Here is a 288,358-nt window from a genome sequence, read left to right as displayed (position 1 = left end):
CACGCTGGTCTGCCGATATTGGTGCTTAAAGGGAAAGCGTTGAGTGAGAACTGAGTCAAAAGGAGCAGTCAGCAAAAAAAGAGGTGTAGAGAAGGAAGAGCGACATCTCCACACTTGCTGCACTTATCAGAAAGGCTTTTTTTGTGCCTGTGTGAGTGTCCCATAAACCAGCATCTGTGACCCACATTTACAGCCCTGGCGTGCCTGAGGACGTGCACTCGAGGATCCTGCTGGCTCCGAGATGCCCCTGTGCAGGTAGAGCACGTGGATGAGCCGGAGGGCTGGAAAACAAGCACAGCACGATGCAGCATCTGTCACCTTCCACTAGCGCTTTGCTGACTGCTGTGCTCCTTGGCAATGTCTTGTTTTGACCTTCAGCTTAAAGAGCAACCGGTGCCTCATGAACATCTCAGAGGGCCTGTTCTGCTCTCCCAGTATGCACCAGCTCTCTGCTCTCTCTTTTTTCCTGGATAGAGACTTTTCTAATCACCCCAGAATGCAGTTATTTCATCTGCTCCTACTGCTTGTTTACCATAGGTAATCCAAATAATCTTTAATACCATAAATATTTCTGCAGAAAAGTCTTACACCGGGAGGCTGGGATTCAATATGGACAAGGCAGCCGAGGAGCCCGTGAACTCACAGCAACACAACAACTGATGTCCTGCCTGGAGCATCTACCCTGATGTCCTCTCTCAAGGAGAAATGCAAGATCAGGTATGGAAAGCACTAAAATCCTATTTCTGTGGTGTATGAGTGAAGCAATTCAGATAAAATACCAGACAACAAGACAGATACTGAAATACAAATCCAACTTTTAAAAACACGGTGGCTATTCTCATCTGTGGATTTAGTCAATCTTGCCTTTGTAGAACATATTCGGAACTTTGGACTAATTTTGAAGTCCAAACAGTTTGCTAACAATTATCTTGTGGCTCTTGCTTTTAAATTCATCAGAAGTGAGAAAAGGGAAGATTGGTAGGGAGCTATTCCCCTTTTGAACCTGGGAACTTCAAAGAGTTTTGCTAAAACAGTGGAAGATTTTAATAATGTCTTCAGCTACACTCCATCAAATAGTGTGGCTAAACAGAGAAACAGCTAGACCTTTGAACTGTTTTTGCAGCTCCTCATCATTCACTTCTGTGCACAACACTCTCATAACAATAATCCTGAATAGAAAGACATGAGACATATTTAATAAATGAGCAGGTTTTCCTGCCAGACCTCAGCTGATCTCAAAGAAACTGTAAATGATCTTGCTTAGGCAGAACCATGGGTCGCATCACAGTCATATTATTTTCATTAATACCTTAATTTTGGGGATAAACCCTGTGGAGGTCCTATGGCTTAGACCTCTGCAGAGGGTGCAATACAGATGAAACCTCCCTATGGGTTGAAAGAGATCCTGTGAACCAAAAGCCATGGGATTTATCTTATGAAGCAAAAACTCTCCTCAAACTCATTTCTCTCTCCCTTCAGTGAAAGTGCCACAGGGATGGGGGTCCTTTGAAGTTTGAGCTAAGAGAGGAACGGGGAGGTAGATATCTGGGGGAAGGCATTGCTCCAACGAATGGTCTCTCTTGGATTAAGATCGAAAGAGCGATGGGGCAACCTGGTAAGAAAGAGCTCCTCTGGGAAACAGGGCCGGGAGGGCGGTCATGCACAGCAAGGCTGTGCCTCCAGCCCTCCCATCTCCCTGTGCAGGAAGCTCATGTAGAAAACCCACGGTATCCCGGGGTTAACCCTCCATTTCCTCTCCCAGTTTTGCAGCAAACTGCTTGCAAGCCTTCCTGCATGGAAGAGACCCAGCGTACTGGAGATGTGTTACATCGGCAAGCCTCCGGTTGCACGGCGGGCTTACGGCGTTGCGGGAGCACGTTCAGCTGGGCTGAAAACAGTGCCGCGTACAGATTTACTCCCTCTTTGGGACACGAAGCAAGCGGCATCAAGAGGACTTAGGTCGGAGGACACAGCTTCAAACCCTGCTCCAATATCCCCAGCGCTGAAGCAATGGCCTCAAACGCTGCCACTCTCCTCTGGAGGTGCAAGGAGATGCAAGGCCCTTTCTTGGCCGTGCTGACAGGGACCTGGGCACGGTGTCAGGCCCGGCCCTTGCTGCGGCTCGGTGTTTCGGCTCTGGTTGCTGGCCGGGGGCGGGAGGCTGCGTCTCTCTGTCTACCCCGAGCTGATCAGCTCTTGCGGGATGTAGGCTAGCGGGCTGAGCGCAGAGCAGCAGTCGGCTCCGGCGTGGCATGTTTCCTCTTACAGATTAAAAGCCCTTTCTATAACCTCAGCAACACCCTCTGCCAAAAGCCTTGTTACGACAAATACTGCAGATGCCTGCCCGTTAAACAGCAATTAGTCCGCATTGGATGCGTAGCCTGCTCTCTCCTCCAGCTGGCTGGTTATTAAGATATTTATGGTTAATATGAATTTCCCCTGCCCTAAATCACTGCCCTTTATACCTGCAGGGAAGTCACGGCAATCAAGAATCCAGCTCAGTCAGCCTGGCCAGCACTTGCTGTCTTGTAAAATAAAGATTATAACAACTTATCCTGGTCATAAAAACAATGGGAGAGGGGAAAAATCCCAGTGCTGGTATCTGATAACGTGCTGTAATCAAGCGCTTGCATATCCTCTTCTGAGGATGCTGGTAAATGGAAAGTTACCCAGATTCATTTGTCGCTCAGGGACTCGTGTATGAGGAGCCAAAGCTCATTGCAATCAGATGGTGGGAGCAGGAGGCAGCAGCAGCAGCGCCCGCAGTGGCTGGAGGTGCTGCTTGCTCACACCAGCCTCGGGAGAGCCACGTGCCGGAGGAATGGGACACGCCTGACCCAGCAAGAGAAACCGTGGAAAATGCCAGGTTTTCAGTAACTCTGCCGGGCTCTGGGAAACAGATACCTCCTCCAAAAACCAGCCTGCGGGACATGCTACTTTGGGTACTGCAAGCTGAATTTAGCCCCAGATCAAGGTTGTCCTGGGATGTGTACACATTTTTGCTATGTAGTTTAGATGCTTTGAAAACCTAGGTTAGATATATATCTCTCTAAATAAACACTTTTTGGAAGTATTAGTTATGAAAGTGGTACATTATTTTACTATTGTGATTGGCATTTGGGTGACAGACTGGTTATCAGTACTGGTGAAAGTCTGCAGGGTATTTCTACCTTTGTAGCTGATCTCAATTTTACTCCATGACTGGTGTTACCAGAAATCAGTTTTCAGTTCAGTAGTGATGCTGGCTGGGCATCGTTAACCAGTGACCTAGAAATCAGGGAAAGCATGCTACCTTTCCTCCTTTTTTTAACCTTTCTGGGAAATGTAAATCTGTAAATACCTTAACTTTCTGCAAAGTACCTTAGATGACAGTGGATGACAGTAGACGATTCATCTTCCTTCCCAGGCGTGCAACCACCAAGTACGTTTTTTTTCCCCACATGTAAGATGCTGGTGGCACCAATCGTGTTTCTGCCACGAGCAATATTGCCTTGTCTCTGGTCCTTCCGTTCAGGTGTTTCCTCTTGTCTTAATTAACATGACAAGGGATTTCATGTACACCTTGCACAACAACACGCCTTCTTGCTTGGAGCTTTTGAGCACTGCTGAAGACAAATAATTGTCTTCTCATGCCCCATGTCCCTTAGCTCCGTCTTCCTATATTTTGCAGAGGAAAATCCAGACCACCACCATATCTTCGCCTTCCTGTTAGGGTCTCTGGACTGACATCTGTAATTTCAATCTCTTACAACAGTCCTGCAGGTATCAGCATATTTGCTTCCCATATCAGTTTACCGCTCCTTTAATACCATCGGAGCAACATGCCCCAGCTAGAGAGTTCATACAAAAATGAAGGGACAGAAAAATCAGCTCTCGCGGTCTCATGCTATGTATGCTGCAGCTGTCTCGGCCGGCCGGGGAGCGTATTCAGATGCAATGTCAGTAGATGGCACTATTATATACTTTATGAGCACGCAGCCCAGGTAGGGAGGGCGCGCGTAAAGCTCGGCAGACATTGTAAACACAGATTTCCTCTTTCTCGCTCAATGCAAAAATGCCCCACCAAGCCCAGCGCACAAGAGGTGAGGTTTTGGCTCTGCGGAGCTTCCTCTTCTCTCTCTTAGTGCACCGAGCCTTTTGCAGAGGTTAAGGTTTAAGGACAGGTCAACATGAGCTCTGGCATTTACGGTTCTCATGCTGATAAGCTACCGTTACCACGTGAAGATAGAGATGCGATAATGTGCTTATTAAACATCTCTAGCTAATTCTGCTCGGAAAATATTTGGATTGCCCCAAACTGCTGTGGATTGTAGCCCAGGCTGGCCCCAGGCAGCAGCGAATACCAGCATCACCGCTGGCGAGGGGACGCCTGCTCCCAGGAACTTGGCTAAAACTGTGCTAGAAAGGGCGACAGTTTTACTCCTCTGGAGCTCACAGTTGCTTAAGGAGTGATCGAAAACAGCTTTTTTTCAGCTAGGCTGGATTTAAAGGTCTCTAATGTAACATGGCTCTGTGTATTTTATAACTTGGCATAAATTCTTCTGAGATTAATACTGTGTTGCAACCTCACTCGGACAAATTGGGGGAGGGAAGAAGGGTGCAAACCGGGGCAAAACACGGCCTTTCTTGCATTTACTGTAAAACAAAGATAATAACAGTCTGTCGTCCCAGCCTAATTCTTTCAGCCACTCCTGTAACACTGGAATAATCCTGAAAAAAGCCACCGGGTAACTCCAGCGGGAGACCGGGGCGCAGGAGCCGAGTTTGGCCGCCGGCCGCTCGCTCGGGACCTGCTGCCTCCGTGCTCGCGCTGCCCAAAGCCGAGCGCTGCAGCGGGTGCGGGAACGGAGCCGCCCCCCGGGACCGACTCCGCTCTTTGCTGCCGTTTCTTCCCAGTCGGCTGGGGTTTATTTTGGAGGCTTTAAAGGTCAGGGAGTTCAAAGTTCAAAAATGCTCATCAGAGTTAACTTATATTTTGCCTTTAAGTCAAAAAAGAAAAAAAAAAAGAAAAAGAAAAAGAAAAAGGAATCTGTCCTTCACCGTTAAATCCCTTATATTTGGAATTCCTGTCATCCTCTGGTCATGTCACTTCAGTGACATTTTTATTCCTTTTAGTAATTGATTTTTTTCCCCTTTCCCTAAGGCCTCCCGTCTTTTGACTCTTGCCGTTTGTCACTTTTCTTTTTATTTGGCATCTCGGAGAACGTTTACCATTCCGCTAGCCTGTTACTCAAGTCCTTTGTTCACACATACATCTCTCTTGCTGCATCGAAAGCAAATAAAAGACATGCCTAAATAGCGGTAAAACTTGTTGGTCTTCGCTAACGCTGGTTAGCAGGAAGACTAAACCGCGACCATCAACACAGAAGTCATTTCCCCCTCTGCCCTCCAACTTGCTCTCTTTCAGTTGCTGATGCAATGTCAGATTCGTAAAAATCCGGACTGCTATACTGTTTTTATCTTGAGGAACATCTAAATCACTTAGAAGTCTGTTGGCTGAACTCAATAAATAAATAGCAGAAAGCTCACTAGTAGCAGTGAGTTATGGCTTTTCTGTCACTGCTACACGGGGTTGTACACAGCAGCTGCGCTAACAGCGATCCCTCTATTAGCATATGTTTCTTTTAATCCCGTTCAGAAGAATTAAAGCAGTGTTTCCTGCATTCTGGAGCGGGATGTTTTATAAACTCTTCAGGTTACGGTCTGCCCAGACAGCATTTTACTGTCGGCAATAGTCGCAACCCCTCGTCCGCAGTCAGCTCCTGCTGCACAGGACCCTGCGCCCGGAGAGCTGCTCCCACGCGGGATCACCGGAGTCGGTCAGAAATAAATGGGCACCCTTCACACCTGGATTCAAATCCCGCTCTCCCCTCGCCCCGCTGGCGTCTCACTGAGCTCCACGGGTGGCACTGAACCAGAGAAAAACATCACTTGCATTGAAACGGAGAGAAAAATAGCACTCGGCGTGTCGGGCGGCCCCCGTCCTGCTCGACGGCACACAGAGATGTGCGGACTTAACGGCACTCGCAGCCCCATCTTGATTTAACAGAGAAAATCATCTGTTACCGGGAAAATCTCCATGCGGCTGGCAAAGTCCAGACTGAACCAGAAAGGCAGCAACGCCCTCTCCCTGCCAGGGAAATGAAGCCAGCAGTCTGAAAAAACGAAAGTAAAGTCGTGCCCAATGCCCTGAATTTCCTTCTGTGTCTCTATACACGTGTGTGTCTAGTTGTCTGTACGGAAATACCTGCACATATAATGTCCTTAAGTCTATAGTCTGTAGCGTGAAGTAGACAGATCAGCTTCATTCACACCAGAGATCTATAGATGTGTATTCACAATTCTCTATCCTAGCACACCCGCTACATGCATTAACTACATCATATCTTTATAAACAACTGTGAAGATATCTATACACAACACAGATCTGGTGTAATGTGTATCTATATTATGTATTGTTTTAAAAGTACAAATGACAGATCTTTTTGAGGTTTAAGGGAAACATAAATAATTGATAAAATACTATTCCTTTCTCTTTTCATACTGGTTACAGAAAAGCTAGTTTTTTAAATAATATTTTAAATGTGCCTTATGTGCCACTTTACAATAATGGTTTGTTTCTTAAAAATATTCTGCATTCGTTGCTGTGAATATTTATGTCAGCATAAAGCATACTAAGATATAAAATATTCATTCTTTATCCAGGACAGCAGCATGGCTCTGTCTGTTTGGTTCTCCACTCGTGATAAAGCCTAGGTTTTAAAGTTTTTTTTTATTATAACCTCATAAAAGTATTTACAATATTTCATTATATTTTTTAACCAAAAGCATTGAGGGAAAATGCTTTAAATAAAAATGTCTGCAGTTTTCCTTTTCCCTTGTCACTGTCTGAAAACCTTATCAGAGTTCCTCTTTAATTTAATGGTGTAGGATTAAGGATAACGAAGACACATTTAAGGTTCTGCAAATCACTTTGATTTCATTGTATAATACAACAGCTCTCCTACTTGATTTACTACCCAACTGTTTGAAATAGCCTATAGTACTTATCAGTCTTGGAGGAAACTCTGTTTCCTTGAACAATTAACTTCTCAGACACGAGTTGCATAATTCTTTTCTTTTTCCCTTTTTCTCAGAGTATTTGTGAATGAGAAACAATGAGCCCTTCACCGGATCCTACCTGGATACTTAGTGAGCTAGAGACGAATATTTTCATTTCAGATTTTCTTGCAAACATTTTGATTGTCCAGAGCTTTTTCTCTTTTTTGATGGTTAAGCCAAAGATCACTGCTCATTGCTAAATTGGGATTTACATCTATATTTTTGAAAATTTTCATTTGCTCTCTTTGATTCTTGTTTTTCATTTGGTTTTCAGTTTGGATCTTTTTTCTTCGTTGCCCACCTGGATTGCTCAGTTTCCTCACTGAGAGGGGTGTTTATCAAGTTAAAAAAGAAATGTTCTGAAACAAAACACCCAGATTCAAACAGAACAATAACATTTCTGAATATTATAATGCTTGTAAAAGAAATCAAAGAACTTAAAAATCGTAAACATAAAAAACCTTTTGAAAATATTGCAATTTTCATGATGATTAATTTTGCTCTTTCAGTTTTTCCCATTAGCTAACCACTAAAGAAAGAGTCCTCCCATCACCGCATTCCCTGGCTTCTGAATAAAATGTCCGCAGAAGATGCGCTGCTTCAAGCTGGGTGTGAGCACATAAAACCGAAAAGAGGAGGCTTCTTGCCTTAGATTTCTATCGGCTCGGGGCTGAACCCTGGGCACAGGGGTTCGGAGCGGTGCCCGCCGCCGCGTTTTGCCGAGCCAGTCTCCGCGAGGCGATTTCTCCCCCGTGAGATTCGAACTCCTCCTGGTCTGACCTGCCCGTGCTGTGTTACCTGGCCGCTGGGAAAGCTGAAGCAATCGCAAGTTCACGGATAGTTCAGTGCGTGTAGCAGCGTGCAGGACCTTCAGACAAATTACTGGCATTGTGTCTAAAATGTTTCAGCGTTCCCCATGGCCGTAAACTCCTTTAAGCAATTTAATAATTGAGGATTAAACTAATGTATCTGTGGTTTTGCTTTTACTAGGATGAGATTAATGTGTAGCTGGACCAGATCTTAAATCCCCTTTGGTGAATTTTTCCCATGCTATGCACTGGCCAGCCCTATCTAGGTAAAATTCATTCTCAATGTAGAAAGATTTTATGCAAGCACAGACTCACTTAAGGTTCAGCTCTTCCCGGAAGGATGACTGGGAATTGGCCACGACGTAATTGTGGTTGCAAAAATTGAACAATTTGAGGTGTCCTTACCCAGAAGTAAAGGGTGGATGTATGCAACATCTCTGGAGGTGACAGAGGGAAGCAGGAGGTGGAGAGGGGACTGCAAAAAGTTGGGGTGCACCTCTGAGGCCTGAGAAATGGTGAATATTGCTAATAGGGCAGGTGTGCCTCGGAGGCACAAGCAATTTGGAGTGGAGGAGAAGGAGAGACAGATTTGTTGTTGGCATTAATTAGATTCAGCGCTGCCAGGCTGCTCACCAATTTACTCGAAAGCGGGTCCCCACGGGACTTACCTCGCTCCGAGCCAGGCTGAACCCAACGCTCTTTCCAGCGCATCTTCTCAGGGTGCAAGCTCGTGTTATAGGTCTCTCACTTCTGCATTGCATGGAAAATGCCTCCTGAGTTTAATTATGCTTTAAGTCCTGTAAACTCCTGAACAGATATACAGAGGGAAACAACTTGAAGTGTCAGCCTGACTAAAATGTGACTGATAATATTGTGATTGCATAGTCTGGCATCTGGCAGTGATGCTGTAAGAAAGAGCAATCCAAACCTTTGAAGCAGCTGCCTATAAAAGACATCACAGGCGTCTCGTGAAAAGTCGTTCCCCTGAAAGTAGAATATAGCACATATTCTTACATGCAGAGAGCCCACTGTCAAAAGCATATAAACGATGTAAGAGCTTACAATCTAAATTCAGTCTAGGTTTGTAAGATTTTGGAAAGTTTTATCCCATGTCTGTTTTTTGGGAGTCTCTCCACTGAATTCACTGGGGTTCGGATTAGGATCTGTTGTTTTTTAGCTTTACAAATTTGCAGTAGTTTCTTCTGAATATCCCTCTTCTTAAAGGCAGACAAGTAGCGCATGAGACATAATATATTATATGCTGTATTACATTAGCTATATAATAGTATATTGGCATTGGGAAACAGCAATATTCTTAAGAATTAAAGAATCACAGAACAATTTTGCAGTGTCATCAGTGCTACCAAAACTCATGGCCCCCCATTTTTTGGGCGGTGGGGAAAGGGAGAGATTTCAGACTAATTCTTTCCATCTGGGTTTCATTTATGGATTATGTGGGAAAAGGCTATATTAATACATACGAGGCATGAGCGAGCATTAATTTGCCATCTGCTGATGTAAACAGGAAGTCCAATGCATTGTGCCTTAATACGTGCTTATTGGTTTAGTGAGGAAAGATGAATTGACGCCATGGGTCTTATGCTGAAAATATTTTAGTAAATTCTAATAAGATATTATAAACAAATGTCAGTCCAAAGCTTTTCCAAAAATGGGAAAATAACATTGCCCTTGGATAGAAGAGAAACCGATATGAATTTGGCAAATGTCACTTGTTTGTGATTATTTTTCTTGAAGCTTGATTTTTTTTAATTTTCTTTGAATTGAACATTTAAATGAACCCCTAGGTTTTACTTTTGAGCATATGCTGCATCTTTTTACATCTAATAACTGGTTTCAAGGACTGACAGTGATTTTAAAATAGAAGTTCAAGAATAATCCTTTTGTACCGTGGTGGCTGAGTAAAAAAGGAACAATTTTCTCCCCTGGCCTTTTTCTTTTCATTTCCCCTTTATTCATTAATACTGACCCAGACCACCTACGTGAAGCGAAACCCTGCGGTCCCCCTGCTCTGCTCTCAGGTGACGGGAGCCCATCTCTTCTCACAGTTTCACTCCCAGCAATATATATTCCTGAATCTTTCCTGAATATGTTTCTCCCGAGAGGAGGAGAAGCTGAGTAGTTAAACAGAGGCAGTGCTCCTTCCTCTTTCCCAAGACCCGACTTGCTGCAGCGGCAGGGGGTGGCAGCTCGCAGCCGCTGCCCGTGACCGAAGCGGGGATGCCGAGACGCCGGGTCCCGGGGGCTGCGCCAGGGGGACGGCGGGGACAGCCCGGCCCCGGCTAACAGGCCTACAGCAGACGGAGGTTGCCCCCCACATCTCCCAAGACCTTTCTTTCTTTTGGCTTTCTAACCTCGTGCTGATCGGTGGCTGGGCACCTCCTGCCACTCTTGGGGTCGTAAATTTTCCCGGTGAGAAAGGCTCAGATGTCGGCAGACAACTGACTCTTTTCAGCCAAGCTTTTTTACTTGCTGTCCCAATTCGAGACAGGGATGGAGACTGCGAGCAATAAACGCTGAGCCCTGACCTTTATCGTTCTATATACGGAGCACATCATTGAAGAAATGAGGGCAGGTTGCTCTCAGGGCACATTTCACTGGTCGTTTTGTCTTTCCTTTTGAGCATGGGAACTTGCAGGCGACTCCCAGCAAACGTGACGACACTGCTCCAGCTTGAATGCGGAGCAGCTTCTCGGCCCCGCGCGCACGCTCCGGTCCCCACGCAGATCCCGGCACACCGGCCTCCCACAGCCCTCTCTTAGCTGCAGCTCCACAGCTCCAAAATCTTCATGCCCACCTGGCCCATGGCGGGTGCCCAGCTGCCGCTGGGCTGTCTCTAAAAGACCCTGCAGATGTATTGTGACTTAACTTAAAAAAAAATGGGTAATTCTGGCTGTATTTGGGTTTTTAAAAGTCTGTGTTTGTGATGTGGAACAAAGGTGCATGTTGGTTGTCAGAAAAAGATTTCTTCCATCTTCTCTCTGGTTGAAGATCATCACATGATTTATTTCCTTCCTTCCTTCCTTCCTTCTTTCCTTCCTTCCTTTTTTCTTTTTCTGTAGTTGTTGGGGAGAAAACTTATTGCCGATGGAATTAGGGCCTGTGCAGAACACCAGGTCAGTGATCCACTGAAGTCCTCAAAATAGGAGGTAAATGATGTGTAAACTTTGCATTCTTTTTCTGCACAATAATGAATTTCATTTTTAAGGAATATATGAGGCTCCTCAAGACCACTAGAATCCCATAATCCTGAAAGATAATTTGTTTAGTCCTTAGAGCAGTCTCCTTTCCTGTCCATACCCCTTAATTACCTTCCATATTAATATTTTTTCAATACATATGTATATGTGAGTGTGTATATGCATTCATGTACCATTTAATTGTGGGGTTTTATAAATTTCCATTCCTGTCTAATGACTTTTTACAGGCAAAGTAATTACCTGCTCTTTTTATTGCTATTATAATGATTCAAACATGCATACAAAAACGTTTAGTCCAGCTAAAGAAATGGCTGCTGTAAAATTCTATATATATTTTCTCTGCATAGCTTTAAATTAATCCATTTTTATTAGGGTGCTTGGCAAAAAAATTAATCGGAAACTGAGTCCAAACAGATTAGGGTTTATTGCAGCTCTGTAACTCTGAAGAGTGACTTGATGGATTTAAACCATTTTTGCAATAAAAAAAAATAAAGCAAACAAATTATCCTGGCTTAAAATCTGGAAAACGGTTTTCCCTTCTTGTGCTCTGCAATTTGAACCAGCTGAGACGATAAACTCCAACTTCAAGTCTTTCAGCAAGGAAGACTGATGAACTTTGACCAAACAGCATTTTGGAATTCAGTTCTCCGCAGCTGCGAGGTTTCCTGATGTCTCCACAGATAACACCCAGAGTCATGGTGCAGCTCGTTCGAAACTACAGCTGAGAAGCTGTGGGGCCAGAGCCGGACACCCTGCCCCATGCTGGACAGCACACTTATCCGGGAGGAGATGCATTGATTTAGATTTGTGAAGGAAGTTGTTCATCAAATATGCAGCAGGGCATTGAAGTTTGGCAACGAGCAGTCTAAATCTCAAGGATGCTAAACTATTCCTTCCTGATTTCTTTAAATAAAAAGTAATTCTGTGCCACTTGATTTTCATTTGGGTTCTCTTGCGATCTTTTCTGTGTGCAGAAAAGCAAATCCAGTGAAAGCAAGGTGATGCCATTACTTCCACAATGCCCTGTAAGATACAGTGTCTTTTTGTGCCCATCTAGATAAAAGCCCTTCATGGTGGTAAGTCAGGGAGTGCGAGAGCTTCCAACACCACTTGTGGTTGTAACGGGCTGGGCAAGTGTTAATTAATCCTCTACTCCTTTGGAGGAATGTTTTCCAAGACTCATTTTACAGGGTTTAAATCAAAGCACAGAGAGTTTCCTTTTTATGCTTTGATAAATGCCTTCTTATTATTTATATTACCACAGTGTTCAGAGGCCCCAGAAGAGATCAAGGTGTTGGTGCCATAGGTGCTGTACAAAACTAGGCAACCCCTGCTCCGAAGAGCTGACAATTTAAACAGCTAAGGCGAAAGCTGGAGGTATGCAAATACAGGGAAGTGATCTGCCAAGAATATAAGAAGGCTGGGAGCAGAGCACAGGTCTCCTTCCCTATTGCATTGGCCACCCTGTGGTCCAGCTGAAGACCAGACCCATCTGCCACAGGCGTGCATGCCTGTGGCCATAGCGCCCCTCTAGTAAAACCACTCCTCTTTCTTAGACGTTGGCATTGATATTCTGTTGGGATCCTCTTTGGGGAAAACAGGCTCTTGCAAAGCTGTTCAGCATGAGCTGGAAGTCAGGAGCTGGGGGGACAGACAGGACTAAGGATGATTAAGGGAAGGGGAGATGACAGGAGTATTTTAACATGGTGCTTGACATCAGAACATTTTTCAGAAAGAGAAATGATTTACAACAAACTGGGAGCCACCCAGCTTGTCACGTCCCCCTAAATACCTCCTTTCAGAAAATCTTCAAGATGATGATGCTTTTAATCCATTTCATTTTATGTTGGTTTTATGGATTTTTCAACCTTAGGAGAACTAAGAAACATTCTCTACTCACTCTGGGCAGTCCTTCACCCAATAAACAGTCACTAAGTTTTTTTTGCCCGAAGGCAGCTGCCCAACCCTTGTCTATATTGGTGTGACTTGGACTTCCACGTGCTGTTATTGCTTTCTCTCACACAAAGAAATCAAATCATTCAGGCCTAACTGGGGAACCAGTCTTCATAAAGGAGCACAAGATCCTTTATAATAACAAGAGGCTGATCCACATGCAGTACTTGAAGTCCCGGTGCAAACGTACATCTGATCATCCTGTTTTTTAAATTATGTATTTTCTTCCTCCCCCATCTTGTCTATTATTCTGAGCAGTGTGGGCAAGACAAATAACCCCACTCACCAATGTATCTCTGTCAGAGGACAGAAGTGGTAACGAACACTGCAAATGCCTTCTCAGATGTGATTGTTGACCTTACTACTAACACAGACGTTTCTGATTCATGCGGCAACTCCCCCTGTGCTCCTATGGATTCTCGATTCCTGTATTTGCTTGGTTATTTTTCTTTATCTCTCTGCTTTTTCTGTTAGCTTATTCCACCAGCAATGGTCATCACTCACTGGGTCACCCCAAGTCGTCCTGAATCGGAGCACTGGCAGCAGTTCCCTTATTAGTCAGCCAACTCATGGGTTCCTGGCAACCTTTTTCTCTCTATAAGGATTGGGTCCAAGCTGTTCTTTGATGTTGTCAAACCATGACTTCCACTGGTCTCCCTGCTGATTTCTTTGCTCTTTCTCCCTGGGAGTAGAAAGCCACAGGGAAGCATTTAGTGTTGTATCAGGCACCGTGCCAATATGGTTTCAGTCTTTGTTACTGCGTGGAGCAGACAGCCTGTCCGGTCCTGGATCTATAAGAGGGGTGCTTTCATCTTATAAGAATGTTGTGTATTTCTGTCTTTCAGGTTGGTCCACCTATAGAGTCCGTCCAGGCAACCTTGGTAATATTCAGCCTTCCTGAAATCCAATGGAATAACAATAATCCAAGTCAAATGTAGAGTTCAAAGTTTACCCAGAACTTATGTTTTATGGATTCAGAAACATAGAGGACAAGATGAAATCTGCATTTCTGATGGGATACTGATTTATTTCTATTTCATTTGCCTCCTAAGGTTTGAAATATGTGGATAAAAAGGAGTCATTCTCCATATCTTAGGCCAACGTGGGTGAAATTCTGGCCCCCGTTAAAGTCAATGGCAAAACTCCCATTGACTACAGTGGGGCCAGGATTTCACCCTATGATTTCTTTTCTTGCTTTATTTTATTGACCTTTCTCTTGAATACTAGTGAAATGCAAATATTTTTTTCCAGCACAAGTCTTTGTACTCGATGAACTCTGCTGGATCCAAAGTACTTCATACGTATATAAGAAAAACAGTTAAAAATGAAAAAGAGAGCAGTTTACTATACAAATAATGATCTCCACAATCTATTAAAAATGGCTATGTTCAAAAAGAGATAGTGATTTAAATGGTCAGAATAAATAAAACATGCTTAAGGCTAACATATACTCCATTAAGAACATTCTTAAGCCTGCATGGTACAGACCACACATCTCGAGAATGCAAATAGCATTCGAGGCCACCTCGGCATTGCTCCGTAGTGGCCATGACATTATAGACCCTTGAATATCATCAGCTAGTATACTAATGTACAGAGCTTAAGGAATCAGACAGCTCTGATCTGAAAGGATGGCGGATTATCTCATTCTTTTGACGTTATTCTGGCTAACTGTTCCCAGCAGAAAAAATGCATATATTTGTCTGTGTGGCTTCAGTATCAGCACTGAATGAATAAGAACAGCTGATCTCAGGGACAGACAATTGTCCTGTCTGCTTTCCTCCAGTTAAAGTCTTGTTTCATTCTTAAAATACTTTAGGATATTCCCCACTGCTTTGCTATTATGAATCCAGGTAGACCTCACAATTTATGAAATTATTATTTAGTCTTCTTGTGGCAAAGCTTAGTGGCAGTAAAAATTGTCAAAGTTCCTTTTCACAATAATCTCACTTTTCACAGTACGCATCCCTTGCCTACCAAATCCAGTTTTGCCAGAAACTTTTGGCCGGCATTGTTCATAATATTAAAGGGCTGTGATGCACCAGAGATTCAGGCAGCATGATTGGATGAGACCTTCCAACAGTATCCCAGACATTTTCAGATGCTCTGCACTATTTAGACAGTCCTCAGAACAGCTGGAGGATGTGACCATCACCAAAATGTTCCTGATTTTACAAGAAGCAAATAGAGCCACAAGAAGTTGTACAAGTGACAAGCCAAATTAAGCAGCCATGATGAGAAGAAAGCAAACTCTTGACTCCCAAAACTGATGTAATATTATACTCAGCACTGTGACATGAACTCAGAAATGACACAAGCCCAATCATTTGAAAAGCTTGATATCACTCCCAGTGCCTAGTGGTAGGAGGAGAGCAGAAGGCCTCCATTCCAGCTTTCATTCCAGCCTTGGTCTTCACCCACCACTGCAGTGCTTTTCAGCATCTTTTAATCCAAGGACAACCTCATTTTTGCAGGAAATAAAATCTAAGGACCATCTTGTGCGGTGCTGCTGTGAGGTTTTTTCTTTACAACCAAATAAAAATGAGGCTGAATTTTAAGTGCTCTGGGCTTGCATTTCCTCCTCTTCCATTTATTTTTGTTTTAGAACGTGCTTTTTTAATATAAAAAAATTGCAATCATTTTGTGGGCCTTGTTCTGATGCCTCATGGACCACCAGTGGTTCGCAGACCACAGGGTGAGTAATGGTGCACGAGAGCATGCTGCCTGTTAAGGCAACTGCTCTGACTCCTTCTGCCAAAGTAACTGTTCACACTATCATATTCTCCCATGCTTTGTCAGACTCAATTCTGCGTGGTGTGAGTTATGAGGCTTCCATCATTTCTTTGGGGAAAATTATTTCATTGTCCCCCAGATCTCTCAGGCCAGAATGTGGATTCATGAAGCCTGCAGTATATATTTAGCCGAAGAGCGCTTTGAAATTAATAAGGTCAGGAAGTCTAGGCCAAAATCCTGTCCTCAGCTGAAGTGGTGTGGTGCTTGTTAGAGCACAGAGGAGCAGGCTGAATGCCGGGGGGCGGAGGATGGGGGCTTTTACCGGGGCTGATGCATCACTGAATTTTGTGACCTTTGGGAAATCCTTTAACCTTAATCACCCCAGCTGGGAAACTGAATAAACCATCAGGACCTTGCTAAAAAGCCAGCTTCTGCATTTAAATCAGTGTTATCACTTACATAAATAACAAACAAATCATGTGGTCTGGGCTTTATTTCCTGGCTGGAAGGATTGTGAAGACTGATCGCTCACATAAAGCAGATTTTATACCAGTTTTGCTTTACAGCAAGTGCTTTACACGAGCACCGCGCTTGTGAACATGGGTTAATAATATTGTTCTTTCTGAAAATATTAAGGCTCACTGAAATGTTTCAGACAAACATCCTAAGAAGACTTAGTGGCCTCAGCTTGTTTGACTTGGAATAAAACATGATTTCTAATTAGCCAATCTTCAGCAGTCTGTCAGAAAATACAGTGAGCTGCCAAATTTCACACCTTAGCCCCCAAAAAGATCCCAATAAAAGACTTAAAGAAATAGCCTATCACTTCTACTGCTAGGAAATTACCAAAATGTTATGGCTCTTCTCCTCTATTCACACATATACACATATACATACACACACACACACACACGCACACATACATATATATACATATATATATGTGTATGTGTATACCCACATAATACTTATGCATGACTAACACCCAAATCTTAATATATAAGCTTAGAGAGTCCAAGGTGAGAACACTCTTAATTTCATACAGTTTTCCATAGAAAAGGAAAGTTCCACATATTTAAACAAGGCTCAACCATTTAAAATAACCAAAGTAAACCAGCATTTTAGCTTTTTAAATCAAAACACATGCACTGATGTTTTGATAACCAAAATCTATGGGGAAATGAAAAAAAATAGTGCATAAAACATGCTGAAATATAAGCTATCAAACAGCTGTTTAGGTCAAGCATAAAAGTGGTATGAGTAGTATAGCTCAAAGGAGTTGAAACTGTGCCTAACATTATTTAAAAGTCTTTAAAAAATTTCATCACAAATCCCAAATGTACCCATAACATTTTCCTTCAAAATTTGTTTATTTGGATTTACTGTTGACCAATTTCCAAGGCCCCCAAATGTCAGATATAAGTGGCTTCCAGGGAGACACCAAATTATAACTGCTTTCAGTGAGAAAAAAAGAAATTCTTGATAATTTTCACCCAATCTTTTCTCCAGATTTTGCTCCAATTTCCCACTTTCTGATTAGTTTTCTTCATTTTCAAATTGACATTTATCATTGTGCTTTTATTTTAAAAAAATGGGATGCAGGTTTCTGAGTTTGGAGCCTTCCTTTAAAAATGGATAGCAGTCTTCACTTGGGCATCTTGCTTGAGAGAAAGTTCATGAGTTTGGCTCTGTCGTAAATGACTATAACCTTAACTCACCTCCAACTCAGAGGGAATCCCTGAAAGGACTGAGTATATTGAGGACCTCATGTGCTGTCCCCTTCTACAAATGTGCCTACGAAGGAGCAAACTCCGCCTGCAGATAAACTTACCTTTAGTACTTGAAGGATCCTGGGCGTAGATTACTTCCCACATGCTCTCAGTCCCTTCCTCTTTGAAGGTACTGTTTGGAGAATCAACTTTTTGATCACAAAGATTAAAAATGTGAAATCCTGTAAAAAAGAAAGAACAAGGATTACTTTTCTTGCTCTTCAAAATGTTAATTTTCATGAAGGTCATATTCTCTGCCTTCACCCCTAAGAAGAGATCTAGCTGTCTAGCTTGCTATTTTTCATGGGGGCCAGAACAATTTAACGTTTTTTTCTTATGGGAAATGGTAGAAATGGAGGCGAAACACAAAATATGTGTTTTTAATGTTGTTGGCAGACCCAGAGATGTCGCCATCATATTTTGCTTCTGCTTCACATTTTAAAGTATGGTTCTGTCTTCTTTTCTGCCTTTAATAGTGTTCAGATGCAGGGGAAAATATTGTTCACTGTCAGCCACGGTGGTTGTACAACTTGACAAACCCGTATATTTTACATGCCTATAAACTGCCCTGTAGGAACTTCTTGACACTTAATCAGAGCATCTGGTACAATAAAGGACAGTGGGTTTTACTCCTGAAGACCTTTTTCAGCTGTTACACAGCCCCTAACTCGGGCAAATTCCAACTGACTTCAAGAGAAATTTTGGCCAGTTAAAGTCTAGGTGAGAACTCCTAGATCTGGCCAATACTAATAAAATTAGAAAATTGTGACTTGCTTCCTCAGCTAATAGTTTCCTTAAAGCCACTACCACATGTAGCCACCTTTCTCTAATATCTGCCTCAGGCCAAATCCAGCTCTCGTGGTTGTAATGCCTATTTCCACAGATGTCAATGGGCTCCTGGCAACTGTGTCTGTGAAGGATTATTTGCACTCCTTAAGCAATCATTCAACCCATAAATTATGACAAGAAAGTCTCTGCTTTGAGCCGTCATTTTAAAATTCCTGTTCAGGAAGATTTTCACTTATATCATGATCCATTAACTAAGCCATGTGTAGGATCCTCCATCCAGAACCATTCCACTCCCCAAAACACAACTGCCAGGGAGAAATGAGTGTTTGGATCCATTCTTGTTTTCCTTTCTGGCTGTTTATTTAACACCGGAAAGATTATCGAAGATGTTATCGCAGGGAAAGTTCACTGGGGCATTTTTCTGTGACTGTGTTATTGCAAGTGCAGTCGGCTGGCTCTTATCTTCAGCTAATAAAGGTGCATTAAGCAGGCAAAATTGATCAAATGTGCACTGACCATAATTTCATTTGAGCTTTTTCTGTAACGTAAATATTCTATTTATTACATCTTTTGTTCAGTTTCAAATAGTCCACTTTGCTTTGCCTGAAAACAAGAGGGCTTCATTTTGGAAAGCACTATTTGGGTCTCCCAGTCTCAGTTCTTCACAGCCACTAGCACCTCTGTAACAGATGATTACTCCAGAAATGTCCACATGCTCCCTGTGAAAAACTCTCCAGCAACCCACTGCAAGAGTAAGAGCCTTGCTAGGAGAAAGACAAAGTATTTATAAATTGGTGGAAATACCCAGGTGATCCTAAAACATGATTGATAATCCAGGCTCCTGCGGAAAACAGCATTTCTCCACCTCCAGTCTCCCCAGAGACTCCTGCCTGTTTGAGATGAGAGAAAATGTATTTCCCGTTGCAGATCTGGCCATGTGTGATCAACCAAATCTGCCAGGCCTGCTGCAGTCTTGGAGGCTTTCTTGGTGCGCCATGGAGGTCCATCACAGCCTGGCCCCTCAGCATGGGATTAATCCGTGTCGTAATGAAATTTGGGATTCCTCCATTAAATACTGTATAAATAATGTGCAACAAATATCATGCCAACTTTAAGAATGGCCTCAATATCACCTTTTGGGCACTTGAAGTTTAACTCTACTCTTTTTCTTTTTTTTCTTTTTTTTTTTTTTGCTCGCATTTCCAGCATTTTTAACAGACTGAGGCTGACTTTTATGGTCTGTTGGTAATTTGTATGCATTGTTACCACTCAATGACCGTATTCTTTCTGGTGACCCCACTTGAACTTGCTTCCCTGGAGTCAATAGTAGGTCCAGGAGGCATGGGTTTGGCTTACTGCAACGAGCCCTACATGGGACTACACCTCTGGACCACCCAGGAACCGTGGCAAGCCGAGTACAGCTGCTGACTTGCTTAGTAGCACTTCTCATATCTGGAGCACACCTGTGCTCCTTGACCCACGTTGGCTTCCAATTCATTTCCGGTTGCAGTTCAGACCCGTCGTGCCCCGAACGGTTTAGCTCACAGGTACCTCAGAGACTTCATCTCTTTCTCCCTCTCTCCTTGCAAAATCAACGGCAGTGGTGGAGCTGACTTTATTTGATTTAACGAAGAGCAACTGAGTGCAGCTGGTGTAAATGCGTCGGACTTTGCTGGAAGCCATGGGAACTCTGTGCCAATTTACGTTCTCTAAGAGCCTGGCCCAGGATGCTTTCTATTTTAATTTTTGTGTCTGCACCTAGCATTCCAGTTGGATGCATTTTAAGTAAATAGAGTTGATAAATAAAAACTTGTGTTTTTCCCAGTGGTCCCAGAGTATTTCTGTTCTGTCCTCCTTGCCTCCCCCTGCTCGTCTTTTCCTCCTTGTACAGATACAATAATTAAACATTCAACAAGCATCCCTGTTTCCTCTTGCTCAGTCAGTTCTTCCTGAAATCTAAGTTTTGAATGGACTTCTTTTAAGAGAAGTAGTGCCAGAGTGGAGGATTTAGGTTCATGGGTGGAAAACTCCTTATGCAGGACTTTTCACCCCAAATTAGTCATCAGTCGTCAACAACTGAGTACATCTTGCTCTCAACTTGGGTTTTGCTAGAGCCAAAATGCAGAGGCTTAAAGGGAAGGATGGGAACAGAAACACCTAATCAAACAGCAGCCAGCAAATATCCCTGTGATTTGTCCTGGATCGCGGTGTGTTCAAAACAACACGGGAGCGTGTCGATGCTTCACATGGAAGGTGAAGAGGGGTGCGGTACCAGGTCTGTCTTCCCTGTCAGCTGTCATGATGCTCACCTTCCCTGTCCTTCTGCATCACCGGCTCCCCACTGTGTATTTAGGCCTTTTTCCAAATCTGTGACTTCAAGAGAATTTGCCTTAGTTTGAAGCACCAGCCTTTGATCCTAGTAACCAAGGTCTTTATTTGTTTAAGAGGTGAATTAACTGAAATTAGTAATGGAAAAACTTTTAAACTTAATGGGCCCTTAAGTGTCTGAAAAGTATTGTGTTTTTTTTTTCTCTCTACTATTAATCCCACCCTTCTGCTTTGTGAAAATTTTTGCTGTTCATCTTTCTCATTAAAGAACTTAACTAAATGCTGGGGGTTGTGATTTGGGAGACATACGGATTTAAGCTCCACGCAAATCAAAAAACAAGGCATTCATCTGCACAGATCGTTCTTGTTTGTTTATTGTCCCAGCAATGTGACTTTTTGGCTTTGAAGCCATTGGAATACAGGTTCCAGACTTGAGGCTTTTCAGAGTCTCACTGTGTGTCCCCAGCTGCATTAAGACCCTGGCAGGTCTCATTCTTCTCCAGTGGCCACCTTCCTTTGCTTAAAACAAGCCTGGGGATCGTCAGGCCTTGGTTCATTTCCAAAACCTATTAACTGAACCTGCAGGGCTTAGTTCTCCAAATGCACAAGGAACCCAACTCTGTAAGCTTCACACAGCTGCTCTGACTATATTGCAATGCAGAGCACATGCTGGCCATACATCTCTATGTGGAAAATAAGGGCCTACTCCCATCCCTGGGGGACTAAACTGATTAAAAAAAGTCTTACTGACTGTATGCTTCCTGGCCATGAAGGAATTATTCCTACAAAAAAATTGTGTTTGCGTCTAAACAGAGCCATGGAAAGGGTGGGGTGAGAAAAAGTTTGTCTCAAAGAGCCTCTGGATAAAGGGAGAATTTCTCACACCCTGACATCTGCTGCCCAAAGTCCATCAATCTCGGACCATAGCAGGATAGAGCATTTGTGACCGGGGGGATGGACAGGAACTAATTGCCTAAAGTGGCCCTTTTGATGCAACATATTGCAGCTCAAATGTGAGACACCCCAAAGCCAGTAGAGAACCTCCCAGGGCATCTGAACTGCTTTGTGCGCTTTTTGAGACCTTGTGTTAGCTGTGGTCCCATTTTTCAGACACATGGGACAGAGAAAGGAACTTAGGCTTTGCATAATATCTGCTCCAAGCAAGGAGCTTATTCTGAAGTAGAGCTGCAGATTTCTGCTAAATGATGACTGAGTGAAACACAGTCTCCTGTCAGAGTCCTCCCCACTCCAAAGTCTTTCAGCATTGCTGATGAAAGCAAACACCTCCTACCTCTGTGCCTCCTTTTTTCCTCTCTCTAGCAGTGGACACATTTCTTTTCTGTTTATATTCTTCGGCTGGGGATTTTCTGATCCTCAACACTTTCAGACAACTTTTGGACAGAGAATAATTAAAGGCTCAAGTTAGTGACCCACAAGTGGGTATTTAATGTCATTTGATATGTCTTCAGGGGCCTCCCTGGCCTCAACAGTTATTCCCGAGGGACATGGGCCCCCATAGATTCTGTATCAAATCTGGCAGTCCTATGTAGGTGTCTCATATATTTCAGGATGTCTCCAGGCACTACATTCAAGCCCCAATAGTCTATGACTGGGTCAGTCAATCCTCCACCCAACTTGGATGCAATTACGCAGTGTCCGCGACCCCTTGAAAGCCTTGCTGCAGCTTCCAGACCATTTGCTCTCCTCCAAAACACTTGAGGTTCCCATCATGACCAATATTTCGCAGAGTGAAAAGGGAGTCAGGAGCAGATGAAGCCTTAGCCCACAGCTGGTCAAAGCAGGAGAGCCATTTCCATGAGCATTTGCAGAGGTAGAACCAGATCTCACAAATGGCTGGGGAAGGCAGAGAGCAGAGGGGAACGAATACACAGAAAGCCATTTGTTTGAAAACTGGGACACACATTGACTGAAAATACTTTGCAACATTCACTCAGCCCTAATAGGAACTCACACATTCCTTGAAATGGGCTATTCATTATAAAGCAGCTAGTAAAAAAGAAGGGAATTTTCCCCAGCCCTCAAACATATGATTTTTAGCTCCAACGAGGACTTTATGAAGTTCACGTGGAGAAACTTCACCAGAGGCACCAACTGTACTGTGTACTGTCTTCAACCATATGCTGTACTCAGGCACTTGCTCGGGACTTTACAGGACTAGTGCAAACCCTTGTTCATAGGCCCCTTGTGCCTTGGAAGCCATGCCAAAGTCATGAGCTTTTATTAGCACTAACTTTCCATTTAGTCGGGAGGGACTGTTCCATTTGCTTCCCCTACAGTATAGCACTGGCTCCACCTCAACATTTGCACCTTATAAAGTGTTGTCATGACCCGACTAGAGCAGTTTATATAAGGCCCTTCAAGATCCCCAGTAATGAAGAGTAAATAACCGAGGAAAGCTTTCTCTCACTTTGCAGCTTTCTTTCAGTCTCAAAAGAAATAAAACAACTTACTTAACAGCATTCTTTAATCTTTTGCACCAGTGGCCTCCTTTATAGGGTGTTATACAGAGCCAGTGTAAATCCAACCTCTGTAATGGGGTCAGTGTTTCTCAACAGGTGTTGGGTGGATACAGTGTAAGATCTATTTTTTCAATAAATGTCAAGCCAGAAAGCTTGCTGTTTATACACAGGCAACTTTAACATGTGGTTCTCTCACGCGCTCAGCACCCCCTCCCTGGTACCCCTTTTCCAATCTTTTTTTTTCGAGCAGCCCACCAAAGTCTCCAATTTAATAAAGGAAAGCAGTGAATAACCATTGCCCAGTTCTAGGAGCAGCAGCACGAGAATCTCTGAGCCGCTATGCTTCAAGCACGACAGACTGTAAAAGGATTAGAGGAATCTTTCATTTTCTGGAAAGAAATCTTTTCTCCTGCTCTCTTTCCACCAAGGGGCTGCAAAACAAACTTCTGGCGGAGGGGAAGTACAACAAAGTCATTAGAAAAGGTTCACTGTGCTGTTTGGAAGCAGCCTGGGGCCTGATCCTGAAGCTCTTAATTATTCTTTTATTAAGGCAAAACGCTCTTGGAGTCAACAGAAAGCTTGCCTGAATGAGGATGACATTAGTGGGCCCAAGGCCATCAAGCTAAATCCTACTTTACTGGCTAACATTCATTTAGCAACAGCACGATTTTATGGCTCCTGTGCAGTGATATGGAAGCTATATAGTAGTGGCATTGGGAAGCACGGTAATTAGCCACACAATTAGGTCCCAGTTAAGCAAGTTATCTAAGTAATCTTAATTTTATGCATATGACCATTGTTTTAAATAAGTCTTATTGAACATATCTATAAATCTCTGCATGCATCTTCTTTGGATCAAGCTAATGTTCCTTATTGGTGGCTGCCAGGTAATTACTAATGGTCAGCAAAGCTTAGGCAGTCCCTTGAGCCTGCTGAACCCCTGGGTGCCAAAACCTGCCAGACTCCCTATTCCCTAAATCATCTGTCAGTGCTAAGAATGGATCCGGAGCATGAAACCTTCTTTACAGTATTTATTTGTAGGCACAGTAGACTGTGCTGTCTCCCTTCTTCCTTGTCCGGATACCATATGGGAAATTAATGCAAAATATTTCTGTGGATTTGAATTTAAGAAAAAACCCACACTTTGCAATCATCTGGGCTTATTCAGCAAACTATTTACCTATGTACTTAACTTTAAGCATGTTCTTAAGTCCATCTCCTGCTCATCAAAACATTTCAGCATCTAAATAAATCCTTAAGCACTTTGCTTAATAAAGGACTATAAGAATTGAAGTTTACTGGGAAAATATTTGTGGAAAGCAATTTGCAAGGTATTATAGAAACCAGACCTTAAATTTGTGTGTTCAAATATCCTTGCAGTTTTTCAGCGAAAAATACTATATGGTTTATCAGAAGTGAGCAACACAGTTCTAATTTCAGCATTTCTGAACAGATTTATGAGCTGATGGAATAAAAAATCCATGTAGATTGCTATCAAATAAACTAGGAGAACAAATGCATTCAAGGACATTGCAAACTGCTCATAGATACTCCATGAGCCAACAGAAGAACATATTTCAGGAACTATTAGGTATTTATTGTTAATTTTTATCTGCTGGTGGGCACAAAAATACCAGTGGTATTTAACAAATAAAAAATCTTTGTTAATATCAGATTTGATTATAATGATATTTTGTGGTTGCCAGTCCAGTTTTGTCTGGCTAGATGTTAGTCAGTTAAAAAAAGAAGGGGTTTCTTCCTGCTTTGTTTTTGTTTGGTAAACCAGAAACCAACTTACTCATTATATATTCTGAAAGCAGTTTTAATAATTTAAGTAAAATACTGCAAACATTTATATATTTCAGGGATAATCATGAAACCGTTATATACAGAGAGATACAGGATCATGTGGGCTGGCTGCAAATGACATTTTCTTATTTGTTTTCTTTTCTAAGAACTACTACTACTATATCAGGTAGTTGGTATCTACCATTGTTTTCTTATCAATATTGCTCAAGTCCCACTGGGTCTGGATTTTGCCTCTTCCTTTTAGCTGATCAAGTTGCAATAGTGAAGAATGTAGTCCTGGGATCGATATCTTTTCAAAATGATTGGAAAAAAATGGATAGGCATATTTTGAAAACACAAATAAACAAAAGCAGTGTTCCATATTTCAAAAATGTATCACTCAAAATGTTTGTAGGAAATTCTTCATAGAAATTTTTATATTTTTCTCCACCAATGACAAATTGGCCTTTTTTCTCCAAAACAACTTTCTAGTTACACCTTGCTCAATTTGATGCTTCTTGAATGGGGCTCAGTGGCAACACCACTTCTGATTTATAGAGAAAAGAAGAGACATCAATGCCAAACTCACCTCCTTTAACGCTTTCTCAAAGGCAACTTAAAGAGCACTATTTGAAAAAGACAAGACTATACCTAATCATAATGAACTCCACCACAACCTATTGTCGTACTAATGTTTAGATCAAATCATTTTAGGCTGAAAAGTGACGTTTGATGGTCATGGGGCTGTCTTGGTTGGACAATGGGAAATCTATCCCAGGATAGCTGTTAGAGTAAAATTAGTAAAGTAGTTGTAAGACAGAAGAAATGGGGCAAATAACAGCTGGATGATCAAGCCCTTTATTGATAGCTTCCAAGAATATTTGGATGATGTCAAAATCAGGAAGTGCCTCCATATAAACGCTTCCATGGCTGAGCAATGATAAAAGTGATTTATTTCTAATAAGGTTACAGTAACAGATTTTCAAAGTCAGAAGGGATTTGGAGGACATCCACTGTGCTATTGTGAATCATTTTTTTTCTGATAAAATTATGTGTGATTGAAGAACCCTGTCTTGATATGAAGACTTCAGAGTTTCAGGAGACGTGAGAAAATACAAACATGCCTGAAGATACAGCAGGACAGCGTTACTTTTACTTTGAAATTACATGTGTCATTTGGAACAATAATAATAATAAAGACCAATCTTTTCCAGGATTAAAAAAAAAAAAGAAGCAAGATTCAAATATAAGAGATGTGATGCCCATATTCTTCAAGTGGAACTTCATGGCTTTGCAAGGAACCCATTGGTATACTCAGAGGTCACCTTACAAGACTGGAGCTAACAGGAGGATACAAGTGAGCTTCATGGTAAAGCAAATGAAAACATTTATATCATAAAAAAATATTATGCAGCTATTCAGTCTTGAGTCCATGTTATGGTCCAGGCAACTGGGCAGTAAGAACTAAGGGAGATGACTAGCTTGCATGAAAGGTGCCTCTGGACTTATCACGGCATTATGTGACTATTTAAATTTGAATATTGGGAAAGCGCAATGGCCTTATCTCAATATCTTGGCTCTAGTAGCAGCCAACAGTTACTGTTTAAGGAAAAAAAGTTAAAAACAAGGGCAAGAACAGAATGATCCTTTCCCTGGTTTGTTCTTCCAGCTTCCAGCAGCTTAGGAACTAAGCAAACCAGACATTGCATCCAGAATCTCATGTTTAGTAGCCACCAGTGAACTTATCCACCATTAATTTGTTTAATCCCTTCCTGAATGCATTCTTTTGGCCCCCACGACATTCTGTGGCAGAGATGCTGAATAAATATGATCTCTGAATATTTATTCAGATTTTGCAAGCATAAAACAAATAGTAACATAGGATTAAGTCATGATTGTGCAACCTCAGCTCTCATGTATCTCAATGGGAGTTTCAGCTGCTCCGCTTCATTTGCAATTTGGCGTTTCTGTAGGACAGGGGCTGTGTGTTCCTGTTTTGTTCACCACTGTGTGCACTGGCATCACTGGAAAAGAAAAATGGAGCACAGTCCAGTGCAGAAATTGGGGAAGAGCACATTCTCTTCTCAAGGGCAAAAAAGAAAAGTTTTGATTTTCCTAAAAATTACTCATGCATTTACAAACTTTTGCGACAAAAGCAAAAGGATAATGCAAAAAGTGAAAAATAACTTTAAAAAGGCATCTCAGCTTTTGTTGGCAATATTGCAGAAAGTTTGCAAGCTTTTAATTAAAAATGAAGGCACCCACCAAAGCAGACACCTTTCACAAAAACTCACTGATTTAAAACCTTTAATTTTTGGTTAAATAATGGTTTGAAGGAGTATTTTCAAGCAAGCAACAAGTAACTTCATTTCTTTATTTCCTTACAGGGATCAAGCCATTAGACTATCTTTTAGAATTTTCTTTCCAGCAAGGAAGCTGTTACTGCTTTCAGGCAGTGGGACAGCTCTTTGCTGAAGTGAGAAAGCACCTCTGAAACCACTAATTATACAGCCTGGCCTTACTATAGAAATGTGTGCATGTGAGATTTAGAGAGTAACCATGTTCGTTCTCTAAGCACAGGAACTCAAGTTACAGTGGATGTAAACAGCCAGATCATATGAAGTTTCTTCTCAACTTTAATGCTGAAATTGGGAGGATTTGTTGATTAGTTCCTGAATCAGAGATAGTTTTATTATATTTCTTTTATAACATCCTAGTTCATTCCCTCATAATACCTTGATCCATTATTTAAGGTCCACCACGTTACGTATCATCATGACAGTAGTACTAAGCTCAAAGTAGTGCCACATATTTTAATTCACAGAAAATCACTCCCATTTAAGAGTATGGTATGGGTAAAGATCTGAAATATTATTAGAAAGGGTAACACTACAGGGAATTATGTCAGTATGTGAGACTGTAACTGCCACAAACACATTAGAGGACAAACACTGCTAGTATTTGCAAGGCCTGATTACTCCTAGATGCAATCACCAATAGATTCCCTCACGAGATAGTCACAAAAGGAAAATCTATTTTAATCTTTGCTCTTGTACTTAGAAAGGACCTTCTAAAAGAGGAGACTGAGAGTTAGAACTGACTTTCAGTCAGTGAGCTGACCCTATGAATGAAAGAAAATAACTGCCCCAAAGTTTCAGCCATCATGTCTGCTTGCTTGCTTTTATTTCAAATCAGCTCAAGCAAAGCTTTTGGTGACGTGTATTTGCTGGATGTTTGAAAATTCTGTTCACCAGAAGTGGGAAACTGATGGGGAACTCGCACTGCAAATAAGAGAGGAAAAACTTGAAGGGTCCAGAGCTAACTGACTCCCCTCATAGAGGATATCAGGGATAAGTAGAGAGCCTGGAAAGAATGGAAAAAGAGATGAATCTGCAAAGGAAGCTGCATTTTAGAGGTCAGCAAGCATAGAGGTAAAGTGAGAATTGCCAAAAGTCAAGCTGAGTTAGACCTTGCAAAGGATATTAAAATAAACAAAAGTTCTTTAACCAGAAGAATAAAAAGAGAACAAGAAAAGAAGACGTGGGGATGCTATGAAGTAAGGATGGCATTGAGATTAAAAGAAACTAAGTATAACTCCCAAAATTAAATAAATACATTGCATGTGTTTTCAGTAAGTAAGAGTATATAGAATATGGGGTAAAGGCTGGACGGCTAATAGGAAAGAGTGGCTAGGAATGGAGGTTACCACATCTGAGGTGGGAGGAAAACTCAGAGGATTCAATATGCTGAAATCAGTGTACAGAGGGAAAAAAATCACCCAGAGAAGTAGTAGAACTGGCACAGTCCATTACCCAGGATATAAATAAATCTATCCAACTGGGGTGACCTTAGCAATTACAGATCCCCTGTGGCTGTCCTCAGTAATCTGAAGAGCTTTAGAGAAAAAAAAAAAAGGATGAGAATGAGAATGATTATAAATACCAATTAAAAAGAGAAGAATCAAAACGTGGTGCAAGTCTACCCAAGGTAATTCTGACATGATGTTTTTCCCTGATATTTAAGCATTCTCTAGACAGAGGTGAGAAAAAATGTAGTGCTTCATAGGAAGCCCTTGGTTAAACTGGTTAAAGTGAAGAAGATGGAAGCCTGCACCAAACTGCAATCTGGTGAGAAACTGGCTAAACAGGAGCTGATTGTACTGCCTGGATTTTTTGGATGATGGGAGGCTACAGGCAGTTCCCAAAGATCCATCCTGAGACCAGTTTTATTTGGTGTTCTCATTAACAACTATAGTAGTAAAGTGCAGACAAAATTAGACAAAGAGGCAAAATTAAGTCTGGAGACCTAATCATTACAGAGGAGGCTCAGAATATCACCCAGAAAGAACTAGAGGATCCTGAAGGTTGGAGTAATACAAAAGAGATTAAATTTAAAACTGCAAGATATAAGGTTATACACTGAGGGAGTAACAGTGAGAATTTCTGCAAGTCAGGATTTGTGGTAGGAAATGACAGAGGAAAGGAGAAACCTAACATATATACTCATTCTCATTAAGATTATCAGCTGCCAGTGTGACTTGTCCGTGAAAGAAGCAGGTGAAATTCTAATAAATGCAATGAGGAGAGGAAAGTATGGATGCCACGGTGGAAGGTGCTTGTCCTCACCTCGCATACTGCTTGCCAGCTAGAATGAATGCAGTGGGAAGCTACAAGGATGTTCAGTGGAAAAGGAAGTCCTGCTTTCACAAGAGACTTCTTTAGCTTAGCAAAGCAGAGATGGAGCAGGAACACGACTGTTCCCCGAGATTGCATCCAGGGTAAAATGCCAGAGAGGAAGGAGAAATCTTCGGATAAAGAACAACATTGCCATACATGGCACACGCTGGCCAGGAATGCATTTAAGAGTTCAGGAGGAAAAGAAATGATCTGAGAATGATTAGCTCGCTGAATTTGACTGTCTCTTCAGACTAAGTCATTTCCATTGGCAGCAAGACGTTCTGGAACAAACTTCCTGCAGAAGTAGCTGAGTAAGGAGCAAAGTAATTAAAAACAGGAACTGGACCCCAGAAGTTCTTTGCAATTCCTTGTTTCTGGAGTAGTAATTTGAGGCCTTGTCCAGAGCTTATTAAATTGTACGAAATTTCTTCCACTGCTCCCCATCAAGGCCAGCATTCAATACCTGTCCATATAACAGCCTTTGGGGATCAGCAGGTACTAAATATAGATACTAAATATTCTTGCGCTCTGTTACATTGGATTTCCATTCCACTTGAAATGTCTGAAGTCCTCTCCTTTCCCCCTCCCACACACTTTTCAAACAGACACTTTTAACAGAAAATCAAGACTAAGTCTACATTAATTTTCATGGTTTCTAGGCCAGTTGGCATAAGTCATTGTCACCAAGCCGCTGACCAAAAGAAGCATGTATTTAACAGATAATCTTTGTGAAATGCAGCGATAGTTACAGTTTTAGAGAGCCACATAATTTTAGCCTCTAACTAGTATTACGAGCAAAGCTTTACCCTGTTTAACCTTTGTGAGTCACTATCAAGAGTTTATTTTAATGTGCGTTTTTCTGTTTACTCCCCTTCTTAATGTCATCACTGACATTCAGAAAGGTTTGTAAAGAACCGATACATGAAATAAGATCAGCTTTTAAACATAGAAACAAACCCCTTTCCATTCATTTGAAATATTTTCAAATTAAATAAAACAGTTTACTCATACCAAGTTTGCTTTTGGATTTCACAATTTATATTTTATAAGCCCCTTTCAGTGTTTTCAAAATGATCTTCTGAGTACTTCTTTTTGAGTGAGATAAAAACCTTTAAAATGAAATGGACAGTAAAAAAAAAAAAAAAAGCCCAGCAACACAGGTTTAAATGATCTTTGTTTGTAATCTCTGTCCAAGTCAGCATACCAGATAGTTGCTTTATGATTTGAAAAAGAAATGCAAGACTGTCCCAACATATATAGATTTACATGTTCAAATATAATGAATTACAGCCCAATATTAAATCTGTGCAATTTCTCAGGCTCTAGATATGCTGACACAATCACATGCCCAATAAATAAAAAAGAAAAACCCAACAAAGATTTCTCAGGAGAAAGCATCTAACTGCTATTTTAACTGTGTAGAGAGATAGGGTACAAGGTGCCTGTTCATGATTAAAAGTTGTAATTCATTCTCTCAGGCTAGACTGTGACTGACACAATATGCCAAATTCCATCCATGGACTAAATTCATAAAATTTAAGACCAAAAGGGACCATTAGATCATCGAGGAAACAACACAGACTCTTGTATTTCACACTGTTACTCCAATATCGAGCCATACAGTGTGTGCTTAGTTAAAACAAATCTGCCATGGAGGTATCCAGTCCCTGATATAAGAACACCAGAAGTGGGAGCTCATTAATTCTGGAGATAAAGCTGTCCTTTCGACTCTAAGAGCTTGTGCTGATGGCTTTTTCTTTCCTTTTTTTTTTTTTTTTTAATGGATGACAACATCAACATGCGAAACCCACCATGAACTTTGATGTAACTGATGGGAAATAGCAGCGGACAGGCTGCACATGCACACAAATGCCAACCTTTTCGCAAAAGATTTCTCTATATGGCCAGTGTTGTTGCAAAGAGTCACACATCAGTTCAGAGCTGTGGAAGCCCAACACTGTCCTCATCCTTATCTCTGCCTGGGAAGAAAAACAGTGCACCGCAAGAAAAGGTGGTCTCCATGCTAGAGTACAAAGTTTGCTTATGGGATGACCGTAATTTGGGGAACATGCCTTGCATTCTGCAAGGGCAGGGGCATCATTAACATTCATTTTTTTTAAATCGTTAATTAAGAATATCACTCAGCTTTCTGTTTTAAAACAGTGCATTCTCATGAGAGCTCCACAGGTTGTTTGAAAGCTGGGCCTCTTCCCAGTATTTTTCAGCCAGTTTCCTGAGCTTGCTGACAGAGCTGTCTGGACGGCCACTGGCTCACATTCCTCGCAGTCTCTGCTCCAAGCCAGCTTCTTTGGGCCCAATTTCAACAAATACAGACAGACCACCACAATCCAGAGCTCAACGTGGGACTGGCACCACATGCCTTCGAGATATTAAACATAAATCAGCTGTGGCGAGCAGAGACAGATGTGGGCGTTAAGAGAACTGCCAGCTCTATATGCTATATATGGGGTTTTAAATAGGGAATGCCAAAGATCGCAGGTCTTTCTTTAATGCAAATTCGGCTGGAGAGGCAGGAAAAGCAGCCAATTAAGCAGCTTTCAGTAGAAAGTAAGCACTTTCTATTGAATTCACAGCTGGCAGGCCTGGGTTCAAGTCAAGAGAAGGGACAAAACTGCGAAGGCAAATTGCTTTGTTTGAGTCCCGGGAGAAAGAAGGCAATTTTGTGTTAAGACACCTCACACTGGGAGAGCATCACTGCTAGGCACCCTCGTGGCGTTCACGGGATTTCCATGCCTGTATCCGATGAATGGAGAGAGCAGCCCTCAGAGAAGGGATAAAAGCTAACTTGTTTCGGGAAACCTGTCTAAAAAGGACATGACTTTGTCAAGTACAATATAAGTTTAACAGGGACATGGAACACAGCATCAACTTGCTCATTTCTGGAAATTTCATAGGATTTGTAACCACCACCAGGAGCAAGCCTTATTCCCCAGGGAAGCTGTATGATATCATACCATGGGCAGCTGAGGCCTTCGGGCACACACTTCTCAGTATACAGCCTCATCATGAAAGCATGCAATAGTCAAATGCAAATATAGCTTTGTGGTTTAGGTCAACCAGGTATTCCTGACATGCCACTGATTTCCCTTCCAAATCACTCCTGAATTTGTACCTTTTATTTTCAGGATTTTCTTGGTCACACCTCCGAAAGATAGGGGTATGCATCTTTGCATATGGGCAAACACCAGCAGGTCAGGCTGGGCTACGCCATTAAACATATTGCTCTATGGAAAAGCTAGCATGCCTCCCAGAGAAAAAGGGAAGCAAGAATGCCATAATAAATTCTGCCTAAATACTTTTAATGATGTTTAATTACTAGTTCTTTCAGTGACAAGGACAATCCTGAAAAACGTTATCTGTGAACACACTGAGAGCCTCATTTGTAATGATTTATGCATGTGTATAACTTTTCACAGGTGTCTCAGTCCCTCTGGCCTTGGCAGATTCTGGCACTAGAGCAGCCTGACTTGCAGGTGTGTGTCAATGGGGAACAGTCCTGAGATGTTGCTGGTGTCGGTAAGACTGTGAGATGCGTTTTGATTCCAACATACTCCCACCACAGTGGCTGGTGTATAGGTGATATCTCACCTGCCAGCTCCATCCTGTTTTACAAAATGTTACGTGAGAAAGAAAGATTAGAAACTGCTTTCATTTCCAGAGCCTTAACTAAAGCAGGGCAATGTTAGGCAGAAAATGAAGCACTGAGTGTTTTATTGGGGAATCAGGACATTCCATTAGATTTTGTATGGGAAGTTTACATTGATTACAGACCAGAAACATCTTGTTAAAACTTCCGAACCAAAAAGGAATAGAGCAGCCAGCAGCTGGCAGATTATGGAGGTGGACTCTCATGTTAGCATCTTATTACCATTACATCAGGTGTCTTATAAACATGGAAATGCTGACACACTCTCCTGAGTTCCATTACAGTGCGCCACAGTCAGATCTCATTTGCTGAGTTTCCCCTTGTAGGAAAGCATTATTACTGCAAAAGAAGTTGCAGTGAGATGGAGGTTGCCACAGTCCTAAAAGAGATCTGTGTCCACAGAGCAGGGGGTGGTCTCGTCTCATGGCAAACTTTTCTGGTGTCTGGTGTCAAATTTGTTGTGAAAGTATCACCACTTGTGATGGCTCAGACCTTTGTCAATGCTAAAATTGGCATCAGTTCTGGTTCCTGGCTTAAAGGGAAAGCTGAGACCCAACATAGTCAACATACAACAGGGGGCTGATTATAGATCCACCTTTTATCAAGATAACAGGGCCAGAGGAATGGAATACCAGCAGGGCAGAGAAGATGGTCCTTTTTGCTTCAGCAGCCCCTGTGGGCACTTTGGTTGGAAACAAATTAGTCCCCTAGACCTCCAGAGAAGATTTAGATCATGATTCTGCTTTGGGCTTGCCGTTATTGAGAACCAAAACTCAGCTCATCTATGAAAATCATCCATTCATGTCACAGAATTTCAGAGTTTTCCATCATATTCTAAATTATGCCACAGAACAACTAGTCAGAAAGGAGAAGAACTCATGCTGGTGAAATGCATTTTCCCCTATAGATAGAAACATTAACATTCTCGAGCTGTGAAGAGGTTGTCTTAATTTCTGTAAAGGATCCTGCCCTCACTTCCACTTCTTCATCCCCTTTTCACCCTTCTCCAGAATCATTTCTCTGAAATATTCTATATGAAGAATAGGAAGTATTCTAGAGAGTATTAGAAAAGAGGTACATTTGGAAATCCATCTGTAATTATTCAACCACTTGCATAAGTCTACAGTTTGTATCTGTGACGCCCCCCTCAGCAGTAACAAGGTTTCTTGGATTCTCAGCAAGTGAGCAAAAAAACATCAGAGACTTGACTTAATATGTCTGTCTTAGCAAAATATTTTTTTCTCTCAGAGTAAGGCAGCAACAAAGATATCTGTCCTCAGAAGAGCGAACTGTTGTTATATCAGATAAACCCTGCTGGCTGGGAAGGTATTGCTATAGATTAGGGTGCTTCTGATGCTGCAAGTAGCATAAATGCCACAATCTTAAAGCACACCAATATTTCCCTTTTCAATATTGGGCATATCTGGGATATACAAGCTGGAGGGTTTTTTTTATTGCAGAATTAAGACAGCAGACAAAACTTATGCTTTTCTATATCACTGCAAATACAGGTCTATTTAATATAAGCTAAATTTCATAGCCAAGGAGAAGAAAGTAAGAGAGCAGGAGGTTGTTAGGGTTCATTTCAAACAGTGAGCCTATCTGCAATACTTCCAGGGAAGTAGATGCTTTCACTAGTCTTATTTTCTGGGAGGCAGCTCTTCACACTCTTGGTGAGCTAGGAAGAAAGACAGCAAACTTCTCACTGGGAAAGGAGGAAAAACTGGAAACGGCAGCTCCTTCTTTCCTCTTTGCATAAGGAGAGCAGTAACTGGAAGTTATTCCTGCTGCAGCCTTGTGCTTGTAACCTCTCTGCAAACACACTCACATGCGCAGAGAGGCCATCTCATCCCAGTCCGCAGAGCACAGCTATCCCCCTTTAACTTTTAGCATGTTACTTGAACTGAAATTTCCCTCAGTAGCATGTGTTTGAGCAACACAGGATAAGATAAGAACTGTAATAGATCTAATTTCTTTCCTTCCAGTGAAGATAAATAGATATAGCTGAATCCTTTCCCCACTTTTCTAACACACACACACAAAAAAATTCCCCACTGAAGAGGTTATCTGGTTGTTAAAAACATTACTGTAGCTTGGTTAAAGCTGGGAAGAAAAATAAAGTTCTCTCCATAAAACAAAAACCTGAAAAACAAGATTTCAGATATTTTACTGCTCCCATCGCAGCTCAAAAAATAAAGCTATTTCCTTGGTGACAGAGAGAACAGAAGTGATTTTCTTTGTCAGAAAGAAAGAGAAAGTAAATCTTTCACCTTCTTCCTGAGAGCTGATTATAAGTAAAGCCTGGAGAAGATATCTAACACTAACTTAAGAGAAGTCTCAGGTTATTTAAAAAAACAACAACAAAAAAAACAAACTCAGCACTGGCAGAGGAAACCCTACAACAACAAAACTTTCCCACAGCTCTTTTAGCAGAAACTGCAAAGAGTGAATTGAGCAAATTTATAAAGATCTAGTTAAATTCTAGGCAGCTGGGAATTACAGAGTAAGTCCACCCCTTTCTTTCCCTGCCCCATTAATGTTACTTAACATCAGCATTTGACACCTATTGGCAAGGAGCAACTGTTTTGCAAACCGGCCCCAGGTGCAGTAGATGCCTCTACCAGTAATGCACATTGATGCCAAACTCTTGCTAATTAGTGACATAAATTAATGTCACCGGTGGTTTGCACCAGTGTGTTATGAAAGCAGCTTTACAATTAGCAGAGGTGGACTTACCTGTGGGGCATCTCTGGGAGATATAAGTTTTTAGCCCTCCCTGTTCTGTCCTGGGTTAGTGTGGAAGCTCTCTGTCTGTGTACAGTGGTGATGGGCTGGCTTCCCCTTCTCTACTCGCCACCTAATGCAGGGTAAGTCTGACACAGGGGGGCCTGTGCACAAATAAAAGGGATGTGTATCTGATAAAAGTTGCTGTGCTGGAGAGCTATCAGTGCATTCCTGGGTTGCAGTGGTAACAAATGGAAAGAAGAAAGAAAGGAGAAAGGACAGATAAACCTGTGTAACAATATTAATTAAATAAATAAGGAGGCTCAAGGAGCACGTTCACTGTGGCACTGCAGTAGCCTTTGGGCAGGGTAAGGTTTAAGGAGTATTGGGATTAGGGAGGCATTAGCAATAGGTTTTACTAATCTGGTAACTTCTCCTTGCTGGATTCCTGTCTGTAGCAGAGGAATTTAAAACTTCATGATTATTTCTAAGGCAGTTCAAGAATCAAGTGCAAACTCCTAGAGAAGTTTGGTCATATAATGGATCTCACAGGGTAAATAGGTCTCTCATGTCATTTATCCCATATTTTGGGAAATCCTGTCCTACAGCAGAGTTACCTACAGGCTCAGTGATCCAGAACACAGCATTGTTCCCATTCAGGAAAAGGTGAACCATGTCCATCTTGCTCTTCTGTTACAGTACTGTCCTAGTTTTGGATGATAAATACAGTTTTAGCTTTTCCCTGTTGCTAATTCATAAATATTAGTGGCAAAGCTAAGGAAAAAAGATGAGGGCGAATGCTGTCCCCTTCTCAGGTTTTGAGTTTCTTTCCCTTCTTTGCAGCATTACAACACCACTAGACAGTTTGAGCAACTGCGTTGTTTCAGATCAAGTCATAAAGCACTTTGGATGAAAAAGGCTAAAGAATGATTTATATTAGCACCATTTAGAAGCATTGAGGCATGCCAAGAGATTACGATATGCCAAAAAGTTACAAACATTCAGTACAAAAACAATATCTATGGTGATGCTGTTGAAAGTCAGATTAAATACAGAAACCAGGTTTGTTAGGAAAAAGAATTCCATCAGAAAAATAAATGCGAGCATATGACTCGCATATAGAGATGCAGGTGATAGGAGGAAAACTGTTGTGCCAGATAAAAACACAAGCTGTTTTGGGGGGGTTAATAAGGTATCATGGATGGAAATGACTGTCAGGGGCTTAGACATAGCATTTTGGTTCAGTTTTGAACAAGCATGATTGAATTATTAACAACTGCTAATGAAAAACTAAGCAAGCCTGATGGATAATTTGAAAGATCTGAATCTTGGATCAATATTAAGTCCTGGCCGCACTGTTACCACCAGTTTTGGAGGCTCTCTAGGTGCTAAACTTCTTATCTTTTCTTTTACTTGAGGTGGTAGCAATCTGATTATCTTTTGTAATCCTGTAAAAAATCTAGCAAACGGAAAAAAAAGCTCTCCCTTCCCCAGTGTGCAGCAGATCTCTCACTCAGCCTGTAAATCAGTATTGCCTGTGGCTTGAGCTCTCAGTTCTATCCTTTCCAGTTTTTTAACCCTATGGCATTCATAGAGGACACCGCTTGAATGAGATTCCTTGATTTCTGGAGTTTGTTTCCCTCTTCAGTGTTTTCAGCTGCTGCTACTTTTACTAGTGGATATAATGGATGCTAAATTTACCATGAGCACGATATTTCCAGTTTGAGCTGCCTTTGATTAACTGGCACTCCAGTAATTCAAAATGCTCATGGCTGTTGCACCTAGCAGACCTTTGGCAGCTTGTTTTGGCTGCCCATTTTTCTTGGGAGCATTCATGGGGAAAGGAATTTTATGTTCACTGAAGCCCCTGATGATGAAAAATAAAACATAGTGCAACACAACCCCCCTGGAGAGGTCAAGAGGGCAGCAAAAAAGTCCTGACATTGTCGTCCTTCGGAAAGATCTCCGTGTGAGTTGTAAATAAGCGTTCTGTTTCTCTGCATCTCTGACAGAACCTCACGATTCACAGACTGCTCGGAAATTGGGTAAGTGTTTTTTTACCCAAACTTGAGTAACCGCTTTTAAATGTATGGTTGGAAAATCTGGCTTGCACAGCAGACCTCACAGTCATTCTCCCAGTGAAATTCAATCCTCTTGGTTTATTTTGTTTTACCTAAGACACCACTGAAGGAAAAATGGTTTTGGAGAAGATAAATCTCTTTCCATCCATGTCTATGGCTTTTTTACAGAAAATCTTGTTTTTTTTTTTTTTTTGCCTTCAGCTGTAATTCAGATAGTCTGTTTTCTGCCCTCTGCTTCCCACAGAATATAAGGCAAAAGGCCCCTTCCAAGGAGCAAGCCATTGTACGTGTGATTTCCTATGACTGTGACTGGGTGTCTTTGCTTGTTGTATTCGATAAGTGATCCAGACAGCCAGGAATGATTTACTGCAAGTCTGAGTTTGCCCTTGTGCTAGGATTACAATCTGGGAGGTTTTTCAACAAGCATTCTCAGCCCCCATTTTTAATCAGTCTTTCGCCCGGATAGGCCAAGAAAAAGTTGTAAAGTCAGAAGAAACGCTGGCATCTGTTCTGTGACTCAGAACAGAGCAGAGGTTGTCTCCATTCCATTTTCTGCAAACTCCAATTTTTTTGTTGACCACACACAAATGGTTCTAATCAGCTTCCAAAAGGCTCTTGTTGGCATTTTAAGATGTTTGCTCTTTGCATTCTTCTCAACATCCCCCTTTCCTTTCTCATCTGAAAGCAAAGAGGATGTTGAAAAAATGGACAATTTTTTTTCCTTTTTTCTTTTTTCTTTCCTTTTTTTTGTGCTGAGCGATTTCAGTTTTCCATTAGCTGAACACTTCTATTGAAGGGTGTTGTGCAATGAAAGTGCAACGGATATGGAAACCTCTTTATTATGCTTGGAATGTCAATTCGGACATTTGTTTTAGTTGGACCATGTGAAACACGGTCATGGCAAGAACAAGCCAGCAGTTTGCTTCTTTAATGACCCTTCCTCTGCTAATGGGGCTCTGGCTGTCAAGCAGTGATGCATGTTCCTCAGTTGCAGGTGAATTCAGGTGCTTGTCAGTGCAGGGCCAGATGGGAGCTGACAATGCCTTTGTCAATCAGCTACCCAAGAGGTGTGATTGGCGATTCCTCTTCAAATGGAGCGTCCTTCAATCATGTCAGCATGGCAGAGGAAGCAGTTAAAGACCTTTTTCATCTCAGATGACACTGAGCAGTTGAAGAGTGCAAGAAAAGTTGAAAGCACCTCAGGAAGGCAAAAAAGAAAGATGGTAGTTGGCGTGAAAGCCACTGTGTCTTCCTATAGTGAGTGAGCACAGAGGCTGCTAAGAAACAGAAAGAAAGAAAAAGAAGAAGAGGATAAAATGCACAGCGACCAAACATGTCTCTTCCAAAAGATTTTCTCCTCTGCTATAATATTGACAGTGAAATATATTCCTTTATATAAACAAAAATAGCCCCCAAAAAATGAGCACTGGCACAGGCCAGTAAAATCACACATTCTGAACAGGGCCAGGCCAAGATGGAAAAATACTCAGTATATTTTTCCTAAAATCTACCATAGTTCTTCTCTCGCCTTTTTTCCCAGTGTGAAAGTGTATGTCAGATGCTCAGATTTTGCAATTTTTTTTTCAACAGTGTACAACTAGAAAATGATTGAAGTGGAACCACAGCCACCTCCAGGTGGCCCACTTTTATGAAGTAAGGGCCAACAGTTCTGATTTTGGCATAAGTAACATCATCTGTTAAAAGACAGACACCTCCAGAAAAAGGATCCACCACCCCGCAGTGGCTTGTGAAGGATTTCCACAGATAGCTCCTGTGGACAGTCTGATAGCACAGCCTTCCTGCTGAAGTTGTTGAAGTTGCTGAAGGCCGTGGGCCCACGAAGTTACTTTCTACTTGAATGCTCCTTGATTCCAGCAGGCTTTCAATCACACCTTGCATGTAAGCGACTACTGAAGCTGATAAAGTTCAGTAGCTAATTCAAAGAATTGATCAAATGTCCACAGAACACATGGAAAGACTCAGATTTTGGTGCATGACAAGATGCACCATATTGATAAGACAAATGGGTAGAGAAGCTGGAAAAAATATTTGTTCATATAAGTATAATTCAGTGCCTTGAATAAGGAGGAAAAGTTTTAAAAGAAAAAGAAAAGATTTTTATCTAATGTGTCAAGGGGTTATTTGTACATTGGCAATTCAGTAAGAAACTCAAACAATAACCTCCCCCAGGAGAGCTAATGGGTTAAGGGTATATTGTGTGACATATCTGAACAAGAAAAAGGCTAGAGAAGTCCCAGTTCTAGTTCTGGTTTTGTCTCCATGTCTACCTTTTACTCCTCATCTACTGAGCTGCAAATCCTTCTCTGTGCAGCGACTAGTGTCCTGGCACCCTAATCTCATTTGGAAAATGCAACACACAAGAAAACGGTAAGTTCTTCCAGAAACAATTTCTTTAAAATAGTCAAGAGGTGAGATTTTTTCATGAAGATACTATCAATAAAAGGAAAGGGCCACAGGAAGGCAAAGGACACCTATTTCCCCGTGTTTCTTGAAGTGGCATATTGGGGGGGAAATAAAATGAGTTATATTTCATACCTGTGTGTATTACATATGCACCAACAGACAAATTGGCTCCCCCCAGTTATCCAAAATGGATAATGTTATTTAACATCTTCATGACCAGGAAAATAATCACAAAGATATAAATTTATTGGCTAATACCAGAAGAAACCTGGTGATTCAACATCCAATAGAGCTAATTAATGACCAGTGCAAATTGTTCAGAGCAAAGGAAAGCAGGGACCTGTCAGATTGGCACTTGATATCTCTTCATGACATTGTATTTTATCACTCAGTACACATTTTTTCATTTGCTCTATGCAGAGGTGTCAAAAAATGAGATCTACTGCAACATAATGCTACTAACATTATGTACTTTTATTGTGAATTGTCCTGGGAATATTACACACTTCTCCCTGGGCTATCAGTTTGGCTTGCTTGAAGTCATGGGATGATGGTAAGTTCAGCATTAGAGATCCTGGTATTGGAACTAAAATGTTGTGACCGCATGAACCAATGCATATTCATTTTGTCTATTCAACTTTGCTCAAACAAAAGTGGAAGAGTAACCACCATGGCACGCTATTGTCAGGTCGGGCATCATTTGTCATCTCACAGCTGGCCTGAAAGTCAGGGCTGACATAAACACCAAACTCTACACTCGGGTTAACTTGGCAAAAATTGCAACAAGGCAAAAACTTCCCCCTGATGTCAACTGGGTCAGTTCTTCCTGGAGATCCTGCAGACTATAATGTCAGTATTAACCGCAGTTATGAACCCCAGCGAGTCTCCAGATTTACTAGGAATTATTCTCTTACCATAAAGAGAGGTTTAAATTGGTGTCACCACTGACAGTAATGGAGAAGTACAAGTTTAGGCCCCGCAAGGGCCTAAACCCTCGGCCCCATGAGCCTCCTTAATGTCAAGTGCTTGTGCCTTTATGTCAATGCTTGTCAAGTGAGCCATGTTGCCTGCTCCCCAAAGCAATGTCTTTCAAATTTTCCTATGCCAACACCCTCTTTAGACAAGTGGAAAGATCAATTTCACAAAAAGAGAGAATTAGCTCAAAATTGCTCTCATGTTTTCCTGTGAGTTGAAGCAATCTATTTTATTCTGTATGAGTCATCCCTGGTTCTAGCTAGTTTTCTACTTGGGGCATAGAGCAGCATTTATGTAGGTAACCACATGAGCTGGTCAGATGATGTTTGCTATTAATCAGCTTTAGCAAAGCTGTCCTCCAGATCTTTCCCTTCTACACAGTTTTTCCATTGGGATGAATCAAAGATGAGTTGGCAGAAGACTGGTGGGGCATACTCGTGCCCAGACACTCCTGCCTTGCACTCAGGACCCCCACTCACCCTTGGAAATGGTCAGGCATCTTTATCCCCATTTGGTGTCTCTTTTTTGCCTTATTTTTCAAGGATCCAAGAGGTTTTAGCATATGTGGACTCAGGTCAGTGAAGCAATGGGCAGGTGACAAATGGAGAAGAAAATGTGACGTTTCTGGGAATGACAAAGAATTGTCATTTTTTCTGATGAGAAGAGCTAAGGTTTCTGAAACAACTGTGTATACAGAATAATGGAAACCTGAAACTTTGCCCAAAAAAGGTCATTAATATCTACATTCCATTGGCATTGTTAAACAATTTCTTTTTTTCCCCGTCTTCCTCAATGCCAGCTATTCAGCAACAGCAAAGTAGGTAGAATGAAAATGTAACACTGTTTTCACTATTTTGAACTAATTTTCTTTTGCTATTTTTAACTACTGTAAATGCTACTGCCACAGGGAATAGTTAGAATTATTTTGCCATTTTTAGCAGACTGGAAAGAAGTTGAACAAACTTTAGCATACACTGAGATGTTACCTTTGCCAACACTTAAATGAAATAGGTTTGCCTGTGTTATTATAAGGCCATAATAATGTAATTATGTAGTAGTAACAGGGTGTTTTACATCTCTGCAGTAGTGTGACATTAATCCATGCAGTAGTTAAATATTATCTTCATTTTACAGATTAGGAAAGTAAGGAAAAGAGCAAATCTCAGGGCTTGTAAAGAGTCTCAAAAGAACATTAGCACTACAGTGCAGCTAGGAGGAAGCACAGAGTGCTCTATGTCTACCAGACAAGCCATAGGGATGCTGTACTGCCTTATGCAATTTTTGAGGTAAGACTCCTTTTCTTTTTTTTTTCTTTTTTTTTTTTTTTTGCCTTGAAAATGGGTATGCTGGAAAGCAGCAAACAGCATATGACATCCTGGATATCTGATGACTGGAGAGGACGGGTTTGAGGGATGGTAAGATCATTTTATATATGCCTCTTTCTCATGCCTTTCCTGGGGATGGTTTTCAGAAACAGGCTGCTGGCAGTTCCTGGGTCTGTCCTGCCTCTGGATGATGTGCAGATATCTGCTCCCAACCAGAGGTGTCATGTGTGGGGATAATGTCTTTCTCAGAGTCCCGTTTTTCCTAAGCTGTTGTGCTAGAGGATGTCTTGCCCCCACCAACACCTTCCACTCCACGGGGATCCCTGAACTAGCTTTTCTGTTCGTTATACAGGCAGTTTGGCCAGGGAATAAGAATATTTCCTGGTGATCACTGTAGCTATGACTTTTTTTTTGTTTACTCATTAATGTAACTTGTAGCTAAAACGTTGGCTAAAGTAAATAATAATGACCTGCTATCCTCTAGTACTTGATATTCAGAAATTGCCTTGACATAGACATATGGACCTGCTTCAACATCTTCACAGGGATAACACAAACCATGTACGGTATGTGGGTGGATCCTCTACCCTCTCCAAAACTGAGCAATTGATAACCTTGTTATGTGTAATTCATTTATCCGCACAACACCTCTGTATGCAGGGAAACCTAGGAAAAGAAGCTCTATATGGTTTACACACGTCCCAGCTATAACTGGATATAGGGACTACCTAGCTGCAGCAAAACTTGATCATGTCTCTTTCCACCACAGCCCCAGTAAGTCTCCTCTTGGATACAAGGGTGTTTGTGACAGCACAGAGGATCTTTTTTTGTTTTCACGAACCTAGATTAAAATCCTTTTGTGGTCAGTGACCAGTTTCTTCCAGCACTGTAGAAAGCACATTGGTCAGCAAGACCATGGCACCCATGGAGAAAATTCTGAAGAGCCCTCCTTTACTCCGATCAAATTCACATCCCATCTTCAGGGCCACTTTCTTCACTCACCAAAGACAACAGTCTTTCCCCAAATGCCTATCTGCATTATCCCTAACTGTTCTCACTGGCGTCCAACTGTGGAGAAATGCTTTAATGAACAGCACTGTGCATCTCACCTGGCCCAGATTCCATCTTCCCGTTCTTCCCTCAACACCTGCCAGTGGGTGAGTTTGCAGAAGTTAACCAAATGCCAGCAGACTAGGGTATTGCTTTCAGTGGAAGAACACAAGTAGGAATTTGTTACAGCTTCATTCATGGGTGAAACAGCCTCTGCAGATCTAAAATGATATGTCATTTCCTCATTCCTGGAGGCCTACCCTTCTCAAGCATCCATGTAAGAGGCCATTTCTATTAATAGCTCTCAGGCTTTGCATTTCCTGCATCCAAAGTGCTAATGAAAACCCCTTCCTGGTACTCCTCCAGGGGAAGGCAGTTTCCTCCGTCTCCCCATCTCTATCTGTACATCTGGTCATCTGACCTTCTGGACGTTTATGTCCTATGGCAGATTTACATGAAACATCTGCCGCTTCTTGGTGGGGTAGGTGTTCTGTAGTGAAAGGCCACAGGCTGTCTCAGTGGCTCTCATTGCTCAGATGACTATTCACATTCTCCGGAAGGGAAATAGCAATCAGACCTTTTGCCCTGGTTGACTTATCATGCTGCTGCTTCTGCCTGAGTTGGGCTTCCTCTAGGGTCTGCTAAGAGAAATCCTTCATCCTGTATAATTATAACTTCATCCTGATGCTAAGTGCTGGCTTGACAGTTCGAAGAATGTGAGCTGGTGATTTTGATCTCTGCAGAAGTTGATATGGGAATCAGTTTAAGCTGACATCCTCTGCAGTCTAGTTAGCAAATGTCCTGCCTTTCTGTATTCTCTTCCCTACACTCAAGATCTTCAGATCTACCCTGAAAACAGAGAAAAACAATGATCCAGCAGTGGCATGTCTCCAAGCAGGGGCAGGTGAGTTTAAGCTTAGAAGAGGAAGACCCTAGCAAATGCAATGTTCTTCAGAGCACTGGAATTTCTTCAACGAAGCCTTCAATCACAAGCCACTGCTTTCAGCAGAGCAACTCCTGGTGAAAAGTGCTATTCAGGGAGGCATGGGTGCAGGAGCCTGGACTGATATGATTACAGGGGAGAATGTGGACGGCATGATGATGCTTCTATTAATGTATTGTATCTGAATTTGGTAGCCAAACATTGAATATGTCAAACTATCTAAAGAAGCCAGTCAGGAACAAGTAGCTAAAATGGTGATTCAGTGGCATCGCCCTCTCTTGAACCAGTGCTGACTTTGGCCCTTCATTCCTGCATGCTTGCACTGCAGCATCTCATATTAGACATGAGCAAAAAGTTGCAGTGAGGCAAAGGGACTTGACCAGCACCTCAGACTGGGTCAGGAGAAGAGACAGGCTCAACCTCCTAAGCCTGGCAGTGCCAAATACCCAAAACATGAGATGGTGAGGATAAATGTTAAAAGTATGTCCTACCAGCATACAGTTATTCACCGAGAGACAGAGCAGTTTGCCACTGTGGCTTTGGCTTTGCTCAGTTTTTTTGTCAAAGAAATTTTCTTAGTAAAGAATACAGGTACTGAAAAATGACTTCTGCAGGTAATGCGTGCCAGAGCTGCAAACAGCTTGGGCCAGGAGTGCAGGTGACTGCTTTTCCTTAGAAGTTGTACCATTGGACATGCCATATTGCAAGCCAAGGGCTTCACCCCCGGCTCTGCTGAAATTAAGCAATAAAACTCTGAATGGGAACAAGATTTCGGCTGCGGCATCTTCTGCTGACCCCGAAAGGAGTTTCTAGAGCAAGTTCAGTGACGAAAGAGTTAACATTTCCTCCCTGCTGCCTTGCTGCCCTCTTCCCCTGGCTCCGCAGCCCTGAGCGTGCTGTGCTATCAGACTTCCTGGAAGCGATTGTCATCTCTCTGTGAACCGTGCGGTGGGAATTGCACGACTCAGGGCGAATCCTTGCTGCGCCTCCGTCCCGAGGCCTCCCGGCAGCTCTTCGACGCTGCGTTCATGTGGTTGCCAAGCAAAGGGCTGCCTGGGACTGAGAAACTCGCTGCAGGTTTAATAGCTGCGCGAGCCGGGCCAGCCACTGTACCAAGGGGGATACAATCAAATCCTGGGGAAGGGGCAATTTGCAAGTAATTTTTGGTTTCCGCTCATTTAGGGACGGAGGGGGGAGGGGGGAACGTGTGTTGGGAGTCTGATGAAGTCTGGCACTTTTGAGGTAAATGGAGCAGCCATTTTGGGGGGTACATTTCCTACTTTTTGCTAAGTTCGTATTTTCCGTCGTGAATGTGATACCTAAAATGCCAGCAACATTTGGTTTCCATTCCTCCCAAAGAGACACTTGTCTCCAGACTAATAAATCTGAATGTGAATTTGCAGCCTGGTAAAAAAACAGTGCCAACATGACCTGTTTATGTCTCCTGTGTCTCAGTTTTCCTGTTGGAGGAACAACCTTCCTGTTACAAGGTTTTGTAGGGTTTGAAAGCGACAGTTTTTGAATCATTTTGGAGTTCTAAACCAACTAAGTAGATAGAAAAAGACACATGCAAGGAACCATTTCAGATATAAATCAAGGTATTTTTGTGAAGAGTCTGTCACAGAGATGGTTTGGATGGTTGCACCTCAGCAAACCATTGGCTGTGGCATATTTTCTCTTGAAAAGAAATATCTCCATGACAGCTAGTCAAATGTTGTGATTTCGTATGGCACCTTTATTTACAGTGTGGCGTTATCTTTAATGGCATCTATTTATAATGATCTCGAGAAGATAATAAACAGTGCTGTCCTATTAACAGGAACTGCAGGGTTCAGCCAACAGGAGAGGAGCCTGCCAAAAGAGCTAGGTGGCTGTTGGCGCAGCACAGCTGATGTTATCCTTTACATCCCTACCTTGCCTTGTTCGTGTTCAAATAAATATCCTTTAAAGGTGTGAAGAGAAGTTTGTTGATGTGTACGCACCTCCACCGATGCACAGCGGGTGCCTGCGGCCATTTGGGGTGCTTCGTAAGGGGCACGGTGCTGCCGAGCCTCTCCCACCAGACAGCTCCGTAAGAGGTAAACCTCTAAGAGAACTTGGATGTTTAACCAGGAAAAAAAAATCATACTAATGCCCCAACAAATTTTGCCATGCCTGTAGCTGACCAACAGGGAGGAAGCAATGTCCTTAGCCACCCCCCTCCCGAGGCTTGGTGATTTCAGCGCTGAGAAGGGCTGAGGATGAACGCTCTGCCACACCACAGGCTTCAAGGGCCAGAGCACCTCTCCGCACTAATCTCTCCCGAATAATAAAATAGAAAAAGCATGGATTTTTACCAGGGCATAGGCCACTCCGTCTGAGGCAGACCCTCACCCCAACGTTAGCCATTTGGTGCAAGCGCTCCCGCGTTTCAGGGGTCAGACAGAAGCAGGGCTAGCAGGGTGGGGGGAACTATTTGGGATGTGAGTATCATCCTTTTCGGGCCGGTAGGGGCTTGGTCCAGTCACTTTTGCCTGTTCCCTGGCTTGCTGCCACTGGTTGCTCCCAAAGCCGCTCACACACACACAAGTCCCTTTTCATGCAAGTGCCGGCCTGGAAAGCTCCGCATCCGCCCCGGGGAAGCGCCCGGCTGATGGCACACTCCCACCAGCAAGCTTTCCACTCCTTTCATCCAATTATTTATTGCTTTGTTCCACTCAAGGAGGAAGAGATGGTTTTGCCCGACATCTTCAATTTTAAAAGCCAAACAAGCTACTATAAAGGCCTCCTGTCACGGTCTGGGTTTCCGTGCGTTAGGTGTTACATAACAAACTGCGGCCAAATGTGTCTGGAGCTATAAGCACAAATTAGGGGACTGTATGACATACGAGGTTTTATTGTTTTAATTACCACCCTAATTAAGGCCCCAGCAGGGAGATTCAGCGTTGGACACACGCATTGTGCCGGCAGATCTCCAAAGTGAGCGAGGCCGAACCCCAGGAGCGCCTCGCCGCACCTTTCAGGCGGCGCCATCTTAGGTACCTCAGTCACGGGGACGCCGGCACCATCTTAGGTCCATCAGTCACAGGACACCAGCCCCAGCCCCCGCAGAGAGGCGGCTCCTGCCTCCTATTGCTGAAACCTCGAGAAACTTCCAGACTAAACGTACACACAGACAGTTTATCCTGAAGGGAGTCTGACAGTAGTAAGGGCATAGGCCACAGGAAGGGGTACATTCTGTGTTTCTTCTCAGAGCTAAGTATTATCTGCACTGTAAAATAAGTGGCCCTGTCGCGGCCCGGGGAGGGGGTTTTCACAGGCTCCACTCTGCCATTTCATGGAAAGTCCCCGTCCTCAGAGCAAAACCCTCAGAGCAGGTGACCGCATTCGAACAGGCCAGGAGCCCGCGGGCACAGGGACGCGTAACACTGGAGCGCATCCGACACTGCTGCAGGACACAGAACTTTTGGGTGGGATTACAGGTGAAAACTGGACTTCTGAGTACTTTCAGCTCCTAATTATAGCCCGCTCTTTTTTTCCAAGAGGACTCCAGGTATATTAAGACTAATATATTAGATATGAATCCCATTTTCCAGGCCCCTTTTCGTGATGAGTTCAGTCCTCTCCTACTGAACAGCAGAAACATATGAACAAATTGTGAAAAAACCCTCATTTCTCAGTTGCAAAATACTGATGAAGGAAAGCTGGGGAGGGTGGCCAGCCACAGCGTTTTGCCTCAGAGGCAGCTGAGCAGTCGTGGCGAAATGGGCTCCTCGCCCAGAGTTAGGACTGCGCTTTGGGGAGCTGCGAGGTGCAAGACGCTAAGGCCGTTACGGCGCAAGGCGGGCGCGAGGGGGATTTATGACCCTGGAGACGCACTCAGCCTTTCCATAGGTTTCCCTGCGGTTCGCATAACAGCAAGCCCTAATTCACAGCCCGGCACTAAAAACTTGGACTTTCCTCAAAGAAAATGGAGGAGAGTGAGGAAAAAAAAAAAAGATATCAAAGAGATCAAAACTCTGTTTGCTGTAACATCAAAAATCAGATGGTGGCTAGGTCTTCTGAAGGGCTTCAATATTTTCCTCATAGCAGTGGCCAACCTGTAAAAATTAATGTGTCAACATCTTCAAGAATAAATGGTCGCAGTGACTTTCTTATTCCCCCCCACCCCAAACTGGAGGCTGCTGCTCATTATAAAATGTTTCTCTATGTTATTTCACACTATAGATTTGTACAAAAGCAGTTTTATTAATACAGTGTTAATTGCTTTCCTGCATGTATTTACCTACAAAGGGATATTTTTATTCAGGGACTAAAAAGGCCTAAATTCCCCCAGAAACCCTCTCTCCTCTCCTCTGCCAGTGTACCCCTTGAAATCATCTGGCTACATGATTAGAAATATTAATTCATTTGGGGTGGGACGTAAGGTTGGTGTGGCTGAAATGGTACTTTTCATCCCTTAGCCAGTGGTATCTATTTATTTATTTTATTTTTATGAGAATCCAGCTGAACACTAACACTTGACTTTAACAACTGCTGAGGAAAACTTATTAGCAGGGTGATGTATAGTATCTTTTCACTTCACAGATGGGCTTTCCCTAGTTCAAAAGAAAATGAGGTCTCAAGTAGCCTGTTCTTAAAAAAATAAAGCTTGACTTCACAACGATGGTATGTACCCTTAGGGCTGCTTTCCAGATCACACAGGGGTTAGGGGGAAGCAAAAGATATGCCCAGAAATAAATGGGTGAGCTCCTATCCACAGCCCTTTATCTAAAGCAGAACAAGCAGGTTCAGCAAAAAGACTGAATATCTGCTCAAGAAGCACAGAAGCTCATGGTATTTTGCCACTGCAGCAGGGTGCAAGTCCCTGAGGGCTGGAAATAACTTTATTCTGGCCTCGCTTAAGTACCCTACACCCATATTCGCTGGCACTCCACATTTAAAGTTTTCCAAATCTGGCATGCGAAGCTGCCACAGCGTAGCAGATCACCATGGACCAGCTGAGCTGCGGCAACTCTTGAGATCCAGTCTTAGCCCGTACCAAACGTGAGTTTGGTTCACAGTGAGAAACAGCTAAACCAGATCGCAGTACTCACACTGCTGCAGGTTAAGACCGTGCTTGGTTCCTACGGTTTAGCTGACGAACAGCAACTTGTTCAACTGTGTGCCTGGGCTTGTAAATACATAGATTTGAAGGGACATTTATGATCATCTGCTTCATATTCCTAGGCAAGGCACTGGCCAAAGACGTTTGCCAGTGAGTTTCAAGCCTCTAGCCTCTGCTTAGGCATTTGCACACTTACTAGGAAGGCTGTCAAACTGCACTTGAAGCAAGGGAATATGCTTTGTAGTTGCAAGTGTTGGCAGTGAGGAAGTCAGAAATTCAACATTTCTGCTATAATATAATAACACTTTCTATTAATGTTCCACTTATAAATAGTTAATAAAGGGAAGTTTATTTATTTGTACAAACTAGCCATTTTAATAAATGGTAAATCATTTTATAGAGACCAGAAGCTTGCTTATAACCCTGGTTTATAACTAGCTATAAAACCTCAGATTGATGTGTTTTAACTCATGTTTGACACATTCTAGTCATGTATGCAATTTTCTTATAAAAACTCTTAAATATTTATTTGCCATTTATAAGTCATTTACAAAGGGAAGCATTAGTATAAAATGTGACTACTGCATACCAATTTGAGATATCTGAATAATTTCATTGTTTATTTGTTCTCTGTTCTCCTTTCTGCATGAAAAAGCACTACTTTTACAGTTTTGCTGCTCAGATTTTCTTTAGATAAAGACTCAGTAAAGAGTCAATGACAGCATCTCCAAAGCGATAGGATTAAAGCGACATTTAAGCTCTGGACTACCCATTGTTTTAAGCCAGTATCTTTTGTTATGGATGTGCATACTCTTTTACCAGTACTGCTATAAATATAGACTTTAATGTGCTATAACCAGTTTATGAGGGAAAAGAAATGACTTTAATTCCTCCTGTTAGGGGCAATGAAATGGCTCAGGCACCCAGCTCACACCACACAGTTGCAGCTTCATTGCCTCCTCGCCCCAATCTCTGCCAAACCGGAGCTGCACGTGCAGACTTGCTGTGTCTGTGCTATTTGCAATGTACTTTATACCAGAACAGCTTAGTCCTCTCCATTTTCATGGATAATCTGTACAGATATAACTGCCTATATGGAATGCTTATTCCATTTTAACTGCACTGGTATATTTAAAGCCAGCCCTTTCCATCTGGCAGCTTGTGCTTTGAATCCAGCCAGTAGGATGCTTCCATCTGGCCCCCAAACAATTTTCCACCATCATATAGCATTATAAGATACTTACCATCCAACCCCAGAGAAATCTGTTATAATGGGCTCCCCAATTCCTGCCTGTTTGCCTCTCTGCTCTGGCAGCATGCGTCTGGCAGAGACAGCCCTTTGGGCAAGCGTCACCCAACATGTTCAGCCAGCATCGGAGAGAACTGCGTTTCACAGATCATGCTGTACCTGGAGTGAAGAATCTGCAGGCAGCTATATAAAAGTATCAGCTTGGTCTTTTTGCCTTCATTCCTGCTAGTAAGTATAGAGATGTGACATACTTTGCTGGCCAGAAAAACCTTCTCTCCCTCCCCTCTCCTCCTTGCAAAAAAGGGGGCAAAAACAGGCAAGAGGAGAGAAAAAAAAAAGACACAGGACAAGAAAAAGGGAGCAGGAGACAGAGCGCGGCTGCTAAGTCTACAAATGCAAATCAGACAGAAAGTTCCTTTCCAGGAACAGGACAGAGAATGTGAATTTCCACTAAATATATCTCTCCTTTATGAAGAGCCCTCCATTTCTAGTGACTTGCTCAAACAGCTCCATTTCTGAAGGTTTTTGAAAAATTCCAGGGAAATAAATTACTATAATAATAAAGACATTAAAAAAAATTATTATTATTAAAATAATAAACAATTATTATTGATTTTCTTGTGCTGTTTACCTCCTGCAGATAACTCCTGCTCCCATCCTATACTATCACGGGAAGTTTCATTTGTCTCTCTCTAAATAGACACGTGCCAAATTTCAGTTCTTGAACAAAATTTGATGAGCTCAGTCTGTCCACAGTGATCCGGAGGATCAGAGGGGAAGTAATCACTTTTTCAGGCTACTGGTAATTTAAAGTAAAAAATCGCATTGTGATACCAGCACAGATTAATTATTTTCCCCATAACGTGCACCTTAAATCTATCTGTAGAGGCATTGGCTGTGTTTGTGAGTGCCTGGGTGAGATGCTACAGCAGGGGTACAAATCAATAGAGCTCTGCCAGGGTGAGGGCCTGGCATGCTGTGAGGAGGAGGATGGCAACGCACATTAAGACAGCTGAAACCCTGGAGGGGGTTATGGAGGGCTCTGCAAACTGCAGTTCTCTTCCTCAGCACACTGAGTCCCCTGTGCCCTGGGGACACACAGCAGAACATGTCTCCCTTCTATACACAGCCCTGCTCAAGGAGGTTTTTATAGGTTGCCACAAAACTATTGAAACTGATTTTCGTATAACCTTGCCAAGAAAGCCAACATCCCCTATCACCTTTGATTTAGTACAGCCCTTATTGAAGTCAGTGGTAAATTTTTTGTTGCTTGCAGTGGAGTTCATGACTCTGTAAGTACACAGGACTCAGAATTACAGAAAGAGTAATTTCAATAAAAATGTCTAAAATATATTTTCTAGACATGTCAAGGCTATAATCTTGATGTCTTCCAGTGTTGTAAATGGTTACTAAAGCTAAAGAATTTACACAAGACTGAATTTGACCCATTCTAAGTCTCCAGTAGGTACAGGATAGAGTAAAAACACCACATGTGAAGGAAGTATAGGTATTTTACTGCATATTACTTGTTCTTACACTTCTGCAAATTATCAGTACTATGAAAAGAAGTTCTTTGTGAGCTAGAAAGTCCAAGTGAAAAGTATGTTCCTCCTAAATTATTTAGCCTAGAAATAATAATAAAATTAATAATAATAAACCTAAAAATGAAAATGGCTGCTCAGCTCTGTAATCGTTTCTTCCCTCATTGTAAATCTTGTGTGGTCTCATTTCTGTTCAGGATAGAAACAGGAAATGTTTTCAAAGGAATCGTTACAAGGGACCTCTTTGTTATTTGTCTGCGCTACACTTTGCACAATGAGGCCTTAATCCTGGGTTGAGTAGGTGCTACTGTAACACAGTAACTAAGTACCTCGTGTATGGGAGCATTTTTATTGATGAGCATAATGATAACAATAATAGCAGTATTAATAAGGGATTATTAAGGGAAATAGAATGCCTTCACCATGGAAGCAGCTTCTTAGGAAATTGGGTCACATGGTGTCTAAGCAGCTGCAGCTTCCCAAAAGGGATATCTGGAGAGCAAATGCCCAGTGCCGTGTCATGAGCCCAGGGGCTGCCATTTCTGCTTTTCTCTTTGGATTTGACTTAAAGGCTTTGTATTGATTGCATCTTTTCTGGAGGAAATGGATCTGTAACGGCCGCTTGTCTTGACATCTGGGAGATTTCTGTTGGAAGGGTAAATTGCATGAAAACTGTCAGATCCAACAGCATGGAGTAGCACAGGGACCAAGCAGGCCTCTCTAATTCATTTCTCTGTCTGAGAGAGGGGATTCAGGGCTTCCCCCAGTGGAACTTTATATATTTGAATCTCCTTCCCAATAAACTGCTTTCCTAATAAACTGCTACCATGTGTAAATGCTAACTCTTCACTGACTCAATACCCACCCAGCGTTGTTCACTGGGGTACTGCTGCCTTTGCACACTACCTATACTCACATCGCTAAAAAGTAGCAGACTGTGCCCCTTTAATAAATTACACCATAAATTTTACAGACTTTACCCCAGTGACTTCTAAAATCTTGCTTTGGTTATGCAACATCATCTTGCAATAGGAAATATCCTTCAAATGTTTAGGTTAGAGGAACAGGATTTAATCCACTGAAGTTATTTTAAAGTGTAATAAATAAATAAAATGTACCCTCTCTTCAGAATGAAATATGACACACACACAAGGGAGACAAGCAGTTTTGATAACTGATAAAAAGGGCCAGTATTTCATTTTCATTTCATACAGCAGCTGTTTTCTGTCCCAAAGATCTAGTGTCTGCAGCGATTGATAAATTAACTAAAAAAAAAAAAAAAAAAAGCACTGGAGATATTGCTTTGGCCTGAAATTTTCTAGTCTGAGAATTAAGAAAAAAGAATCTAATTATTTAAACAGTGATACAACACTCCCACCCAGAATGAGACTGTCAGTAAATGTCAATGTCAAGGATGGGTAGAAAGAGAAAACTTCAAAGCCAGATGACCACTACAGATGTGCCCTTCTTTTTGTCCCACAGTATGTGACTATGGACTAGAAATTTAGCTCCTACTTCTGCCAATATGGAGATAAATTTTATGGCCATGGACCAGCCCATTCTGTCTTGCATGACTGCTGCCACAAGCGTTCACGGCGATGGCTGTGGTACCTGAAAGCCTTGGCCTCCACCATGGAGAAACAGGCCTTGTGTGGACTCCAGAGGCAGATGGAAAACTAATAAACTTATGGAAACCCATGGAAAACAAGACATAGCATTGAAAGGAGTGAGTGTCACATTAAAAAAAGATAGGCAGATCCAAAGTAGCTCTGGTAGCAGGGCCCATACATAGTACAGCTCAAATTCAAAACAAAGAAGAGCATATGCCCCCATTTAGACCAAGCCTGAATTTAATTTGGCCCCGATTCTTGAACTCTCCCAAGGAGGTACAAGCCCTTCAGCCATTCCCAAGTGAATGCCACTATTTTTGTGTCTTTCAACGTTGCAGTCAATCCTGCTTCCCATTCTGCTGCGGTTTCACATGCAGGGCTTCTGGGCATGGGTCCCAAGACAAGGGGATGCTAATTGCTGTTTAGGACTGGGGAGAGAGAGGAAGGAAAGGCCGGTTGTTAAATACCACTGCCCACACAAACACACGTGTGTGAGCACCCCCCTGCAGTGCACAGGGCACCACCCCAACCTTGCAGTGTTTTTCCATTTTTTTCATAGGTTTTGCCCACTATCAACAATATTATTTATAAAATTGTATAATTGCCAATGGGTTTGCCTGTAATTTAATAAATACAGTTAAGCTTTTTTCTTCTGTCCAAGAGGAAATGAAGAGTGAAAGGTTTACATCTGGAAGATGCAACACCCAAGAGGAAGCAGAAGAGCTGTTAAGGTTGCTCATGGTTGTTTACATAAAAAAAATCTGAGAAGAACCACAAACAAATCAAGCAGAACCCTTGAAAAGATGAGAAAACTGTAGCAGAGAAATTCATTTTAGTGAGGAATTGAGAAGTGTGCAGGGGACTAACAGCAATGCAATTTCATAGCAGAAAATGAGGTATTTACTGTACATGGGTGCATGAATACACCCTGACTTAAATCTTGGCTGCTTCCAGCCAGCACACTGAAGGACCATCAAAAAATGACTCTGAGGACCATATTAATGAGATGGGATGATAGACTGTGCATCTCAGGCATCTTCCATGTTCCAAATGACAATTTCAGGCAGTGCTGGAGGCTGGTCCTTCAATCTCTAGTCCTGTTTTTATAGTCTCTCAGGCAAGATCCTGGGAACAGAAGAAGACCTGAGATGGAAAGGGGGTCCTCAAAGCCTCTTCAGGTGACATAGCATTACCTGGCCCTCCAAGATGGGCTCTGGCCCCGCTTATACACCCCACCTGTGAGCAGCGATTAGCTTCAGACCAGCTTTAAACCAGTTCTCTCTTCTGGAAGGCATGTGGGCTTTTAGCAAAACTCTTGGTATTGGCCTTAGGACTTCTTGCTTTGCTCTACAGAATAAAGAGGCCTCACCTGGGGCTCTGAATCTGGCTTTTGATATAGCAGAGTTAATCCTGATTTTGAGAGGAGAGTCAGACTCATTAATTTTATATACCTTTGTTTATTTTTAGAGAAAGTTCAGAACTCCCTTTGAGTCCTGGTCTGTGCTTTTGACTGTCCTTCTTTCTGTACGATGTACACAGTAGTTGGACATGGTCTGTAGACCTCTGTAGTTGTTATTTTTCATCAGGAAGATGGCTTTTAGCTGCAGGGGTAAACCTCACTCCATGCTGGGCAAATGTTGGGTGGAAAAATATTTCACAATAGGAAACAAGTTGGAATAAGTCAGAAAAGAGGAAGTCAACCAATCCACGATGCTGTTTGGTCTTGGTGTAATATTTCAAAGTTCCCTGTTTTGAAATTATTAGACCACCAAAAAAGTGAAAGGCTGCCAAAAATTACTGTAAAAGGTAATAATTGTTAATAACTTGGCATCTGCTTGCTCATTTGAGCTGCATGGTTTTGGCATTCATTAAAGACAACATTGTAAGCAAATAAAAGAGCAACTGCCTGGCACATAAAATTGTTAACCACATCATAACTAAATATTAAATGTGAGTTTTTAATTCAATTTATAGTTTAAATAAGGATCTTTGCAGTAATTTTAGAAAAAGGAAGAAAAAAAGAAAAGAAGAAGAGTCAACCCCATAAACAGTCAGTCATAACAAAATTTTAAAGAAATAATTGCAGTGTCCTTGACCTCAGAATGATCCTTTTTCTGAATTTGCACAGGAATTTAATTAAGGCTTCAAGAAAAGCTTTCATTTTAGATTTGAGTTTCCAAATATTTAGAGATCCAGTGCCCAAGGAAGCCAATGGAAACATTCCTGTTCATTTCAGTGAGCTTTGGATCAGGCCCCTCATGGCTTTGAATATCTGATTTCACAGGATGGACCCAAGGTCACTGAAGGAGAAAATATCCTCTCGTAGCCTTACCTTATGTGAGGTCGTATATCCCAGGGACCCTGAAAGTGGTTGCAGAGCATGGACAAGCCAGGGAGGAGTGAAAGTTAAGCCATTTTCATCCATCTTGGCTTCCCATTACCCTGACACTAGATTCAGGCAATTACATGAGGCTCTGAGGTCTTTTTTTCTGTCTTTTCTAACAACTGAGCCCATTTCGATGTGCCAATGAGGTCAATAAATCTATGCACCCAGCTGCTGCCAAAGAAGCAGTATGTTCCTGCCAATGAGCCTTCGTCTCCCTTTTCTTTCCAACAAGAGAGTTGTAGGAATTATGGCTCCAGCACGTTAGAGATTCATCCAGAGGTCATCCAAGTCAGGGGGCACCTTTTGATTTACCTCAGTGGGCTTTGGATAGCGTTCTTCATCGCTGTTAACAAGTCAGTGTTCACCAGGAGTGATATCTGAGGCCTCCAGCCATTTCCTGTTCCCAGGATAGGACGAAGCAGGAGAAGGCGGGTGCCGTGGTGTGATTACGCTTGGCAGCTTCTGGGTTGTCTGCGGTGCTGCTCCGGCCCACTGCAGTGTGCAGCCAGGGCTCTGCGCTTGGTGGCCCTGTGTGCGCAATGGAGGGGAAGCAGGCTGCGGGGAACTGCAGCTTTCCTTACTCCACCACTTCGCTTCTCATCATTGTACCTATCAGCTGATAATGTTTATGGGGCTGCTAATCAAAAAACAAAACAAACAAACAAAAAACCCTGGAGCTATAAGTTTCTGATGAAATTCCTGCCCACTTTCTCCTCAAGCTAGGTTTGCAGTGAAGCGGCTGACAATTTTGCTTGAGTCAGGACAAAATAGGGACAAACTGGGAAACAAGCCCTTTCCCTGAATGCTCAGTCCCAGCACACAGTCAGCAGTGTCATCTTTCAGAAGAAATTTCTGCATGCTCAAAAGGATCAATGTCTTCTTATTTTGGTTCAACAGAGGCCTGGTTTATTACACAGCTTTTGTTTTTATTAGTGAAATACACTAAACTGTTTTCTCAAGACCTGCCAAACAGCTTACAACGTAATACTATTAAATTTGAGGTCCTACTGGGAAAAGTAATGCAAACTTAATTAAAGTTAACCAGAGTTTACTCTTTCTCCAGATCTGTGTTTTGCTGTGTTGGAGTTAGCTTGTAAAGCACTTGCTTACTCAGTGCGGTGGCAGCACTGAGGCTGGAAAGGGTGATGCAATTCAGCCAGGACTGCCAGGGCAACAGGCAGGAGAAGGCAAGAAAAGAAAGGAAGAAGGAGCAACAGAAAGAGCTGGGAGAGAAAATAAAATGACTGTTTTCTTTCTCTTGGGTAGGACAGCCCAATTCTCATGTTGAGTTTCATGGCATTCCGACAGGGACTCAGATATTACTTTGCCGTAATATTTTGTAGCTTCTGACTCTTTCTACCTCTTTATCCCAAACACGTCCTGTGTTGCTCCTTCTGGATGCCTCCACCACACATGGCAATTACCACGCGCTGCTGGAGCCCAGCAGGCAGGAGGCCAAGGTCAAGGAGCCAAGAGGAAGGATGAGTCTGGCCTAGAAAAGCCATAACATTGCATCCCCCAAGAAGTGAGCATGGTCCTAGGGTAGCCAGCAGTCTCCAAAAGCAAACTGGCTTCACGACATGTTTGCAGGTGGTACGCTGATTGGGTCCAGTATCTCAAATAAGAATTAAAGCCTGTATCCTGGCTCCTCACAAATCATTAAATAGCCCATGGTGTTTTAGGGCAAGGGGGAAGATTTGACACCTGAGGTTTGGCCAGGTACCAATATGGGTAACTTGATATTCTACCTATCAAATATTTTCCCAGTGCAGGTGTTCTTATCCTCTTAGTGTTGCCTTCCTGTGCTGTACGCTCATCCTAGGACTTGTTCAAAGAGCTGACATGCTCCTCCCTAGAGCTGAAACATTTCAGTGGGGGATGGAAAAAATCTGAAATTCCTCTAGAGGTGAATTCTGGCCGGTGAGCAGGCATATTACAGAAAAAAGTCCCCCAGGATGCCATCATTTTCCTCTTGGCATGTGTCGATCAGAATAAGCTAGAAATTTGGCAGCACCTCTGAGCCATGCAATGGGAAAAAGACAGCAACCCAAATGACTGTTCAAGAAGTCCAGGACGCTATTAACCACCAATGCTGGAATAGGCTAGATAGCAGTGATTTGCTGTCAATCTTTTCAGCAAAGCTCTTCGGCTTTCAAGAATTAAAGCAAGTTTTTTATCTCAAGGGCTGTAATGGCCTTTCTGAAGTCTGAATGGGTTTATTGCATATAGCATTGTTAGCATCATTGGCCGAAAAAATGCAAAGAACTCCCATAATGGGTAAGTCTTTTAAAGAAAATCCTCTTAGAAATTGTTCCTGTGCCTGCTTGTCATCATCAATCTAAAGGATGAGTTTCTAAGACAGGATATCCTGCAAGGCAACAGATATTAATGAATATTTATATGGGAAGTTTAATCTATAAATTATTGAGTTAGAGTTCTGCTTCTCAGGTCAGAAAAAGTAAAGCTTTCATGCAATCTATATGCCCAGTTAAAACACCACGAATTTTGAATAATATATTTAAACTGTTTTTTTTTTTAAACACAGTAGAAGCGATGAATTATTTACCTCAGGTAAAAGGTGTGCAGAAAATATGCAAAGAGAAAAGGAAGTGACTTTGGCAATGGAATGATTATTTATTAGTTATAGATGATCTTTTAAATATTGTATAAGATCTTTATCATTGCCTGTTTATGGTAGATTTCTGTAATAATTCTGACCGGTAATTTCCTTGCTATCACCCTTTCTCAGCTAAAATTTGGACCTCTAAAAATATACACATTATCCTTGTATTTACAGTGAGTCTGAAATCCTTTATTGCAGGAAAAGAGCTTCACTACTGCTGAGGCTGAGATTTTTTTTTTAATTGATATGACAGAAAGCAAAATGATGTGGCCTTGGACAACTCATTTAGTCTGTTCCTTCTCTCCCAAGCTGTAAATTAACTCTGCCCTGTTTCCTGAGGACAGGCCAAGAGGTTGGATTCAGCTATAGCTGTGAGGCACCTGGATGCTGTTTAAATGAGGGTATAAAAATATATATGCTAGGTAGACAGAAAATACTCTGGGAGAGATTTCTTGGGGAGGCGAAAAGTAATTCACAGGACCTTCCTTTTTTTTCTTGCTGCCACCTCATGGCAACACAGGGCAGTAGCAGTGGCAAGCTCTTCTTGTTTTTCCCCCTCATCACTTACACCCAGGCCCTGCTGAAAGGACACATGGCATCTGTGTGTTGATAAGAGGGACAAGAATAGCAATTTGGTCCTCGGAGAATTCATTTATTTCCTGAAAACTGAACAGGTTGTGAAGCTATCACTTTCCCTTTTATTGCAAGTATAGGTATTACCAAACATGATTATTACTGAAAAGCCATAAGTCCTTGTCTGCAGGGGCACTTCCTGACCAGAAATGAGCAGTGGGACATCTCTTTCTTTCCACTACCCCTGGAGAACAACAATTTTTTGGGAGCAAACTACGCCTACATGGAAAGTTCCCATTTCCTCCTCAAAACAACAAAAAAAAATAAGGCTCTTGTCTCCTCTGCTCCATGGCTGGGGCAGGTTCCCGCTTGTACTATACCATGGCCCTTGCCTTGGCCTGGTGCCCAAAACTCCCGTCTGTTTTCCAGACAGGAAATATGAATCAAAATAACATGACATAAAAACAGTAATTAGCTTTTGTGTGTGAGGCTGCTAAGGCCTTAATGAGGAACAGGCTTGTAATAAAACTCTTGGCTACTCTCTCCAAAACTTTCTCTCTGTCACTCTCTTGCTTTTTAATTCATCATTTATTTTCTTGGAGGGAAAAGTGAGGAGAGAAAGAGACACTATCTGTGAATTGATCCTCCCCACCCTCACTAAATTAGCAGGGAGCCTGTAAATATTTTGACAGTTTTTCCATTTGTTTTGGGCTTTTTCTCTCCCACCCAAAATGCTCATCTCTCCCCATGATCCTTCACTGCCTTGCATGGCATCTGAAGAGCTCTGGCTTGAGCAATAGCCCAGAGTTTCAGTGCAACTCCAGGATCCTATGGGTCGCCTGGGACTACTGCACTGCCCCAAGGATATTTTCTGAACAACTGCTTTCTCAAGGGACCCAGGACAACTGCAGCGTCACCAGAAATTACTCTCCATCTGAGGAGAGTGAACGTTGTTGTCACAGAGCAGCTGGTCACCATGAGGACAAGGGATCTCTGCCAGCACCAAAGGGTTGGCTCTTCTAGCTCCCATCACAGACAAGTCTGTAATCTAAAATGAGAAATATTTCCAGCTCCTTGTGTGCATCAATGAGTTCAGGTGGTATTTCTGTTGCCAGAAGCTTCATGTTGTAGAAAACTGTTACCTCCAACCTGGCACCATATGGACTCAGATTAGGAGCTGAAATAGGACCTGCCTCAGGAGCAGTGCTGAAGAGAGTGCCTGCTGTGAGCACTTAGAGGGTATGTAGTGATTTACATATTCCTGGGCTTTTCTTCAGCAATGCAACAGAAATTGACTCCAGAAATTGCTGTCTCCTTTCCAGATAGCTGCATCTAGTGATGAGTGGTATGATGTTGTAACTCTACAGGAGCCAAGGACCACCAAGCACCCTACCGGCCTCGGTCCAAAACATAAGCCCTACTTTGGTCCAGCTTTCCCTGACATAAACCTGTAACACTGCCTCTTTGTATAGACCCTGATGACTTTTCCGTGCTTGTCTCCGCCAGCATGACTGAAGGCTCCCACCGTTTTTCATGAGTCGCAATTTAAAGGTTAAGTCCCTTTATTGTCAGCCCATTCAGAGATGCAGAGCACTGATGCGATTCAGTTGCATGCGTTCCTAGAAACAAATAATAAAACTGTGCTAGGATCAGTCATCATCCATCCACATAATGCCCAGCTCTCTCCCTGTGCTCCCTGACAGTGAGTTTGTGGGGCACAGCATGGGGCGAGCGATCGGGGACCGCAAGTTGCGTGTGGGGATGTTTGAAGAGGGCGTACACAGATTATCTGCTCCTGTGGAACAAAGCATGGACCCTCTTTGAAAACTTTCTTCCATGGCAAGGACTAACCTCGGGCCAGCGCGCTGTAAAGTGATTCTTACCAAATCAATTAACCATCTGTAGGAGCACCTTGGCCTGCTGACAGATAGTTTCCATTGCTTAGTGCTATTCCTCCCAGCTGGCAAGGCCAAACACTTCTGCTGGAGACAGAGAAAATATCTTATGGGAGACCTCAAATTGTGCTTTAATTTTCAACTGTAAGTGCTGCTCTACATGATAATATCAGATTAGAGCTAGCAGGAAAAAAACCTTTCCCTGGCAATTTTTCAATGGAAAATGCCATCCAGTTGAAATCAAGGCTTCCAATCAGAATGTGTTGTTGTCAATGAAATTTTGTTTCATTTTTTTTTTTAATAAAATGTTTTCATTAGGTTGAAGTATCATGTTTGGACCTTGCTGGAATGAAATGGCTTGATTTTTTTGTACTGAGAGCCTTTTCATAACAAAAGCAATTTAATTTTATGTTTTGAACAATTTATGTTAAAAAGGAGGATATTTTGTTCTGATTTAGTTTTATCAGAACAGACTATTTCAATTGATCCCAAATTATTTTTTAATGTGGTTGAAGAGAAAATGTGTTTTTCAAAAGTTTTTTTTTTTTTTGATTTGGCACTAAACCTAATTTTGAAATGTCAGAATTTCTAATCAACTTCCAATGAGGTTCAACCCATTCCATGGCATAAAGCAAGAAGAAAACCCACATAAAACAATCAAATCGATGTAGACATTTATTACTTGTGAGAGTTGTAAAAGCATCACATGGCTTTCTCATAAAAAGTCATAAACCCTATTTACAGTCCCTGCATTATTATTCTAGTAACTAAAACCAGTGACTCTGTGAAGTGCATGAGTGTTCAGCTAACTCTCTCACAACTAGTTTGGAAATGCAAAAAATACTTACTATTTTCAGAGCAGGGGGATTGTATTTTATATGTATTTATTTATTGTGTTTACCCCTTGTATTTATAGTTTGGCCCCTACCCAAAAGGTCAAAGCTATAATTACGTATAATTCATGACAGCAAATGCAGAAATTAAACCAGTTAAATGCACCCATGCTTTTGTGAAAATTTGTGGTGTTTAGGTTACAATTCAGGATTCAATAGGGTTAAATGCTTTAGAACAGGAGTAGAAAAAGCATAACCCCTGTACACAATGGAGCATCCAACATTTACAGCCTTAGGCAATGTGTGATTACAGGTGAAATTCATTTGAAATGATCATAAAGTCCAATAAGGCATGTGAAAAAATTCAACTAGGTTTTGGATCGAGTCCAGGATTCTCCTCTTTAGAAATACAAAAAAGAGATATTCAGGAAGATTTGTTTATTGGTCAATGTTCGTAGCTTAGTGAAATCAATGAAAAAAGGTCAGCTCCAGAGAGAGAGTTTGGTTGTCCTGTTAACCAACAGTGTTGCCATTGCAAACACATTGTTTTTGGGTGTTGTCATCTCTGGAACAATGCGCCAAAGCTTTTAGACTGAAGCCAAGGCTTCCCTCAGACTCTCTAATGCGAAGAGCTTTTACATTGCCTGCAAAAATGACGCCACCCCCTTCTTTAGGAAGAGTTCAAAGCAACTCCAAAGCAGGATCAGCTGGAAATGTTTGCAGAATTTTGTTTTATTAGGGTCCTAAGTGAAGGGAAGTTCTGCTCCTCATATTTGCTTTGAGCATACAAAGCTTGGGCTTAAGGAACATGATCTTCTTGACTGTAACATAAATGCTAATGTTTTCTTACTTTTATTTTCTCTTATTTAGCGTTCTCTGCAGAGCCAATAAGTTCATCTAAGAGGCAAGTGAGCTTTTCTGTTAGTCAGTGGAAGACCTCTGTGGCAAACTCTAATCTCTCACAGGTTTCATACTGGTGTAACTACACCGGCATCAGTATTGACGTGCCCAATTATAGACGCTTTTTATAAATTTGCCATTGTTATTTTCACTTTTTTTGCTTCCATACAGGATCCATATGGGAGCCCAGGCTTAAAAATACTTTAATCCAGCCAATTTTCCCCTACAGGTCTGGGAACTTGAGTCCATTGACTGAGCTCAGCCAGATACCAATTTCCAGAGGCTGAACCTTGGCTCAGGCCTATGTCTCACAAAAGTGAAATATTGAAGGACAGCCCTAGGCAGTTTACAGATCCGGCACACACCTCCATGGGTATAGTCAGATACCCCACAGCAGCTCAGCTCACCTGAGAGCTCTTCCTAAAACAGTACGTCATAAGGCGATAAAATTGTTTTGCTGGCTGTTAGGAAGGGCTGAAATGTTTGAGCCATGCAAAGTGAACGCTTATGTTTAAAGAACAGTTTTGAGGTAGCAAGTTTCTGGAGATGTGAGTGGTATGAGAGCAGCTCAGAGCCCCAGCTCACCCACGTACATATAACTGGTCAACAGGCACACTGCTGGGCTTAGCCTGAGCCACATTCCCAAGCGGGGTATGCAGCCTGCCCTGAACGCTTACACAGCCACACAAATTAGCTAGCTTAAAGCTAGTTTAGCTCTCTTTTCAGAGAGGAGATGCCCCTTGGACCACTTTGGAGTGCTCTGCAAGAGGCATGCATTCCTTTCTGATTCGCCTGGGGAGATACGGAGATAACCATGCCATGTCCTCCTGTACTCCCGCGCCTGCCCGCAGCATTCCCCGGCTCGCGTACGCTCTCAAAAGACACATGGTGTTAGTCTTTATGATTCAATTATTCTGCGGTAGAGCTTGGATGTGTGCAATATAGTGAAAGCCTTTGGGAGACTATCAAAATTTAATAGGGAAAGTATGGCATTTCTTAATTTTTACTTCCAACCCTTGCTGTCAAATGATTTGTTTGCTATTTTTATAAACACACTATAGTATCACTAGGGAGGTATGGGGACACGAATAAACTGAGCTGACTAATCTAGTTGCAAAACATAAGGACAGATTAACCCCTTGAGTGCTACTCATTGGGATTTCCACATGTTCAAAACTAACAACCAGGTCTGACAGGCATTTTGTAGTGGAAAACTGACTTTTCCCAGGCAGCAGGGCATGGTGAGGTAAGACAAGTGAGCACATTTTTGGAATTTCAGATACACTAGTTGCTAAGCTTGTGGTTAACTGTCCACAGTATTTTGTAAGCAATTATTATGCAGCCTTGGCTCTGCTCTCACTCTTGGTTTCTCAAAAATAACCCTGGACATGGAGACGTTTCTTGTTGTGCCCTATCTGCCGTTGGCAGTTACTTTCCTTCATATTTTCTGTCTTCTCCTTTGCTTGTTTCTCTTGGAATTGCTTGTCCAACTTTTCAGTTTCTTCTGTTTCTCCCAGGAATTTTAAGATCAGCTGTTAGCATCCTTTATCACGATGCTGACTAAGGCCTTGTACCTTGTGTCTTTCTCCATATGCTTTCTGCCTACTAAGTTCTGCCCAGTCACACAGTCTCCTCTTGTCCGTTAACATTCTGGACAAATGTCCCAACCTGTTCTCATCCTCATTTTCTTTGTTCATTCCTTCCTTCCTTCAGCAGTTACTCATCAAATCCAGCTTGTTCTTTTCCAACCAGTGCTTCTGAGGTCTTGGTCATCTGCCACACAATAAAGCTCATCTAACTCCTCCCCCTCAGGCCCCATTTTTACCTCCATCTTCACAGCCCCTCTGTCAGCACATATAACTTAAAACTTGACTTTTAAGCAGCTCTCTGATTTCACACTTCCTGCTTTACCTACTTAGACTCTCTGGACTGACATCTGGCAAGGGCAATGTACAAACCAGACCTTTATTTTACATTGGAATATTCAAAAGTCCACCCCCTCACAGCCTTATGACTTTTTCCTTTGAAACGCAAGGGCGCAAGTCCACTTTCCTTTCCCATGTTGACTTCTCTTTTATGCCTGGGACAAGTGGTATTCCTCTACCAAACACTCAGCACTTCCTCCTCTTCCCTCTTATTCTGTTCAACTTGCAAGGAATTTGCTACACACTTCCTTTTGGAGATCCAAAAGCTACACAACACTAATGTAGCATTGGACTCGTCGTAGGTTGGCAGCAATGAAATGCCTCTTAGTATTCAGTACGTTTAACTGGCTGCTTTAACACCACCTGTTCTCCAACCCAGTCTACTTATATACCACAATTTATTTTTGTACTAACGGGAAAATACACTGAAAAATAAATTGTGTGCTTTTCATGTTCAGTTATTTCCTTGAAAAGATGGCCTTGGAAGAGAACCCTGAGTGGGTCTTTACCTATGAATCACTCTCTGCAAAGAGTCTGTACTCCAATTGCAAATCCCAGCGTGTAAAGAGGAGGTGTTCTTGAGTGCGTGCATCTGTGCAGGCAGAGAAACATCAATTTTAGCATCTGCCTTTGATTCAAGAAAAGGTCAGAAGGAAGTAATATCAATTTACAAATACAGGAGACAGTTCCAAACCGTGTTACATTTTGTACAATAACAGTTTTGAAAGACAATTTCATTCAGGTTTGTCAAATTAGCCACTACATTTGCATAGCTGTTATGTGGAAGATTTAAGCTACCACAGAAAATTATAAAAACAACACAAACCCATTGAAAGGAATTTAAATGTGATTGCTCTTTCCCTTTTATCCTCAGCACTTAGACTGTATCTGTTTCCAATCACAGAGGCAGAAGGACAGGTACACAGCACAGGTAAAAGAAGCCTCCCAAATGTCACTCCTTCTTTAGAGAACTTTGGAGGTTTGAAAACATTTTGGGAAACTCCATTTTATTTCACAAGTGTGTAATTAAATAGAAGCTTCCTGACAATCTCATCAAGGAGAAGTTTGTTCAGGGCACAAAGACACTGACCCCTGCTTACTCAAAAAATTGTATGATGCTCTTTACATATCCCCGTCATAGCATTGCGTCCTGGCTTTGTGACTGATGGCTCTGCAATCAGTCTACAAACTATCCTACCCCACAGACCCCAACTTTCTGCCAAGGCTGAATTTGAAGGGTTTGGGGGGTTTTAAAGCCAGATGTCTCTGTAATCCTTGATTCCTGTTAGCCTCTTCACTCGAGCGGCTTTGGGATGATGAGAAATGTTTTTCTAATAAAGATTCCAACCTGACAAGATTTGAGCAACATGGAAAGTGGACCCTGAAGGGCTCCTTCAGAGTTCTTTCACTGAAGTGGATCCAGATCAGTCAGACCTTTGTGTAAATGCCTGAATGACTGCCTCAGAAAGATCCTTTTTGAAGCTGTCTCTCTATCCGCTGCGATGTGAAAGAACCTGACGGAGCGCTCACTCATGCTGAGTGGGGCATATGCATTGAGTTTTGTGGGAGGAGATAGGGTTGAATCCAGCTCCTCAGCTGTCAATACAAAGACTCCCAATGACTTTGTTGGAAGTTGGCTCAAGCATTGAGTCTAATGCTTAGCATATAGACTCTGCCTCATGCTGTTTGTCTTGCCATGCAAGCCTTAGCTATGAAGTCGATGTTTGAAACCTCTTATAATTAGCTTCAGTTCCACTCTTACAGAAACATGAATCTCAGTACAAGCAGCAGGCAGAAGAAACAGAATTTTTTCATCACATCTTGGCAGATGTTTCTCTTCCTCTCTTAGTCCTAATCTTGATACTTGCAATCCTTTTTTTTGTTGTTCTTTTTCATTTCAGCCATGACTTGAAAAGATTATAGCCTGACGTTATTGCTTAGAGAAAGAGACCTCTTCCAACAGGGTATCCTGCACAATGCAAGTGGGAAAGAGCAGTGGGTGACTGAAACTTTTTGAATGATAACATTCCTACTTGGTGATTTCACTGGACATAATCTTTTACCTGAAGATACTAGGGGCTGGATTCTCTCTTCCTCACTTCTGCTTGGTAATTCTTTTGTCCGTGAGTAAACCTCAGAGGGACAACTTCCAGAGTAAGGCAACAGGTGGAGGCTGCCAGACTGTTAAATTTTGTAACTTTCTTATTCAATGAAAGTCTTGGTCCATTTGAGACTTTTTATAGCGTGTATTTCATATATATAACATGCCACTCATTTTTATGTCTTTATTGTTGCTGCTTTGCTTAACCTAACACTGAACAAGATTTGACTGTTTTATGGTAAGAAATCACAAGAAAAATGGTCTCCAGGGAAGATAAGAGTTTGCTGTGGTGTAGCAGTGGAGACAAGTGACCCAGCAGTCCAGCAGCTGAGGAAGACGAGAGTTGCCCCACTGGGCCATTCAGCTAGGGCAGGGATTGACCCACTGCGTGTGGCTACTGAAGACTTCATGTGTGACCACCATTTGAAAATGTCAACTCTGACAGAGGAGCTCTGGCAAGTTGAGTTGTTGCTGTCTGCGATATCACTGACCCTTATGGTGTCCCTTGTCTTTCTGCCAAGAATTGCTACCCCTGTAGCAATGGCAGCAGGAGTAATACATCTCGTTCTTGTTCAGGGGTCAATTCACTGGCTTAAAATTGCATATGAACATATCATATGAAGATACTGGAGGATGAAGGGCTGTGAAGGACACACATCCACTCCCGCACCTTGATCTGTGGGCAGTGACCTCTTGCAGAGGGGCTGGTGAGCATCTCAGAGGTGGTAACACTGCGCTTGGACCGTTAGAGCTGGTTGCTTCACACATGCGAGACAGAGCCCTTGTTACTATTATTTAGGACTTCAGCCAATGTGAACTAGTAGCTAAGTGTCACCACTGTGAATTTGCTTCTTAGGAATGACAACTCCCTGTCATATGCATTAAACACACTAGCATTTAATTTTGGTTTTAGAAACAGGATAGCAGGGCTGTCAGCCCAGATAAGCGAACAACATGGCTAATAGACCTCTTTGCATTGAAAGCTGTTGTTTCAAGGGCAATGTCTCTGGATTAGTGCTCGATGTGAAGCGACAGTGAGGGCATGCACACATCAGAAGGATCCAGTTTTGAAGGGTTATTACTACTCCTACAGCCTGCTGTAATGAGGGTCAAGTATGAGCTATCATGCAGCCGCAGGGTTCAGGAACGAATCTCAACTCCCTTCCTGTGGTCCTCTGACTTGAAGTGCTGGCGTTTAAAAGCTGTCTAGGTCCCCAGTGTATTTTCAGTTCTCATTCTATAGGTCAGCAACATACCAGGCTTGAAGACAAAGCAGTACGCACCTCAAAAGCCAGGAGACAACCCTTCGATTCTCACTGACATCATTTCCATTGAAACCTCTCTTGATCACAACCACATTTCTCCTGCTCAGCAAACCAGAGATCTCGTGATTCAGGTTTCCCTCTGAGACCTTCCTGTTCTTGTCTAAGCACCAGAGAGGCTCTGATCCATTTCTGCTGCTGCTCCAGCAAAAGTGGGGAGGCATGCAGAAGAGCAGGTGAACAATGGTAGTGTCTAGGGAAGATACTTTCTGCTGCTGTCCGGTCTTGCAATGCAACTGCCCTCAGTTTCTCTGTGGCTTATCAGGCCTCAGATATCTTAGTGGTTAAGTTTTAGTACCCGTTCCCTGCTGAGAGTGATCCATCTGCGTTATCAATAAAAAAGAACAAACGTCTCCAGCTGGGCGTGGGGACTAGTCCTCTAACCACAATCCTTCTGTATTGGCGGTAGTCTTGACACAGCCTAAAGAGGCCAGCGCTAGCTAGGAGTATTAAGAGACATGAAGCATAAATTGGACTCGTTCTGGGTTCCATGGAATGAGGGATACCTTTTTTGTCACTATTCTGTTGAATTCCCATAAGTCTATACCCTTAGTCCCTACTATCCCTGTTAAATCCAGTCTTTCTTCCACCTGAGTGAGATTGGCTGGTTTCCTTTCAGAATTTATCCTTTTATCTATCTCTGGTCTTCCAGATGGTTTGTTTTCATCCTCTATTTAATTGATATTCCTGAATCCGCCTCTCCTTTCTCCCCATCCCAGTAAGAAGCAGCAGGCTTAAATAGGAACTCCAGTCCAGAGTCTCTGAATATCAGTACCAAACAATATTGCTGTCAGCAGATGTATTTTTAAGACAGAAAAGCCAAGATTTGCATATCTGGTTGGTTTTACTAATTGAGCTAAGCCATATATTTTATTGGCATTTTTACTTTAAATATATATAGCTGCCCATTTACATTTACAAAACATATTTAATTTACATCTCTCCCCCTACCACAGATTTTCATTTTATAGATAGAATAATCCATTTACTCTTCTAGAGGGGAAAAAATGCATAAGCACATGGTGAAGAAATATCTAACCTCTTGTTAGAGGAGGAAGACTCTTCAGAGAGGGAAAGAAGAACCATTTTGGAAATCTGATATAAAAATAGGCAAAACCACTGAAAATTCCCAGTGACATGTGGCCTTACTACAAAAGCAGTTTTCTATTTGCCTTGCCTCAGTGCAGGTCTGTTTTACAGAGCAGCATGCTTTACACAACCCTGTTGCTGCACTGCATCTACTGTACTCTTAAGTTTGCTCCACAAAATATCCCTTTTGCCCATCAAGAACAGACATCAGCCTAATTCATGTAGTCACACTATTTAGACCTTGAACAATTTTTCTCAGCTGTGGTTATGTACAAGGTCTAAATATTTTCCTTGAGAAGCACAAACACCCTTTACCCCTCTGCTTGCACACCCTCTTGAGGAGCTCACATGAGAACCTTTAATCAGCACCATATTTTGAGGACAGTCTATTCTTTTCTATTTCCTTAATTTTTTTTCAGAAAAACAAGCAATCTCTGGTCTATGCTCGCATTTTTGTTTTCATGTTGCCTTTGACACACGGAATCCTGACAAGCCAAGTTGTATTAATTTCCTTGATTGGCACTAAAAGTAAATTTGCAGCTCGCATTTCATTTCCAGTTGGCTGTTCTGAATTTCAGCCCCTTCATGAAGTAGATGCAACTGGAAGAACTTGGCGGGTTGTGTTTGCTTAATGAAGACTGGGCTGCTTGACGTATCTGATACTTATGCAAAAATTCTTCCATTTGTTCTTACTTTCCCCCTAAAAGCTGGGATTACAGATCACCCGGACTGAGAAGAAAGATTTCTTTTTCAGGAGAAGAGGATTTTTCTGTATTTCAAAGTGAACAGACATTGCAGTAACTGTGGGTTTCCTCAGACCCTGGAGATTTCTATGACCTTTGAGAGAGATTGTGGGCCACCAGAAGCTAAATATGCTTACTTTGGTTAGTTTGACATGAGTTATGACTCTGGAATGCTGAGGTCCGTGTTCTTGATATATTTAGGTATAACGAAGGGTTATAACATAAAATTAGATCAACAGATTGCTATCTGGCAAAATGAAGGCTGAGAAATGATACATGCCACAATGTAATGGAGTTACAGTCAAAACCTGGTAGCTCAGTTGCCCACAACTACAGAATCCACAAATTTTTAAATTTTTTTTCTCAAAACCCTTCCTCACTTCCCAGTAGATCTAAGCTGATTTGAAATAGCACAGCCAAAATTATCCATGGAGCCAGGCCCATAAGAGGCAGAAGAGATATGCAGCACTCAGGCCCTCTCACCAGATGCCCTGCTGGACGATGCAGTTGAGGTATGATGGGGAAGGAGGCTGCAGGACACCCTTCCCCTGGTGCCCAGGACTTGGTGTGGAGCCTGCTCTCCTGTTCACACCACAGCAGCAAGCCTGCAGCTGCTTCCACTTGTCATGACTGCATCCATCTTGCCCTATTGACAAGAAGAGGAAAGAAGAAGAAAGAAAAATCCAGCAGTGTTTCAGCTTTTCTCCATCTCACTGGTTCCAAAGGATTGCCTTAGCAGCCTGGAGATGGCTGGATCATTGCCACCCCTGTTTTCACTCCAGTATTTGCCTATAATTGTGACTTACTAGCATTGCTGTAGAGTCTAGAGCAATTGCATTGTATCAGAGCAAGAGACAGCAGCAAAAAAGAGAAAGGAAGTGAGGTAGATATACACAGCAAAAAGAGGGTGGGATTGGCAGGTGTACTGATAAACCTGGAATAGTTTAACCTTGATGGAGAAATAGTAGTGGAGATGTCGATGGCGTATACTAACTTGCCAGGGAAGCTATGGCTGTTAGCACATCCTAAAGCCTATGCTTTTGTGCCATCAGAGCTACGTTTATTCCTGTTATTTACTTAGCTACTCCTGTTATCCATGTAGCTATATGCCAAGATGTGTTGAGTAAGGAAGAAGGAGAAAATTTTCCAGTACGGCTCTCCTCTTGTCCTACTGTCCCAGCTCTACCACTTTCCCTTTCCTACTCCAGCAAGAATAACGTATGGATGAGCAAGTCCCAGCTGATCACTCCTGGGGTGACATCCCCCATGGTGCTTCTGCTGCTCTGTAAGTAAGGATGAATCCTGCATGCTGGGATTCATTCACAGATTTGTGAATATGGAAAAACAGCAATGAAGTTTTTCTATCCTGTTTAAGGGTTTTAGTGTTGGTGTATCAGTTCATTTGGAAACTCTCGCTGGATGGGCTCTTGCTTACATTTGGAGTATAACCAGTGTCCTTCTTAAGCTGTCAAAGGATGACCACCGTGATGAATGGCCCCATGCGACCTGTGTAGCCAAATATAAACCGTAAAAGTAGTTTCATTTTATAACTGCAGGAAGCAGAGATAGGTCTGACCCTGAATCTGAGAGTGATAATGGTTTCAAAATTCGGTTTCATGTTCATGCCCAACATCTGCTTTGGCTGAGCCCTACTGGAGTACATTATTTTCTTTGGATTTTGGAAGGTGCTAAAGGTTTTCTGAGCAGTCGTGACTGCACTACCTTTCCAAGGAGCACCAGTTCTGACTTTATGTCTTGTAAATTAATATTCTTCTACATGCTCTTGATCAGAAGAATGCACATGGGTGATTTAGTGCTTCATGTCAGCAAACTAGCCTGTTGTTCTTAATTACATGTTTTCATTATCCCAATACATGCTAAAAACTTCAGGCATGACTGTGGACTTCCTTGTATCAGGTAGTATGAGAATATAGATTAAAAAGACAGTCCTTTTCTTCCTATTTTGTAACTTAACTGTATTTCTTACTGTGTCACTTCCAACTCCTGTCTTCATATGTCATCAAGAATCCCCAAGAGCAAAGCATGGATCAGACTTACAGTTGGGAAGCTTTGTCCTCCTTTGTCAGAAGTTTTTGTACAGAAACAAATAAAGTATCACGTATGATATATAGAAGCGTCCTTCCTAAGCCATTCATTTTTCAGAAAGAAGGAAGGGAAAACAGACATCCAGCCTGAGTTCACCTTTCTTTTTGAGGAGCACAAATGGCTCTTTGAATGCAGCAGAATGTGTCAGCTACACTCAGTTCCAGCATTTGCCAGAACAAAACCAGATTTTGGCTTCCGGGCAGGGAGAACTACAGGAATCGGAGGGCTAGAGAATTTCTTGTTGCAGGCAGAGCTGTGCAGTTCTATTTGTTCTGGCGTGCTGCCCTTTTATTTATATGAACTTGCAGCCGTTTTTCACTGTGCAGGGCCATCCCCTAGAGACTCTATTTCAGAAGGAAATCTGTCTAAACTTTGATGAAAATTGTCATGTTACCTCCCTCTTCTAATTTGCCCTGGGTATATGGGCCATACGAAAAATGCAGCCACCCACAAAATGGTGAGAAGAAATCCATCCGTCGATAATAAAACAGTTCAGCAATTTATTTTTTTACACGTCAGATCTTTCTGAGTTGCCACCTATGCAAGCTACGCAGCAGTAAAGCCATATGCCAGCAAACAGAACTGGGGCCACCTAATTAGCCATTTCTATAGCCATTTGGGCTCCTGGTTTGGCCGGAAAATAGGTTTTCAGCAGCAAGCTAACTAAGCAGAGCTACTGCCCAGCAGCCGTAAATAAGTGCTTGCTGCTGTGGCCATCTGCTCTTGAAGGCAACTGAACAATAGCTATTTTCAGGAAAAAGTTCAGCTTCTTATTGGTAATGCCTCTAATCGAAGCCAACCCAATAGGGAGATCATATGTTGGTTGGTGGGTGGCCTTAATGATCTTACCATAAAAGTAATTCCAAAAATATACATATCAGGCACTCCAGCTAATTCCATAGCTAGATTTGTCATGTATGAACCAATATAGAAACCAGGCAGTTATTAGTGGCAGAGCAGCACCATTAAAGCTACTAAAATTGTCTTGGCATGAATAATGGTGTGGTGCCCTTTTTTAAAGTCACACGGGAAGCATGATTTTTATGTCATTTCTCACATTACATCCTCTCTTGGAAAGAAAGCTAAGGAGACAGTATGTGCAATAGACTCAGAGGATATTATCTGGAGTTCTTTCCCCACAGTATATGGTCAGCCCCCTCATCCTAATGATGATATTGGGATGTATAAATGGTTTCCTACCATCTCCAGACCCTTCTGAAGTCTATGGTCTGACTCACAGACTCTAAAGGCAGAAAGGAACATGAGGGTCCAACTTGTTAACAACTGGTGTGGGAAGTTGCAAAAGGGACCCAAGCACTAGGCGTAAGCATGACTTGCAGAACAGTGTTTAATCTTGTTTCCAAATGGCACTTCCATGCATGTTTTCTGCTCCTTCCTAATTTTTTAGTACTCTCCCAGATTTATCTTTCTCTTATTGCACTGCCTCCTTGACCCATTGATGGTCCAGTCTCCTGTGTAGATCTGTAAGGGTTATCTGTCCCCTAGGTGCCCCATCCAATGTTCATTCCTGTGTTCAGCCTCTCCAGCCCCACAACACACACAAGCCATCCTGACTGGCTCTTCCCTGTTTCAGGATAGACACAGTAAGGGATTAGCAGTCAGAATCTTCTTTACCTTGAAAATGCAAGAACTGAGTTCTTGTTTCTTGCAAAAATAGTCCTGTTGATCAGCCCTTAGTGATCAAAGTGGAGTCTCATGAATTGATTTATTTCATTGCCTCAGCAAAATCTACAGACTACAACAGTCAGCCTTCAGGCTTTTTCAGGAAATCCATTTATCAAAGATACTTGCATGCCCCTCCAACCCCATAACTGAGCTCCTCCCCTCATTTCATTTATTTTATTCCTCTCACCTGCTGGAGGTAAGGTTGTGTTATCATCTCCGTTTTACAAGAAACAGAGAGTTGACATGACATGCCCAATGTCATTTGCCAAGTCAGTGGCAGAGCAGGGACAACGCAAATGCAGGGTTGAAAACTAGATAGTACCAGTTATTAACAGAATGTGGCGGGCTTTTTTTTCTTTACACAGTGAGGTTTCTGAGACTGAGCAGCCTTTCTAAATGGCTGTTTCTACCTTCCTGTCCTTGTATTTCAAAGTTAGATCTTTTTGTCACATATTTCTGTAGGTGGTCCTAATGATGGCCCAGAGATGGGACAACCCATCTGGCCCATTGCTGGGTCAGCGGAGGAGCTGCGCAGTCCGCCTTGGAGCAGCATGTGAAACCCAGCAGGTTCATGCTGACTGTGGGGGGCACTCAGTGACATTAGCAGATAGCAGGGTTTAAGCACAAATCCAGAAAGTGCTGTTTTGTTCACACCATGTACAGTTACATGTTTCTACACATTGCCACAGGATATCAGGCAGCACAAATGGCTTGAAAAAGAGTTTAGAGACATTCCCAAGGGGTGTATCCATCAGTGACCATTAATAGCAATGACACACATGCAGCCTCCAGATGAGGAAATCCCTATGCTGATACTTGCCATAAACTGGAAGAATATTTCAGAGGAAGAGCTACTCTTGGTTTTCCTTTTTCTTGTGGTATTTCCCTTAGTGCTTGTCACTGGTCCTGTCAAAGAAGGATAACATGATCCTATGTGGCCATTCATACATCTTTGCACGTGCACATGGGCAAATGCTTTGAGCCCTAAATTTGCTGTCATGTCCAGTGGGAAGACGGGTTAGCACCAGAGGCATTGGGGAACATCTGCTAAAGCAGTTTGTGCAGAATATCTCCTGCTATACCTGGGTATGGCCATGTTTGGGTCACCTTGCAGAAAACGTTGTGTGTGTGCACTCTTCACTTTCAAGCAAATTGTCTTCCTTCACCGAGAGTAGATGCCCTCCCCTATCGGGCAAGTAATACGGAAGGACTTTCAACATTGTGAGCACCCTTTAATTTTAGAACAAATAAAAGGAAAAGGTACTTTGCACTGGGTCCCAGGTAACCCCTGGAATTCAATTCTGCAGGAGATCAAAGCAAATGTTGTGGCTGGAGATAAAAAAGAATTAGGAAGTGTTTTTAATGCTTGCAGTTATGCTGTACCTCAAAGGCATCACGTATCTCCTGCTCATGCAATGTCTTCACCTCCAGTTTTGCTTTTGATTCATAGGGTTACCTCTGTACGGCAGTTTTCCTTGTTCCTGATATTTCCTGACATTTTGCCATTGTAAAAGCCTAGGGGATATTGCAAATACTGACCTAATTTTTCATGAGGCAATTGGCTGGCTTAAAGGGATATATATATATATGTTTTGTTGAAGGTATGTCATTCTGTTTCTAATAGGTATGGTACTTCAGGCACATGCATGTGCACAGAGACAATACTCTCATTTTTCTTTTGAGATACATTTTGCTGTGATTTGTATAACCTTTCTTTTCAGTTTGTTAATCAATTATACTTCAGGCTTCATCAGAGAGGACTAAAGTATAACAGCAGCCGCTTTTGTTACAAGGCAAAGAACAAATTGATTGATGGTAGGTAATCAAAGTAATATAGAGACTTGGCATAGGTAATATTTACTTTACATCTGTCACTTAAGACATTTTACTGCCAATCAGTGCCTTCAGAAGGCTGCCTGGAACAATAGAGGTCTTTCTACTTAATTCCTCCTATTGACTAGGGCTTACACTGACAAAGTTCACTTGCTATGTAATCCTCAAGGCATGCACTCACTGCAGCAGCCAAGTTTTTAGATATATATCCCCCTGTGTCAATGAATTGGAAAAAAGCAGCTCTTCGGAGCCAAAGCATTGAAGGTGGTCCCTGAAACAGAGCCCGTGACAGTGTACAATTGGCATTGTCCGCTTTGGAGGTGTCAAAGTGATAGGAGTGCTTACAGGAACCCTCCCTGCAGCTGCTGGAGATGTGAAAGGCCTTTGATGGTTCATTGGTGACCACTGTTTTCAGGTCAAGTCTGGCCAGGAAGATCCTATGCAATAACAAATGTGAGGGGTGTTGGTGGGAAGGGAGAGGAGGAGGGTTTCATTCCTCATCTCTCCCTCTCTCTTCCTCTGTCTCACTTTTTTCTTTTGTGTGTGTGTGTGTGTGTGTGTGTCAGTCATTCCTGTCTGCTGAGGACACCGGTATTTACAAGATGACTCAGAAAAGCCACAAACCAGGACTGGAGCTGGTGAGCGAGAAAACTATAAAAAAACGCCTTGTGTGCTTTCTCTGGTATTTGGTCCCCTGTCCCCATTCATGTGTGACGCTCTTGTTAGGTGTCCAAAGCCTAGAGCAGAGGAGTGCCAGCAAAAGCGGTGGCATCTCAGGCATTGGCGAGGTGGAAAGGAAGCTGCTTTTAGCCTTCTTGGTTAAGGTGAGGAGAGTGGCGAGAACAAGAAAGGATGAATGACAAAAGAAAATGTCCCTTTCAAGGAGGTCATTTGTACCTACTGCATGTTCGGCTTTCAGGCACACACTTCCCTAACCTGTAAAATGAAGACACCTGAATTAGCAAGTGTTATGGTGGGGCTGCAAGACAAAACTGATTTGTGTTTACAGTGTACCTGAATGCCTGGTCAAAGTCCATATGAATTCAGTGGAAAGGTTCTTTTAAACTAGGATTTTAGGATCACCACCTTGAAGAGCTCCTGTAGATAAATGAATTAAAGTATTCTCCAAAATATTATTAACATTTTTGATGCATTTACAGCCTTAGCACAAACACAGCCCTCTTCCACTCCACTTTAAAATACATCTCCTTCTTTTGGTTTCCAATTCCATTGAACAGCTATCAACATGGATTTAATGCACATTTGGCCTGTAGCTGGTGTTGACCCAGTTTCAGAGTGCTCTTGGCACTTCATTCCTGCAGCAATTCAGCTTCTGGTTTAAACACCATATTAGAACCTTCTGGTTATGGGCTTTACAGACAAAACTAGATCTCCAGCTTCCTTAAAACACACGAGCTACTATAGCCCACTTTTGCTGTGGACTTCTCAGTCAGACTGCAATATTTTACTAACAACTACTAATAAGTTTAATCAAAGAACCTACAGCATTTTCACACATTAAACACCAAAGAACCAGGCTTGCCATTCTAGAGGTTTCTCTATTGACAGTTTTCTGTCTCACAAATGGCATTTTTTTCTGCATGCACCTTCCTGATGCATAACAAATATTCTGGAAAGAGTTGAAAGTGAAGCACCGTTGGGTCTTTCTGGGTTTCAGGACCCTGTGCTCCAAAGAGATTTGCTTTTTCTTTTCTTTTTTAAGGGTGGTGGGGAAGAAGGAAAAAAAAAATCCCTGGGTTTCTGCCAAAGTAACTAGCTAACTTCCAAGACATGTCTGTCAGTAAGTTCGCTCTGGAATTTCCTCTGCATGTACTGGAAGGTTCAATTTTTCCATAAAACCCAGCACTCACTATTATATAAGGGGCACTGACAAATGTTCCTAGCTGGGCTCTGGGATTACAAACGCATTTGTTGGAGGACTGACAAGAGATAACAGACCAGATTCCCAAATCACTGGAGTCACACAGAGCAAACTCTTAGCTCTTTTACCTCACTAGGAATTAAAAAGAACTAGAAATAGGGGCCTGCAATTTGAGCAGTCCACTTGAAATTATAATAGAGCTAAATAGGACTGAATTAGATTTAAGTGTTATTAGCATGTAAATGACAATGCAGTGACATGATATACTGTCACTGTACTCCAGCTTTTGGCTTTCGCAGCTCTAGTCCAGCACCTGGGGCCTAGCAGTAAGTGTGCAAAACATGTGGTCTGAAACATCCCCGAATATTGCATATCCGTGTACAGCAGAGATTTCAGTGTCAGCACATTTTTCAGTTTTCACTAAGGGCTTGGAATGGCAGAGGGTGTTTCAAGGTCAAGGCTGGGAGACATTGGCAGAGCTATGCGTGGGAAAGCTTGACATTGCGATATGTCTGGCTGTAACCATTGCAGTCAGACTGACCTCCCCAAGAACCAAATTCATCTTCTAATTAAAAGGGGAAAGTAAAAGTAAACTGGCATCTGCAGCTAAGAAAAAGTCCAATGTGTAATCATATATATACAGAGAAGCACACATACCATCTCTTCCATAAAAAAACATACATATATGAGCGTCAGTATGATTTGCAAAAATAGAAGTGATATACCTAGACAAGAAATACTAAGATATCTGTTTACGATTTTTTTGCCCTCTCTTTTGTCTTTCTTGAATGACTATAGTGTTAGCTGAAAGGTCTGGAGACTTGAGCTGGAGACCATGTATGGGACATATCCATTAAAGGCTCAGGTAGAAACATTTATTACTGCATTGCTTTCTTACAGTTGATGCCTTCAGCATAGCTCTAGGCAGGTTGTGGCAGTGCAGCATGACACCTAGATGTTTCCTAGAAGTGTCTCTGTCATTTGCAAGGACCATCCTTGGAGCGTGGAGACAGGTCCACTTCCATGGCCCATTTACTCCTGCTCACTGCAGTCATGGGGAAGAAAGGCCACTGCGCAGCCAGCTAGCTAATGGGCTGCTGAGCAGTAATGCAAAGGAAACAGAAAGGAAATTAAAGTGTTCTTGGAAGAGTGCAGGCAGCACAAGAAGGTTTGATACTGCCCTGAGCCTGCCTCAGCCTCCTATCACTCACCAGAGTTTGCTTCAGACCCTGTCTCCAGGCAGCACTTTACTGGTTAAAAAAGAAATGTAAGCAAAATACCAGAAAAAAATGTTTTTTTGTCATCCCTGGGTTACAGTCCCTAAACACAGGCTCTCACATCTTGCAGGCAGTGCCGTGACTCATGGTACCCTGCAGGTCCCACTCCTCCTCAAAGTCACAGGCTCAGAGCTGGGATGTAATTTATCCTACCAAAGGAACTCCTGCAAAAAACAGTTGTCCCCTTCATTTCCCTGGGTCAGACACCCTCTTTGGGATCAGCACCAGGCGCCTTGCTCATGCAAGCTCCACCTGAACTCAGGCTGCCACAAATCCTACCAACCCTTAAGACACCCTTGGAGAGAGACTCCTGTCGCCTTTTCTGCCTGATGTCATCACCTGGTTGATGCTGAGCTAGCTGGAGGCTGCAAGGAGTGCCAGGCTTGTCCACACTATGGAAAATGTGCTTTAAACTCCAAGCCCACCTGAGGTCCCTTAGATATTTTCCAGTCTTTCCAATATCTATCTATCTAGGGCAAGCAATAGAGCGAGCAAATTGTCTATATAAGGAGCTATTTTGCCATGATGCAATGCTGGAGGTCTTACTACGACACAGTGCAGATGTGATCTCCATGACTCACTTTCCACTATTTCAAGCTAGTCACACCAAGGGAAGGAAAGGGTGAAGCGAGCTGCACTACTGATAGGTAAAAGTTAAAAGTTCACAAGTCCACATGCACACATGCCGAATACTTCATGAACTTGGAAGGATATGGTTTCAGATCGCGCTGCTGGAATGCAGTCCGGACTGTAAGAGCTCGGAGCGGGAGGGATGAGCAAGTGCTGCTAGCGGAGGTGACACAGCTGAGGTTTCACGCGAGCATACTGCGCTCACAGGCAATGTGAAAAAAGGAGCAAACGGAAATGCTGGAATGGGGTAATGCTATTCTGGCAGCTTCCACCGCTGGAAGAGAGGTGAGAGGGAGCTCAGGGAAATGTGGCAAGCTACGTTGCAACGTTTGCAAGCTACATTGCAAGCTACACTCAAGTTATGGTAGTTTTATTGATCCCATAGGGAGCAGGCTTGAGCCTTTCCTGTCTACATCCACCCGGAAGTCGTGCCCAAATACCTGTTCCTTGTAGGTCACTTAGCCAGCTGATTCTAGTTAAAAATTCAATAACCATTTCTTCCCTCTGAATAAATAATAGTAATTCATATGGTCATAAATGATTTTTTTCCAAGAAAGCTCCCCTTGATATTCAGCCACTGGTTGTCAAACAGAGGCTTGTTTCCTTTCCTGTTAATAAGTACTGTCTTTTTTTTATCCAGACTTTTTGGAGCATTACATCACCATCCATGAAGTTATGTCAAGCCTGGATGGAGATAATTCACATCCTGTCAGGTCTGACATAAGAGAATGGGCTACCTTCCAACATGTTAAAATATGAAAGGGAAAGTGAAATGGTCTCTTCTAGAGGAAACTCGGAATGGTGAATATTGGACACATGGTTTTGGGAGGCAGGTGAGGAAGAAGTTTAGATGGTTGACTTCTCTTTGCTTTCTTCTCCCCTTCACTTCTACTGATTATGCCTCAAAAACTTCATGTCATGACCATTTGCCATCTAAACATCCAAAATGAGTAACAACTCTCACTATTACTCATTGGCAGATGAATGTATTGGGACACTATTTTGCCATTTCATCACAAAATGGGAAGGAAAAGTAAAACTCTGATCTAAAACGATCTGAGCCAAAAGTTCCAAGTAATTTTGATCCAGAAATGGCAAAATGAGAAATGTTCTGTCAGAAGCAACATTTAGCATCTTCTTAAAGCTCTCCAGCCGTTACAGCTCCACAGGCTCCCAAAGCTATTTAGCGCGACGTTTTGTCCCTCTCACCATTTGGAAGCTTTTTTTAATTTTTAATTTGAGCCTTCCTTGCTGTAATGCAGTCCCATTTCTTCTTGCCCTGTCGGCTCACGGCCATGGAGCAGATATTGTTTCATCCTCTCTACAGCAGTTTTTTAGGTACTCAAACATAAAATACCACTAGTATGGAAAATAGCCTAATTACATTCCCATGTAAACTAATGGCACCAGTTACTGATTTCATTAGATTCAGGGTGAGGCCAAAGCCTGAAATTTGCTCTTTCTTTACAGTTACCAGAGAAAGGCAACCAGAAACTATAATTTCAGATTCTGTTGACCATGTTTTTCCCTTAGGGCTCGATTTGACTCTGCTCTGAGATTAAAATAAGAAAGAACCTAAACATTTCACTTTATAAAAGTGACTATAACTTATCATCTGAACAGTTTTAAATATAAGCTGTGATTAGCTGAAATAAAACTCTTTCCAGCGATATGTCACTGTTATTTAGTGAGTGGGATTTAAGCTCTGCTCTTCCCTGAGATGTCTACTGTATCAGTGTAAAACTGGTGAAAATCTAAGCAGTTAAGCAGATCTATTCTGGATTTACTAAAAGCAAGGGAGAAGGAGTATGGCTCATGAATCTCCATCTGTAGCTGGCAAACTCAAAAAAAATTTAGTAAGTGCTTTAGTAAGTACTTCAAATTTTGACCCTGAGTTACTACAATGTGACAAATTTCAAGGGCATCTGAAACGGGAATGGCTTTAAAATGAAAAACCATGCAAGTTATTCCTATTTCATGTTTGCACTACACACTCTTCTGAGTCCTTCACATCTGTTTGGTTTCTGCTTTTTAATGAAGCCATCATAAAGCCACTGCGTTTTTAGGCCAAGGAATTCCAATAAAGCCTTTAGAAAGAAAACTCCAACATGCTATATCTGAAATGACAAGTGTGTTATTACAATCAAATGCAGGCTAACTAATGTTTATCTGGGGTTAGGGAGAAATGGCTTTTAATTCATGACAGCTGATTTTTTTTCATGTCAGAATAAGGATTGTTTACCTGTCTGAATCAAATTATGTTTTTGCATCTGAACAGTTAAGGATGAGGGAAAGGCAAATGTAACTCAGAATGGTTATCTTCCCTTTTAAAAATAAAAACTAGTTAAGCAAGGAGCCATGTCTTTCAAACTGAAAGCAAGCCTATATTGTTATTTGTGTGCAGAAATGGTGCGGAATTAAGTAAAGGCGACTGAAATGTGTTTTAGCATGTGCAGCACATAGGTGTTTTTCAGACATGGATCTTTTCACTACCTCATTTTGGGCATTTTTTTGCTCCTCCAGTTTCATTTTCTTTGTACTTTGATAAAATTGTAAGTTTACAGAAAAAAAAAGACTTTTCTTTGAAACCGTAAATGCGTAATTTCAAACTCTAGCTTAATATTGCACCTTTAAAACAAATTGAGCCCATATTTCCACAGCTAAAGAGTTACGTTGGTAAGGAATGAAATTTTCACGTGGAGGGGTATGTGCCTGTTCTTGTAACAAAACCCAAAGAGGCTCCGTGTCTGATGATTTTGCTGTTTACCACCCCAGTTTCACTCTCTGCTATGCATTAATATGCCCATTAAGATAATCCTTTTTATCGTGGTTAAGCTTTCACACCTTCAGCTCCAGGGTACATCCTGACACAGCAAGGGGAAGACTTTCGCAAACGGTACGGAAAATAGGCATCTCCTTCCTCCCACCTATGCAGCCACTCCGTCCTTCTCCGCTTCCTTCACCTTTGCAGCGAGACTCAGCTCTGAGCCATCTTAAACCATTCCTAGAAATGCTATTTGCAGAAAATGCTGCTTTGGTCACTAAAGCTAATGTATTGGAAATAATAACGAGTGGGAAAGAATCTTTCCAAGAAATACCCCTTTTGAAAGGCCTTCGTCTGGGAAAGACGTCAAGCTGTGGTACGAAGGCAGAAAGAAATGCAGAGACGGAGGCCGGCGTTTCCAGGTCAGCCCTATTCGAGAAGATAGTATTGCTCCATCCCTAACAGGCAGCTTTCTACCTCGGCGTTTCTGCTTCTGGCACCATCAAACGGGCGGTAGGATGACTGCGCTTGTGAGGAAATTCCCATCTTTCTGTGGTTCTTGACCTCGGTTTACTGTGTTAAAAGGACATTTCTTAAATGAATCTAAATTTCTGTAAGACAGGAAAGAGAGTCAGAGGCCAGCAGAGAGCTTAAAGAGCCATGCCAGCGTTGCAGATACGCTCGCAGATATCTAAGGCTGGATGGATCGAGCATGGAAAAAGAGGGTGAGAGGAGAGCGATGTTTACGAACACAGGACCCATCATCTTCCTGCACTATGGACGATATTTACTTCCAGACGTATTAGCGGAGGCCTGACGCTGGTGTCAGTATTAGTGCTGTGCCCAGGTTTTGAATACAATCAGAGGGCTTTTTTCTCCCCATTACAACACAGCACAAGAAGAGAAGCGAAGCGAAGAGAACATGTTTCAGAGCTGGTTTTTACAAAGACAGCCTTAATCAGGCCTCCTGTAAAATGCAGTCCTTGCTGGTGCTCGCTGCTTGCAAATACATTCAATTCTGCTTCCACTTTCTAGGCTGAATGCGTGAATTCATTAGGGGAGATCTGCTGTCCAGCCCGGTGCTCACAGAGACCTTCTTCGGACGCTTTGTTCCTTCTTTTAGCACCTCTCGTTCAGGTTGCGATAGATGTGATACGATGCAGAGAGAACCAGACGGGAGAGAAGGACTCGGAGTTTATGGAGGGATTTTCCTACGGTCCCTGGTTGCTTCTTCCAGTTAAATGATCTTCAGCCGCTAAAACTCATGGTGGATTTACATACCATTAAGTTATGCTGAGTGTGGATAATTAAAAAACAACAAAGCACAGAGTGCAAATCTGTAACTGAGAAAACACAAAAAAGGAAAACTCTATGCTTTAGAAATAATTATTGAAGTCAAGGGCTATGTGCATGAAAAATTATGTTGCTATTAATGGCTAATCCACCAGCACCCTGCCAGTGGGATTTACCACAATTAACCAGCCGATGAAAAAAAGGTGATCCCAACTGGGATTTGCATCCCTTGTGGCAAATGGAAGCCCACTATGATTACAAGACACAGCCAGAAAAAAGGCTTTTTTTTTTTAGCAAAAGACCTGCATAAGATCATTTTCCTGGGGGAATTATTTACTTGTTTTTAGACATTTATAAAAAGTAGAATGAGCAGTAGAAACACTCATTTTTACCTTTTTTCCCCCACCAAAAAACTGTAAAAATGTCAAACCTGCATTTTAAGCCCTCAGAAATAAATCTGCAACAGGTTCATAGGTCAATATGCAAGATTTCAGGTGATTGTTTGAACCTTGGACAAGTTACAAATACTTCCTCGCAAAGCAAATGCAATAAATATCTCACCAGAAGAAATTTCTTTGCCTTCTTTCCCTGGGTGAAATCCAGACACGAAAGTGAGGCCAAAAGCATTACACTATGAGGAAGAATTTAAAAAATCTGTTTCAAGAACCTGAACAGAAAGTTAATTTCAGGCTTCGCGTGAGTTTTTGGTGAACATTTATGGAGACTCGAACCACTTTACTCATCTCTACTAAATTCAGGTTGCATCTGTTAAGTCAGTCAGCAAAGAGCTGTTGCAAATGTGAAAACCAGAAAAGCCTCCACAGAAGGTTCAAAACCATTTCTCATTATTTATCATTTAGGTGAACTTGAAAGCTTGTTTTCCTTCTGTCTGGAAACATAACATACAAGATCTCCTAAATCTTCGATTCCTAGCACTTTGAGTTCCCATTCTATTGGAAATTTTTCTCAAAAACTCAGTGGGGCGTGCTGGGGCTGGGAAGCAATAGCCAGCTAGCTTGTCTCCCATGACATGCCTCCCTCTTAGAGGCAAAGGATTTATATCCTATATTTATGAATAGCGAAAGTGAGAATAATGATGTAGGGGGAATGACATATTTTCCCTGACATACTTTGTCACCCAGAGCTGTTAGAGCTCCAAGCAGTCAAATTTGTTTAGGCCTGCAAAGTGAGTGATGTGCCCTTTTCTCCGAGGTAAAGAGGTATTTGTAGTGGCATGAAGTGAGCTGGGAAAATTTCTTGTAAGATCGCCCAGAGGAAATAGCACCATGCACAACTGGCTTTTTGTACAGAAGACTATATTAAAAGGAAAAAAAAAAAAAAAAAGAACACACATAGTCTAAAACTATATTTATAAAAAAGAAGAAAGAAAAAAAAAAAAAGACATATTTCAACCCTTGTTGAAGCGCCTGAAAAGTTTCCCTGTGACACTAAATGATCTAAGTCATGTCTCCAAAGAGTAGCTCATCATTTCTCAGACAACAGCAGGAATTTGTGGCTGACCTCCTGAGGGAAATGGTCAACTTTCTCCATCTTTCCTCTCTATGCCAATGTTTGCCTTTAATTTATGTTGGTCAGTTGAAAATGGAAAGTTCAGTACCAAAGCTGAACTGGGGGAAAAATACAGCATGAGAAAGGATTTGTTTGTGGGATATGTTTTCAAACGGACTATGGTTTTACACAAACTAACTTTCCGTATTCCTTCCAGCCTGTTTATCACCCCAGTGTGGAGCAATTGCGAGTGCACTACCCAGATGGAAAAATGACAGGCCGCAGTAATTGAGGTCAGTTGTTGTTACTGCTAACTGTTTGCAAAGGGTTTTTTACAAGCTGTCAGGCCACCTCCATATGGTAAGAAGCTCCACATCTATTCTAGCCACTGCAGCATGTTTTCTTTCAAAATATCATAGAGGAAACATATTGCATTGAGTAAGATATAAGCAACTTTCAGTGAGAGTCGGATGCTTTAACTTTGTGACGCACTTTCCTATCTCAGCCATAACTCACTGGTAGATTTGTCCACAGCGCTGTTTAAAAATTGCCCCCAAAGTAACACGTCGTGTACATACCTCAGAAATGGAGCCAAAGAAAATAAGATGTGGAAAGAAGAGAGCACCCCAAATTGAGGTGGCAGCAGTGTATACTCCAGGTTATGACAAGTAGCGACTGGAGAGGCTCTACATGCTGTTTGTTAACCCTAGTTTAGCAGGATTTTTGGGGGACTAATCTCTGCTGAAGGACTGGGTAGATACTGGGGGCACAGTGGTCCCTTGTGTCTCACCTCCCGTGAACTTCTGGAGCTCCCTTGCAGCAGCACTAAGAGCCTGGGCCTTCCCCCAACATCAGAAACGAATCTGGCTGCCACTTCCATGAGAGATGGGAGAACTGAAAGCATGAACCCTCCGCAGTTGCTTCTGCGCAAAGTCAGCCATGTGCTCTTCAACCACTGCTAGTGGTGGCTGGAGCTAGCCTGGCCACTGGTTTTAGACTGGGCTGGGCTTGAGCACGTGCTTGTGCTCTGGTGTCCCACCACGCTGGAAGAACTGCTGCCATGCCACGATGACGAGCTGCATGGGGCTACATCTGCGAGAACTCCAGAAGGGTACTGAGGATTTGCCACTCCAATCTACCCCCTGCCTGTTTATACCTCTACAGACACGGTATTTAACTTAAATTCAGTTTAAAATAATATCTAGCCCAAGATAACCCCTTGAATTGTATTACTTTATCCATGTAGGAGAGACTATATTGTAATGAGAAGCTTGATTTCAGCAAATCACACCTTTGGATTCCAATGAATAGTTCTACATTGTGCAAACATGGATAGAAAAGATGTTGAGTCTCTGTCTTTTCCTGGGTAGGTTTTCCCTCTTTCTCTAAAGCCAGATTGGGATGGGTCATGGTTTTCCACATTATTAATAGCACTGCCTCAGCCAGAAGCTCTTGACGAGGTGGGACATGAGCTGCTGTGGGCTCCTGGCAAGTCCCACAGGGGTGAGAACCCCTCAGCCAGGTCCCAGCCTGCTGTCCCAGGCCACACGTCCAGGCTCCCATCGCCACGACATGACACCTCGCCAGACTTTGATTTGGAAACACCCAAGTCTCCCTCCTCAGATGCATGCCTAGAGGAGCAGCTGCTGGAGGTTCAGCCCAGGCAAGAGCAAGTCAGTGGTGCTGGAAAGAGGGAATGATTTCGTTGGCCAGATACGTAACCTAACCCACTGGGACCGGGCCCCTTCAACAGCGGTATGTCCCTGCAGACCCAGGGGGTTCATCTTGTCTCCTGTGTAATCAGCCACCAGCGCAAACTCCACAAGTGCTAAAGTCATGTACCTTTAACCCCTCAGCTTTGCTTACTGCAATAGGCTTTTCCTAGGAAACATTCTCAAATTGATGACACCATAAGAAAATGATGCTTATCTTTCTCAGCAAGCTGGACAAGGGGAACATGGTACCCTGTGCCCCAGACTGCCTCATCCTCTGGCTCTCCCAGATCCTGGACCTTGACTGAAGCAGAGCAGACCCTTGCAATCCAGTCTGCAAACTACAGTGATTGGTTACTGATGGAAGCAAACTTCCTGGGCCAGGATCTTTCCTCTGGAATGATATATTATATACACAGACTGCTGAGAATGGCAAACCTTTCCCTGATCCTTGCACGTGAGCTCGCTGGCATTTCAGCCATGGGTGCGCTGAGAGTGGGCAAAGGTTGCTCCCATAGCACAGGGCATCTGGGCACTGTCTTTAACAGCCCTCGCAGTAGCAAATTGGGATCTGTATACAAAATATACTATTTTCACACATCTAGTGAATGCCACAATAAAAAAAGGAACTGGTGCAGTTTACGACTGGGCCTCATGCTGAGTCCAATTAAACCTACTGTTTCCAATCAGGTTTAATGTGAGGATAAAGTGAATGCTCCCTGAGATTTGGAGGAGGATAATTTGTCAGTAATAATAAGTGTAGACAAACAGGATGTTCCACAGTGCAGGGGCCTGATTAAAACCAAATGTGTTTCCAGGGATCATCTCGAAACTCCTGGCAGCGAACGGAGTCAGCTTTACTTGCAAGTTGCAGCATTGCTTTTGCAGAGGTTGGCAATGTTTGCAATTATTCCAAAATCCTGTGGAAAAATAGGAGCCAGGCCACTGGGTCACCCAAGAGCTGTCTCCGTGCTTTTTTTTTTTTTCTTTTGGAGCACGATTCAGCTTTATAACCTGTCAATGCAAGGACATCCTAACAGGAAAGGGAAAAAGTCTTGGGTTTTCAGCCTGGCCCTATCCTACTTCCTGACAAGAGCCTGTCTAGCTGTACTTAACATTGGCAAAAATACATTTCCTGATCAAAATGGAGTTTCCTACAAAAGGTGAATTCTTTCGTGATGAACTTTACCATGGAAACAAAATTGGCAGCTGTCAGACTGTGGTCCAAAAAGTCCCTTCAGCTTTGGGGGAGTTTGCTGAGAAGAAACAAGGAAGGTTTTAAACAATCCCAGGCTTTGGGTTTTAAATTGGACTAAAGATCATTCTAATAACTTCTTTCCTTAGGGGATGAAGAGGGTGAATTTCCTAAGAAGGATTTTCTCACCTCTGGGCCAGATGGGAGACTCAGTAACTCAATGCTTGTTAGTTAAGTTATAGTCCCTGAGAAATCAGTGGTTACCTGTTGCTGGAGAACTGCTTTTGTTCATTAGAGACGAACCAGCCTGAGGTCAATGTGCAGAACAGTTAACATACTAGCAAACCACTAATTAACCTAACACAGAAGCAGGAGCCCATTTCCAAAACGTGTCTCTAATTCGCCATTGCTCAGTGTTTACAGCAGCACAATGGACCGTGTGTAAAGCAGGGGCTGTGGCGAGGCCGCGGCTGGGGGGGGTCTCCTGCTGGGGGAGCATTTCTGCAAGGCTGAAGAAGTCTGGAATAGGCAAAGGACAGAACGCAGAAGTACATGCAAAACTGGATATTATGCCTTAATGACATTTACCCTATTGCTCTGGAGCGCTGCCTCCTAAAGGGACAACGCTTTCAGTTGTATATCTCCTTCTTATCCAGATTCATCAGTTTGCCTTCAGGATGGGTCTGGCTCAGTGGAAAGTTGTTCTCTGGACCACCTCTCTCCATCTGTCCCAGAAGCACTTTCTTTTTTCAAGAGATCTTGGGAAACACAGAAGTGGACAAAAATGGAAATTCTTTTGAAAGTCTTCATTTATGACTGCTCATTTGGTGGCATGCACAGCGCCTGATTCCGATAACATGTCCCCTTCTTTACTTCGTGGCTTCCCATTCTTTAGTGAATTCTTCTACTTTGCCCTTTGCAAACTTTAAAGGCTTCCCTTTTCTGCTATTCCTGAATTCCTGCAGGCTTGTTGCCTGTTGCTTGTGCTCTGGCAGTCCCAATCTTCTTACGAGGGTCTCATGAGACCCTTTCTGCATCCCCAGGACCAAAGGCCACCATGGCTGTTCCAGCAGCTCAGTATTACAGCCTGTGTATTAAAAAAATAAAAAAATAAAATCCTTCAAAACTTGAAACAGGAAATGAACCTGACCTTTGGGGTCCCAAACACTCTCATGGCTGAGTTCCCCTTTAAAAAACAAGCATACATGGGAAAAGGTAGAAGTTCTTAGTCCCAGAGTGGCCCTCTGACGTGGTTTCTGGGATCTCTGCTGCGAAGGTGCTTTGGAGGAGGGTTGGACAGGCACTAAGTGGTTGAAGGGAGCGGGTGCATTGGGAAAATGATCGGTGACAGCCCTTCTCGCTCCTCTCATCTATAAGCTAAGGTGAGATAACAAGACTATAGACAGTTTTCTTCCTGTGGGGATGGGGGATAAAGCAGTCCCGATGGAACGGGGAGTGGAGCAAAACATCTAGGAGATAAATGCAAAAATGCAGAGTCCTGGCTTATTTCAGCCTCGAAGTGGGCCACGTTTCTCTGGGAAAAGGAAAGGGCTGTAGGATAGAAACCTCCTGCCTTCCTTGCACCCTGGAATGAAAACAGGTGAATTCACGGGATTCTTCCCCAGAACACACTTCTGAGGGCTCAACTGCAGAGTGTTTTGAGAGACCTGGAAGAAATCAGACTCTAGGAAGAAGAGGTTTTGGGATAGCTGGAGATTTGCATGTCTCTAGCATAGAGGAATGCAGTTTCAGAAAAACAGGAAGGGAAAAAAACATCAGTAAAGACAAAAGACTAGTCCTGGGTGGAAGAATTTCCCTTGAGAGAAAAAAAAAAGAAAAAAGCCCATGGATAGAAATGCCAATCTGACACGGGCACCCGTGCTTCTCCTCCTTCTTGATGAGGAGTGACAACTGCAAACACATACTTTCGGATGGCAGCAACTTCTTGGAAAACCGCATGGTGTATCTTAGCCAAGCTGCCCCAGACAAATAAATGGTTTGATTTAATTTAGAGCCACAGCTCGTTCCCAGAGAAGGGTAATTGGATCCACAGAAAAAAGCCGAAAAGGGGGCCTGAGATAAAACAAAGGCGGCAGCTCTGCTGCCTGGGATACTTGTTTTCTCCAGTGGAAGTTTCTTAAGGAACAAAACCTCTTCTCTGCACAACAGGGCAGTTTCACTGACCTCGTTTCCTGCCACTGTTCCTTCTCCTCTGATAATGGGCAACCATCTTGGCTTTCTCTTCCTACAGTTAAATAAACTAAGCATAAAACAAATACTAACGTTCAGCGCAAAAAGCCTGCAGATGGAGAGCTGCTTTAGACCGGAGACCCCTGCGAACACATTGCGACGTGGTTATAATATCACATCGTTCCTGCCACTACTGTCCCGCAGCGTCCAAGCGCGGCGCGTCCAACTATTTTGAGAGGCTCCCTTAGGCTGGAGCTGCTAGACAGCTTCAGCTGGCGCAGCAGGGAGGCTGGGAAGGAGGGCGAGCTGCCCATGCCTTGCCTCCTTCCTTCCCAGCTCAGCGGGTCAAAGAGCCCGGGAGGAGGAGAGTTGGGTTATCAAATGCTGGCCGCCGTTCCGCATGGTCCGGCCGCGCTGGCTCTCAGCGGGACACCTCCAGCCCAGCAGCAATAAAACTGGAATTTGGTCCCTCGTGTGGGCTCGGGGGGGGAATTAAGGCCATGTGCTCGCGGGGTGAGCAAATGGTTTGGGTGCTGGGAAGATGTTAGGCTTCCCCGGAGCAGGTACCATGGACAGAGTACCACAAATGCCACACGTGCCCCGCGGGCGGCTGCCGGCTTTCCTGGTGACACAGCCGTCATTAACCCGTAAATGAAACCGAAAAACGAGTCTAAAAAAAACGAAAAAAACAACCAGACAACATCCACGCAGGCACAACCAGATCTCAGTACTTCCAAGGTCCCGGGAAAAGCATATCCAAATCTGCATCTGGTTCACATCTTGGGTGAAGCCGGTGTCTTTCTGACATGGAGCGATCCAGCAGTGACATTTCTCCAGCTGTCACCGCTGCTGCCTGGCTGTGGAGCTGCGCTACCTGCGTATACGCAGGAGCCGGGGAATTTGCAGCTCTGGGAGGGCTGGGGAGCAGCGGAGAGGGGGTAGCATTGCTCCCTGAGACCCAAATGCGAGCAATTTCTTTGTCCTCTCTCCCTCCCTCCGCTGTGCGTTATTAATGCTCAGTTCTGGGCTCTGCTTCCCTAGATCTGACACAGATGCAATTTACAGTAATTAAAGTAAAATCTGAGGCAATTCTGGATTAAAAAGTGGCCGTTTGAAATTTTAATGCACAATATAAACACTTCACTCAGTGCTGGATTTCCTTTTTATAACCAAGTGCTGTCACTATCATTGTTTAAAATCTGGGCAGAATATTTAAAACTTTATATACTTTTTTTAAAAAAAACAATGACCTATTTAAACATCAGTATGATGATTGTAAAGAGCAAATTGGAAATGTTTCATCTTTTTTTTCATTCATTGTTTAAATTTCAGACCCCTGAAGACTGGAACTGGTTCTATTTACAAGACTATTTTATTATAATATATCCCCCACAAAATGAGCGTTCATCCTAGGAATTATTTTAGGGAGATTACTTTTAATAAGATCCATAAAGTTATAAGATACATCCAAAATAAATTAAGCAATTTGTAGTCCTTTGCTTTAGGCTGCAATTCTCTCCGCCTTTTCATGCCTGGAAAATGGAAAAGATTTTTAGCTTTCTTCCCACACGGCAAAAAGGTGTTTGCTTTAGAGGGGGCCCTTCCCTTCCCCGTGTTTTTTAGATCCCTCTCTCAAAATGCCAGCTCAGAGCCTATGCACTGGATAAAATAGTAAGGAGAGAAAAGTTCTGCAGATCTCTTCAGCAGTATGCTTCTTGAAAATGGAAGTTGCATATAAAACTCCTCTTCCCACTTTTAACTAAGGGAAAATGCACCCAGACTCCACTAGAGGGAATTGCTCGGAGAGAAGCGCAGCTGCAAGGCGCAGCCGCTGCGCCCGGCCCGGACACGCTGCCCTTGGCAGGTGGAGCGGAGCCGGAGCCGTCTTGGCTGATGCCGCTTGCAACCCGACCTCCAGGTCATAACCCACCCGGAGCTGTCAGACAGTGTGCAAAGGAAAGGAGAGACCGGTTCAGAAATTTATCCTAATGAAAAGCCATTGATTATGAAGGGGGCAATTGCTTTTAGATTCATATTGATAAGCTATGATTGGAAAAAAGGTCCCATACAGGAACAATAATGCCGGCTTGGTCTTTCTGTGTTTTCATCTCTTTTCCTTGCTAGTTCCTTTGGCTGTTCATAAACCTCGCTAGTCTTTTAAAAGTTTAGCTACGAAAACCTGGGTTTGTTTGAGTTTTTTGAATACTTTTATTACAAACCAAGAAAAAAAAAAAGGAAGAAAGCATAAAATCATCCGGAGCCTTTGGAATTACTACTAGCTTGAGTTGCACTCAACAGGTCAGCAATTATAGCTTGAAATACTGGGTGGCAGGAAAATGTATGTCTTACCTTGGTAGGTTTTTTTTTTTTTTTTTCCATTTTGAAAGGACAAAAATATATGAAATAGTTAAACCCTTCTGTGGCAGGGTGAGGGCTAGTGCAATCTAATGTGATTACAAGGCAGGGGGTACTCAGGGTCACTGTGGATCCCAAGTGAGTGACGGCAATAAACTACTTATTGGCCCATTCGCTTGGTTTTTAGCACCTTTACCAAGACCAAATGCAGAAGAGGAGCAGAATGGGGGATGTTTTTTTATGAGATCACGGAAGGGAGCTGTCAGAAGCCCTCAAGAATAACATTTTAGGACAGCAAACCTATTGCTGTTCAATCTTGGCCGTCAATCATCCAGCTTACCGCAAAGGGAGTGTTGGGCAAACATGGTGAGATAACGGATAGGACCCCATGGAAGACCAAGCTAAATGCACTTCAATAATTTGCGGGTTTAGGCACAGGAGGGCAAATTTAGGCCTTCCTTTGGGCACCTAAACTGCTGTAGCTCTCAAAGACACCCTTGTGCGCTGGGCCCCAAAAGCCTTCTCCTGCAGAGATATCAGTGCCCTCAAATCTCATTGCCCTTGGTGGGGGGTGAAGATGCCCCACATGGGGTAGGACAGTGTCTTCTGCCCAGATGCTGCAGTTCTTGCTTACATGACTATGCTGGTAAAGTTAATGAGACTCCGCACCGAAATACCAACTGCCGAAGCAAGGCAGACTGCAAACACAGGACAATAATTGGCCCAGAAGAACAGGAATGGAATACTGCTGTTTTATTAAGAATATCTTTCCTCACTTAATTCAGTGGCAAAACTCCCCCTGCTTTCTGGGGCATTGGATTTTAGTCTCTTCATGAGGATAGGAAGATAGTGAGACAATATTCACAGCCTTATCCTCAGAGCTGCCAAGTATTGAGAAAAACCTTCTTTCTTTCTAATCTGGCTCTGTTATATTGGGATTAAGTTAAGGCATGTGAGATTCCTTTCATTTCTCAGCCCTGAACTTTGAGTGTGTCATATTAGGGAAAGTTATGACCTGGCTTTCACATGGATAATTCAGTCTACTGTTCTTATACATTCTGCTGCCAGCTGAACTGTAGTATATTAGGATTTTATAGGCGGATCAAAAAGGGTGCTGTTCTAAAAATGTGCAGTGTAAACTGAAAGAAAGGGTTCAGATTGCAACTGTCGTCTTCTGATTATTTTACTTTCTTCTGGACAGAGTCATACCAATACTCCTATTTTTCAGCAGTCCCCCACCTTGAATGCCGGGCCCCATATGGGGCAAGCAGATTTGCTTATGTTATAGAAGGGAGAGCTGTTCAGAAAGGATCGATAGTAAGTGATCATTTACCAATATCCTTGTTAGCCTTTTCTTTTCTTTTCTTCCTTTTTTTCTTTCTTTTTATTTTTTTTTAGAAGGCAATGCTAAAATTTTTATTGATTTCAGTAAGAATCTGACAGAGGCTCTTACCTGAAAGACAACATAGCATTGGGGTGAGCATGCCAAGCTGGGGTGCAAATAGCTCACAGTTTAATTCTGGGCTTTACCACTGAAATCGCATCTTGGAAAGGCCTCTTTCTTCCCAGTGCCTTAGCTTCCTCACCTATAAAAACAAAAATAAATGCTACCAATTTTTATAAAAAGCTTTGAAATTTAGAGGTATTATGTAAGACCTAGGAATAATAACAGGACATCATTCAAGTTGCATCCTAGAACAGCTTTTGCTGCTGTTGTTGTTGCTTTAAAGAAAGTCTTGTGTTCAGGCACTCTTGTACCTGGCAATCCAAGCTGCATGAGGAGCTCCTTAAATAGAAGGATATAATTGCGCTAAAGAGAAAGACTGGGGATACAGGACCTAGATCTTGTTAATTCTCGTTAATCTATGTTGTATTCTCATTAATCTAATCCATGTACACCAGCCAGTTCAGAGTTATTTCCCTCAGGCTGTTTGCATGACCTGCCTTCCTGCAGGGCCCAATCCAGGTGATGCTCAAACCCATGGGAGAGCTGCTGCTGGCTTTGCTGTGGGCTTAGCCGGACCATGTGGACCAGAAACTGTGCTTCAGGCTCAGCAAGAGCTGGCAAGATTGGGTCCTCTTTTCCAATATGCATTTGTCTGGAATATATATATAAAGCTTGCTTCATCAACGACCTATATATGTGGTCAAATGTTGAATTTTATCAAGAAAAAAATCACAGAAAAGACACAGTATATTAAGACCTATATGACTCCATGCAAATAGTCGTTTATTTCTGCTATGAGAACCAACAAGCCCAAAGCCTTAAAATGCACAGCCTTGCAATCCACAAACAGAAACAAGAAATAGGTTTCTCCGGGCTGGTCAGGTTGGACTGGATTAAGTTCTTCTGTCTGAAAGGGACTAGATAAATATTTTCCTATAGGGGTCAACAGCCTCAGCCTCTCTACATGCTAAAGAGGCAACTGTGGGTTTAATGGCCGGATAGATAAGCCCTTATCTAAAGGATGCAACACTTAGCTTTACAGTCCGCACACTTATTAACCGATTGCTAATGGCTACTAGGTTTATGGCACTTGTGCCTCAATTGCGGTGAGAACAGTCCCGCTTATTTGCGGCTGGGAGCATGCCTGAGAGCACACCGCCGGCCTGGCTGAGCCCGGCACGGCATTTGGGTTGGAAACGGGGCTTTTAGTGGGCAGCTGGCCCGAAACAAGGCTTTCTCGCGCCGGGCCACTAAAAGCGGCTGCGGACCCTGCCCGGCCGGGCTTCGTGGCCGAGAGGCCGGTCGACAATGTCCACACTGTAAACTTGTCCTTCTCCATCGTGCAAGCCATTAAGATCGTTAGTTTTGGCTGGAAACGAAATATATGGCATGCAAACCGCTCTGCTAGCGGGCAGAAAACGCACACTCCTGCTGTAATGTTTCTCATTATATTTGCCCTTTGTTCCTAAAAATGACTGAGTTATTGCATAATACAGGAATTAAGGAAGAGGGGAAGTATATCGTACAGATGGAAACGAAGACAGCTTGCCAATTATACAGGTAAATGAATGCTCGGTTGCATTTTTTGAGCAATTTCGCCATAAAACTGATTGTCTGAGCAGAAAAAAAAAAAGATCTTATTCGGGCAAATAAATAGTTTGCCTCCTCTATCCAGCATTAAACAAAATCTCCAGAAACTCGCTGCAGTTTCTTGCCTTTCTCGATTCTTCAATTTTCCCCCGCATTTTGTATGCGTGCAATTTATTAGGTTAATAAAATCTAGTTTTCAAGGTTTGGGGCGCCCCGGGGGTACAATGAGCTCGGATGTCAAATGCATCAAATAGCTAATGAAGGGATTTCAAAGGTCTCCGAAGTGTCCATAGCAGCAAGCTGTAGTGTCTCATGGAGGGAAAGCCCATCGTGCTGCAGTTTGTTTTGTCTGATGGCTTTCCGGGTTCTTCCACACAGATCTGCTGTTTTATTCTGATTTTACATTGCTTTTAAATACCCAATTATCTCGGTCTTAGGAGCTGTAATAAATTCAAGTTATCATATCATAAAGTGTGCTAATGTCAGTATTCTTGGGAAAGGGCGAAAGGGAAAAAAAACGTATCGTGCATTAAAGGAGGGATTTAGCAAAAGGACTCGAGAGGCTAAAACTATATGGGGGAAAAAATCCTTACCCAAGGAGGCATTTTGCTATGCAAAGGTCTTGCTTGCGGAGGGAGGGAAAGCAGAACTGCCTTTTTTTTTTTTTTCTGGTTGCTATTATTTCAGCCTATTTTTGGCTAAATAAAAGCTTCTCTCTGGGGGTTCAGCTAGTGCGAGCAAGAAGGTGCCAGGGAGGGGTGGGAGGCTGCGGCGGCTCCGCAGTTTTCACCCAGGCCGGGCCTTTTGGCCAAATATTTTTCGCCCCGGTCTCTGCTGGCTGAAGAGCAGCACCTTTGCACCGCGGGTCTGCAATAAAACACCCGCACTCCCGCTTGGAGCTAGCGATATTTACCCGCCCCCCCCTCCCTCCCGGAGACACAAGCGATCAGCGAGGAGCTCTTGCTTCATCAGGCCGCTGTCTGCCGCAAAACCTCGCCGGCAGCCACCTCTGCCATTCGTTAGGAGCTCGTCTCGGCTGCCGCGTTAAAGACACCACGCACGAACAGTCCGCCGTGCCGCCGGCGGTCGGGGACACGCGGCGCTGCCGGAGAGGGGCCGCGGGGCAGCGCGGAGGCGCGGGGAGCGGGGCAGGACGCCCCGGGCGCCCTCCTTGTCCCACTTAAAACAAAAGGGCTTTTGTGAAGCCCCCTAGATCAGCGGCAGCGAAAGCTTTCCTAAGGCCCGCATCTCTCTATGAGGTTATAACAGCAGTGTTAATCTTCTATTCAGTGTTTACAGAGCCAGCTCATCCGTGGGGTGGGTGGAAGGCAGCCAGCTTGCAAGAGAACAGGCTTTATTAAAAAACACGAAGTCGTGTTGCTTTTAGCAGTGACCCCGGAGCGCTGCGCCGCGTTTCTCGGCGCTGCGGCTCCCCGCGCCCGCCTCGCCCAGGGCAACCCCGGCCCCGGCCCCGGCCCCGGCCCGCCCGGGAAGGGGGGGGGCGGCGGGGGGGAGGCCGCAGCCCCCCCCCCCGAACCCTCCGGCACGGCCCCCCCGCAGAAAACCCCGCTGCGGGATTCAGCGCGTTACCTTGCCCGGCCGGGGACGTTTGGCTGCGCAAAGGAGGCTAAAGGAGGCAATCGCCACCCGCGGCGGTGCTGAGCCGCCGCTGCCCGGAGCCGCCCGGTGCTCGCCGCGGCGGGCGGCAGCGCGCTGCCTCCGCGCTTTCTGCGCTCGCCGCTTTCGCTCGCGTAGCTTTTATTTATTCCTGTATTTGTTTGTTTTACGCAAGGGTGGGGGGAGTCGTTCGGCCCGTGCCAGCAGGCAGAAATCCCCATTTCGAAACGGGAAGAAAAAAGGGGGAGGGAAAAGCAAGCCCGTTGCGGAAAGCTGCGGAGGATGCAGCGGCGACAGGCGCGCACCGAAAAGCCTCGCCCCGGCGCTCAGCCTTGCGCGCAGCGCGTTGCCGCACGCCCTGCGCCGAGCCGCCCCTGCGCAGCGCGGCGGCGGCGGCAGCTCCGCGGGGGCGCACGGGCTGCCGCTGCCCCGGAGCGGGCTGCGGGGTTCCGCGGGGGCAGGTGCCGCCTCCCGCCCCGATCCCGGCCGCCCCTGCCTTTGCTGGGCTGAAAAGGAGCAAAATCGGGCGGGACATGCGCGGCCCGAGCCGGCCGGGCGCTGCGCGGGGCTGCGCGGGGTTGCGCGCCCGCCCGCCAGCCCCGTTCCCCTCCCCGCGCGGCCGCTGCTGCCTTTCCTCGACGGGCTGTTTAGTTAGAGATTTTGCCAACTTCCTGACGGTTCGTTTTCTGATTCTGCAAAAAAAAGAACCGCATTTCCTTTTTGGCTTAGGAGGGAGAGAGAGAGAGAAGCGGAGGCTGGGGGCTGGTGGACTCATCAAGCTGTATGTACTGGACTTTTCTCTTTCCTCTCCCTCTCCGAGCCCGTCTCGAAACCTTCCTCCTCTTCCTCTTCCTCCCCTCCAAGCCCCGGCTTTGCACCGTCTCCTTCCCCTCTCCGAGCTTCTGCCTTGCAAAAATGCAGCCAGGCTCCTGGGACGGAGACGCCGGGCGGAGAGGGAAGCAGGGCATTTCTGCTCCGCGGGGCTGCCTCGCAGGCACTTCTAAGACTGCAGGCTTCGGTTTGATTCTTTTGCCTTAAATAGCTTAAAAAAAAAAAAAAAAAACACTTCTCTCTTTCTCCCCCCGTCTTTTATTTCCGATTTCACGTCCTATCCTTTCAGTTCTTGTGGCTACACCAAGGGATCCAACTGCAGAAAGAAAAGTAAACATGGAAATCGGTTCCACTTTTTATTATTATTATTATTATTCGCTTCGGGTTTTCTGTTGTTGGGTTTGTTTGAGTTTATTTTATTATTATTTCGATTGTTTTCTGAGGGTAGCAAAGCAATTTTGCAGCATTTTTTCCAGCTCTGCTAGCTTTTATTGCTGCCTTTAACCCTGTTGCTTTTAAAACCATATCATTTTTATGGTTGATTTTCATCCCTAACCCTACCATATTAGAATAAGCTTGAAATGGGTGGTGATGGTGGGATACACAGCTTAGAATAAGCACAGCACTCTTTAAAGAATGACTTTTTTCCCCCCCTTCTAAACTATTTTGTGAGGCCTGATGTTTATCATTTAAATCAACAGTGACTTCAGTAATGTCTGCGGCAGGTCAGGAGCTGAGGACGCATAGGGCCCTATCCAAGACCTCCTGAAACCAGCAGGAACTTTGGATCAGGCCCTAAAGAAATAAATTAGAGGAAAATCCTGGGTATAGTGTGAAGGAAAATGTATACGAGCCAGAGAGAATGGTGCTTTGTTCAGCTGCAACTAGGAAGGGGCAGAGTAAAATTCAAACTGCTTTCTAATGGTCTTCCAGCTGAAGGTTTTTAACTAGGGTTGAAATCTTAAATCATCTTCAAATTAGGGCCTGGCTTGGGCGTTAGTCTCAAAGGTTAGTCAGACTCTATTTGCCGCACGGGTAAAAATGCAGCATAATTTGATTGAGTTTGGAGGAGTGAGCCCTGGATTTAGCCCACCGAGTGGAAGCTGATCTGTGCCCAAAGTCCCCCCTATACTTACATATATGTGTATAAATAAACACGCACGCGTTTGTCAGCGTTGACGCATGCATGCCGGTCCATGGATGTGCAAAGGCATTTCTGGGAAGGCGCATACACATATACTTTTATAATGCTGCTAATTGCATAGAAAGGAGATACAGCATGTGCTGCAAAGAGCAATTTAAGGCAAGGGTGCGTTTATGCCCCTTTTCTGTACACTGGTCTCCATTTCTCTCTGTGGAGACATCCGCAGATGGCCCTGCGTGAGCAGCGGTGCCAGAGGGTGGCTGCCGGCGTACGTGTGTGCCTGCGCGTCGTGGGGCCGGCGGCGCGTGGGTCTGGCCGTGGGGTGTGAGCTAGGTGGGGAAGACGAAGGCGTGACACGACCACGCGTCCAGGAGCAAGGATTAGTGCCTCAGAGGGCATTTCTTCACGAGTGGGTCGCTTCCTCGAGTTTTACATGAGTGGGGGATCTCTACCAAGATCATAAATCCAATCTCCCACATCGGACGTGCACCCGTATAAAACCAAGGCTCCGGCTTTAGCAGGCACGTGCATCTGTCCGCGCGACAGGGACAGGCTGAGACAACGCTACTCGTTTCAAGTGTTGACATCCAGCAAGGAAATCAAAATATTTGTCCAGCCTTTGCTGCGGGATTTTGTTATTCTTCCATCGAAACTATTGCTTTGTAAATCTTTTTTAAAGCTGCTAGACCTAAGCGCAGATTGCTATGGGGAAGGTGCCTGGTCGCCTCGCGCTGAGGTGCCCGCTCTCTCCATTAGATGGCATTGCGACTTTTGCAGTGCGAGCTGCGGAGAGCGGCTGAGCGCTCGGGGCTGGGCAGCTCGTACTGCAGGGACTCGTATTTGCCTTGCAATTGAAAGCATATTTATCTTTTCAGCACTTGTTATATACTTATAGTACAATTTGCTTTATCAACAGAGAGTTTAATAATTTTTATCGGGCGGCCTTCTGTATCAAAAATGAGAATTAAGGCCCGCTCGCCCTAAACCGCATGCACGTTGCATCTGCTTTTTTTGCAGTAAGAAGCACTATAAAAATAATTGGTTACTATGTCGTACCTAAAAAATAAAAAATAACAGTCAAGCATAATGCATAACAGATAATATGTTATCATTTCCTGTTTTCCAAAGGTTCGAACACCTGACGATTCAGCCCGAACCGTGCGAGGTAGCTAGCGCGCTGGGGCAAACGGATTTCATACGATTCCGAAGGGTGGCTGTGCTGCATGTTGCTCAAAGGCATGGCAACACCGTGAAAAAGACTGGGTTTTGAGTGCGTATGGCACCAATAGGTTTTGATCCGAGGGATTATAGATGTTATTTTAAATAGTAAAAATAATGACAACTCCAGAAAAAAAAAAAAAAAGAGAGATAAACCAATTAAAAAATCTATTTTCTGCTCGCATTAACACTCTGTCTGCAGGAGCTCTCCTTTTACATGGCATGCCAGCATTTTTCTGAATTTGAAAAAATTCTTAAAATGCAGAAAAAATCTACCAATTTTGTTTGCAAAGGCAGAGGCAGTTTTAATCATAAAATAATTAGCCTAATTTAATTTACACTGGTGAAATTTCATTGACTAAATTAGAGCCAGTCCCTTATTTACAGTGAGGTTAGTCAGAGCAGACTCAGTCTCACACTGTTTGCTATTGTTTATTTTGTTTTGTTTTGTTTTCCCCTGACTTCTCGCTGTCATTTAATTTAAAGGGCAGACTCCACATTTATACTCACTTGGGGAAAATGTGCTGAAGAACTAAATCTGCATTTTAATCTCAAGCCACTGTCTTTAAAGACGGAGTTCCCAAGAAAGGATTTAAAACATCCTGATTCACAGTGAAAGACCAAATTGTGGATTTTGTCAGAGTTACGAACAGTAAGCTGTGTTGCAAAGGTTAGTTTGCTACGTATAGGATAAAATACCTACTCTTAGCAAGGGCTGAATAGATTTTAAAGCATTGTTATTTTTTTACCTAGGGAAATGCTTTTTATTTTAAGATGTGATTTTTTTTTTCATAATACAAATAGTTGACCATTTTGTTTTCTTTTCTGGACCTTACTTGCACCAGATTATTTATCCAAGCAAATTTTAAGTCTGATCTGCTGGCCTTTTTTTTAATACCCCGTACTGCTCTCTTATGCTCCTCACATGAAGGAACAGTCCGACTAATTTGACAGCTGAAGTTTTCATAAACTTTTTTGATGCGGCGGGTACGTAACAGCGCTTTTATTTGAATATGTGAGTGAGTGAAAATGAAAAGAAGTTTTAATTCTAATAGCTTAGATTTTTAGTCTCTGGTAATGATAAATTGAGCGTTCGTGCCACATATACATTTTAAAATGCGAGCTGAGGAATGCTTTCCCCGGCAGCTTCTGAAAGAGCCCAAGCAGATGAATCAGGATCAACATCTAAACAGACGTATCTGAAGAAAAGTAGCTTTACGGTCTGGGGAGCCCGGTGGGAAGGCACTGGTTCGGTTGCACGCCGTTTAAGCGCGTTGATGACCACGATTTTGTTTGTTTGTTTAAAGGCCATTTTTGCCCTTCGCAGATTCCAGGAGAGACCATAATGTTACGTGGTTCATTCCAGCGATTCGTGTCGTATTATCTAAAGTTGTAGAAATGCAGACCAGTTTTTCCTTGTATCAGTTTGCAGCTAAAAACAGAAGGGCCGAAGCCAAGGAAGAGAGCGGCCGTGGGACAAAGCAAAACAAACAGAGCCGGAGTGCAGCGGGATTTCCAAACGGAGAGTTTGGAAAAGTCGCAACAGCGCTCAGCTCTGCGGCGTCGGGCGTATCGGCGCGTTCTGCACGGAGGCGCAGTCCCGTCGCATCGCAGCCCAGAGGGTTACGTTTCAAGGGTCGTGTGACTCCTGCTTTCATTACTTTTTCCTTTTCTTAAGGTGCGTTTTCGACTTTTGGGTGTTTTTTTTTTAAGTAACCTCTGTCGTTCGACGCAAGGGCTGTGCTCTAGCAAACTGGATTTTTTTCCCCCCCCGCGCTCGGTGCGCTGATACCAGTATCATCGCTAACCCAAACAAAGCAGGATTTCATTTTTGGGGCAGAGGGATAAGGATTTGGGATCAGGGAGAATCAGAGACCAGAACTAGGAGAAATCGGTGAATTTCCATGAAAAATCAATGAGGAGCTGGAGTGATTCCCCCCCCCCCCCCGCCCCATTCCCCCTCCACCCCAAGGCGGGGAAGAAAACCGATAGCAAAGTCAACGGCCTTGGAGCTTATCCCTGGTCTGTGGAAATTTCAGCACACGTTACCTGCTCCTGACCTTTTTCAGGGGAGCAGAAGCAGCGGTGCCCAAATGCCGGGGGATTGACGCGGCCCCCAGACAGAGCTTGCGCTTTAATGCAGGAAAATTAGATGAAAGCAATTTAAATACATATTCCCGGGACAGCTAGCAGCTGAAACAATCCGCTCTCGAGAAGCGCGTGCACAAACGGTCGACGTGTCGGTATGCGGCACAGCGTTTTCCCAACTTTTTATCCGGCGTTACAAGGGCCCGGCTTCGACCGCGGCTGAAACGCCGGGAAAGCCGGCAGAGCAAACAAGCAAACGGAAAGGGGACGCGTGAGCTCTCGCGGGGGGCTCGGGTTTCCCTGCTTCCCTCCTCATCACCGAATGGCGTGTTCCCCCCCCCCCCCAGGCGTTTTTAACTGCGTTTTGGGGCGCTTGGCGCGCTGCGGATTGCTCCGTTTGCGCGTACGGCACACGCGCGATGTTTGGGGGAGTCGCGGACGGTGGGCTGAGGTTTCGAAAGACTCGAATCAGGGTCTTGGGCAATGATGCGAGTCTAAATAAACGCTTAACATCTCCAGGAGAAAATTCTGTGTGGACCTTCTGATTAGAATAATGTAATATAATAATATAATAATAATAATAATAATAGTAATAATAATAAAAACATGGAAGGGCCAAACTCTGCTTTAAGCAACCCCAATGGAAATCACACCTAGTAATGACCCCGCAGGCCAGTTCTTAATAACAGGAATGTGGCAACTCCGTATTCTTGCCTTAAAAGCGGATGAGCAGAGGCTCTGCCTCTATCCAGACTCCTGTCAGATCAGGGCTTTAGGGTGGCTTATTTTCCCATCACTACCAGGCCCTCTGAGGCATGTTCTTGCCTTCTTCATGGTTTTGTTAGAAAAGAGATGCAAACCACAGGCTGGCCATGATGCTAGCTTTACGGGCTTGAATAAGCTTCGCCACCAGCCTCGGGATCCGTTTCAATCCGGACGCCCCTGAAGCAGAAACGCGTTCAGAGGCAAATCTCCGGGCTCCCACGTGTAGCCAGCGTGAATATAGGGGGGAAGTATTAGCTGATGAATGAAAGCAAGGAAAGTATTTTCGCTCATGATTAAAAAAATAAATTAGTTTTAAAAGAACATATTATATTTATCCAGTTTTGAGTTTGGCTGAGGTTTGCTATAAAAATAGTGCCGTAATTTTTTAAGAAACATTTTCTGTTTGGATAGATTAACTGTACACGCAGGCACTTTAGCTTTTGATTCCTTTCAGCAATATAGTAATATTCATTGCTGGCATCAAAAGCCGCTCTTAATACAAACAGCTTGGGAAATCTTCGGTGCCAGGCAGATAAAATCTCTTTGAAACGGAGGGCGGCGATGAGCCACTGTCAAAGCACGCGATCGCCCCCAGCCCCGCAGCCCCCGAGCCGAGGAGGCTTTGCCTGCAGAGGTGCTTTATGCACCCAGGCATCTTTTCCCGTGCACCTCTGCACGGTGCCCAGCGTAGAAAATCCTTTAGAGAACGATATTATCGCCGAACCGGTCAGTGTTTTGTGTGTATACAGGGCAAAAATAATACGGGGAGTCACAACTAGGCGGGATTTTCCGTCTCCCCCTGCAAAACGTCTCCCTTTTCCAGTCGCGGCAGCGTGCTGCCGAGCCCGGCGCGAGCGCGGCACCTCCGTCCCCGCGCACCTCTGCCTCTTTCCCTCCGTTCAGCCTCGCGGCGAACGTTTTGCTTCCTTTTAAGCATGGGAAAAGCCGCAGCGAAGCAACGGGCCGCGGGGAGGCTGCACGAGGGGGATTTTCCGCGTCCCCTTGGTGCCCGCCGTGGAAAGCTCTCTCTGCACCCGTTCTCTCCGCTCTCCGTGCTCACGGATATTATCAGCCACACAATAATGTCTCTGACAGCCTGGGAAGCTTATTTAGAGCCAGTATTCCCCTATCTATTAAATCGGGGCCAGATCCACCTCATCCGAGGCAGATTTTTGTAGTTGTCTTGAAGTCCCAATTTACCTAAGCTGAGGCTGCCACCCCGCACGTCCCTTCTGCAGCAACCACGAGACCAAAGGCAGTAGGAGCAAAAACGAAAAAGGGAGGAAAAAAGCGGAATACCGAAATAAGCACGTTTTTCTCTCGGTTCTGGGTGTCGGGGGGCTGTTTTGGAGGTGGGAGCAGGCCGGGTCGAGCTCGCTCACGCCACCCGCACAGCTCGAGCCCCGCGCGGCTCTTCCCAGCCCCGACGTCAGTGTGCTGAACGTGCAGGATTTTAAAACAAAATCCGAGGAAGCAATTTCCTTTGACCCATCCAGATACCGAAGTTGCTGTGTCTGTAAATCACTTTTTCTTTGCCGTGAATTTTCGGTTAAATTTCAGCCTGTTACTGGCTCCGCTTTTGCTGGTGATTATTTATGCCTTGCAGTGCTCTTTTGTAAATCCTGCAATATTTCTGCGCTGTTAATTTAAGTCCTGTTAATGTCTTTTGCAAAAGTTATGTTGTGGGGGTTTTCATATTGCAGTGTTTTTACTTTAGTGCATACACTAATGCAATGCCAACACGACCGTGAACGGGCCCAAGAAAATGGATGTTCAATTAAACAGCTCACTGCTCTTCTGACATCTTAATTTCTCCTCCTTTTTTTTTTTCTTTTTAAAAAAGAGAGTTAATGGGAACTCTATCTCTCATCAAATTCCAAGTTTCTGTGTAATTTAATTATGCCTGTCTGTATCCTCCTGCTATTTCTTTGGCTTTACTGAACTGATACATAAGGTTGTGTGTTCCCTTTCAGAGAAGACTCAAATCACCCTGGAATTAGCTGTATTTCCGTATGTGTGTGTATGCCCAATAATATCACTTACAGGTCTTCAAAAACAGAAAGTTCCCATCTGATATTGTTACATATTCTTAAACGGTTTTAATGATGTTCCATCTTTAGAGGTTGGTGATTCATTACAGCAGCAGTGGCAATGATAATAAAATATTGAGAAACACCACGTCCTTGCATTAGCTTTCCTTGCCGTGCTAGCTGTCAGCTTGCATCCACTTCTCCCAACCCGCGCGAGAGAATAACCTTGCGACCGGGAGAAATGTATGTTTCTCATAAGGAGGCAAGATGGGAAAGCCTTTCCTTTAAATCGAAAGCAGTTGGCTTCTGGAAGAGCTTTGAGGCAGAAACTCTGCTGCCGATGGGATCCATCAGTCCTTCCACCTGCCCACAGGCATAATCCATCGGGGTTACCAGCAAAACCAAAGTCCTTATTTTTAATACTGCTCTAATCCGCGGCCTGCTGCGACGCGGCGTGTTTTCCCGCGGGCGCTGGCTGGCGCGGCACCGGATGGGGTTTCCCGGTGGAGAGGAAGAGCCGCCCATGGCGATGGCCACACTGCAGGAATCTGTCACCACGAGGCACCTGATGTCCGTGGGGAGATCGGGACAGTGGGGACAAGAGCGGGGCTCGTCTGGGGGACGAGTCTCTGCCTGGGGGGGCCAGACACTGCGGTTCAGGGATGTGTCCCACCAGCCTCCTCGAACAGCTCCTCCTGCACCGTGCACATCGCCGGGACGGCTGGACCATCGCGTCCTTATGTCACGGCTTGTCTACCCACAGGTTGGCAATGCCCAGGTGGACATACCCATTTGGCTACCCACTCGCGGGAAGGAGTTTCACCCACTTTTCCTCCTGAGACATAGTTTGGCTTGCAGCTGTTAAATTAAGATTCTCTTGTCCTACCTAATTCCTTTTTCCATAGACAGATGGGATGTCTGTGTGTCCCCAAGGTCCCTCGTGCCCCAGTCGCCCTCCGTACCACGCGCATTAGGAACCGTCGGCGGTCGCCCTGCCCCGTAGAGCTGAGCACGGCCCCCACTCGCGCAGCAGCTACACCCAGCTCGGGTGGACGCCGGGGTCTGTACAGCAACTGGCCACTTCTGCAATGCCAAATATGTGGAGGAAATACCTTCCCCGAAGCTGCTCAGCTCCTGCTGTGAAGCAAGCCGGGGAAATTTTCATTCCGTTAGCCGATGTATCCATCGACGCCGCTGGTGGCTGCTTCGCTGGGCGTTCGAAGCTGGTGCAGCCTGGAAGCCCTACTGCCCCACCGTGAACACTGATGTGGGGTTTTTTTTTCATGGCTCTGCTCAAAAATGGTCACCGGCAAAGCTGGGCATCAGGGCACCGCGCTGGACGCGGCTGGAAGGTCGGGTTTCGCAGACCGCCTGCGCTGCGCAGGTGGATCGGTCTGCGGAAAGGTCACACCTAGCAACTTCTTAGGCCTCTGGTGTGAAAGATAAAGCCATCTGGTCACCATTTGACAGCTTAAATGGTAATTACACCATTTGGCCTATGAATTGCTGCGAGCCACTGTTTGAAGCTGCTGTGATTCAGCTATTCTCGCACCGAGATAGGAATCGAGTCATTACCCAGAAGCCGCGTTACTGGAACTCGTCTGGTTTCATCTCTTTGGCCTGCTTTTTACCTTTCGAAATTTATCTCCGCGGATCTTCGTTATGATTGTGAACTTGGCAGCAACTGTTTAGCATAAATAATCACAGTCGCCGGTAACCAGTAACACCTGCTCACCCATTACATGGAACAGGAGGAGAACCCGGGCATTTCCAGCCAAATTCCACCGGTGCAATATGGAAGTGTTTAAAGGAAGACCTGCACCGCTCAGGGTAGCAGAGATCTGAACCTTTAAATTACAGCCATTCCCGGCCTGACGATAAGTAAATAAACAATTCACAGCTGCATGGGCTAAACACAGAAACACATCTATCTCTTCCAGGCGTGATTGCTGAACAAGTAATTAAGTGCGAAATGTGAGCCCTCAATGTCAGTGTGAGATGATAAAGGTCTCCAGTTGTAAATTAACTGAACTCCAGCGAGCCCTCCGTATTAACCCTTCAGGAGCCCTTGGGTGGCAATGGGTGCATTAGCTCACTACGGGGACGGTGTAGCCCGAATCCAGTGCAAATTGCGCGCAACTATTCCTGACATTTGCCCCTGGGAATATGGAGCTGTTAGTTTAACAAATTAAAAAAACAAGCGAGGGAGTTGCTTTCTCTCTTCTCTCCGAGCCAGCATAGGGTACCCCATACCACGGCAGATGTAGGTTCAGCTCCTGGTCTGCCGCACTCTTCCCTCGCATCCCCCGTGGCAGTTTTCCATCTGCTGAGAGCAGAGGTGTCATGAGAACAAAGTACATTAAAGAGTGTGCGCTGCTCAAGCACTAAGATAAAGGTGATATAGTATAACTCAGATAAACGGATATCCATCAAAGCCACAAAATGTCTACCTAGGTACGAGAAGATTTGCTTTGAGTACAAGGATCCAATGGACAACCATAACTGAAATCTCACCCCTTTTAAAGCAATTTATTAATCAGGTTTGTTTGTTTTTTTCCATGAGAGGACTAGTTGAAAAGGGAGCTTACATCATCAGTTCTTGCGATTTTACTTTGCATGCTATTTGATGATTTTCTTAAGGGCTCTGCTCCTGGAGTCATATGATTGTACAAAAATGTCAGTGTTAACTTTTAGATGCATATCTCTAATTCTTTTAGCTTGTAATGAGAACTTTGAAAATGTGCACAGTGTCCAGTGTCAGCCCAAGAGACTGGAAACTACAAGAAAAATAAAATGAACTCAAAGTAGATTTTTTAACTCATCATTTTTAAGCCATGTGATAATTTTTGAGGCCTAAATTCCAACTTTGAAACTACTGGGGTTGGCTGTACTTAATACAGCTTTGCTCATTAGATGATTCATGAGCTTAGAGGACCTAGTGGATGCGAGGGCTGGATTTGGCTTGGAGCCCTGACGATGAAGCAACGTGTAATTGTGCTGCCTGAGGGACAGCTCTATAAATCTGTACCTCTGAGTCACCAGACCCCAAAAGCCCGTGGATGGTATGAGGTACTGGGCATGTCTACCAGCTCCTCGCTGACTGACAAATGCACGAGGTGTGCCCGATCCTGCCCTCCCCGCGGGGTGGCTCACCGGGGGGATTAGCAGAGCCTGTTCCTTGCCTCCGGCCTCGACACTTGGTTTGGGCAAGCTCCGTCTAGCCACACTGCAGTGTGGGAGAAGCAGCGGGGCAAGGGGAAATTTATGGCCATATTTGGCAACACAGAGTTGTATTTCGGGCGAGACCTCTAAAAATAATATTTGAACTATGGCTCAACCCTGGACCATGGATTTGGCTGCTTTGCTTTGTGGTGGGGCAAAGTAGCCTGAAAGTCTCTGTGAAAAAATATTCCTCCATAAGAGATGACTTCTCAGGTGGGGGCCAACATTGCTGTTCTTTGACATCATCAGTGACAGCGGAGAGAGTGTGGAGAAGGACGGGAGACAGAAAGAAGGACACGGGTGAGAGACAGCATGTGGTTTTACCTTAGCTTCCACAGCCTCCAAATGCAGACAAAGGAACTCAAAACCGTGACTGTGATTACACTGAGGTCCATTTTGGGCTCCAGACAGCTTAGGACCAGAGTAAGAAGTGAGCAAATGCAGTGCAACAGAGCTAAACGGGTTGGGTTCATGCAAGAGAGAATCTTTTCTTTACTGCACTGAGCACAGCGGTGAGCCTGCATAATGCATCCCAAACTAAGCAAATAAGAGGTTATGTTGTTACACATCTGCGTCCGTTATGAGGATTTTAACTGTTGGACAAATCTTGCTGACCATGGCTTTTGTGACACAAGCATTTTGTCCTGTTAGCTAAGATTTCCTGATTTCTATATCGTCTTTCCTAACGCAGTCTCTTAGATCATGTTTTTTGGCTGGGTGTTGAGAGGAGCTGCTGTAAGACTTTTTAGAGACCCCCAAGTGCTTCAAGAAGAAGCAAGTGGATAGAAATCAGTAGAAGATGTCTAAATGAGGATCTGGGCCAGCTGCAGTTGGTAAAGTCGGGGCAAATAACTTATTCAGTTTCATAAGGGAGTTTAGTGAGTTTATGAGGGGAATTATTTGACCTTGTACCTGCTGTAGAAGGAAATATATGAGCTGATTCAAGAAGTCCCTTCCAGCCCTACATCCTGCTCTCCTTTGACTGAGGAAGACAAAGAAACGAGCAGCTCAGACACGTCCCTCTGCCCTGCTGTTTTGTTCCCTGTCGTGGTGCCTCAGGCTTATGTTGAGAAGAGGCAACTTCTACAGAGGCAGGGAATCTTCCTAAATATCTTTCTGTTTAAACGGTGTACTTTCCCCGTCTTAGCCTCACCAGCACGCTGTCCTTTGATTGCTCCTTCGTGTCTGGGGATTGCTCTTAGCCGCAGCCTGGAGTCACGTGCAGCCCGCGCTGTGGTGAAGTCTTGCAGAGGACCAGATATGTTCATGGGTTCCCTGGGGAGGAGAGGGAAGCAGGGAGTGATGAACACCAGCACAATTGTACTTCAGCTTCTTTTTTGCCAAAGCATGTGGTTTGTTTGGGACTGAGCTCTTTATTGTGTATTTCTTCGGATTTTACTTATGGTCTCTTGAAGTCCTTCTCTTTTCCCATTCTGAAGCAAGCCGGTTATATTTCACCACCTCACTTAAAGCCTTGGCAAGAACCGCGCTCAGAAGGCTGCAAGGTTTTGCAGCGGGACTCGGTATCGCAGCTGAAGAAGTCAGACACAAAATCTCTGCGGCATCTCGGCCGCTGGGCACGCGCCAGCCCAGCCAGGCTGCTGCCAGCGTGCCGGGGTGCCCCGGCCCAGCCAGCTCCTGGGAGCGCGTTGCCCATGGTGCAAACAGCAGATGGGGACACCAGATAACCAAACTATGGATCTATTGATTGGCCAGAAGGGCTTTACCCTTCCTCTGCGCCAAAGTGCCTAATAAGAAATCCTCTATTTGACACAGCCCTTTTTTTTCCCCCCCGGAGCTGAAGCTGTAGAGAAGCATGGAGAATGAAGGGCTTGCACTTTTTCAGCAGTTATCCGTTTTAGGTCCTATTTCCAGTGAAGGCCCTGGGAACTGGGCAGGGAGACAGCAAACTTTCAAAATCCAAGCTGTGAACAAGCAAGAACACTCCTAAAATGTCCCTTCTAAATAGGAGCCTCCCTTTTGGTTTTAAAATGCTATCTTTGTTACCACCCTCGGTAACCTCTCTAGCAAAGAGTTGAATGTTATTAGAAAAGAGCTGAGTATGGGTGGGAAGACAAGAAAACAAAAGGAAATGGAAGTGCTGGAAATTGATTTTCCATTAGAATTTATTCTTTTTTCTTATTATTTTTAGTAAGACATTTTATGAAGATTTTTACACTGCTTTCTATTTTCTTTTAGGGTGTGTTATCTTTTGTGACTTAAGTTTAGACTAAAATAAACCTCAGTTGCTAATTAAGGATAGAAATGGCAATCCAAAGATTTGCTTCTCATCAATGCCAAGTGGTAAATCCTTTAATGCTCTGGGATTTTTCTCTATAGCTCTAAATTTCCCATTGGTATTTAGTAATCTGCTGATTACATTTACTTTAATTCTTTGGTCTTCAGAGTTTTCATGTTAAGGCACTCACTTACAGTAGCTCTGAGTGTTAGGGGCAACAAGTTAAAAGCTATAGGTTTTCTTGAATTCCAGCTTTGTTTTTTCTATTGAGTCACAACTACTGTGTTATATCATACTAATAAGAGTTGTACTGTGGTTGGAGAAGTAACAAGGTATTGCGTTGTCCTGGGGGAGTCATGACATCATTTTCAATTTGCTTATCTGCAGTAACAAACTCCTTTAAAATAGGAAGGTGAGTGGCAAGCCACTGAACTGCTAGTTTCCTTCCACCCTGTCTCTCCTTGCTATGACGTTATGAGAATGATGTCGCTGCCTAGCGCACATGCACTGGCTGCTCCTCAGAGGCCTCCAGATGCACCTATCTCCATCACCTCTAAATGGAATGGAGGTATTTACTGTAAGAGGACCAACCCATATGTACCTCTTCCCATTTCCAAGGGCTGAACAGCAGTAGTAGAGCAGTAGAGGACACTGCTTCTTTCCGTGAGGTTGGTCTACAGGCTGAGAGGCCCTGGGGAAGTCCTGCAGGCAGGTGTGTGACAGGGTCCTACAACCTCCTTGACATTGAGCTCGACAAGAATAGGGACTGATGACATGATCTGAAGCAGCTTGGAAACCTTTGGCCATGTTTGGACTCCACGGGTTCAAGAAGAATTTTAATCTTTTTTTTACTTCCTCATTCCAGCTGGGACTGAAAGGAGATGTTCTCATTTCATGGGAATTAAAGAAAGGCCTCCTGACTGAGCTGATCTAATCTTTGTTGTGGGCACTTCTTGCTTATGGGATTAGGACTGGAGGCAGGAATTTTAGAATTGGATCAAGACTGTGACGTTTTCCATTTTACTTGTACCCTTCTGAGTGAATAGTTTACATACAGTGAGCCTTGGAAAAACGGTTAGCTAAAGTATTAAGTGATTTTCTAAATTAACTCCAAGTTTTAACCTTTTCTGAGACCTTGCCCCTCTGTGCCCCAGAAAAGATAATCTAGACAGCAGACCTGTAATAAATCTGTATCACTCCACCAATAAAAATATATATTTTGTCTAGCTAAGCATCTGGTCATTCTGTCCATTCTGCTTTTGAAATGACCACCTTTGAAATATGAGGACATGCCATTTTTTACAATGCCATTTTTTTATCATTTACCTACTCATTGCCTTACCACTTCCACTTCTGGAGAATCATTCACGCACTAAAACTTTTACTTGTACTCTTCCAGTTTCAACACCAGTTCACATTTAACTAATCCATGCTCAATCCAGTATCTCATGTAGTTCAGCCAAGACACACCAATAGTCCTTTAAGCTTTAATTCTGAGGGTCCGGGTAATGTAACACTTTCCAGCAGTCTGGGTAAAATAGGCTTGAAGAAGAGTTCTAAAACTGAATTTTTTGAACCACTTGGGAAAACAAAATCACTGCATAAGTCCAGGTAGCTCTCAGTAAAACCAGTGACTAAACTCCAGGGCACTTGAAACAGCTGACTTGACAGGACGAGCGAGGAGCGAAGGCTCCAGCTCCCTGCAATGGGAGTGACATAACCGCATGAGGAAGACCTGTTTACATCACTGAGATAACCTGTTTTGTTAAAAATAGCAAGGTCAGGGAGGCAATAAAGCTGTCAGCATGGAAATCACCGCGGTACTTGTGTCCCATCAGCCGGAGGGCAGTGGGGATGCTTCCCGGGCTGGGGGACAAGGGTGGTGGAGAATTCACAGTGAGGATAAACAAACCTGTGGCAATACCAGAGTGCTATTGTCTGCTGAACAGCTCGATTTGTGCCAATGATATTTCCAGGTTAGCTCCTCCTAGGCCCATAAAAATCGTCATTTTATTCATTTCTGCTGGGTTTTTCTTTCTTTCCTTTTTTTTTTTTTTTTTTGACGCAATGATAGATGGAGTACCCATAAAACCTGACGGCACCGTGTACGAAATCCCCAAGCCCCAGAGCCAGGTGTGGAGCAATTGGTCACCGTGCAGGCTTCCACCCAGGCCCGGGTTTGGCTCGTGTGTGTCAGTTTTCTGGCCACTGGGATGCTTCCCTGTTTGTTCACTGCATAAATGATCATCTGACTGTGGGAATATTTTACACTGAAGCCCAGGCCAAGAGTGGAAACCCATCAAATCTATTCAGCTAAGCTGCCTTAGGAGGGACTCTCATGGTCCAGATGGGAGCGTAGCCCAATGTTTTTATTGTGTTAAGAGTGTGCGTTCTCAAAAAGGGAAAACATTGTGTAGGGTTCACATCCTGTTGGTCCATAGGATACATTTCTGCTATTGCTGTCTTCCTTTGGATAGCATTTCCCTTGGCTGAGTCGCCAAGCTGTGCTTGGACAATGAGTCATAATGATACAACTGATTTGGGGACAACTTTTGAACAGAAGTGTTTTGAGCCAAACCATACAGTACTGATACTATACTTACATATGTACTTATATTTGTGCAAAGCAAGTGCCGGGGAAGAAAACCTCTCTCGGCATACCCGAAATGAAACATATACTTGTACCACTGATTCCACATAGCACAGCTTTGTCTGTAAAACACCGAGTCTTCACAGATCTTCTCTTTGGGCCTTTAAGATATTTTCCAGCCTAAAACTTTAAGAAAATGCTATGGGTTGAGTTCAGAGATGAGAAAGAGCCAAAAGAGGCATTAGCCTCATGTAAGTGAAATCCTACTGCAGCTACTGCAGCTGCCACTGCATTACACAGCTTTTCCTTTCCTTCGGTGATGGCACACCATTACAGTCACAATCCCTAGCTCAAAACAGTACAATCCCAAATTCCTGACAGCTATGCCTGTCTGCTCCCACCCTGTCCAGACTCAAAAGGATGAAAGACATCCATTCAAGAATGAAGTCCCAAATCCAAAGCTCCATCACTCCTAACTTTAGAGCCAGGATGTGATTCTGAGCAGTTGGATGGAATAAAATTGTGGTTGACTGGAAATTTTAGTTACAACTCAAACTAAAATTTTGCGGAGGTTTCTACATAGCTCTGTGCAATATTTTGTGTGCCATCACACTCACTGATTTTGACGGAGACCATAAACAGAAACACTGTGAGACAAGGCTATTTCCATGGTCTATTTTTGCTCTGTACTACAGGGGGAAAAAAAACAAAAGAGAAGAAAACCTGTTCTTGTAGGATTTCCAGCTCAAAGAGAAATCAGAAAAACATTTGTGAGTGCTTTTCTAAATGGAATAATTTGTCTGAAGCTTGCATTTCGCCAGCTCCTAATTACCCATTCGTGTTATAGTTGATTACATTGATTCTCCATAGGTGAGGCAAACTTCTAAGGCAATGAAGGAATTTAAACAGAATGATTTTTCATTTTTGGTTCTATTTACAGACTGTGGTATGTCAATTTGAAGAAAAGCCAGAATCTGAAACTGAAACGCCAGTGTTTTCTTCTCGCTATAATTGGAATCTTTCAAGACAAGATTCCAGTGTTTGAAGGTGTTCACTGCAAGGTTTTGGTCCTTACCCATCAAGCTTTCACTAGTGATGTATAAAGCATGAAACTCAACGTTGGCCTCTTCTCTTTCCATTGAGCTCAACAGGGATTTTATTCTTTGATTTCAGGCAGAGCACGATCAGGACAATGCTGAACACTTTTGGCCATTCAAAAGACACTGCGGTCCAGATAACCTGTTTTGGATCTTAATGGACGATCGCTCAAGCTACACTTTGCAGGCGTTACTGGCTTTTCTTGAGTCATCGTTAAAGGGCAGCCTTGACTGAAAACAAGAGTTTCTTTCCCTGTTGAACAAACTAGCTATGGTTGCCGAAATGCTAGTGTTATTTGGTGCTCCTTGGGAGCAACCGTGCTTGGGAAGGAAGTTGAACACTGTTAGTTTCTGTGATGATAAAAACCAACTTTCAGTGAAGGGACGGGTTTGGCCTACAACTCCTTTGCCTTAGGGACCGGGTGTGAAGTGAAGTAGCTCATTATCCTTGGATTTGCCATGCTGTCTGTAAGGGCGTGAGAAGAATTGCATTTGTACATCTGCCAAGCTGTTCCTTATTTGTCTTTAAGAAACCAAGTTGCAGAAAGTTCTTTCCTGCAGTGTTGTAAGGATTGTCTTGAATTTGGTTTCATGACATCTTTTAATTCATTTGTTAGCTGGGTTGCTTTACACTATTAAAAAGAAAAAGAAAGAAATATATGTATGCATTGCATGGGGCAAAGGATCTACGTCACCTACAGTAATGATGATGGGGGTGGCAAATTCTATGTGCAAGAGCCACAAGTCAGCATTATTTTAAATCCATTCTTTCATCCCATGCAATAGGAATATCTTCTGGACAACGGATTTTGGAAAAGTTGAAATGTTTGCTTTACAAAACAGACATAAAATTTCTACTTCAAGGTGCTAAATTTGTGCTGAGCTGGTCCAAAACACGACTGCATCTGGCTATGTCTTGTGTCTGCTACTAAAAAAATGTCCTAAATTCCAGACAACCTCTTGGGTTTTGAAATAAAACTCATTAATCCTGCATTTGAATTTAATATTTGAAATTTTATCCTAATCTTTTTTTCTTCCACATGAATTAACTTTAGAAAACTTGGAAAGGAACACAAGGGTTTTTTATTTTTTTGAGAGAGAGAGAGAGAGAGAACATTCTTAACAAAGGGTATAAAATTAAACTAGATTTGACCTCTGCCTTTAGCAGATTTTCCACCTGGTCTGTGCAGGAAATCAACTTCTATATAGCAGCTCTTTCATAAGGAATAACATACATGAGTCTGTAAGTGACAGTTTTTCTTGGGTGGACAACAATGTTAGTTACTTTTTATGATTAATTGATAAATGTTTTGATATGGTGCCTGGGCTCTGAGTCAAAAAACACTCTAGTTAGATGATCCAACACTTGGGAAGCTGAGCCAATTACAGCTCAGGCACAGTGAAAACAATTCTAAAATATCTGAGCCTAAAAATGTGCATAGTTGTTAAGGAATCTTACACGTGGGTGTATGGTGGTATCCTGAATTACAACTACTTGGTGGGCCAATTTCTTAAGGAATGCAAGGATGTGCAGGGATTCAAGACTCTTGCATCTATATTTCAAAAGACTTGGGAAAACAGAAGAACCACATGGACTCCTGTGGCTGGGCACGTGTGGAGGAAAACCAGACAGTGGGCCAAAATGCACTTTTAGTCCCTTGGGTTACATAAATCCCTTTGCTTTTTTGGGAAGACTTTGAGAATCCTTCTTCTCTTGACTCCTAGTTTTCTCCTTTGAGATTGCTTATTTCTTTTTCAGCCTCCAGAACTTTCTTTCTGCACCAAGCTTCCTTAGATTTGGACCCTGACTCTAAGCCCTAATGTCTTTGTAAAAGGGCCATTAAAAGTAGGACTCCTCACATCTGTGGCTATAGATCAGGTTAAGACTACCAGCTGGATTTTCTGGACCCCGAGGTTGTCCGTGCATCCCAGCATCTGTGCAAACCTGCACTAGGACACAGCTGCTTCCTGTAACAGAGGTTCTCTAGAAGAATGATCTACCTTGTAGCTAAAGGCTACTTTCTCAGATTATTAAGGGAAAGAAGGAACACTTTGTATTTTTCTTTCCACAGATATGTGAATAAAGAGGCATTTTTTGAGTAGGATTTTGGGGTCATCAGCTCAAAACTCATTTGGAAAATTCCTTCCTGCAAGTTCCTAATGACTTTGCATGTGACATGCTGCCAGCTGTTCCTGACAAATCAATGGAAACAGAATATGTGTCTTCTTTTACGGCTCCTCAGTACCAAAAATGCTACATGGAGGTTTTGAGGGATGCATGCCTGGATTTCAGCACTGATATTCCACCTTCATCCTACTTTCAGTGCTACTACAGATCTGGAAACTGGGAGGCAAACTGAATTTCAGGAATCTCAGTGATTATTACCTACTTATCATAGAACTCTGTATTTTTCATTCAAAAATCTGATCCAAAAGCCAAACATTTCATTGTCCTCAATGGGTTTTTGTTCCAAGGTCAAAACCAGGGGTCACTTTAGAAAAATTCTAATGTCTACTGGATACAGATACTGTTGGAGGTTATTTTACATGCCTGAGGACATCAAGCCCTGTGAGTTTATACCTAATTTCATACTAAAGACGTCCCAATAGACTTAGATCTAGACTTTACCCCATCTTCTTATGACCCTTGGATCTTCAGATACTTCTTTGTCTATAGAAGCAGGTAAGAAGAACTGAAGAGTATATTTTCTAACTGAAGAACACCTTTCTTATCTTTGTTTTATAGGGAAGTTCCATTAAAAAAAAGTTTCTTTCAGTCTACTATGAGGCTGAAAATATAAATTTTCCAGTAATACTCTCTCATTTCAGGCAACATTTAAATGGCATGGTCCCCTTTTCCCACCCTTCCTCCATCCCTGATACTCTGTCTTGAAGAAATGATCCTGACTGCTGGATATGAAGACACTCCTGCTTTCACTTTACTTAACACTGGTGGATTTCATCATTGCTGATATGACAGGAAAATTTCTAAGAGCATACTGTAAGCTTTACTGCTCGTGACTTCTTAATCATGTGGATTTTATTTCACGTTAAGCTAGCAGCCAAACTCTTCTAATAAACAGAGTAAAATCTAATTAGGCTACTGGAGAGGAGCAGGAGAATTTATACTCCTCCAGACACAGAGACATTAGGAATTCTTCCTGAAACATACACACGGGCTTCCTGGCAGCTGCCGCATTCGAAGGGTGTCTAATGATCACATTAATCTGTGCTTAGCTGATACTGCGAGGAGTTCCTTGCAGATGGAAAATATACTTCTTTCATGAGATCATAAGGGGTAGCATGGCCTAGTGGACAGTGCATAGAGCAAGAAATCCCAATTTCTAATCCCATGGCTCACACTGCTCACTGTGTGGTCTTCCTTTTTCTCTCAGTTTCTCCATGCGTAATCTTACTTATGCGGCTCATTCATGGGATTGTTGCGATGACTACGCAGTCATTTGGCTGTAACATGTTTCAAAAACTGAGGGCACAATTAAAGCACTGAAGCGTTACGATTAGTGACTCAAAGTCACCTCTAAAATATACATTTAACAGCTCGGCACCACAGATGAATTTGGCTGGCTTCCTGTCTTCATCAGGCTCATAATTATTTCGAACTGTGCCAGTGAGCGAACTCGGAGAGCAGCAAAGCGGCTCCCCATCCAGCCTTGGGGGAAGATGACCCCCATGCAACGGGGCACATCGTCCCACACGGAGGCCAGTTCGTGGGGGTTCACCCTACACATCAGGGACATCTCCACGGCATTTGCACTCCAGGCTGGCCTACAGACCAGGTCCACAGTTCAGTGGGCAGGACACCCTGGTTGTCCCGCAGCAGCCACAGCTGCCAGGAGGGGACCTGGAGTAGCTCAGCATGAGGAGCCATCAGAGGTACGGCCAGAACCGTCTGGACAAGCGCAGAAATCCTGTCGGCACACTCGAGGCGTGCGTCCCTCATCGGGAATCAGTGCTCTAGGCTTCTCCCTGAGCCTGCACAGTTTCCAGTAGCCTTTCTTCAGCTGGAGAGCTGTCATCTCCTCTCTAATGTTGTTTAGCTCTTTTTACGTTGCTTGTCAGGATTGTTCCCATAAAACCATTAGTCATTTCTTAGGTTTGAATCAAGTGCAGGGAGAGAGTACAGGAGTAAACATTAAGCAAGGACTGGAGCAAAAGCTGTGCTTTTTTGTTTTGTTTTTTGTTTTTTTTTGTTTATTTTTTTAAATAAATATGGCGTAATCCAGCCCCTGGCAACCTCAGAAGACATCTTTCTGTCTGGTGCAATAGGGCAGAGTGCCAGCCAGCTCCAGCCCCAGGAGACCGAACCAGTTTAGGAAGGAGCCTCGTCCCGCTGAGCATAGGTTTGTTCAGGGAAGGGTGTAGCGCCGGGAGTGGGAGGAGGAGATCTGGCTTCTCCCAGTTCAGATTTTAAAAAACCATGACAAAAAAAAAAAAGCCTGCAGTGGGCTGAAGCTGATGCATCTTTTTATAATACAATGAGTTTTTGTGAAATGGAATTGCTGGACCTAAAACCGGGAGGCATTGCACAGTTTTGACTTATACTTTACTCAGGCAAAACTCCAGTTGATGTGAGAGAGCGCTGGGTCATGTTAGGATTTGGCCCGTGGCAGCAGAGGAGAGCCAAGCGCAGAATGTCACATAAACATATTAGCTAGATACTTGGCTTTCTCAGAGATCCCAGGGATGGAATAGGGCCGTGATCTAGTCTTCTGCGAGGCATATAAGGCGGTTAAATTTGTCATGCATAGAACATTAAAAGAATGGGATCCAAACATCTGCACAAGCATCTGTATCATCTCTTCCTCCTCCCAGAGAGGTCTGGAATATAGTCCTCTTTTTGTGACAGGTATAAACCCTGATAAAAACTGCTTAATCTGTTTCGTGCGGGTGAAAAATCAAACCGCGGGTTGTAAGTGCTCAAGCCGAAAGCGCGCTCTTTCTGGTGATGAGGCACGAAGAGGGCATATTGTTCATTTAAACCACACTCTATAGTTTTTGCAGCAGCAAAGTATTTTTGAAAGTTTACAGCTGTAGTGGAAATTCCCTGGAGCTTAACCATCAGCTTTCTGCCAATCAGAAAGCTGAAGGCACTCCAGTTTGGGCTCCAGAAGTGACATTTTAGTGTTACACGTCTTAAATGCGGAGCGGTTTCGAGAGAGCATCCTGACAGGTTTTGAACTCTGAAGAAATTATTTTCTGGTGCCAAGCTACACAGTCTGGGAAACGCTGCATGCTGCACGCCACATTCGCTCCCTGTACCTCTGCCAGAGACCAAAATATATATTAAAAAAAACTATAAGAAATATGGCCCGGTAGTAAGGATTGTGGGTGTATTTCAAGTTGGAGCTCTCTGTAACATTTAATGTATTAACTGCCCTCACATCCATAAGAAAATGGCATAGGAGGAGGCTTATATGCCTGTAGATCTCGTAATGACACCATGGAGAAAGGGTGAGGAAGAGCAGGAAAGATTGCTCCTCTGACCAGAAACCACCTACAGTATGGAGGAGAGGATAAAACCCAGGCCATTTTCTACCTTGGCTACAGCAGTTCCAATATCAGTGTAACTTTGTTAATTTAATGGGTTTATATGTGATTTTGCAGTGGTTTCTGAAAGAGAAGAGACAGGCATCTGAGAAGGTTTAGCTGCTAAGGCACAAATGTGGCACCAAGTTTGGTATCAACACATTTCCCACAAACACATCAATGTGTCATGACTGTCTCCACTGAACGGTCTAAAGGAGGAGGCTGAAGGAAGTTTAGATTTACTCCTTTCCCAAAAAATAAACCGTTATTAGGGGGAAAAAAAAGGCATTCGGCCTTCTGTACTTGTTTTGTTTAATGAGGGGAGAGAATTGCTGGGAGAGAACCAGGTGACCTCTGGGGACCTTTAATAGAATTACAGGACTAGATCATCTTTATTTAAGGCCTCGGTTGAGCAAGCAGGCAATAACTAATTTTAGTTGGTTAGGCAGGATCTGCGCTGCTGTGGGCAGGTTTATCTCCAGGGGTACCACTAAAATGTGATTGCTCACGTCCAAATTGCAAGGAGCTCCCTGGTGGGGAATAGTTCGGATGTGGTTCTCATACTTCTCCTCCACCGGCCGGGCAGAGCCAGGACGCCGGGCCAGGGGGACATCTGCCCTGAGCCCTTTCCAGTGTCTTTGCATGGGTGGTAGGAGGTTAGCATTTTAAAACGCACTGTCATGGATCCGATGACTTTGGTCCAGCACCTTCTGTTTATTGTTAATAAAAGTCAATATGAGCGAGGAAAAGTACAAAACGTCAACTTATGACCCGATGAAATCCATGGCAGCACAGAGAAAAGAAAGCAAATCCGCCCTGTGCTACATACTGTGTCCCTCACGCTGTGTTGAGATCCAGAAGCAGAAAACTCTTCTCAGGACTGGGGCTTAGAAAGTCAAGAAATTTGTCTCTCTTTATTTTCATTACAGTTAGTTAAATCCTTAGGCTCCTGTTAACACTGCACTCCAAGCTGATTTTTTTTTTGTTAAAATGCTGAAACCTAATTTTTGTTTAACAATTTTCTGTTTGAGGCCAACATCAAATTAGTGTGCTTTCCACTGGCAGACCCCAGTAATTTGGTAGGCAGGAGGCTCACACATACTTAAGTTATTCAATACATTTTGTTATACTCTGTACAAAAAACCTAGTCAGAGAAGCCTGATTTATGATATTCCTCAGGTTTCCTGTTACTTTAAACCACTAACATCCTATGGCCAAGCCCTTCATAGGCAGCCAACACATCTGGCCCAGAGTGGTTCTGTCCCCTATCGCCAAAATGCCATACTTATAATGAAGTCATAATAGAAAAGAACGAATTGTTTATGATGAAAAAGAAAAATAAACTGAACTAGAAAAAGGTAAAGATATCAGTGAGCATTTGTAAATGCGATTAGGTGTTTCTTTCAAAACTTATATTCTGGTCAAACAGGAACATATAGCACACTAGAAAGTCAGATTAGATATGTACAATTATCTCTTCTCGCCCAATTATAAATTTTTGAAAGCTCTGATTTTCCTGTTTCACACATTTTTTATTTCTGTTTTGTTTTTCATTTGTACACTCCTGCCTGGAGCTAAAGCTAAACAGTCCCTCTGAAATCCCACCTGTAATTCTGCAATGACTTGTAAATAAGCGAGTCTTTGCCTCACAAAGAGATTTTGAGTTCGTCTTCTCGGATTTAAGGCTTACATAATCATTGTGTCTGTGTTGTACCTGTCTATCTGTCTCTCACATTTGTCCAAGGACTCAAAGTCTCCCAAAATATTGATTAATTACATGTTTTATAAAAACAGTTAAGGCAGAGGTAGAGATTTAGTGAACGACTTCCCTAAAGGGAAAGCAGTAGTGGTTGTCCATGCTGTAGAAGTCATTTGCGAACCCAAAGGACAAGAAATGAAGCTCACAACAAAAATCCTTAATTCTGCTCCTAGAGCTACATGCTTTAAAAATAACTCTATAAACAAAAGAGCAGAAAGATCTGCAAGTTTCAGTCTGGTACAGACAGTGAAGTCAGGCAGGAGTATGAGGATGCCAATATGTACAGGCTGGCATGAGCATGGATTTAAGTTGTGTGTGTTCCTAAAGTGCCCAGGCAAAGCTGGCAGTACTTTCTGCTCCAGGAGATGCATTTTGCAAGAATACATTTTTTTCTAAGGGAGTCATAAACTAAATACATAGATGATAATGGACAGATTTTTCAACCGTGTCAAACCCTGGAACACTGCTATGGAAATCTGAAGAGCTGCAGACGTTCAGCATCTTCAAAAAACCTGATCACTGAATATTTCTAGTCAGCTTCCTCCACCAAAGGGATATGAAATTTTTCAGTTCTGTGCCAGACTCTGACGTTCACAAAGAGTTTCTCAAGTGGATTTGTATGATGTAATCAACAACTATAAAACCCTCCTCTACTTTCTAAATTACAGCTGGCTGAGAGGAATTTCTATATGAATAATACAATGAAAATGTGAAAGACTCTACTTGTTCTAAACTTTCTTATGCAGTTGAGTCAAGACATATAAAAGTCCCTATGATAACATGGCATAATCTGAAGCAACTGCGCATTCACATACACGAGACCCAACAGCTTTGTCATTTTGTTCTTAATTATCCCTGGCGGATAAACTAGTTGAAAGACTGAGCCAGATTTTCCATTCTCAGAACCAATGGAGCAATGCTGATTTACATCAGCTGCAATCCTTGACTGTAGCTTCCAAAATAGCTATCAATTAATTTCCTGCATAATTCCTGCAGACACACTGGAAGCGCAGCCTGCCTTTTTTAACCTCCAGTATAGCTAACTTCAAGCAGAAGACCATTGAAGCACAGGTTTAGCTGTAAGCAAAGGGTTAAACATGTCTTTCAGCCCTGTGTCCTTCTGCTTTAGATACGTGTCTAAGCGTTGTTCAAGTGGGAGCTTGGGGGAAGCGTCCACCTGGCACGGACGTCCACTCGGGCAGATGATCTTTATACGACCAACAGAGGACTTCGTTTACCAGCTATTGATGATAACAACTCCTCTAGCTGCTTCTTCTGGCAATAGTTTTGCAAGCCTCTCTCAGAAGAATTAGATCACAGTCAGTCCCACCTTAACTACATACTTGCTAGCTGAACAAACAGGATGAAATTGGACCAACGGTCATGTCTGCTGGCAGAAGCCGGTGCTTTCAGTGCCGCCAGGCTGGTTCCAGCGGTGCAGGGCATGCAACCAGCCTCTCACATCCCTGCGTTTGCCCTCGGCCACAAACACGTCCCAGCAAACGTGCTCAGTGCAGCCCTCGCCATCGCCACCAATAGTGCGCAAACCAGAAAGACAAATTCGCTCGCATTTTCAATAATAATCTCAATGATATTAATTGCACAATAGAAAAGAATTTGTTCCAAGTGTGCAGCCAGCTATTTATTTATATTCAATTCTGAGTCATAAATCTTTATTTTGACATTTAAAGGCTATTTGAACAAGTAAGATTTTTTTTGCATTTGCGAAGTGCCTGATCAGATGGGTTTTCTGAGCTAAGCAGCTCTGAGAAATGCAATGTCTCTGATGACTATTTCACTGCACTAAACACAAGTTTTCCTTATTTAAGCCAAACCTGCATTGTTCCTTTATTACACAAGCGTGCTCAAAACTTCACTTCTTTTTGCCTTTCAGGGTTATTTTTAAAGATAAAGGGAAAGTAAAAATAGGGGCTCAAAAAAAGTTTTAAAAATAGGTGATTCAATGAACAGCTTTCTGCATCCTCAGTCACACTGCTTGTCCCTCCCTATGTACTAACCTCTGAACCACGTGCAACAGTTCTAGAAAATGGCACATCGGATCAGAAGGAGGAGGACTATGTGGTTAAAACAGTGCTCAGGAAAACATACTTTCTGACTCTGCAACTGCTTTTTGTTTTTATGACCGAACAAGGTGCTTAGGTTGTGGTTCCATGAGCAACAGTACTCGCGCTGTGTATTGCTAATTGACTCCCAAGTACTCATTTGAGCTGAATTATCTTTCCGTTAGCTTCGCCGGGGCACGAGGTGCAGAGCTCACGCTAGCTTCATGCCAGCTGCAGGAAGGCAATCAACGCCTGGCTGGCAGAGGAGTTCACACAGATAGTGCCCCATCCAGCACACTGCCTGCCAGGGCAAAATTAATCTATCAACAGATTCAAACCAGCATGGTGAGTCATATTTGATCTGTGGTTTCTGTTATGCAGCCAGAGCATTTGCAGTTCATTGCTAGAACTGAAAACTGGACTTATTACCTCCTTGTCCCCTGACTTAAAGCATCTAGTGTCCCACTTCTTCACCTGTAAAATAGGGTGATTTTTTTCTCCCTCCTTCAGCAAATACATGATTAGAAGCAATGGGTATTCAGATATTGCTGTAATGGGGAGCTAGAAAGAATCTAAATACAGTTACTCATTAGTATAATGGGTTTTCACTTAGCTCAGCAGAATGACAGAGAGTAGGTGGAATGAACTGCCGCAGGACCTGTTTTGTTAAAATTTCATTGTGGGTTGCTTGATCCTATATATAGCTGGAGAAATAAGTAAATAAGTAAAAATAAGTCATTATAACTTGAAAAATCTCAAATGAAAACTTTCCGTCTTTAATATATTTTGCCCTAGTGCTGGAACACACATTGGTGTCTACGAGCTATTGAGTGTGAGTAGACAGACAGCACAGCTACAGTGTCATTCATGGAGAAAGTTGGCCAGGACACAATTTCACCTGATGTGTCCAACCGCTTATAATCATTGATAAAGGTAGAATGAATATTTAAATAGAAAGACGGGTGTTGCATGCTCATTTAAAGCAGTTGCCCTCAATCTGAGTCAGCAGAAGATTAACTCCTAATGTGAGAAGAATATAGCAGGTGAGGCCAAACTCTCCTGTTTCCAGAGCTATCAAAACGAAAAGGAAAATGGAAGGGAAACCCAACCCTACCGAGAGATGTGAGGATGGGGAGCATGTAAGTGACCACTTGAAGATATCAGGAGAAGCAGAACTTGACTTAAGGGTCTAATGAGAGTCTTATCAGCTGGGAGGGACTGATAGAGGAAAATTAATGGCATTTGGTGTGATTCCTGGGAATGACCTTTCTGCAGCCATTGTTTCTTTCCACAAAGGCTTTGTTTCAAGTGAAGAAACTGCTGTGAAATGTTCCTTCAAGGGCTCCCAAGTGCTGAGAGTCACAGAGCTTGGGGGGACAGCCCTTCTCATCTGGGACAATACGGTGCTCTGGAGCCCAAGAGCAGCAGGGGCTGCCCCTCAGATTATTTTCATTTTACTTCTTTCATCTATGAAAGGACTTTTTAAAACTTAAATCAGAGCCAGGGGAAGGTCTTGGATTGACACTGAAGGGTATGTACAGATGAGGTATAAGAAATTAGTGATCCTGGGAATTTTCTGCAATTAATCTACTTCCGTATGCCACTGATTAAATATTTTGCTGCCGTTACACCTATAAATCTGGCCCTTGGTGCTTATGAAATACTTTTAAAAAGCAAAGCTATAGACCAAAACTAATTATCATGACTGTATTTATTTATTCTGAGGATTCTGTTACTTTGTCTTCAAATAACATATGTGTGTAAAAGAGTAGAATAACATAGGTATGTAAAACAGTAGAAAAGAGAATTTATGCACATGCATGGAATTTTAGCAAATGTTCTGCACAGTTCAAGATTTCTGATTAGGATCTGTGCATCAACCGGGGACATCACGTAGCGGAGCAAGGAGGATGTTGGTCTGATCTTTAAACTCTCGATTTTCCCCACTTTCCTTACTTTAACATAAATTTTTTTGTGGTATGATTTTATGCCTTTCCATTTTTATTTTTTAATAATACCAATAAAAAAAGGCAGGGGAAAGAAATCTTCACTGGAAATATTTGAAATATTCTCCACTGGAAAAATAATATCCTGTATTAGATGGATAGTCGTGTAAACACACCGCTGCCTAGCACAACAAAACCAGCCCGCATTGATGGGTAGGACTGCGGAGGGCATAGCGGGGAGGCGGGAGGGGGGGTCACAGAGGATTAACGCGCCAGGTTTGTGCGTCTGGGGATGCCGGTTCCAGTTCGAGCTCTGGCTGAGAGGGAAGATAAGTATGGTGGTCTCGTTAGTTGACGTTGCAAAAAATTAACCACATGCTTTGGTACCATTGGCAGCCCTTCTCTAGATAAATCCGGGACTAGAATAACAAGGGTTACTGCGAGCTAGACCCGAGGTGCATTGGCAGGGAGGGGAAGTTTGCACAAAGCCCGGCTGTACCGAGGCCAGTGTTAACAGTCTCTTTACTTTCATTTGCTCTGAATTCACTCATATATTTGCAATCAAAATGGTTTTAAAGTCTTCAGAAAAAAAGGGGGGGGGGGAGAGTAGAAGAGAGACAGTTTTAGAATTATAAAACATATAACAGACCCCATTCCTGACAAGTTTTATTGCTGTTCACCTAAATCCCTCAAGTCCATCTTTAAATTAGCTGCATTAGAAAAGATGTAAAACTAATCAGAATACTGCTGTCTAGATACTCCTTTGTCTGAAATATAGGAACTTTATCTTCTGGTAGAATCATTACATATGTTATCAGTTACAAATAATCCTTTATAAAGGACTAGTAAATCAAGAAGCTTGCATTTCTTGAAAGAAAATATAATCACTTCCCCCCCCTCCCCGATTAAGCAATTTCAACATTTCCATTTTAGTAGTCTAAGAACTGTGTTATAAAAAGAGCTCTGGATTTCAACAGCATTTTTGCAATCCAGTTTGCTATACCCAGCATCTGCACAGCTTTGGGTGTATGTATATATATTGGTATCCCCCCCTTTTCCCCAGAGAGTCTCAAATGAGCCAAATATTCAGCTGATGTAAATCAGTGTTGTTCCAGATACTTTTAGACATGATATACTGCATTAAATCAACAGTCAGTCTTGTGCGACTGACTCCATCACCATGCCTGGCTGACGCTGTAATTAAAGCCCGTGTTGCTCAGGAGTCAGTACCCAGCAGCCTCGGAGGATTAATTAGGTCCGATATTTATTTCTTTTGATACGAAACCCAGATGTATGCAGTTAAGCCAAAAAACCATAGGGAGAGCCATCCTGCTTTTTTTTCCAGTGGACAGAGGAAAAGCAGTGTTGCCCACCCAGAATTAAAGAACAGAAGCGAATAATTATCATCACGGAACGATTTGGCAGCGGCTTGGTTTCGTAATCTGCTAAGCCACTTTACCTGCCTGTTTATCAAATAATTCAGATGACCTCGACTTGCTTTTGTTACCAGCTATCATAAATATATATAAGTGCCGATTTATTTGTCTGATAGCTAGGAAGAAAAATATGGAGGGAATACTTCTGCCCTCCATGGTTATAGAAACGAAATTAGATTGTATTTCACTTTAAGAACACATTTGCCAATATGCTATAAAAATATTTGTCCATTCAGTGAGGGAATTACCTGCAAATTAATTAAAAAGAATAGAAAATGGACTGTGAAAACATTCTAAATTAAGAACAAATGTAGGATTACCCTTGGTTCCCATCATGGAAAGAACATCTCTGGCGGGAAAATGTAATTCTGGTTTTATGCTTAACAAAGTTGCAAGATTCAGGGCAATTTCAAAGCTGAGTTTTGTGCCAAGGACACCTCTCTGACGCTACTATCTCATTCATAAAATTCACAAAACTAGGCCAGCAGTCATTTTCCCATTTTTCATAGGAAAAATGGCCCTCTCTCATAGATATCATTCTGATTTTTTCATTAAAAAACAAAAAGCAGCAAAACAGGAATGGTTTCCAGGCTTCAAACCAAACCTCGTTTTCAGTGGCAGCGGTGGTGTGTGTTGGGGGGGGGGTGGTATTTGTTTCCAGCCCTTGGCCTCTCTGTCCCACTCCCTCTCTTCTCTTTTTTAGTGATCATACATAAAAAAAAAAGGTACAGGAATGGGGATATCTCAAAAACAAAAATGCCATGAGAAAAGAAGTATTGAAAGATGAGACCATTATGAAATTTCTCCTCCTATTCTAACAGAAAAAAAAAAAGTTCTGAGTACTTTCAAAATAGTATATTAAAATTCTGATTTTTTTTTATAATACCATTTTTTAGTCCTTTGTTATTATATACCGGGGTATTTATTCAGAGCAATGAAACTCCCACTGATTTCACTGGATTTTGGATGAAATCCTCTGAAGAGATTAGAGCCAGTGATCTAATGATAAAAGACTGGAAAGTCCATTCCTTTTCCTGATGGAGATAGCTCACATATTACACTGTAGATATGTAACATTCTTCCTCTCTGAATAATTTCTGTAGAACTTCACGGAGATTATTTTCTTTCTCACTGACTGAATCAGTACATTTTATGATATCTTCATATCTTTCGGTTCACAAGAAAAAAACTGAGTAGAAAACAGTAAGTCTAGTTTTTCAGAAAGCTTGTGATATTTATTTTTCAGGTAGGCTGTCAAAGGTAGGTTTTTGCACAGTTTCCTGGAAAACATCCTCGCTGCTTTGCAGCTCACGGAGCTCCATTTTTGTTGTTGTTTTGTTTTGTTTTGTTTTTTTCCAGCCCATCTATGGTGCATCTCGAAGGTCTCCACAGCTCCAAACGTCAGCTGAGAAAACAATCTCTTTTTGGCTCCTCCAGCTGACGTAAAATACATCAAGATACTCAGGCATAAGGAAAAAAGGCAAAACCACTACATTTGGCGTTAGGAGCCACTGCTACTGGTAGGTGTCTTATTCTTCCTCCCCTTCCAGGTTCTGGAGAACATCAGCCAAAGTGACCTCGGTGAACGGCTACGGCGTCCTTCTCCGTTCTCCCCAGGTCTCTGCTAGGCTTAATACTGTCAGAAAAGTCTCCAGCAAACATTTGTAATTGCAGGGAGAAAGAACACTGCTGTCTTTATTTTTTCTAACTTGACATCTATCAAATTTAGTTTAAGTGTTCCCCTGGGACAGTCGAGTTGCTGAGCTATAAACTAAAAATAATTAAAATAAAATATTAAAAAAACCTCAAGCCTGCTTGCCAGGAGCGTATAGTTGGGAGTTAACAGCTTTCAATCATGTATTTCAGAGTGTTAGGAGAGCTGAAATAAGACAGGCAGGCTTAATACAACATAAAACTGAAATTCTTTGATGTTTTGATGCTACAGGCTTGATTCTTGCGCTTCAGGACAAAAGTGATTGTCCAGAACTGACTTCCACGACAGATATTCAGAATCTAGAAGTATTTTTTGCTTTAACGCTATGGTTGTTAATATAAATCTTAGAGGACTAGATGAAGTCTTAATGAAAAGGAAGGGCAGGGGAAGGTAGGAGTGTTTCTGATTAATATCTTAGATAATTAAAACCTCTCCCTCATAATTCTTGGAAGTCAGAAGGCAAGCTACCTTCTCCTACTATAAAGATGACTGCCAGTTTATTGAACCCGTTTGCTGTATCAGCTATCACCAAAATTGGAAATTCTAGTTACAATGAATTAAATTTTGGCTTAAACCCGACCAGACAGACAGCGTGTTCCCAGACTGGTCACATTCATAAATGTCATAAAAAACATATTTGCTCTATGACATGCATGAAATAAAATTCTCAAAAAAGACATCTCTAACCAGAAAGGCATGAAGCAAAAAAATCTTTAACCATGTGACAGGGAATGAGGACTGCTAAAAATGGTATTTTGACATCGGTGGACTGCTGAAGTAAAGCTTCTCCAGGCATAGCTTTAACATTGTTTTTATTATTTTTATTATTCCTATTGCATTTGAAGACCATGGAAACAGTGTGAGGTAAGAAAAAAAAAAATCAGTCATAGCACAGTTCAAAATTTTTGTGTGAGCTGTTCCAGTGTAAATTTAAAGAGAAAAAAATGCATCAAGGATTTTGTTCAGGGGATGTGACTAGAATCAGTCATCAAGAGGAGCATAACACGCAACCAAAGAATTAACCTGCGTTGTCAATTAACCTAATTGAGTCTCCTTGTATCTAGTGCTTTTGCTTCTCATTACAGTTCTTCTGCACTTGAGTTATAGATTTATTCTTACTTCCATTGAAAAAAGGTATAAATGCATCTCGTCTTTTACACAGTAAGTGTTCTATCATTGAAAAATGCTCCTTTCTGGAAAATGACATTTTCTACAAAATTTGGCATTATCAATATTTTAAAATTTTGCATAATTCTAAGTGACAGTTTATAATTTTTTAAAAAAGTAAAAGATTCCTTAATTGCTGAAAACACTGTTAAATACAACAGAATTTTTCATTTGAAAATGACAAAGCTATAAAGGTGAGAGGACAACTTGCAAGTAACCTTCAAAAATGGGAAACTGCCTCTTTTTCAAGCCCAGCACGAGAGGAATAGTTTTAATTTTTAAAATCCTGTGTTCCGGCTCGTTCTAAATCGAAACCAGATACGATATTATTTTTCTGCTCTTGTCGAAATTGCTGAATAACACCCTCCCCAGCTTTAAACTGATTCTGCGTCTCACCTCCGAAATGACTGCGCGCCTCTCTGATACAAATTGCTTTCCAGCAATGCTGGGCCAAATTGCCTTGCGGAGGAGATGCCCTGGAGTCAATGGAGCTACACCCACAGCTGGTTTGGTCCATAGCTAGCCGAGGATTTTGAAATGAAACGCGCTCCAGCGTACAGATTAGAGGTTGTTGGTAATTTTCCAAGGTGCTTATTTGGCGGGGTGTCACAGAATGGCAGTTTGTTGAAACTGAAACCATTCACAAGGGAAGGTCTGTCTGAACAACGCTCCCAAGTCAGAGTGAGAAGCAAAAACAGAAAAGCAAGTAAGAAAACAAAACAAAACGAAAAAACAGGGGGAAGAAAAGCGATTAGAGAAACCGTCCCTTTCCGACGGTCGCTTGACAAAACGTTTGCGGGTCTGCCTCGACGGGCTTCTTTGTGCAGAAGAGTCTTTTACGACAAAATTACAAAGTCAAAATGGAAGGGCAACGTTTTGCCAGAATAGCCCATGGAAATTTGCTCAGTCTGATCGTTTGAAAGGAACGGTTCACCGACTTTCTCAAACTTCGGTTTTTCACCCGTTTCTGTGGCCAGTTTTACTACGTAGTGCCAAAGACTGAGCTGCTCTCAAACACCATGTACAACCTAATCGATCCAGAATGCCTGATTTAGCCACTGGTACGCGATTAAGCAACTAGTACCCGCAGGGAATTTTCTGTCAAACCTATTCTTTAATGGAAAACTGTTCCCTTTATTTCAGCCACTTTTGAATCCGCTTTTTCAGAAAAGGTACCTGCTGTCTGCATTGACTACTTGAAAAACTGGATACAAAAAACCCAAAATATTTTAGGACTTTTAGGCCAAATGATAAAGAAGAAACAAACACCCATTAGAACTGTTGAGAGCTGTCTCAAGCATGCATTTTCTCTATCGGTTACCTTAGAATAAGGTAAAATGACTTTAAAGTAGTTCCAGAGGGTATTTTGAGTGGTCAGATGCTGCTCTTCTCCTTTACAGACACGAGAGAAAGTTGAAGGTTCGGTCACGACACGCTCTGCAGCAAGGAATTATGACCTGGTTGTCCTTTACCACTAATTTCAGTGAGATATTTTCTCTCCTCTGGGAGTTTGCCTTCTGGTTCTTCAAGAAGGAAAAATAAAAGCCGGCTAAAGGGAACATTCACATGCCAAAATCAGACCTGATATGAGCGCAACTCTCCTGATACGCAATATAATCACTCATTTTTGCATCGAGTCTGGTTTTGGTCTTGCATAGGTTGAACGGATTTGCTACGGTCACGCTGTACGGCAGGCAATAAAGACACATGAGCTGGAAGGTGCCGTAGGGTAGCTCCTGCAAGGTGGGAGGATGGAGAAATTGAATAAAAGTGATATATGCACTACGGGCATTGCACAAAACGTGACGCTTTCTCTGCGGGATGCTGGATATCTAGAAAAAGGCAGACTACCCCAGAGGCTGTAAATAAAATACAGACTTATTAACCAGTCGTAGGTAGAACTGGCTGCTCAGTCAAAAGGTCTTTTCTTGACCCCAGAGTGGGCACCTGCCCACGATGAACACTGCCGCCCAGTTTTGGTGTGCGGTTTTCTCCCCCTTTGCATCCCCCAGGCTGCGGAGGGAAGAGCCCGGGAGCTGCTATCCCTCTGCATTTGCATACAAAAGGGGGGCAGCTTTTAAGGTCCCTTTTCTGAAGGAACGTCGTATTTCCTTTCGCCCCCATATTCCTTTTCCCCTTGTCACCACGTCCCACAGTTCTTCCCTTACCGCTAGCCTGGAGAGAGAGAAAAAAGAAAGAAAGAAAGAAAGAAAAAGAAAGAAAAGAAAGAGAGAAATATGCTGCCTGGATTGGAAAAGTCATCTTTTCCCAGGAGCAGTGTAATAATGTTAATGGAAGGGAGAACGGGAAAGAGGAAATGTTTCGCTAACGTGGAGAATTTCTGGCCTGCGTTCTTTCTGAGGCCTGTTTGTCAGGGGGAAAAGGAAATTGGTGGCTGGATGAAATATGAGCTGATGCAGCTGCAATGCCTTTAAATACAAGCTTTTTTAGGCACACTGGTGCTTCAGTTTGGGGATATAAGCAGATGCTGAATGCCTTTCCCTACTTCACATGGGGCCTTTGCGTGCTGTGGTTTTAAGACCAGTGTTCAGGTGATAAAAAAAAAAAGGGGGGGGGGAGACAGAACGAAATGTCATTTTTGGAGAAGCAAAAAATACTTCAGGCTCTTTGGCGTGTAAGTCATAAAGGGCTTTTTGTGCACGAGCAGTCAGTGCAGTGTCAAGAGAAATCACTTGCACAAGGTGGAGTAACACTATCTGAAATTAAATTCTGGCCTCCATCTACAAGTCACACTTTAAGGTAAGGAAAAAAAAAAAAAAGAGCTTTTTTTTTTGAAGAAACTGGAGAGAACAGAAACACCCCTCTCCTTTCGGCCAAAAACATACTCTTGGTTTTCTTGCTATACATAACATGGCAGCCCCAAGCACCGGGCAATTAGCAGAGCCCGTCAGCTAGACTTAACGAGCACAGAGCAATCCGCTCTTGTGGTGGTGTCTGGGATGAGGCTTAGGGCTGCTCTGATCTGCAACGGTTTGAACCGAAACGGTCTGAACTCTCGTGCTATTGCTTTTCAGGCTCTTTGAGCCTGATTCTTATTTACACTAAGTTTCCTTAGCATAAAGGGGCCTTCAAGTGGGCATGCAGTGAAGGAATATTTCAAGGGAAAATGAACATGCAGAGCGGGCTCTTGCTACCCGCCTTACACCTTTCTGGGAACAAGCCCCTCACTGTTTTCTTCCAAGGGTGAAATGCCAGATGTAGCTGCAGTATGAGGTGAAGGAGAAAGGGTCCGGCTCCTATTCCTACTGAAGCCTTTTTGCAGTGCGCAAAGTTCCTAAAGTACCTAAATAATTGCGTACGGGGTTTTTGCTGGATCCTCTTTTATTCCTGCTGCTGAAACTCTGGTTTCTTCCTCTTTCTCTGTTGCTGAGAAAAACGAGAAGCCACCTCCGGGCCCGTCGTCCAATGTGGAATTTGTGCAGTTATGCCCTGGAGATGTCGTTGAAATATAAAGAGCAAATAGACCATTAAAAATAGTTTGGTGCCCTGCGTGATTGCTTTAGAATTTAAAGATTATTCCCAGCTTCTGAGACCTACCAGGTTCAGTCCTGGCTAGGACCTTTCATTCGTTTTAAATGCCAGGCAGTGTTCCTCACTCCTAAAGGAATTAAGGTACATTAAACGCCTTTCAGAATCTGGCTCTTTGTCCACAGACAGTCGCACAGTTTCCTGCGACAATATTTATGAACTAAGATTCTCATCCAGAGTACCAAAGTCCCCGAAGAAAACGTTTCTTACTCTTTAAACCTGCTTCTTTGCCAAGCAAAGATCTCTCAGACTGTAGAATAACCTTCCAAAGATGTATTGGAAATCTGTTTTGGATGGTCAATGTAGCTGAACTGATTAATGTATCTGGTTGTCATTTTTAGAACTAATGACTTTTAACAGAAATAGCCTTTTTTTCCTCCCCCAAAACTTTGTCCCAAGCTCTTGAGTTTGTGTATTTTTTTCCTTTCCATATTTTCATAATTTGTATTGAAAAGTTTTGCTATGACTTGCTAACCAAAAATGTTTCAATATTTCATTTTAATCCAATAACCATTTTAGAAAGAAAATGAATCTGTTTCAAAGCATTATGATTTTTTAAAGGATCTATTTTGACCTCAGAATATTGAAACCCGGGGTAATTGCAAACACAGGTTTTCAACAATCAAGTTTATTTTCTCTGCAGAAAACCTCACCCATATGCCTGCAGGGAATAGCTGCATTTGCCAAATCCAACTTTTGGTGCGGAGAAGAAGTGGGATATATAAATAGAAAGTGTAAGCTTTTGGATATACAGAATGGGTTTGTAATTTAAGGCCTCCCAGCCGGTGGCAACAATTGTCCATGTCTTGCGGGGTGTCAGTTTTCCCTCCTCTCTTTATTTGGCTCAGCAAGCCTCCTTCTGCAATCACAGTTTCAAGTCTTGGCTTACGCGTCCTCCGTCTCCTATCTTACATTGAGTCACTGTTGTCCCGGGGAGCTGCAGGATGATATCCACCAATCTGATGCTACAGTCTCCAGGCCTGTGGTCGGATATTGAGAAAAAAAAAGAAAAAAAAAGAAGAAAAAAGCTTTCCTAAATGATATACCAAATTACACATTATTTCACTTGACAAACAAAAACTCTTTTGTGGTTAGCAGAATGAATCGTGTACATCATAATTTTGACAGCGAGTACTGAGGTTGAACTGGCTCTTTAAACAATTTCCCTGTGTACGCATTGCTGTTCCAGTTCAATGCGAGCATATGGCAAACACAGAAACTATACTTACTGATGCCAGGGCATGACCAAAATCTATAATAATGTTGTTTACTTTCACCAGCTCTGCGAGAAAGAATGTAGCCTCATGCACTTAAACGACCTCAGAAGCGTCACACTTTTGCTTTGTTAATCATTTAATCGAAATGCACGTTGTCCCTTAGGAAAGTAAGGCCACATAAGACATTAGCAGTAACCGAGTCAAACTCATCTATACAGAGCCTTGTTTGTCTCCTGGAGAAAACCTAAGGAAATTCTCTCCATGACGTTGGTTAGAGCGGAGGGAGGCAGGGGAAAAGCGCAGCTTTTGGAGCACACTTGGCTTACGCTCTTTTTGTTGTTGTCATTTCTGATAAAAATCATAATATTTCAAAGTCTTCTACAGACAGAGCTCTGCCAACTTCCTTCTCCCACTAAATTGGCAGTTCTTAAACGCTGCCAGGAAAGAGCATATTTCAGCATCTTAGCGCTGCGTGGTCTGGCAGGCAGGCTTTGAAGGGCTGAGGTGGTTGGCCACTCCGCTGGAGAAGGTTGTAACACCCGGTGCTCAAGGGGGTTTTCCTCCGCGCTTTTGTAGGGCACTAAAGCTGCCCAAATGATGTGGAGCCGCGGGACAGTGCAGGCTTTGAAATACTCGGGGAATAAACAAGCTCAGCTAGCCACCTGCGGAAACGCCAGCCCTCGCAGAAAAACATCCTTCTTCAGAACCAAAATCAGAACGTCAACGGGGGGGAGCCTTCGTTTCAGTTGGGCCTGAGACATCACAAGGGAGCTATAGGCAGCGCGTGAAGGGACAGGAACCCTTAAAGAACGATGTGTGTTGAGCGAACAAGTGTCCAGGAATGTGAACGGCATTGCAAAGATTCATTTAATAGCCCAGAGAAATTTTCACGAGCAACAATTGCAAAAACAAATGCTGCAAAGATTTGGGAGATACAGTGTAAACAGATCTGCATAAATAGTTTCCCCATCGCCTGGAAGTGCATGGACGTGGATTTCAGGTGTCAAAGAGTCGTAAAGTTGTGAAGAGTTGAGTTGCGCTAACTCCCATTCAAGGCAGTGAGAATCAGGACTCCGCTTTTGAGGAAAACAGGCGCACTGATTAAAATCAGGATTACCTCTGCTGGAGACAGTGGTTCTGCAAGGCTAAAGTAGAATAACCTGTTTGTGGAGACATATGTATATTTATTTACAGAAGGAAAGAATCTTACTAATTTACAGCCTTTCTTCTTTATGCTTCCTAATTCACTCACAGGTATGTGCAGTGCCTCCTGCCAATTCTCAGTCATCAAAGCTACAATCAGAGGAAATGCAAATCTGATAAAAATTTGAGAAACCAAGAAACCATTAAACTCAGTACCCAGACAGACAGGAGGTATTATTCTAGATGTCGAAACTCAACTGTGAGAGTTAAGTGAAAGAGTAAATGAGCAAGGCAACCCTCCAGCTTCTCCTATGGTATTTTGTTGTTTAGTCATGTGTCCACTCTGCCCACTAGCTCATAAAACAGGCACTGAACTCACAAGGATTTCAAGGAACGGATGGATAGGACAGGGCACCACTGGGAGATGTGCAGACACCCAGCTGAAGGGACTCAGCTCGCAGCCCTCAGGGTGTATGAACCGGGGTTCAACCCCAGTCTTGACCGTCTCTGAGTACGGAGGCAGAGCTGTACTGAGCTAATAAGCCCAGCTGGACCTGCATGGAGCTAAGTCAGGTTTTTCTGCACCCTTATTAAAGTTAATAAGCAAGAAAATAAATCACCCACAGATAAACAAGGGTTGATTGTACACCTGTTTTAACCCAGAAAGAGGTATATTCTGTAGGAGTGCAGCAATCCCAAGGAAATCCAAGGGCTCAGCCTCCAGCACTCCCATACCTAAAAGCAGAATCCATCACCTAATGTAAGGCTCTTACTGATCTGTTTTAACTGGAGAAGTTTACAAACGATTGCAACCATTGCATTGATGGTGACTTCTTCTGTATGTGTACTCCTTGCTCAAGGCAGGGAGGAGTCCACATTTATTACAGGTCTAAGATATTCTCAATAGCAAGATCCAAAGACCAAGGAAGTCACTGAAAGTTATTCATTTCAAAGAGCTTTGGATCAAATTGGCATATACCTTAAGTGAAAGTCAAGTGAACAGATTTTGTTGGAGCTGCTGAAGCGTAGGTGGATCCAGATCGCTCTATTCTGCTCATCTTGGAGCAAACCCAAACATGGAGATTTCAAATCCCAACCCCCCAATGTATTACTCAACATTTAGTTTTGATTTCTGCATGTGATATGTTCCTGGCTGGGACAGGGCCACTACTAATAACAAAAATGCAGGCATCAGCAAGGATCATGGCCCTTCTTTTCCTTTGTTTTTTTCTTCCTTTCCTTCTTTTTTTTTAATACACGTAATTTAAAGCATAAGGCCCCATTATTGTCTGGAGGTGCACACTTTTATTAATGTCAGGTTCTCTATTCTTTTAGCTCCGATCTTTTATAAATGGTGTGTTTCCATATTCCGTAGTCAGGTCAGGCAGAACTTAAATCTTGTACTGTTTTAATTTTTCCCTTAGAAATCCAAGGGTCTGAGGCAAAGGGATGTTTCTAGCAATTTTAGAAGTTCACATTTGAAAGTTAAGCCATACTGTACTCACTGGGGCTTAAGATTAGTTCCTCTGAGCTGACAATTTATTCTTTCAACTTGTAACCTAAGATTCTTCTTTCACCTCTCTGGGTGACTCTGAGTTGAAACAAGATTTTTCTTCTACTAAGAAAGCCCCAGTTCTATCAGCAAAAATACTGCTAAAGTGTAGGGGATGAAGGGGAATCTGATTTGTCTCCTAACAAAATATGTAAGTGAAGAAATAACACCACTGAAATTAATAGACTTTCTCTACCACTGTGTGGTTATTCAGATAAACCTGCAGCCACATTTAATCTTTTCAAAAAGATCAGTTAAATTATTCCCAATCTCTAGTTTCACATGACTTGGCGGCTTCTTGGTTCCAGCTACTAGGAGAAGCAGAGGTGCTGAAATACAGCAAGATAGGATATCCTCTTTGTGTCACTTTTCCTACTGGCAAGAGGAAATAATGGAAATCTTGTAAGAAATCCTGTTCTCATGAGACTTTCAGCTTCGTTATTCAGGCCAAATGATTCTGGCTAGTTCAGATAAGGTTACTTTGGATATTTACCCATTGTAAAGTAAATTATCAAAAGCCTTCAGGTTTGTCCATCATTAACAAGGGCTGAAAAATCCATCCTCTTTCCCATGATGGGGTTAAGAAAACAATGTTAAAATCTATTTCAGGATCCAAGAGATGCACATTTCTCTGCCAAAGGCATTCTAGTAAAAAGATAATAAATAGATTTATACACAGCTTGTCTGTCTACATACGCATTTGCTTCAGAAGATGTAGATTTTACAGGGGAACAAAATTCTTTGGGCAAACATCTATTCAGCAAAACATTCTGAAATCTTTGACAAACGGATGTCTTCTTCAGATGTGTTTTTCCTTCCTTATTCGTTATCTCTGCTTTATTTAAATTGGAACTAGCTACATGCTTAGGGCCTCGTTGCAGACAGCTGGATCGCACTCCCGTTTGCTGAGCTGCGAACTTCCAGCGTGGTCAGCGGAGGAGGAAACCTCCACTTGAGGCGAGATGATATGCCGGTGTCCTCTCCTACCCTTCCAGACGGACCGCGCGGGCTCTCCAGCCGAGCACTACACCAGGTGTAGCTCGCACACCAAACCTTTTCTTTGCACGCCTTGTCTCGGGGCCTGGCACGAGAGGACGAGAAGAGGGACAGCGGAAGGGAGCTGTCTGAGCTCCCCCTGGCACTGGGTATAGCGGCGGCCCGTGGAAATACCAGCAGAAGATTTGTTGCATCATTTGGTGATTTTCACTGCTCCACTGTACCTCTCTACTCAGAAACTCTTTGTTTATTGTATGCCCTTCTAATCCTGGCACTGTCAAAGCCGGGTCCATTAACCCAGCATTATTATGATTTATTAGCTGTGCATGGCTAACCTAGTGTTATGACAGTTGGGATGAGATTAGGTTGCAGGTCAACCTGCTCTTTAGACTGGAACATTTTCAGGTCTCTCTGGATCTAAGCTCAAGTTTTGGACTGAGGAAGTCTCAGAGGAGAAAGAAAGGGAGGTGTGCGGTGCTTCTCCATCCTATACGCATGACACCTCTGATAAATGGCAAGAGAAACCTACTTGTTAGAAAGCAGAGGTGGAAAAAAAAAAAAAGGCATTTGATGAAGGTAGAGGAACAGTGCTCCTTCTCTCAAAACCAGAAGCTCCCAGACCGAGAGAAAACACACTCACATTTTCCAGTCCATGCCTAATTTCAGACATAATTTATGAGATCAAAACACCTTGGTGATCAAAAGTAGGTACTTCTTGCATGTTTCTCATTTTTTTCCACCTCACTGAAAACAGTTGGGTAGACATTCAATCAGACTCTTTTTACATGCCAGAAATCCCAAGTATTCATATCAGAGCTTTTTCTAAATTAGAACAAAAATATTCGCTAGTTTGCCAACTTCCAAGCGCTTTCTTTTATTTTGCCGAGCAATTATCTCTCTGTTTGTCCAGGGGAATATCTAATAGTTCCCTGTTCACGGAGGTGCACTGACCTCTGAGTGAACCAAAAATAGCCCATGCAATAATTCCAACAATATGCTTAATATCTGATCTGGAGGCTGGTTTTCCTCTTCGGATCTGAGGCGTTTCATCACTTCACACCAGCCGGCGGGACAAACCGGAGCGGAGCCGCTCACGAAACGGCAGAGCAACATGACAAAGTCACAACCGTGTCCCGACAGGAGAATCAAGTGTTTGCCGGGCAGGAGGAAGGAGGGCTGACATTTCTCCCCCATCAGTCACTCGGATCCCTGTAGTTCAATGCACGCATCCAGTAAATTGTTTCAATCACGTTGCGGTTAGGAAAAGTATGTTCCGTATAATTCGCTGCAGCCTCCTGCCTGCGGACTCCACTGTTTATAGCATGGCCTTAATTGCTTTCTTCTCTTTTTCTTTTTGCTCAACTGAATTCATTTAGAAACATAATGTAAGTTAATGATAAAATCCGTCACTAAACTGCTGATAGCTAAGTGTTGCCTGACTGGGACAGACAAATAGCCCATTTTGTGTGGAATCCTTTATGCTTCTATAAGGCCTCTAATACATCTAAATTGTGCAATAATATAGCATGGAGATAAATTATTTCATAGGAAAAGCTTATGTATTGAACCTTTCCAAAATGCAACAGAGTGTAGCAGAGAAGATGATTAAAATAACTGGGTTCCCTTCCAAGCTCTAAAACTGACTTTTTGTGTAACCAGGGCTAGTCCTTCAGTCTCATCAAGCTTCAGTTCCTTCCTCCTCTTCTGCCTGTCATCCTGATGGCATTGGTGTGCTTCCTGCATGTAAAGAATAAGCCGCAACTTTATTCTTAGCATACATTTTTATTATCACCTAAATACTGTGGCCTTGATCTCAGATAAAGACTTTGGAATTGTTGCAACAAGAAATTAAAAATAGATTGAGTAATATTTTGACTGATATATAAACCCAAATCCTTCTGCCTAATCTTTCAAATCTACCTGCTTTGGTTATATTCCAAGGCAGTGAGTGCCAAAGATTAACTATATACAGAGTGATATTTTTTCACAAATTTTAAACTGTTTCCTTTAAAGGCAGGGGTTTTTTTTTCTTTTTTAATGGGCAAGCAGTCTCATTAGTACCAGGTGATTCATTTAAAGCACAATTACACAGGGAATTCGGCTAATTGATTGGATAACCCTAGATTCATTTGTAAAAACACAATCCTCAAACCTGAAGTGCTTGGACTTAGTGGTAGTCATGTACTGAGAAGTTTACTTTAAAAGCAAACGTTTAGGTTAATGGGATCCATATGATATGAATTCCTAATAACTTTACCATGGGTGGGCTTATCGAACCGCTTATCATAACAGAAGTCGGGCCATTTCAAAGGATCTTTCTTCTGAGACTTTCTGAAGACTTTTCTTTCACCCCAGATCTTTAGAAAATTCCACTAACTCTCCATTGAGAAAATATTTGAGCTGTCTCTCTCATGCCATGATTCAAACGGATTCATTTTAAAATGTGTATTTTTTAACCCTTTGACAGCAGGACGAAGCGTTTGGTGCAGATGTGTACTTCTTTGGGGGGGAACAGCTCTGAGAAGGAGCATTTGGGATGATGCTCTGCAGCTCAGGAGGTCGCACTTTGTGCGTAGAAGTGGTCCGCGGCTTGGACTAAAGGTCAGGCGCTTGCCTGTAAATTAAAAGAATGCCAGGGTAATTTAGGCTTGCTCAAAGGCAGGCAAGTCAGCACATGTCTTTCAGCTGACCTCAGTGGGTTTTGAATCAGGCCCATAGAAACATTCAAACCACTATCCCTAATTGCAAAGAGGAAAAAAATGAATACAAACATCACTTAACGAGGCATTTGAGTAATTAGCAATGGAAGAGACAGGGCCACCTTCACAGTCTGATGACAAAACTCTCTATGCAGAACAAAATCGTCTTAGAAGCAAGCAGAGAAGCTGCTGGTAGAGTAACCAAAATGATGTTCCTTAAATTATTAACAGTAATTTCAAAATTAAAAACACGTTACATTTGCCAGAAAACACATTGCTGGAAATTTAGAAGTCTCCTTCCTTCTTCCCTAATTATACTAGTGCTGGTTGTATACTTTTCCCCCAATACAACTTTTTAAAAAAATAGAAAGTCATAGAATAATAAGCTAAATATGGTAGTAGAGCTTCATATAAATGAGCGTGTATGTGCATTTAAAGAGAAATCTGTTATCCTGGTAGTCTCTGGGAATGAAAAAGCTGTCAGCATCACGGCAGGTGTGAAAATTGACTTTAAGTTCCCTGATTTCCTGTTGAATATTCAGGCTGACATTGAAGACAGCCCAATAATTCTATCATTATACTTTCAGCATTTAATTAAAACAAAACCCCCTATCATTCAACAGAAGAGGGGGACAGCATCATAAAACATAAAACATGTGGATAAGGTTCCTGCTGGGATAGCCACATGGGCTGAAAAATTCTAACCCCTCGGTAAAGAATAAAACAGCCAACTATAGTCATACTTGGCATTGACCTATCGGGGCATTAAAATGATCTACAAATGCATGAGGACGCTCAAGAGCAGTTATTTGGCATGACAAAAGATAAATAGGGAGACAGGGAATTTGAATAGTCCAGTGTGAAGGGAAAAACAAAGGTTATGTTTCAAGGAGCACTTTGCAGAAAGAGCCACTTGCTTACAAGAGGGTTTTCAATGGCACCCATTTGCTGTCATCATTCATAATAAACCATATTAAATACAAATCCTACCCCATGCAAGATTCTGGCACAAACTAACCCAAAGATCTTTGGCTTTGTGAAAAAAAGGGGCCAAACACTAACTACTTTGAGTGTAAAATATGAAACTGAAATTAAAACTATAATTCTAAGCAGAGCAACCGGTAAATGACTCTAACTGCCTCTATCATCCTTGCCTGTAATATTCAGGAATGCCCCCAAAGCTTGTATAATTTTTTTTTAGTGCCTAACCATGTACCCTACCCAACCGAAGCCTAAAACGGCTCAGTTTCACCCTTGTAAACGCTAACGATCCGCAATATTATTGCAAGGAAGTATATTTGTGATCGCTGTATCCCATTACAGCATGAGGGATAATGGTCTGGCACATTAGGAGACGTACAAGGTGATGAGAGGCCGTCGCTGTAGTCCAGCGTGTTGATGTACCGAGTTTCCAAACATTAACTAATGCAGAGGGAAGTCGACACTGGAAAATCTTGTTCTTGTCAGTGGTGGGGCAGCTGAACACTTCACAACACTATCAATTAATTTGCTACAGACACTGGTCTCCTTAGAGGAGAAGGCCAGATTGAGACTAGTTTGGAGGTGGGCATGTTACAGGAAAAGATTTAGGTTTGTTGGCAGAGAAGTGTGGAAGATGCGTGTAGGTGGCTTGTCAGCACTTCGCCTGGCCTTGACCGAGCATGTTAAATCATGGGACACAAACCCACACGCAGATTTACATGAGCGGGAAAACAGGAAAACAAAATACCAGGTGCTCTACAGCCAGGTCTTTCAGACGAAGACTGCTTTACCGCAGGTTTCTTCTCTCTTTCTGAGGGATGAGGAGAATCCATTGAAACTCTACATCTGGAAGACCAAAGCCTGATTTTAAAAAAAAGCAACTATGGATTGCAAATGTCCGGGAGACCAAACAGTTGCTCTACAAATCTCGCCTCTAGGAGGCCTCAGAAGTAACCAAAAATGTTTAGAAGCTGAGGTCTCCTATTGCAACGCTGGAAGATTATTGTGTTAGTTAGAGGCTTAACAGGCTTGGAAAAGCTAGGTTGGAGAGGCAGTGAAAGAGAGAACAGTGTTTATTGAGCAATAAAAGAAACATTACGTTTCATTGCTCAGCCAAACTGCCCGACAGAAGCAAATCCCCGCGCTTTATAATACAGGGTGTAATAAATACTAATACTATAAAGGGGCCTGTTGGAAACAGCCAGCGAGGCCCTATCGCAGTGTAATCAAGCCTCCCGTTAAATTAGCGTCTCGCTTGCATTCGCCGCTTTATTGTCCAGGAGAAGAGCGACCGCCCGGAGGCGGCGGGGCCGGGAGGTGTCGGAGCACTGCCTGGTGCTCCGCCTGGGCTCACCTCCCGCACGGCTGCACTCCGGTTACCCTCTCTCGGGGACATCTCTCCCAGGCCAAGGGTTAGGTTTCCTTCGAAGGATTAAGCGGTAGGCTCGTGTCAACAAGGTGGTCATGGAGATATAGGCAGAGCAGGAAGGACTTATGAGGCCAGTGGAGAGAAATCCAACTATTTCAAGGCAGCAGATTAATCCTGATAATACTGCGTTGGGCCATTTTTTTTTTTTCCTGGGTCAGGTTCCCCTAGCAACCACAAAGCCTGCCATTAATAAAATTAAAAACTCAGTCATAATTTCCAACCCCTGTGCCCTTTTCAGAGGCTAAAAGATAAATTGAATATAAAATGAAAGCCTTACTTCTTGGCCTTTGTAAACCTATTCGCGCTTTTTCACTTTCCTCCCCATAATTCTGCATTGTTGACCTTCTTCCAGTCGCAACGGACTCGGGAGCGCACGCAACATATGGACCTCATTGTCCGACAGAGCAAGGAGGCCACCAGGCTACCTTTCCCGTTGACCTTTCCCTACATAGTTACGGGCACGTTACTGCTTATCTCCATTACTGACGGCATCTGCACAGCTCTACCTGGGGTGTTGGGCTGCAGTTAAATTTCATGTTGAACCTTAGTCTGATATTACAATCATTATCACAAGTTGAACTGTGTCCCAGCATTTTTTTTTTTGGAACAAAAAATGGCCTTTTTTTCTAACTTAATTTTTTGGCTAAAATTTCTATTTCTGCTAAGATGATTTAGTTACTGGACTCTGTAAGAAAGGAGCGGTTGAAAACCAAAATGGAGAAAATTATGAATATATCTGAATATGTTTTAATTTTCAGAAACCAGAAGTAACTGAAGAACAGTTGTTAAAATTTGGAAAAGTGTTTATTGACAAAAACCCAAAGCCTAACAAGAACGTTTCTGTGGAAATTCAGGGTTTTTCAGTTGCTTACAAAAATCACTGGAGAACTACCACACTCCAGCCACCTCTCTTTCATTTTCTTCTGGGCATATAACACCAGGTTTCCATTTGCTGGAATAAATGAGGAAGCCATGGGGTATCCCTGCTCATTTTATTCACCCAAATAATCCCATTAAAGTCCACAGGAGTTCTCACACCCAGTGGGCAGATGCTGACCCCAATTGTTTTAACAGTTCTTTTATTCTGCATAAAAAGTCTTATGAAGCTTGACAGACAGCTTAAAATTATGAGTCTGCCCCAGGATGGAATTAATATTACTGGGATCCCTATACATATGTATGCTACTTGGTAGAACTTAGGTAAAAAAGAGGAGGAAATGATACAGGAAGAAAAGCGTGTGAGTAAACAGTTGACACAAGTTTGATGAGTCAAACTAACAACATTATAGACTTCCTGGGAAACCATGATCACCCCATTTTTTTCTTCAGTGCCTCAGTTTCCCCATCTATAAAATGGGTTTTATCAAACTTCCTGTTTGCAGAGTTGTGAACACAGAGTCAATAGTAAACTTAAGGGGATCAAATATCACAGCAATGGCTGCATTTTCTCTGAAGGCTTCAAATAAACTAAAAATCAGTCCTTTTTAGTTAAGGTATTGCCTTTTTAGCTTATTGCTACATTGCTTAGAAATGTGATGAACAGCACTACATTCACAGTCACAAATGCTTAAGGTAAGTGAGATGTAAGTGATTCAAAGAGCAAGTTCTGTGCACGCTAGTAGTCTTATGTTTCTCTTCAGAATTATGTTCTATTCACAGTCAAAAACAAGTTTCTGAAATCAATTCATTTCAAACTTCCTCAGAGTTTCTCAAACACTCACCTGCACTGAATGCTACCTGATTGCCAAAAACTTTTTGGCTCTTTCTAAGCTTAATGCAAAATGACTAAGGCATAAGCCTTAATTTTACTCTATTCTTTTACATGAAGCTAGCAGCATACGCAGAGCAAGGTAGTCAGTTCTACCTATCTTCTTTCTCATGTATTAAAGCTGATAGTAGCCACACTGATTTTATTTCAACTTAGAAGGAAACAAAAGTCACCTCTAAGTTCAGACTAAACATGAGAAATTGTAGCCAGAAAGGAAATTTTTTAAGAAAGTTATGTGGGAAGATATAAAAACAGTGGGTTAGAATGGAATGACTCTTTCAACTTGAGTTTATTGTGTTTATAGAATTACTCAAGTTCTGAGGAAACTAATAACCATCACAAATCTCACTAACATCCCATATTTTAAGGTTTGAGTTTTCCATATTTTCTGCTATTTTAAGACCCAACAACAAAGAAGGTTTTTGATAGAAAAAGCTCTAATGTTAAAACTACCATAAGAGCCTTACCTCACTCTTAGATAGCCACAGCCACTATTGCAACTTTAGCAACAAATTTCTTGCCCTCCCTGCAGACACTCTTCCATCCCATAATAGCCCCCATTTTCTTCAAGTAGAGCTACACATCTGCAATATATTATGTGCATAATTTGCACTTAATTACCAACCACATTGATTAAACCATTGCACAACAATTAAACTTAATTAGGTTTTTTTTTTTTTTACAGTGCCTTCACTCTTTAGCTGAAACACGTCAAGTGTCTTATCAGTTCTAATTGAAATACGGGCTGGAGACGTTTAGCTTTGAGTGCGATCACCATTTCTTTCCAATTTCAGGTGAAGGCAAAACTGGGGATTAACAAATGTGTGTCAGCCTGTGACCCAGCATGAGTCACTTTGCATTCGCAATTGTTTCCATGTGTATGTCAGCAAATGTTCATCTCGATTCTATAAATAGCTGACCAGGCTGCCCCCACCATGAAATCAGACAAGTTCTGTAGCACTTAGTGGGAATGGGGTTTCAGTTGTTATTAAGAGCTGGGTCATGAAATTCAAAGGGCACACTGAGTTTTTGGTTATATAGGTAATAACTTTAGGCTTCATTTTCTCAAGCCTAGAATTGCAGCTTCTATCGGAATGTGCAGATTCTCAAAGGCTTTAGGGAGTAAGGGCATTAAAGAAGTTTAGCTGGATGGACAAGTATTAAGAAGCTAGTGGTTAAATTTGGTTAGGGTTTTTTTTTTTTTTAATCAGCATTGTTTGGCAGTTTTACATTTACAAATTTTGTGGGTTTGTTTTTTTTTTTTCTTTTTCTCTCTACAGAAAGCAATGACAAAATACTTGATACCTTAAAAGTGTAGCGTCCTACACCAGGTACTACAGGTAGACCTTTGAATTAATCTTTGTGTGAAATAAGGAAGTTTTATGTCACTTTTTTAAAGTGTGGTCTTACTGGGTTGGAACTAGAAAAAAAGGGATTTGCAAATAAAACAAAGAGATATGGTTGCTATAAGTCAGGAGGGATAAAACAGGGTTTCCTGCTAGTAGTTCTTTTCTTCACTAGTCAAAGAAAACAGTTAAGAAAATGATCTAACTTCACTGCTGCACCTCAGTGCTGTTAACGGGCTGTTCATACCCCACATTCACTGGCTATTTAAATTTCTCTCTGTTCCTCTGAATAATGTTTTCTTCACAATTCTAGACTGAGTTAATTTTTATCTGAACTTTGATAGACTTTTTTTAATGTTTGCTCTATTTTTTAATAGCAGTAAAGACCTTGTATTTAATTCAAATACTGCTATTGGAAAAAAAATTTATCCGTAAGCCTGAATGATGCAATGAGGTGAATATAAGACAGAGTTCAGAGATACAGGTTATGCTCTTAATTCTACTTTAAACTTTCATCTGATTTTCAGTTTTTCATCTGTTTTCAAGAGGGACAGTTTAAGTCTTCCTTTTATTAAATCTCTTAAGCAATATTGAACTGTATTTTTTTTTTAAATAAACAAGTTGATTCTACTACAAGTGGTGGATTTCATGTATGCAGATAAGCTGTTTCTGACTTTCAGCAGCATATATGCAATCATTGAAAAAAAATCTGTGTTGCTTCATTAGCAGAAAAAGATATTATAATATTTTGATTGCCATCAGGTCCACCGATGATTAGAGTCTGTTGAATAAATTCATAGGACAATGCCTTTGGCAGACCTTACGATATCTCTTTCCTAAATGATTTGACTAAAATGTTATTCATCTCTTTCCCAGCTGATAGGATTGCTCTGGTAATTTGCCCATCCGTTCGGGGGGGGGGGGGAAGAAAAGAAGGATTTCTGTGAAAACTTTCAAAAATAATAATTTCAGGCAAGAAATATTTTCCTTTAAGTCACCCAGCCTGGTGACTGTGGAAACTGTAAGGAAAGCTACGTTAGGAAAGTTCAGCGCTGATACGCAGCGCCTCAAATCAACAGGAGTTACTTTACTTTTGCCTCTACCATTTATTTTCCTCTCTGGCGAAGGAAAAAATAATAAAAATAGCGGTACGATTTGACCCCAAGCATGCCCTGGCCGCTTCAGCGAGGCGGAGGAAGGACCGCTTTGCCTTTCGATGCCCACCCGGTGCATGTCTCCCGGTGGGATCCACCTTAAGGGACCATCCGTGGGATGGGGGGCAGGCGTCTATTTTTAAGCAGCGGGAGAGTTCGGGACCTGCGCCGTGGTGAACGCGGAGCCTCCTTGCAGTGTTCCTAGCGATTTCTTTCTGCGAGCGTGAAATGTCATAAAGCGCTACAGTGATGCTGTTATGAATGGCCTGTTTGTCTCCCGCTCTCCTGGCAGCCCTTTTTTTCTTTTTTTTCACCCCAGACTTGTCCAGCGGCCCAGAGCAGTTTAGCAGATATGGCAGCTCGCAGCTCCAGCTCGCACAAATTATATACATCTGAACAGGGCTCAGCTGACTTGCACTCCAGGCGCTGGTGCTCTGCGTTGGGATTTTCTTTCTTCAGGAAGCTTCCCTTTTCTTTTGGGAGGGTGGAGGATAAGGAGCTGCCTTTATTCCTAGGTGCATGACTTTGTGCATCTCGGGGACTTAAATGGGAAAGATAACAAGCCTCAATTAAGCGTTGGCTGTAAGCATCTCCCGACACCACCCAAATGCAATGGGCATCTCCATCACTGGCAGCTCAAACTCCAGTTACGGAGTTGTGCTCAAACATGCAATGTCTGGTTCCAGGGATAGTTTTTGCAGGTGATATTCATCCCTTAAATAAATGCATATCTGGGAGACAAACAGGAAAAGGCAGTTTATGAGCTCCCTTCTTCATGTCACCCTCCAAAGGAACAAAATCGATCTTTCATGCACTCCGGGAAAGAGGAGCCTGAAAAATGTTGGAAGAGTTTGTTTAATTAGGTGGCCCAGCAGTTCATTTCAGAAGTATTGCTGGCACATCACCTAACCTTCTTCCAGGGCTGATGTTAAAATCTGTTTCCACATTTTCTCGAAGAAAAAAAGATTATCCTTCACCCTTTCCAGCAAGCCAGGAAAGCTTGAAACTGAAATGGTGGCTTTATGCCCAGACAGAGAGGAACTGAAATAAATATGAGCAGGGTTAAGAATTTTCTTTATTGAGAGCACCTGCTCCAATTTTATATGTAGCATTGCTAAAAATTCCTTCATTACGGTGTGCTCAACTCTGTGGGAGTTCAGTGAAGATTTGGTACTGAGAAAACCCAAATGAATCTTTTGGACCTCTGCAGGGAAAAGCTTTCTCTGCTCCCTTTCAAATGGATGAATGTAAGGTTTCTGAAAAACGTAACACCAGGACAGACCTGCATGCAGTGCTTCCAAAGACTGCCGTGGGCAGAAGAGAGGCATGTCTTCATTTCCGTGCATGCGATATAGGGCATGAAAGTGGAAAATTAACAGGCTATACCTCTCTGCTTGTGAAACTTCAGCTGAAATGGCAATTTCTGCTGCATTAGGCACACCTGAGGCTCAGCAACCCCTTCTCGTACCATCCCCAACACCCTGCTCAAGCAGAGAGGGCCAGAGGACCTGGATACATGCCGAATTATGAGTTTATTTTGTGGTACAGCAAATGTCAGCGTTTTGTTGTGGCTGCGATGGGAGAAAGATAAAAGCAAGGCAAGGTTTTGGGAAGAGGCGATATATTTTTGTCAATCCAGCTGATGTAGTTGGAAAAGACACACATCAGGCAGGCCAGATCTTCTTTGGGTCTTAAGCAACAAACAGCAAGCCAATTTCTGGACAAAAATAATAATTTCAAGTTTAACTTAATAGTATTAATCAATTATCCTGAAACTTTGACTGAGACAGCAGCATTCTTTTGGCTAATCTATGTCTAAGAGTAAAATTGTTAGGGTCTAATCCTACAAACCGTTTTACTGTTGGAGTCCAGTTTGATTACTTGCAGGTCACTCAAACCTTCTGCCACTGCTGTCAAACTCTAGCTCTCCAGGGGTCTTTTGCTGTAGTTGTGATAATCTAAGGACGTGCCACTTGTCGAATAAAAATACAGCCTCTGCTTACAAACCTACTCCCACCTACAGTCCATTTCTACCTTCTTCATAGTCTCGCAGAAAGGGAGATCGTCCTGAACTTTGGCAGTTTAATCTCAGCGTTGACAACGAGTCTCGCGGTGACCCTGGCTGACTTATTTTTTATTGTACCTTGCTTTCCCCAAAGAGACAATGATTTCTTTGTTAATGATCTGAAAATAATATTAACAATAAACTTTTCAACTATACCAAAGCCTTTGGATGACAGATTCTAAAGTGCTTTAGGAAGGGCTGTCTGAACACTAGTAAAAATGATTACATGGACGAAACCAAGGCTACGCTGGAGACAGTGAACTGATCTGGTCAAATCGGCTGAGCCCTCGCAGCGCTGCCTGAAATATCTCCCAGGAACTGACCTCCCATCCTCAGCTCAGCAGCCCTTTCCTTGGAGCTGATTGCGACAGGTGGCAAAACTACTGTGCGACCTGCTGGGAGAGAGAGCTTGAAGAAAAGGAGTAGTGAAGAAGAAAAGGCAGGAGAAATAAAGGCGGTATTTGATGAGAAACTTGTACAGCTAGAATTTTACTGCCGTGCTTTGCACAAAATGCCTCCCCACCTGCGGAGAGGTTCATTACGTACCGGACTGATACCTCCTACAGGGTCCCACAGACCCCGGGTAAACCGCGACAAGGCAATTAAACAGCCGGTAACTCTGGCAGGGCCCATGCAGGGTGCTACAGCAAAGAGGACGACGAAGGTGGCTATGCTGAGAAGTAGGAGACAACGTTGGGAGGAGCAGAGGCAGGCAAAGAGCTGCTGGGTCTACGTGGAGGGACAACAAGGACCGGGGCTTGTTCACTGGGGGGTTTTATCTCCAAACGTGAAGACCAAAGAAATGTTAAATTGAAGGCTAGGAGCAGTGATTCGTGGTGCCATGACAAGCCAGAGGGAGGTGGCCGGCCCCAGTCACGGCGAAGAGGAGAAGGGGACAACGCTCTTCCACTGATTCACTGGCGTTCTGGCTGATGAGTCTCCATTGAATTTGGGGCATGATTTTGGCTAGTTTGGCACAAAACCAGGAAAAACGTAACATTAGAAATTGTTAATTTCTGTTACAAATAGAGTGGTGCTTTCTGAAATATAATCTGGACAAGAAATTTCACCTGAAGAGCTGACTCCTGCAGGTCCCCTCCTCATGTTGGAGGAGTCCTGTCCCCGTTACTAGAAAGCCTCTGTTAAATGCCACCTTTTTTTTCTGAGCCTTGGCCCAGCAGCTTCAGTTCAACAGTGCAGCAGATACAGTGTTCTGGCTTCTTGTACCACATCTAAAAAGCCATAGTCATAATACGCAGAAGCACTGATCCCGTATAAACTGGGAAATGAGGCAGGAATGCCATTGCGAATGGACACCTGACCCGCAGCGAATATCTATTGCTTGGAGATGTCTATACCATACAGATCTGCGTTGAGCCCTCGGAGAACTGCTGCTTCGTCACATAAGAAATCATTCCTGCAGCTCCGATAGGAGTGAGCCCGGGTGCAAAACCAGCGTACGAGGCTCCGCTTGACTGTATCAGCCGCTTCGTTCAGATGTTTCCTCCGGAGCTGACATAACCTAAGCCGAGGAACTGGCAATGATTTTTGCTTCACTGGGGCAGAAGGAGCATTCTTGAACTCACAGAAATTACGATCCTTTACTATGGGATGAGTCTAATCAGATTGCATCCAAATGGTCTGCCTGTAAATTTTAGCCACAGATGTATCTCATTTTCTTAATATCTAAACTGCTTAGGAGCTTTCGCGTATTTATTTTCCTTTCGCCCCTGCAACATAGCGATACACTGTCCCTATTTTACAGCTGGGGAAGTTGCTCACAGAGAGACTTAAGTGTATGTATTCACTGCAGTCACCGAGGAGAACGGAATTCAGCATGGCTGGAAAACCCACCTGAGAGAGAGGCTGCGTAAATACTTGGGCAAGGAGCTCAGCGGTCAATGCCAGCAGTACCCACGCTAATTCATTTAAAACAGGCTTAAGTGCATCTACTTGCACTCGCTGCAGGGTAGAAATCACGTGAACGGCTTGTGCAAAGCGATACAGGGACACGGGGGCAGCCTGGGGAGCTCAGCTGCATCTCCGAGGCTGGTGGTAGCTCAAGCCCAACGCAGCCTGTCCCTGCTCCATGGGCAAGGGCTCGCCAGCCAAGGGCATCGACTGGCGTGATGGGAACCTGCTGCAAGGTGGAGGCACTGAAAACTAGGTGTTTTCTGCCTTTTGTCCTCTTTATCCCCCCTAGCTGTGTAAGAAGCATCCACCGTACGTGTGCCATTGTGCACCACCTGCATCACTGATTTCCCTTGGACTTTTGAACAGGATCTTTTAGAGAAGCAGGGGGACAATGATAAATCAGAGCAGCAACACAGGCACAAACCGAGCCTCGAATGTGGCACCGCGGCGGGGGTTATTCCTTGAGTCCCAGTTCATAATTAACTCCCCGAAGGACAGAAACCTGACAGGAAATCCAAAATCTCTTTGCAATCCACTAAATATTACAGGAATGAATGGCTGGCACAGGGAAAGGAATGTTGGCTGAATGCAGTAAGTGAAGCTTTTTGGTTTTAGCTTTTCCTGGGTTGTGTTTATTTAGCATATAGCTTAGAGGCACTTGCTGTTTCATATCTAGAAATGGATGTAACACAAATAGCATTGCGTTGGAAGATAGGGTTAATTTTCAATTAAATCTGCTGTTACCTGTAGCTAAGCCCTGCACCTGCACAGGGCCCAGGGTTGGGGTTAAACTGTTTAAACTGCTTGACTGTTGGTTTAAGCCCAACAGTTTAAAATGTGGCTGCCCCTGCAGGCCTTTGCAGTCACAACATTAAGTTTAAGGTATGATTCCTGATGGCTTTTCACTTTCCCTGGGTGAAACGGAAGCAAAACCCTAAAAAACAAATTTGAGCCTTCCTCCCTCCAAACCAAAAAATCCCACCGCACTTCAGATCCAATTCCCTTTCAGGACAGGGTGAGAGAAAGGAAAGACATATGTTGTGTGAGGTCATGTAACCACTACCAGAAGATGTTCAGATATGACATGGTGAGGGTCCTCTATGGACTAAAATAGAACAGAAATTATTAGCTTCAGTGAAATGATGCTGCTTCACAACAGCTACAGATCCCCCCTTCCTCAAGAGCTCTGGCTTTGCCAAGCTCCGAACTGCAAAAGCTCGTTGTCTCGGGGATGACATTTCCTGTCCTTTCCTTCTTACAAGCCGTCACTTGAGAGCATCTCTCCCAGACAGGTCATTCCTGCCGCTCCGGCATGAACCCCAGGGCAAGCCACCCGTCGTAACTTTTAACGGCGGATGCATGCTCTGTACCAAAGCTGCAAAGCCGAAATAGAAGAGGGCCTTATTTTACAAGGCATTGCCAAGCCCTTGGTGTTCAAAGGCAGGTGATGAGTTTCCAATCAGATAAACCGATGGTGATTCCAGATGACCCTGCCATCAGCTGCAGGAATCTCCATGCGTGGAATGTCGGGATTAGGTTTCACTCGGAGCCTGGACACATTTATAATGTTTCAGTAAATGAATAGGGAGTACTGTGACCCAGCTGGGAAATTTATGGCCTTGGTTGTGGCTCTGACAGGACTTTGGAGTGAGATATTGTGGGCTTGGGGGTGGAGGCTCATCTTAAACTTAAATTGGGGTGGGGGTAGGGGTGAGAAGCGGAGATAAAGCAGCTGTTGAAAAGCTTAAGCTGTGCATCTCCAGCTAAAAGCGGCTTGAGGGAACTTGCTCACTGAGGTGTCAACCGTCTACAAAGCGCCCATTAGCTGAAAAATATTCCAACTGGACCTTGAAGGATAGCTTGAGTCCCATGTTGGGAGGCCCCGGCACTTGCTCGTAAAATCTGCAGATTGCAGTTTTTGGAGAGGGAGGGGAAGGAATAGTTTCACGGGAGGAGAGGTTGCTCCTGACGATGTACAGCCACTGCGAGGCTCGAGTCAGGGAGCTCTGCCGCACCGAGACCTTCCACTCCATGGTCTGTGGTCACACAACTTATTTTATCTTGTATCAGACCAAGGGATTTATTGCACCTTTTGGATTTTCAGCAACATCTGTTACACAATCTGAATTAAAATGAACTCTTCAAGAACTGGAAGCTAATCTTTGTCGAACCCACGTACGGTGATATGCCATGACCTTCTTGCCTTGTACTTAGAAAAACTTTGCTTAAAAGCAGAGAGTGAAAAGCAGGGTTTAAAGCTCTGCTGGGACATATACAAGTGTGATAATATTTTTCAGCCTGTTTTGTTTTATTGTAATTTAGTTTTCATTGCCCCAGAAAACCTGGGAGATGATGCTCAGAAGTAGAATTTGACTTTGCATTTGGAAAATGAGACCCAAACTGTTTCATCTATGAATGGAAGAAAATTTAAAACACACAACAATTTTAGGTAACCAGTCAAAACACTTGCTGTGGCTGTCCATACAAAAGCAAAAAATGCTTAGAAGTACACAAAAGATTTATTTGGTAGGCCACTGAGAAGAGCCTTATTTTCTCCCCTTTTGATCTTGGAGAATTTTTTTTGAAAAAAATTCCAAAGAAAGTAGTGAGGTCAAAAAATGACACTTTTTTTTGTTAAAAATGTGAATGTTTGGAGAAAAACCAAGTTTGCATGATTTGCTTCATTTGAAAAAAATTCAGGCAGCTCCACCTGTGAAACTGGAAACCAGGTAAAATTTGCCCTGATGTGGGCTTTTCTTGAAACTGAAAAATCAACCAAGGTTCATCAGAGAGCTTGTTGAGTTTCCAAAAAAACCCTGTCCCAGGTTTGCTCAAAACTGGACAATCATATGAAACCACATGGACTTAGCTGAGTTTCACTTTCATTTTTCTGGGCCAACCTGCAAGTCAGTGTTACATGGCATTCACAATGAAAGCAAACCGAGATCTACTCAAAAGACATTGCAGGCTAACTGATACCAAAACCTCAAGCTGCACAGAAATGAAATTCTGGCTGCATTGGAGTCGTTAGGAGTTTTCTCCTTGACTTGCTTGGGAATTGGATCCTACCCTGAACATTCACCATCGAATCAACCTGACTCCTGATATGATATTAGTGAATAAACAGCGTTAGGTATTTTCTAAAGCAATTATCTCATTTTTACTTCTAAATCTTACTCCTGAGGAAGAGCTGGTTCACACATCTCAGTGGACAGCAGTTCTTTGCTGAAAGCCAGCAGAGCTTAGCTTCTTTCTAGTTTAGAAGGAGAAAAATAAAAGATTATATCTAACCTTTCCTTTCCTCCTGGTAGTTTCAGAAAACTCCTTGGGGGAGCTTTATGTTAGCACCATTTCTTTTTTCATCAATGCATATGGCATTAGGCAATAAGAGTTAGGTACACAAAAATAACTGAATGAGAGCCATTTTCAGGCTCATTTCAGTTGTGGGTAAGGATGGGTCTTTTTTTTAAGTGTCCATATTCTCTTAATTTAATTTGAAAGGGGCAGTGAGCTTACCAAAGCCTCGATAGACTTCAGGACCCCCTGTTGGATAGTTCACCTCTAGTGAGGAAAAGCAGCTGATATTTTGGATCCGTTGCAAACTGAAATCACGGACGCAAAGCCTGTTTTTTCAGACCAATCTATACCTACGCAGTAGTTTTCCTGGAATCCAAACTGTCTCGTACAGCCCAGAACACTGAATCCTTGCCAGAAATGATAAACATATCCCATTTTTCTTTCCTTATCTGTTTTCATTTTGCTAATATCACCACTCATCCCCTTCCGTTCATTTCCAGTGGCTACTATCAGCAGACAGCAAAGAAATCCTTCCCAAGCAACGCGTCTGCAACTTTTGTGTGGGAAATTTTCTCACCCACGTTCTGTGTTCACATAAGACATGATTTACAGTGGGTGGCAATACAGGGATTGATTACATCAGTTTAATTAAGATCAAGCACATAACAGGTAAAATATTAGGATGGAGGATGACACAACTACTTGCAACTCTGATTACACAGGATCCACCAAAATATATTGCCACAAAAATCAAGGAAACATTCTGTTGGCTTCACTTGGGAGGAGATTTAACACTAGTTTAAAGACTCCTGCTAGTATTTGTTCAAACATTAATGTTCATTTAGGCTGCACGTATTACAGTAAAAACAAAAAATCAAGAGGGGAAGACCTATCTGCCATAGGCTAGTTATTTTGAATTCCAAATCTATTTATTTTGCATTTTGCATTTTTGTGACCACATTGTATGTAGGCTGGAAAAAAAGCTGTGTATGCATTTTGTTGTATCACATGTTCTAAACAAATTAGAAAACACTTGTGTAATCTCTAGAAATAAGAAATTTAATTTATTTTAAGTCTTTTTTACTTAATTACCTATGTGTTATATTCGGGGCTTCAGGAGGGAGTTTGCCATCAGTACTTCTTTATTCAGTGTGCTAAATTAATTTGATGAATGCAGCCTGAAAGACAGCAGAATTTTGAGCACATTAAGTTCCCAGGTAATAGCTTAAGACAAACTATTGAGTATATACATTATTGATAGTTGCATATATGAACTAATAGTATTTTTTACACTACAGATGCCGTGGTCTTCAGGTGGGAATTAGAACATTTTAAAATAGTACAATCCACATAGAAACCCAGCTCACTAATGTTTGCTACAAACGTGGGAGTTGCTGAGGGAGAAGCCAATATTGCATTCCTCAGGTCTAGGGCAGAAAAAGTGGAGGAGGTAAGATGAAGTACAGATTTTCTTCTAATCAATTCCAGAAGACGTGCTGTAAACCTTATTCTAAGAGATCCGCTAAGTCTGCAGCAAGAACATGACAGGCAGGCAAAATAGTGGATTTGATCATTTAAAAACCTGTGGATTCCTGGGGTTTTGGCTACGTTAAAGACTCTGAGAAAAGACATGTTGAAAATTGCTGAAGGGTGTTAGCAAACCAAGTTGCCAAAGGCTTAGTCTGCCTCAGTAATACAGAGAGCAGCTGGTTGAGCTAACTCCCAGTTAATTACCTCTTCATTTCTGCAATCACTCCATAGTTTGTTTAGGGCAAGGTGGGCCAGAGGTTTCAGTGCCCAAATCATTCAATTTATTCATTTGCTATAGAAAATAAAAGTTGGAAAATAAAGACCTCATTATTGTACACATTTTTTCATTTAATTTGTTATGGGCATATTACAAAATGGCTTTGTAATTTGGGTAATCATGCACAAATGTTGGGTTTTGCTGCAGCATATTCAGATCAAATACTTGTTTGGCTCAAACTGGCAGGCAATGCTGGTGTAAGCCCAGCTCATTGAGAGTGCAGAGGTGATTGATTAATTACTCCTGTAGATTTTAAAGAGCCAGAACCTGAAGTCTTTTCACACGCAGAATGGTGTAAGACTTTCAGTGCCCATGACATCAAAGACATTTTTTACATGGAAAGACAAAAGTCAGAGCAAGGGGATCAAAGCTCTACATACTCTCGTTTATCTGAGATGGAAAACGAAGATATGGCCCATCTTCTTTCTGCCATTTAATGGGATCATTGTAGGACTGTTTCATACAATAAGTTTTTCAAGTGCTTTGTCCCATCTACTTTACATATATGCTTCATTGTAGCTCATGGTAACAGCGAAGTGTAACAGTCAATCCTGATTTTGACTACTCAATATAATCCCTGTAGATTACCCTAAACAATTGGTCTTTTTCTTTGTCATTTATTATACAATACCAAATTACAATCTCCTACAGTGCCAGCCTTGTTTTAACTCAGCAGCACATCTAAAGTCAGCATTTAAGGAATGTTTAAGTTGTAAAGTCAAGCTCTGAGAAGATTAGGAAGTGCTTGGATCCAGAATACCCAAGCAACCTTAAATTGGCCCCATTCTATAAAGCCTTTAAATATCCGATTGCTACAAGTTCATGCCCCTTCCAACTACTGCAAAAAAAGGAGGCAAGAGACCTGCAAAAAATAGTCCATTTCAAGGCACAGCCTGGATTCATTCCCACTGTGCCGTTCCATCCAAGACTTTGAACGAAGCAGAGGGTTGTTTGGAAAAAAATAGAACGTGATCATGTAATTAATATTTCCTTCTGTAGAACCACAGCAGACCCTAGCAAATGGGGAGAACAGCTGGAAGATAATTCACCCCCCTGCTTTTGACAACTTATTATATGCTAATTTTCCATCCTTCTCTAGGAAAACTTGGGAGGTTGCTATTAATTTATTTTTTCTTGGAGTTGAGGAGTTGTGATGAGGTATCGAAGAGTTCCTTGAATATTTGATACTCTCTTGAGAATTTCCTTCCCTTTTCCATTTTACTCCTTCACGTGTTCTCATACTTTCCCTCATAACAATCACACTTGAGCTTCATCAAGAAAACACATCCCTGTCCTTCAAAGGATATAGATGCTTCTTCTACAGGACTTTCAGTCTTTTCTGGTCTGCACTGAGAGATAGAGACAAAGTGTAGAATCTGTTCTAAGATTCAGATTCAGGTGTCCAAATCATCAGATATATCCTCAGGCCCTGCCATTTGTAACACCTATTATAGCGCTAAACTTAAATCCAAACAAGCCAAAAACCTTTGTTTTGTTCTGTTTTATTTTAAACAACCTCTTCTCACAGTGGTAGCGGGAAGGTCCTCATTAGCCCTTCCATTACCTGACCAGGCCTCTGTTTTCTGAAGGACTTATTGGAGTAGTCAGCCAACTGAATGGTCCAACTGGCTGAATATTTTTTGGTGCTGGAAATGGAGAGGAAAGACATATTTGTGGGTTTAACATCAGCAAGGAGCCAGAAAGTGCTATTTGGTGTGAAGAGTTCCAATGTCATTTTGTTTGGGAGATCAAACAGGTCATTTTAAGAAAGACTATTTCATGCTTACATCTTTTCTGTGTTCTTCATAATCCTCCCCAGCTCTCCAAGGAGAAAAACAAAAGGTGCAAAAGACCATAAGACGCTTTTCATTTTGTATCTAGCTAGTATAATCCCTGATATTTCCAGACCAGTGCAGTGGAAGAAAAGAACAAACTTTATTCATTTTATGTTGTTAAAATTTTTGGAAGTGTGTTTCCAGCTGACTTTTCTACTGCCATACTGGCTTTGCCTGAAATGGTTTTGGCTTTCACAATCTAGGTACAATCAAGATGGCCACAAGAGGTTTGGAAGACCTCACAGGGAAGACCTCCTAGGATCAGTGGAGAATGCTGTCCCTTCAGTTAGAAAATAGCTTCTTAGCTCCAAGTAGGTATTTAGTCAGTGTCCCAGGAGAGGGAGCTGCTCTTAAAAGTGTTTGCTTTCCTTGGGCACTCTAAGATCTTGACCACTCTTTAGCCAAATCACTTTATGTGAGCATTGTGCCTGTTCACTCCAACATCCTGTCAACACAGGAGGTTGTTTCCATGCAAAGCAGGGACAGCTATTTGCAAAGCTGAAGGTTCTTTATGAAGAAAGCCTTATTCATTTCCCCTTATTCAGAAATTATGAAAAAAAACGTTGTTCAAGCCATCTAGAGCTTTAAAAATCAGAACTCCAACTGGAGTAGAGCTCATAGGCCTCTGGTGTTATTATATTGTTCCGTGACATACCCAACCTATGAAGTGGGTTGATCAGCTTCCAGTTGATTAAAGGTGTTCTCCAAGAGAACAGTCTAATTTGGAGTTGACAAAGGCATGGAAACTATGTCTGCTTCCAATAACACTCGCTGCCTCCTTGCCAGGCACAGAAGAAAAAAGACCTGACTTCAAACTTCTGGCCATGAACTTACTTCATGTTTTAGTGTTGCAAATCTCCTTTCCTTCTCACTGCAAACACTGCTAAGAAATTACCAGAACATCCCCTACATGCAAAAAAAAAAATGTTCTTTGACATTTTTCCTTGTTCCTTCCTCCATTCCAGTAGCCTCACGTTAGTCCAATCTGGACTGCAGGCCAGCCCTCTTCTTTCATGCTAGTCCAGTAAACCCTGAAGGCACAAACTGAAAAGTGGGTTGGCCAGGGGTGTGATTCATTCCTCTACAGAAATCCCTAACTTCACTGCATGTTGGCCTAAGCTTTGAAAAATGCTTTGGAAGAAGGTGGCGTACTGAAGTTGGTTATTGCCTGTAACAACAATGCTGAAGGTGACAATTACCCTGTAGTGCAGTGCATCATGTTGTATTCATTTAGCGTATGCTATGTATCCTGCGGTCTGTGATTCATTCACTGCATTGCAACGTGCTTTTTGGAATCACACTCCAGCAGTGACTTTCTGACATGCCGTTCAAATACTCATTTCTTTTCAGACCATACTTTTATTATAGTGAGTAGATCTGCATATAGCTTTAGACTGCTGCAAATTTTCAAGGGCCACGTCCCAACAGGTATCACTTTCCAATTTCATTTCCCTCAAGAAATTCTGTCAACAGCTTCTCCCAATTCCATTAATCTTGTGTTTTACCATCTTAAAGTCTCCCATTCTCTCAACTCCCTTAAAGATGTGACCGGTGTTTCTCCTTGAGTGCTGACAATTGCTTTCTCATTCTTACGTGGAGCTGCTCTCTCTGCTAAGAACCACATGCAGTTTTCAATAATACCTATTCATCAGTAACGTACATAGTGAGCCAGGTCTGGATTTCCACACTGAGGTACTGATGTATTTTACATACCTTTCCTTTCTCAAAAGGGATTTTCTGTCTCTGAACAATAAATATGAGAAGCATTTTTCAAATTCTTTGACAGAATGCTTTTAACATATCAGCAGGGTTAATAAATCTTTTCTATTTGTTCCATTCACTTTTATTCCTAATGAAGTATTGATCAGGAACAAGCAGGGATTGTAAGGACAGTTCTCAAATGAAAATGATATCTGGTACTACTGGGATGCTGATGCAAACAGTTTTGCTTGGAGCCATGGGCTTTCAACCCTAAGGAGGTTCTCCCAGTAGCAAGAAAACCCAGAAAGAGAACTTTATAACCATGCCAGACCACCAACATGTCAGAGCTCTCCAATACCTTAAGTTTTCAAATTTTCTTTTCTTCATCCCCTTTTTCACTGTGCTGCTCTTGATCAACATGAATATTTTCTCTCTCCAAAATGCAAGCAACTGTTTGGGTCAAAGCAACTGATTTCAAGCAGAGACATGGTGATGTGGTGTACAATAGTACTGATGTTAAAGAGAACTCCTTAGAAACTCAGTTTCACCCTCTGCCCACACCACAGATCCAGAGAATCCATGGGGTCATCCCTGCTTTGATTTCATTTTCTTTGAAGCTATCTATGTATGTGTACTCTTTTTAGACACCTTACGGCTGTGCAGCAATTAAAGCGGTTTATTCTCAGACAGATAGTTCAGATACATATTCATTCCCTGTGAATCTTGGTCTGTAGGATAATTTGTCAATACCGCAAAAGCTCACACTCACAGGTAGTCTGTGAGATCTGCTCTTTGGGCAGCGCGTTGAAAAGGGACCGTCATGTACACAAAGTTAGGCACAGTCTCAGGTCTTCTCCAAAGATTCTTTGGCAGGTTCTTGAATGGAGAAACCTAACCGTGTGTGCTGAGGATGAGGGCTGGGTCTCTGTTTGTACAGCACCTCATCAGAAGCAGAGCAGGGATTAAACGGAGTGCAAGGAGACAAGGAAGTTCACTAATGTCACTGCTTGGTAGGGAGCTACCACTGGAAGAAATGACAAAGATATGCTTGTATAATAGACTTATTGCAACAATTTTACACTTACAGCATTTTTAAGCTACACATCTCAAATGATGTTACCAGGGTGTATCAGATTCTCGGCTCTGCTGTCACAACTAGATTTGCTGGAGTATGAAGAGTCTATCCATGCTCTCTGAATTCCCACTCAGTGCTAGAACAGAGGTCCCAAGTCATACCTGAGCTTCCTACTGTCTTCTGCTATTGCTCAAAGTGATCAGAAAGGTGGCCAAAAAGTAACAAATGTAATTCACAAAAATGAAACCAAAATAATTTAACAAATATTTGATGAAAGGGAGAAACCTGAAGAGAATAACACTGATGGTAGAAATCTGAGAAATTGTTAATGGACAGCAAATTAGCCAATGGTTTTAGTATGAATTGGTATTAGGAAGATGAACTATTGGGTTGCATATTCAAGGATGACATCCAGAAGAAAACTGGTCTTCTTCTCTGTCATTGTGCACCACACTACCTGGGATTCCTCATTACCAGAAACATATTGTCTGGTTGTGTAGTATTCTAGGGAGTCAGCATGATAAGGAACTGGCAAAACCAATGGAAAATTGAAATGCAAAGAGCTAACCTACCCTAATTACCACATTTTTGATAAAACGTCAGACAGGGATATTACCCTACAAATATTCATGAAAAAAGCATTCCTTATGGAGAATGTTTCAATACCTCTTAAAGTCTTTGCGTGAAGATGGGATGGAAAATTAGTAGTGATGAGGTCCATAATGCGGAAGAACTGGATGTTCTGAGAGGAGGAATTCAGTTTAAATGTCAGGAATACTGGGAGATGGCTTGAGTCATGGAATAGTCTTCTAAGATACTGGTAAGAGTTCTCTCACTTAGGACATTTTAAACTAGTCAGTACCATAGGGAATTATCCTAAATTGGCAAGGAAATAGCCTGGATGACCTAATAGTTTTCCATTTCTAGTTTCCATGATTCTGTAATTCTATGAATTTTCTCTGTTGCTCTGCATATGAAAAAGCTTCTACACACGCCAATTTTTCATAAATGTCTGGTCATTACGATTCCTGTTTAAAATTTGTGACATGTTGTGCTTTTGTCACCCTTGGCAAGGACGCAGGGAAGGTGCATGTGATCCATCGAGGAGAACAGAATGTCAAAACGCAGTTGTAGCATGAAAAGAATCAGCGAAGTTTGGAGTTGGGAGTCTATTTTTAGTGGTTAAAGATTGTTCCAAGGTTAAAGGAACATTCAATTCTGGGGGAAGGTGGAGAGAATATTTGCCCTCCCTGGAGTGAATCCAAGAGGATTTCAGAATAAGAGGTCAGAGCAGTAAAGGGAGGGGAGGCCTTTCTGTGACACAGTTGTTTTTGAAAACAGCAAAAAAAAAAAAAAAAGAAGTTGGATAGTAACCCAGGGTTCCTCATGCTGTATTCCACTGAAGCGTTTTTCAGAGTGGTGGAATGGAACACATGTACAGTCATATTTAAGGAATCGGACCACCTACATCTTAACAGATCCACAAATTGACGTTAATGAAGCTATTTATTTAAAAAAAAAAGTTTTAAATTCAGCTGGAAAAATAGAATGAATGCTGAAACACTGGGTTACTTGTTCAAACAAGCTTTCTAAAGCAGTATTTGATATGTTTGCTGGAGAAAAGAACAGAAAAGACAAAGCTGTCTGAAGAAGATGCATCTAAGGCAGGACTTTTCTTCAGCATGTGCCCGACCAACGGTGGAAGACCCTGGGCTGTATCGATGACAAATGCTTGCACACAAAAAAGGAAACGGCAGTTTATTTTTTGGCAGAAAAATGAACATTTGGGCAGTGAAGGACCCTTTTGGATGCATTTACTGGAGATGAAAATTGCTAAGGCAGCAAAATCTATTCACTGTAAATTAGTGATGCCTAAACTGGAAAAATATTGTGATTACACTTTTTTTTTTTTAAAAAAAGGCACTTGCAAACTACCTACACCTTTTACAGTTTTTCTCCTGTATTTATTTAGAAAATGAAAACTACATTTATTCTTTCTCCTGGGATTATTTTAATTGCTTACTTTTTAGAAAGGAAGAGTAACAACTTAAATTTGGACAGATAGAGGCACAGGAGCTGCCCACTTTTACCTTTGCTTTCCCCCAAAAGAATTGAAAGCTTTCTCCATGGAAATGTGCAGCGGGTGATTAAGCTACATATGAAAACAAAACAGCCCGTGTTTCCCAGCATGTGTACAGGTCTAACTGTTTTTTACGCAGGTTAAAAATGTGCAGAGAATTATTTCTTTTCACCTGCCAATCCACGGTTACCCACCCACATTTTGGATATACGTACGCTTCTTTCAAAGGGTGTCCTCTGTATTTGGGGATAGAGCAGAAAGCCAATATTGTTCATCTGAGGGCTATTTTTAATGGCTACATACAGAGAGCTCTCTAGAGTTGCCATAAATATCCTGTTTGCTTTCTTTGTTACTCTTTCATTTAGCTCCCTTGGTATCAACCAGGCTATTCTTTCTAAAATGTATTGCTGTACCCCTGCTGCTCCCTTTGGAGGAGGAAATCAGGGAAATACATTTACAGGGGGAAAGGTATATTTATTCAGCAATGAGTAACTTTTAAAAATAGTTAAATCAATTTAGAACAAACTTTCAACAGCAAATGTTCACCTCTGGCCTGAGATCAAGAATGGAAACTCTCAGACCAAAAGGAATTTGTGCAGAATGTAACAAGGAACTAAAAATGTGCGTGGGTCTGCGGGGGGGAGGTGTTAGACCCGAAATCATGCCAGTTCACCCCGAACTGCGGGGTAGCGCACGCCGTCTTTTTCCTCCCTTGTGCAGTGCACACGTGTATAACATTACGCTCAGAGCGTGTGCAAAGCGCAAATTCAGGCACCCGCAAGGCTTCATTTTCATGCGCCGATGGGGAGTTGTGCTTGGACGACGAGGCCCTATCCTGAAGCCCTTCAATACATCACATGTATGCACAAATCCATGTGTGGGCAGGCATGGGCTCACAGAGCACATTTCTTATTATAAAAGGCATGTGCAGTATTGGACTCGTTAAGGTTAGACACATGGAATTAGGTCCTCCTCCTTTTTTCCTCCTCCAGTCTGTCTCCCTTTCTGCTGGGTGAAGGAAAGAAGATAGCTTTTGCACAACTGTTGTCTGCAGCATCAGAAGGAAGCAGGGTTTATCTGTATTTTCCCCCTCCTTCTTTTTTTTTTCCTCTTGAATTTGTTGGTCCCCTTATTCAGAAGGTCCCAAAAGAGAGAAGTTCTCCTAGTGCGGAGAAGCACTCCGTACTTGAGCGAAGGGCTTTTTTCGCAACGCAGGTGTTACCTTTCTCCAAAAAGCGTTGCTGACCTTTTCCCGCGCCTGTTCCCCAGGACGGCGTGCGCAGGCTCCGCCAGCTCCGCCGCCCACTCCTCATTCCTTGCACCTCTTGCCGCTCAGCAGCCGTCCCTTTGCCTCGGAGGCTCTGCCTTAGCTCGCTGACGAGCTGAAGGGAATACCTTCCAGCATCTCCTCTCACCTCGTAAAAGCTGGGGGTGTGAAGCGACAACCCGCGTGGGAGACGACGGGGAATCTGGGGACGCTCGTTGCCGGCTGCTCTCTGGCTGCTGCATCCGTGACTCCTCCGCACCTTCTTCCCCGTGCCCTTTCGGCAGCACCGCGCTCCCCTCGGGCGCACCTCTCCCTCCCTTGGTCCTGCATGCTGCCAGGGACTTGAAGATGGTGACGTGAGACCACCTGGTCAGTCCTGGCTTTGAGAATTCACCGTAATTTTGGATGTTTGTATCCCAATTAATCTTGTGGGCTTCGAGGTCAGCATCGGTGCAAGAGGCCCACAGGAACAGGGCTTTGGAGCGGGGAGCTGCTGTAGCTGCAATTGCTACCAAAGGTCTGAGCATCTGCTGTTGCTGTAGTGTAGCAAAGTGCAGCAGCCAGGAAAGACGTGACAAGGGCCCAGGAGTTATAGCCACGTCAGTCAGAGGCTTGTGTTTCCAGAGGAGAAATAGCACCTGCCTCCCCGGAGAAAAATTGAGGGGAATTTTAGATGCCTTTGTAGCGTTGCCTTCCTTATTAGGTTAAAGGACTCGTGGTCTGGCCTTTTGCTTGCTGGTATCCCGTTGCCCTTGCCCAGCAGGGGCTGAGGTATGCTAAATTGAGATGATATATTCTGTGGACAGGTGGAGAAGGGAATAATTTCTTCAGATTAAAAAAAAAAAGAGGTGGATAGAAAGTTCATTCCATGCTACGGAATAACCATACTATTGTATACCGGGGGGGTATATATTTATTATTATTTACGGTTTCTAAACTTGTTGCCTAATTGCAAGATTAGCTTGCACAGTGTGTTCGCAAATCAGAGATTTGCCTATCCAGATGGTTAATTACACATATTTGCCCACCCTTGTCCATCCTGGATGAAGGAAATTGCTTGAATATTTTCTGCCTCCAAACACAAGGAACGACAAACCTTTTAAAATACAATGCCACTGTTGCCTGCCCCTGCCTTGCCTGGGCAAGCTGGTCCTGCTGAACAGGGCTTTCATCTTTGGCACCGGAGCAGATGCCACCATGCTAGTGGCCCTGCTGTCTAGACTGCAAAGGTTAAGTTTGCTTAATATGCCTTCCCCGCAAAGGGGTCTGGCAGATCCTCCCCGGTGTCCATCCCCTGCGCACGCCAGGGAGAGGCTCCAGCCCCGGATATTTTATGCCATCGGTGATAATCCTCCACCACAAACCGCAGGCATCTGCGAGACGCAGCACAAACCTTTGTCGCTGCCGTTGCTGCTGTCCGCGGCTTGCAGCGAAACACGGGCACCGCGTAGGCTGTTTGCACGCCGTATGCAAGTAAAAATATAACTTGCTGTGTGTCCCCCCCCCAGCAAGCCATTAACACTTTGAGGAGTCAGCAGATGAACCGGAGTGGTTAAACTCATTAACGTTAGGTTAACTCCCATTGTGAAGCTTCTGGCTCGACATCAGAGGGCAATAAAACACCAAGCGCACCATAATGACTGTTATGATCAGGAAATTTGGGACATGTGTCATTGCAGGGAACAAACAGGGCCAGCAGAGGTGTCTGGCAATAACGCCGCCGCAGGCTCGTTGCCGTTCGCTCCCCCTCAATGTTCCTCTTAGGCCCTTTATCAGCTTCCTCCGACTTTGGATGCAAACAAAGTCTGGCCCTTACCTGAGGGTCAGAGAGATGAGAGACAGTGTTACACAGGATATTCCCAGCATTTTCAATGCTTCCTTTTCGGTGCAGTATGAATGTCTGACTGACATGTCCTAGCGAAAGTGCTCCGGGTTCCCGCGGGACCCGTGTGGCTGTAAAACTCACAAACATAATAATAACAAAGTCATAAATTCTGACCTGTGGTACAGTCCGAGTCGAATAACAGCTCCCCAGCTGTGGAATATATGCCCTTGTTATGTGAAGATGGCAGACCCGGGGGTAAAGTTCATGTCATATTTGTCAAGTTGTGCAGAGCCAGGCCTGTTTAATGACCTAAAAGCAGCCAAAACCCCAAGCGGTAGGACAGATGCCCAGCAGTGTTTTCAGCCTCTTATGATTTACCGATTATTTTGTTAGTAGTGAAAGGCTTAGAAAAATAGCCAATGAGAGGCAGATAACGGGGCCTGGGCAACAAGTGCCTGAGATATTATCATAAGGATGGGTTTATTCCTTTAAAAACACCCAAGACCTTTTCTCTTTAAAGGTGTACCCGGTGCTGAATAACACCAGGACACAAGGACTGGTTGGAGCCCAGAAGGAAACATGAAATATTCCATGGGCATTTCAGCTTCTTTCAGTGGTGGGTTTTTTTTCCTGGTCACAGCCTTTCAGCCCGTAATTCCCTGGAAGACCTTAAGAAAGCTCCGGGCCTTACAGAGAAGCAGGGATATGAGCTGGGTGAATAATACAAATGTCCAACAGAGTCATCATCTAAGTCAGACCCTTCCCAACCGAGCACAGTTCAACATGCAAAAGCTCCACGTGTAGTCCATGCCCGCTTTGAGATGTGCTCAGGTAGCCTGGCAATGGTGCACGTAGCCTCGGGGAGACATGCTACAGAGGAGAGGCTGAGGAGAAAGCTTCAGAGGCGGAGGCCATCCCCAAGAGGGGATTTTCCAAGGAAAAGGATCTCGGGAGACTTTTTCTCCATCCCCCCATCATATGGCATGGCCGCAGCATCTCCTCCGTCCGCCTGGGATCGCGTCCACCTCAGGCCTCAGTGACAAGCGGGAGCGGGCTGCTCGCCATCCGGAGAAGGAAGGACGAGATGATTTGTTTTTGTGTGTGTTTTTCTTTCCATGTCTGCTGCTTGGAAGGAAACATGTCTGCTCGGAGAGAACAATGCTGCCCTGGCCGTGGGAGTGAGCTCCTGATGCACGCAGCTCCTCGCCCGGCCCCGTTCCCAGGCTGCCCCGGGCAGCGCTCGGCTGCGCCGCGGCTCCGGGCAGCACCCAAGGGCAGCCGAGACAGCGGGGGGTCGTGGGGAGCTCAGCGGTGCAGCGTCTTCTCCCCCTTCGTGGGGACACGGCTCTTGCTCTCCATGAGCTGTGGGAGATAGGGATGGCCTCTTGCACTCCCCCAAAGTTCCCACTCTGCACCCGTGCCAACGTCCTACCCTCCCACCTCTAAATCTTCCTCTATTTCTTACTCCAAGTTCTTTCCCTCGACCTTTCTTGGAGGTATTTCTTCTCTTTCTGCTTCCTATCCGCATGCTGATGGACTGGTGTGGAAGGTATGTGGAGAGGAGAGAGCCACCCAACGCGCTTCTCCTCCGCATCCAAGCCCTGCAAACTCAGGTTTCCTCATGCCGAGACAACACAATGCTCGTGAAGGTTGTGAAATTCCTGCTGCGTTTCCCCACATCCCCATTAATCACGTCAATGGTGTTACACAGCCCCCTTCTCCCGATGCCTCTCGTTGGAAGCGGGGAGAGCCCTGAGCGTTGTTACAGCGAGGCTTCGCTCCCTATCGGACTCCAGTCAGCTTCAAAGCGCCGGGCAATCCTTCACGAATTAATCCTCGCCTTTGCCCTGTGCAGAATAGGTAACGGCTTGTGCTGGTGCTCCTCAGAAGCCATAAATCCTGAAGTGAAGGAATTTGGGCTGCAACTTTCTAGCTCCTTGCCTTCCTACTCATGTACTGGCTGCTTTGCAGCATCTTGGGGCACAAAACAGCATTGTAAGTAGCCAGCGAAGGATTCCCAGCTGGCTCCCCAAACGGCTCCTTCAGCTGCAAGCACTTGGTGCAAATTAGAGAAGGCTCAAATAGGCCGTGACTTACATCTAAGTCTGAGCAAAGCAGGATTGGGAGTGGGGGGTGTTTCAGAGGGGTCATTATTAAATACTAGGAAATTGGAGATATTAAGGTGAGGGAGATCAGGAAGAACTGCGAAGATATCTCTGCTAGAGCTCAGGGCATTAGCCGCGATGTCCAGGCAAGTACTGGCTTGAGAAAGTACATTCTGGCAAAATGGAGTAACCATGCCTTTTTGCTTATTTTATGCCATTTGTCCTGAACCTCTTGGCTTTTGCTCTTGCTCGCTGTCGCTGTCCTTTGAGCCCAGCTGCGCTCAGAGGCAGGGAAGGCTGCAGGGTGAGTGCAGCGCACGCGCGCGGCCCCCTTCTCTCCCAGCAAAATAGCTCTCGGCTCTCCCTGTGGGAAGCCTGGCGGGATCCTTTAAGGTGAAGGGTGCTCAATGGAGCACCTGTGACTCAAATCTGCGCACCGACGCAGCTTGAACAAGGACCCTTCACATCCACCGTGTCTTCGCTCCGCTCCCTTCTGCCGCGTGCCTCTCGGAGCCCAGCTATTACCGTTTTGAATGGGAGCTTAGTTTTAAGGATAAACACATCCATCACAAAGCCGTCGGGCGGACAGCCGTGCTCCGGCGCTGGCGCTCCCGCCTGCCCGTGAAACCCCTTTTGAGGGCTCTGCCCGGAGACCGGGTCCCTGCTCCAGCAGAGCCGAGTTGCCCAACCGTGGAGGCACCACAACCGCCTCTTCCGAGCGCCCCCAGCACCATCCTGTCCTTTCCCAGGAGCAGGAAGAGATGCGGGAAAACAAGGGGCAATTTAACCCCCTTTTAAAGCGCTGTTTTTCCCCTGGTTTCTTATATTTGGTTTGGGTACGGTTCTAAAACAAAAGGCGCAAAGAAGCCAAGTTGTCGGGGCAGGAGGAGGGAAGAGAGTCGGTTTGATTTTTTGAGAGTCTTGGAAGAACATTAAAATTTCATAACAGGCAGAAAAAAAAGGTTGTTTGCTTATAAGGTCTCTAGTGTTTAAAGAGCTAGAGACAAAACTGCCGAGTAGTATATTCCAGTTTATCCTGTGGAATAGGAAGGAATGGCCCCAGACGTAATTACAAGTAAGTAGTGCACAGAGAGAGGGGAAAAAGCTCAGGAAATCTCATGTCTACGGACGTTTTCTCTGGTGTTTAATCAGTTTGCCTGGGTGGACAGTACATATTGTTTGTTTGTGCTTTTTGCGATCCGTCTCAGTTGTAACGTACTGGATTCCGTGATGATGAAAATGTGGGATGGGAAGATTTCTCTACAGCTGCTCCTGAAATTCAAGGCGCTTTAAAGCAAGCGCAGTGAACAAGGGTGAAATGTGAAGCTTGTTTTGTGAGTTTGCCGAACTGAAATGTGCGGGATGAAGTTTCGGCGGTGGTCTCGCTGCTTGTTGACTTTTGAGTTTTATCAACTGAACAAGCAACATGAGAGAGACTTTACCAAAGCGGGGGAATGATATCTCGTTAGTGCTTCTAACTAGCAAAAAAGAAAAGAATAATAACGTCAGGGGTTATAAAGCAGCAGGGAGATGATGATGAATGCGAGGCTGTAGATGAAAACTATACAGGGCTGTAGAGTTTTCAGAAAATATGTTCTATTTCTGTTCTTGAGCTTGACTCTTTAAAAATACATTAACATTGAAATGGAATTTAAAAGCACCGAGTAACAACGCTGGCAAAATATTTCTTTGAAATGCAGACCTCTGGATTTGAAAAACAAAATCAGTCATAAATCACTGAACACATTAACAGCCACAATAGAGATATCGAACATTATAAAATATCCTTTACAGTACAAAATAACATTAGTAACTGGTATGTCATTGTGATATAAAGTATTAAAGGTATTATATTACAGCCGAGGTTGCAGATATCAGTTTCATTTTAAAATCACAGCATAGTACTTCAAAAAATCATTTCTAGTGAAAACTTTGTTCTGTGTTACATCATGCTTATTCATGAAAACAAGAAACTTTATCACATTGTATTTTATTATAAATCTACTTTTAGTGACCTGTAATTTGTACAGCATTACTATATTTAATGGCATATTTGTTGTGGTAGAAGATATAGATCTTAATTTTCTGTTTTGTTTTACAGAAAAAAAAAACCACTGAGAAAATTATCTTGCTTATAATCTCCTATATTCACAGTGGTTTCTAGGTAGCCTTCAAGCTGAACACAGAGAAAGTACATTAAATTATTGCGTTAAGATGCATAACATTTTCTGTTTTTTAAATGAATATAGCACATTATTACACCTCTGTGTATGCCTAATATGTATGCTTCATATCCATAAGAACAACCATATAATTATGGGCAGCATTTTAAAGGCATCTAGCTAAACTAGAAGTAAAAGTCCTACTATCTACTTTGGGATTTGTACTCCTAAAAACACTCATTTATAAATTAAATTTCTGCATTAGGTTGATCCTCTGATTTGAAATGTTCATCCCACAAGGACTTTTTTTTTTTAATTAGGACTCAATTTTCTCCTTATTTTTCTATCCCCCAGTAATAGATTAGCTTCCTTACTTTTCAACTCTTACCTATGCAACTATAAAAATGAAACCCAAGGAGTAATTCTGTAGATTGCATATATGTAAAATCTCAACATTGTTTTATGGGACTTTTCCAGATAGGAGCCTGATCCAAGCCATGTTAATGAGTCATTTCTATCTGCTGTAAAGGGATTTGGATCTCGACACTGGAGTCCTTACAAATTGGAAGCTGTACTTTTGTACGAACATGAATTTAATTATTTTGCAAAATCAGAAATAGCCATGCAATAGTTTAGACGGTAGCTGGCGAGTGTGGTTTGGTCTGATAATATTATCTTCTCCCATGTACTTTGGACTTATCACTAGCTCTGTGGCTAGCAAAACACGTGTCGGCTTATTTCTCACCTGTGTGTTAATAAAAGACTTGCCTTGGCATAATGTTTGTGTATTAAAACACAATGAATTTTTAACCCAGACTTTGATTTTATTTTTCTCAGATAGATAAACAAAGTCATCTAAGAGTTCATTCCACATTCTGATAATTAACAGCATAGCCTTAACTCTCTTTACATTTATTAGGAATTGAGGAAGTCTAAGGTTTTATAGGACTTCTGGTGTCAATGAAGGTTCAAGTGCTTTTTGCATCCTTTTTTTCTTGCCCTGTCATGCATTTTCATTTCTTGCTGTTGCTGTTACTTTGTGTGTGCCTTTTCACAAAGCTCTCATTCTGAACGGGGAGGAGGGTCTGAAAAGGGCTAGCTTAGACTAAACATAGTATGGAAACAAGGACTATGTTGTCATATCAAGTTTGCTCAATACTTAAAATCTGACTTGGGTCTCCATGTCCTGCCATAATGCAAATGAGAATGTTCTTGCTGGGAACATGTCATTCTCAAGCACGTTAAATACTGTCCTGCAAGCCTCGTGGGAGCAAACTGCAGCAAGCCCTTCTCCTGATTTAAGAGCTATTACTGATGCTGCTATTATTACTTTACAGGGGTACAGCAGGGATTCTCAACCTTATTTCTCAACCTTTCCCTTATTTCTACATAGGAGGAAGCTAAATGGCAAGGCTCCCAGCTAGATACATTTGTTGTCCCAGTATGTAGGAATAATTGGATAAAGGCTCCCATTATGGAGTTTCTGTGGTGTAAGGAATCTCCCTCAGATCAGCTTTCAGATTGAAAGTTTTAAAAATGTGACTTCTGTTTAAACATGCCTTACTGCAGGGGCTACAAGGAATCGGTAGCTGCTCTTATTTGCACACCCTGTACGCAGGAGCGAACCTCATTTCTGAGCAGAGAAAGGCTCAGCTGGGTCTTGCTAACCTGAGAAATGGTGACTACACAAAGAGTCTTAGTCCTGCCGTCCTCCCTGCTTGGGCCCATGAGCCTGCATTGCCACACTCCTCTCCCGAGCACCGAATTTTTGCCCGCAGCTTTTAGAGTGAGGTGGCCCACACCAGAAAGGCATTTGAAGGGATGAGCACGAGGACCAAGCTCGTATGGAGGGAAATGCGAAAAGCTGGATTCTACTTCATTTCTGCTCTTTTATATAGGTTTTACGCAGGCATAATTCAGAGGTTCCCAGAGGCAAAGGTTTCAAAAGAGGCCGGAGGTGTCAGGGACGACGCGCAGCAGGCCGTTCCTGGTCACATCTGCAGAGTATGAAAACATTGCTGACTTCCCATCCAGCTCCCACCCAAGAATAGAAATCTTTGCTGGCTCAGGGATGCAGTTTGCTGCCTCTCTGCTCCACCACATGTAAAAAGAGACCTTTTTATCTCCAAGTTTTCATATTCAAGAGAAAATGATCTCTGGCCATAAAAAACATATCTTCCAATAGCTCTGCTGAGGGTATACCAGCCCAAGTCTTCAGCATGGCATTGAAATGCATACTGTAGACTTAGAGTCACAGATATGTCCTTATCCTTCCCTTTATCCATTACACTTGATCTCTCCACAGTCAGTGATGTGTTGTTCTTTCTGGAGGGCGGCAACTCAGAAAATGCCAAATATCTGATTTATTCGTGGTTGAGAAAATGGTCTCTGCGTGAGCCAAAAGTTTCCCTCCTTTTCGTTCAAGTACCTGCCAAAATCCTTAAATACTCAGAAACTTTCCTCAGCACTAGCATTGTTATTGCAACCCCAGCATCCCTGGGAAGGATGAGGCCCCTTGTTCTTGGGCATGTTGTGGTGAAGGCAACGCCTGTCGCAGCAAAGTCACCGTCTGCAGCCGGAGACGGGACAGCGGATGCAAATGGAGCATGCAAATGAGGTTGTAATAGGTTGGGGAGCAGATGTAAAATCAAACCGGCCAAACTCAGCGGAGAGGCAGCCTGCCTTTCATACTCGCAGTGTAGTCTTTTCCTTTTGACAGTCTGCTGAAAGGACCTCCATCGTGTGTTACTTAACACATCTGTGAATTTATTGCAAACTGATGCTTTCTGTTTTACATCTCAGTGGCACAAACAGAAGACGTGGAAGAACAACTAATCCCAGATCTCTGATTCCACCCTGAATCCAAATGAGGTAAAATCCTAAAAGAGCTGATGTAGGAGAGCCCTGCTTGGCCTGGCCCCATCCTGGCTGGTACTGACACCCACTGGCAGATGCTTCAGGAAAAAGGAGAGAATTTGGACAAGCAGTAGAAAAGCTGAGGATCATTTCCAAAATACAGCCTTTAAACGCATCACCTGTGTATTACACCGTGTGTTTGTGTTGGGAGGGAAGGGGTCAAATATGACACTGGCCAAATTCCTCATGTGTGCAGGTCCCCTTGTCCTGAGTTTATTAGCCTGCAGTTTGCCTGAAGGAGAATAAGGCAAAAGGGAAAGAGTACAGCTTACCCAGGGAGGCGTAAAGCTTAAATCTCAGCTTCTCACACTTACTAAAGGAGTGCAGGGGGATGGTGCATTATGGAGATATTTTCCCAGGACAGTTATCCCACCTGTGCTCTCTTGCTGCGTCTTGGACCCTCGCTGGCACTGCTGGACCAGGGCGGCGCAGAAGGGAACACTGAGGGCTCCCTGCCTCTCCCTCCCGCTGCTGCGTTCCCGCCGAGCAGCCGGACCCGAAGGCAGCTGATGCCTGAGTTGTGCTACAGCGTAGGCATTTTTTGGCTGGACAGCAGGTTTCTGACCATAGGGCGTCCTTATCCTAATGCTTTCCTTGCCCTTTACCTTATTTAGCCCTTTGCAACAGGCCATAATGAAATAATGTTCACCATGGCAAGAACACAAAATAGCTCATGATGTGCCTCAAACTGTGAGAAAAGAGTATTCGATCCTCCCCAAACACGGACCTGCACACTTCAAAGGGGGTAGTATTTAGATAGTAATCAACATCGTGTTTTATTCCCCTTCCTGGCCCAACGTGCATATTTGCTCAGCCACGCTTTCCATCCGCCCAGAAAATCTGCTGTTTTGGGTCTGCGGGATGTGAGCCGGCATGTGGGTCTGAGCCTGCAAGCAGCCAGCGCTGCCCCGACGCTGCCCGGGCAGCCTGTCCCCGGCCGGCCCGAAGGCACAAAAGTTCCCTCTCCTCGTCCCTCTGCTGACTTCAGTGCACAGTGCATCTCTCAGAGCTACCGCCTGGGGAGAACTGAATTTCTTCAGTTGTCAGATAGTGCGATAAATATTCAATAAAGAAGCAGAGATTAAAACCGAATGTTGCTTTATTTATTTTTTTTTTTTTAGGTCAGCATCTGTAGCTTCTCGTGCTGTTATTTCTGAAACAGCTTTATTAACTTATTACGAAAGTGGGCATTTGTTATGCAGTAAATTTAAGTTTCATAGTCAATGGATGTTTTGTGGCCTGGGAAAAAGTAAACATAAACTGAAAAAGTCACTTATTCCTATTCTTGTTTTGTCCCAATGAGAATTAACATCAGATGTGTGAATGGTGAAATTCCTTGAAGGAAATGCATCTCCTTTGTTAGTGATTGCTAGCTAAAAACACCAGAGCCTCAGATTATGTAACAGCCAGACGTCTGCAGGCTTTAAGAATAACTGTAATTTATTTCCAGGAATAAGAGGAAATTTCTTTCTATTCTTCTTCCCACATCGCTCATCCTAGCAGGGATAGATGCTTTCCAAGGCACTTCAGCAGTTGTTAATGCTATAGATCTGTATGGGTCACTCCACTCAACAGATAAATTGGAATCTAGCATCAATCCTAGGAAAAATTAAAAAGAAGTCATAATCTGAGAATGGAGATAGACTGAGCAGAACTGAGCTGATAATACTAAATTATTCAGGGACTAAAGATGAAGGCTGATTGTGATGAGATGCCAAAAATACTTCTAGAAATGCAGGACTGGGTGATAAAACATCAGATAAAATTCAAGGTGGATAAATGTCAAGCGATGTTTATGGGAGAGGATGGGAGAAATTCTAATTTTACATGTGCTCTAAATTTGCTCTAACCATTGAGTAGAAAGATCTTGGAGTTATAACAGAGATCCCCTATAAAATCAATTACTTGGTGTAAGAGGTTATATCTGCAGCCCTCAAAAAGCAAAGTGAATGTTAGAAATCATTAAGAAAGATATGCAGAATATAACAAAAAAATTGTCACACCATTTTATAAACCCTTGGTGCATCTTCACCTGAAATACCTGAAATCTTCCATCTCCTAAAGGAAATAGTTGAACTGACACAGGCTCAGAAGAGGGGACCAAGGATAATTAAAGACTTAGAAAGGCTTCAGTACAAGAACGATTAAATGGACTAGGTTTCTTCAGCCAGAAGAGAGATGACTGAGAGAGGATACGATGGAGGTCCCTGGTATTGTGAGTGACAAGGAGAGAATAGCAAGCAGATGTGCACTGTTTTTCCTTCTAATACGAAAACTCAGAAGCATGAAATGGAGCTGGTAGCTGGTAGTTTAAACCATCAAGCAGCAATCTTCCTTGACGCCATGCTTAGCCATCTTGAGGAACTCCTTGCCGCAGGATACTGTGAGTGCTAAAAGTTTACTGGTTGCATTCATGAAAGAAAAACTCATCCGAGATTTTAAAAACCCATCTGTGTTTTGTATTAAATACAAAGACGCCACGTCTGATTCAGAAAGTGCCTGAGCCAGAAACCACTGTATGTTGGGCAAGTATTTTGGGGAAAGTATCCCTGTATAATTGACCTACATTTGTACTCTTTCCTGGGCTTTCAGTAAAGCCACTGATGCAGATAGGACATTATTTGGCAAGGACCTTCAGACTGACTTGCTAAGGCTGTTCCTATCTTCTTCATGCGAGCCTAGGCTTATAAATGATAAGTAATTCCAGACAAATGCATTCCTTATGTTCTCTCTTAAATCTAATTATAATGTTAACTATTAAGGCAGGTGATGACAGGCCAACAATACAAATAGTGGCCTCAGATCTTGGACTTCTTTCCTAGTTCCAAGCTGCTTTTGCACTGGGTTGATACAACCCAGAGCAACTTATAGGTGCTGTAAGGGCATGTCCACATGGGAGGCATCAGCTCCCTCTGCCAGTCTTGACACCCCGTAGCTGTGCCAGAGCAACCAGAGCAACCAGGGGACAAGCTAAATTAGCTAATGCACAGCAGGACACTGACATGGCTCATGTGGTCTCCAGGCTGGCTTTGGTTTTCCATCTGGACATCACAGAGCATTGATTAGATCTGTCTGGTCAACGAGATGTGTCCAGATTTATTCCTACTACCAAGCAGCTCTGATGTGCTGATATGGCAGTTGGCTTTCAGAAAGGGTGAAGTTTTAGCAGGGAGGAGTACTAGTTTAGAAAACATTACTTTTGGCCCTAAACTACCAGATCTCCATAAAAGGGAGTGACACTGTTGTGGCTAGCTACTCCAACTTTAATTGCCTGCCAGGCAGCTTTAAATAGCAACATTAGGTTCTGGGCAAATATATCTGTATTTTAGTGATGCGTTTGATAGCCTTATAAAACCCAATTTGAAAGATTGAGTCAAACTGGCCTGGATATAAGCACTTGTCTGTGGTCTTTGCATTGGCTGAAATATCAGAAATGAAGACTAATGATAAATTTCAAAGTGTCAAGTTTGAGGAGCTGGGGGAAGTTCTGGTGGGAGAGGAAAAGGAGTTAAGACTCACTTTAAGTCTCCATTAATAAACGGGAAGAAGCAGCAAGCTAAATGCTCATCGATTTGCAGATCAATGGGAAACACTCGTGAAAAACAAAGAAGTTGAACTACTGGCAAGCCCACGATAACTCAAGCTAAATCGTATCCAGCAGAAAGAGTCTACATGTATGCGGGGGTAACTACACATGACCACCAATAGGGCAGAACATTTGATATCTTCTGCCTGTATGATATGGCAGTGGAAAACATGTCTCGTATGAGGACTCTATAAAGAGAGATGGAGCCTAATAGAACAGAGAGGTAACAGCTTTCCTAAGTGTGGTAATGGTGGTGCTCCAATTTCACGAATGCTGTTCCATCCAGGCAACCTCAGTAACAGGAAAATACCAACAAAGTGGAGAGAACTCAGGAAAAAAAATAAAAGAGAAAAAAAAAGTAGCAAAAATGCTGAAGAGTCTGAGGGGATTGGCTTATGAGAAAAGATTAAAAGATTGAAATATGTACAAACTAGCCAAATTAGGACTAAGAAAGGATATGATAACTGTCTGCATGTATATGAGGGCTCTAAACCACTAAGAAAGGAAAGGAATTGTTTGGTTGGCCTAAGAAGAAATTTAGGAGAAATTGGATGAAATTAAACAAAGGAAAATGTTGAATGAATAACAGGAACTGTTCCTAATGGTAAACTTGATTAGAATTTGCAAGACATTTTGTATAAATTGGTCAGAACAAAACATCAAGGAGATGTGAGAACACTGCTTGGATCCCAGTTATTGAAGATATTGGCTTCTAATGCTTCCTGTAGCAGAGCAAGGAACAAGAACAATTGACAGCAAGCTCAATGGAAAGGAATTGGCTCTCTGTTTTCTAGTGCAGGAGACCAATGATTTCAGAAAGTTCTGCCAATGAGCTCGTTATTAAAAACGTAGTGAGTGCGTCCAAAAAGCTCTCAGTCACAAACGAACGTGGATTTCTGAGAGCTTATAGCGGCGTTCTCTCTTCTTCCAAGGTTTCAAAATATTTCTCGGCAAACCCTGCCAGAACACACTGACGATGTGCTGTAATTGGGAGAATACGAGGGGTGTGATAAAAGAGGGAAGCAGCTTGATTCACACTCTCAGCACAAACACCAGGTGGTATAGGACAAGTACTTCCAAGTCCAGGTTTTTTTAAGTGGTTTTTGACCAGAATTCCCAATTAATTGGTGCCCAAATGTGGGCACCAATTCCCTTGCTGTTTTTGTGGTACACCCAAACCACAGGTGGAGTCTATATGTACAGGGGTATGTCCACACAACCATATGGCCTAGCTCTCTTGTTGGAAAAAGTTTGGAGCTGACAGGAGGCAACATAACGTGGTCTTCACACCTGGCACCAGGGCCCACGTTCCTGCCACAAAACCACTTCCACTACCAGGATCAGGCAGCAAGTGCCTCTACGATACATCGTGGGCTGCGGCGTGCTGCTATCTCTGCAGGGTGTAAGATGATCTTGTCGTAGTTATAGTGTCTTTGGGGGTTTCTCTGCCAACAGGCCCTTATGGCAAATTGAAGGAGAGGTATTCAACAAACCTGTTGTGCTATGATCTTATTTTGGCCATGAACAACTAAAAGAAGCTTCTTAAGATGGAGATGTTGACTAAATAAAGAAATCTTGAACTTTTAGATGTGCAAATGAGATCCCAGAGCTCCTCCAGTCACTGAGACTTTTTCTTCTTGACATCGGCAAGATCAAGATTTTACTTTGAGAGTCTTGAGTTCCTAAGTCACAGATTGCTTCTGAAAATCATAGCTTTGGTCTTGAATGACCTGATTTTCCAAAGTACCTAAAGATCAAGGATTTCCGTAGAAGCTTAAGCAGGGAAGGAGGAAGTCCTCAGTACCTCTGTGAGTCACAGCACAACTTAGCATTTGTGTCACTTCATTACCACCTTTTGGAGGCTGTGATTTTAAGCCAGCTCTTTATCAAATCCATGGATTGCTGCAAGCCAATCAAATAAATATTGGTAGCTGGCATCAGTTCAATAATATGGATTGTATCAAGACTCAAGATTTTCATATTTCAAAGAACAGTAAGATTTTTAAAATCACAAACAGGAATGTATTTACGCACAGACCCATGCTGTGTGCTACATTATCCACTTAGACTCATATTACAAAAATAAGCTGTAAACACTTTCGATGAAAGGACTGGACACTTCGTTTACACCCTGAGAATGCAGTTTTGTTTTAATGCCCAATTTCACTTTGGTATTTAACCTTTCCCCTCTGTTTTACATATATTCCATCATATAATTCCAGCTTGCTATTTATTTATCTTAAAAGGAAATCATATTTTAAAAAAGGATAAGTAAGTACATTTACAAAAAAGTGTTCACTCAGCTTTTAGTTGGATGTATGCTGCAAATCAGATTCTAATTATCCTGGGACTCTTTTGGTTGGGGTCTTAGGCGATTTCCATTGGCATTGAATAAGCATTAGCTAAAAGCCAAATGGAAAACATTTTACCTGTCAAGACCTTAATTAAAGTTTAATTAGCCCCTGTTTGCACAGTGCTTTAAAGATATAAAAGTGTTTTGGAAGTCCTGTGCATATTAAGGCCTGCATTGGATACTTCTGCAGTAGTTTTTGGCATTAGAAGTGTCCAGTATGGAATCAGGGGTGACTGCATCACATCGAGGGCTTGCTGTCTAATGGCTATCCAGGGCTGCAATAGCAATGCACAAGAAACACAGGTTTTGGCAGCTCTATAAAAGCAATTTTTTCTTTTTTTTTTCCATATTTTTTTAAAGGCTAGGAATCCATCCTAGTTGGCCAAGGCTCTCCCATAAATTAAACTGTGCCTCAAGGCCACACAGTGCCAAGAGAAGTGAGTGCAAGCACCACGTCTCCACTGGATGGCCCAGCAACCATGAAGTCTTCATCACTAGGTCCAGTCCCTCAGACACCTTGTGCAAAAGAATCCAACCTAGGGACGCCTAAAATAGGACAAACAATAAACTGGTGGCATACTTTGTGTCCTTCGCTCTCTGAACAACCACACAGAAGGCCTTCTTTCAAAGATGGCTTGCACAGAAAAAAAGGCAAGTTGGTATTGGTCAGAAGTACTGGCAAAAGTATTTCCTCACTCCAGGAAACCTAACTTTTCATAGATTTTATTGTTCTTTGTAAGCACTGTGGCAAAATAAAATGTTAAAAGAGAGCTTTGAAGCAAGGAACTAAGCTAGCTTGATGGATATTTATGGTAGGATCTCCTCCCAGATCTGAGAAACAGGGTGTTGAGAAGGAAAATGTTAGAAGTGGGGTGATGGATGGTGGTGTTAAGAGCAGGTGGGTGTAGGGGTGGGTGCTTGATCATGGGAGGGAGACAAGGGAGTGCCAGGTTATGAACAGCTCGAAAGGCAAAACAAGCACCTTGGGTCAGATGCAACAGAGAAGAGGAATCCAATACAGAAATTTAAAAAGTGGGGTCACATGTTCAAATCACACTTTTTCAGGAACATTTGCAGAAAACAGAATATGACAGCCTCTTTTCATTGTGTTTCAGTCTGATTTCTAAAGAGAGCTTCCATAGATTTCTGATAATTATGTGAACTCTTTGGACATTTTTCTGAACCACCAAATTCTTCCTTTTTTTTCTTTTCTTTCCTTTTTTTTTTTTTTTGATGTTAAGCCATCACTAATTGTAAATGAGTATTTTGGCTTCCATTTCTTCCAGACCTTTAAACTGCCCAGGCACGATTATACAGTAAAAAAATGTCACAGAATTCGCAGAGAGAGAGAGAATAATAGTGAAATCTGTTCCTCATTTTTTTTTATATTTCATATGGGATGCGAACCGTTTACTCCATAGTAATTGCAGATGTTAGACTGAAACTGTAATAATGCAGCTGGCAATGGCTCTATTGCTTTACCACAGAAAGCTTCCCAGTAGCATTAAAAAGACAACAGAAACAATAGTTTCAACACATTCATATGTACTAGTATTCTGGAAGCACTCAAGCTACTGATTTATCATGTAAACTTTTGCTGGTGTGTGTATGAATTCAAAATATTTTCTCATACTGTTGTTTAAGAGATGACAATCCCATATTCTTTTCAATCACGCAATCTCTTAAATTTGCAGACAAGTTTTGCCTTCCCATGGCTTAAAAAGCTCTTTATTTTGTATCCAATATAGATCATAAAAGTACACTCTTTTTTTTTTATTTTAACATGTATGCTTTTCAGTTTCTTTGCCCATTTTTCAGTTTCAATCATCTGATGTGCTGGATTACAATTTTGAGGTCTAATCTAAAATGTACTGCAGTCCTTGAAAGGACTCCCGTTGCCTGCCTGGGCATTGAGCTACCCTATGTAACGTGAATATACATGGTACAAAAAGCAAATACACCCTAAAATTGGCCCTTTCCAAGCCATGTGGATGCTCTTATCACACATTTTCATGTGCAAGACAAGGCCAGGCGCGTATCATTGTGCCTTCAAAGTACCACATTTTTGTCACAGATGTTTTGCATAAATAAATGGTGTCATACGGGCTGATTAAATCAATACATCTGTATCAACTTGCAGTTCCTGACAGCGTGTTCCAGAGGATATCTCTTGCTCCAACTGTACCCTTTGAAATTTTAGATATAAACAAATAATAATAATAAAAACGCCTTGTTTTTCCCAGGTTAACGTTTCATCTTTATCTAATGATAATAGTAACTCCTCTGATTATAGCAGAGAAAAATAATATGCAGACAATGCGGATGAAACTGTTTAATGCAAGGTTACTGTTCTAGCAAGTTATACAGCCTGGTGGTACTGTAAACCACAGGAGCAGAGCTCAACGCGAGTGTCATCAGATCCCCAAGCTGGAATGTTCTTGTACTACAATTTAGGTTTTCCAGTCATTCCTTTCTAATCCAACTCTCGTACAGAGAAGCCTTATTTTCTTTCCATCCATTGTTGCATATTTGTGTGTTTGGTACAGTAGTGTGAGATTAGGAAATTTCAGTTTGGAAAAGGGCCTGGGGGCTGTGGTTTTTGGTTGCATTCGCGTTGCGAAGAGGTCATTCCTCCACTGATAGTTGCTGAAAGTAATAAGATTCATAGCATACCAGTAATAATATCACGTTGGGTATCTGCTTTGTGTTGTCTGGATATATTCGGAGCCCCTATCTATCGTGTGAGTGTTAGTAACAGTGTTAAGAGCGTGAGATCAGGACGAGGATCTAGAATTTTAGGGACTTTACAGCTACCAGGGGAAAAAAATGTCTCACAGTTAATGTTCACAGTTTTCCATTTAAATTAATAAGAAGTAAACAGATGAGTAATGTATGGTAACAATACCAACTTTTTGCCCAGCGGAAAAACTCCCACTAGGACTTGAACGTCACATTGGGCTCTTGTCTGGCTGCCCCGTTCAGCCTCACTTCCTAGGCTCATCCCTTACGGGCCCCGGAGGAGCTGGTGTCCGGATGCAACCGCATCTCTGTGCCATCCTCAGATGCAGGAGGAGAAGTGACTCGCCAGACCTCAGCATGAGCCACTAGCAGGCTGAATTTTAAAATCAGACTTATTTTGATATGTAATTGTACTTGGCCTGGTTTTGAGATTAGCCCTAGCCCAGACCCTGCATTCCCAATTATGTTGATGAGTATTAGAGGTAAACATGAAAAACTAAAACCAAGACATAACACTGCAAGGCATAAGCCGTCTTGAGTAAAGCAGTAATAATTTCACCTCTGGCACTGATACATTTCGGTGTTGGATATCTCCAGGGCCCCGTTTTACAAACTGAAATAATCTTCTTGGAATCAGACTAGACAGATTAAAAGTACTAATAGTCAGGACTACTTAACATTATCCTTCTGCAGCACTTGTTGGGTGTTACAGGGCCGTCATCGCAGACAGCATCTGAGCACCTCTTATATAGAACTAATAGCAACATAATGTTATAAATGAGCAAACAATTTAGGGAAAGAATGAGGGAGAAAGTGTGTCTCCCTCTCTCAAAAGATACAATGTTTTATGAGTATTTGGAATATTTCTGTGTTCATTATCTGCATCTTGGCTTGGCTTATCTTCAACCCCCAAGACTTACAGAAATGTATCTGTATATCGCTGTGACCTTCCAAACACATCAGTCTGGCTAGGAAATCCAGAGAATTTCTGGCATTGAGGGTACTGACTCACTCATTGTTCCTGTTCATTGTCAGTTCAGGAATTTCCTCTGGTTTGGTTGGAAGGAAAAAATCCAGCCAATGGAAGTTATTGGTATTTTGCTGTTGTTTGCCAGGAGTCTAAACCCCAAAATATTTTCTCTTCTCAACAGCATCATGTTTCTGATTAATCAGGGTCAACTTTTCTTTTTCTCTCCTGACCTCCAGCAGTGACCCCAATGTTCCTTTTAATTTCCTTGATCTATTTGCTACATTCTCAGCACAGTCTCTGGAGTGCTGAAGATTGAAAATAATTTTCAAACACCTTCAGTTGTATTTTGGTTCCAGTTAAACTGGTCTGAATCAAGAGTCACTCTGCAGTAATTGCCAGGCCAAACCAATGAGAGATCCAAACCACAGTTTATAACATTAGGGATTATGTCTTTCAAGGGGTAAAAGAAAGCTCTCACATAATTTCTATAGTATTTTCTTGGCCTTACTAATGCAGATCTCTCCCTGCCTTCCTTATCCGCAGAGCACAGACAATGCCCTGTTTTTGAAGGCACTTTCTCAGGTCTCCTTCGACCAGAAGAGACCAGGAAGGGCAGAAGGGTCTGGTGGATGGAGCTCAGGCACGAGAGCCGGTGCCTGCCCCGTGTCTCTGGGTGACCTCAGTGCAGAGTGCCAAGGGGGTCAGTTTTTGGAGAAAGTAAGAAAACTGAGCAATGTTAAAAGTTGAAAGACTGCAAGGGAATGACTAACATCTTCCCCTCTCAAAGAGCATATTTCAGGCGGGATCTCACCCTGCCTCTGATTAACCATGCCTTCTCCTCAGGATCCGTTCTGATAGATGCCTGTTGTTCCAGTCTGGTTGCATCTGGGAGGTATAAACTCTATCAGAGATGGGCTCAAGCTGTGAAGTTCGAGCAGACTGGCTGGGTCTGAGCTTTCCGGGCTGTATCCAGGACCTCAAGAGTCAGATCCCGCTCAGCAGGGTGTGGGCGAGCTTGCTTTGACAGGGAGGGTTTCTGCAGAGGGAGGCCCAGATGATGAATTTGGACTTGAAAACATAACCATAATATATTTACACCATAATATATATATAATGGTGTATGTGTGTGTGTGTTCATGAAGGAATGCTGGAAGGGGGTTCACGCAATAAGGCATGATTTATGTCAGCTGCAGAGTGGATCTAGCCTCCTTTTATCCTGCTTGAAGGACCGTCTGGGAATTTCATCGGAGCAGGAAAACACTGAGGTGAAAAGGCATCCTCGCGTTAGGTGATCTAACCCTCATCCAGCTCAGTAGCATCTGAGAGCAGGTTACCACAAGCACAGCCTTGGTGCCAGGACTTAAACAGTTTCCATTTCCCCATAAAGGCCAGCTCACATTATTCAGCGGAGATGAGCAAAATTTCCATTTGCCATGGTGGGCTCATTAGTTATAGGTAAAAGTTTGTTCTCCGTACTGGCTGAATCCCTTAAGGGTACTTTGGGTCCATTCCTAGTCCCATTAAAGTCAATGGAAGCCGAACTGGGCTCCAGAAGGTATTATTCTTAATTTAAACATTAATAGTTTAACTCTCTGTTGTTAATAATAATAACCCCTTGGAAAATTCAGACTGAAATCCGTTTCCTTACTGAATTTCTTTTCTCCCATCAGGCATGCAAGCTGGTTTGTTATTGTTGGGTTGCTCTTGAGTGCTTTGGGTTGCACACACTGGTTTGTTATTGTTGGGTTGATCTTCGGCGCTGGGCCGCACACGCTAACTAATTTGTTACTGGAGTGTTGCTCTAAGCTACGCGCTCCGGTTTATTACTGATGGGTTGTTCGCTGTGCGTTGGGCTGCTGTCCTTGTTTTATGCTTATTATTACTGAGGTCTTTTGTGAAACTCCTACCCACACAAATTGAAGGGCAGGAACTGTGACAAATTTAATGCCATGTTTTGAGGTTAATCCGTTTTGTTTAACTTAAAAAAAAAAAAGGACTAATTAAGGCTTTAAGAATTAGGAAACCTGTTTCTTACTTTAATATGGTTTAAAATACCATTTCCTTCCCTACTTCCCTTTCTTCCCACATCCTTCTTTTGAAACATAACTTTTTATAGGTATCCTATCTTCCATCTTAATGCTCCTGTTAGCTTCCCACTAGCCTTTCAGGAAAAACTTCTTTATGGAAGATTTCCTTTCAGGTTCAGTGCAAGAGCAAATACTCATGACCCTTGATCTTAATACTTACTTTCTTCTTTAACGTCTTCATTTCATTTCAGTTCATATGTTGATGATCATCAGGGCAAATGGAAAGAAAAAACATTGGAAAATACTAGCTGAACAAGAATCCAGCATATCTGTATGATATAAAACAGGATTTGTCATTATCATCATTACGGAACAGCATAATATCGAATAAAAGCTTTGTTTTCCTTATTCCACAAGCAATGCCACTGGTGATCTGGTAATGCTAATTTGGTGAAACTGGGCTGTTCAATCAGACCAGAAATAACCATTAAAAAAAGAATTTATGGTATAAAACAACAAAGACCTATGAAATTGCCACTGATTATCTCTTTCTGATATTGCCAATAGAGAAACTTTTTTTGTTTTGTAAACCTTCTCCTGAATTTAAGGAAAAAAACAACTTTGCGAGTGCAGTAGGTTTACTGTTCTTTGGAAAACATGAGGTTAAAGAGCTACCAAGTAAATAGAACTGTTTTTCACAGTAGTAACTACTTTGCTGTTAATAATAACGAATTTAAATAAGAAAAGAGTGGAACTCTGGGCTAATTCGTGCAGCATTACCTTCAAGGTAGATCATATTATCTCTCTTCCATATACAAATCAGGATGCAGGTCTGTGTATGTTCAGTCCAATTAAATGAGTGTAAAAACCCCCATGTGAGCAGAAGATATAAGCTTGAAAAGACCTCCTCATTGCTAAATCTAGCTCACTGCTCTCAAAGGTTACCACATCAATCTTATTAAGCTTCATCTCGAAAATGGTTAGGACTTGATTTTCTATCCCATGCCTCTCCTGACATACCTGCACACCAGTCAGGGAGCGGACGCTTACCACAGACATGAACGTGCCAAAGCCCTTGCATGCTTCTGCACATGCACCACCAAATCCCAGAGAACAAATGTCTGCAGTTTTGGAAGGGAAGTGATTATGAGGTTTGTTTTAAGGAGAGGCCAGCTAAGGCAGGGCGGTTCAACCCTGAAAGTCGTGGACAGGCCTGGGGGAGACCAACCTGGACGAGGTGGTAGGTCTCTGTTGCAGATGAGCTTTTGAGCTCTGGTCAAAAGCTGACTGGAGACTGAAGAAACGCTTTCACCGTTCTGCAAGAGAAATGTCGTGCTGTTGGCGCAGAAGGGCTAACTGGTTGGAAGAGCTGCATCACACAACGCATTCACTCTGGAAAGGGAAACACAATTTAAACACAAATTTCCAAATAGCAGCAATCCGTGTTCCCTGCGGATGCTGCCTGGTTCCTCAAAATAAAAATAGCAGTAACTTTTGATTTTCTTCTAACTCAAACATCACTTGCTTCAAGTCTTTATTTTCCCTTTGATAGAATTCCTTTTCGGAGAGAGGCTCGGGCACTGCGCAGGCGAGGTGCCTTCAGCAGCATGCTCTGTGCCTGGATAAATGGAGCGAGGGGGCTCCATGCCAAATTCTGCCCTCGGATAAACACTCCCAAAGCTCATTGACTTCTCCACAAGCTGCCAGCGCATAGCTGAGGGCAGAGTTTGGCCAACAGACTTGTTGTTTTGGTTATTTTGCAATTCTAGCGCAGAAATGGATTTTTTCCTCTCTGAAGGAAGGCGTTCGGTGCTGCATCCCCGCTTGCTGGTAGGAGAAGCTCCGCGGATTTATCGGCGATGACTTTTAACTACTGGGTCGTGTTCAGATTCTCATGTTTTACAGCCAGGATATAGGATCTCTGATATGAACACCCAAGGATTTATTGGTCCCCCAAGGACGCCGGGTTTCGCTGGCAGGGCAGTTCAGAGAGTCAGGGGAAGTCAAAGGTTATCTTTTGTAGGGTCGTATGGGATTTGCCAGCCACCCCCCTCCCCCTCTCCTCGGATCCATCTGCTAAAATCATTAAAGAACTTTCCTTTACCCTCTGGAACGGTTAGTGTCTTTTTAGCACCGAGATCAAGTTACTGACCTCTGCGTTGCCAATATACCTTGAGGCTTTCGAGAGCTCGGGGGTATTTTCAGCGTTAAAAGGAACAGCGTGAGGAAAGATGAATAGGTGGGTGCGTTGCCCAAAATGAAGTTTAATGTTTTTCTGGCTTGTTAAAGGGAGGCCTCGCTTGTTTATACATCGCTGTCTCCCGAGATTTTTGTTTGAGAAAAGGCTTCAATCCTGCAGGGCAAAGAGAAAATGGGAATGGAAGTGGGACTGGAAAATGAATGAATGGCAGTAAAACGCTCCCCCCGGAGACTGCAGCCCGGCATGGTCATCCCGAGCCCCGGTACGGAGCGAAGAGGGAAGACAGCTCGACGCCATCGGTCCAGCTCGGCAACGATGAGGAAACCATGGCGGGGTTCGACCACTCAACGACCTTTTGCATCTCTCCTGAGCTTTCTTCAGACAACTTGTGGGGTCTGCCAGAGCCTTTCTCTCACCCCGGCTTGTCTGGAGGTCTACGGCACAATTTTTAGGAAAATCGATGGATGAGCGGTGCTGCTCCCCTCGTCTGATGGACTCTTCACCCCTCCATCAACTTTCCTAGCACAGTGGGTTTGTTTCTAGTTCAGCTCAGTTTGCTCCTCAAACCTGCAATGGCACCGCCACAAAATTAACAATAAAATATTAACATTCCTGCAAGATCTAGCTGAGCTTTTCTCACTATATCAAAGAGCAGCTCGCAGAGGTCATTTAAGGCCTCCCGTTAATGTCCCTTCCTCCCTTCTCCTATCTCCCGCCACATACATCAGTGATCTAATCACCTGTGAAACCCAAAGCGGGGGGCTGCGATGTTATTCCATTACAAAATCAAGATTTATCTGAACATGAGAAGCCTGGCAGGGTTTTATGATGCGCATGGCGCCATTCCTCTCTGTTAGCCTATTTGTTACTTTCATACTCAGAAACTTTTTATCATTCTTGACACCCCTCCATCTGTTCCTCGCCACTCAGTAGCTGGGGGTCTTGTTTCACTGGACAGCAAAGAAGAAGCCACTTCATCTCAATAATGGGTTACAGCAATTAAGTTACTGTTTGAACACTTGGTTTTTAATCTGCTTTTGGGGTAAAGTCCCCAGGATTCCTTTTTTTTTTTCTATTCTGCTTAGAAATTGACACCCAAATACCTACAGTTCCACCAGTTACTGACTTTAAAATTTAATATATTTTCTTTTTTTATTTTAATAACAGCAAGAATATGAATATCAGATTTTCTTCTCATAAAAGAAAGGCAGGGGACAAATGTTCTCAGGCACTAATTATGCCCAGATCATCTGATAACAGGCTCCAGAAAGTGAATTTTAATATGCAGTATAAAGTGCAAAAGGAAGACAGAAAAAAATCCCTTTGTTTTCAGTTCCTCATCAAGCCGTTTGGAACCTTTTAGCTGAGCAAAACAGCTCCAAGATGCTATTGATTAATAGTAATTACAGCGATACAGCGACCAGCTCAGTGACATGACCATCACCTTCTTGCCAACACTTTTAATGATCTAGTTAAAAAGTTAAACTTTGTTTGAATTACATGGAACCCATCAGGAAATTGGAAAATATTGTACATGCTTCTAGCTCTGCCGAGCCCAGAGCCAGATCCTCCGTGCATGCTGCTCCGTTGCAAACCTGTGCCGGCAAAAGGCAGGGAAGAAGTTCCTCCATGTCTTTCCTTACATGACAATATCCAGATATGTGAAGAAAAGCTTGCGTGCCCCAAAGCAAACGTGTTTTTCCAACTCCATCAGTCTACCTAATAAAAGATATTACCCCTCTCGTTTAGCCCTTGTCTTGCTAATTGTTGCATCTTGTTTTGTTTTGACATTTAATTTTCTCTTTTTATGAAACCACTGCTAAGAAAACGTGAGCAGATAGCTTCAGTCTCATAAAAGAGATGTGGATAACAAAGAAATCTTGCTGAAGTGAATGAGTTCAGCCGCTTGCTCATATTTTCTGTTTATGAAGGGCATTAGGAACACTGTCAAATAAACCCCTGAAATTCAAGCAGCAATTTTTGGGACAATCACAGCATGTTTTACAAGCCAAGCTCAAAAAATACAGGTTGAATTAAGGTAGTTATTTCCCCTGGATTAAAAAAGAAAAAAATGGATAGAGTTTTGGGTACAAGGCCTTTACTTGATTAAATCTGAGTTATTGCACTCAGCTCCAGCTCAGCAGACACTGGACTTCGGTTTCATGGGCACCATCATCACAGAGCACATCTCAACTCTATGGCAATTCTCTTGCAAACCTCATCCACCACTTGCCTGATTCTGGCTGGGGCTGACACACTTTAAGGCTAAGTTTCCTTCTCGTTGAAGGCCTCAGGTGAATGGGAGAGAAAAACAAGACCAAGAAGACTGGGGAGGAAAGGTAGTCAGATGCCGGTCCCCATACCTCTCTCTTACACATCACCATGTGCAGAGACTGGACGTCTTCACCCCTGAAACCAAGTTCCACCCGGAGCTGCTGGAGCACATCTTTGTCCAGCAAAGGTGTTTTTATTAATTGTAGTCACATATGTGCATGTCAGACATGTAGCCATGAGAAGGATTATAAACAGTGTCTATGTGAAATGTGAGTGTAAATACAGCTAAACATCTGCTAGGACCTGAACCAAGCAGGCTTCACTGATGTTGGGTGAGTCGACTCCCAAAAAACGTTCTCTTGACTTCAGAGGGAACATTTATAACACAAAGACTCTCTCCACCTGACCGTGGATGTGAACGGGCTGCAGACACTGGTACTGAGCAAAAATGTGAGCAGTTAAAAATAACAGGGCGGTATTTCAGTACCACTGAATCTAAAATCTTAGCTCTGTCTCTGGTTCTTGGTAATGTGACTCTCTACTGGCTTTAAAAGTCAGTTTAAAAAATGACTCTCTTCTGCCTTATTTAGACCCAGTGCCCCAGCCCCGCTAAGCAAGAAAGCTGGGAGGCAAGGCCATTTAGAGAAGTTCAAATAACTAAACTGGCCGTGACCTGAACTAAAACTAATAGTTTGTGTTTGTGATGGCTACGAGAACGGCATCTGGCTTACATTTAAATAGAAGGCTTTTCAATAAAGGCACTGCTTCTCGAAATTGCACAGGAGCAAAGATTAATTATTGCAACTAATGATGTTTCAGCCATTCAGGCACACAAGGGGGAAAGGCACCCCCCAGCCCCGAACAACAACAACAAAATCTTGCAGAAAGCTGAACAAGGGAGAAAAAAATCAAGCCTTATTGTTGTTCCTGATATCCTGCCCAGGCATCCTAAACATGGAATTAAAAATAATCTTTACCAGCAAACTCTTTTTGCTTGTTATCCTCCCAAAGGAGAACCCAGAGTTTCAAATGGGCTTTTAATAGCAACACTCTGAGAATTCAGCCTCTATGTCTTCCAGCGTCTTAGGGAGATCATGTTTCACATTTCACTCATTCCTCAGTGTGTTGGCACAGCCTAACACTGGCTTCAGACATTTGGTATTTGAAACAGAAAATCTTGGTGTTTCATTCCTTGACTCACTTCTCCCTGTGTTTCTCCAGCATCATATAATATTGACAGCCCCTGCCTGTAAAGAAAGGCCAGGTTCTCTCGTTTATTCAGCTGCAGGCTTTAAAAATGTAGAATAGGGGTTTTGTTCATAGGAGAGAGCAACTGCCAGTGAACTTTTTCCTTCTTTACATAAAAGTAGGATAGCACAATAAACAATGGTAAGAGAAGTTGGACCCAAGGTATGTATGCACATATGTAATATTCAGCTGGCCGGTTTTTCAGTGCCCCAGTTTTAGGGTACAAATCTGCTCCCATTTGTGCAAGTGATTTATATCCCTTAATAATCTCAAAGCTTGGTCCGTTTTACATCAAAATCCATAGCAAAAGATCCGGCCCTATGTATGGCTCACATTTTGGTGGATCCCATACTGAAACTCACTGGTGACCACAGTTGTGTCTTCAGATCTTTCAAGAGGAAGACCATGCCCACATTTGGGGAAGAAGGGAGAAGAGAAAGAGGCAGTACAGGAACAAGTGTTTGTACCAAGCAGGAAAATTTCAGTGAGAACACCTCTCTGGAGGTTACAGCTCTGTGGTCGTTCTTGTTTGTGAGACATTATTCCTAGACTAGGAACCACTGAGATTTTTCCAGCCTTTCCTCTGAGTAGATCAATTTTATAATGAAAGTAGGTACAGAACTATCTCCCCTTCCCTTCAAACCAGGATGCTTTCTCTGGGGCAACCACAGTGGCTGTTTACATAGGAAAGTAGTACTAGGTGAATGTCTCCATACCTATATTTTTGATACAGCATTTCTTGAAGAAGCGTTTCAGCATCAAGAGGTTGACTCCTACTCCATAATGCTGATGGGAATGAAAAATGGATCTTGCTGTTTCTCTGTGGGTATAAATTTGACATCAGTGAAGATCTATTGCTTTCCACCATGCAAGGGACAGTCGCATCTTCTCCAGTTCCTCTCAGATTAATCTCCCCATCCCAGCTGTTCCCATCGCCTACAAACAGGGGCAGAGCCAGAACTAGATGGCCGAGTCACCCCACCAGGCCACCTGTTTTGGGCAGACCTCGGTAACCTCTGCTGTCCATCGCGCGTGACTTTGGTGGGCAGGTCGAGCCTGTGCATTTCCGCAGCTGCGGTCCCACGGCCAGGAGCGACATGCCCCGCTGTGTTGGGACACGCAACGTGGCCCGTGTGTTGAGCAGAGCCAAAGCTGATGGTAGCTGCACGTTCCTGCTTTCCACGTAGCCTTGCAGCTTCTCTGCTTCCTCCGGACGGCAGGAGGAAAGTACCGTATCAAGGAAAGACGAGGTGGTGCGGTGTTGCGCTGAGACGTCATGAGAGGCTAGCACTGAGGCAGCAAGAATAGGAAATAAATCGTTGCTCGGCCATGAAGGGCACTTCAGTGAGTTGCTACAACAGAGCCGGAGAGCTTGATTTGTGTAACGTCCTTGTCAAGTGGCGGGGAGCGGGGAGGAGGGAGTGCGCTTACATCATCTCCCCAGCGTCGTTACACATGATTAATGCTGCTTCCCTCTGCTTGTGATCTTCCTTCGGGGGATTTTTATATTCGTTTTGGCCATACGCACAAAAGGGATGTGAAAGGGAAAGCGAATTTTGGAGCGTTACCGTCTCTGTTGTGAAGAACATATATTGAAGCTGCACTTTCATGCGAACTGTTTGCTTGTTAGATTGTAATAGCTCTGGAGCTGTCATCGAGTGTAGTATTGTGTAAATATATATTCAAGCACTTCTTATGGAAGTGGATATGTGACCCAATAGGCTTTATTTAGCTCCTTCTGACAACTGCAGGAATGCATCATTTTTGGCATATCCGAGAGTAATCAGAGTAGGTTCAGCCCTGCAGAAGGCCTGTGAGGGACGTACAAATAATAGTGTGTCATCTGGAGGCTGTGATTTTGCTTAAGATGGAGGTAAAAACTTGACCCAGCAAAGAAAATAGGACCTTGTCGTCTTCAGAGCAAGTCAGGTTTTTCCTTTAGATGCGCTCGATATATGTCCTTAGCAGAATAAGGGGATGACGCATCCTCCAAAGCCTCTCTATATGCTGCGCGTTAGCGAGCAGAGACCTAAATTCACTTTAAATGGGGGTCTCCAAAGGGACAGACCTCGTGGTGGCCAGTGCTGCTATTTGAGCAGCTTCTTTATTCCTGCCTCGGTGTCCGAATGAGACACTACGAGACGCTCGTCTGGGTCCTGGAGAGTCCTGGGTGCCCGCGGCGCCGGGCACAAGCTCCTGGCAGGAACGCTGGGCGACTCCCAGCTCCGGCTCCAGCAGCTACAGAGACATGCGCTCGGTACATCGTGCCGGTGGGGAGGAAAAGCTTGCAAAATCCGCTTCACTCTGCAAGCGAATACTAAAATTTAAAATGCCAATCTATGCCTCCCATGTATTACAGATCATGTAAAGGTGACAGAAAGTTTTTCAAGAGATTTCTTTCAATTAAAATGCCATTTTCCCAGAAATTTCCAATGGTCTCTTTCCACCCCTTTTGCCAGTTTTTTGTCAGAAACCCTTATATCCAAAATATCTCACTTTGGGACTGCCAAAAAGGCCCAAGTTTGAAGATTTTTAGATAAAAGCCTAATTTTTTTAAACGAGTATTTTTTTTGGAAAAAAAGCCAGATTTATTTTCAATGAAGTAAAAAATACTTTGAGCTAAACAGTCTTCTTTAAAAAGGACAGTTAAAGATTTATTTGCCATTAGAATAATTATAATTATACCAGTTTGTAAACATACTCATTTCATGTATTTATATTTATTCAAAACCCATTTAATATTATTTAAAGAACGCATCACACACAGCTTAAATTTCAGTTTGCTCCTTTTTCTTCTTTTCCCTGACACCATGGGATTTACCTATGGTTCTTTCTCGATACCAAAAAAAAAAATCAGTGTTCAACAGGTCACGACTAATTGCCTGCCATCAGGAAAAAATCCAGAAGCTTTTCCTCGGCTTTGTCCTAAAATCCGCCTCTGCCGCGCTTCCTGCCGTTCTTCGGTCTGAGAACTTGAAGCTAGAATAAAATAAAAACGATAAGAGCATCCCAAAGCGAGGGGCAAGGAACAGGGTTCAGCAGCCTGCTTTCTGGAGGTTGCCGTGGCAGATACGGATCAGATTTCCTCCTGTTTACATGTAAGAGGGTTGTGAAGATCTGCAATTTCAAGATACATCTGGTTCTCGCATCAAATTAAACAGCAACGAGCGCCGAAGCACCAGGGCAGATTTTAAAATGTAGGAATGAACGTGTGTTTATATAGTATTTGCATTAATGCTTCCTACGGTTTATTTTGAAAGTGAAGAAAGAACATCGCATGGTAGGCAACTTAACCCAAACAATATCGGTTTAAAGTTAGGGGCATGCTCCTTGGAATATTTTCCTAGTGTTTTGAAGTGTCCACTTGAAGAGGGAAAGGGGAGGGGGGTGGGGGGGGGAAGAAAAAGGATTGTTCTGTCTTCTGCTCCGTGTTTGGCCCGGCTCGGCGGGGCGATTGCCGCTGCTCATCTGGTATGGATTAGGCCTCCTCTCTCACACTCCGGCGACTTGGGTGTTCCGCGCGCAGGCTGTTTCTGCGGGGGGCTCGGCTTTGCTTTTTTTAACGGCAGGAAGTGCCCCGGCTCGGACCACATGTGAAATCGTGTGGGAACGGTTTGGGGGGGGGGGGGATGAAAGAACCCCATCAGACATACCAAAAGTGTGGGTGGAGAGATACCAGCTGAGCGATGTCGCCTCCCGGGCCGGCCGGGCACGCGGGGGAAGCCCGCCGCCTTCGGAGGGGCCTTTTCCTCGCGCCACCAATTCCTCGTATTTTAGAGTATCGGGGGGCCGTTGGAAGCGTGAGGGATTACAGCTGCTGCTTAATTTGTTCGAAATTTCCTGCGAGCCGCACCAGACATGTCCAGGAAACAGGCAGTAAACGTTTAATGGGTAATACCTAGCTGGACAATTAGCAGGTGCCGTCACACGCGGAACGCAAGCCCGCGTCCCCGCGGAGCCGTCGGCGACGTGCGGCCCCGCCAGCAGCTCTCTCCCTGGCAGCGCCCGTTCGAAGCAGGATCACCCGAACGATCTCCCTAGCTCGGAGGTGCCTGCAATCCCTCCCGGCCTAAAATCTACCCCTGTTCCCGTGTGGCCGACCGGAGGCGATATAAGGTTTTATTTTATTTTTTTTAAACCTCTCCCTGCTGGTTTTGCTGTTTGCAGGAGTGAATGTCACCCCAGGAACCAGCTCAGCCTGCAGCGCGGGATGCTGCAAAGGCTCCTTGCGCCCAAGGTGTACATGGACTCCGCGCTCGCTGTTCCCAAACTAGAAGTTCAGTGCGGATCGCCACTGCCACGCGATAGAAAAGTGCAATCTGTTTTTCTTGGGCAGAAAAAACCTCCGTCTCTTCTGCCATCCTGGTTCTACCAGGGATCAGCAGATAGATACTTCAGAAAAAAATAGTAATAAGCAGGATATATAAAATGATCTTTCCTTTCTGGACTTTCTCAGTTTCTGGCAGTCAACAGGTATGGGGTTTCATGTTCTGGAGCCTGTATCTGGACTGTTGCCTTCAATGGTCATTGATGGATGTTTTTTTATCCCGTTTTAAATTAATTTTTACTTCTGGCCACCATAAAATCCCGTGGCAATAAGTTCTCCAAGTTAATTGTGTGTTGTGTGAAAAATACTTAAAATTGTTTTAAATCCCAGTATTACCTGTGACTTTAATTCTATGCTTTTTTTTTTTCCAATAAATAATAATTTGTAAATAAATTTTCCACTGGACTTCTAACCCTATGAAAGTCAGCTTCTCTGCTCTAAGATGCCACTTTGATGCAAAAATTATTTAAATTATTAAACTGTTTCAATTAATCTTATTTCTATTACTCTATTATAAATAGTATTATACCGCAATAGCAGAAATCCTCTGCAATTTTTCATTCATCAGCAAATAAATTATTAGAGAATGACCTTTTTCAATGTTCGCCCTTCTTTAAGAGTTATAAGCTTGCAATTAAATTCTGATTGTTCAGAATAATTGTATCTCCAAAGAAGGTAGAATTTGGTTAATTGAATCGCTATTATTACCTCCAGAGCAATATTGTTTTAATATGTTTGGCCAACATAAAGCAAGCCTCCCCTTTGGAATTTGCTTTTATTAAGTTCAAGTCCAATCAAGTTCAAAAGATCTTTCTGTAAAACTTCGCTGTCCCCTAATAGTGCATGACTAATGTCTTACACTTGGCTTTCCTATAAATTGCTCTCTTTACTGAGCAATTTCTGTGTCAATACTCAGACATCCTTATCAGCACTTGATGTTCATGTAAACCAACTCTTGTTAATGACTACATGGATGGGGGGGAAAAAACGTAACATTGCACAGACCTCGAGACTCCTGCTCCATCAGAACTTTGAAGCCCAGCTGTTAATAGCTGCGTTGACTACTTACATAAAAATGTGTAGTAAACTGAACTGACGTTGTCTGATTTCAAGTGATTGGCTTAAACCATCACAAATGGCTCGGGCTTCCACTCTTTTTTCATCTCTCCGTCTCGGGGCTGTCACTCAGGATGATTAACGTTGTTTTGCGATACGAAGGCTATTGTCCCGGGCTGAAAAAAGTAAACGTTTTTACAGTTGGAAGCAAGAAGAATTTCGAGCAAGTTCCCTTTCGCATGAAGAAGGGATCCCCAGCTGCTGTTTATTATCTCTCTGTTTATATCACACATGTGCATGTGGAGGACAAAGTAGTTCAATAAATTACTTCTCTACTATCGGTTTGGCCATTACGGACTGCCAGGAACAAAAGCATTTAATGGTTTGTTGAATACCTCCGAATGTTTCTACACTCATTTTCAACTCTCACCAAGTAGCTGATCTCATCTCATCTGCTTTACTACTCCATTTAGGGTCCAGAACATTTTTCACATTGCATGCAATAAAACGAAAGCGAGATAAATTACGTCCATGCTCTATTGTTAAAGCGGTTAACACATATAGGCATGGGCTTACATACTGCACCAGGTATCTGACACTAGGGAAATGAATTCTGGTCCTGGAAGTGCCTATAGCTTCCATGAGATCTGACAAAGTCACCAAGACCTCACTTTTACACTCAATAATTTTACCTGATATCTCCATTTCTGGGTTTCTTGCATTGGAAGAGTCTTCCTCAAAGGGAAGAAAATTATAAGATAAAAAAAAATAATAAGGTAATGGATTTTTCCCCTCGATAACAATTAACCCAACTTGCATGGTTGTGCAAACACATGTTCACATGATCTTGGACATTTTTGCAACCTCAAAAATGGTTGGAAACAGCTTACATTTTTTTCTTGTTCAGAAAAGGTTTAAATCCATGTTCAGATGTGATTTTGGCAGCTTTGTTCTTCCACACACACAACTTGCAGAACTACATTATGATTTCCCTCATGGTGAGGATGAGTCCGGCTGCCTCCTCTTCCCAGCCCCTTGCCGCTCCATCCCTCCTTTTCCTGCTCTGCACTCCCTTCTCTGCTGACAAGTCGACTCTTTGAGGATCCATTTATAGGACAAATCTATGCAATGATCTACCTGTGTAAAGAAATGGCAAAATCTGAATAGCTTTAACGTCCCCCCAAAACCATAAAACATCCTAAAAAAACCTGAACAGCCTCCCCCTCTCCCTGCCCCAACACTTTTCAGTGGAGCTATTATCGCTGCATAAATCCAGAACCTGCCTGCATGTGAGGTAGCACACACATTTTCTTCAGCAATGCAAGTGGCATAGAAGTATCAGCGAAATTATGTAAGTTTAAAAAAAGACCCTTTTGAACTCTCTTTTTGACATGGATGATTCCAGAGGTCCCTTTGCAGCACCCCCCCACCCCACCCCCCCGACAGCTGCATAAATAAGGAAGGCTCGGAGGGGAACTCCTCAGACCAACTTCGCCACTGCAGGAGATGCTCTGCAGCCTTGTCCGTGCAAGGTCAAGGTGCCGCAGTACCACCAGCTGCCTCCTGCCTACCTCCGCTGAGACCCTTTCAGCTGAGAGCTGCACCCTGAGCTTGGGGTAGAGAGATGGACTTCTGCTCCAAGGCCATGAGGCTTCATATCCCCTCTGGCTGTGGACAGCAGGACGGGCAGGATCCATGACCTGCTTTCCCTTCGCACCGTAGCAGCTTCTCCTGACTCCTGACCTGCCTTACAGAAACTGCTGCTACATTGCAAGGTATCTCCAGCTCCTGGTGTGGCTCCTGAGCTTCTGCAGCACTTAAACACTAGCACTTTTTCTTTTTTCCGCCTTGCTTAGTCCCCTTGTGGGAGAGTTCCCCTATCAGTTCATTACCAGGCATTAATGTACTTCTCAGGTGGGTGAAGTCGTTCCCCTTTGCACCTGAGGCAGGCATTAAAAGCCGGTTAATCACGTGCGTCCTGTCCGGCCTTATTGCTCACGGCTATGGAAAGAGCAGGAGAGAGGGGCTGGCGGTGCAGCTGAGCGCAAAGCGAGTGGAAGCAATCAATGCCTTTTTCTCGTTCCAGCTACTCGCCTCCCTCCTTCACCCAGCGAATCCTAAAGCTGTTCGATACGGTCCGAGCTGTGAACAAACAGTTGTTGTTCAGGTCGTAACAGAACTGAGCGTGTAAGAGCTGAGCTGGGCACACAGGAAAATTCAAATAACCTGTTTTTGCTTTATACTTGCAGCAGTTTGCACTGAGGAAAACATTTAGGGTTTTTTTTTTTTTTTTAAGCCTAACTTTTAGCACAGACAAAAAGGCAAAACACTGACAGGAGAGGAGGCAGTGTAGTGATGCCGGGATGACATATAATTCCTGCATGAAAGAGGGGGAGTTCATTTCGAGTAGCTTCCCTTCTCATTTTTGCAGACCTTTGGGGCTGAGATGCATGAAGTTTGCTGGACACGCTGGACTTAATTCAAGCTCTGGGATCAGTTACCACAGATCCGCATCCAAGCCCTACATCTTATCACGTGGCGAGCCCATCCAGACAGCAGGCGTGATAGTAGTGTTAACAACCCACTTCCCCTCCCCTTGCTATCTTCCCAGCAAACAGCTGGCAAGCCCTCTTGTTGGTCTTTCAGAAACAGAGGATGCCAAGTCTAGGATATATTTGTAAATTCACTTTAAAAACAAACAAATAAGAGCCCTTCAGGAAATTAAACTTTGCAACATTGTTGCAGATTGTGGCTCAGCCTGGATTGACTCTGTGCTGTTTGCAAACGCTGCCGCTTGCTGCTGCCGGGAAGGTTTCATGAATGTGCATAAATGACTCTCGCAGGCATCTTAAGAAGATGCTCGGTCCAATTCCAGCTCAGTCACCTCATCTAATGTACCGCTTTTGTGTCATAATAAAAAGCCATGAGCTCAACATGGAAATAACAGTGTTGAGCCCTGGCAGCCGTGCCTGAAGACCCTGCACAAAGGCAGTTTGCATCTCCATAAGAGATGCAGTTTGCATCTCCATAAGATGATATTTACTTGCATGTGACCTTGCAAATGCTGAAAAAAAGCTGTGTGAAAATGGAGGTGTCATTTTGAAAATGCCACCTTGATAGCTTCCTCTTTTGTCAGGTGATATCTTCAATGGGAGGAAAGCGTCACGTGCTTGTAGTAGCATCCTGTCTCCTGCTACCATGTAAATCACAGTCACAACCACAAGTTGGAGCCCACCTCAGCAATGCAACGCTCAGAGCAATGCTATCATACATGAATGTCCAGCCCTCACCTTTCTAGTACGGGAAGAGGATGAGGGGGCAAAACCTGACAAGAACTGCCTGTAGGTTGACTCAAATTTTCAAAAGCAAAGCAGCAGTTAATCTTTATATCATTCTAAAATATTTGGATACTTTTTTTTTGCACATGTTTGGACTCAAGTAGGGGTCGTACCATAATGAAGAAGGCAGTTATCTTTGTAGCATCAGGAACGGAAGCAATAAGGACCAGAAATTTCCCACAGACAACTTGTGCTGGTGCAATTTTCCAGCCCAGGTTTCTTAGCTTAAGGAATGTGAATAGCTATAAGCCTCAGGAACCAGATGAACTTGGAGAGGATCCTCTGACTGAAACCCAACATTTTTTAGATTTGACACTGACCGCGTTACACTGAAGTTGCACCAAGTCTGAAGTTATACAGTAGTTGTAGTCAGTCAAATAAAGACACTGACTTTCTTGATTCATTCTTGGCTAAGAGCAATCTCTTGTACATTCCTACCTTTCACCCCTTCTTCATTAAGTGGAAAATCCAAAGTTTCCTTTAATCAGGTTTGAGCTTGGACTGATGTGATGTTTACTGACTGAGACAGTGGTTTTCAAACGACGTCAAGAACATCTGGCCTAGTGGCTTGGCAGAGAGCCCAGCAAATTGCCAATCCAAAGGCCCAAGTTCACAAGCAGCTTTGGGGCTTTCATCCTGTAACAAGAAAACCCTGAGGGCAGTGGAGGTGGTACAGCTTCTCCCTGTTTAATCATGCTGCTTTACTACCTACGTGCTCCACTGTTGATCTCTGCAGAGTGTCAGTGTCCCAAATTAAGGTCCTGCAGATGTCCATACAGGCTATGCCACCCTGGCCTTGTCTCTGCGTTCCCTCTGTGCCCCATCAGTCTCACCAGCTTCCAGTCCTGAGGGTGGAGAGAGCCGTGGCCTACATGGGATAAAAGGAAGGCTGTGCAGCAGAGCGGACACTCCTCAAGCAGGGAGTACACACAGCACATCCATCTATTGCCCGGTAGATCCATCTCTACCCTGCTTTTCATATTTCCATCTGTCGCTCCCGCCTTGCTATTCCCTAAGGCATCCGAGAAGTTTGTACCAAGCGAAGAGTTGAACTGAGGTCTCCAGCCTCCCAGTGGGACAGCCTGACCAAAAGACCAAGCTGACATTTTGTCAGTGAAGAACGTCTGGAAAGCACAGCAGCAGCAGATGTTCCGCATACGGAAAGCATTTGCATCGAGTGCAGTTTACAACTGCACACCCATTTTAAAAGCTAATTCTGTAATACTTTACTTGAGTGAATTGCTTCTACTCCAAAAAGCAGATCCCCTGACTTCAGCAAACGAATGAGACTTCAGATGCCACCATAGATGGGCTCTCACTGTGAGGGACCTAGGTGTTATGACCTGGGCCCATCTGGTTCAGATTGCATCCTTGGTAATGGGTTGTTGGCTGGAACATGAAAATTTAACTAGTGCTACACTGCTGAAATATGCCCTGTTGTTAAACGGAGAGCAAGCGGTCTCTCCATTTGCATTCCGTATATATGTCATTGCAACATACCTTGTGTGCTTGTTTACATGGCAGTGAAAATCTCTGAAGGTAGAAGATTCCAGGCTTTCACTGCCTGGAAAATAGATGTGGAGGAGATCACGGTCAAATTAAAAGTATGTCTGTTAAAAAACAAAACAAAAGGCAGTCCTTTAGGGATTAGCACCAGTTGTCCTGAAACGCTTAGTGAGGTGAGAGGGAAAAGCAGCCAAGAGACAAAAAATTGTTTCCAAAAGTAAGTGACCAGTCGCCAAGAGAACAGCGCGTCTCCGTCCTGACCTCCCGTGAGCTCTGAACTCTGCTGGCACTGTCCGTGCTCCTCTGCGGAGAAATGCGAGGCTTATGGAGAAAGTCATCTTTGTTCCATGAAATATTTACATTAGAGAAGGGAAGGTCTTTTGTATATTGTCACTGACCTTCAGGGGGGAAAAAAATTGTAATCAGGTTTCACGATCGCAATTTTTACAGCTGCACATAATAATTTGATGCAGGTATTTGATTCACGCATTGAAGCTGAAAACTCGCCTAGAACTAACAATTTTTTTGTTTTCCCACAGGCTGTTCTACAGAGAGACACCCTGGGCCTTTGTATAGCAGACTACCTACCTACGTGCAAGGAACCTCTTGGGCTGACTGGTGTAAGAAAGGGAAAAAGAATAAATAAGTTAAATGGAAATGCGTATGCCTGGCACTCTTTTGTGTCTGATGATTTTTTTTTTCTTTCAAATGCTAGCAAATGAAAAGGAAGAGCTAATAGGAGTTTGGCTCCCTCTCCTCTTCCTGAGACGGAGTGGGGTCTACAGAATTTCCTGCTCCTGTGCAGCTATCTCAGAAGGGCTTAAAAACACAGCTGAGTCCAAGAAAAATCAAAGGGCGATCTCTGAAAAGGGATACAGAATTTCCAGATCCTAGGGTGGGAGCCGCATTGATGTGGCAAATTAGATGGAGGTGGAAAAAGGAAGCAGGTTCAGTGTACGATTTCATGTGTACGGCCTTTAATGCCGCCACAACGTAACGGAGAGGAGCGGGGGGCTGGATGGGGAGCGGAAAGATTCAGGCTCCCTATTTCCTCTGTAACGAAACGCAGCCACTTACTACTCTGCATCCTGCCTTACACGGCAATAACGTGCAATCCATGCACCTCAAAGACCGCGGTTGGAAGATTTGTGCCTCTGATGCTGAAGCTACAGAGACTAACACCTCAGCTTGCTCTGCCTATGGGATCTCCCACGGATGTCAGGCCATCAAGGTACTTTGGGTTAAAAAAAGGCGGTGTGGATCAGAAAGGAATATTTGGATTACCAAAAAGATTAAAATCATCTGCGCTAGCTGGAAAACTCGGCCTATTTATTCATCATCTGTGCTTTTGTGCATGTATATTTACCTTATTTTCACACCTGAATTAGGTTTGTTCAACTGGGTAGCTGCAATTGCTTAGGCTGCATTTTTACAACTAGGTTAAACTGGAGGTGGAAATCCACCCACCACTGAGTCCTACCTCATTACCCTCCCTCCCGATACAATATCACAAAGATCTTTTTTTTCTAATCCCTGCCAGAGCCAAGCCTGAAATAGTATGCCCTCATCATTAATGAAACCTTATGGAAATATCACAAAATCGGGGATGAATGGGATATGGAGAGGGTAGGTGGCCAGGGGAGAGGTACAGAAAAGCCCACAACCTCTAAGCAAGCAGTTTGCCATTTGTGTCATTGCCTTTCAGCGTTTTAAGCCTCACGGATAATCTGGAATGTACTCCTGCTTTGGAGACAGATGGCAGTGAGGAAGCAGGTTGGGAGAAAGCAATAATAAATATCTGAAGGTGAGCAAAAATCTTCACTGCAGGCAGATGACCCTGGGATTTTTCTCAAGGTGCACAAATGTCCCCACTTTTACTGTGCTGAGTGTACTAGTAACTTTTTTATTACAGGTTTCCTGTACTGTCTGGCTGAAGGTCGGAGCTGAGTGTTAAGGCCTGGGGAAGTCTGGAGTCGAGAGCACTCCGAATTATCAGGACGTGATAAGACAGATTGATGGGCCAGCTTGTGGCAGGGAAGGCAGCATTAGCTTTGCAGAGCAGAAGGGGCTGCGGAGGGTTTCTCTGTTACCCAGAGATTGCATTTATTCCAATTTTTGGACCACTCAGAAGCCAGTTCACCTCATTCCCAGTGTTGCTGCATACTGCTGCAGTCGGTAGCTGTGCAGCAGTTGGAAATGAATCCACATAACTTATTTAAGGCTTCCTCTTGCACCCTTCATCCTGGGGACCCAGTGAGCATCACAGACACTGTGATTTGCCACTGTCCAGGGGACAGATTTTATCTTGTGTGAACTGTCTGGTGGCAGAAGCCTAGCTGCAGGTCCCTAATTTGGAGGCAATGTGCTACGGTGTACTCTTGGGAGTGCTCTCAAGGAGCTTTTGCCCATTGCCAGGGCTTTTGCTAACAGCCTTACAAAGCCCTTCATCCAACGAAAATAGAGTGTAGCAGCCACCCTCCCAGGTCCATCTACCCTCGGTCAGGAGGGCGATCCTGGTAGAGAGGTCCTCTCCACTGGCCCAAGAGCACGATACACTATGAGAATCTGGGGAGACATATTTCTCCTTCATTTCTTTATCATGCAGAGTTTGCATCACAAACATAACCACCACCATAGGTGGAAGAAGGATAATCCCACCAGGCAATGCTATGCAACTGTTCAGGACAGAAAAATGGAGAAAAATATCAGAGCCAAAGTACACTCCATACCGTTGACATAGGAGGCTGAAATAAGATAGGCAGCTTGTAATTACTTACATTGGAATTTGGCCAGGACATTGAGGTTAACATCACAACTTCACAAGGACTTCAGAAGCAGCTGATGATCTCTCCGAGTTGAGAAGACATGCAGGGAACTTCCCTGAAGCCTCCTGGCTTCGGACGTCATGCACAATGCATGCAAGCTCTCGCCCAGGCCACAGCCAGGGTGGAACGTGATGGATAGGAGCAAGATCTGATACGTCTTCATTGACATGCTGGAACCAAATAAACAAGCAGAGAGGTTGTTGCTCCTCAGCCCAGGGCTGTTGGTCTTCTGCCACAGAGTTGTCATTCTCAACAGCATGCATCTGCTCGGATAGTCCACCTTCTGAGATGATAAAGCATAAGAGTGCCACGAGAGCACAAAAGGCACACACAGCTGCAGCGCGCAAGCATCCCACCCCACCACAAACACAAGAGAGAGCTTAAAGAAACCCCACACAGCTGAGAGGTAACCAAGACTTTGCTGAAAAATACAGTTGATTTCAATGAACATAGGGGACATCTCTGGGCTCGTGCCATGTGTAACACATTCTGCAAGCACCAGCTGCTGGGTATCGTTCCACCAAGGCAAATGCATTTTATGGCAGCTCTTAATTTGACCCTAACCAGATTCAGAGGCAATAATTTTTGAACGTTGCTCTACAGAAAGACCACACCTCAAGTTTTTCTTGGAACTCAAATACTTTAAGAGCAATCCTGCTCCTTAGGGACTGGGTTTTGGGGTTTTTTTTTCTACTAAGAAGTCAGGTGTTTGAGTCATGAACTAAGAATCCAGTGGTACACCTTGTTGCTTTAATTAAAGCAGGCTGCAGCTTCACAAGAGAAACACACAAAGTGCTGAAAAAAGCAAAGATGGCATATTGAGCGTGACATGGGAACAAGGACATTTCTTTTACCCATTAAAGCTCATGAACAGAGGGTGAGAGAAAAGAGGCCTTTTGCAAAAGATCTTTTGCACATGTTAAGAGATCTATAGATGAGCTCTGTACCAGTCAAAATAGGAAATACCACCCATTAAAGCTGGATGTTGGAATGACTGAAAAGCTTTGTGAAACTATGCCATGGAGTGCTAAGTAGAATGGAAAAAACATCAGTCCTGAAGCTAGTCTTTGGAGATTTCTGAGAAAATTGGCTTACCCACTAATTTTTGCTCAAGTCTTGATGTGACTGGTCTTAACCCTGGCAAGGACTCTAATCTACTCACTTAATCTGGCTGCAAAACAATGCCATACTGCAAAGAGCTGAGATGCTGTTTAGGTAATTTAGCTTCACTTTTTCTTTCCCCAGTTGCAAGCTGAGCCAGCCCTTTTTGTTCACTCGAATAGCTTCTTCTTCAAAGGGACTGCAGAAAAGTCTTATTTCTTCCCCCAAGTGACAGATTTTTAAGCAATCTCAAAGATATCTTGTCCAACAGAATTACCCTCCACAAATCTGACCCTGACATAGCTGAGGTAAAGTGTGATTTTTAACCTCAAGCACTAAAACATGTCAGGAAAGTTGTAGTTGTGGCGGAAAGACCTTGAGGTGGCTAAAATTTATGGAGAAGAGACGTTAAAAGTTTTAAATTCCAGATGTTCGAGGCTCCAGCCATTTGGTGAACAATCGCGGAATTTTGGACTGTCTCTCAAGAGCTGATTTCAGCCTCAGAAATCTGTTCAGAAAGTAATCCAGCTTTTTAATTGTCTGTTTGTTTTTTATCTTATTTTATTTAGATAGTTTATTCATATCCTGGGACATAAGACATTTGCTGTTCCTTAAAATTACTGCAGAAGACAGGTAAGTAAGTGACACATTTTCCAAGTAGCATCCATGTATTATTACCAAGGAATCATATATAAAATGTCACTCAACTTTTTTAATTTTGGGGGGGAACCTGCAAGCTGACACATTGCAGAGCTATTAGAAAATGCATGCTACAGTTAATCACTTTAATCTTGTTGCTTGATTTAGCCAAAGTATGAGGGATAAAGGCTGCCACTGAGGCTGTATCGATTTCTGCTTCAATTCTTCCCTCAAATACTTGCTTAAACTAAAGTTGCCATAAGGGTTTGTAGGACGAGGGCCTGCAAAAGCGTGTGTTGTAAAGTCGAAATATTCACCTCCCATTCTGACCTGTGGGAAAGGGAAACCAGAGATCTAATACGTTGGAAAAGGTCTGTATGCAGCTGGGGTATATTAAAGGAATAAAAAGGGGAAAAGAGAGGTAGGCTGACAGAGCAACAAATACGCTGAGGAATATTTTTTGCATCCTTTGACCTCTGTAGCGGAGACACCCTTCTGCTAGGACTTGGTCCCTTTCTGATCCGATAATGTACTTCAAGGAAACAAACTCGGGGGCAGCAAAGGCAGCCAGTTTCTTCTCTTGATTATCCCTGAACGTCTCGGTTAGAGCAAATAAGCTTGTTCGAGGTGATGCTTTGTCACAGCTGCTTGATCAGAGCAGCGTGAGGGAGTGCTCGCTCCGGCGCAGTCAGATCCGGCTACATTTGCCTCACTAAAATGAGCGAGATGGGCTTTTTCAGAGGGAACAGTGATGGCAGAAGTGCTTTGGGGTGAAAAGAGAGGGGCTGAATCAAAAAGCAAGCAAGCTCGGGCTCCCTAGCCTCCTCGGCCTGTTTGGCAACTGTGGGAATGACAAATTAGAGGCACAATTAACACGGCGACGGCGAAGCAGGAGGAGAGGTTTGCAATGAATGACTTAATAACAGGTTGCACTGATGGACAAATTACACCTCGTGACCGCTTCCCTCCTTGCATATGCAACAGGACGCCTGGATCCTCATCAGGGCAAGCTGAAAGATGGGTCCCCGTTGGACCATGCAAGTCATCAGCCGGAGGCCTCATGCCTCCAGCGCTGGGCCACGGCTCCGGCACAGCCCTCACCTCCGAACCCCCAGAGGCCTCGTCAGCACGGCAAGGGAAAGGGTCAGGCAGGCTTCGAAGGAGACATGCAATTGGGTTTTAAATTTAACCCCTTTGTAAGTCCAATTTCGTCCAGATCTCTGTGTGGCCAAGCAGCCCTCTTCACCTCCGAGCAGCCCGTGAGACCGCTCAGCATCAGCTGCCAACTCCTTAATATCGTGCACAGAGGAGCCTGGATTTCTCTCCTGATGGTCCTCAAGTAAGACAAGTTTACTTGCCCCAAAAGCAGGTCTCAGGGAATGTCGCTCTGTGGACACACGAAATGCAGTGATGTGGTGCCTGCGGGAGGCCACCTGTAGTTCTGCGGTTTTTCTGTGGGTGCAGTTCTTATCCCAGTAGTTAAATTATATTCGGTGTAAGAGAGACAGTCATTCTTGAGCATCCTGGCATTTTAAGGCTTCCTAAAGTAAATTGGAAGATTTTTTACGACACAAACTTTCACGTGTGCTGGGTGTGATATACAGCGCTGACCGTGATCTGGCCTTGCTCCTCCTGAGGTCTCCTGGTGAAGGTTGGCCAACTTTTTGGATCCTATTTCCTTAGTGTAACACTTGGGGCTGCTCTGTCCCCACCTTCCTCTTTCCCAGCTTCTTCCAGGACATTTTGTCCACTTTCCCTTCCCAGCCCCCTCAATGGTTCACACTAAATGTCACAATCTTCCCACCGAGGCTGCAGAGAAACAAATTAGCAGGGAAAAGGAAGTGCTAAAGGCAGGCGGGTTCTCCGGGGGCCTCTGGTGGTCCCGTACTCAGGATATGTTCACACCAGGAGCCCCCAGAGCCTCAGTCTCTGCCCTAAACCCTGATGCAACACTCATACCGAGTAATGGTCGTAAATTTAAAGAATGGGCTTGTGGAATGATCCCAAATGGCATGTGGGCTGAGGAGACACTATGCCCCATATATTTCAGGGGAAATAGAAGCATCCCCTTTTCACAGAGGTCTTTTGCTGGATTTTGAGGCACATTCTTTAGCTTTCAGCTGGGCATTTGGGGCTAGGACAGATTCCATCTTCAGTGACAGTTTTTTCCCCTGGAGATGAAGACCAAAGAAAAAGAAAAAAAAGAATAGTTGTTTTTGAAATTTTCCCAGAGGAGATTCCTCCTCCCACTAGCTCTCATTAAAAAATTATTTTCCAGAATAAAATTCTTCAGCAAAATATTTTCCATCCCTTTTAAACCTAGACACCCTGGCCTTTTTGGAGAGATTTTCATGGCTTCTTCCCTTGCACCCTATAGGTGAGACTGTGGGACCAGCAGCGTGCTGAATCTCTTCTCGCTGCACCAACAGCAGCAAAGCCTTGTGCTCCGAATGAGCTGATAGGCAGCTGCTCCTGTTGATCAGTTCATGACTTTCTTATCTGCTGCGAAACTTCTGTATACTCAAGATGTATAATAGTCAGCAACTCTGCCATCTCACTTAAATAAAAATTTATAAGTTGCTTAACCTTTTTTAAATTAAAAATAAAATTAGATAGTCTCATGATCCTTTTTTCTTTCACCATTAATGTATCATTGAATTATTATTATTGTCTATATTTCAGTGTCCGCTCTATTCATAAGCAGGGAATCCTTTTCCTCAGGACATCAAGCCACATGAAAGAAAGGATGGCTGCTACTCAAAGACCTTGTAGCCTAAGGACCGATCACAAAATGCACTTTGTATGGTCATACCGCTACCAGATGGCTTTCAGCATGTCAGGAGTGAACGTCTGAAGGCCGGTGAAGTACTTTGAAGGTTCTATGAAAAGTGACATAAGAAACCAAGTTCATACGTGTCATATAACAATGTACTTATGGGAAGTTTGTACAGGGATCTACATTCTTTAGGGAAAATCTTAGGAATCCCCAAATGGTAAAAATTTGAAAGCCATACCACCCACACGCAGAGGACCGCAGACTGAGGACTTACAGATGTAACCAGTGGCACCAAGAGCCACAGACACATGGAGCGGCTGGAAATGGCAGGGCAGGGCCAACAGGAATAACGTCATCATTTACAAAGGCAAATTTCACTTAAAAGGGCTGTGCTCCCAGTATAAAGAAATACATCAGTTGCAAACAGCACCCGAATTAAAATCACGTCATTAGGCTAAAAAGTCAAGCATCTGAAAACGATGAAATGGAGAAGAGCAAGGTTGCCCAGCCCGTTAAAGCGGGTGCCTTGAAGACACGTGGGATGGAGCCCTCCTAATGTGAGGTGACTGGTAATAACAAACGAACGACAGCAACCCACCTCCAGTGCATTTGCAACGTCTTATAGTGCATCTATAGGGAGTCAAGGATGGGAAGCCAACCAAAACTGTAAACTCTGATTAAAAAAGAAAATAAAAACAAAGAGATAAAAGAAGTGGTTTTAAAAAACATGTTTGCGCACACACACACACATACACACAGAGCTGCTTCTTTTTAACTGCTAATGAAAACAGGATACATAGGTGGAGCTGGATCTGTCAGCAATAAATCCATGTACAGTAGCCCTACAGCCCAGGATTTCATGCTCAGCGTACAGGTAGTCTGGCACAACTATGAGTCGTGCATGGTTTAAAATAATAGGAGAGGCTCTGTGAGGAAGAAGTGTATTTTAAAAAGCATGGGAGGGGTCTGCCATGAAGTGTTTGATTCTGATTTTGTTGTGTATCAAGCAATCACATTTCTCACCCTTTAAGGATCAAGCAGTTAATTTTGAGGCTGGAGAGAAGAGGGTGACACTGGCAGTCGCGGTGTCGTCTGGATCTCTGGGGAACATTTCCACGGGACTTAATGTGGCCCTAGCGGCTGTTGTCAGAACGTGCCACTGTTTCCAGGTGTGTAGCTGTGTAATGGAGGAAGGTGGTGGGGAAAGAGGGGCCCTTTGATGCAACAAGGATATTTTTCTTGTCGACAAAACTCGGTTCTTTACTGATCTTGCATGTTCTTGATGCTTCTCCACAAAAGGTCCACACAACATCTTAGGTAGCAAAAAAATCACTGCTTCCACAGCAACTAATTCTAGTGGGAGAAAAAGGGAGCGGATTTCATGTGGTAATACAGGCAATAGAAGTATGTGATTTTTCAAGAAAATGACTTTTTTTTTCTAATGTGAATACCCCTACTATTCTGCTGTGAAGAACTCACCAATTCTGTGGCATGCTTAATTCATATAAAGGTTCTTCTTCACTTAGTAGAGGTCCCTCTGCAGTCTCTGTGTTTTAAAGTGAGTTTAGATTTGAAGACACCTGAATATTAAGGTTGAAAATACTTGGAAACAGCATAGTTATATGAAGTTTTATGTCTGACAAAGCTTTTGAGCTGTAAGTTTTACCTTTCCTCATTCACACGAGCATGAAACCAAACTAGTTTGGTTAAGAAGTGGAGAAAGATTTCCTTAAAAAAATGGCCTTTCAGCAATGCTAGGTTTGAGTTTGTAATCAGATTTGAAGCCCCAGGAAATGAAAAGTTTTGAGTTTCTTTTAAAGGAGAGCATGGCCCCAATTTTAAAGATTTGCAGTTTAACATAAGGGCCCATATTTGAATATTTGCCTAATATACGGCGCAGTGAAGCGCCCGACTTCTTCCGCTGAGATCAGTGTGAACTGTCAGATCTATCCGTGACTTAAATCCCTTCCAGCCTCGCCCGTTTTGGACAAGCTTCCTTTGATCAACACAAGCAAGTAATCCGCGGCGTGCCTGCGTTACAATTAACCCACTGTGTCCGATTCGCAGATGATGCAAATCTATCACAGTCGACGAACTTCAGTGCGAGCCATTTCAACTGTCTACTTAAAATCTTGATGCACTTGTGCAGTCAAGGGTGAATGCAGAGAAATGGAGTTATCCCCCACCAGTTGCAGGACATTTGCCATGATTTGAATGTACTGAATAAGCAGCTGTACCCACGTTTTTATTTACCACTGCTTCATTGTTGAGGAGCACGGCCCAAAACCAGTACAGAACCTGGCTAAGTGCTAGGGAGTTACATTTATTCAATGTCCAACAGATGACGGATATTTCCTCCCCGGGTGGATTATTTGTTTGTTCAGCGCTGTTGGCATGCATGGGTTTCTGACTGCTACAGGTAATTTTTACAAACTTGGTTTGCAAGAATATGAAAGAAGGCAGCAAGGCTTGGCGAACACGCACGTCTAAGAGCGAAAGGTTTAGCTACGCTCTTTAAAATGCTCGTTGTATCTTTGGTTGAGGACCTTGAATGAAATCGTTTATATTAGCTGCAATATCTGGCTGACTCCACTGATCTCCATAATCAAACGCGAGAGATTTGGAGGGGAGAAGGAGAAGGGGGTGGGAAAAGTATGTATAATTAAAACCTTGTTCTAATCCTGCTTTGATGCTTTTGCCAGGACAGGTTGGACTAGTCAAAAGCCCCAAACATTTTAGGTAGGTTTTTTTTCTTTCTTTTTTTTTTTTTTTTTAATTCTGTCAGTGGCTGCGGAGCAGCAAAGTGGTTATTAGCCTTATAAGGTACCAAGGTAAATATTTCAGCTCCCCTGTGAATTTCAGTCTCTCCCGACTCGGTTTATTTGTTCTTGTCAGTGGACAGTGAAGTTTTGTTTGTGGAAACCAGTTGGGGCAGAGAGTGACAGCACCAGCGCGCCGTGATTTATTTTCTGCGAGCCCGCGACTTCCCCCGCGCGTCTTCCGCAGCCCTCCCGCCGGCGGGCTCCGGCCGGGGGACACCGAGCCCCTCGCGCGCGCCGCGCCGCGCCGCGCCGGGTGACCCCGCCAAACCCCGGCGGCGCCAGGAGGTTTCCTTCTCGCTTTTTTACAGCCGTCTCAGGGCCCGGCTGGTGCCGGGGCCGAGGGAGCGACACCGCTCTGGGGGGCCGAGGGCTCCGCGCGGCATCGGTCTCCTTCGGAGGGGGTTTTCCTCCCACGGATGCCGGTGGCCCTCTCAGCCATCGGATGGGGAGGCGGGCGCCGCGGGCGGCGGTTGCAGGCGAGCTGCTCGCTCGAACGGCCCCCGAAAGCGCTCGCAAAACGACGTGGTCTCGTCGCACAAAACTCCGTTGGCGGATGGCGTTTCTTCAGCTCGAAGGCGGAGGGGCAGGAGAGCTGCCGAGGCAGAGCCAAGCCTCTCCGGGGTGATGTTCTGGAGAGGAATTGCCGAGGGTCTTGAATGGGTGCTAAAAGCAGAGCAAGCGTCTTTGCAAAAAAAGTTCCCCCACTTTCCTTTGCAAAACCATTTATTTAAAACAGAGAAGGGGGTTGATAGGAGCAGAGTTAAGGAAATCAGTCTGTTTAGCTTATTAAAAAGATCAGAGACTTGATTTTAGCACAGAAGTATTTTCACCAGGGGAAAATAACAGATATTAAAGGTCTCTTTAATCTACCAGAGAGAGGACAGCTCAGTTCCAATCGCTGAAAGAAAAAGCCAGACAAATCCAAATGGACATGAAGCGTTTTATTTAATTCCATTCCTCTTTTTTTTTGAAAGGAACAAGGTTGAATAACAATTGCAACAAACAATTCCTACAACCAAGGTGACGCAATGGAAGCAATCAGGAACCAAGCCGTTCTGGAGGCGGCAGGGACCGTGAGGGAAATAGGCGGCAGGATGGATGGACGGATGGACGGGAAGCACCGAAGCGGCACGTGAAGCCGAGCGAGGCAGCCGGAGCAGCAGAACCGAAGCCCCTCTCAGCCAGTGGCACCAACCCATTGACATCCGTAGGTGCCCGGAGGAAGCTGATGAGAGCAATTTTCTCTCCTGCGAGGACGTTTATCCTCACGGAGATCAGACCAAGGTGGAGAGGACACTCGCCATTGGTGGGAGAATGACGTTGTTAGGAGACTAACGGCAATTTAGATGCTTTCTGGGGAAGATCAGCCTCTTCAGCAGACACCGCCGAGCACGCCAGCAAGGCTCGGCTGGGTTTTGCCCCTTCTCAAGCCTTACGTTCAGTTCTGCACCAAAAGCATTTGGCACGTTTTGCTCAGAGGTGTTGTGTAGCACAGCCGCAGAGGCCTTCTCCTCCCCTTGACCGGTGCAGGGGACGTGGGTTTCCTAACGAGCCAGATAGGGGCAGCGCAGAGCATCAGGCTTCGCAGAGTCAGCAAGAATTCATAAGTTGTGCATCAAAAAAACCCCTTCTTGGTAGTGGCCTCATGTCCAAAACACCAAACTGGCGTCTGAGAGACCTTTCCTGTCGTTGTAGGATGGGGCAGCAAGAGACTTTGCTTTATTTTTAATTCAGGCCCTGGTGCAGGCTGGACTGCAGCGAGGGAGGAGGAAGAGGGGTGCACACAGAGGGGACCTCGGGTGGAAATGCACGTGCCAGAACGGCGCTGGCCGCGGCAGGACGAGAAAACGGATGCAGATTCCTGGTGGGAGCATCTGGAGGAAACCTGAGTAAAAGTGTGGGGGGAAGCAAGGTGTTCAGCGAAAGAAGGGAGAGTCTCAGGCACCAAAAACTGTCTCTGCACAGCTCTGAACAGACATATGATGGTGTATTATCCATATTTCTCCCCACTAGCCCACAGTAACTGCTCCCACCAGTTCAGAATCGCCTAGGGAATTAACAGCAATTTAAAATATTCATTTCCATTCAAAGACATGGTGCTAACACTGCTTGGGTCACAAACCATCCTATCGTAATACTGATATAATTCTGTGCACAATGATAAGTGTTTATTAACCTAACTGCCCTCTCCCAGGCGAGCTCAGCAAGATGTTTCAGTCTTGCTGGCTGAAATGGGAAAGCTTTGTGCTGCAAGTTAGTGTATCCTCAAGAAATTTGCTGTCTTGGGGCTTTAACTGGGATGTATTTCATGTATTCTTCATGCTGTGGGCAGAACTGGGCCCTTCTTCCTTCACATTTCCTTCATATCCTTCCTTCGCATTTGCTGATCTTCAGAAAATGTGTTGGTCAGTTCATGCTCTTCGCTATTTTGCCCCTTATTCTTTTTGTTTGTTTGTTTTTTCCTTGATGTACACAGCAAACAAGTAATACAGAAAGAAGCTTAAGGTTCAAAGCTTTTTCAACCCGAAACCACAATTATTCTTAACAGTATGTTCTGGAGGTTGAAATCTATAATTTAGTCTGACATTTTAAGTGTACATCACTTGAATTGCTGCCATCTTTCTAGAGTGATTAGGTGACTCAAAAAAGGCAAATATTTTTTCATATGCTTCCACTGAATTGGAGGCTCTGCTGCTGAAAAGACTTCAATAATCCTGGCTGTATTTATTTCCTAAAGCCTCACTTATCATTGTCAAAATGTTATCAGCCATCCCCAGCTTTCTCTCCAGCCCGGAATCTAATTCCAATTATTAAAAAAAAAAATTCCGCTCTGGAAATGAATCTTCTGCAGGACTCTCTATTTTTCACATAAGACTTAATCAATTATTAAATGGAATGTATTTGCCGCATAACTACTGCTCTTAACTGGAAGTGCTGCTGCCGCCCTGGCAAAAGCGGTGGAGCAGGGCTGCAGCACCCGCGGTGAGTTGGAAATGTGTGGGTCGTGCAGAGCCGTAGTCCTGCTCTCGGGGACCCTGGGCACGGGAAGCATGTTCACTGCCGAGGGTGTGTTGGGGGGGAACGTCAGATGGGAAACGGCCCATTCCTGACCTCTTAACTGCTAGCAGAAATGAAGAATTTGGTTTTGCAGACATATTACTCCCTTCTCAAAAGCAGCAGGGAGATGAATCTTGCTTGCTTGACCTTGTCGGCAAGGCGGGAACTCGGTGCCTGTAAAAGCTGTGGTGGGACCGTGAGCTGCTACGTCCTTGCAAGATGTTGGCCAAGTTGTTAATGTAATACTGGCAGCTGGGAAATGGGCTGTGGGCTCTTGAGAAAAACACCTTGAAAGACCATTTTGTGCCTCAGGAGCGCTGCCCTGGGCAGACATGGTACAAGACAGCTGCAAGACTGAGCCACCGAAGAGTCGCCCGTGTTGGTAGTATTGTGCTCTGGGATTCCCCTCTTCCGAAGAAAGTTTTACAGGGAGGATGGGGCATGGCCTTTTTCGGGGTTACCTCTTTGGAGGTTGGAGCCTCTCGGTTCAACCAGGACCTTCCCCAAGCAACACGGTCAACGCTGACCCCTGTGTGTGGTCGGGGATTACCCTTTCCCGGGACTCCTGGGAGCGGGGACAGGGCAGGTGGCCCCAGCCCCTCTCCAGCCCCCCCTGCGGGTTGCAGGAGCCCATGTCTGGCATTGCAGCTCCTGGGTGGCGGAAGGGCTGCACCGAGCAGCGAGGCAGGAGGAGCGCGGGAGTCCTGTCTTCAAGGCTGACAGCTCAGGGGAGTGCTTTAAGCAGAGCCAAAACTCTTCCATTCTGGCAGGAGTGTCCACCCAGTGATTTATACGGGATAACTGCAGGCACATAAATCCACACTTTTCCGTGGTCTGTCAGAGCTTCCCTGGAAGAAAAAGTTTTGTCGTTAACTCCAGTAGGACTGGAGCTTCCCCTGCCAATACCCGAAGGAAAAGAAACAAGCTTAAGACATCATCAAACGAATTTCCCTCCTTTATTTTGCCAGTTCTAGCCGACGTTTCGTGGTGCCTGCTTTCTGATGGTGTAGTAACTGTTCTAGAGCCTATTCCGGGAAATAACCTACTAGTCTGTTCTCATACAACACTGACCACTATTTGCCTGCCTGAGTGATGCAGGATAGAGATATTTCTGTGCAAATTGAAGGGTCAGTTGGCCTTATTATAGCAAAAGCCCTCGGACTTGTTAGTGAAATATGCAAACGGTATTTGTTTGCCTCCACCTAAATGATGAGACAATCTTTGGGTTTATTAAACTTCATGAGGGGCGAAGCTCCCAGGTGATGAGGATTTGGGTGAGGGTTTGTAGCTGCTGGTTTGGTTGTCATCTTGAAGTAGACGGCCAGTGTTTTCAAGTACCTTTAAGTGTGAAGGTCTAAAAGAGTTTAAAAGATGTCTCTGAGATGCCCTGCGAAGTCTTGAGTTTGCTGATAGCTGGATGGCATCAAGGCCAGCTTTCCTTGTTTCGCGTGGTGAACTTGCAGTGACCTTCTGAAGCCTGTGCTCCTACAGCCTGGACCTTCTCTGCCTGGAATGGGAAAATGGTAGCTGAGGAGTCGGAGGCACTCAGGAATTGAGTTAGCACATTTATACCTTAGGGGGGTTTAAGGAGTTCGTGCCTGTTTTTACAGGGAGTTTCTCAGCCTACTTTGAACTACCTTAAAACAATAAAGTTCCCTTTACAACAGCTTGGTTTAATGGAAAGATTTACTGTATTTTTATTCTCCTGCTGAAAAGTGATAATGAAGCCAAATGCAGAATCCACTGTCAAGGGGAAGGTCTATTTAGGGGAATTAAAGGGTCTAATAACACGCATGCCACCTAGATTGCCTTTTGGGTGGGAGAAGTGGGTAGTCCTTCACGGATCACAGTTTGTTACAAGTAGGGCACATTTTTATTAAAAGAAAACAGAAATCCTTTGCCAATCACAGAAGTAACTTGCTGAAATTAAAGTTTCAAAAAATACCAAAACAGTAACAATAAAAAAATTTTAACTTTAACAACTAGCTGTGCCTAATCAGAGCATCAGCTCTGGGCCCAGAGCAACAGGCTTGTCTTGGTGCTAAACAGGAGTGTGTTTTTCCTACAACCTCCTCGCGCCCTTTGGGGCAGGCAGAGATTTCCAACCAAGCCAGATCACAAAGACACCAAACTTCTTCCCCAGTGATCCACCCTCATTTAAAATCACACTTTGGGTGATGAAACCTCAGTATTTGATATTCACAGCTCCCCAGCAAATGTGTTGCAGCATTTCTTGTATAAAAGACCCTTCTCCTGCCTGCAAGGGGCAATGCGGTGCTGCTGCTATTGCTTGCACGCCTCGTCCCAACGAGGATCAGGATCCTCCTCTGCTGACACTGGAGGCCTCAGCTGCTTCTGTTAAACAATGAAAATTCAGGTCCTGCCAACAGTTATGCCTGTGCTCAGGTTTAAGCACACAAGGAGTCTTATTGGCTTGAGTGCAACTGCTTAAACACTAACGTTAAGTATGTGCGTAAGGGTTTTCAAGAGAGAAAGTATGGTTGCAAAGCATAACTTCACAAACACACTCCCAGATTCTCGAGTCGAGGAATCCATTAAGTTGCCATTTGCTTTTTTGTACTTTCCCCTCAAAAAAGTTTATATTAGAAATGACCCATTTTATGAACTGCAGTTTTCAGGTTTGAACTTTTTAATCCCCCAGTCATACTGGAGAAGGAATTTTAGCTTGCAGAAACTTCTACAATAACAGCAACGGGAGAGTGTATCCTTGCAAGATTTTCCTTGCCCGCTTGGTGTTGAAGGAAATAAGCAAAACAAGCCTGAAATTAGATTTGTTAATTTTTTGACAAGTTTTAACTAAGCACAGTGACAGGGAGCTTTGCAAGAGAAATTTTAGAAGCCCAGGAACCGAGGCATAATAAGCTGTCAGAGAAAAGATCAAGTAGCATTCTCTAATTCATCTAACCAACATCAATGTTCCAACTAACAGTAGACAGTGTTAGCCAGATTCCTGCCCTTTTTATCTATGAAAAGCTACATTTATCAAAATAAGCAAAAAATGTGAGGTATGGAATGCAGTTCATTGGAGGGCAGGGCTTTATTGGTTGATTGGTAAATTGAAACACATGGAAAAGTGCTACATGTAGGAACACACTGCCGACTGTATTACTCATTTTTTATTGGTTAATCTCTAATAAGAACCAGCTGCTAATAAAGAGCCGAGTTCATGGGAACCCACCCTTTGTTGAAAGCGAAGTTGGTGTCAATACTAGAAACACATGAGCACAAAGAAAACAGATGTAATTGGCTTCTGGAGGTCAGGTTATGTAAAGACCCCAGCGAACAGAGGTGAGGTTTGGGCTGCAGAAAATGACAGGCTAAAATAGCCATTATTTCTGTGTCCGCAAGTGCGCGCGTCTCCGGAGGGGGTGGCAGTCGCTGAGACCTGTGTCCTGGGATGAGAACTGGCATTTAGCAAATTGGGGAACAGTTGTCCTTTGGGGAAGGAAGCCTGCAGCTTTGTCTTTAATTACAGGCTAAATTCTGCTCTGAGTTTTACTAGAATTAATTGATTTTGGTGGAATCATACGGTGATGAGACCCACATCCACCCTTAGGAATGCCTGGTGTTTACAGCCCTTAAGAGAACAGGCTGGGGCTTCAGCAGAGGTTTCAAGTTAAACAGATGCAATAATGTCTACTTCTTCAATCAGAACATAAACCTGTCTTGTTAGAGTTGTAACCTAGTTTATAAAAGGAGCAGAGAGAACTTTTATTTCTTTCTTTCTCCTAGGGCAACATTATACGTTACATAAAAAATGTTAATGTAGCAGACTGGGAACTTAAGGAATCAAAATGGCAACACTCTGGGTTTTATCAACAGAGACGTTAATGAGGCATTTAAACTAAGCTCTAACTCCCTCGCACAAAAGAGATCTTTTAAGAAGAACCTCGAAGGCAGGGGATCTGCTCCTTAATTTGGGCTTCTCGGCTCTTTCTATAACAAGATGCTGAGTGAATGATTCATGTAAGTAATGTAGGCAGCAAGTGAATTTTCAGATACAGTCTTTGTTCGGAGTTATTTGCCAAAAACACGTCGGAGCAAGGATTGACTGGGAGGAGTTCAGCAGCGGCTATTTGAAACACAAACTTCGTAGGTGACATTTGAGCAGTCACGTGGTGGCGGCTCTGCCCTGCGTTTGGCTCGCTGTAATCCTCAGAATCAGGATTCTGTTATGAATATTTGTGGTTTGGAGTTCAAACTTCATTTTCTTCAAACATTCTCCAATGCTGGAGTTGAACGCACTCTTTCCTGCCCACAGGCTCCTTTGCTGGCATACCCCCTTGCAGGAAAGTTCAAGAGAGACCCAAATGCAACCCCGGCTGAATGCAGACCTGGTCGGCGATGTCCTTCTGCATTTACCGCAGAAGAACTGCAGGAAGAACCTTGGTTTAATTCTCACGTGCATTGCAGCAGTGTCCAGAAACCCCCCGGCCCTCAAAGAGCAGGTTTTTCACTGTGCAAAGGACCATGTCAGAAAGGTAGAGATCGTCTCGCCCTGCTGAGACCTTTCCATCACGTGGAGGAACCAGGAGCATTGAGGTGCTCGGCGCGTTGCAACGCGGGGCTGGCTGAGCCACAGCGCGCGGCGGCCAAGGGCAGGTCTGTACGAAGTTCCTGGGCAAAACCGGCCGAGAAACCTCCTGCAGGAGCGTGGCACCAAACCAAAAGGAGTCTTTGGGTGGCTGGCCCTGGGCCTGGGTGCCGGTGGTTTTTTGAAACACCTGGAATAAGGAACAGATAAGCTATAAACTATTTTTTAAATTCTGGTTTCATTCCACACTCGGGAAAGGTTTTTGTTTCTTGAGGAAAGACACAAAGGAAGGTTTTCAGAAAAGTGTTTGCTGCTGTTATTTTAAAGTTAGCTTAATGCCTTAATATCTTTCAAGAAGTGGTGGTTACCAAAAGAGAGAGAAAAAAAAAAAAAAAAGGCTGGGAAAGAATTATTAACACAAAATTCAATAACATCCCCCCTCGCTTTCTCCGAGGTATTGCCTGAGTGACTGCAGCATTTACAAAAGGGATTCTAATCTGAAATGAATTTGCAGCTAATTCAACCTGTAGGCTAGTGACTCTGGGATTTCCTAGATAATACAATCCAGACAGTAATGTTGATGGATGTTAAAGACTTGCCTGTGCAACTGTTGTAAAGCTCTGTCATAAGAACAAATGAGGCATTATTGCTTTAACAAAAGTAATCCCACCGCACCAGTAAATTCTGCGCTCTTTCAATATTGCATGATTATTAGTTACAGTGACTTACTGATGTATCTTCCCTCAAAGAGGCAACAAACACAGAACGCTTCACCCCTGGATTTTCCATGCAAGACGCTCCATGCAAACCTTGTTTTTATTATTCATTTACGCATAGGGTGAATTCAGTGCTGCAGAATAGGTTTTCTTTACCTAGATGGATGAGCTGGAAGAAATGTGGCCAGTTTGAAACAGCTGGTACTGGGGTCACAGAGGCTAAAAAAGCAGATGACGATTTTCGTTACTTCATATTCTGTTCCTTAGTCAGTCCTGTGAAGAAGGTAGGGGGCATGGGAGTAAAAAAAAATAAAAAAAAAATTATTTTTATATATATATATATATAAAATAACTAGCCTTAAGCAGCTAAAAGAGCATTTTATGTTTGGAGAACGCTGAATAAAAATGGTTTAGTGGCTACATATTTTCCTAAAGGCTTCTATTGAAGCCACAGATATTTGGCTAACCTGGACTAGACTCTTTTCTACATTCACCCTAGAGCTAATGTGTTTTATGGATTTTTGATTTCTGGACCAAGCCTCCCTTACAGCATCCAGATTTCCATCCTTCTCTTTGCTCTTGAAGAAAAAGGCAGGTTGGCCATTTTATTTCTCAGGCATGCATACACTCCAGCATTACCAAATACTGCACCCTGTGCCCATAATCTATTTTTTCATTCAGTGCTTTAGTCATCCTCTCACATATTTTATCATTTGCTCATCTTTCTCAGAGAGGAGCCAAAATAACTCTTCACTTTGGTGGGAAGGAAGCACTGACCAACGGTGGGGAAAAAAACCTGTTAAATTTACACACATTTTACTTATCAAGTCCTGCTGTGATGTTACTGCTCAAGCTCTCCTTGTAAACTTTGAAAACCTCTTTTGTGGATAGTTTCAGCATTAGAAATACCATTTTTCATGTCCGGTGGTCTTTCTGTTCCTAATACTTTCCAGGCTTCCTTCTTTCCTTCCTAGAAAATAGCTGATGGACTTCAGATTTCTGAGCGAACACCTATTCATTAAGTCTTGTTGGCTTTTTAGTCACTTCTCCTTTTTTAAGGCAACCGTTCTGAATACAGCCATATCTAAAGAGCATAAACCAAGGATGACCTAACCTTGTTTCTCCAGCTGAGAATTCTCCTGGCAGAAGAGACTTATCAAGAGGTTGAAATTGCTTGTAGGACGTTGCAGCTGAAATTAATTGTAGGGCACTCCAGCAGTGCTAATTGAGGCAGAGGACAGGTTTGGTACATGATGTGAAGAGCCACCCTCGTGCTCTGCTGGTTCTCGGCTGCAATACGGTCCAGCTGGGACCAGAGCTGAGCCTTAAGCGGTTTTGTGTATGTTGGGCTGTAGCAAGAGCCAGAAAAGCTGGTGGTGGGACCAGTTCCTTGAGCTCCCCTCTCTATCAAAGATGACTTGGCTGAGCAAAGTGAACACGGTCCTCACTGTGAGTAACACTGTGGTTTAAAAAATAATAATAATGTTGGACTATCTAGGAAAAATCACACTTATTATGAGTCTGTCTCAAGCCTGCCTTTCTGCCAAAGGTTAATGAGGAGAGGGCTGCAAGGGAATCTGGGAGGGGAGGGGGACAAGCACCTGATCTCCCATGATTAATTTGACAAATGTCTTTCTGGCTTCCATCCAGTTCCTTGTGGAGATACTGTTCTTGGATGTGTTCAAAATGACCTACTTTTCACTGCTGGCCAGGGTTTTGCTGCTTTGTTGTTATTGTTGGACTTTTCTGCTGCTTTTGATACTATTGTGCATGAGATTTTTGTCCTGTGGCAGATCGCTAGCCTTGTTGTGTTTGAGTACAGGACTTTTCAGCTCGCGTGCATGTTGACAGTGATAAGAAAGCGTTGTGTTTTGAGGGATCAAGCCTCCGAGGCTCTCAGAAGGTTTTGTAACTATTTTTGGCTTTTCCCGGTACTGTGCCTGATAAGTCAGCCCTACGCAGAGCTCCCACAGCCTGTTCTTACGTGTTGGCTGCTCCTAGCGCAGGGTGGGCAGATGTTTGACGCTCACACCAGTGTAAGAGAGGAAGTGAAAGACAGTCATGCCCAATCGAAGCCACTGAGGACCTTGGTCTGGGGCACGTGGTTTAACTGACAAGCAGAGCACTGCTGGGGAAGGTGGCTTCCCGGGCTCACCCTCTGCTGTCTCCTGGGCCAGGGTGACCAGATGTTGACGACTCGTGTTTCCCGCGCCGCCAGAAAGGAGGAGCAGGTGTCTTCCTTGGGCCAACTTCACTCAACTTCGATAACCTTGCCAAACCATGTTGCTGTCGCATATTTTTAAAAACATCGTGTTGGAGAGGATGACATTGCCAGTTGGCTATCACCTGCTGTGGCCCTTCAGGACCAGTTAGGCGATTCCCAGGTGTTCCCGTGTGCCACCTGACATGCTTGCGCGAAGCACACTGCTCTTCCCGAAGACGTCGGCTTTTCCCGTGGGTGGCTCAAATGTGGGGGGGGACAGGGCCCCCCTCGTTGCAGCCGGCATTAGTCTGAGGCACAGACAGCCGATTTTGTGCGTCCTGCTCTAATCAATGGGGGTTTCAATACGTGTCTGAAATAGGTTCAGGGCTTGACTACATGGATTTCCATCTTACTAAACATGACCACAAACACTTACAAAACATGTGCTGTGATAACTTGTAGCAGAGCGTTAGCAAGCAGCAGAAAGCACAGCTTCATTTAAGAGATGACAGACAACTTTACAGTTCCGTTAACCCAGAAAAAGCCCAGAGTAACAAGTGGATTTGAAGACTGTTGAGAAATTGGAAAAGGTAACCCAAAACTGATAGATGAATGAATATATTTAATGCTGATTTTTCTGTTGGACATGCCATTTCCATTTTACTAGGGGAACAGTTCATTATTTATCTCTTCTTAAATGCAAACATGAAAGAAAGGCAGAGGTCTGTAGATGTCTCTTCATTAGTCCAGTGAGGTGACAGCTATTTAGTCATGTTTGAAACTAAAATAATATTTTCTTCGAACGCTGCGTTTGCCAAATGCAAAGTGAGCTGACATCTGCTTGGCTACAGCTGGGGTCACATATAAAGCAGTGCCTAAACTGAACAAATATTTCCAATAAAAAAAGAAAAAGAAAAGAAAATCATTAACCTTTTGTCATTAGCATTAGCCGTTCTTTGAGCCGCTCAGCAGTTTGAATTAGTGCACCTGCCAAAATAAGCACCAAGTGTTGTTACCCTCTTAGGGACAGCCCTGCTCCATAAATCACAGCATTTCAATGACAGCTAAATGTGTTTTATATCATATAGAGAGCCTGTGTTTATGAATGTGAGATAAAAGGGGTTTAACCAGTGCAAACACTAAGACTACTGTATGCAGTCTGGCTCTCTTTCATGATTTTTTTTCCTCCTTTTCTTAAATGTGATTTCTATTGCCTATGCACATGCCTATCTCCTAATTTTCTGGCAGTTTTGTGTGTAGTTGATCTTCCCTTCAATTCTTTCTGTCTCAAAGCACAGCACTGACTATATAATCCCAGTAAGTGCCCAGCTGGAAGAAAAGGGGATTCGAAGGAATGAATACTTTGCAAGTACTTTGGGTCTTCTGCTGAAGAGAACACAGCTTTATTGGTCTGTAAATGAACGTATGTGTTGCAGAGTTAACTCCTATACCTTTCACACCTTGCAGAAATCCTGATAAATCCACTGTCATTCACGATCATCCTGAAGGCTGGTATTTCTTGCCTTGCTGCTGTGAGCAGACCGAGAGACTGCAGTGGGATGGGTTGTATGAGTGTGTGTCCCTGCCAGGCAGAATATTATCTCCTCAGCTGTGGCTCAGAGAGAAAAAGTGGGTTATATCCCCTCCTCCATGAGCTGGCTCATTTAAAAAAAAAAAAAGGAAAAAAAAAAGTTGATAGTCCTTCTATTTTTTTACTTGCAGAAGTAAATGGGAAGATCAAAATGACTGCAGATCTTGGGCTTTATTTTGAGTCTGCTGCTTGATTCCCAGTTTGACTTTGGGCTTCTCTTTTAGGAAGCCAGTGTGTTCATGCAACCAAGATCTCTCTTCTCGCACCTCCAACACTGCTTGTGGAAATGTGCCACCATGGATGTACCTGGGAAAACACAACTGTTTTCAGTGTCTGAGGGCTTAATTCTTCACTCTTTGTCCATAGTGAGCTTTCTGTGGGACTTCTCATAAGAGTAAATCCTTTATGTGTGAGAAGAGGAACAGGCAGAATCAGATGCACTTTTGTGTACAGGCAATTCAGTGGCTTCATTACAAAAATCAAATTTTGTACAAGCTGTTATCAAGATTCCCAACTGCACAAAAAACTATCACCTCTCAGGGTTTTTGAAATTTAGATTAGTGATGTTCTGAAAATATCTGGAAACCCTGAGATGTCAGAGTGAGCAGGTCATTGCCAGTCTCTGGTTTTGAACATCTCTATTCCAAAGCTGGAATTCCAAAGGTCTATTCCAATTAATGCTTCTTCCAGGACTAGCGTTACTGTAAAATGAAATGATTAATAGAAGTTTAAATTCGCTTTCCAAACTGCCCATTTTTTTTACTAACCAGCTCAGTTTCAGTTTATCCTTGGGAGCTTCAGCCTGTGAAATCATGGTTTGAGCCACCCTTAGCCACTCTTAATTAAGGTATTGACAACAAATCCAAAAAAACAAAATGAAGGGTTTGTGGGTAGTCCGTGCAATTCATGATAGTGCAACCACTGAGTCATTATTTATAAAGAGTCGCTATGTAAATAGATGAGAACACTGTAATTTTCACTTGTAGTCCAGCGCTATTTTCAAAGGCCTGTAATTTATTTTAACTGAATTTAAATCCCTTGGAAAAGCATCATGAGAGTAGGCGCATAGAAACCACTTGCTGTCTATGGCAGGAAACAATCTTCATGGATGTCTCCCTGAATTCGTTCCAGAACATTACATTGAACTGAAATGACTGAACGATTCGTTTTCATTGCAGTAGAAGTGAATGAATAAAAAAGGTCAGCGAGGAGTCAGAGATCGAGGTTAATACTGAAGTACAGGAGATGAATAGTCTAAAATGTGGAAGGCGCATTTCTCTATCAAAGATTGTATGTGTGAGTTTGGTCAAATCTGTGTATGAAATCCTACCCCCATGGAGTTTTGCTGTTGAATTCAGTGAAATTCAGCTGCATCTCAGATTAGTCACAACCTGTGCTTTGGAGATAATTAGACTGTGAGGCTCTTAGATGTGTTCCACACCTGGACTGGAAAGATGCCACCATCCAGAAGGGCCAGGATCCCAAAACAAACTGGGACAGCCAACAGATTTGAAACAGCTAGGCTTTCATTTGCTCCTTTCAGGTGAAATAAAATTTTCTGCAAGCTGGTATAAAAATTCACGGGGATGTCCTACGAATGGCTGGTTTCCTCTTCCAAGGAGAGCATTACTGGGCACAGGCACGGTTACATGTCATTCTTCGCGTGAAGAATCCGGTTGTGTCAGGAGCACATTCCCCCTGGGAAAGTGGGCACGAATGCCAATTCCTACAAGAAATTTGCCACCCAGCTCAACTCTCTCATAACAGTGGCGGCTTTTTGGCACCCTGTATTTGTCAATAACTTCTGCTCATGAGCTCAGTCATTTCCATGCAGCTGGGGAAAGTTGTAACCCTTTATCAAATGCAGTTCTCAGCTCTGCCAGATGAAGTCTGCTTTTCATTTGAAAGGCTTGCAGCAAGCATGGAAATGTCTGAGCTGTGCCCAGTCCTCCTAGGCAAATTCTTTGCCACCTCAAATGTTAATTCCTAGAAATTCTGTTGTCAAGGGCGATAGTCTTGCAGCTCAGCAGAGCTCTCAGATCTTGGAGAGGGTTAGAGACGTTTTCTGCTGCAGTCATTTGGAACAGCTCCGTGTTACTGCAATCTCCATTACAACACAATAACAGGAAACGTTTCAGTGGCCTCTGCAGTACTTGCCATATTATTTCACTTTAATGCTCGTATTGTTTGAGCATTAATAAAACTGGAAACTGTGATATAATTAAATCCATTCTTCCTACAGAGAAGATGACTGTCTAAGAGAGTGGCAAGAGCAGCAGACTCGCATGTCGCCTGGAGAAGAGAGCATGTTCCCCTTGCCAAGGCACAACATACACGTGCGTGGTTTTATACCCTTGTGCATAAAAAGAGCTCCAGTTAAGAGCTGGAGACCTCTAACACCTCTGGATACAGAGCTACAAGGCTTTATTGCTTGAGCTATAAGATTATCCTGTTAGACCAAGGAATAAACCACTCTCAGACCCACTATACAAAACCCAAGCCTGTCACGGGACGAGATATTAGATATAGAGACCAAAGGTGCAGCCCTTACAGCTCTGTTCCCTCCACCCGTGTGGGGCTGCTCCCTCGCTCTGCTGCTCTGGTTGTGCATGTGCACACGGGAGCCAAGGCAGTGTGATGCCCTTCCCACATCTTCAAGCTGGATCACGGGTCCAACCCAGGTCTCAGTTAAACTAACATGTGTCTGGGAAGTAACCACACACTAATGTCTCTCCAGACAATTTGCAGGATTTTTACAGAGACTGAGGAGATGTTTCATGTAGCAAAGACTTCCCTTTGGCCATGCCTGGTGTTAACTGCTTTGCAATAGTCTAGGAGTAATTCAGTCTCTGCTAAACCTTAAATGTAAACCTGGGATGTGCCCTCTTGACTCAGAAGGGCTGTCTCAATGCTAAGAAAAAGAGACCCTCTCTAGTGTTGCAGTCCACACATCAGCTCAGAAAATTCCTGCTCCGAGGAGTACCACAGGTTGTTAACTGTTAAAATGATATTTCCAAAGCGTTGATGAGATTAAAAACATGAAGAACGTTTTGCGTTCAGTAAGGCTTGTTGGAGAAATTAATGGAAAGTTCTTAGAAACATTTTTTTCCCAGTTTCATAAGTTATTAGTGAACTGATTAGACCACAATATTGCAATTAGAAATTGTGAATTATTGAGAGGGAATAATGTTATAAGACAGTTTTTTCAGATTTAATTCAATACAGTAAGTGTTTCTGTGTGACCTCACTCTATAGCTTTAAACTCTAAAACAATCTTTCCATAGCCATCAACTTATATAAGGCTTTCAGGAGAATAATTTTCCTCCTTCTATGCTATCACTTTGAAAAATGGGTCTGCATAGTGCACTTTCCAATCCAGTTGCTTTTAGGGAAGGGCAAGAAAAGAGAAGAAAAGAGAGATTTTAACAACTGTTAAAATTCTTCCTCTAATGAGATTTAACAAGTGGAAAGAAGGTGAAAATTGATTTGTATATATTATACATATTTAACTCCAGGTCCAGATTTTGTAGGGCAGATCAAAACTGGAGTTTTCTTCCCCACTTCCCTGAAAGAATTCAGAGCTGGGGGAGGAGACGAGGGAAGAGGGTGAACTGTTGACCGAGCTGCTTGAGGCAATTTTAAAGCCAAGTATCTGCTAGATATGTTTTCAGTTCGCACACCTTGTTTTCCTATTTCTTAGTTTACTGGTTACCAGCACAGAAGTTAGAGGGATAGGAAGAAAGTGCAGACTTTCAGAAGTGGCTATTAATTTGGGGACAAGTGAGAGACATCGAAAAGGGACTGCACTTTCAGTGGGTGTCTGCTTCTGTAAATCACCTTTCCAACATCTGCCAACTGGAAGCATTTCCCTCCTTTTCCGCACCTATTATGGAGAGCTAAAGTGGCTCTGATTCACTCGTTCCTAGCGTGTTTTTATTTACTTTTTCATCACCTTTTCGGTTCTTCCCATGGCCAATGAGAACCACGTGGGGACAGCGCAGGTACCCAGCACAAATGGAAGTAGATTCAGCCTGCATGGTAAAATGGGGATCTGCAGCTAGATTTTAAACATCTGTTCCTCACAAAAGGCTCCTTAAGGTTGGGATTACAGACACGGGAAATGCAAACTCTCAGTCCAGTACTGTGTTCAGATCAATTTACACCAAGAGGCGCAACGCTGATCACAAGAAGATTCTGATTGCCTCCTCCATTGATTTTGGTTGACTTGGGATTTCACTCGGATGTTAAAAAATATATATATATATATATATATATATATATATTTGAAAAGTTACTTTTTCTTCTTCTCATGCTGCAGTTTCAGTGCAAATCAGATGCCCTCACCATTTCACCCTTCAAGCTTGCTGTCGGCTTCTACTCCCTTCCTCAGCTTTGAGAACGCAGCCATTTTGCGATGTCTCATCCCAAACCTTTGCTCAGAGGTTACATTCTCTTCTGCCCTTGGTTTTAGGGATTACAGATATTTTAGAAGGCTGTCATCAATGTGTCTGCGGAATTGGAAGATGGCTTATCTTTGGTGGAAGCTAGTTAAAAACCTGTAATGAAGCAGAATGTGACTTTTTAAAACCCCTAAGAAGCAGTGTTATTGATGGGGAAGCCAAGAGGAATCCAAGTGTTCCTCCTGACTTCGCTGTGAACTACGTGCAGCAAAAGGTTACAAAATTGGAAGTGGGGGAAAGATCAAAGGTTAAGGAGCTCATATTTCTACATAATATGACCTTATCTCGGTGGCAACTCAATTCTCATGATCTGCTGCTGTGTTCTCACAAAGACAAGTCTTCTAAAGATACAGCAGAGTGTTTTAGCAAGGAAAATAGGAGACTGCACTCACAGCAATTTCTTTGAAAGGTTTGCCTACTTGTGAGTTACAAGATACTGTACTTAAAATGTCAAATCAAGCAATCTGTTCTGAAAGGAAAATTACCAAAGCAATCACAGACCTTGATTTCCTCTAGACTCATGGAATACAGACAAAATTATGAAAATCGCTTGGCCACCCAGAGCCTTAACGTTGAAGTCCCAGGTCAAGGAAAGCTCAAGCAATTAGCCTGCTGTGCTAATGACATGCCTGTTTGATATAGTAGCTGAATAGCACCCTGATTGCCTATAATATGATTATACACATTTGGGGTTGCTTTGAAAAAATTTGATGCCTTGGAAAAATAGAACCTCATTTCTCTGGCATTTCTGAAAGACCTCTGTTTCCTGAAAAGCCAAGGGCATATTTCAGCTTCTTATGTTTCCACAGATATATTATTAGATTCACTAGCTGACCTGCCTTTAATGAGTAGAAGATGTCACTGTTGAGAAGGGTATTAAAATACAGTAGCATGAAAATGTTGCCCCATCACAAAGCTGTTGTGATTCATGGGGCCAGTTTGTCTGCATGGCCTGTTGCAAAATATAAGGAGGTGAAAGAAGATTGTTCCAGGCTGGAGACTCCAATGTTGAGGTTATTTGTTACACAAGATAAGTTCTACTAACAAGAAAAATGCTCCCTTTCCCTTCCCCTTAAACAGAACCCCAATTTTGAGCTGATCAGTCATTTATTAAAAGCTCAAATACATTTTAATTTTCTCTTTCTTCATATGTGACATGACTCTTCCTTCTGACTGAAACTAAAATTAGTGGCATTGAATAGGGCAGGATTAGAGTCTCTTTCTGAACGTTCAGCATCCTAATGAAAACCTTCTCAAGGTCGCCCTTAGCTGTCCTAACAGAAAGTATCTGCCAGTTTGCTGTGGCCATGCAGAAGTCCATGATTTACAGTCAGATGAGACAAGAGCCAAGGAAAAGATGTCTTGGGAAGATCTATTCTCACTGAGATGTGCAGACAAAACATACCAAGCAGACACACCAGCACAGAGCATGTTCCTCTGGGGATGGGTCCAAAGAACACCTGAGCACGCATCACTCCGTGGCCAGAAGCTTATTTGCTGCTGTTATATAGAATTAATGTCACAGGTAAAATAAACCGGAAGTTTGAGTACAAACAGCAGCTTGAGCTATTCAGTATTTTTGCAGGACTTGGGGACAAAGAAGCCTGTGACACAGCCAAGGCTAGAGCAGCACAAATGTGAGATGAAAAAAAGGAATGGAAAAAATCCCAAACCTAATTCAATATTTGGTTTGGGAGGTGATCTGGCTTCTTTTAATCTAGAGCTGTTTGCATACTCCGACCAGTGGGACCATCACTCTCTTCAGCTGCGCCATAAAGCAGGGCTTGTAGCGTTTCGGGCAAAACCACAGCGGTTACCTGCACCTCCTGAGCGCTGACTCTGGAAACAGGTCAGGGTCCTCCAGTTTGGGGCATTTCACCTTTTTTTTTCCTGACTTTATGTCCCTGACAGTCTAATCTCAGGCAGGACTATTTATTGACATTAAAAAAGAAAATCCCCTCTTTAGAAAAAGGAAAGGGAAATCTAGAAGTGATTAATACCGTAGGTCTTGTGTACAATGACTGCCTGTTTCTCATAAATGCACCAATGAGATTTGAAGCTGATACTTTTTGGTTTCCCAAGGAGAGGAGTGGGAGCTTGGGAAAGCTCCTGACCATCTTCATACATATTCAGGGTTTCTCTTTGTTTTCTGATGAAGGGATAGGCTCTGTCCTTAGACTTTTGAATGGCCCCTTGACACCAACCCTGGAGATTTTTTTTTAATTAGGCCTGCCTGGAATGGTTTGGATTTGGATCCAGTACTGACAGTTTAGCCCCTTGGTTTAAAAGGGATTTAAACCTGAAAGGAAGTGGAAATCTTATATAAATTCACTTTTTTTTTCTTCCAAAAAACTTTCCTTCCTTCCATTTCTCCCCTTGTGTCCGTTGCTCCTGGAGATTACCAACAGACTTTGTTAAAAAGAAGGCGAGGGGGAGAAAACCACCAGGAAAAAAAAAATAAAAAAAAAACAAGCACGTGAAAAGGTTTTAAACATTTTGAGTTAGATTTTTCCGCTGATATTCATAGAAGTTTATGTTAATATTTATACTCTGTGCTCCACTTTTTAGATGTGGAGCAACCCCTCCGCTTCTGGCTGCCCTGTGGCATTGCGTCCGCTCCCGCGCGGGGGGCGAGTGGACGTGCGCATCCCTGTCTCGGGGAAGAGACACGACCCCGTGGAGCGACAGCCACCGCAGGAAAGGTCTCGTCAGTCCATTAGTAAAGATCTCATGGGGAAAGGCTTCCCAAACCGCCCAAATTTTGAAGGAGGACCAAAACAGTGGAGACAAAAGGAGAATCAGTCAAACCTCAAAATGAACTTTAATAAGAGGAATAAGCCAGCAAGGCTAATCAAAAACATAAGGAATTCTAGGCATTGCTGATTTTTCTCTGTGGCTAGGTGCAGAAATGACCCAAACTTCATTTTTATATTATTATAAGAGTTGTACTGAAGTATGGCCATTCTTAATCAGGAGAAAAGACTGCAGCTGCTCTCTAATTTTACAGCCACAGCATTTCAAAGTCTGTTTTCCCATTTTTAATCTTGTGAGGGGAGAAGAAGAAAACAAAGCTAAAGATGTGAAGATTTTGAAATTAATGCACTTTTGTCCATTGTGTTCACTACCAGAAAGAGCAGGGGATCTGTAAATATTTACTGAAGTTTAATACTTTGCCCTTATCTAATATGTTCACATAAATAAACTACAAATATGTTATTGGGAACATGTTTACAAGTTTCACATGTTCTGATCCTCCTCCTTCAAACTTGGACTCAATTGTTAGTGTGTTACAGAAGGATTATTTGAAAACCAGACTAGCAAAACATGAGCTAAAGAGGCTCAGCTGTGATTTGTCTAATGCAACATGTCCTGTAATTATTTCGTCCTTCCCTGCTTTTGACTTTCTGACTCTTTTCATCCACTTGGTACCCAAGGGATGTGCAGCATTATCTGTGCACATCAATATTTTTCAAGCGACATGTGTTTTTACTTTGCAGCAGACTCTGCTCATTGTTTAAAAGTAGCAAATAAAGCTCTAATAAAAATTGATGCTTATGTCCCTTCAACACCAGATACAGGTTTGCTAGCCAACACGTTGGATTTCAGGTTGGAATCCATATTGCCAGCGTTCCTGGTTCTCCACAAAGCTAAGAAAATAAAATCAGGCTGTTGAGGCTTTGGGAGGGAAAAACAAATCAACCAACAGATATTTAAAGAGGAGTAACTTGGAGAATATTAGACAAACTTTCTTTCCTGAACCTTTTCTTTACTTTAGTATAGGAAAATTAGCTCTAGTTCCAGTCTCTTTATATCCCTAATATTATTTCTGCATCTTCTCAGGCTCTGTTTTTTTGCTGACTCATCTGCCATTTCAGTCTTTTTCTATGCCTCTCACTCCTACATCCTTTATTTTACTTGAATCCATTTTAGAGCCCTAAATTGATCCTGGGGGATTTATTTGGATTTAAAAAAAAAAACACTCCAGCCCAATAGGAAACCTCTTAGGCAATATTTAATTCAGACTCTCATCTATGAAGACCCCCAAGTCATTCTGCTTTCAAAAGTAAGAGGCTGTCGGGAAATGCTGACAGGGTGTTTGGCTTGGAGAAAAGGTGCAGATGGGTCTGGAGGAGACGCACGCTCATGGTCCCTGGAGATGTGCGTTTGCTGGAGTGCCAGGAGACCTCCCCAAGCCTGAACCAGGAGCTGCTCCCAACCTACTCTGCCTTGCAGTTCAGTCCCAGACAGTCCTCACTGCTGTCTGCTCCTCCTGGATTGGGATGCAAATCGTTTTCCTTGAAACCCAGATGTTGTTCCTGGGCTGTAAAATGGAGAAGACAGCACAGAAATCCCATTCCAGTCCCTCCTTTTTTATCTCCTTGGACCGAGCTTATTTTCTGTTCTGCTCTGGACTATATTTGGGAGACTCAGGCCCACAGGAACATCCCAGAGAGCCCTCCAGGCTGATCTCCAAGGTGAACTCTGTGAGTTGTCCTGCAGACTTATTTTTTCTGCAGTTATCAGTCCCCAAAGGTCCCGAAATTCAAGGCCCTTCCTGTACTGGAACAAAATTTTAAATCAGTCCTATATGGCAGAAGCCATTCCAGTTTCTACAAAATACCCACCGGAGATGAGAGGCTGAATTAGTAAGCTGAGGTTTTGCATAATGTTAGAGGGATACAAGTCCCCTTCCCTGGAGTAATGTCTCACACCGCTTGCATTAATGGGAGTCTCCATGGTCTGTAAAGGCTCTTATACTCACTTGCAGGCCCAAAGAAAGAGATCTTCGCACGGTCCTGCTAATAGACATGGTAATTGCAGACAACACTAATGCACGCTTGGTCTCTTTCTCCTCCTTTTCTTCACAGGCAGGTTTCTGGGATGTTTTGCAGCTGCCAATCACTGTATTATTATCCATACATCTGACTGCTTTTGGCTTTCTTGAAACTGTTCAGGACTAGGTTATTTGCGTTCATCCTTCTTTTCTTCTTCCGCATGCATATTTTGAAGGGAAATGAAATGCTGATGAACATGAAGGGCATAGACCTCCTAAAGCTCTGGTTGGTGCTCAGCAGATACTCCACGTGTTGCTTTGATCCTGCTCCGTAGCATGCTCTGTCACTCCAGTTCTCTCACCTTTTAATGCTATTCATCTCTACAAACCACCAGCCCAACCTGCTGTTGCAGCCAAGGGCCCTTTCCAGCCTAAGAACAGAGCTAAATGTTGTAATGGAGACACATATTCAGATCAACACCTCACATTCACTCTTGATCTACTCTGGGGTTTCTGGCAGGCCTGCTGGCATGGACACGAGGAGGCTGAAGGTCCATGAGGGACATTAAGTTGTTGGAATACCTTACTGCCCTCTGGGAATGGCAGTCGGACTCCTTACCCGGCAGTAGTCTGGAGTTTACCCTAAAGGACTGTAGTAAACTCATTACCACTGTGGCTCTCCTTCATCACAACTTAACAGCTTTTTATAGATTTTTGTTGGATCTGAGTTAAAGTGCTTGAAAAGCAGTGATGTTCTGCCAGTGATTTAACTCGAACCTCAGACAAAAATGTTCCCTTTGCTCTGTGCAAATCCTGTGTACAGGGAGGTGTTTCTTTTAACAGAAATATTTTTTTCTATATCCCTAGAGAAAGAGCAGACAAACTTGCTTCAAATATTTTACCTTTAATGCACTACATTTTGTTCTTTAAAATGGAAATCCAGGACAGTAGGATAGGCAGGTTTCACTTTTACAACCCAGCTGTGCTGGCAAGAAAGCTGTAAGGGTACTGGGGAGCAGGTAGCTCGACAGCTTCCCTCTAAAGCATCTTTGCAGGTTCTCAGGGCTCTGCAGACCAAACGATGTCACTCCAGGCAACCTGGTCCTCTCTGGTGGCTGCAGACTTTAGAGTTGTATAGGATATAGGGCACGGAGCATCCTGCTGGTCCCTTGTTCCCCACAGCTCTGAATTTGGGACAGCCTCCTGCTCTCCCTGGTAGCAGCCCAAGGAGTGTCAGTGCAGAGGGTGGCTCTCCTCTGGGTGCCACGGAGTGTCCGGGACTCAGAGGAGGATTTCAGTGGTTGGGACCAAGCCAGGGGACAGGTTCACAGCAGGTCCAAGAGACACCAAGGGCCAGAAAATATAGATGCCAAGGGTCCAACGAGGCAAAGCAAAAGCGTGACCAGAAATCCATGAAGTCCCTCCTACAGTGCAGGACCGGGGATAACAGGCTGGAGGAAGGCTGGTGAGGAGCAGGAACCTGCCAGCAGAGCAACCTCAGCGAGCCACTCCGGCGCCCTCGAGCAGGAGGCTCAAAGCTGCTCTCGGATACCCAGGTGGGCACCTGGGAGTTAACACAGGGCTGCCTACAGCGTCGTAAAACATGGCCAGTTTTTTCCTATTGCCTAAGCATAAAAATTCCCTTAAAAAGTAGAAGTCATTTGGAGTTTGCACTCTTTCCAGTCGCTCCTAACAAAGACCCATTTCTTCCCTTTTCTGGGAGAACTTGGGAATTTCTCTGCTTTTGCGGGGTCCGAACGAGGGCGGCCATATCCGCTCTTGCTTTCGTCAACAAGGGCAGCAGTGATATAATGAAATGTACATGCTCTAAGTGGGGCTTCTTCATTTTTAAACAGTTGCCAGCGCTACATAAATGGGACTCCTTCTTTTCTGACCCTTTGCCCTACTTCAAATGAGCTTTTAAACCCTTTGGAAAACATGCGGTTTTACTTTCAACTGCATTAACGCTCATAATGTGTTATTTTGGCTCCCCTTGTATATTCAGGTTGAAGGCATAGATTTCATAGATTTTGCCCGGTAATGTTGACAAGCAAGCCTTACGCAGGGACTATCAAGCACCCAAGTCAGCTTCTTTTAAAGCTCTGTTAGCTCAGCTGTATTTTTCTTTGTACACCCAAATACTTCTGGACGTTACAGGAGTCTCTGCACTCAACATGCTCCAAACAGTTCATATATAATGCGGCGAGTGTCCGCCAAGGGTACTGATGGTGTCAAAACTCACCTGGGGTTTCCAGCGCACTAAGGAAAACACCGGTGGCATCTAGCCCTCCTGGCAGCCCTCCAAAAACCTGCGCACGGTGCTCGTGCCAGCGCACGGAGGGACAAAGCCGGTGTGTACCGAAGTGTAACAGGCTTGTGCACCTTTGCAGGCACTGTTTATTCAGCTTTGTGCAATGAGAATTTGCATTTTAAAATGCAGCTCCTGCAGCCCGAGCGGTTTGAGGGTGGGCTGCGAAGGAGAGGACGAGAGAGCAGCAGGGCGGGCGCGTTCCCGAACGATGCTGGGTGTCGAGGTGTCTTCCCAAACGACCTGTTCGATGCCCTGTAGATTTTTTTTACTTATCCGTATATAGTGAATTCCACCATCCATGCTTTGTTGGTGGTTTTCAAGCTACGAACATATGTCAGTGAGGTTTTTTTTATCATAAATCACCAGAAAGTTATCTCCCGGTAAATATTTTTCACCTGATATACCTAAGCAATGTCTCAGAGAGGGGTTGCTGAGGCTGATTACAGGGAACACAGTTTCAGTGGTAAAAATCAGCCTTGTCTCCTTTAGCTCCCTCTGTATCGAGCAGAGAGAGCCTGGTTTCTCCAAAAGTGGCTCAGCTCAGCTCTCAGCCATATTTTCTAGTAGGTATTTTTTGGATGAAATATTTTTTCAGCTCTAGCGAGGGATCTCCCATTTCTCTTTCTTCTGCCAAAAGGGTGAATCACATTTTGCAACTCTCCTTCCCTCCAGACATCCCAGGGAAGCCACAAAGTGATTACAAGAAATGCACCCAAACAGCAATGTGACAAGGATCTTTACAGGAAAACCTGGATAAATTTAAGGCTGCGGGTGATGTCAGATGATGCTCATGCACATAAGATAGCCCTTTCGCACACACACACACAAATCCCAATATTTTATCCACAAAGGGTTTTGATTTAAAGAAATAGAAAGAAGAAGAAGAAAAAAAAAACAGACCTTGCCAGAGTATATTTATGGAAAATAACCCTGGCACACAAATGTTTTTGGGTATGTGACCAACTACTTTAAAAGTTATGATGGATTTTGCTTCAGGAAACTTTTTCTTTAAAGTTCTATTTATTTCTTTGGGCTGAAGGAATAACTAAAAGGACTCCTACTTATTCTAACACTCTATTAACAGTATAATTAATTCTCAGCAACAGGAAGCCAAAACCTTTCTTTTTCACTTCATCTTCTAGGAGTCAGACCTTCAGTCTTCTTCCAGAGTCCCTATCAAACAGATGGCTTTTATACTCATAAACATAGTGAGTTCAATTTTCCTCCTGCCGCGAGAGACATTCAAACAAACCAAACTTCCATACTACCACTAGGAAATTCCAAACTTCTAGAAATACTTTTACAGACATTTCTTGGCAAGTGAGTCTTAGAAATGCGTGTGGTTCGAAAAAAGCAAACCCAAAGCAATGAATTTCACTTGTGAAAATTGCTGATTAAAAAAAATGGGGGGGGGTGAAGGAAAAAATAAAGAAGTACGAAATAAAGAAGGAGGCAGACTTTCTATCTCGATAACCAAGTTTGGGAGGCCCAGGATGAAGCATTTTTTAGCTCAGGCTCGTTTTCAAGACGGAACCTTTCAGGCTAAACAGGACTGACTTTTTAATGAACAGTGTCCAATTTTGAGACAGCCTCGGCAAATTTATCAGTTCAGGGATGGAAGTTGGTGGTTAAACCGCTCTTGGAGCCTAAACCAGGCAAATTTTTGGTGGTTGAGACTAATTCTAGAGAGTAAAATGTAGGGGATGCAAATACGCGCAAAATAAAGTCCTCGCCGATATGCACAATCACAATTTGGTGTTGCTTTTTAGCAGAGCTCTCTGATTTAAAGTCTACTTGTTTCCATAAAGACTGTTCTCACTCCTGTTTACGAGATGTTTATCCTGTTAACTAATCTTTGGGTGCAGCTGAGCGCTGCTGATACGTGAATGGATATCTCTGTTGAACACTGACAATAATCCAGATATTTCACCTAGTAAATACATGAGACATTTTGCTGTCTGCCAAGGGCTGCGTTGGCAGATATAAAATCTATTCTCTCACTGGTGAATGTGGGGGAATTTCCAGAGGGATTTAGCCTTCAGCAATGAAGGGAACGGATGAGAAGTGGGTAAATCTAAAGAAAATCAGACTCAGGCAGTAACTGCACAGGCCAGCAAGTTAGAAACTCAACAAATAGCACGGGGTAATTTTTTAAAAGTAGCATTTTTTGCATGTGAAATGCTGTTGCTGGCTGTACAGACACAGTGCTGGTGTGCTGAAATATCACAGCACTAGCCCCAGTATCTGAGCTTTGGGCAAGTGGCTGGACTAGCGAGATGTATTTAGTGAGGTTTGGAAACCCATGACACCACCGCTTCTCCCCTCTCCTTTTCCAAACATTGACCCTCCCAGCAATTTTTTTTCTTATAATTGCCCTTTGGCTTGGTTGGTTTCTCAGTATTCTGCATTTTCCTCTCTCCAAGCTCATGTTTGTTGCATATGAAACCATTTCTAGACCCCTGGGAAAGGCCTCATAAAAATTCAGGAATTATATCATCTCCATGCTGTTTTTAAGGAAAAAACAATCTGGTTTTTGGAAAGGTTCTAGAAAGCATTAGCAGCACTCTCTCTCGTGTGTGTGTGTGTGTGTGTGTATATGTGTGCATGTGTGGTTGCTTTGCCCTGGGCCAAACAGCTTCATTAAATCTTGTTTCAGCGCTGGCCGTGGTCAGCTGTTGTGACTCCAGCTCAAGTTGGAGCAGAAAATCGACAACCTTTAAACACAAAACACATCTCATTGGGCCAATATAATTTTCATCTTCCTGAACATCATCGTCTGATCTGTACAACCAATTAGGCCCATTGTTAGTCTTGGCCCTGCGACAGCAAACGGTGTGCGGAGAGGACAAATACAGGACTTCAAATATGCAGGCATATTTTTTGGCTAATACTTTCAGATAAGCCAGCGTTATCTGCACCTTTTCTCTGCGCTGGCTCTAACCCTGCTGAAATTGTTCTATTTTACAAGCCATATGTAAACAGTACCTGTTTATGGAAGGTGACACTGTCTCCCCCCTGCTGCTGGTGTTATCGATGAGGAAGCACTAAGTGGGCGTGTGAGTATTTTTAAAGTACACTGCAAAAATAAAATAACAAGGGAGCCCTTGATTTATCCATCTGTTAACAAAATAATGAGCCTGCCACCTACAAATGTATTGTTCTGCGTAGTATTCCCAGCTCTTCTGTACTCCTTTTTAGAAGAAATCCCCGTTTCTTCTTGCAAAAGAAAATATTGACAGTGTCTTGCAAGTCAGATCTATTTTCCTGATGTTTGGTTGGCAGCCTTCAGCTGCGAGCCGTCTGCTGCCTGTTATGACAAGCGGTGGTGGTCCTACCTGTAGAGTGGGGGCTTGAAATTGCTGTGTTCATCCAGTTCTGCTTTTTTGGAGCCAGTTATTGAAGATCTCAGTGAATGTCAGAGAACCAGTGGGAGACCAAGGGCTTCTTCGTATCCTGCCTAGAGCAGCTGCATAGGAACCAGGGATACTTCAGTTATTTTCCATACTAAGAACCTTCATTGAGTACTTCATAGCGCTATCACACATGCACATGTATGCGACTCTGCATATGCAGGAATTAATCAATTCCGGTTTTTAAAGGCTCAGTTTTGTTCCTGCGTTGATAATTAATATACCACAGTGCTTTTCAAAGCAATTTTTAGGGTCGCATTAACCATTTCTGACCCTGCCTAAAACAAACACGCAGACCAAAATCCCAGAGGTAAATGTGTCCGTTAAGTCACCGTAGGTGCAACGGCATGCATTGGCAACAGTGCTAACATGCCTCATTTTGGATCTCCCGGGATTTTACAGAGAAAGGGCTTTCTCTTACATGCAGTAATAGCTGTGACAAAAGTAGTAAACAATTCTTAAAAGGGTGTAGCTGCACTTGGAAAATTCAGAGCTTTAATTTTCCAGCAACACGTATATGTGGATGGGTGTATATATGGTTATGGGCGTGCATATCTGTTTGGGTGTACTGTTAGACCTTCGCACACGCTGGTGATAAGCAACAGAACAGCACAGTTACAGAATACATGTATTGGGGGTGTTTGGGGGGGGCAATCTCCAGGAGGAAAGACTGTGGCAACGTATGGATAAATAGGTATTCATGCATCGGTGTCATATGTGTATACTTACAGATGGGTCAGAATATGACAGTGTTGCACACCAAAGCTTCCTTATCTACCCGCACTTTTTCTGAATATTGTAGCAGAATGACTAGTGGGACTTCCACGTATCTTTTTTAACCTCTCTATGGACCGATGGAAAGCAAAAAACAGCTCTAGGCATAAAATTTCATGCTCCAGCTCCACTTACTCCATGCATATTTCTCCTCCTTACACTCAGGTAATCTTCTAAGCATTCATATTAAAGCAAATTGATTATTACTGAAAAAATAATGACATTGGAGATGGGGAAAAATTAGTATTGCAAGCGATTCCAAGCTTCCCCAGATCCAGGATCAGCAAACCAGCAGATCCTAGACACGTCAATGATACATTAATATTAGCCCAAAAGCAAATAAGTATGGCTATATTTTTGTCAAAATGAAAAATAAACATATCTGCATTTCTTTGCTTCATGCAAGATTATTGATGCCAAACACTCAACATTTGGCACATTTGACACTCAAACACACAAAATTTCCAATGCCCTTGATTGTCTTTTTGAGTAAGTGAGGAGCTAACAGCATGGCAGAATTATTGTTCTTTTGTAATCAAAATGTTATTTTTATTGCATCTTCAGAATCACATTTTCCCACTCACATACGCCGTACCCAGAGGATGCTCACAGCGGACGAGTTTTCCTTGTGATGGCTGAGGACAGCGTGCGTGTATGGGCAGAAAGCATGATTTTCATCAGGGAGTTCTGCTCGTTTTACTAACAGAGTGTCCACACGTGTTTTTGCAGAGAAAACAATGTGTGTGTGAGGTTTGCTATGGTCGGACAGCAGTAGCCTCTCGTTACATGCTTAATGAGCTAATAAAGACAAGCAATGAGGAGACCTGGTACGAGACATAGTCCAGCTGTCCTGAAGTTATTCCTCCTCTATTTCCCTTTCAGCGCAAGGCTGGGTTACAACCTGGTCTAAAGTTCAGTCTTGTCCAGCTGAGGTTTTCCACGGACTGCAAGAGGATTTGGGTCAGGCGCGTAGTAGCTGAAATCAAGCAGTTGCATTCAGGGGAAGAGAGGAAGGAAAAACCGTTCAACAGCATGTGCTGGGCCAAATTCGAGGGATGCACTAGGGAAAAACCAGCCTATCGTTGCTTTTCTAAGGAAATGAGCATCCAGAGCAGAGAAACTGAATTCATTTCAGGATGATGTAAATCCAGATTTCTGAGGGGGGGGGGGTGTGGAAAAGCCTGTTTGAGACATAAATATATTTCTCTTGTTGATAGTGGAAGAAACACTGTTTCCTTTGGTCATAGCGAAGAGCAAACAGTTACTTTGATAGTCTTGGCAAGTGACAATTTTTATTTTTATCAAACAGTGAAGGAAACACAGTGTGGCCCTTGCCAATATGTTATACGCTACCTCACGTGTCCCATTCAGCCCCACTGCTCCTGCTACGACGTTATCGCGGCATGTCCATGTCCATTTTGCCAGGAGAGTCTTCCACCTCTTTTCTTCCTCTTCTGGGCAGAGAGGGGAGGGTACGTCCACGAGAGTCTTGCTTGGCTCATGGCAGAAGGAAATTTTCCTTATGAGAAGATTTTTCTGAAGCAGGCACCACGATAAGAGAGAGCACATTGGCAGCTTTTTACACCTTGCTGTAGATGGCACAACATCGATGCAAATAACCTCATTTGAGGCGTGAAACTCTCTTCTGTAGGTTGCTCGTCATTATAGTACCTTGTTAGTCCAGCCAAAGCGATTAACATCAGGATGGTGGGTCGGTGGGTTGTGTGTAACGGCCATGGGTTTGTCTTTTCAAATCTACCTCTCCCTGGAGGAGAGCACTGCCCATCTCCTGGCTGGCCTGAGCCTGGACAAGGATGCTGGTGAAGATAACCATGGAGAGGCAGCATCAGCAACAGGGAGGTGCTCCACTGCCCATGGGCTCACTGCTACGTAACCCCTGGCCTCCTCTGCTCCATCACAGCTTTCCGTGCAAAGAAAGTTTTGCCTTCCTGCTTCTTTCTACATTTTCCTAATTGAATATTGATAGAGGGACCAGCTTTTTAAGGCACCTGCACTTACCGCTTTGCAGTGAAACCTAATGAAAACTGCACAGATAGCAGTGGCAGCTAGCCACGGTAGAATTGCTGAAAGTCTGGGCTTTTTGTGGGGGATTTTTCTTTCTTTCTTTCTTTTTCTCATTCCGCAACAGCTGGCTCTTAACAAGCAGACTAGTGCTTAGGCCGTCTGATATGATGTGAGAAAGCAAAATAATCACCTGCCAAGGATTTCATCTTCATAAAAGGCAAGGTGTAAGATCAAGTTTCAAAATGTGTAGGAGTTCGGTGCATGCTGTGACACCAGCATGAACTCTGAGGAACCAACTTCTGTTAACTTTAAAAACAGAACATTCATCTCCTTGCCCTGCCGGGCTCTGCCGGCCTGATTTTGGCAAAGCCGTGCTCTTCTGGAGCCCGCGCTGCGAAGATAACTCAGGGGAGAATCAGAAAGATAGAAAAGGGGGGAGGGAGGACGGCGGCTTCGGAAACCAGCATAATCCCCTACCAGCTCCACCGGAGCTGTGTGCTCGTCTCTGATAATAATATATGAGAGCACTTCTCATGTGCAACCCAGTCCAAAATGCTAGCTTCACACTTGGCTACCCAGGGAGAATTTGACCACGTACACGGATAATGTAAAATGGAGAATAAGGGCTTTCTTCTCGGTAGACATATGAAGGGAGTGGGTTCCTCCTGTGAAGAAAATTGTTTGGATGCAGTTTAAGCCTTAATAAAAAGTTGGCAGGGTAGCTGTCATGATAAAACTCCCCTGTTAAGCAAGACATACTTGTGTTACCATTCCAGCTTTGGAGAACTTGAGAGGCTGGTTTACTTTTCATCTTTAATTAGGTTTTACTTCATTCAGCTTGAAGAGATAAAAAGATTTAAGGGTCTCATTTGCTAAGACAGTGATTTTTTTCTGTTTGAACAAATATTTACATAGTTACATAATATTTTTTTATTGGTTTAATGATGGATGGATGGATGGATGGATGGATGAATGGATGGATAGATGAAAATAACATTTATGGTTTTAGTGAAAAACTCTGGGTCTGATTCTTTGTTGCATCTCATCTTAATTTCCATCTCTGCAAAGGAAAAGCCAAAACAGGTAACAAAGGCTGTAAGTCTAATTTAATTGTCACCAAGCATTTTTTCACCCTGGATCTCAAAGCTTTTTCCATGCGTGGTTATGAGGAAGAAATCCCGTCAGTTTTCCTGGCTTTGGACATGCACTGTGCCACGTCTCGATGCAGGTAGCAATGGCCACATGTGTCCTTGCAGGGCTGGGCATCCTCATGGGTCTGTTCGGTCTCTTGGGAGGTTGTTGACGGCCTGAACGATAGCAGCACTTAACAACTCTGGCTAATCCCCTGCATTTTGCGGCCTTCATCAGAAGTTACCGGTGCTGGGGGTGCACCTGCAAATTGCTTGGCTCTTTGGGAAGTGGAGGGACCGTTTGAGCTGCCCCGTGGTGGACGGTGTGGCCACAGCCAGGCACATCGGGGCCAGCATGTCCCCTCCCCGGCTGATGCAGAGAGCTGTCCCCGCATGATTTGTTTGACAAGACCTGTGAACTTTTAGCTTAACTTTGTGCATACACACTTAGACTCCTCTCTCCCTCCAGACTGCATGTGAATGCCTTTACACCAGGTAAATTAAAACCCTGCTCTCAAAACTGTAAATAATGATCACGTAGTGTGTGTGGTTCCCATCAACACAGGATTTTCCCCCTCTGGTCCAAATTTTCTGGGTCATAATTTCCAAGAAGATTCTCAGCTAACTTCTTGTCGATGTTTCTGAAGGCATTTTTTTATGACCCTCCAGTCCTGACAGCTCACGGAGATCTTCTTTCAGTAGGTCTCGTAAGAGTATGCTCCTGGTGGCATTTTGCTCTGGCTCTGATGGTCTCATGTCAAAGACAAGAAATCTGCAGCTTCTGTTTCAGATTTGTGGGCCTGAAAGCTGGTCTGGTTTTCCAGCTTGGGCTAATAACATGTATTAAGAAATTACCTCCTCCTATAAACTTTGCCCTGCCCTTTAAATGTCAGGTACAAACATATTACTGTGAGCGACCATCTACAAATATGGTCTTGCAAATTAGCTGGTATTTACATGTTTATGCGTACATGTGTTAAGTATATAACAGTATATGTGCTAGTATATAAAAGACTAATTTGGGGAAAATTTTAACGTGGTCTTTGCAGTGTGATAAGAGATGCATGGCAGGGCAGCGACTGGCTAATTAGTTTCTTTTTCCCTTGATTTTTCCTGTCTTGTTTTCTATTTTCTATGCTTCCAAATGAGTACATTGTAATTACTTCATTAGGAAACTATTAGAAAGGAACAAGAGAAGATGAGTCACTTGCTTTTTGTCCATGCTTTTATCTGATTGTTAAAACTGAAAGAATTTTAGAAATCTTTTCTAGGCCAGTGATCCTTCCAAGCACTTGTGCCCATCTTCCCTCCTCCCTCCCCCCACCGACTCCAAGCGATTCTGCAGAGCTCGATGTAGACGCAGGAATCTACCCACAAGGAGTAATTTCCAGGGCCTGCCTTTCAACAATAAAACCATTTATTTCCTTTTCGTATTTCACTCCCTCTAGATAAGGAAAAACAGCTAGTCAGTACAATTTTTTTTCTTGCAATAATAATTTCTTCTGAATTTCATTTTATGGCTCCCAGACTTTGGCTCAGTTCAGAAGTCTTCTCAGATTGGAAATACTGGACAGAGAGATTTAAAGACAAGGAGGAACATTTCAAATTAAATAAAAACATGTAAAAAACTGGGTGTTGTAAAATACTATTCTGGAATAACCTCCACCTGGGTCTTAAACTGACAATATTCTATTTTAAAGGATTAGCCTAATGCATTTGTTGTTACTTTCTTCTTTTCGAGAACATTTGGGTATCTTTATTCTTTCATTTCATTTTTGTGTCAAGAATGTTACAAAGAAGAGCTTAAAAAGGCTCCCAAATCCGTATTTAAGCTGTGAAATAAGTGATATGTTTTTCAGAAAAGCGGAGATCTCTGCATTCACGACTAGAGAGGAAGTTTTCAGCCCAGTTTCAAATGGTAACCTTAATATTTTTGCATCAGAAATGTATTGCTTTATCATCTTCTGGAAATGAGGTCTGGCACAGTCTAGAGAAAGTTCCATCGCCGAACGGGAACCGAGTCCCTTCCTGGCTATTTAATCACAATATCCTCTTGCCCTGGTGTTTTCCAAGTCACTTTACAATGGACTTGCCAAAACATGTGAGGTCTGCTTGCCTTAACTGCAGCTTGGATTAAACCTGATTGACAGGGGATACAATTAAGATCTAATTCAGAATTCAACAGGCCGAAATTCCTTTGGTAAGAAAATACTTTGATCCCAGAAAAAAATTGTTAACAATACTCTTCAGAACAACCATCACACACTCGCACTTGAATTTTGGAGTAGTAGTACAACACAAGTTAAAAAGAAAATAAAAATTAATGCTGAGCAGTGGCCGGTTACAGTTCCTTGAAACAACAACAACAAAAACATGAGGCTTTTAGATTAAAATCTCTTTGTGTGTTTCCTTCTGTGCCGACCTGATTTACATATTGATACATACCAGATGTTTCAGAAACAAATGCTGTTACATCCGCTGATGGATTGGCTTCAGCTGCTTGCAAACGGCCACTGGAAAGAGTTCAGTGGCGGTATAATGTCACATTAGTCATTCTCATTTATGTTATAAGTCCTGTGTTGACCCAACAGTACCTGAATAATTTTTTTCACCTCAGTAAATTCCACGTGGAAACCTGCTATGGCAAAGGTGGGAACGAAGGTAGTTTTCCCAGATGGCAAGAGAGGTCCATTGAAGCTAGAGGGACGGGATTTTTCTGTTTGCTTAAATGCTCCTATATTCAGCTTTCATCCCTGCGTTGGCTAAAATGCAGAAAATAATTTAAATATATTGCCTGAAACTCAGGAGCAATTGCTGTATTTGCAAGCTCAAGCTCAATACACATCCCTTCTGGTGAGGGCTCCCGGTCTCTCGTCCCTGTGGCTGTCAAGTTATCTGTTGTTTGACTCCGGATACTTTTTTTTTTCACATCAAGTTGTTCTGACAGCCACCACCACCATTGCTGGAGGAGATATGTGGACTCATGCCTATCTTCTATCCTTCTGGGCCCTGATGTTTGAACTAACATGTATCAATTAGTAAGTCTGAGACTCAAAAATATGTTTTACTCCCCAATAAAAACTATGTAGTGAAAACCTAGCAGCGACGGTTTAAATGACAAATTTCTCATGGACTTTGTGGAATTTCAGAAGCACATAGATTTCGATTGTCTGAACTTTCTTCTAAAGAAAATAGCAAAACCAAACAAACTGAAGTCTCCCAGAGACAGAAGTGAGGGTACGTGGGTTCACGTGTTGCGGGGTGTTTGCCATTCCTCTAAATGTACCGCAGCATAGTTAAAAGCAAAATGACTATTGTCTTGGCACAAAAAAAGGGTAGAAATTCAAGGGCATTAAACCTTCAGGGCATTAAACCTTCTAGTTCCACTCCGTAGAAGAAAGAATTTGCTTAGAGGTACAGCACCATAAATGTGCTGTGCAAACAACACTCAGAATCCCGCATTAGAGAAAACCAAATAATCGGTACCTAAGGAAATAGCCAGGATTTAGAAAGCTTAAATCCAGGCCCTGCTGTGATACAATAGCCTTATTAAGCGTGATATTTTATATACGATTTTGAGAGTTTGAAGGTTTTCCACAGTGTTTGGGTAAGGATAAGTGGGATTTCAGAAGCTGTGACCTCATCCCGCATTTGATGCTATCGGAGCTCAGCTGTCATTATTCGGCAGAGGGCAGAGAGATCTGGCCAACGTGGAGGCAGAGCTGAGTGCAGTGCTGGAAGCCTCAGTGTTTACCAGCCCTGAGTCTATAATTGTTTTTCTGTGGGGGAAGTTCAAGCCCACCCAAAGAGCGCTTCATAGTACTCACCAAACCAATAAACGTAATAGTTATGAAAGGCCACATACCGTAGCTGCTGGCCAAGGTTTAGCTGCACGGCTCCCTTTGACTTGAAAGCAAATCGTGTGGCTAAAACCTCATGCACCTCTTGGAAAGACTTTGGGCCTGACCTGCCCGCCAAAGCTAAAGCATCTGGAAGAGAGGCAAAAGCTCCCCTGTGCCTGGGCATTGCAATTTTCCCCCAAGCGAGAAGCTCTCAGCAAGCGTCGGGCAGTTCCCGCACTATCGCACCTCTCCGTAGGCCGGTGATTTTATCCTGCAGGAAAGGAGAGTCAGAGCAGTGTGAAGCGGTGAGCAGCCCTTGCAAATGGGGTTGCGCTGACTGCACAAACTCACATCCAAAGTGCAAGTGTCTGTGGGGCGGTGGGAAGTGGGAAAGGAATATGGAAGCACTTACAACAGCAATTCCTTGCTGACGACTTTCTGTGGCAGAGGATTTTTATAGAGCTTTAATTTTTTGTTAGAGCAAAGGAAAAGAAAAACAAAGCCTGGGGAGTACCACAAAGAGGGTAGCCTTGAAGTGTCTGCCTTTGGGTGCAATTAAGTCAGATGGCAAAGGACGTTTTAAGCGTAGGTTTGGGATTTACAACTGATGAGAGATTATGTGTGGAAAAGTGTGGCTGGATTCATTCTGCCTCATAAATTGGGTATTCAGATATGAGGCCACTTGGTTTGAGGCTTGCTTACAAACTTATCTTTCACCACCCATGTAAACACGTTCTCCAGATTAAATCAGACTTGCCTACAGGCTTTTTGCTTTTTTTTTTCCTTTTTTTTTGTGAACCACATTCTGAGCATGATGCAAACATGGGCATGAATATTTATTTCCCTAATAATTGAACATGGTCACTTACTCTGACAGCATCTGTAAATCTCAGAGTATAAATGCACATTATATACTAACTACTTTACGTTGGGCTAGATAGCTGAATGCTCAGATAAGAATACTTTACTCTGGACTATTAGCATTTATCATTATGGGTATTTCTGTTATTTGACAGGTTAGGCAAGACTTTCGAGGATAGAAAAAAAAAACCAAAACACTTGTCAATGTGTCACAAACACCTGCCCTCTGGGCAGAACTTTGGGTGTATTATCTCTGAAACCTGGTTTAGTCGTACACACTTGCGAAGCTGTGCTCGTGGGTGTAAATCAGCACACCCAATGGAATCAATAATTTTCTGACAAGCTTGCCTGTCTGGAAGATCAGGCTGATAAAATCAGGTTCCTAACATTGTATTAAAGAATCTAAAGACCTGCTCTGAGTTTTACTGGGGACAACTGATGGCTGTCTCTTCAATGGCTCTGATGTCCATTGGATCAGGCTGTAACAGCAGTCAGGCTGCCTTTCTGCCTGAAAATTAAATTAGCAGAGTCTGATACAGTTTACATCCCATGATGCTCCAGCATGGCCAGAGCAAAGCAGGAATACACAAGCCATCTGATGTACTTTATCTTCTGCTGTATTGGGAAGTTTCTTGGCTGACATGAGAAGCAAATGTTCTACAATCTCCTGGGGTCTTTCTTGTGGCTGGCTGGTTTATAGCTGGAAAAAATCCTCAGCTGGTTTCAGTAGCTATTTGTTACCAACTTAAAGATCAGGTTCTTCAAGGTAAACTGAAAATGACAATTGGAAAATAAACATGAGCCACTTGGTGTGTGTCCTCTATTGGGCTGAAATGTGACCCATGTGCTGAGAGGTTAAGGGGTTAAATTGTGCTTCGGTCATTACAGCCCACTAAAAACCTTGGATAAACTCAGAGCTCGTCACTGGGACAGTGGGGTGAGGCAGCTCTGAAACCTATTGTGCTGCTTGATGTGGCTGTCTAATGATATGTGATACCCCGTTTCTGGACCGTCATGGTTATCAACGGCTTAGGCTTATAAGCACTGACGTCAAAAAGCGTTGAGCCTCTGCTCTCTTCTTGCTCTGGTTGTCACTGTGAGCTCATAAGAAAAGAATCAGGCATGTTTACACATGGAGAACTTATTAAGTGCCCTCACAGAAGAGCTTTAAAGGATGGAGTCTCACCTGGAAGATGGCTGGCTTGATCTTAGCCCTTTTCTTCTGACTGGAAAACCCACCTCATAAAAACTGAAATGGGCCCCAGAGAACATTTATGTTACCCCAGCCTCATCCCTCCTGATCTAAACCAGCTCCTACTAAGGGTTTTAAGACCACCCTGAATATAGCTGCTTGTCAGGCCACTCATTTAGGGTCAGATGCAGCCAAGCACTTCAGCATGTGCCCAGAGTTTGGGCACCTGCTCACTCCCATTGACTACTGAGTCTAAGATATGCCTGTCATACTATTACCAAACAGACAACACTTCCAAAAATTGCCATTTAAACCTGGATTTCTGCAAAAGCAGCATCTAAATATGTACTCATAATAAAAGTCGAACTCTAGAAGTTCATTGTGGAGATTCTTAGCTGTAGACTTTGGAAAGAAAAGGTCTCATCTAACAGCACATGTATTGTCTTTCTTCTTCAGCAGAACAATTCTTGTCTGCAAATTAGTTAAGAGAAATAGTTTATTGAAGGCAAGCGCACAGTTGTGCTCCTGTGACCCAAGTCATCCCTGTTAACAAACATCTAGAGACAAACTGTTGATTAATGTTCCCAACTGAGGCACTTTGATCAAAGCCTTTGAAATCCATGTAACACATCTGTTTGCTGTGGTCATTATTTTCTTCTTAAATGCCAGATAGTTCCTTCTTCCAACAGAGTTTTAGAAACCTTACCTTTTATGAGAAGCCCCCAAAATGCATGAATTCAAAATGACAAAATGACCAATACTGGTGTTGCCCTATTTGACCCGAAACAATGTCTTCCAACATTTTGTTTTGATCTCCCCAGAACTGCGCTTTTTGGTGACTTGTTTATTTGCCAAAGAATTTTTGCCTTGCTCTGGTTGTTAGCTGACAGTGGTTAAATTCTGGGATGCATATATATTTAATGTTTTACACATGAGCCTACTTGACTTCTTTTCAAGAAGAAGCCACTGGATCTTGGAAAACATCATCAAGCTGTCAGCATTAAGTGCAGGGTAAGTTAATAAGGGCTTGAATAAATCATGCCGAGCTTGTCTAGTATTCATGATGATTGGTGAAATATATATTTTCAGAGGTAATGAAATACGTATTCACAGTGCAATTCCATTATTTTAATGTAACACTGACTCTTTGTCATACTAAATCAGACTGTTGGCCTCCTCATTTTTCATGAAGTTGTGCAGTGCTCATTTCTATATGTGTTCAGAGCAGATGTGGATTAGGCCCAGGGTGAGCAATCACAGCCAGTGTTTGTGTTTGTGTTTGTGCAGTGTGTTATTCCTTCCCTCCCTATCTCAGCAAGGTGAAGGACTACATGGAAATTTGTCAAAGGGGCAATACATCCAGGACTGGCTTTCTGTATTTTCCATATCTGTTAAGTGTGCTAACACACATAGACTGTGTGCAAGGCAAGCTGATGGACATCTGTGACATAAGAAAAGCTTTGAAATCATTTTGGGTTCTGGGCTGCTCCTTTCTCGGTGGAGACACCACAGTCTCAGCATAGGAACCTCTGTTTATCTCTATCCTCCCCAGCACACAACAGAGCAGCGGAGTCTCACAACGAAATCGGCCTATTCAGAACCAGGTTATTTAGGTTCAGGTTGTGACTTTGCCCCTAATTTACAGAATAACTGCTGAGTTCATTTCTCTCTTTTTTTGTACATCCATAAAATGAGTTTTATTTTCTCAATGGTTGGTCGTTTTACTGTAAGAACACATATCCTAAGATCTCTTCCTCAAAGGGAATCTTGCTACTTTAAGCACAAGTGTTTCATGCTCCAAAACCCTTGATTGCTCACTGAAAACAGTGCACTCGGACAATTGTCTGTCACAGCCCAAGCAGCTTTATCAAAAGCATGATCAATGGTCTTACAACATTGCAAGTTAAAGGCAACAAGGAAGAAAGCTTCTCCTACAGGACAGTGTTGTTTTACTCTCTGCTACTGTCCTATGTGGATAAGCCATTAAAGAAAGGCAACAATCACAGGTCCTGCATCAGCTCATTGCCACAGTAAATTGCTCTTCTGTTTAGCAGTAAGTCTTTGGAAGATCTGATCTTAGTATTTCTCAGAAGCGATGTTAGGTTTCTTGTTTGTTTGGAAAATGTGTAATTCCCCCATCACAAATGAGAATGTCACAACCAGTATCTGGAGAGTCAAAAGCAAAGATAAAAAAGGCAGCAGATACTGGATATCATTCAGTGTGATTATTAATGCAGACTTCTTTCAGTAAGGAACTACATCAATAAGAATGGTCAATTTTTAAGTGAAGGAGTTAGTTTCTCTGCAACGATATAAAAATAAAGTGCAGTAGCGTGACCTTTTCAGAATGGACCTAAACTTCCTCTAGTCCCCCTGGGCTATCTCATATCTGTGTGGTTCACATTATCCATAGCTCTATTCCTAGAAACAATTTCTTTCAAATAGGTGGGCATAATTAACTTTCTACTTTCTCTTCAGGTGGACCACTTTTAGAAGTCCAACCTAGCTCTTTTTTGTTTCTGCCGCTGTCTTTCTCCGTACAATTGTTTAAAATATACTGTTTTCCTTTTTCAGGTCAAAGGGGGTTGTATATTTAAATTTCTCACGCCTGTTAAAGCTTTAGAAGGTATCATTTCCAAAGTCAATACCCAGGAATGGAAAACATCTTATAAAGTTTCAAACAAATTCTGGCCATATTTAGAAGGCAGTGTGACTTTGCTCGCCATCCATAAACTACATGCTAATAGAAAGAGTTTGCTCCATTTCGATCCCGCCTCGCCAGCCGTAGCCGTGATCGTAGATAAGTCTCGGTAGAGCTATGAGATGGTGATTGGCTTACGTTGCACATTATACCCTCTAACCTCTGACTTGGCGAACACATGATAACAAGCATGAGTGAGCTCCCAGAGGGACGGTGCTAAGGGCTGCTGTGGATTAAACGTTCTCAAGCATGACTTCTTCCAAAGCAAAGAGCAGCAGAAGAGCTTGAAGCAAGCTGCAGAGACTGCCGATTAAGAGCCTTGAAGGATTTTCCTATCCCATCTTGTCGAGCTACTTACTGTGTAACCACCAAAAATCTGCTTTGACAGAAGATCAAGTTTGCTATTTAAAGATCAGCAACAGTGGGGAAAGGCTGAAGGGTGTTTGTTTCACTTTGTCCTTTCACTCAAGCTGGATTTTTGCTAATGTTTTAGGAATGCTTCCTTATCAGGATTATAGAAAAATAAATATAGAAAGCATTTTGGCAGTCAAAAAAAGAACAATATAGATTAGAAAATGATTTAGTACCCTTAATTCTTTAGCTAACTTAGATTGCCTGACCTTATGAGCAATTATCTACATGAGTAATTCTCCTGTGTGAAGAACTTTGTTGAAATCAATGGAAATGTTCACATAAGCAAAATTACTCACGTTATCTTCAGATTCAGGGCTTAGTTTACTAACATTAAACTTAATAAGAACAGATTGTTTCCTTTAAAGCTTATTTTTCAGAGAAACACCACTCTCCTCTTCAAATTCTCTCCAAAAGTTAAATGGAAAGGTTTCATTCTGATGAAAATTCTGTGAATTGCTTTACTACATGCTAATAGAAAGAGTTTCTTACATGTAGATCCCCTGCCAGCCTTAACTGAGATTGTAAGTAATTCTCAGTAGACTTATGAGTTGGTGAATAGCTTAGCATGTACATGATGTTTTTTGACCGTTTTTTGCAACCTTAAAAATCTACATAGTCCACTGAGACCGAAGAGTCTATGCCAATGCCCACCAGTCACTTGTGGAGTGGTACAACCAAAGGCTAGGAGCCTAACAAGTGCAGAAAAGGGGTGAAACAAAACTTGGAAAACAAACTGTTGAAATATGTAAAAAAAATAAAAATGAACAGATGAGAGCTGCATAATTAATAAATCTATCAAACAAATCACCCTAAGCAAAATAATTACCCGAGAGAGATAGGAGATGAGAATTTCTTGAAATCCACCAGGGACATCACTATTGCTACTGATGTAATTTAGGTTATGCTTGGATATTAGGGTGATAGACAGGTACCCAACCCTCAGGTTTATAGGTTCAAACATTGTGAAGATGTGAATTCTGGCAATCTGGATTTTCCACTTTGCTTGTGAACACTGCTATAGTAGCTATTCTTAAATATGCCCTCTGGCATTTTAAAGGGGAATAATATGCTTTATATTATGAACCAGGGTGTAGCGTCATGTGCTTCATGTTTCAGAAAGGGTTCCAGAAACTTCGGCTCATTCTATTCTATGCTATTCTATGACACTTATTAACACTTCTAGGTATGAATGCTCAAGGCAAAATAGAAATGAAAAACATGACCCCCATTCACTAGCAATATCTGCACTCAGATACCAAGCTGATGATTTCAGTACAGCACTTTTATACACAATTCTGTGATACTTAAACTCAAAAAAAGCAAAACAAATTTAAAAGTCACCTAGCAACAAAAGGAGGTTAGACTGCATTATCATGAGGTCCCACTTGGCCTAAAAATGTATAAATGTATGCATGTGTTGGTATAATTTTAGAGTTTTTGCGAAGTCTAAATGCATATTTTAAGATAAGTAACATGAACATTTGGCAAGCCTCTTTTAAACCCACTATTAGGTTTTCGGATGTATACATGTATTTATAAAACATGAAAAATACATCCTATCTCTTGTTTTGCCACAAAATTAATGAAAGTTGATTAGTTATATTGAAAATGTTTAGAAGCTTCAGCCCCTTATTAGGGCATAGACCTGGGAGTAGAATGTCGACTTACTCAGGGGATAACTTTTTACTTCAATTGCTTCAGATTTTTCACTGGTTTAAACCGACGAGAAACACTTGGGCAATAAGAGCAGAACCTGTTTTAGCAGAGAAGCTGTATTTCTAAACATTCTCTGTCCCAGCGTGGCAGAGTAACACAGATGCCTTCGACACTCTCCAGCATTTTCACAGAGAGAGCATTAACTTGGATCCAAAACTCTATTTGGCCAGACATTTCAAATCCACAGAGAAGAGATCTGAAATGCTTTATCCGAGCCTGATAACTATCACAGCTACATTATGGCCTTAGTCCTGATTTACTCTAGTGTAGAGGAAAGGAGAACCAGTCCCCTTGTGCTGATAAAGTCCTAGCAAAGTGAAACCAAAAAAATCCTTAAGATGCTTTTAGCTTGTTTGTTTGCTTGTTGTCCAATGACGTAAGTCAAATGCCCAGTTTATCTTTATTATTTCTTGAAATGGATCCTTGTCAGGGCTTGCCAGAGCTGTGCCAAAGGCATGTAGCAAAACCACATTAAATTCACTCAGTTTGATGTTTTCTTTGTAAATGCTTTAAAATCGGCTTGACTCTGTCCCAAAGGATCATTAAAGTTCCTGAACTTTCTGGGGCAAGCGCGACCAAGTTCAAAGCAAATCTGGGCTTGATTTATGGCTCTGATTGGAGACCAAGGAAAAGTCAAATTTACAGTCTAAGTTTTATGTTGAGTTTCTTGTACACTTTCAAATCTGAAACTTGAAGCAAACATCAGGGGGCTGGAAGTCCGCGAACACTGAAGCCATTGCTGGTACGATGCTCAGCTGGTGAAAACTGGCACAGCCCTGCAAACTCCCCAGTGACTTGCACATGCTGAAGACTTTGCTCCAGCGCCAAAGGAAGCAGTAGGTTTTGTTGCTTTCTGTTAGCAGCGTTTCAAAGATGAATAAAGTGACATTTGAACAGGACTAAATAGTTTCTTATGAGGTAAGTTGAGGTTTTTATAGGAGTAGGGCTGGTAGGACGTAAACTCCTAACCGCTCCAAGCATTTTGAAATAGCCCAGTTAAAAGGAAAGAGCATTAACTACTACCAGAGTTGCAGTCACGAGAACTTGTTTCTGGTAAAAGGGTCGCGACAGTTCTTGAAAATTCTGGCGTGTTTAGGCACACCATCTAGCCATTTCAAGATGTAAATGGCAAATGTGTAAGACTTGGTGAGTGACTCCGGAAGTAGGCGCTTCGCTGTTGTCACTCTTCATGGACGGGCGTCATTGAGAACAATGGCTGTAGCAGGAGCCACTGGGAGGAGAGCCAAGCGGAAATATCATATCACAGCCAGTGTTTGCTGCTCGTCTGAAGCCTCTGTGCCTTGCCATGGCTTCGTGGACAGAAAGTGCATGTAACAAAGGAACAATGCTTTTTAGGCTTGGAAGAGTAATGCTTGTTTGTATGCAGAATGGCGTGATTGGACAATGAACTCCTTCTAAGATCATGGAAAAACCATTGTGTGAAGGTCTGTAACACCATTTTGCTGCCAGCCCCTGGCCCAGATTATTGTAGATTTTGTTTTAAATGGTTTCTGAGAGTTTGAATGTTTACTTTGTTTTAGCAGGAATCACCCCTATGTCAATGATTTTCTGTAAATTCTGATCTTTCCTTTGCTCCAGCCTTCATATCCTGAGATGAGTTAATTCCAAGCCAACAGGCCTGAATCAGTGTTTTTCTTGGAAAAAAAACATTCCAAATCACCAGCATTTCCCTTGCCATGAGTGCTGTTGTGTAGTACAACAAGGAAGTGTGTTTGTAGGAACTGTTTGCTCATACAGGACCATACGGGGAAGAAGACTGTGATGGCTCAAGTGCTGTAGTGAACTCAGCAGTGCAGAGCTGCTCAGCATTGATGCTACATGTGAATGAGTTGCAAATCCTACAAAGGTCCTTGTACAAAACCATCCAAGTCATCCTGGAATCCCTACAAATCAGACGGGTAAATAAGGGACCTGTCAAATAACATTCTTGGGGCTCAGTTTTCATCCTACGTGCAACCCTTTTGGGTAGGCTGTACGTGCACACACATCTTAGCTGATAACAGGGAGAGGTGCACTTTATTTTCCTGCATCCCAGGCCAGCAGCCACAGAAGGGCAGAGCTTTGCTCTCCTGCTGGGACTGTTCCACCCTGCCTGAATATTGCAATATACTTTGGCTGCAAGAGATCTGAGATCTCTTCTGTCGTAGATCTGTCTGTTCAGTACAGTGAAAAACAAGACTAAGGCTTAAGTTGTGGCTTAACAGGGAACCCAGCCAGTAGCTAGCGTATGTTTTCATGCTTTTTTCTCTCTCCCTTCCTCTCAAAATTCCTTCCAAGACTGACACAATTTCTGGAGAAGTTGGTGTCTTGTCAAAAAAGCTTCCTAAACAGTCCTCTTCATTAGTAGGAAAGGCCAGCTATGAACAACCACCTTCCTGGGAGACAGAAGGATTTACAGCTCAGATGCACAAGGACTCATAGCTTACCATTATCTCAAATAGTTTAGCCTGCATCTCATTCATAATCAAACAGCACCTCTGTACATATGCTAAGAATGTCATCTATGCATGGTCAGACTTTTAATCTAACTCAGACCAAAATTTCATCAGACCTTGCATTCGGCTTCTGAAAGCAGCCAATAGCCCCTGCCTTGGGAAGAGTATACAAACAGGGCAGACTTGCACTGGTATGTCCCCAAAATATTCACCCAACTTCCATTCATTTGGTACTCGAGCGCTTCCTGAGCATGGTGATATCTTTGAAACTCTGACAGATGTTTCTTCTATAAGCGTGTCCAGTTCAGTTTTGAACCCATGTGAGAGTCCAATAGCTACGCTTCCCTGTGACGAGGAGTTCCATAGCTTACACCCTGCGCAGCACTGCCAGGGCTTCGGACGGTGGAGGAGCGTGCCGTTTGCAGCTGGGTGTGCCACCCCACCGGGGGAAGTGGTGCCTAGCTCCGTGCTTTGGCTCAGTGCGTTGTGCCACTGTTATTACAGCAAGGTAGGTGAGCTGGTACTGCGATCCGGGAACAGGCTGTTATTGCAGAAACAAATCAGCTTCTGCGCAGTGATCAGAGCACTGCTCAAGACTTTTTTCAGCTGTACCATCACTTACAGCACTGTTTGACAGGGCTTTTGTGGATTCCTTTGGCCACCTGGTATACTGAATTACACCGTGGCTAAATTGCATGGTGTATTACCAGGGCTGTTCATGTGGGGTGACAGGAGGAAGGAGGAAAGGATCTTTCTAGAGGCTCTGAACAGCCATTAGGTGGGAAGGAAACGACGAATTAATACAAGATGGGACTGACCTCATATGAGATGCTTCAGCTTTTCCACCAGCTCCCAGCAATCAAATTAAGGCCGCCAAATCTCTTGTGATTCTCCCAGATCTCTGCCATCCACTAAAAAATAGTGTGGGGGAGAAGGAACAGGAGCAAAGGAAGGCACACAGTAAAACTTTGCATATGACAAATACGGATCAGTGCCCAGTCATTATCAAGCAGATATTATGCCTTCTGCCAGGCCTACAGTGAACCTGCAGAGGTTTGGCCTGTCAGCACTTCCATTAACATAGGGTGTGATTTGTTTTGGATGCTGAGGAAGGAAAATTTTGCAGCATCCAGAACACAAACAAAGTCAGGACTTCTCCTGTGAGACATGATGCAAATGAATAGCACCCTGATTATGCCGTGTAGGGAATGCACGGAGGCCTTTGAAAATAAAAGATTGCATGTTAAAAATAAATGCATCAACTGAGTTCTGTTAAAGGGACTAGAAAACACTGGACTCTGATGAATATGTCCATACAAGAGATCTGTTGGTGTTTCACTAGAAAAGCAAGTTTTCTGTCCTCTTCTCAAACACTTTGTTTTTTTCGGCTATCCTTCCAGCCGTATAGACCTTCCTGAGGGTCAGAACAGACCACAAGCTGCACAAGGCATGCACAGCTGCATTAGTGTGTTAGCTTGGGCAAAGCATGACCCTAACACAGCCACGTGGCTTCCAGACGCAGGAGACACATGCCCAGCCCGGATGGCAATGTGGACAGGTTTGTCCACTGCCACTTGTGTAAATAGAGGCCCCTCCTCTCCCACATCCAGCTGTGTCATTTCCAGATGTGACTGTGACCTGCTGCTCTTTCTCACCTACTACCTGGAGGCTGCTGCCCATTTCCTAATTCGATGTCTGGCAAATTCAGCAGGGTTGACCCAAGCCATTCAATTTAAACAAGCCCATTGCCTTGTGTCTGACCTGGCTTTGGGACAGCCCACCAAGCCAGCTCTGCCAGGAGAATTGTGGGGACACTGTATTGCAGGAGAGGGCAAGTGTGAAAGGTATGGGAGAGGCAGGAAACTGAGAAAAGGCCAAAGTTTGCAAGAATGAGAATAAGTCAACAGATGCAAATAGTTATTCTCATAGCTCCCTCTTGAACCTCACACAAGACCACAACAACATCACCAAGATTTGGGTTTTAAAGGAAACATTAATGCTAAACATGAAGCATTCTTTTGTATCGAATTGAGTAGCTGGTTAATTTTCAGTCTCTGAATATAATACAAATCACTTGAGCTATTTGGCATGAGTCATGGCCTAATTAACATTTTGGCATTTTTAGAAAGACTTTTAAATAATAGAAATGGCATCTGAATGGAAATAGGAATAGGCCAGTTAGAGGAAAAGTGCTTTTATGGCTTTGGAGAATTAGCAAAAGCTTCCAAAATGTCAGAAGATGTTAAAAGTTTGAAACCGACTGAGGTCTTATTTTTAAAACTGTGTCAGAATCGATTTGTCTTTCATTTGTTTTTTGTCTCCAACGCTGCCATTGTAAGTTATGTTTCAAGTCAACATACAGTGTGCAGCTCCCTGCTTCCATTTCCATGCAAGTTATTCCGACTAAGCCTGCTCAGCTGAGGTATGTTTCTCCAAGGAGTGTTTATGATGCTTGACATAGTTACATCATCATTAAAAATCTCCATCTTTACTGATGTGAAAAACACATTTTGGAGCTTTCTAGGCCATTTACTTTGTCCGCACTGTGGATATACGGTGACTGTCATCCCTCCCAGGCAATGACTTGTGTAACTGGATCCAAAGAAAATTTTTCAAACTTTATTGGCCATGGAAAACTTAAGTCAATTGGTTAAAAAGAAAAGTGTTAATTATGTTTACTCTGGCATCCTAACTGTGGAGAATTATTAATCATTAAGATCCAAATACATAAAGTTTGCTTATATTTGTTCCTTAGCAAGACTTTGCCAATTCATTAAACATTATCATTAAGTTAAAATAAGCCCCAGTAAGAATGTTTTTTCCTCTTCTTTTAAAATGATTTTCCTCTTTCACTTGCTGCACTCCATCAAAATAGTCACTACTGTACTCCTGAGGGCCTGGAGAGGTTAAAAACACTTTTTCCTCTTATCTAGTATAATTTCTCAGGGGTCCTAAGAACAGACACTAGAGTCTTGAACAAGCTTCCATTGATCTCATCCTGAGTTGAATCAGACTAAAGCCATGGAAAAATGCAGACTCGTCTCCCCTTTCGTTCCGAAGGCCATGACCTGAAAAGCCACATATAATTGGCCTCCTTTTGCAAAGCCAGTCAAGAGCACTGAGGTTGCTCTGTGCATAGTCCCGTTTCAAAGGTGGTAAATTCACAGATATAACACTAATGAGTCGCGATTATTGTGCTGGAGCGTCATTCTCTGCTGAAATGTTTCCTCTTGAGAGCAATAGCAGAGGTTTCATAGGGAAGCAGCCTCCCTCAGCCTCACCAATAATCAGGGCTTGTTGCAGACAGCACTTCCAATTCTGGCATTCATTCCCTGTTTGATTGGCCCAGGGTTATCCTTCAGGCTAGATGGTTTAGTGTACTATAGTTTTGGTAACAGAAGACTGGCACCGTTCCTTGAACTCTGTTTTAATAACGTCCATATAACTGCTGAAACAATATTTTTATTCCACTGACGTACAAAAAAATGCAGAGGCCGGGACTGCCAGGATCTCTTTTCACCTCTTTCCCAGCTGATGCCACTAAAGAAGAGCTAAAACTGAAACTGAGGGTATCACCTGCTTGCAGGCTCCTTGCTCCTTGGATTTTGCCTTCATCAAAGAGATCACATTTCCCTTCAAACATGCTGGAAAGAAACAGAGAAATTACAGGCCCCCATACAAACTAACCCTGTTTGATCCATGCAATAACACTGTCTTTGGTGATACATTCATACTGCTGTGAAATATTGAGGTACTCCAAGGAGCTTTAAACAAGTTCACCTAGGTAATGGGAACGGTCTAGTAAAGAGAACATAGGACTATTTATGCTGCTAAAAGATGGCCCCATTTTAGCTGGGGGCTCCCTGCTAGATGTTCAGGATATGTCACGGTTTTACACTGAAATTTGAGCATCTAGGGTAACATTGCCTGTAGATCTGCATTGCTCCTGCTACAAGGCACTGAAAGGGCATGGTCTCATTTCCTTTCCTTTTCCTCTCTGCAAAAATGTCATATCATTTCTCTTTTAAATGTTTGGAGTGAATTGTGCCATTGTGCTCTCTGGCGTGCTTTCATCCTGGTATCGGGTGAGTGCAGAAGGAGAGTAGGTGTCACAACTGTCCAGGCCAGATGTGTGATATTTTTCAGTTATTTAGGTTAGATGCTAAAGCCCATAACACAGACCTGGCTCAACCAGACCAGCACTTACCAGATTAGCCAAGAGATTTCAGCAAATGCGAATGCAACAACTTCATCCCCATGAAGATGTATCACCCAGAGTGGTGATCAGCAATTGCAACTCCACATCGACCTAACTGGTCTGACAGCCCCCAGTGAGGACATAATTCAGTGTTATATTAGATGATTCACAAAAGAGTTAAACCATGACCTTTACTTCCTCCCTCCCCTCCTTTTTTCCTGAGGGGGAGGCTGCAGGGCTGTATCTGGGAATTAGAAAGCAACATGGGTGGTGGCCCCCTGGTGCCAAGAGTGTCATGAAGAATAAACCATATGTTGTGTCTTTGCGTGTTGGGAGGTCCTTGCCCCGAACACCTCACAACTGTTTTTCAGCCTGCACAATTTAGCATGCCCAGGAGAACCATCTAGGAAGCAGAAATGCCTGGGGAGGACAGCCAAAAGGGACTAACCTATTTGTTTGTTTTCAAATGCAAAGCGATGCAGCCCAGTGTGATGTGCCACTAACCCTGGGTTCGCAGCCCAGCCCACTGAAAAATCATTATAAATGCTAATTGCAGCTGTGCTGTGACAAAATTCATACTTCTACCAGCTGGGAGCCTACCAGCAAATGCTCTCAAGCCATATCAGCAGCCAGTGATATCCCCTTGTCATATAACTGGCGGTCCAAGTGAAAACCAAGGACCATGAGCTAAGGTTGGAACAATTTTGCCTCCCAGGAACATGCAGACGTGGGCCCCTCTGCTCGTGGGACCTGGGCATGGGGCTCGTACTGCCAGGGAGGAGCTGAGCTCCACCAGCATGAGCCGCGCAGGGCCTGTGTGCAATGTTGTATTAACCAGCTGTTTGGGATCTTGCAGGAGAGACATGAGTAGGTATCTCCCCCCCACTTTCCACCATCCATCACAGAGCTTTACTGGCTACTCACATTTTTGTTCACTAATTAAAGCTTCTGTCAGGTGCTTTTAAATTATGGCACCGATTACTGACTTCGGATCAAAATTCAGCAAGCTTTGGAAGCTGCCATTTTATTTAATTACTTGCAGTAAATTATTTTGACACCTTCAATTAACAATGTCCGTCACTTCAGCCTGGCAACGATGAGTGCAAGGAATTTGCCATTTGATCTGTTTTGTCTGGTGGAAGGGTGCATAGAAGAAAAAAATACCACCTTTGCATAAATGTAGCAATAAATTAAGTAAATTCCACCACCCAAGTTAGAAGATATTAATCATTTCCTTTATTCTGTTATAAATTTTGTTGCTAAAGGCCAGGGCACATTTAGACTGGATAAAACCATTGCTGCATAGCCAGGATTAGAACTGGTTATTCGTGGAAGGACAGGATGGTTCTCCAATAAATGGATGCTATTATGAGACTGGCCATTTGGGAGCAGGATTGTTGCCTGTGGGCCTAAATGTAAAGCTTATTTAGGTGCTAAACTTTTATGAATACACACCAGTGCTTGATCAAATCCGAGGTGCATTAGCCCAAGCTCGCCAAGCCAACGACGGTGTCTGTGTCTTCCTTTAATATTTCGGGTTGCCGAAGGGCAACGTGTACCTATCGTCTCGTCAACCAAACGCTTGGCTGCTTCGCTGGCCAATTGCCGGTGCAATATTAAACTCCAGCATTCTCAGTCACTTTAACAGCCTTGTGGGTGTTGATGATAGAGCTAATTAGCCATGTTCTTTAATTTATTAAAATCATAAATATTTCACTTCAAGGGTTTTTTTGGAGGGGGGAGAAAAGGGGGGTGGGAAGGTTAAAGGATGACAACTGCATGAAATTCTTTGGATAATTAAACTTTTCATAATATGCAGCAATATTTTACCTCTGTTAAGTGATTCGGTGGCACATCAGACTTGGCGTCTCATTCTTTGCCCTGTTTATTTTTAATTATGACTATTATTTTGTTTACCATGGATAATTTTGAGGACATGATATGGTTGGCTGAAAAAGCCAAAGAGCACAAAATCATTTCAGCATCAGAAGCTTAAATAAGAGCAAAGGAGCAGCGAAGCTGTGAAACACATAGTGTTTGAAAGACATAACGTTATAGGAGACTGCTCTATAGTAGCAGCTCTAGAATAATTCTTGGTGTAGCACATGCACAAACCTACAATTCTCTTAAACAGAAGCAGCCTGAGATCCATCCTCACTTCTTGCAGCCAAATCTGTATATCAGTTTTTGCCTTCTTAAAGAGAGCATTTTTATACATAAAAACCTGTAAATTTTGCTGTGTCATAGTCACTTCAAAAAAGCTTTGTTACCCCTGTGTTAGAGCCATTGCAGATGTTATTAGAGCTTTGTCACAGATGTGCAAGCTCAGGGAGAAGGCGATAGCAGCCAAGGAGCCCAAATTGTCTTTCTGGTATGGAAAGAAAATGATTTTCCATCATTTGCCATTCTCACATGGCTACCATGGTAGAACTGCCTAATGGTTCAGGGGTTAACTTAGACTACCAGAGACCTGCACTTTAGTCCTTTTTTTCCATGGATGTTTTCTATGCCTTTGGGAAAGTCATGTAGGTTCTCCATGGGCCCCAGAACAACCATAAACACGGTGCACGCTGCAAGATAACTGCCTAAGAGCAATCTTTGCCTAACGGAAAACCCAGCTGTTGTACGGACAGGGTGTGAATCTCCTCCAGAGGGCTGCCGTGGTGCATGCCGTGGGGCTGTGCAGACAGAGCTAAGCACACCTGTATGCCAGCTGCAAAATGAAGATGGATCCTGGCCCTGTGAGGTGGGATGCAAGGAAAGGGAGCATGCGGGAAGATAAAGATTGTGGGGGGCTCAGTTGTTGTTGTGCTTTTTATCAGCTGCAATGGCCTGTGGCTATTGTAAACCGCAGAGGAGGAGGAGGAGAGAAGGAACTGATCCCGGAATGTGGGAAGCAAGATAAAATAAATGGAAAACTCAAGGCTAAAATCCTAGCTCACTCCATCCCAGCTCTGGCTGAACCCATCGATGCGATTTCCCTCAGCAGCAGAAAATGGGGAGGACAAAACAACACTAAAATACCTGGGATTACCTGCCATCCTCTCCCCCTTCAAAATATTCCCTCCCTCCATCCCCGGAGTGGGAGATGCTGGAGATATATGGCCCATTGTCCGCGGGCACTGCGGCAGATGCAATCTGTTCCTCATTGTCTGGTAATAGCTTGATTATCTAGGGGCGAAAATGCAGAGTGGTTGCGCCCAACGAACCATGAAATTGCCACTGCTCTGAGGAACGATTTATCATCAAGTCTTTAGAGCGAGGAGGGCCAGCAGCACGGTGGGAGACGGGCAGCGGGTATTCACCCAGAGCCTGGCCGCTGGAATGTGCGCCGGGACATCCTGCCCTGAACTTTGCAAGGAGCAAGTGAACCCTGGAAGACAACGAACAGGGAGACCTTCCCGGGGAATTCGGTGTGCCGAAACTCTCCGAGATAAATGGCTGCAAAGTCTGAAGAATACATTAGGAACGTTGCCTGAGGAAAATGGCTGAGACTTTCTCGCTTCCTCTTCAGCAGAGAGGCAATTTGGGTAAACCCATTAAGCTTTAATTCCACCGGGCTCGGACCATGTATTTTGTGTCAAATCCATGTTTAAAATCCAAGCGAGCAACTTCTAGAAATGTACAAAGAATCTGGACATGGAAGGGCCTCCCATCCCCAGGGCAGATTCCATTTTTAATGACCCTGGCCCCTAGCTTAGGAACTAATTTATAAACTAAATCTAATTCCTTCTTGGAAACTGCTGTCCAAAGCCGTTCCTGCCAGGAGTTCCCACAGAGCGAAGCTGAGGACAGGATCCTTCCCCGCTCGCTTAGCCGCGATGAGTGAGCCACCCCACTGGGTCAGGTATTCATCCCAAAGTCCTGAAGCTTATCTAAATGTCTTTGCTCTCATCACCAGGCTGGAAGCAGAGGTTCAGTTACTCTCGAGCAGAAATAGGTCCAGGAGCTCACAACATGTGCTTCTTGTGCCGCCTGACCCTGCTAAATAGGTCAGCATATCCGCACCCCAAAGGAAGGAAAAAAATGCTGATTTCAGCTGAACATTGCTTAAAGGTATGAATCCATCCTGAGTCAATTTAACTGAGTTTCCCACCGCTGGCTGCAGGGATTGATATTTTGTCTAATACTTGTCAGCTGAACCTGCACAGCAAGTGAGCTGGATAGACTGGGCGAGCTGACATTTGTGGGGGCAAAAGACACCACAAATAAATAGAGAGAATGGGTTTTATGCGCTCCTCCCTTCCAGCTCAAATCCCGGAGCTACGAAACTTGATACAGGGAACCCTATGGGGCCTTAGAGGAAAGGAATTTCCTCCCACCCATCCTGGGTTCAGCCTAGCTCCTCGTTTTTTGTTACTTTAGCCTATGGCCTGGAGAAGCGGCTGCACATTTTCTGCCTGGAGACCCAGCTCACCCTAACCCCTGGCTCCTCTTCCACCTCGCAGAAGGGCCACCTGCAGCCCAGCGGCTCTTACGGCTTAGACCTGAGAGCATCCCCGTGCAGCCCCACGCGAGGGGGCAGAAAATCTACCATGAGCAGGAATTTCCTCCTGCGTGCATAAACACCGGAGCGCGAGAAAAAGGGATCCCGTGCAAAAAGGCCATGCTGCTCAGAGAGCTCTAAAAACTCCCAGGAATATAGCTCAGTCGGTTTTCTCTGCACTGTGTCATTTACTGAAAGTAAAATCCCCATAGCTAGCTTTTCAGTGATAGGGAATTATAAATAACTGGGGCTCAGGTACTTCGAATTCTGCTAGATCGAAAGCAGTGGTATGTGTTGCCCTATAAAATAAATGGTCATTGCCAAATCTCTGGCTGGATTGTAACAGTCTCTTCTGCTGAGTGTTTTATTAACTGGCGAAATGATGAGATTTTTATGGCAATTCCAAATCTTGTGATGGGTTGAGTAAATCAGATTTTTTGAGTAAATCAGATTTTACAAGGCTTGGCGCCTCTTTATCCAATTCCCATCATCCAGATAGTGACAGGGTTGCATTTTACCCAGAGGAGAAGTGTAAGAAAGATCCTTTAATTTCTCTTTAGCTTTTCAGTGCCTGGTGTTATGTTTGTGCCATAGCCTGCTGCTGTGCGATGAAGATGTATTGTAGGCTCTGAATATAAGAATACTGTCCTCTGTTGATCAGAAAGGAAACAACTGCTGTTCATACACCAGAAAACACTGGCAAAAAATCCCCACTAAAATCTCTCTGTGAAAATCAAGCTGCTTTTGATAATTTCACTTTGCGGCTATTCGAAGCTTGGCATACCTTTGAAAAGCTGCCTCTAAGCACCCAAATCTCTATGTATACTGGAGATTGGAGGCTCCTACACCATTGCCATAAACCACATACCTTAGCTACCCCTATTTTTTAGCAAAAAGAGTCGTGTATGTGATTGATCTAGAGCTTTCCGTTTATTGGTAGTTAATCCTGTAGCGGGCAGAAAAAAAATATCGCAGCCCCTTGAGATAGTCTCGGACTGAGGCTGCAAAGAATGAGAATGTAGTGAAATAAAAAGGGAGGTGAAATGAATCCAAATGGGCAAAAGAGAGGGCATTCTGAAGACTCTAGGTTTTCGACACTGCATGGACTCTGCTGGGTAATCCCTAGAGCATTTTATCTGGATGCACTGAAAACAGCAGCTCCCAGCTCTTCCCTCACCGCACGGCTCCCTGGCCCCCCGAGCGGCTCCCTTGCTTTTTGACAAGAACGAAAACTAACTGCGGGTTAATTTGCTGGGAAAATACAGGCACAAACAGCTGAATCAATAGCTGTTTTTCATGGCCGTGGCCTGTCCAAAGGCGCGTGCAAGGAGCTGCTACTCCAGAACAAGGCGAGAGGGAGGAGGTGTTGGCACCAGGCGGATGATGAACTGGGGTGAAATGCAGGAATACGCAGGCATCCCTTCTGGTTTCTCCAAATACCAGCTTTGGGCTCGAAGGGGCTACACCTCCTTCCACTAGCCCCAGGGCTGTCCTCTTAAGGTGTTTCTTACTGCGTGGTTGCAATGACTGTAGCGAGCAGAACTGTAATGCAGAAGAATTGTTGCCTTAATACTCAAAAACAGGAGGCAAACTGAGATCTTAAAGGAAATCCCAACCTCTGGATCCTTTTCCTTTGTCACCTGATGTCACAGCATCGCAATTTGTTCTGCAAACACAGAGGGCAGAAATTGCCTCAAAAAGAAAACAGAATAAAAGGTGGGATTCTCATCACATCGGTGCAAGAGCTGGAGCTTTAAGACAGGTACCAGATGTTGCGAGACTCGCTAAGCAAATCAGGCGAATTAGCCACACGGCACATCTGAGGTTCAGCAGCTCCCATGTCCAGAGACATTTGCATTGAAGGATTTTGGTTTGGCCCAGAGTTGTGAAATGCTGATCCAGAGCCAAGTTCAGATTTCAGGTACCATGAGGCATGTTCGTGTTGACTGTATGCTTTACATTTCAGCCCGTCCCAGAATACAATTAAATATTTCTTGAGACTTTACCTGCTTGGCTCTTTTCTTTGCCACGAGTCGTCGAATCCAGCAGGTTTGCTCACCCATTACCCTCACTCTAAGCTCGTCGCCGGCTTTGCACCTTGGGATAGCGTGTTGTTTTACCTGGATGTGACAAAGAAACCGATGACGCCATCATTTAGCGCTCTCTAGTCGAGTCTTGCTCTAAATTAGTCACTTGAAAGCAACAGCCCAGTCAGCCGAGCAGTCAGCTGGCAAGAAACTCTGGGAGAAAAATTTTCCATGTGCTATTTTTAATATGAAATGGGTCTGAAAGCAAAGACTGGGATGGGCTTTCTTAGCAAAGAAGGAGGTGCAGATGCCAACTGTCCCTATTTAGGAAGGATAGCTTCTATTTTTTTTAAAGCAAAATATCTCTTATTTTTCCATTCTGTCCTTCCTTTGAAAGCTCTCACGGTCCAAAATATTTCAATGGACTTTAAAGGTGTGTCTCTATTTCTCTCTCCTAAATGCGCCTATTTATAGCTCCACAAATGTCACTAGCAAGCCTGGAAGAGGGCACAAATAAGGGGTTTACTTTTTAACGTACGAATTATGGAACCAGACAGGGACGCAGAGGAGAGCAGGTTGTAGGTGGATCTTGCCGTGATGCTGCACAAAACACACAGAAACCCCAGGCTCAAACTGCTCACATCAGTTGTTTATTAAACAAACTAAAGCAAACCGATTCAGACACACACAAAAGTACTGACAGACAGGAAAAAAAAAAACCTCAAAGAGCACCAGGGTCATGAAGTACCCTACGGTTTCCTATGGAAAACCAGCCAGCATTCTCTACGCAGACTTTGGAGCAAATTTCCCATGAAGGCTCGTGCTTAAAGAGAAACCACTTAACTTTCCCTTATACACACATTTGATACTGCTCCCTCTTTCAGCGCTGTGCTCGCTGTCTGTCTGACCTCAACGGGTGGAAGAATCTTTCCACCCTCTCCGACCAAGCAGTGCTGTTTCCCAAGATTACTATTTTACTGAAAGCAACTTCTTTGGTTTGCTGCACACATTGCCCCAGTGTCCACTCGCTGAAATCTGAAATTTGAGCTGTTTTGACTGGACACTGAGGTCCCCCAGGGCTGTCTTGTGTTCTGATTGAGTGCAATCATTTAGGAAAAAAACATTCCTGATGCAAACACTCTTGATTGTGAATGTGAAATTCTTCCTCTGTGGAAATCCCATGGCTGTTGCAAACTTGCTGCTCCCACAGACTTCGCTGCCAATAAACTCCTTTTAAGGAACCATAGCAGAAAACAAAAGCAAGGCTGTAAGCGTATTTATCTCAAACGTCAAGTGAACAGTCATGTATCACTTTTGTTGGATTTGCCAGTGCCGCTTTACAGTTTATCTGAGCCAAATTTGGGGGTAGTGGCAGGAACAAGAATTCAGCTCCGTTAGTTAGTTATATGTAAAAACATGTTTGAGCTTTGCAGCTCTGATGAGCCATGAGCAAAGTGGAAGCTGCTGAGAAAAGGAGAGCAAAGGAAAGGAAGAAGAAAGGGGAAGGGGGCAAATTTGCGCAAGGCTTTGCTAGGTGTTTCTGGCAGCAGCAACGTCTGTCCCGGGGTCCCTGCTCTGCTGCTGTCCGCTGCTCTGCCAGGCTAAGGATGGGGGATCGTTTGGGAGGGGGATGCCTAAGGATCCAGATTCACAACATCCAAAAGCTGGAAAGGTCCAGTCCGGCAATGCAAAGCAGGCCAACATCCACGTTGGCGCCCGCTGAGATGCCGTGGCACCCGGACGGCTCAGCAGCAGGAGATCTCTTGAATTGCTCAGTTTTTAGCCGCTCGCACACGAATTGGTAGAGCTCCATCTTTCTTTGTGAACAGTAGCATAAAGCAAATAAAAATAAAAACTTTTGCCTGTTATTAGCAGACAAGTCAGAGAAACCTTCTTTGGCACCATATAAGCCCATGGGATCGTAAAGTCTGTGAATCATATGTAGTAATTTTAAGTAGCTATGTCATGGGCTAGACCAAAATACAAGGCAGCACCATCGACTTCAACAGATATTCCTAACCTAAATTATAGAGGTAGTAAAAATCCACTGGGAATGTATCCCAATATTGCTTTTAATGGTACGCCATCATGTTGGGAACTGTGCATACCACGGGTTGAGATTTTTCGGGACAATTCAAAGCTATAAAAAGCTGCTACACGGTAGTGCTGTGATGAACCTCACGAATCATTAGCTGATTTATTTGTTGTTGTTTCTTTTCATGACAACAGGTCACAACACGGTGCTGTTTTGAAGTTGCTAGATTCCCATAAATCTCTCTCTCTCTCTCTCTCTCTCTCCCTATCCTTTTTTATGCATTCCTCAATGTTAAACATAGCCAAATGTATTTTTTTTCTTAATCTGCAGGGAAAAATGACAAACTCTGCTTGCAGGCTGAGATCTCTCGCCAGCTTTCAGCTGGAATGGATTTCCATCACTTTGCTTAACCCCTAACAATAACTCTTTCATTTTCTCAGTGACTTTCTAAGAACAATAATAAAAAAAAGTAGAATCCCAACAGGCATTTTTTTTAATTTTATATGAAAAAAACGTTAAAATCAGTGTTTGTGAAAATGCAGGATTATTTCCAGTGGCAAAAAGCAGACAAGTTATAGAGCTAAAATTATGTAAGACACTGTCAGAGAGCTGTCCCAGAGTATCTCAGGTCTAAAATACAGTATTTCTTTCTATTGCTGTCCTGGGACAAACTTCACCAAAAGGTGCAATTTGAGTAAAATAATCCTATGCATTACAGCAGTTCTCCTGTGACCTATGAGCTTGTGACAAGTTGGATATTCATTAAGACTGGCGAGTTAACAGTTCACTTGCTATTTCTGAATGCATAAGCGATGAACCGCTGCCAAACTCGTTGCAGACTAGCGCAGTCTGACAGGCTCCTGGGTTATCATTCAGCCGAAGGTGGGAGTCAGAGGGAAAAAAAAAAAAGGTCATTTTTTGCATTTGCCCAGCCTCGAGGCCGGGTGCGGGGAGGGCTGCCGTCCCGGTGAAAATGAGAAGAGCGGGAAGTCTGCGGGACGTTGCACAGGTCCTCCGGTGCAACTGGTCACCCTGCCCATGGCCAGCGTGTTTTTAGACCCCTGGAACGGCTTTTACACCGCTGAGGATCAGAGCTCGGCCTCCATCTGGCAGTTGCATATTCAGGACTCGCTCAGATCTAGTCGACCCCGTTGGAGATGTGTAACATTTATAGCAGCAGGCTGGGAGACGCGGAGCGGGACTGCAATAAACAGCAACGTTTGCTGCGCAAGGTACAACAAAGCAATGAGCAAACCGCAGTTTATAGCGCTGTTTGCTGGGGAATCGCCACAAACGTAAATTCTCCTGACATTCGCAAGACGCGTTTTATGATTCAGCAAGACGACACAAAGAAACTAAATAACTTGCCCAAAGCTACAGCAAGTCAGTGGCAGAAATGGAAACAAAATCCCAGGGACCTGATTCCAGTCCCCTTCTCTAACTATTAGCCCGTATGTTTTTTCATTACAGAAAATGTTTGGTTAAGTGTTCTGAATTGACTGCAAGTTAAAGCCTAGGAAATCTATGGTTTTCATATTTGATGGAGTGAAATGCACTGAGGGATAATCAAAGCTTTATGTACCAGCCTTAGAGAAAAGCATTTCACAATGCTAAAAAACCTTATTACTTTCATAAAGGGGGAAATGGCTAATGATACACATATGCTGATTCCCTTTCTTCAGCTACAGCAGTGGACGAAAGTGCATGAAGTATGTGATTCAGAGGCGCAGGTATCTCCAGAGGGGACTTGCAGCGCTGTTAATTGCTGCGATACGTATCTAAGCTTAGGCAAGCAAACGTAGCCACAAACTTTCAAAACAATCTTTTTTTTTTTTTTTTTTTTTTTTGAGAAGCTGATGCCAAACTATCTGCTGATAGTGTAAGTAACTGGCAGGAAAGCTTCCTTTTGCAGGTGGATGGTCCTTCGAGCTGTGGTTGAAATCAGAGCAAGGTAAATCCAAAGCTGGGGAAGAATCGGGGGCCACCACTTGCTATGGGAAGGAGGTTGCTGTTGATGGACAGTCCCTCTGCCTCCAACACCTCGACCCTGATGCATCCCATTCCTCCTAGGAGTAAGCGGAGATACCTACAGCAGACTGTCTTAGAGTTAAGGGAGGACAACTCCCAGAAAAAGCAAGCTTAAGGAAAAGCCTTTATAATCCAGTCACTACAGCAGGACATAAAACAAACAGTTTTCCATGTTTTGCAGCTTGTACTCAGTGTCAGCAGCCTTGTGGCATAACGGGTGGGAGCGTCACCTAAATAACTCTCAGAAGAGGCTCTGCTACACCAGCCGCAGCGTGCAGGGAAAGGGCTGCCAACAGATACGAGTGCTAATTACATGTTCGCATTCTAACGAATGCATCACTTACGATAGGAGTAATATATTTTAGATGTACAGATGCGTCATTGTCTGTGCTAGGTAGGCAGGGCTCCTGAGGACCGATGCACACACACACACCCGTTATGAATGCGCTCCATTACAGCTGAGAAGAGCAGTGGTTTCCTTCTACTATCGATGTTCTCCAAGGCACCTACATGGATGCAGAATCTGGCCGAGAAAGCTGATGACCTGGTTCCTGCATCCTGCTGCTGGCTTCACCTCAGAGAACTTCTGTCTTTCTCTTGCACATTTAAGCTACAACAAAGAGAAATCAGAGGAAAAATAAAATTGACCTGCCCTGCTGGGATGTATGGAAGAACATGGCACCATTAAAATCCAGTTCTTCAAAGGTGCTTTTTTTTTTTTTGGCTGCTCAAGTTCTCCTGAAGGTGCTAAACATTCCTATTTATCTAAGGGGCATTTCTATTGACCATGAATTAATTTCAATAACATTCAGCATTCAGAGTTTTGGATGAGGGTTAGACGACCAGAAGCTGTTCCAAACCACTTCCTGTGGTCATTTCTTTGTGCAATCCATGGGGTTTCTGAGATAGAAAACTCTTTCCGTTACTGTGCAGCGAGTAAAGAGAAAGAACTTTCATTTGTACACCTTAGATAACGGTGGACCTGTAATGGCTTGAAAATTTCCTCCCCTTGAGTTTCCCTTTATAAGGTTAATGATTGTTTGGATTTGTTTCTAAAAAGCCCTTTCACACTATAGCTGTTTCTCCTGCTCAAAAGCCTCTGCCAACTCTTAATGCAGTAAAGGGGAGGGGGAAAATTTAATAAAGTTCCTTAAATCTCAGGAAATGAAGCTTTGCCTCTTTAAGTTCCTTTTAAGAATGAATGTTCCACTGTGGCGAACAGAAAGTGTGCTGAGGTTTTCAGTGCAGCTCCTCTGGATACGTGAATTTATTGATAGCCCGCTCCCTTTCCCAGCGAGTTCGCGGTGCGAACCTGAAACTGCTGGTCTTGCAGCCATCTCTCGGCTTTTTGCTCCCGCGTCGGCGCTCGGTGGTGCGCCCCACGCTTTGCAGAGCCCACAGCACTCGCGCAGTAGAAGAATGACTTTGTCAGCGATGGTCCTCACTACGGCGATCACCAGTAACGCTAACCAGCTGGGCCGGCACGACAGCGCAGAGCTGCCCCGAGTCCGGGTCGGCAGTGGTCACCTACGCCCTGAAGTCCCAAATTCCTCCCTCTGAAGGTAACCTCAACTTTGAAAAGTGGGGAGGGAAAAGATAAGAAAAAACCAAATCCCACAGAACTGGCTTTGTAGAAAGTTTAAGCTGAAAAGGCTTCTCTTTTCCTTTTGACTCTTTTTTTTCCTGCCCCCCCCCTTTTTTTTTTAAAAAAGCACTGCCATTTGTTCCCTTGTAAAAACAGAGGGTCAAATCTTTAAAGCCGCACAGCCCTCCAGCGGGAATTTCACCATCTGAGTAAAAAGTTCAAGGATTGAACCTCCTAGTATTCAGGAAAAGAGAAAATGGCAAGAGATGGTTGCTTCTGTCAACACCTAGGAAATAACAGTTATTCAGCACCATTTTCAGTTCCTCCTGCTTTCAGAGTATGGCGAAGCTAATCGCTGTGAGGTTTCCCTTCTGTAGGCTTTCCTTGGACGGCTCAGCCTAGCCGTGACTAAGTCAACTCACGGGTGCATTTACTGTCGGTATCAATGTGTGTATGCGGTTCCTATGGGGTTCTGCGGCAATAAGACCCACCTCCATACACAGCCGCGCTGAAGGCAAACAGCTGCCTTCTGTAGACCCTCAAAAAACTTGCATGAACTCAATGGATCCATCGCGCAGCGATTAGAAGGTCCTCATCCCGCTGGTTTCCTGTGAGTCTGAGTTATCTGCACTCATGCAAAGCAGCTGCACCTCCACCGCACGCGAGGAAAGCTATACAAATGCCAAGCAAAACCTCAGAGCTTGTATCTGACATATCCTAGAGAATCAAACACCTGATGGCAGCATATATAAAGAATCCCAAGTGTACTGCTTTGTTATATCTCCAGAGTTCAGGGTATTGCTATGGCTGCAGGGATTTTTTTTTGTACGTTTGGGATTTAACATTTTGAATTTAACTATTTGGAGTTTTTTGCAATGCTGCTGAAATGTAGGTCTTTAATTCTTGCTTGTCTGATCCTCTTACAACAAAATGTGATATGGCTTTCATCTAAGATTGCATTTAAGCAGAAAAACGACTCTTGCCTTTGGTGGGTCCTGGATCATGCCTTCAGAAAGGAAATGTAAGCAGAGGAAAAAATTGGAATACACCTGAATTAGCAAAAGTGCAGGGCCTTGGTCTGAACTAGAACAAAATGGACTGTAGACTGTAATGATGCCCATTTACAATAAATCTTTGCGTTTCTAAATAAAAAGCTTTGTTAATATCATTTTGACCAATGCCTTCATTAACATCCTATTGCGCTGTCCATCAACCACATGGACTGGATTCCTCTGCAGCATGCCAGGACTACCACCAGCACACAAAGGATCTCCGGCACACAAGGAACTTCCCCGTACGTGCCTCTTGTCACCATGCTCATGAGCAAACAGCACCTTCAGTGCTTCGACTACTGCATCTTCTAAGAGGATGGATAGTAACGTCCCCACCACGTTTGCAAAGCGTGCCCCGGGTTGTATTATATGTGGTGTCTGGAGATAGGAAGGGTCCAGCCTCGGTAAAATATAATGCCTAAAGGGTAGTGTGCATGCTGCAATGTTCCCAGAAAGACAGTGCGGTGTGTGGCTACGGAGGCACAGACTTAATGGAGGGGTGCAGAGGACTTTTCTTCCCTCCATCCTGGCTCTGGCCCATAGGACACAGCCGATTCCTCCCTGCCAGACGTTGTGGGCACAAGCAGGCAGCCTTCCCCATGTCGGCGAGCAGCTCAGCCTTCCCTCCGTGGTTTAGAGCAGGAGGCCACGGCGGGGCATCTCTCCTTCAGGGATCCGGGACAGTTCTTGGGGCAAAGGTATGAAGAATGGGGGGAGAATGAACCAACTGAAAAGCTTTGGCTGAGGGGAGGTTTCATTATATTAGTCCCCAAAACTGGGAGATCTCCTAACCAAACAACATGTAGAGACTGGAAGAAATAACTTACTGTCCAACAAGGCCCTCACAGTATGACCTTACACCAAAGCTTTGGCCTGGCAACCACTGTAGCCCACCTCTTCTAATCATATCCTTCTAGGAGTAAAACTAGGCCAATTTTATTTGGAACATATGTCACACAGGCTGGTATGTAGTGCGGTTTGAGAATGTTAAACCCACCCATACGTTCAGGGTGTTATTAGCGAGTTTTATCAAACCAGTATGGCTAACTACTGTATACTCCTTCCCTCCGGGTATTCACAGGGCATTGGGAGTGAACCGTAGGGTAAAAAATTCTGTCTCTCACCCACAAGTTTATGTTATGAAATATGCTCCAACAGCAGCCAAAATTGACATTTGGTAGATAGCTGGTGAGGGCAATTAAAAGTGAAAATATGGAGCTTCTCCCTCTCTCTCGCTGCTGTTGAAAAAAGTAGATATCTGTAAACCTTAGAAATCTTTGCTTGATAAGGCTTGGAGACTGTTACTTAGAAAGCTGAAATGAAGGAATGGTTTCACTAATACTTCTGGTATCTTCTAACATGTCTGAGTGCATAGATTAGCTTACTGGTAGTTACTGATATATGCTTTCTTTTACGCCAGCCTTTGCCCTCTAGCCTCTTGCTGTGTCTCTGAGGCAAGATACTTATCTTTAAGATTGAAACAGAAGTCACCATCATCTAGTAAAAGCACTGAGATTCTTCCTTCTCTGTATCCCATCTGACCACTTGTACCAGCTCGTTTGCTTCCTATGTACCAACTGGAGTCCTCCAACGATGATGGGCTGTTTCACCACCCGCAGCAGGAGAAATGGGTGGAAGCAAGGGCAGAAGGAAGCCAGGGATGGGGTTGCTGCTGGTGGACTTCCCGAGTTCAGAGGGAGAGGGACAGTCAGCCTCGTGGACAGGCAGATGTTCAGCTGCGCTCTCCTGGTCCAGCCAGGTTGTCACTGGCAGTCAAGGTAAGGGGTTGGCAGTACAACTATCGAGTTACATTAATAGCGACAGTACGGCAGGGGAGGCTTTCAGCACTTAACTATCATTACGGGAGAAATATGTCTCCTAATGTCAAACACATTGACATTTAAACTCGTTCCTTCTTACTCAGCACTCTTTGCAGCAAGCAGCTCCACATCTAACCTCTCTTCTTTCTTTAAACCTGTAATCCAAAGGCTTGAGGGCATTTGGACTGTGTCTAAGGTTTCCTTGCAATGTAGGTGAGAAAAACAAGGATTTCAGTGGGTTTATATTCACCAAAGGGCCACAAGTCCACTGGACAAAAAAGTTGAAAAATTACTGTCCTCGAGAGAATGATCCAAAGTTCAGTCTTCCCTTGAAGGTCAAGTTCGCTAAACCTTCATCAGTTCTGGCGTCATGACCCGTTTTTGCCTCAGATCTCCATATCTTTCTCAAAGTGTGGTATCCACGTAACACCACAACAGGTGGGTAGAGGAGGAGAATAGCTTTACATGTCTTGCACGCAACACATCTGTTTTCATCTACTGTGAGCTTTACTTTTTTGGACTCTACTAGTCTTCATTAAGGCACTGCTGTGAAACAACTAGCTGCTTAAGGACTCGGTGCATTATGATTATACCCATTTAATCCAGCTACCTGTGGGATTCCAATGGGAGCAGAATTGAATCCTTATGCAGCAGATGGGCTTGAAAAGTTCATTCCCATTTTAGAGATTTTCTAATCCCAGAGTCCCTAGATGGAAGGTTTCCCGCAGGCTTTAATGGACTTTAAATCAAACTGAAAATGGGACATTTTGCTGGAAGCAGTGTGACAAATGTCAGCGTCAGGGGGAATTGTGGAGATATGTCACACATGCTGGATTTCTGAGACAAGCAGGGCAGCAGACCCACAAACCCTTATGCACAGGCAACATCCACTTGTAAGTTCAGTGGTTACAACTCACCCAGGCTGAATTTGCTGTTAAACAGGTAGAAGCGTTGGGACTGTTGTCAGAGCTGTGTCTTCTCAGCAGTGCAAGCAAAGTCAAGCTTGGAGCCATAAGGATGGACAACTGCAGCCAGATCAAGCCAAGGCTGAGCTGTTCCTACGGGGAGATGAGAAACAGAGAGAAAGGCAGAGCTGGGGTGAAGGACAGGGGGAGAGTCCTAGGGATGTGGGCTTCTGCTGTTGGATTCAGTTGTCTCCACAGTGTTTTAGGCGCTGTGGGAGACCACATCCGGCTGCCAGCTGTTGCTGCACAGGTTGCCCATAATTTCTGTATCATACCTACCACTGTGATGCAGGTGCCTCAGGTACAGATGTGACATCGTGAGATGAAATATGGGCAACTCAGTCCCCTGGGGTTGGGCTGGTGTGAGACCTCCCAGAAAAAGCTCTACCAAATAAAGCTGACCTCTGTCTCTCACCTCAGAATGAACATGGAGCTGAGGACTCCACCCATGGGACCTGGGCACCAAAATAAGCAGAGGGTTTCCCGGGCAGCTTAGAAAGCAGCTGAAGTGCTTTTGTGCCTGACTTCCATCAGTATCAGTCAATTCATTTCAAAGACAGGGTTTCATATGAAGGTATCTGATAGTGTCCTAGACAAATGCCTTCCTCTGCCTGGACCTTAAAACTAAGTCACTGAAAGACTTCTCAAGCCTCACCTCCTCCTAAGCTTCGCTGATGCAGAAACAGCCGAAAAGTCAATTAGCTCAGAGGGAAATTGAGGTCTTCCGCATCCCAAATATCCCCAAATGATCCCCAGGGGGTTTCATGGAGACGCAGGAGGTTATGTTGTGCTGCACAAGAAGCATGCACGGCTCCTGGGGGCACGAAGGGGCTCCCCACCGCCAGCACATCCCTCGCGGTGCAGCAGGCATTGCTTCCTGTGCGCACGGGTCTCCAGCGTGGCTACCGGCTGCCTCCTCATCGTCTCACTCATGCACGGTCTCTCTCTTTCTGCCAAGCTGCTGAACTGCTATACAACACCTTTGCAATCCCACAGCTCTCATAAAATCACAGTTCTGCACACATTAATGTCAGGAAAGTCACCATTTGTATATTCCTACTGTTCTGTTACAGCCCTTTGGGGGGATTCTCTCCCAGAATTTGAAATAGAAACATAGTGTATATACTGTCTCCTGATGACATAATTTCTAGAAAACTTCTAGGAAGACTCAAAGTTCAGGGAAAAAAATAAGACTGATGTGTTTAGAGGCCTTGGGACTTTAAACTGTGGACATACTTTCTTTATCTGTGCACTAAACAACAACCGCAGCTAATAATTTGCCCAAGGTGATCTTGCCAAAACATAAATGCTTTTCATCTTATAAATTTAAATTGATCAAAATACTAAATATTCTCAATACAAAATATATTCTCAGACTCTAGTGGATAGCCCAAAAAGCATAAATTTGATTGTTGCCATGGTGAAAGTGAAAAAGAAAACAATAAAATTATTCACAAATATTCATCCATATTAACAATGTAAGCATTCTGAGGTTTATATGTTTGTTCAGACTCAATAGTCAATTGTCTGGATACTTACGATGAAGGAAAAATAGCCAGATGATGTCAATTATGCTCAAGTCGATCTGGAGGAACTCTTCTGGGCTGAGTGGAGTTCCTCGGGATTTTACATCAGAATCCACCCTCTGAAATTAAAGCCAGTCCACTTGCTAACAAGCTTGCGGGGTGTTTTTGTTTTTCCCTCTGTTTTGTCAGGCTGTTAAAAGCCTCAGGAAATTTTGATTTAAATGCAAGGAAAAATGCTGGGAAGACCTCCTGTTTGGCTCAAGACTACTTATGAGACTGCCAGTGCAATTCGTCTCTAGCAATCTTCGCTCAATGTATATACGGCTGCCACTGCTGCAAGCGCAGCACACAGGGACATGGGAATACTTGCAGAGAGCAGTGGGCTGGATCCCCTTTCACAGCAGGATTCATTCTCCATGAGATCCAACTTCAAGGAGAAAGCCTTATGTTTCATTAGGATGGTGCCGCTCCAGCACATTTACTTGGCTTCCAGAACCAGCTGCAATGGGCTGGACTGGAGCAATGCAAGGTGGAGACCCTCTATCCATGCCCGACTGCAACGCCAGGCCCTAGTCAAGGACAGCTGACTTAGACAGAATGAGAAACTAAACAAAACTTTCTTTCAGCTGGAAAGAGAAAAAGAAATGCAATTATCTTTTTTCTCTCTTTCTTTCTTTCTTTTTTTTTTAGCAATTACTTCTTGTTTCCAAATTCCCGTCTATTTCCTGGTTCCAGCGCAGACATACCATGGGAAAGCCAGTTCTCACAGCATTTGCACAAACAGGAAGCATGTGAATTTTCAAAAGAGACCCTATTTTTATGAGAGTTCCCGCTGAGTTTTGCTGACTCAAGAGACCTTGGCTTAGAATTTAAATAAGCAACTTTTGAGTAACTGAACCAAACCTTTCGGGTTCCAGATTGCTTATCGGCCGTTCATTTTCCAAAACAAGGCAAACAGCCTGACACAAAATGAAATCCTTTGCCTGCAATGCAAACTCGCTAACAGGCTGGTACTGAGAAGTGGTTATCCGGTGGAGAAAGGCTCTAGGACTTGCTGGGAGCAGATATTAAGGACCCCATTCTACCCTGCTGACTGAAGGCAGATTGCTAGGGAATTCCTACTTCTTTTTGTCCACGGGAAGGCAACCTGGCCTGCCATCATCCAAGGCTGTCGGAAAGCTTTGCTCCTCTCCACCCTGACATTGCGCAGGGCTGCTCGAAGCCATCAATCCCGAACGGGATGTTTACTCCCGTCTGCGACGAGGTAGGGATTTGTTATCCGCTCGGCATCCTCCTCTAGGAGCGCAAGAGCATGTCACTCATGCTCACTATTTGCCAGCTCGCCTGGTTTCCTTGGCCTTTTTGAGGGATGGCTTCAATGTTCTCCCCGGCAGGTGTTGGAGCATCGGCGGACGCTGGTGGACAGAGGGACCAAACCTGCCGGAGCGTCGCTCCGGGGACAAAGCGTTGTGATTTCTATGCCCAGATGCAAACTGAGGCTTTCAGGCAGGCTGGAAGGAGCCGGTGCGCTGGAAAACAACTGGCTTTTTGAAGAACAAGGTGAAAGAAGCTTTCTGTGGTTTAAATTCTTTACGCTAATTTGAACAACTATTTCAACCCCTTGGAAATCGCCACTCTGAAAAAATAAACAGGGCCCATATTCAGCCACTGAATTGGCACACAGGCCTTTCTCAGCCAAAACCTGGGATGTCTAACAGTAGTCAGCCCTATTCCGGTGTGGAAAAGTGAAGGGAGAGAGAGAAAGAAAGGAAGAAAGAAAGAAAGAAAAAGAAAGCGAGGGCTACTTCAGGCTAATTGGCCTGCTGCTTGGATTGGGCTGCTGACATTGGGCTGGTTTTAAGTTACATGTAAGCAAGTGAAATGGTATATAAATAATAGCAGGGGGAGAGCTACAGTGGAAAAGCCAGCCAGTGTCTGTCTGACTTGATGGTCTGTTATTCATCAAGTCCTGGTGTGGTTTGTGTCATTTCATACGCGCTCGCCGGGAGCCAGAGCGCTGCGCTTGGAGGGCACCCACCGGCCCGTCGCGGTGACGGATTAGCGGTAGCTCCGGCACCCAGGGGGTGCGGCTGATACGGAAAACCCCGAGACACAGGGTCTGTCATGAATCACGTCCAGCCCCTCCTGCCACATCAGCTCGGCATCAGCGCAAGCCCTCTCCAAGGAGTTCCAGCTCCTGCGCCAGGACAACCCGTCATCGGACTTGGCTGCCAGCACCGGGGCTATCTCTGGCCCCTCGGCCGAGGTGGCCAACGGATGCGATCTTAGCTTTGCATTCATTGGGGATGACTTCACTCCATGAATGGCTGTCGGAAAGGCCACAGCGTAAGTTAGCATCTCTGTGAACCTGGCGACCCGGATAAGAAACGTTCACATCCTTCCACTTTTTCCCAGGGACCCTCAGCAGCAGGGCAGCTTTAAGAATTAACGGCAAGCTCTAATCAGTCTGCTACACGTGTTCATGCAGATCAGCAGCTGAGCAACATTTCATAGCTGCAGGATTTATTCAGCTTCCCAGGCTGGCTTCCTTTAATAAACAGTTCTTTCCTATAATTTTAGTCTATGCCTCTTTTTGTCAAAAGTGATTCAGCTTTTTCTTCTCTTTTTAATAATTTCAGTGTTCCAAGTAAAGGCGACCTGAAATACGTATTAGGAAGTGAAAAACGCTATGACCCCTCCTACACGCAGAAATACACGTCCCGGAGGGACATGCACCCGGCATTTAATACATCTCCACAGTTCTGCTGCCTATTTCCTCCTTGGTTTTGTTTTTGTTTTTGCCCGTAATCTCCTTAGTTTGTTTTTTTTCTCTCTGCTGCACTTCCTCTTCATTCCTTTCTCCTTTCGTGATGACGTTCTCTCTGCCCTTCTTTTCAGACTCTGCCGAGGGGACAGTTTCCTCCATCTCCAACAAGTCACAATTTCAAACCCACGAGATAAATCAAGTTTGTTTTGTTTGTCATGACAAAGCAGACATGCTAAAATCCCATTATTTATAAGTATTTAACCAGTTATAATTGGGAGCTGCGAAAGAATTTGTTTTTCTGGTTGTTTCTGTCAGTACATCAGCTTTTCCTCCATCATGGGCTTTCCGAGGCTGCAAGGACTTGGCATAAGAGTGACGCTGCTGTTTTCTGGGCAGATTAAAGCCAAAATCAGAATCAAGCAAGTCATCTGGAGGGGAAGACATGGCTTACTTCAGCACACCAAGGACATGGCACTCCTGAGAGCACGGCCCCCAAAAAATCAAGGGGATGGTAGAACCGGGTCAGTCCCAAGGGGTTGAAACCACTGCTGCGGAGCCGGCCAGCAGCGGGTGTGTAGGGCCGCGCAGGGATAAGGAAATGGGACGTTCGGCAGGGCACGTGGGAATCCCATGCTATTTCCGTGCTGAGGAATCACGTCACAGCCTGGCCAGCTCAGGGCACGGGGTGACCGCAGGACAAAGCCTGCCCACGGGCCGAGGTGGCCTCCGAGCGCGCTGGTGTTTACGCCACCTTCCTTCGCCGCCTACCTGGGTCCTCGCAGCCCAGCACAGAGGGAATTTTGTTTGTTTTCTGACCTGAGGACTGAGAGAGCTTTAAACACCACCGTGGGCAAAATCCTAAAAGGCAAATCAAAGAGAAAAGCCTTACCACACAGGACGACTGTAAATGCAAGTTTGTTTTAAGGTTTTACTACCAGGGGAGTGTTTCTTTTATGTTGGAAATTCTCAGATCGTTACCGAATGGCCATGGCACAAAGAGGAGACAAAAAGAATCCTTACGGGATTGCTGAGCCAATAATTATTTGTCATAAATAAAATCCGAGCCCGGCTGAACCCGAACCAAGCATTGCAAGTTTGTGCTGGCAGACATGGCGTTACATCGCAAACAGAATTATGTCATGTTGTAACACAAAGCTGCCAGCTGAGACGAAGTCTGAGACAGCATCTCGGGGCACGGGACACACGAGGGAACTGGCTGGGTTCCCACCACTGATCCAGGATAGCCTAAGTGCTCAGGGTTACTTCCAATACACAGGTGATGGGTGGAAAATACAGGAGAGCAAAGAGCTCATGGGCTCTCTCCCAAAGGAGGATGTCAAAGGCTGGTTACACTGCGCAGCCAATTTGGAAGAGGGCTGGGAAGGATTCCCGCAGACGTAGGTACCACGAGAGCTGCCCACAGCAAAGCGTGTGCTCGAGGGCAGCCCTGTGCACTAAGAACCTGTCAAGGACAGGGTAGGAGACTATTTCCAAGGGAAGGGGAAAAAAAAAAGAAAACACCTTTTTTCCTCCCTTGTGTGGCACAGGGAGACTGAGGGAATGGCCATGCTGTGCTTCTGCCAGGGATCCCACAACTGGAATCTGTCCTTGTCTGCAGGATCCCCATCCGTGTCCTACCAGCCATGTCTCTCAAAGCTTGGCTACAAGACTGTCTCCAGGCTGGTGGCCTCCATGTTCCCAGGTAACTATCCTGTCCTATATCTTCTGCATGTCCAACTTTCTGGAAATACAACCTCACAACAGCAATGACTGCATGTTTAATCACAGTGACTGTATGGAAGTTTTCCATCAGACATATCCATTGGTTTGAACTCTTGATGTCTACAGTGCAAAAAGGGCACAGCTTGGAAACACGCAGGCAGAGAAATCACCAAGGCCCAACTGGTAAGAGGGAAGCAAGTGCTATCAGATAAGGGGAAAATTATCCATTTTTGGTCTTTTTTCCCATTTCATTCACTGCCACTATTCTGAGTCACAGAGACCTGCCATGCCCTTGGTGCTGAATGATGCTGCATGTCCTGACCTGAGTCCAGAAAAGTGACTGAGTGTAACCTTAAACTATTTCTTTTTCCTCCTTTTAACATGAGTTCTCATTGGAAACAATAGTGACTCAGAAAGCTCTGCAGATCAGCCCAGAAAAGGAGAAGGATCAGTACTGAAAAGCGCATACGGAGCAGGCTGGATTTCGGTGAAAAAGCACAAATGACCACTTAGGTCAGTGTTTACACATGTAACCACATTTCTGCGTGTGAGTAAGCAGGCAGTTGCTGTGATAGCACCAATGTGCCTAAAAATCAGATCTAAACAGTCCAGGCTACAAAAAAAAAAAAAGAGGAAAAAAAGAAATATTTAGGCAACTGGAAAGGATTTTCTTTCTTCCATACCCTGGGCTCTATTCATGAATCATCCATCATTTTTTAGATGACTGAAACAATGTTGCCATTTGATGAAATAAAATATCAAACCTATGTGACATCATCTTTTATCTTAAGAGTTCTACACCCTTGGTCATGTTCCTGAGCCACATTTGTTCTGCAGATATTTAGGACAAACCTGACATTTTATAGACTTCCTTCTGCTTGTGCATGTGTTGGAGACAGTTGTTTGGATTAGCACGATCAAAAAATTTAACACAGCCTTTCAAGATCCCATTTTCATCTGGATTTGCACAACACATAAGAGCGCATTATGCCAAAAATATGTTTTTTGAAAACACATACACTTTGTTGTGACTGTTTGTAACTGGTAAAATCCTAGGATGCCCTGATTACCATGACCTGCATGCTTTCATACAAGCCTAAGATATAAAAGTACTGTATACAAATGAAAACCGTTAGCTTTCATACCACATGTGTTGTACTTATGCCAGTGGGAAATGACAGAGAATGTACAAGGTCATGGTTTACTAAAAATATAAAAGTTTAACATGTGGTGTTAATAGAACACACAACAGGGGTCACTGGTACAATGGAAAATAATTCATTTCCAATGTCAGGCCAAGTAATTCACTAGGAAGGAACATTTGAAAATGTGTTACTTATATCTTTCTCTGTCTGTTCTTTATGGTGAGTTTTAGAAAAAAAGCAAAATGACTACTAATACAAATGCATAAATAATAGGCATGATTCAGATTTCAACTGTGTCAGTATAAACCAGGCGTGTAAGCCCTACTGGAGCAGGCAAAGCTGTGTCAGAGTGTGCAACATCAAAACGGAGCCCCCTCCTTCCTCCCAGACGTTTAGCTGGTAGAAAGCATTCAGTCCCCACCAGGACATGCTCAAACCTCAATTGCCCTCTCTCCAGTTATTTGGGTACCGAGCTCCATGTCCCATCTCATCTCATGGTGCTCCACAGGCAACCTACCAGGCTGAGCCTCTCACAAGCCACAGCCCCGAGGCGAAGGTGGCAACGTCCCCTCCTGCCCGCGATGTCCAGGGGGCTGCAACCCACCTTTCCCGCATGTCACGGGGCTGCTGTGGCCGCCGGTACGGGCACCAGCACTCCCTGGCCCCAGCACCGGAGCTGCGGGGACACCGCGCGCTTGCATGTGCATCCTGGAGGCTCCGCATTGCTCGAGCATCCCTAATTATTTGGGAGGAAAAAAATTAGAAATGAATGGTGCAGAAACAGAGCAGAATGACTTGTTGTGACCATTAGACACGTCTGTGAAACAACCCTACACCGGGCAACACGGCTGATGCTGTGGACACCACACTGGCTCCTCACACGCTTCTGGAGCCGAACCACTACAGTGTCAACGCGGGAGAGCTGGATGCAGCGCCGCGAGCAGCAGGGAGCATCCCAAATAAACCTGCCGAGCCGCACCGGGCCCAGCCTGGCCCTTTACCTGTCCTTCCCCACCCGCGACGCGCTGCTCCGCCAGCAGCTTTCTCCTAAGGGGAGCAGCAGGTGAAACTGCTCTTCTTCCCTTCACTCCCTTGCCGACCGTGTTTTCGTTTCTGGGTTGGCTCAGTCCGTTTATGTAACATGCATCTCCTTGTCTGCATAGTGGAGCTGATTGAAAACATGTTTTAACTGGCTCTCCTTCCCCTCCTGTCTCCTGTTGTTTCTGCTGCAGCCTCTGGTGCACGTTCCGCGGAGCAGCCCATCGCCGCTGCACGCTTCCCGGGCGGGAACGGCCCCGTCGGGCTGGGAAAGCGGTTGGAAAACGTCTATCGGCAGGACTATCAAGACCTATCTGCGGTGCTTCCTCTCCATTTTTTGATGCCTGCTTTCGTAGGGCTCCGTTGTTCAAGCTGCTGCCAGTTTTTATAGGTCAACTCTTGCCAGGGTTTGCCTTCCCCCGAGAGCTGCCGGAGGAAACGCGAGCGAGGCTGCAGCCCGGGTTGTGCCCATCCGCATCGCCCACAGTGTCACTGAAGTTTATGGGATTCTTGCAGGCTGACTCAGTCGAAGGATCATTAAAATAATACAGTGAGAAACACAGTATAAAACCCACGACGGAGCAATTAAACTGAGCAAACAGATGGAAAGATGGATCAGAGGGAAATGTATGCTGGGCATTAAAAATACAACATGGGGGTTGTGCATTTCTTTTTTTAAAAGCAACTGTAAGCGTTTAAGTCACCTCCCGACTGGAAAAGGCTTCATTGCAAGCATTTGTTATCTCCTGCAGACCTCTGCATGTGCTAATGCCAGTTCTGCTAATGACATGGGATAATGATAATATTCTTTTTACCTCCCTTCGAGTTGCAAATGTCAGTGTGAAATTAATCTTTCATTCACAAATGTGTGCTCAACACATCCTAGTTGCTACGCTTAACAACCTGACATAAAAAATGTTACAGGACATAGTACACTCATAATAAATTCCTAAGAGATGATATTAGCTGGCTGTTAAAAAGCCAGCCGTGTTACGACATATTAAGCTTGCCATAAAGGATGCTATTTAATAAGATTTCGTGGAAATACTAAGGATGATATAGTTCTGCTTTACACTGTGCATTTTTTTTCTTCAGAATCATTCATCAGTTTCCTGACATTGTCAGCAAGAATTTGGAACTGCTTTCAAAAGACGTATTGTATGCGATACGTAACAGCATTTGCTATGTGGTTAGGGATTGCTGAAAAGCCTGCTGAAGTTAGCAAAGTCGTCCCACCCATTCCAGCGAAATGTGAATGCATCTTGCAGAGATACAGAGGAAAAACCAGAGTAAGTAGTTGTAGAAATTGGAAGAGTGGAAGAGCTCCCAGCGTAGTTTTACATGCTGTACTCGCACGTGCCTTTCTCCTGGGCTTGAGCTGTCCTGACTGCCTTGCATTAAACCACCCTCACAGCCTGGCACGCGCAGTCGCGCCTGCAGCTCCTTGCAAGCTCTGCTTGGTTGTGACGGCTCAGCTGGTGGCCGGGACCCTGCTCACCCCCTGCAATTGATAAACCCGTCCAGATGTCTTTTTAAAAGAATTCAAAAGGAGAAAGGTACCCAGATTTTGTTGTTCTCTACATCTATTTCCAATGGTTTCTCATCTCCTAAGAGGAGGGGGGAAAAAAGACAAAACCCCTCTCTCATTTTTCTTAGGAGCAAAGGCAGCATTTGTTGCTGAGGCACTGGATTAAAAAGTCAAATCAGTTTGTTTTAAAATGAAGCACAAGAGCAACTCTTGCAGATATGCTCATGTGTATGCTCAGGGAGACAGATACCCTGGCAACTATCACGGGGACATTTTTAGAAACTGTCTTAATTATCTGGCCCAGCATTTTGTTATGACATGTAGCTAAGAGTAGGGAGAGACGCGGTTTCTTTGTCCTCTGCCAAGCCCTCTGCTTTTTAGTGTTTGCTTTGTTAATTTAAAAATGTAGTAACAATTTTGAGAAGTTATCCGTATGATCAAGCACAACTGATAGCTGCATCCTCCGTTGGCACGGGCCGTCAACAGGGAACCAGATGCGTCTGGGGCCGAGGGGGAGGGAAGGGGCAAAAAGGAGAGGATGAAAGAGCCACTGAGCCAAAATAACTTCCTCTTGCAATTCTTCTTGTCTCTCCACTCCCGTGTATTTTCATGTAGCTAATCACATTTAAATAAGCTATTTCATATAGATGCCAGCTCAGTAGTTTGTACTATGTACCTTCTCTCCCCTATCTTCTAGGCTGCCCCTATGAATGGGAGAATACAGGGAAGATGAAACTTAAGTAATCTATAATCTTACTAGTCAGGTCAGGACTGGTACTTTAGAAAAGTTTTCCTATTGTTGCATTAATTTCCATACAAACCTCAGGCAGATATATTCAGAGTAAATCGCCTAGTATTCCCATCTCAAGGGAAAAACAAAGCAAAAAGGGAGCAGCATAAAAGAAGAAAGGTATACGACTATAAGGAAAAGCCATTTTTTCCCTGGATCACACCACAGGGCAGATGGACAAACAGTTAAAGTGGCAGCACTGCGGGGAGGGAAGTTCCCGCGGGAGAGGAGCGGGACCGCCGTCCCGGCTTGCTCCCCCTGCCCCACGGCGCTCCGGTGACCTCCCTCTCCAAAACGCACACGGTCCCGCTGCCTTCGGAGAAAGAGGGTGAAAATAGCCCCCGAAGGGCCCACAACACAAGCAGGACGCTCGACGGGAACACGGTTAACAAGCTCCTGACCTCAGCAGCCAGCGAGCGACTCCTTTTCCTGCCGCTCGCAGGCAAACCTCCGCCGGGCTCAGCTCCCTTCGCGCCGCTGGCACCAATCCTGCGCGTATCGGCGCGCGCAAAGGCAGCGTTTTCTTGGCACGAGCCGGCCGGAGTCCTCGCCGGGGCCAGGGTTTGCCCGGGCGCACGTAGGACAGGGACGCGGGGCTACGCCGAGGTCAATGGGAGACTTTTAAGGGATGGTAATCGGAGCCGTAAAAGGCCCCGAAAGCCGTGGGCTCCCAGCAACGTCAGCGGCTGCAGCAGCAAGAAATGCAGCCCGGCAGGGGTGCGCTTAGAGCAAAGCAGCTGGCACTGACGGCTTAACGCCCAGGGAAGCCTCCTTCTCCCCAGAAAGCCCTTAAAATGCCGTGGACCACGCCGAGACGCCCCATGTGTCCCCATTTACCTGGGATCAGGGCTCTAATCGAGGCTAAATAGAGTTTGCCTGCTTCTTATTGGACTGGTGCAGAATTTATTTGCATCTAATATGCCCCGAAAAAGTGTGTTTAGGTAGGATAAACCTGGGGCTGGCTGTAGAAGAGGGGAGCGGCAGGAGCTCAGCTAAACCCATCAGAAATAAATCACACCCCGACCTGACCGAAAAAGGCAAATCGGTCCAGTAAACGACAGCAAATTAACAAATTGCATCTGATCAGGAAGAAACAGTCTGCAAAGTACAGCTCCAACCCAGCAGCTTATTGCAGCT

At 43.4% G+C, this 288,358-nt stretch overlaps 1 long non-coding RNA gene across 1 annotated transcript; it reads right to left on the bottom strand.

Moving 5' to 3' along the window:
• Positions 1–89,243: 89,243 nt before the first annotated feature.
• On the bottom strand, positions 89,244–97,878 carry LOC136992884 (uncharacterized). The gene is made up of 3 exons (XR_010885322.1): positions 97,769–97,878; positions 94,595–94,727; positions 89,244–89,683 (listed from the first exon to the last, which is right to left on the bottom strand). It is a non-coding gene; the product is annotated as an uncharacterized lncRNA (long non-coding RNA).
• Positions 97,879–288,358: the final 190,480 nt, after the last annotated feature.

Source organism: Apteryx mantelli, chromosome 10 (genome assembly GCF_036417845.1).
Source record: "Apteryx mantelli isolate bAptMan1 chromosome 10, bAptMan1.hap1, whole genome shotgun sequence".
In the NCBI taxonomy this organism is placed as follows: domain Eukaryota; kingdom Metazoa; phylum Chordata; class Aves; order Apterygiformes; family Apterygidae; genus Apteryx; species Apteryx mantelli.
The sequence above is the reverse complement of the archived record's forward strand: the minus strand, read 5'-3'. Positions and strand labels throughout refer to the sequence as shown.